The sequence below is a fragment of the Lissotriton helveticus genome, chromosome 5_1 (assembly GCF_964261635.1).
Source record: "Lissotriton helveticus chromosome 5_1, aLisHel1.1, whole genome shotgun sequence".
NCBI lineage: Eukaryota > Metazoa > Chordata > Amphibia > Caudata > Salamandridae > Lissotriton > Lissotriton helveticus.
Window position 1 is genome coordinate 45,420,688 of NC_136065.1, and position 243,793 is coordinate 45,664,480.

The following is a 243,793-nucleotide window of genomic DNA, read 5'->3' on the forward strand; positions in this document are numbered from 1 at the left end:
TGGGCAGCACAGTGGGTGAGCGAGGCAGCGCAGATTACCTGAGTCTGATGCGCAGTGCTGGGGTCGTCTTAAGAGCCCCTTTCTAGCAGTTTCCCCATGCAGCATCTGGGTGTGTCTAATTACGAGCCTTCGTGTTCCATTAGTCGACACTGAAAAAGGACTTTTCAATAATAACAAAAACAAATGCGTCTCACTCTCGGCGGGTGGGGAGTGTGGCTGAGAGCAGGGACACGCAACAATTCCCTTGTGGGAGTGTGCATCATAATTACTAACAGATGGCGATGCACGCTCTCGCAAGGGAATAGCCAAACGTGCACGCTTTGCAATTGAAAGCAATACAAAGCGTGCACGTTTTTTGGCAAAAAAGATGATCGTGTACAAGAGGTCCCCCTCCTATGCAACGCATGCGCGCTGCATAGGCGAGACCTAAAAACACGATATAATACTTAGATGGTATCCAGCATTACTATTGAAGGTTACCTAGAATTTATGTCCCCTGCCTCAAGACAGTGTAAGTACTGTAGGCCGCGCGGCGGACTCTCGATGTATGCCTCTATTAAACTGTCCCAAAGCATCAAACTGTTAAAATTTGATGTAGATTGGGTTGCCGGTATTGATGTTGGAAGTCCAACATCAGATAGCCAGTTACTCCTGCTCAATGTCTATATTTCTCCACATACCTCTGAGAAAAAACTTAAAATGGATCAACTGACTGACATTGTCTGTAATATACTAAGTGACCACTGTAGTATTCCCCGCATAATCTCAGGAGACTTCAATACAAATCTCTATTGTAATTCTCCTAAGGACACTGGGACTGCCTCTCTAGCAGTTCCCCACACCTCGCCTCACAATCCATACCAGCAGGACACAGACCCTCGAAACTCGGTGAATATACAGCCCTCCAGCTTAGCAGAGTGGGGTAGACCGTACTGAACGGGCGCGTTCCTACAGACACCCTCGCTTGGACAACAACTGACAGTCAAACCCATTCATATTTGCACTTCACATTAGGCAAAAGCTAAATACTCCCCCTGTTGAGAGCTACTACATCGCTTCACAAGGGGAGAGTGACCACCGACCCCAAATAATAACTCTCTTGTCCAACATCCCACGCCATCAGGAACTTGCTCAGACGTTCTCAGGTTGCCATACAGAGAACTTAAGGAGAATCAAATGGTTGGTCAGTGCTGCCTTCCGCACTATGGAAAAATGTAGAGCTGTTCTACACGCATTGAGTGATAATGATCTTCCTGTGATTTGCGGCTGGGCAGCCTTGGCAAATCAATTACTCAATTTCCATTTAAGAGTTGCACCTGGCAACACACAACGCAATTTCGCATTTCTCCAGCGAGAAAATAGTTAAAAGCTCAAAGAAATCTGGCCCTTCGCCTGGCTAGGAAAAGCCCAGGAAGCAAAATCCTATTTTTCAACTATAAGCAAGCACAAAAAGCTTTCAAGTCATCCATATACAGTGATAAACAAGCAGTGTCCGACCAGTTCTGGCTGAAACTAGTACACACAAGCAAGAACTCCAATGCAAAGTTATATTGGTCTCTTGTGAACAGGGTTGTACAAGGAGGAAGCGGACATAGTAGCGCAAACATAAGCGCAGAAGAATGGACTCAGTTCTTATCAGCTCATTTTAGCGACCATATAAATAGGGACGACTATTCCAACATCTCTTCAATAGCCGAACCACAACCCATTGAAGCCAAACGCCCAGGCCTATTCGGAACCACCATCTCAGTTAATCATGTCATTGCAGAAATAACAAGTGAGGGACAGGAGAAGTGTGACGACCCAATGATTGAGACTCCAACGGCATTAGAAGCGCTAAAAAACAACATTGCGCGCTCAATTAGGAAAGCTAGGGCAGAAGGACCCCCAGGGCCTAACAGTCTTCCGCAGGCCCTGTTCAAATCGGACGTAGGGTTGTGGTCAGAATATCTGGCCCCGTTGTTTCTCTACTGCAGGCTACATTATACCATCCCGGAGTCCTGGAAAGGCTCTATCATCCATCCAATCTATAAAAGTGGGGAGAGAAACGATCCTAAAAACTATAGAATGATAGCTCTCCTGGACACCAAATCTAAATGTTACACCAACATTTTATTGGAAGAACTCTTGGCCTGGGCAGAAACACCAATGCTTCTCTCTTTCAACCAGACCGGTTTTGTAGCTAACTCCGGAACAACAAGCAATTTACTCACCCTATCTGTCTTAATAGAGAGAGCGGCAGCCAAAGGTAACCAACTCCACTGCTGCTTTGTGGATTTTAAAGCGGCTTTTGGCCAAGTGCCCCGGGGAGGATTATGGCAAAAACTACAGCTCTGGGGCGTACCTTCGGCTCGTTTAAATGCCATAATTCAACTCCACTCAGACACTTGGATCAAAATAAAGTTGTGAGAAGGCTCCCATGTTTCCAAGAAGATCGAGACCAAAAGCTGCATCAAACAAGGCTGCATGTTGGCCCCACTTCTTTTTAATTTGTTCATTTTGGTTTTATCTCCCATACTCGATAGTGTTAACAGCCACCCCCCCCCCAAATAGACAGAAACCACATTAGTAATTTGTTGTAAGCCGATGACCTTGTGTTATTAAGTCACACAAAGGTAGGCCTACAGAGGTTACTCGTTCAGCTGCTCCCCTATACAACAAAAAACTGGCTTGAGCGGAACTTGTCAAAAACAAAAACTATTTCTTTTGGGAAGCAAAAGCGACAGAACAGACGGTGGCTCTTTAATAACAATAAGATCGAATCAATATCCCACCACAAATACTTGGGAATTTATCTTGACAGCAGGGACTCTTTTGTAAAGCAGAAAGAGGCACAGAGGGCCAAAGCTCTGTCACTCGAGGCTGCCTCCGCAAAACGTTCAACAAGACTACTCGTCCCTAGTCTAACCCCAGTGCTAAAGGTGATGAAGGCAAAGATTACCAACTCCTTGTCATATTGGCATGAGATCATGAAGGGCATAATAAGTACTTTATTAAATAAATTAACGATCAAAATCTTCAAACGAGCTTTTCCCCTGCCAAGATCCGCATCACCAGCCCATGTCAGACTAGAATTGGACTTATTGGACTATCACAGTGTCGAGGCAGGTGTGTTCATAAAGCTCTGCAACAAAATGCGTAAAACTCGGAAGGGCTGTCTGGAGGCCAGACTTTGGAACAAAATGTTGACCAGCCAATTTAGTCATAAACATCGGCATCATCTGGACTATTCCCTGCAACTACCCGGTGTCAAAGAATATTGGGGAACAAATACATCCCAGCCGGCACTAAAGGCAGTCATCAAGTCAAGCGTCCGGCTGTGGTCTTTCTACTCCGACAGAGCAACACTGTCCAGAAGGAAACCCGCCTGGGTGGTAATCTCAGATTTTAAACCAGTAGTCGAATCATCTGCACTTTTCTGGAAGCTAAAGTTTATGGCCCTGAGGATGGGAGAACGGCCGTTGCTTTTAAAGACTTTGCACAAATGGCACTGCTCCAATGCTAGTGTCAAATGCAGGGAGTACGGCTATCACTCCGAAGAAATGGAGCATATAGCCTGCACTTGTCCCGCTCTGCTGATCAACAGACGGTCCTCACTGCGGGACGAGTGGAATAAACTCAGAGTTCGTACTGTCGACAAGCCATTATTACTGCCCTAAAGTCAGACAATACGAAGCTGAACATTTGGTTCAATAAATTTGTTGACAGAGTGGCCAAATTGTTGGGAAAAATCAGGGCCGCAAATCTCCCTCAACATGGCTGTGCCGCTATGTCGCCTTAGGCCTTAGGCTTAACCCACGAATTTCTGATTGCCCAGAACAGTCTATTTGATCATTGTTTTTTGCCTAATATTAATTGTTTACTTTTCCTTATATGGCTCTTTGTAGACGTGTGTTTAGCTGTCCTCTAGATTCCCCCCCAAAAAAGCGATGCTTCGAATTATCTGATACCTCAGTCTCTGATAGTCATAGGTAATTATCATTAAGATATTTTAAACCTAGATTGTCTTACTATTAATTTGAATCTTTTTAGGCTCTGTTTTTGTACCTAACCCCCGTATGCCTTTAAAAAAAAAAATATATAAACATATTGTAATGGTTTTAAGTAATCACACAATAAAGTATTATTATTACTATTACAAAAGTTATGATAAATGTCTCCGTACTGTACTTATAAGTGGACAAGGGGAGATTAAAGAGACAGGCCCAGCTCAGCCCTTTTTTCAATTTTTCCACTAAGGGGCTTTAGCAGTGGCAGTGGCATTTAGACTCTTGCTGGCAGAGCCAGGGTCCACAACTAGCCACAGCGCCAGCCTGTGAGGCCTCGGGCAAGAGGTTTGGGGAACAGACAACCGCGCTGGATAAGGTTTATCCCTATCTGAAAAGGCACCATCAGGATTCAAGCAAGCCGGGCCGACGACGCCTGAAATGGCAGAAACCGGTCCCCGGAAGCTTGTTTCCTTCCCAGTATAAGAATTGGCTTGGTAGTTTGGTTTGCCCTGTTCCCATCATGCACTGGGACAGGAACAGACTAATTTGCATATAGCCAAGTTCTGAGCTGGGATGGTGCAGTGAGCTAAAAAACGGTGATGGATCAAGCCCTGATCTTTGGACTGGGTAAGAGTGGTCTGCTTAATTCAGGCACTCTGTTCATCACCACCCCCTTTTCTGAATCATTTTGTCCACCATAAGCGTGGAAGGGTATACTCAGATGTGAGTCCCTTGCTCATTGCACCATCAGGATTCAAGCAAGCCGGGCCGACGACGCCTGAAATGGCAGAAACCGGTCCCCGGAAGCTTGTTTCCTTCCCAGTATAAGAATTGGCTTGGTAGTTTGGTTTGCCCTGTTCCCATCATGCACTGGGACAGGAACAGACTAATTTGCATATAGCCAAGTTCTGAGCTGGGATGGTGCAGTGAGCTAAAAAACGGTGATGGATCAAGCCCTGATCTTTGGACTGGGTAAGAGTGGTCTGCTTAATTCAGGCACTCTGTTCATCACCACCCCCTTTTCTGAATCATTTTGTCCACCATAAGCGTGGAAGGGTATACTCAGATGTGAGTCCCTTGCTCATTGCACCATCAGGATTCTAGCAAGCCGGGCCGACGACGCCTGAATTGGCAGAAACCGGTCCCCGGAAGCTTGTTTCCTTCCCAGTATAAGAATTGGCTTGGTAGTTTGGTTTGCCCTGTTCCCATCATGCACTGGGACAGGAACAGACTAATTTGCATATAGCCAAGTTCTGAGCTGGGATGGTGCAGTGAGCTAAAAAACGGTGATGGAGCAAGCCCTGATCTTTGGACTGGGTAAGAGTGGTCTGCTTAATTCAGGCACTCTGTTCATCACCACCCCCTTTTCTGAATCAGGGTCCACAACTAGCCACAGCGCCAGCCTGTGAGGCCTCGGGCAAGAGGTTTGGGGAACAGACAACCGCGCTGGATAAGGTTTATCCCTATCTGAAAAGGCAGACTGAGCTAAAAACAATTAAATAGAATGCAATCCGAGCCTGTGGCAAAGATTCATTCAAACATTCCATTCACCCCTTGTTTGTATTTCAAATTATTGTGGGGTGCATTATACCATTGCACACCACCACGATGGACATTGTTTTTAAAGCGTGCTTAGTCTTATGTTGTAGTATTAAAGTTTTTGTAAATGCAACTCCTGCACTGCTGTGGGAGAAAGTGAAGCAGTAAATTAATCCATCTTGAGGGCACGATGTGGGCCAAAAAAGAGGGTTTAAATCAGTCTGTGATTTGTTAATAACAGAAGCATTAGTGAATGAATTTAGGTGCTCTGCTTTTAACCAGAGAGAATTTATAGTGGCGGGATCAATTATCAAATTCATAAGGTTGAAGGGCTCTGGGATATCACGAGGAACAAAGAACTCAGCCAAGCTGGGGACTTTAAGTAGCAGAGCTGCGAGGACTCAGAACAGGCAGTCTAGATGAATGAGAGCTTTGCACGACTAGCTTGTGAATTCAGCTTCATTTGGGCATCTACATTTTTGTGGCCCCACTTTTTGATGTATCTTTAAGGGTCCTCCTGAGCTCTAAAGACGAACCCACCCTGCCACCATCGAGACCTAAAATGTAATCTGACACCCGAGCCCTAAAAAGTACCTTAACCCCCTTAGGCCCCAAAAACTACACCAAGGGTCCAGGGCCTGAGAGGCACCTTTGGGGTCAGGAACTTGCTTAAGATGGGTCCAGGGGCTATTGGGGAGTCTGCTATGTCCCTGAGGCTCAGATAAGGAGGCCAGCAGACTAGCTCTTTGAGTTTCAGGTCCAGTTATTCTTCCCCAGGGAAGGGGGGAGCAGGCCACCAGAACCACAGAAGTTCCTCTTGGAGCAGCGGTCCAGCAGAGTGGCAGTCCTTGTAGCAGCACCGTAGTATTTCTTCCTGGCAAGTACCCACACCTCCAGAAGTGTACTGAAGTGGTATTGTGTGAGTTCCTTCTTTTATACACAGTTGTGCCTTGGAAGTGCGGAGAAGCTTCTGGAGGCACACCTTTGAAATGCACAGATGCCCTGCCTTTCCTGCCCTGGCTCCAGACTAACTACAGGAGGTTTGCCCTTTGTGAGGAGGTGGGACACAGCCTATTCAGTGTAATTGAGGTTGACCCTAGCTCCTCCCTCCTATCCTGCCAGTGATAGCCTATCCAGTCACACCGAATATATCATTGTGAGTGACTTTCTAGGAGCGTGCGCTGTTTCTTCTGAGACCTGCTGTAATTACTCAGTAGGCTTGCAGTCATTTTATCTTCTTGCTGCATTTTGACTCCTACATTCTGCATTTCGATTTGTTAAAGACATGCATTTGTCATGCTTTTTACATTGACCCTCCCCGAGAGCAGTGAGTAATTGCAATCTTACTCCTGCAGTCAAGAGGATATGGCATAACGGCAAGATGTATGTATTTTGGTGCTGAGGATCAAGGTTCGAGTTTGGGGACCTAACTTCAGGACTCTTAAATGCCCGTGAATACTGAAAGTCTTAAATTTAGGATTTTTCTCAGTTTAAGAGTAGTAAAGTTAGGACTCCTAACTTTAGGGTACCTAAACTGAGAAAAATCCCAACTTTAAGACTTTTGGAATTCACAGAAGGTATTTAAGAGTCCTAAAGTTAGGACTCCTAACTTCTGTGAATACCGAAATGAGGAAGTGCCTTCTGTGAATACCAAAATGGTAGTACGTTTAGGATTTTGTCTTAAGTCAGTTCTGTGAATCGGCCCCAAAGTTTTAGAATTGATGTTACATCCTGAAATTGTGGTCCATTTTTAAACTTTCTTATGTTTACTAAAAAATAAGGGGCAGATTTACAAGCAACTGACACATCTGTAGAGGTGCGTCAGTGTCCCTGCGACAGCCTGCGATACCCTTGCGCCACCATGGACGTGCCGTATTTATGATACGGTGCGCCATGGCGCAAGGATGCGTCAGAATTTCTGATGCATCTGTTGGCCCATAAGTCATGCATTGCTGGAGTTGTGTCGCAAGCACGACGCAACTCCGGCAATGAACGTTGAGGCCTATACTTATTGTACTGCGTCACTCCTTTTGCCTGCGTCAAGCAGGCTTCAGGAGTGACAAAAAAAGTTCACGTTCACAAAAGTGAAGCAGGGCGGGGCAAAAGTGTGGCAAGGGGCTTGTAAATCTGCCCCTAATTGTTTCTGTGTAATGTAAGAAGTGTTCCTGTATGGCGCTGCAATCTCTTTGCGCTATATACAAATATTATGGTATAACAGCTACAGCTACCAACTTTGGATCTGGGAATAAGGTTAACATTTGGAGTGACACTCATATGGTGTAATTCTGGTGAAATAACTTACAGCCGCGGTGCGTCCATAGGGGCGTAGGGGCGTAGCCCCACTAAGCCTGGACGCACCGCATAGCATACACAAATAAATGAATATTGAATTTAAGTTTGAGCAGCGCTTCAATCCGGGTTGCGACGGGACCCACCCGATTGAATAGGGAGACGAGTCAGTGCGCAGGGGGTGGGGCTGGCTGGTCTGCTGAGTGACAGTCTGCAGAGTGCAGACGTCAGCAGGCCAGCAGCAGTACGGTGTGCGCATATGAAACTTAGGGCTGCACCTAGCCCGAGCATGCGCGCTGGCCAGAGATGCTCGCTGGGAATGAAGGGGGAGGGGTGCTGCTGTAGCCAGGCCCCGTGGTATGGAAGGCACCAGGGCGAGGAGTCAGTGTGCCCCCCTAGCCAATCCTGGCGCTGCATGCAATGCCAGGATTGGCTGGTGGCACACTGGCTCAGGCTCAGCACTGCATGGCCAATCACTGTGTGACTTCATTGTGAAGCCATGTAGTGATTGTCCATTCTGGACGGCGCGCGGGCCGTGACGTTGTCCTGGTGTTGAACTCGCACAGCACTTCTAGAGTGACTCTCCACACGTGCACACAGGCAGCAGCAGAGGGCCCCGGTCACCACACAAGGATACCGCCGGCGCCAAGGGCCTCCGGAGGTGGAGCGTGCTTGTGAGGAGCCTCTCAAGGTAAGCGGACATTAACAGGACCACTGGCACTTGGAAACTATTGATGATTGGTGATAATACTTTGTATCGATATGTGTTTTTTTGCTGCTTGGAAAGCACAGCTGTTGCCGCAGGGACTCAGGAGATCCAGGCCAGAACCACTCTCTGCACCGGCTCCACCCCGAGATAGCCACTGACTAAGGACGAAATCACTGTTGAGCAGTCAGTAAAGTGTTTAGGAAGGGAGGCGCGGAGGATACTACTCACTTTAAAGGTAGGGCAGGGATTGAACTTTAACACCCGCCTGCCTGGCCCGGCCCGATCGTGATAATGTGGTCAGTGGACCGGACTACGGGGTCTGTGGTAGCAGCTACTAAGCCAAAGCAGGCCAGCTCAGGCAGAGTGCAGTGCATACATCGAATGCTGAAGATACTTGGAGCAGGCAGGGCCTTCTTTAAAAATGGAACCCCGGCTGGCGGCGGCCCTATTGTGATATATGAATGAATGCGTATGCGTACCGTGGGCGGCCGTGGCTATAAGATGTACGCACCGCCAGCGGCCGCTACTTGGCCAAGCCAGCCGAGCTGAACCCATGCAGGAATCAGGAGCATGCATCATCATCAAAAACTGTGTGAAATAAATGATGAATTAAATACATGTGTGTGTACCATGGGCCAGGGCAGGGTCAGGAACAGTGTGTCATCGAATGGAGCCGGACTGCCGCACCTACTAACTACCCCGGTGCCCGACACACCACCACTGACTGGGGCTAGGCCGCATGTCGCATGTGACACGGCATAATGATGTCTGACTCAGTACTTACGGTTTGTTACACTCGTCGGGAAAAAAAAAAAAAAAAAAAACCACTTCACAGCTTTTGGATAATCACCAGTACCTCACAACACATGAAAAAACTCCTTGCATTATTCTTGACGCCTCAATGTACTTAATTTAATGTATTGTGCTATATATTGCATTTGTAAGCAACATCACAAAATAAAATGTTGAACAGAGTGTTGAAACTTTTCAAACACTCATCCCAGTCACTTATCTGGGTTTAATCCATTATTCTTTTGCTCGCCACATCACTGCAGTTTGGAACCAGCCATATGCAAATCAGTCTTGACCTTGTTCTCCATGGGAACAGCCCAGTCCGAACTACCAAGTTAGGTCCTTCCTGGTCTGGAAACAAACATCCTGGGACCCTTTCTAAGCACAATATTGAATGTGCTTCAATACTTTTGTGATGTACTTTTAAGGTCTGGCTATCACCATACCTTGTACAATTAACAGGAAAAAGCTTTAAGAAACACAACCGTCATTGAGACTTTGCTGTGTGTGGGTCTCACTCCTGGAATGCAGGGGTGGCTGCAGGTCGATATTGATTTTCCTTGCATTGACTGGAATTGTGACTACATTGTGTCTGTGCCAGAACTAAAAGTCGTGGATACGACAGGCCAGAGCTGAGGCACATTGTCCGTGCCATATGTGGCCCAAGTGAAAGCAGAGACCAGGACTTAGCTGCCTGCCATGGGTGAGTGATTTCCAGCTGTAGAGTGGAATAGGCTGTGTTTAAGGTTCGTGTTGCACTGTGTGAACCGACCCAAGTGCTTGCACCCACTGCGGTAAGTGGGTAGAGGTGTGTGCACTCACTGCTGTTTAATAACACTTCTGTTGCAACCAGATGAGGGCTGGGGTGCTATGGAACAGCTATTTGGACGTAAAGATTTCCATTGGAGGTTGAACATCATAACCCCGAGATGCATCAGTACACCTTCTGTGTCTTCATCTCAGTACTGGAAAGTCAGAGGTGCTCTAAGTTATGGCTGAGGGGCCTTGCAAGGGCTGTTTGCGGGTCCCAGTAGCAGCCTCAGTACTGGAAGAGAATAGGGGGAATGAGATATTGATATAACTGAAATAAAGTGGGGGAAGTCATAAGGTAATGCAGGTCAGGGTTGGGAGCTTTAGCAGAGATGTAAGATCCAGTGAATAAAGGCGTCAGTGCAAGTCACACCCGAGGCGCCTTGGAGAGTTGTGTGTGTGTAGGTACCTATTCTGCAACAGCAAATACTGAATGTCAAGAGTAGGATGTGTTGGTAAAGCAGTGTCTAGGTCTTCATAGGAAGAAATCAAGGAATGCTCTTAGGATGACAAGCATCAAAATTGTTTGGATCCAAGAAATTGAATAATTGGAATATTCAAGTGAAAATGTAAGTGCGTCTGCCAAGTTGTGTGTGGGTCCAAATACATGTATGGGATTTCGGTCAGGGTTAAGGTGCGTTTTCAGTTTTTTTATTCCATGAAGCCATTGAACAGAGCTGGAGCTACACGAGTGTTGACCTATGCTCTGGCACATCAACATGTACCCTACAGTGATTGTGGTGAGAGGAACTCCTTCTCATCACCATACAGTTAGCGTGTGGAGGCTGATGGGGAGATTGGAGGTGAGGGTAAACAGTGCCTGAAGTCCACCCACAAAAATAGGAGGTTGTAGGGTAAACAAGCATAGGTAAACCTATAGAGCTGGATTTAATGGGCTAATGGCGACATGGTACGTGCATTAGGGCATGCCCCAGGAGTGGACAGAGAAGGCAATAGTTGTACAGTAGTCCTTCATGCAGTTTAATGCGAGCTCGTGAGTGGAGGTGGAAGGATTTACCCAAATAGCCTATAGTTTTAGGGTAATAGATTAAACTGTTTCTATTCCAAATTGTTCCGGAAAATATTAAGCTATTGGTTATTACTGCTCCAAAAAGACATCACTGTAAATACTGTAATATTTTCCCCTGGAAAATTCCGGTAGGTTTGAAATATGGGAATGTAACAAAGAGTGCTGACTTCATTGTCCCAGTAATTGCCGGATGCAGTAAACTCTTTACAACTTCCAAGGGCTGAAAAACTTTGGGCCACTCATAAACGGGGCCTAAGTCTTGGATCAAGCTATGTGGGCCAACCCTTGTGCACTAATGACTTCAGGATGGAGGGGTATGTGCTTATGCAGTACTGACTACAGGATGCATGAACCTGTCTTTGTGGAGCACATGCTTCAGGGTGCTTGGGACTGCCTTATTCCGTCATTTGCTTAGTGCACTTTTGTGCATGGCTCCGAACAATTGTGCTCCTTCTCGAATAAGCACAGCGTGTCCTGTCTCTATAAATACTAATAAAACAATGGTATGCAGTTAGATGTACATTTAAAGTAGGTGCGAGGATTTAACTGCGGGGACAAGTCAGTTTTGCTCTTGGGTCCAGAGTATTGTACGCGTTTGTACATTCACAAGGAAACTGTTGTGTAAATCCAGCCAAGCCCTAGAAAGCCCAGAGAGCATTGAAGTGAGATCCAGCAGAGTCACATTCGCTGTAGGATATCTGCAGTCTTTATAGAACGACATTCCTCCTGCTTGTGGAGTTAAATATGAAAGAGACTGATACGGTATTATTTATTTATAGGTTTTTTACCGCGCCTGAATCACTAGCCAGGTAGTCCTTAAGGAAACAGGGCGTTTTAAGAAGTTTTCTAAAACGCAGATAGTCCGGGCACTGTCTCAGGTCGATTGGAAGCTGGTTCCAATAGAACGGAGCGAGGTGGGAGGTATCTTCCTGAAATACCTTTTCTTGCCTATTGCGATGTTATTACTCTCCCACTGGCCACTGGACAGAAAAACCTCTATTTTCAGTTCAGGGTCAGCACACTCCCATTAAAATCATTCACCCACAAAGGACCCCCAACTGAGGGTGTTTTATGTCCTGTGGGCGAAGATGTCCACATAAACAATACCACATATTTTGTTTGCTTGGGATATACTAGCCTTCACCAAAAATGGATCAAACCTCCTTGCAAACTCCTGGGGATGTGAAGTAGTTATAATGCCCTCAGAATCATGAGGACAGATTCCCGCTCAATGTATGCATGTTCTGTAGCCAAGTTCCTGGGTTGCTTGTGGATACAAAGATCGAGGTTACTTACCTCATGGAATTGCTGGATCCACTGCTTGGCCGGACCGAAATATCCACAGAGGCTAAGGCTTTATTTGTACAAAATGCAATTTATGGGGCCTTTTTCATACTCCTTATTGAATTCGCACAATGTCCCCTATATTAAGTTTTGGTTGATGCAGCTCTGTGTTTTCCTTTTATACATTTTAATATTTTTATCTCATGTTCATTATATATTTTACTCTTATTAGGATTTTAATTCATACAATCCTATTAAGTGGCTTCTATTGTTGACATTTTAATGATAACACTCGAACCGTCTAACTGCAAATAGTGTCTGTATGCTGAAAAGCTAGGGCGCTCATACTGTAGGTTCGAATATGTTTTATCAGTTGATGTATTGTTTATCAACTTTAGGAATTTGTTTAACTCAATGCTTTTATGATCTTAATGCCGAAATAAAGCTATTTGGGATGGAGAACAATTAGTACAGATATTTTATTGCTAAATACTGATGTAAATTAATTCAATATACCTATTTTAAATGTAAAAAAAAAAGTTAGAGTATTAATCTTTGAACGGAAAAGTCCCTTGCATGGTGATGGATGCACAACATTGCCCAGAGTGACCCAACTGCAATAATATCTGGATCGCTGGTGCATATTTGTTTATTTACGAGTAAACACGGATCCATGATGGCCATAACATAGGCCTGTCTCGCAGATTGAGGTCTTGTTTGAGCTTTTCATCACCAAGAAGTAAGGCATCAATAATTTAAGATCTAGCCCTGAAGAGACAGCTCATAACTGAAAAACACGGTTGGCTGTAGTGACCTCTAGCAGTTAACAAACATACAGGACTAAGGTAAGAAGAGTGTTGCCAGTTGTTGACTGCTAGTGAGATATGCCAATTCTGCGAGCAAAGGAGGGCCCAGATACTAATTGAAGTACAATACTATTTACCATTCCACAAACTCAAAGAATTGCTTTGCAATAGGCGAATAATATAGGACTGTGGCAGGGGAGTTCACTTTTGTGTGCAGGAGCAGGATTGCAAGATGGTGGCAAGAGCAGAGTGAGTTCAGTTGAGGATGTAGACAATAGCCCCAAATGGGTACTATATCTGAGGGATGAGTTGGGGCATAATGAGGAAGGAACTGCCCAAGTCAGACTTCTGCGTTAATGCCAGGAACATTACTTTAATGGTGGACTGAGACTCAATATTCACCTTATTTCTGGAATACATTTTTGGGGAAATGTGGCCTATGGTAGTTGGGAATGGAAGGACATTGACCAAAAGGTGTGTCAAATTAGTACGTGGATTTTGGTGGCCTTATATGAGCAGAAAGTGTGTTACATGGTTGGTCTATTTCTGGCCATGGACGGACCTCCTATTTTGTGATGAGTCTACCAATATGACCTACGCATCATCATCCATGCTGTGTGCTTGGTCAGGTGGTAGTGGTGGAAGACACAAATCTCTGTGAGATTTTATACAATGCCAAGTTGGCTACTCTTACAGGGTATGTACATAAGATGTTCCTGAGGAAATCTGCTGAGCCTGCCAGGCTCAATATTTAATACTTTTCTAAATATGGATGAAGAAAGATGCACTGTTGCTCTTGAAGTATTGGTTGCTCAGAGCTTGGAATTGTAGTTTAGAGTGTGATGGCGAACTGTATGTTAAATAAAAAAAAGTTATTTATGAATTGAGAGTGCTTGCAAAACCCCATCTAATGGGACAGCTGGGATACCCATGAAATGATATAATACATTCTGGTTTCTTTGCAATATCATCAGGGATTTAAATGGCAGTATTCGGTTACAATAAAGTGCAACTTCAGTTTATTTGCAAGATAATATTAGTAATATCTCACGACTCAAAACAAGATATTGAAACAGAAATTATTTGTATTGTAAATGTAGATTGGCGTATTGAAAAGTCATTTTGGAATCCACTGCGCTCATTGTGTGTATGGGCCAGACTGACCATTGCTCCTGCTTTTAACATTTACTTCAGTTATCTATGGCTTGAACCGACTAGTTAACCTGATAGAAAAGTTGAAAAAAGTCTGGCTGATAGACGACAACCCACCCAATCTTATAAAAAGCAAGCCCTCCAGACTATAAGATCATTTTTTGGAACCATGACACACACAGGATGGCTGTTTTCATGGAAAGAATATGTCAGGATTCACCTTAATCTTCATTGCTGACAGTGAATCTCTTACAGATGACTCTCTTAATCCCCTGTGGTCCTGTCCAGCACCACACACTGTTTTAATTTATGGGCACACTATATGACTCTATTAAGCAACCAGTGGCAGCTACCTATGTTATGCCATCTATTAATGTAATAACTGCACTTTCACAATTGCTTTATTAACCTTCCTGCTTTCTCAAATTTGCTTGAAAATGCATGATTTTCTTCTTTTTTTTCGAAATTTTCTTGGGGGTTGGGGGGTAATCCCCTCAAACCCCCCTTTTGGGTTTCGGGCTAGCTCGCTGCGCTCGCTCGCTACGTGTTGTATGCAAATCACTTTGCGCCCCACCGCTTCCAAATGTCACCCACCGCCCCTGGTAATGGAGGCTAGTGCTTTCACTGTAAGTAGAACTATGACGTCACAACGAAGGGCAATGTGACTTCACACTTTGCCAACTTAAGAAAGGTCATTGTGACATATATACACCGGGGACTCTGGCATCAAAGTAACGAACACTGTCACATCACTGTAATGAGCACTGTTCATCATAGCAGCGCGCACTAGGACATGATAGCAACGTGCTCTGTGAAATCATAACAAGGGGCACTGTGACATCAGAGAGATGGTCATTCTAACATCATAGATAGCCTTAGTTCATCATCACAGGTGCTGTGACCTCAAAGCAACCATCACTGTGATTTCACGGATGGGCCCTTTGACATCACACCAAAGGGACACTGTGATATCACATCAAGAAGAACTGTGTCGGAGCAAAGAATACTATGACATCACATGAGTAGGTGTGACGTCGTCGCATTTGCCATTATGTCCTCGCATCAAAGAGCACTATGACATCACATTAAAAGGCAGCTGAGCTGCGTAACATTACAGCAGCAAACATTGTAACATCACAGAAGGAGTAATACAGCATCACATCATGGGACGCTGAGCCATCGCAGAAGGAGTAATGCAGCATCACATCATCGGACGCTGTGCCATCACAGAAGGAGTAATGCAGCATCACATCATGGGATGCTGTGCCATCGCAGAAGGAGTAATGCAGCATCACATCATGGGACGCTGTGCCATCGCAGAAGGAGTAATGCAGCATCACATCATGGGACGCTGTGCCATCGCAGAAGGAGTAATGCATCATCACATCATTGGACGCTGAGCCATCGCAGAAGGGACATTGCAGCATCACAGCAAAAGGCACTGTGACATCACTGAAAGTGCTGCGTGACATCACAGTACTGAGAACTGTGACGTCCCAGAGAGGGATACTGTGTCATCAAAGGAAGGGGTAACCAAGAAGTATGACATTACAGCAACGGGCACTCTGATATCACATTAAGGGGTACTAAGCCATCAAAGCAACAAGCACTGTGACATCACAGCAAGGGCCACTCATAACCCACAAATGGGCGCTGTCACATAACATCAAGTAGCACTTTCATATCACGATGAGACACAATATGACATCATTACATTGGACACTGTTATCACATGAACGTAGATTGTGATATCATATCAAGGGGCAGCTCAGAAGTGTGCCATCACAGCAACAAGCACTGTGGCATAGGACGACGAACTGGCATGGGTGCAAATTCAGGACTGTGAGTGTAAAAAATCAGGACAAAGAGTCAAAATTCAGGACAAAGATTCAGGACAGGAGGTCAAAATTCAGGACAAAACTTAAGGACAAAAGGTTTGTTTTACAGACACATCAGAGGACAACCACTTAAGTACAAGTCAAAAGAAGCTTATATTAGTTTGAGACGATTGTCCACTTCAAGATTTATTTAGTAAACTCGCAGCTTTGAGCAACCGTGCAGGTCTTTTTGTGGTTTTTCATATGATAATAATCTATTTATATGGTTACTGCACTTGGTTGTCCAGTCTGACTTTTTGTTTACAATTCATGGTCGTGAGCAAGCATGTTTGGTGAGAGGAATGGTCAGGAAGATCTGCTTGGATAGACTTTGTGAGATGTAAAGCGGCACGCATAGGATGCAGCTGATTGGGACCTGCAGTGCTGGACAAGAGTGCAGTCCTCCAAGTGGCCAGCGTTAGGTCAGATCGCTTCAGGTATTTAATGTCTGTTCAGCTGGTGATGAGTGGTATAGGGGCTGGTATAGTGCTGAGTGGTGGATAAGATCCATAGTGTACATGTCTTAGGGTAAGAGCATTAAGCAGGAAAAGGGAGTTATTACCCAGCCTGCATGAGCTATAGTTGGCTGCAGACGGCAGAGTGTTATTGTATTATTGTGGCCCGGAACGGTTAGATAGTTGACATTACTATAAAATCCTCTGGCTAGTGGCTAGCCATGTATCAGCCCTCCTTATTTTACCTGTATATGGAAATAGTATCACTGCTTGGGCTGTTTCATTTCTGTGAGCTTTAAACTCACTTTCTATTTGATGCACTGAAGTGAGCAACAGACTAGAAACTGTATACACTGTTAAGGCATCACTGTAGGGCAGAAGGAGGCCCTGTCCTTCAGACAAAGAACATTTATTTTCTATTGAATGGAAGCAAAATGCCAACATGCAGTTTAATGATACAACTATATAGCGCACAAATACTAATGTGTGGAAATCTGGTTTTGGCAAATATGTATCATTTGACCATCACCAGGTAAAGTGTCTTGATTGTTTTAATCTTATTAAACACTCTGTTTCCAGCACACTTCTGAATTACAAACAAGTGGTCCATTCGTGGTTTCCTAACTGCTGATATGTTTTGAAACATTTGCACAGTTTATGGACAGATATTTAAAAGTTGATGTGTGTCAAACATCTCACAGCCTTTGAAAATCTGAGAAAACATGGTGCATTCTACAACACATTCATCATTCTATATTCAATCGTATTTGCTTCTATAGCATAGTAATGGATGGATTTACTGTGCAGCAGGATACGACAATCTTTGATGGGGCTCTCCAATGACTCCCTCACTATCACCGCCCCCGACAGTACCTCTCATCTCTCCATAGCCCCCCTCTCACATGGATTTCATTTCTTTAATAGCCCTTCTCATACCAGTACAAGATGTCCGAGCACTTTACATCACACACACATACAGAGACAATGAATCAGACGTGTTCAAATCAGTGCATATGAATGAATGAATACGTAGTTAATTAGTCAATTAAAACCATAAACGTTCAAAAACCCTCACCTCACAATGTAAAATATTTACCTAAAGTGGTTAAAAACATTTCACTCATCAGCAGCAAACCATTTCATATCTTAATTAATAGACAATCTGATTATTTGCATCCCTCAGAATCATAATCACAAATCAGAGTGTGCACCAATATGCTCATTTTAGGATGGTTCAGAGATTAAGTAGTCCTCCATACCTGCCTACAATCTAAAAGAATTTATCATTCTTAGAACAACTTTTTCATATCTTACTTAAGGAGCAAGCATATAAAATGCCTATACATACAGGGAGACGCAGTTAAAATGTCAATGTACAAGTTAGATAACAGAGCAGGTTGTCGATTTACAAATAGTGTCAATGTGCAAAATATAATACCATAAAAAACAGCATGCAAATTGGGGGGGGGGGGGCGTGCCAAGCGTGGCTAAGCATAAAGCAAATGTTTATGTGGTTTGACGGGATAAGGACAGGCTATGACATACCTCTAGCAGCCCGTCCCATACATATCAATAGCCCCGCTGAAACAGTTATTCGGTCACTTTACACCACCTCACCACCCCCACCTCCCATAGCCAAACTTAAGCTCCTATTACAGTTTTAAAAATAGTCAGAAATTGCACTAAACTCTTGTTAAGCGTTGTGTTTCGTGGGTCCAATGACCCTGGCATTGCATTCCTACAAGTCCTGACTCCTAGGCCGGTAAACACAGGTCTTAATACGCCTTTTCGCTGGTTTACCAGAACAGGACAGATACATATGACATGTTGTAAAGATCCTGCAGCCTGATGGCATAGGCCGCAGCTCTTGTTCTCGCCTGCCCACCTTTCCTCCATTGTGAAATCTTAAGGCCAGGAATGTCTGTTTTACCTTCCAATGGTAGGATGCTTCCAAAAGTGAAGATTCTCCTGGGGTTGAATAGGATTTCAATACCAGCCGTCCACGGAGGCGCTTTGACAGCTTGTGTTTGTCTGCCATCCAGCTTTGGAGTTTAATCGACTAGTTTACCATTTTCTCTTGAACACTTGTCCAGAAATGTTGGCGTTCAATAGATCTCCCAGTTCTAAGAGCACAATGCTATTCTCCAAATACTTCTTGTAGACTCCGTTCCCCCGTTGGAGATTGATTTCAATCCAAACTTGTTCAGCCAGCGTCTTATCAGCAGCTGCACGCAGTTTGTGGGAAAGCTTTACAAATGCCGCAGGTCTGGCAAGTGACTGTTTTGTGATTGAAAGCTCCAGCCGAACTTGGGCCGGCGAGGCAGATCTGGGCAGCAGAAAGGTGTGTTTGTACAATCTTATCACTAATTTGTCAAGAAGGGTAGTCTCATTGCCTAGTATTATCTCAGATCCATATGCAATAGAAGGTTTTAGTTTAGCCTTAAGTACTGCTCCCAAATTGTGTCCTTAGATGGATCTTGCCAGTGTTGAAAAGGCATAATTACTTGTTTGGGCTTTCCCCATAATTGTCTTTCTTTGAGGAACAAATGTTCCTCTTTCATCTATTTTATCCCTAAATATACATAGGTAGATGTCTCATTTATAATATTGTTGCCGAGGTATCATTCGCAGTTTTTCTTTTTTGTGCGCCGGTTAAAAGTGATCACATTTGTTTTTTTTGCTATTCACTGTCAGGCCATTCTACTCTGCGTAAATGCCAAGACTGTTAAGAAGGCTTTGAAGTCCTGTTTGTGTATTGCTAAGTAGTAATACGTCATCTGCATGAAGAATATTTGACAATTGCTGTCCACCCAGGCTCGGGGCATGCGCTGTCAGCTCATCCAACTCCGTCGAGAGATCTGCAACCAAAAGGGGTGCTAACACACAGCCTCGGTTTAAGCCCATCAATGTTTGAACTTTCTCTGATACATGGGCACCATTTCCAATCTTGATTTTAACCCACGTATCAGAGTATAGTAATCTAATTGCTCGCAGGACGTTAGATGGAATTCCCCATCGATGGAGTTTAACCCATAGACAGCTACGTGGAACACAGTCAAAAGCTGCCTTGAAATCAACAAAGCACATATAAAGCGATCTACCAGTTGCCTTTGCTCTATTCAATATCAGGCCCAACGCCATGATGTTGGTAATAGTACTGTGACCCCTTAAAAAGCAAGTTTGATTTGGTGGAAGTCTTCCGTTTTTATGTGCCCATGATTCCAGATCGTGTAACAGTAGAGTAGAGAAGAATTTAAGGTCAACATCCAAAAGTGCACATAGACGGTAGTTGGTGGGAGAAGATGCTTTTCCACCTTTATAAATGGGATGGATTATTGAGCCCTTTCAGCTTTCGGAGGTAACCTTGTTTGCCAGAATGTTGTTATACAGTGACGACAAAAAGGCTGCCCACCTAGATGAAGAATGCTTAAAACGAGCCTGTGGTAGTCCATTTGGGCCAGGGGCATAATCTGCGCTTGACTTTTTGATAACTTTTTCTACCTTCCCCGGAGTATATAAACAGGGTGCCATGGTATCTTTTTAAGACTGATGTGAGCTCATTATATCCAAGGAACTTTCTTTAAAATGTGATTTTAAATGCTGAACCCACTCAAACTCGCAAATATTTGCAATATTTGCTGGTCCAGTGCCTTTCTCGATATTGTTAATGAGTTTCCAAAATCGTTATGAATCATTTGTTTTTGTAGCTTGCATCAACTGAGCCCATAATGTTTCCTGTTTGGCTTTTTTATATCTCCAGATCTTCCTTTTTAATCAATGTCTCTCATTGCGGAAATGCTTTAATAATTCTGTATCTCCTAAATTGTGGCGCAACTGCCGCTAAAGCTTGCCTACTTTGGTTTTTATTCTTTGAATATGTAGTGGGAATATGTTAGACCTGTGGGTCACTAGTTGGCAATGGTATACACCTTTGACCAAATAGGGACCCTTGTGTCGAAGTCAGGGAAAGGGGATTACACTCCTGGATAACCACTGCTCACCCCCTTGGTAGCTTGGCACAAGCAGACAGGCTTATCTCAGAGGCAGTGTGTTAAGCATTTGTGAACCCATGCAGTAATACAGTGAAAATACTACAGAAGGACACCACATTGGGTTGTATAGAAAGAAGTATTCTTTTTATAGACTTATCACAAGACGTCAAACAACAAAAATCAACAATACTGTAATTGCAAGTAATACTTTACGATGGTAGAACTAATTTAAGAATAGGTAATTCACTTAATCAGTCTTTAGCAACAGATAACCCCAACGGGAGTTATCACGGCGTCGAGGTCAAAGAGTTTCCAAAGTGCGGCTCCTACCGCGAGGTGCGCAGCGTCAGGCCCGGAGTCAAAACCGACCCCAACAAAACAGTACCTTGGAAAGCGAACACAAAGACTGCTCACAGCGTCAGGGAGATGCGTTGTTGTTGGCACGTTGCAGCGTCAGTTCCTTGCTTCGGGGGAGATGATGCATCAGTGTCCTGAATGCTTCGCAGGCAGGGGAGGCGTTGGTTCCTAACCGTAGAGGAAGTGACGTTATGTTGGCACATTCCTGACGATATCACGGTGTCAATGAGTTCTTGGCCACCTTCGTCGAGTATCGGCTCTGCGATTGTTGGACCTGGCCCTTTTGGCAGGTTCACGCCGAAACTTTTTGCTTTTTCCTAGCCTGTTTCTGTGACCTGGCGTTGGTGATTTTAGGCCTCTGTGCACTTTTTCACTGTGGTACAGTGTAAAGTGCGTGAGCTCTCTGTGTATGTGTGGTGAGTGACCTGCCCTCCCATAGGAATGAATGGGGAATATGTATGCTCATGGTAGTTCCTGATGTGTGGGGAGTGCAGGGTCGAGTTTGGTATGTGCGAACTTGTGAGATTGAATGCTGTGCAATGGTATATGCGGCATGATTGTGTCTTGTGTAGAAGTGCCACTTTTAGAAGTTGGCATATTTGTGTAATTTGTGTCTGGCGTGCGATTGGATGAGGCTGGCTGGTGAGCCTGGCTGGTGAGCCTGGCTCTAAGAGTCTGGGAGGGTCTGCCCCGGTGGTGAATGGAGTGTTTAGCATGCTGATGTGAGGGGAGGAGTGAGCCTGGGCCTGCTTGTGGATTGACCGTCTGGTTTGAGGGTCCTGAATGAGGCTGGGTTTTTCCCACACAATGCTGGCTCCACCCCCTGGGGTGCGTCTGATGTCCCTAGCCTGGCCAGTGAAAGGAATTCCCTATAACCAGTTCTAGCTGGTTCTCACACTACCTGCACCCTTTAGAGAAAGAATTTTGGGTATAAAAAAAGGTGCTGTGACACTCTAAAAATGTTCTTGTTTCTGACTTGAATCCTGCCAGGGGCGTGCTGCTGCTTGGGCTCAGGGGAAGGCTTGCCTCCCTGAGCCCTGCCCAGCCCCTGGATACCTGATGGACCCCTGAAGGACTTTTTGCTGGGTACCCTTTGCTCCCCTTTGCTGCTGGACCTTGCTTGTAGCACTGGGGGAGTGCTTTATTCGAGACAGAGACCTTCTTTTGCTTCTCTAGCACCTGGGTGCGCTTTATTTTGGCCCCCAGCGCTTAATAGCACTCTACTCTGCTTCTAGCGCCTGGAAGCGCTTTGGTTGCTGTCTCTAGCGCTGGGGAGCGCTTTATTGCTGTTGGGACCTTGTTGGCCCTCTAGCGCTTGGTAGCGCTTTTATTTCCCGTTTATTTAATGTAATTTACAACGGGAGCCCACCCCGTGCTTTGGCGAAGGAATTGCCGCCGTGGCCTCGACAGCGCGACCAGAGCCAGTGGGCTCGTCAGGAGGGCCACGCTGCCATTGGCTGGCCCCAGGAAGAGTTGCCGCGCAGCCATTGGCTGCCCACCGGAAGAAGAGGTCCGGCCCGCCGCCTGGTTGTGGGCGGGCCGGGAGGACGTGTTTTCCGCTTCCCCTTGCCTGGGGAAAGCCATTGCCTTTGTTGCCGGTCTTCCGTGCCCGGAGGGAGACCGGAGAAGAAGATGGTGGCGGCCGCTGTGGGGCTCCCGTGACCGAGAGGGCGGCCCGAGATAAAAAGGAGCGAGGAAGTAGGAGCCGCGAGAGCCGACCCTGCGCTCCTGCGTGACCAGAGAAGTGCCGCCGTCCGCCTGGCTCCCCGAGTGCCGGGAGAGCCCAGAGAGAGGAGCAGGAGCTCTTGGGCTGAGCCCCGCCGCCCAGGACCGCCACCGGAGGAGCCAAGAAGCAGCCGGTGAGTGCGGGAGGGCTGGGGGCTCAGAGTGACGGTCAGAGCGGCAGGTTACAATGTCGCTCGCAGGCGTCGATGTTGCAATTTCCTTTTGTACCGATTAGAACAGCAAGTTCCAGATGCAGGCAAGCAGAAAGGGTGAAGTCTTTTATCCCTCATATTTCAGACAGGAGGCAAGCTCAAATTCAAGCTCTTAGAGAAATATTCTGCAAGATGATGAAAGTTCCTTAAAAGTTCCTTCTCCTTTCCTTGGCAATGAAGAAACCACTACAGGCCAACCAAACACAGCACGCTGGCGGAGGGGCAGTCCAAACTCCTGCAGCCTCCTTTGGATCTTCGACTTGGCAAAGGTTTTTCTTGTGTTCCCAGAAGTGATCTAAAGTCCTGGGGTCTGGGCCCCAATATTTATACTGCAAAATCTGTTGTCCTCTGAAGGCAGTGTCAAGTCAAAATCAGTTCTGGGTGCACTCTGCCAGTGCACAACTTCTTCATTTGTCAGTGTGGGCCAGGGTCATCAGACGCACCACAGGAGGTGGATCCAGCATTATGTTAGGCAGGCACAGCCCTATTCATGCCCAGGTGCTACTCCTCCCACCACTCCTCAGGTAGATCGGTCTATTCAGCCTAGTGCTGACCCACCCTTTCTCCTGCAGCCTCCCCAGCCCCTGTCACTCAGAAACCAGACATGCAATACACACGCTAGAAGAGGCAGGCTGGATGGTTAGGCAAGAAAATACCTACTTTCAAAAAGTGGTATTTTCAAACACAGAATGTCAAAACCAACTTCATTAAAAGATGTATTTTATCATACTGAGTTCAGGCATACTAACCTCGATTTCTACCTAGTTCCCTGAGTCAGTTAGGATATTAAGATGTTATAATCAAACTGCCTATTCTGGCCTCTTTGGACAGGTACCGTTGCAATAGTGAAAAACAAAATTGTCTGTAATTCACTATCAGGACATGCCACAAACATCAGGGCATGTCCTACCTATTACATACAATGCACCCTAACCCTGGGGGTACCTTGGACCTGCCTTAAGGGTGACTAACATGTACAAAAGGGAAGGTTTAGGGACTGGCAAGTGGGTGCACTTACCAAGTCGACATGGAAGTAATAGACTGCACACATGCTCTGCAATGGCAGGGCTGAGACACACTTTACAAGCTGCTTCTGTGGGTGCCACAATCAGTTCTGCAAGCCCACCAGCAGCATGTGATTTACAGGCCCTGGGCACACATGGTGCACTATACTAGGGTCTGACAAGTAAATCAAATAAGCCAATCACGGAGTCACTAATCCATACATCAATTTAACATAGAGGGCATATGCACTTTAGCACTGATCAGCAGTGGTAAAGTGCCCAGAGTAATAAAACATCCAACAACAGGTCAGAAGAAATATAGGAGGAAGGCAAAAAGTTCAGGGATGACCCTGCAAAAAGGGGCAAGTCCAACACAACCCCCTTCCAGTCAAAATGCAGGGTAGACCAATCACTACCTTGATGGGCTTCCCTGCTGTGGGCGATAGAACATGGACCCATGCCCGCAACAGCAGGGGCATATTCCAGTTCTACGCCAATCTGAACCCATTTGGATCCCTCTGTCCATACTCTCAGGGCCCAATAGCTAACCCGTGGGGAACCCTTCTCCTAATCTGTGGACACCATCGGTGCAGCACCTAACCTTAGCTTGCTCACAGGTGTGTCCCAACCGACAGACAGCAAGCCACGGTGGCCACTGACAGTGGTCAGTGATGAGACCCAGGCCTTATGCCTCTCAGGGCTCTTAAAACTTGGTGGCGTCAGAGAGCGGGGGCAGTAGCCCCAGGTGCTTGGCACCCTTTGTCCACTCTCCCTCCTGTCAGGTATGACATCCTGACACTAACCCACTAGCCCCTGGCCTGTACCCGGCGGCTGGACCGGAGACTGGAGTGGGCTTCCCCATACCAGCTTCTCCTCCTCAGGGCTCGGTATCCTCCTACCTGGAGAATGTCAGGGCACCTGTGGCAGGTGTCCTGCACAATTCGCCCACCAGTTCAGGGGTTCTATCCTGCAAATGGGATCCCAGCCTAGGGTCTGTACCCTTAGACTGGACAGAGGTCAGGGGTGAGGCTGCCCTCTCCCTGTCCCCATTACTGGGGTCCTGCACCTTCCCACGTGTAGCGGAGCCCCCAGAAGACAAACCGGTATGGACACTGATTACAGTTGTCCTTCCCTCCAGGTCAGGCAGCACCTGAACCTGGCTTTCCAACCCAGGGACGAAAATCTGAGGCTGAGCAAATACCTGGTGAACCAGGACTTCCGAGGGAGTACATAGACCCTCCCCGAGGATGAGACATAACTCATGTGTCGTGTGACAGTCTGCCTGGCGCTGATCTCCCGACCCCTGTCCATATGACAGTGCGTGAAGATCCCCAGGACAGAAGTGGTGTCACCATGGTCACTCCTTGGTGACTCATCCCTTCTGGCTGGCCCCTGACCCACTGGTTCTTCCACTGGAGACTCTTTCCCCCTCAATCTGGAATTCTGCACCCTCCACTTAGGAGTGGCACTGCCAGACACTAGAGCTGATGGAGGGCTGACTACAGCCACTCCCAGTTCACCTGACACAGAGAGATCCCCATCAACGGAGGGTCCATCAGGACAGACTAGGCTCCCTACCTGGTGTTCCCGTAAGGGACCATCCAGTACTGGAGACTCAGGTTGGGGCTCGGAATATGACCCAGTCTTACTCCTTCTCCTGTGAGACAGGATGTGAGGCCCTACAACCTCCTCCCTATAAGGGGACCTAGCTGGGCTACTCTGAGCCACTTCCACCACTCTGGGTTGGAAGACACCTGCACCATTCCTCTTAGGGTCACTCCCCCATGCCTCTCCAGACCCTCTGGAATCCACCAAAAGGTCTGCCTCCAATGTGAGCTCCCTGGGGTCAGAGAACTCACACTCCCACAGGTGTTGGCATAGCTCTGGATTTGTAGTAAAGTTTGTGAATCTTACATATTCCTTAATTGCAAATTGCAAATTGTGATTCACAATTAAAGAATACCTCCCCATTCATTCCTATGGGCCTAGAGGCTCATAGGAATGAATAGGAAGACATTCTCAATTTGTGATTCCCAATTATTGAATCGCAAATTTAGAATGCTATTTCAAGTGTGCCAGTGTGCCAAAAGGACGCCCTGCTGCACCCCTGAAATGAGCATGGGTGCTCATGTGGCACACATGCATGCCCTAAGGGCACGTGTGTGCGCCACATGACACTTTGAATAATCCGATCGCAAACGCTAAAAATCTGTGAATTTCAGTGTTTGCGATCACAATTCGCCTTGATACTAAGATGCCTGCTGCAAAGAACATGTCCTTGTGTGTTCAGACGTTTTCAGGCGACAATAAAAATGGAAAGTTGACTTTGACGATTAGTGTTCCTGCTGGAGAGAGATGGGAGTTTTTCATAGTGGCTGTTTCCACTCATGCAAAAGATGAAGATGCCTGTGGCAAAGAACATGTCCTTGTGCATCTGTAGGTTTTTAGGCAACAATAAAAATGTAAAGGTAACTTTGGCGGTTAATGTCCCTGAAGTAGATAGATCGGCGTTTTATCCAGGGGCTGTTTCCACTCAAGCTGAAGTTTCGCAGAGGATTAAGGTGCCTGCTGCAAAGAATATGTCCTTGTGTATTCAGAGGATTTTAGGCAACAATAGAAATGTAAAGGTAACTTTGGCGATTAAAGTTCCTGAGGGAAAGTGATGGAAGTTTTATCTAGTGTCTGTTTCCACTTATGCTGAAGTAGCACAGAGGATTAAGATGCCTGCTGCAAAGAACACGTTGTTGTGTCTTCAGAGGTTTCTAGGCAACATTAAAAATGCAAAGGTAACTTTTGCGATTAACCCCTTCCACGCTCATGACGAGCTGTGCTCGTCATGAGGTAGCCTCCTGCTACGCTGATGACGAGCCCAGCTCGTCATGGAACATGTGTTTTTGCCTTTTCCAGCACACAACGGGAAAATGCATAGCATCGATGCGGTTAAGGTTCCTGCAGGACGGAAATGGAAGATTTATCTAGTGGCTGTTTCCACAGATGCTAAAGGACCACAGATGATTCAGATGCCTACTGAAAAGAACATGTCCTTGGGCATCGAGAGGTTTTCAGGCGACAATAAAAATGTAAAGGTAACCTTGGTAATTAATGTTTCTGCGAGAGACAGATAGGAAGTTTTATCTTGTGCCTGTTTCGACTCGTGTTAAAGTAGCGCAAAGGATGAAAATGCCTGCTGCAAAGAACATGTTCTTGTGTGTCCTGAGATTTTGAGGCAACAATACAAATGTAAAGTTAACTTTGGAAATTAATGTTCCTGCAGGAGACGGATCAGAGTTTTATCCAGTGGTCGTTTCCACTCAAGCTAAAGTTTTGCAAGGATTAAGATGCCTGCTGCAAAGAAACATGCCCTTGTCTGTCCAGAGGTTTTCATGCGACGATTAAAATGTAAAGGTAACCTTTTTTTTTAAACATAGTTTATTAAGATTTTGTGCATGTTTCAAACAGCATGTGATTAGATTGGTGTACAGTCATAATATCGAGTCAATTATTTCGACTGGACAGAATATCGAGTAAAAAATATAGAATGGACATAATATCGACTAGACATAATATAGACAACAAAAATATCGACTAGAGAAAATTAATATCGAATAGAATGGACATAATATCGAATCAAAAATATAGAATGGACATAATATCGACTAGACATAATATAGACAACAAAAATATCGAATTTAAGGTAAGTTAATAATAATTTTTATTTTTTGTGTAATATAAGTCTGTAGCGGGTTGTGGGTTTATAGGGGAATAGGGTGGGAAGTAATTTAATTCTGATTAATTAATTATGTTAATTTATTTATTGATATCTATTTAGAATTAATTGTTAATTAATTATTAATTGGTAATTAATTAAAATATAATTGGTAATTAATTATAATTGATTAATTGATAAATATTTTAATTTTAGTAATTTATTTTCTGTAGCGGGTTGTGGGTTTATAGGGGAATAGGGTGGGAAGTAATTTAATTCTAATTAATTAAATATGTTAATTTATTTATTGATATATATTTAGAATTAATTGTTAATTAATTATTAATTGGTAATTAATTAAAATATAATTGGTAATTAATTATAATTGATTAATTGATAAATATTTTAATTTTAGTAATTTATTTTCTGTAGCGGGTTGTGGGTTTATAGGGGAATAGGGTGGGAAGTAATTTAATTATAATTAATTAAATATGTTAATTTATTTATTGATAATAATTTAGAATTAATTGTTAATTAATTATTAATTGGTAATTAATTAAAATATAATTGGTAATTAATTATAATTGATTAATTGATAAATATTTTAATTATAGTAATTTATTTTCTGTAGCGGGTTGTGGGTTTATAGGGGAATAGGGTGGGAAGTAATTTAATTATAATTAATTAAATATGTTAATTTATTTATTGATAATAATTTAGAATTAATTGTTAATTAATTATTAATTGGTAATTAATTAAAATATAATTGGTAATTAATTATAATTGATTAATTGATAAATATTTTAATTTTAGTAATTTATTTCCTGTAGCGGGTTGTGGGTTTATAGGGGAATAGGGTGGGAAGTAATTTAATTATAATTAATTAAATATGTTAATTTATTTATTGATATTTTTTAAAAATTAATTGTTAATTAATTATTAATTGGTAATTAATTAAAATATAATTGGTAATTAATTATAATTGATTAATTGATAAATATTTTAATTTTAGGGTTCAGGGTCAGTTTTCAGTTTTTGGGTAAAGGGGTATTTTTAGGGTTCAGGGTCAGTTTTCAGTTTTTGGGTAAAGGGGTATTTTTAGGGTTCAGGGTCAGTTTTCAGTTTTTGGGGTAAAGGGGTATTTTTAGGGTTCAGGGTCAGTTTTCAGTTTGTAGGTAAAGGGGTATTTTTAGGGTTCAGGGTCAGTTTTCAGTTTTTGGGTAAAGGGGTATTTTTAGGGTTCAGGGTCAGTTTTCAGTTTTTGGGTAAAGGGGTATTTTTAGGGTTCAGGGTCAGTTTTCAGTTTTTGGGTAAAGGGGTATTTTTAGGGTTCAGGGTCAGTTTTCAGTTTTTGGGGTAAAGGGGTATTTTTAGGGTTCAGGGACAGTTTTCAGTTTTTGGGGTAAAGGGGTATTTTTAGGGTTCAGGGTCAGTTTTCAGTTTTTGGGTAAAGGGGTATTTTTAGGGTTCAGGGTCAGTTTTCAGTTTTTGGGTAAAGGGGTATTTTTAGGGTTCAGGGTCAGTTTTCAGTTTTTGGGGTAAAGGGGTATTTTTAGGGTTCAGGGTCAGTTTTCAGTTTGTAGGTAAAGGGGTATTTTTAGGGTTCAGGGTCAGTTTTCAGTTTTTGGGTAAAGGGGTATTTTTAGGGTTCAGGTATTTTTAGGGTTCAGGGTCAGTTTTCAGTTTTTGGGTAAAGGGGTATTTTTAGGGTTCAGGGTCAGTTTTCAGTTTTTGGGGTAAAGGGGTATTTTTAGGGTTCAGGGTCAGTTTTCAGTTTTTGGGTAAAGGGGTATTTTTAGTGTTCAGGGTCAGTTTTCAGTTTTTGGGGTAAAGGGGTATTTTTAGGGTTCAGGGTCAGTTTTCGGGTAAAGGGGTATTTTTAGGGTTCAGGGTCAGTTTTCAGTTTATGGGTAAAGGGGTATTTTTAGGGTTCAGGGTCAGTTTTGGGTTTTTGGGGTACAGGGGTACTTTGTAAAAATAAAGTAAAATTACATTTAAATTACATTTATTTAATAAAATTAAATTATATTAAATTATATTATAATATTTTTTATTAATTTATATTCAAAAAATTATTATATACTTACCAATACTTATGTTGTAATGGTATGCGTTGTAAAGGTATATGCGTTGTAAAATCTTGCGTTGTAAATGTATGCGTTGTAAAAGTTTTTGCGTTGTAAAAGTTTTGTTGTAATGGTAGGCGTTGTAAAAGTATGTGTTGTAACGTCATACATCCCTGGAGTGGGAATAGTAATTTTAACCTCTACGCTATCCAGCGCTTTCCCTACTGTTGCACCCACTGGAGTGGGAGTAGTAAATTTTACCTCTACGCTATCCAACACTTTTGCTAATGTTGAACTCACTATAGTTGTAACAATACATTTTAAACATTTTCTAAAATGTTATATATGTTTATTTAATAATATGTTTATATATATATATATATATATATATATATATATATATATATATATATATATGTGTGTGTGTAATTTTTGGTGATATAATTTTTTTAATTATATAAATTATTTATTAAAATTACATTTTTTTAATAATTATTTCTAAGTTTATATTAAATATATTTATTACTATATTAGTTTTAACTTAATTTTAAGACATTTAAAAAAATCGATATTTTGACAGTCTATATTTTTGTAAGTCGATATTTTGGAGTCGATATTTTGGTATTTACCTGTTTGAAGATAGGGAGTCGATATTTTGTCAATCGATATTTTTGACTCGATATTTGTGTATCTCGATATTTGTGTCGTCGATATTATGTCAGTGATCCGATTAGATTGTACATTAGACATTTCTATTGTATAACTTTATATCCTGTCAATGAGTTACCTTGAACAGCAGTTTAAGCAAGCATCACAATATTAGAACATCTCACTTGGTATTCTTGCTACATACATATATCTCTATTACACTCATATTGCCACTACATATATATATGACTCTCAACAAATTCTTGTATTACAGCATACAATCCTGTCCCTGTCTTAGTCTAATAAACCAAAGTAACATATAATGTAATCCCCCCCCTCCTCCCCCAGCTCGGCCTCGCTTATATGCCTCTTAAGAGCAGGTGGCACCATTAAATGTCCAGTGCACTGTGAGGTGCAACCTTAGCATAATACTTGTGTTTCAGTATCAACATCCTTCCGCCCTGACTGCACACACTAATTATAGGTATATTTACAATTAAACATTTGTCCTATGTGAATGCATTAATTTCTGTCGTTTTAAACTCCTCCATTAGTACATTCCATTCAAGTGAAATAGGTTTCTTACGTAATCCCCCACGTTCCTCACTTTGTATATCTTTACCTTCAGCTCTCCCCATCTAAGGGCTTTGTTATACCAATCTGAAACCGTTGGCGCTTTCCTCGTTTTCCAGCGCATTGTTATTGTTCTTTTAGCCAGTAACAGCATCAGAGTAGGAAAGCGAGTTGTAGGGCTCCCACTTTTACTTTTAAGACCCACACCTAGCAAGCAGGAGTCTAGTGTATTTATTCGTTTCCCCGGTGCTATTGTAGCTACTATGGTATGTATTGTAGACCAGTAATGCGATATTTTGGGGCAATGCCATATCATGTGGACCATATCAGCATTTGGTTCCTGACCGCGAGGGCATAGATCAGCCACATCCGCAAACATCACACTGAATCTACGGGGGATAAATATGCACGGTGTAGTATCATTAATTGAATACATTTAAAATTCGGGTTACGCAACACCTTTCTACGATATTCCGTAATGGTTGACCATTCCTTGTCTGTGAATACCCTGCCTACATCCGCATTCCATCTTTCCCTAAGAGTCTGTAGTGATGTTGCTGTGTGCGATTTAATCCCACGAACTAACCATTTTGTTAAATGACTCCCTTTCCCCATCAAGTATAGCATGTGCACCAGCTTGTGTGTCGTAGGTGCTTGGCCATCCGGCGCCCAGGTACTACGAATAAATCTCGGTATATGTTCATGTATCAAGAAAAGTATGCTTGGCACTCCCTGTTCTCTCACAAAGGTAGCGCGGTCTGACAGCGTACTGTCTACAAACAGCATTCCTACCGTATTCACCCCTGCTTCCGACCAGACTGAAACTCATTGTTTAGACACTATCTCTAGTGGCAAGGGTATGCCGATCAGTGGTAGGTTTGGAGCATACGGTATTTGTTGTTTAGTATAACGCAGTGCCTTTCTCCAGTATTGCGAAGCCACTTTTAGTAACGGAGGTGTGTTTGGTGGCACCCTTGCATTTGGCAGAAGAAGTGTTTGTAACTTACCCCCATTCCATTCTCCTTGGGACATACCGAGTTTTTGTAAATTCCGGCCCACCAGCCACTAGGCCATCCAGTGTAATTGGCTGGCGTAGCAGTATATTTTAAAGTCCGGCACTCCCATTCCTCCGCTTCTATTGTATAACTGTAGCTTGGATAATCCTATTCTGCGCCTTCTGGTGCCCCAAATTAACTCCACCAGTAAGGTGTCAAGTGTTTTAAATATGTGTGTAGGAATATTATAGGCAGGTTCGTAAAATAATAAAGTAATCTAGGGAGCATCACCATTTTGGTGATTGTTATCCTCCCTGCCTCTGACAAAGGTAAAGATATCCAAAACCTAATTTGTGATCGAAGTGTATTAATCACTCTAGTTATGTTGCCATCTATCATATTTGCCATCTCTCTGTAGACATGTATTCCTAAATATTTAAATGTTGTTTGTGCTGTTTGAAAGTTCCATGGACCAAAATACAGCGAGTCATATAACCTTTGACCCAGAAAGGAATATGCGTAGGATTTGGTATCATTGATAGAGAGCCCAGACAGCAATTGAAACTTCTGAAATATATCCGGGAGAGGCGTGTGGTCTTTGCTAAGGTCCTCGAGATACAATATAATGTCATTGGCGTAAGCCCAAACAATGTGGGTCTCGTTCCCCATACGTGTGCCGTGTTGTGGTGCAAGTAGACGAAGTTTGGCCCATAGAGGTTCTAAGGCCAGGACAAATATTAAAGGAGATAATGGGCAACCTTGCCGCGTACCTCGTGCCACTACATATTGTGGTGATATATAAGGCCCCGTGCGGGCTCGCGCAGTTGGGTTAGTATATAATAAAGCCAACCATTTTATGTATTGCTCAGTAGAGCACGGAACATATAGCCCCAATGCAAAGAGTTGAACGCCTGCTGTAAGTCTAGTGATATACAACCTTGTGTATTCATGTGGGAAGATGCTTTTGTCATTAGTTGGTGGAGTCTACGTATATTTAGGGCTGTACTTCTGCCGGGCACAAATCCACGTTGGTCTGCATGTATTAATTGTGGTATAAATTGTTGTATCCTAGTAGCCAGTAGCTTACTGAGAATCTTGTAGTCTATGTTTAACAGTGATAAAGGTCTGTACCCTGACATGTCTGTGCTATTTCTGCCAGGTTTCAACAGGGAAAACACTAAAGCCTGAAGTGTTGTGCCTGGTAACCTGCCAGTTTCTAACAATGCCTGATATCGTTTTTGAAGGTGCAGGGCTAAAATTGTCATATATGTAACATAAAATTCTATGGGCAGCCCATCCGACCCCGGAGTTTTAGGCCTAGGAAGCGCTTTAATTGCTGCTTTAATTCCCGCTTCCGTAATAGGCTAATCTAGTTCTTCCATATGCCCTGCCAACAATTGCGGAAGCTGGAGGTCCTCAAAGAATGTGTCAAAGTCCCTTTCGGAAAGGAGAGGCGGTGTCGTATAGAGTGTCTCGTAGTATAATTTAAATGCTTCATGAATGCCCAGTTGTGTATTGACAATAACCCCCTCTGAGTTAGTTACCGCTATAATAGGAGACGCCGTCAGTGTGTTGCTGATAATTCTCGCTAGTAACACTCCCGCCCTATCTGCTTCCGCGTGCTGCTTTTGTGTATACAGCTGGTAGTCAATACTCTAAGGTCTTCTAATAATTCAGCATGTTGTATGTGTGCTTCTCGTAATTCCTCCTTACTCGTGTCATTTGTCAATGCCTCCCTTTCCAGAGTACCTAACCTGTTTTCTAGTGCTGTGAGTTTATCTAACAATGCTGAGCACTCCCCTACTCTTGTGCTGATTGCAACTCCCCTAATGACTGTCTTAAAAGCATCCCATTCCATCAGTCTTGTGCTGGCGGTGTTGGCATTTTCTGTAAAATAGTTAGTAATCGCCTTGTTTAGAGTACCTGAATGACAGAATCTTCCAATAACGACGGTTGCAATCTCCATGTAGGTATTGGTGTGGGTATCCGCCCCCACGTGAGAGTACCTTCCAGTGGATTGTGATCTGAAAGGGTCTTCCCGAGGTACATTGTGTCTGTCACATTGGGCATCAGCCTTATAGAGCAAAATATCCTGTCAAGGCGTGTATGTCGGCCCTGGGGGTGGGAGTAGGAGGAGTATTCCCTACTGTCTGGATGCTTCATTCTCCAGGAATCACCAATATTCCATCCCATTGCCCAACTTCTTAGAGCATCCGCCTGTTTACTACTATTAGTACCGTGCAGGGGTGGGTGCGACCTGTCCAAACCGACATCTAACAGCATTAAAGTCCCACGTAAAGATAACGTTGGCAAATAATGTATCTGCGGGAAAGAGATGGGAGTTTTATCCAGTGGCTATTTCCACTCATGTTAAAGTAGCGCAGAGGATTAAGGTGCCTGCTGCAAAGAACATGTCCTTGTGTGTCTGTAAGTTTCTAGGCAACAATAAAAATGTAAAAGAAACTTTGGCGGTTAATGTTCCTGCAGGCGACAGATCAGAGTTTTATCCAGGGGCTGTTTCCACTCAAGCTAAAGTTTTGCAGAGGGTTAAGATACCTGCTGTAAAGAATATTTCCTTGTGCATTGAGAGGTTTTCAGGCGACAATAAAAATGTAAAGGTAACTTTGACGGTTAATGTTCCTGAAGGAGATAGATCGGAGTTTTATCCAATGGCTGTTTCCACTCAAGCTAAAGTTTTGCAGAGGATTAAGATACCTGCTGCAAAGAACATGTCCTTGTGTGTTCCGATGTTTTCAGGTGACAATAAAAATGTAAAGTTAACCTTGGCAAATAATGTGTCTGCTGGAGCGAGATCAGACTTTTATCTAGTGGCTGTTTCCACTCATGCTGAAGTAGCGCAGAGGATTAAGATGTCTGCTGCAAAGAACATGTCCTTGAGTGTTCAGAGTTTTTCAGGCAACAATAAAAATGTAAAGGTAACTTTGTCGGTTAATGTTCCTGAAGGAGATAGATCGGAGTTTTATTCAATGGCTGTTTCCACTCACACTAAAGTTTCGCAGAGTATTCAGATACCTGCTGCAAAGAACATTTGTACAGAGGTTTTCAGGCAACAATAAAAATGTAAAGGTAACTTTGGCGATTAATATTCCTGCTGGAGAAAGATGGGAGTTTTATCTAGTGGCTGTTTCCAGTGATGTTATAGTATTGCAGCGGATTAAGGTGCCTGCTGCACAGAACATGTCCTTGTGCGTCTGTAAGTTTTTAGGCAACAATAAAAATGTAAAGGTAACTTTGGTGGTTAATGTTCCTGCAGGTGATAAAGCAGCGTTTTATCCAGTGGCTGTTTCCACTCGAGCTAAAGTTTCGGAGAGGATTAAGATGACTGCTGCACAGAGCATTTCATTGTGTGTTCAGCGGTTTTCAGGCGACAATAAAAATGTATAGGGAACTTAGGCGATTAATGTAACTGCTGGCGAGAGATGGGAGTTTAATTTAGTGACTGTTTTCAGTGAGGCTAAAGTAGCGCAGAGGATTAAGATACCTGCTGCAAAGAACATGTCCTTGTGTGTCTAAGTTTTTAGGCAACAATACAAATGTAAAGGTAACTTTGGCGGTTAACGTTCCTGTTGGAGAGAGATGGGAGTTTTATCTAGAGCCTGTTTAAACTCATGTTAAAGTAGCGCAGAGGATTAAGGTGCCTGCTGCAAAGAACATGCCCTTGTGTGTTTAGAGGTTTTCAGGTGACAATAAAAATGTAAAGGTAACTTTGACATTTAATGTTTTTTCAGGAAAGAGAAAAAGATTAAGATGCCTGATAGACACCAGGTTTGCAGTACGGAGCACAGCAGCCACACTGCTCTATAACATACCTTAGAAACATTGCCAAAGCCAATAGCTCTGGTTAAAGACTTATAAGGTCCCAAAGGCAGGACCTATTGGCTATGCCAATGCTTGTTTAATTCTGCAGTTTGGTGCATGATTCACTTGGCAAACATTGTGTACCCTTGTTTATAAAATCTACAAGGAAAAGAGATACATAGTTTCAAGTGAGGTTTCTGGTTGTCATGGAAACAGGTAGGAGGGTCATTGTGAGGAAGGTTCTTGGAATGTTGGAGTTTAAACCGTGGATGACAGTTGAGGGGGGAGAGGGGGGTCTCACACCAGCCTCAGCTCCGCTCCTCCCCTGTAGGGGGGTGGGAGGGAAGGATGAAGGGCTGAAGCTCCCTGCAGCTCTCACACCAGCCTCAGCTCCGCTCCGAGGAGCCAGAAGAGCGGGAAGAGCCTCTGTGTGAAGGGGGCCTGCGGGAAGGAGTAGAGAAGCTCCCAGGAGTCAGCATTGTACAGGGACAGCCGCCCCCCCTCGTAGTCCAGATACACCCCCAGCTTCAGGGGCTTCTCACGAGGGGTCAGAGGGGTCTCAGGGGAGGTGTGAGCCTTGTACTGACCCCCCGACCCCTGCACAGCCCAGACTCCCCCCTCAGGTGACCATGGGATCTCTCCGTTCCTGTCCACAGACTCTGCTGCGACCCCCACCTCCCACCCTCCCCCCTCCTGCAGCAGCTGCACCTCCCAGTAATGTCTGCCGGAGGTGAACCCCACGCTCCCCAGCACACAGGGGTCGAGGGTGAATCTCTTGGGGGTGTCCGGCAGGGTCTGCCATGTGCCCGTCCATCTCACTCGTCTCCCCCCCTCAGACAGGAGGAGCTCAGGATGAGCCGTGTCAGGATCCAGAGTCACCATCACTGCAGAGAAGAGATTCACAATTAGAGATTTAATGACACAAAGAAAGGCTGGAATTACTGCTTCTGTTTTACATATGATTAATTTACACCACATCTGGAAGGAGCACGCGGCGCTAGAGACCGCACAGCACTAGACTACGACACATGAGACATGCTACAGCACACTACCACACAAGGCATACTACACTACATCACACTACCACACATGAAGCATGCTACACTACATCACACTACTACACATGAAGCATGCTACACTACCACATGAGGCATACTACACTACATCACACTACCACACATGAAGCATACTACACTACATCACACTACCACACATGAAGCATGCTACACTACATCACACTACCACACATGAAGCATGCTACACCACACTACCACACAAGCCATAATGCACTACATCACACTACCACACATGAAGCATGCTACACCACACTACCACACAAGCCATAATACACTACATCACACTACCACACATGAAGCATGCTACACCACACTACCACACACGAAGCATGCTACACTACACCAACCACACTACTACACATGAAGCCTGCTACACCACACTACCACACAAGCCATAATACACTACATCACACTACCACACATGAAGCATGCTACACCACACTACCACACAAGCCATAATACACTACATCACACTACCACGCATAAAGCATGCTACACTACATCACACTACTACACATTAAGCATGCTACACTACATCACACTACTACACATAAAGCATGCTACACTACATCACACCACTACACATGAAGATTGCTACACTATATCACACTACTACACATGAAGCATGCTACACTATATCACACCACTACACATGAAGCATGCTACACTGCATCACACTACTACACATGAAGCATGCTACACTACATCACACTACTACACATGAAGCATGCTACACTACATCACACCACTACACATGAAGCTTGCTACACTATATCACACCACTACACATGAAGCTTGCTACACTATATCACACCACTACACATGAAGCTTGCTACACTATATCACACCACTACACATGAAGCATGCTACACTACATCACACCACTACACATGAAGCTTGCTACACTATATCACACCACTACACATGAAGCTTGCTACATTATATCACACCACTACACATGAAGCTTGCTACACTATATCACACCACTACACATGAAACATGCTACACTACATCACACCACCACACATGAAGCATGCTACACTGCATCACACTACTACACATGAAGCTTGCTACACTATATCACACCACTACACATGAAGCTTGCTACACTATATCACACCACTACACATGAAGCATGCTACACTACATCACACTACTACACATGAAGCTTGCTACACTATACCACACCACTACACATGAAGCATGCTACACTACATCACACTACTACACATGAATCTTGCTACACTATATCACACCACTACACATGAAGCTTGCTACACTATATCACACCACTACACATGAAGCATGCTACACTACATCACACTACTACACATGAAGCTTGCTACACTATATCACACCACTACACATGAAGCATGCTACACTACATCACACTACTACACATGAAGCATGCTACACTATATCACACTACTACACATGAAGCATGCTACACTGCATCACACTACTACATAGGAAGCATGCTACACTACATCACACTACTACGCATGAAGCATGCTACATCACCCTACCACATGAGGCATACTACACTACACTACCACACATGAAGCATGATACACCACACCACCACACAAGGCATATTACACTACATCAAACTACGACATATGAAGCATGCTACACCACACTACAACACGAGGTATACTACACTACATCACACTACCACACATGAAGCATGCTACACCACACTACCACACAAGGTATACTACACTACATCACACTACCACACATGACGCGTGAGTCTGTGAGAGAGTGTCTGTGAGAGAGTGTCTGCGAGAGAGTCTGTGAGAGTGTCTATGAATGTCTATGAGAGTGTCTATGAGTGTCTATGAGAGTGTCTGTAACAGTGTCTGTGAGTGTCTCTGAGAGTGTCTGTGAGAGAGTGTTTGTGAGAGTCTGTGAGAGAGAGTCTGAGAGTGTGTGAGAGAGTGGATGTGAGAGAGTCTATGAGTCTGTGAGCAAGTGTCTGTGAGAGTCTGTGAGAGAGTGTATGTGAGAGTGTCTGTGAGAGAGTGTCTGTGCGAGTCTTTGAGAGAGTGTCTGTGAGTCTGTGAGTGTCTGTGAGTGTTTCTGTGAGAGAGTGTCTTTGAGAGTCTGTGAGAGAGTGTCTGTGAGAGTCTGTGAGAGTGTCTGTGAGAGTCTGTGACAGAGTGTCTGTGAGAATCTATGAGACTGTCTGTGAGAGACTGTCTGTGAGGGACTGTCTGTGAGAGAGTGTCTGTGAGAGAGTGTCTGTGAGCGAGTGTCTTTGAGAGAGTGTCTGTGAGAGTCAGCGAGAGAGTGTCTGTGAGAGAGTGTCTGAGAGAGTGTCTGAGAGTGTCTGAGAGAGTGTCTGAGAGTGAGTCTGAGAGTGAGTCTGAGAGAGTGTCTATGAGAGTGTCTATGAGAGTGTCTATGAGAGTGTCTGTGAGAGAGTGTCTGTGAGAGAGTGTCTGTGAGAGAGTGTATGTGAGTGTATGCGAGAGTGTCTTTGAGAGAGAGTCTATGAGAGTCTGTGAGAGTGTCTGTGAGAGTCTGTGAGAGAGTGTGAGAGAGTGTCTGTAAGAGTGTCTGTGGGGGAGTGTCTGTGAGAGAGTGTCTTTTAGAGTCTGCAAGAGAGTGTCTGTGAGTGTCTGTGAGAGTGTGTGTGAGAGAGAGCCTGTGAGAGAGAGTATGTGAGAGAGAGTATGTGAGAGAGTGTGAGAGTGGCTATAAGAGAGTGGTTGTGAGAGAGTGTCTGTGAGAGAGTGTGAGTCTGTGAGAGAATGTCTTTGAGAGTTTGTGAGAAAGTGTCTGTGAGAGTCTGTGAGACAATCTGTGAGAGTGTGTCTGTGAGAGAGAGTCTGTGCGAGAGTCTGTGACAGTCTGTGCGAGAGTGTCTGTGAGAGTGTCTGTGAGAGTCTGTGAGTGAGTGTCTGTGAGCGAGTGTCTGTGAGAGAGTGTCTGTGAGGGTGTCTGTGAGAGAGTGTCTGTGAGAGACTGTGAGAGAGTGCCTGTGAGACTGTCTGTGAGAGTCTGTGAGAGAGTGTCTGTGAGAGTCTGTGAGAGCGTCTGTGAGAGAGTGTCTGTGAGAGAGTGTGTGAGAGAGTGTGTGAGAGAGTGTCTTTGAGAGAGTGTCTTTGAGAGAGTGTCTGTGAGAGAGTGTCTGTGAGAGAGTGTCTGTGAGAAAGTGTCTGTGAGAAAGTGTCTGTGAGAAAGTGTCTGTGAGAGTGTCTGTGAGAGAGTCTGAGAGAGAGTCTGTGCGAGAGTCTGAGAGAGAGTCTGAGAGAGAGTCTGAGAGAGAGTCTGAGAGAGAGTCTTTGAGAGTGTGTGTGAGTGTGTCTGTGAGAGAGTGTCTGTGAGTGAGTGTCTGTGAGAAAGTGTCTGTGAGAAAGTGTCTGTGAGAGTGTCTGTGAGAGAGTCTGAGAGAGAGTCTGTGCGAGAGTCTGAGAGAGAGTCTGTGCGAGAGTCTGTGCGAGAGTCTGAGAGAGAGTCTGAGAGAGAGTCTGAGAGAGAGTCTGAGAGAGAGTCTTTGAGAGTGTGTGTGAGTGTGTCTGTGAGAGAGTGTCTGTGAGAAAGTGTCTGTGAGAAAGTGTCTGTGAGAAAGTGTCTGTGAGAGTGTCTGTGAGAGAGTCTGAGAGAGAGTCTGTGCGAGAGTCTGAGAGAGAGTCTGAGAGAGAGTCTGAGAGAGAGTCTGAGAGAGAGTCTTTGAGAGTGTGTGTGAGTGTGTCTGTGAGAGAGTGTCTGTGAGTGAGTGTCTGTGAGAGTGTCTGAGAGAAAGTCTGAGAGAGAGTCTTTGAGAGTGTCTGTGAGAGTGTCTGTGAGAGAGTGTCTGTGAGAGAGTGTGTGAGAGTGTCTGTGAGTGAGTGTCTGTGAGAGAGTGTCTGTGAGTGAGTGTCTGTGAGAGTGTCTGAGAGAGAGTCTGAGAGAGAGTCTTTGAGAGTGTCTGTGAGAGAGTCTGTGAGAGAGTGTCTCACTCGCCGTCTCACAGTAGACTACTGTGAGATGGCGAGTTTAGAGAATTGACTGCTGATACCTAGTTTGCATTTCTTTGCTCTTGTGGTAAAGTCGCCATTGTTGTTGTGAAGGCGGAAAGGTGCCCTTTGATTAATCTGGAAGGGCCCTCTACGATAGAGGAAGTTTCCTGTTATGAATATTAGTGGATCCCTAGCACGTGGAAGAGATCTTGTCCATTTCCTATCCCTTCCATTAATGTGCGTAACCCTGTCCTGAAGGGGCCAATGAAGATAAGGCTGAAACGTGGCCACGTCGACACTCAGTTGGAGGAATCTGAAAAGGTTATACATGTGTTGAATTGCTGTGTGCTACATTAGAGCGAGGCCTATTTAGTAAACAGCCATATAGTGTCGCACTGGTCAGATTTCCTCAGAGTGGCTCTCTTAGAAATTATAGGGGGACACTCGTATGCTTAATTTGTGTAAGGGTTATTGTTATGTGTTATATTGTGTATCAGTTTTTTTGTTTGTATAAATAATTGTATTATGTGTCCTTTTTCTACTGCGGACAGGCGCTCGTGCCTTTATGTATGTAAGATTGAGATACATTTATGATGAACAATGGACATTTTTGAGAGAGTAATTAAATGTACTCGACTCGTTTAAAGTATCCTGTATCATTCCCTTTGATACCAATTTTGTTTGTATAGGAACAAGCACCAGGAGTCACTTCCAATGATAGTCAAAACTAAAGAAAGGCCCTCTCGAGAACAAGAGGGACTTTCTTTTGTTTTGACTATATCTGACCCTGTCCCTTTCGGATATAAGGGCATGTCTCACATTTTTGTGGAGTCACTTCCATGAAGCAGGCACAGGAGCCTGTGATGTCCTTGATTCTTTCAAGAACAGGAGGCTAACAGGAGGCTGGTCAGTTAGACCTCAGAAAAGCTCTGGGACAGTCAGGAGAGAGCAAGCAGGCAGCAGAGAGCACAGCAAGGCAGCAGTTTTCCAGAGCTACAATCCAGCAAACAGTCCTCAGCACAGTAGTCCTCATCTTGTCCAGTAGTTTGAGTTGATGATGATGATGATTAAAGCCTTATATAGCGCAACTTAGCCCGTAGGCGTCAAGGCGCTGATGATGGAAAAGTCTGTGTGGAGGGGAGGAAGCGTGCCGACTAGAAATAGAATTCACTGAAGAGCCAGGTCTTCAGGGCATTTCGGAAAAGGAGATAGGATGATTGAGCCTTGAGCTCCACTGGAAGGGAGTTCCAAATCCTTGGAACGAGGGAGGAGAAGGCCCTCCCTCCCCACCTTGCTTTAGTACTTCTGGGAATGACAAGGAGGTTTTTATTCGCTGAGCGAAGGGCCCTGCCGGGGATGTGACGGGACACCAGAGAACAGATATCTTCTGCCCCAAGTCCATGCAGAGCACGGTGAGTAAGGCACAAGGCCTTAAATTCAATCCTTGCTTGCATGGGGAGCCAGTGCAAATTTTTCCTTCCTGATGGAGAAGCCTGATGACCACCTCGAATTGTCAACAATGAACCTTGCGGCCCTGTTTTGTATAATCTGGAGGCGCTGGACAAGTTGCTTGTTAATTCCAAGATAGAGTACATTACAGTAATGTAATCTTGAGGTTATAAGGGCCACCGTAACCTGTTTACGGGCTTCGATCGGCAGATAGTGAGCGATTTTCTTTAAAATTCGCAAAACCCCACAGCAGGTTGAGGCAGTCCTGCTAACCTGTTTATCAAAGCGAAGCGAAGAGTAAAAAATTACACACAGATTCCGAGCGGACTGAGAAGGCGTGGGGCAAGCACCTAGAGCAGAAGGCCACCAGTCAGCAGACCAGGTCTCCTGCTTGCCTCCAAAAATGAGCACCTCCGTTTTTTCCGTGTTTAGCTTAAGGTAATTTCTCACCATCCAGTTCGCAACTGCTTCCATGCAGGCTCTAAAATTAAGGGCAGTGATGTCAGTGGTTTGCGAAATGGAGACCATGATCTGGGTGTCGTCCGCGTAAGATACGACTTCCAGACCGAAGGATCTGACCAACCTGGCCAAAAGTGTTACAGAAATATTAAAAAGGGGGGGGCAGAAGTTACAACCCAGGGTTCCTTCTGGTGGCGGACTGAAGGGAGCTAAGGATGAGGCTGCACTGCATTTAAGCTATGTTTACTATATGGGGGGGGCAAGAAAGTGTCCCCATCTCGTAGTTTCAGCTACTATATAGAGATGCCATATACATACATATATACATATTAGTAACTGCAGCAATAAAACCAAGCAGTGCTTAGCTTGCTCCTGAATATAGTGGTTTGGTTTTCTAACAATAGTCAGGTGTCTGTGATAATTCCCTCAGAAACAAAGATTTCTGAGTTTGTTTTCTCCTTCATGGGAACATCTTGAATACTGCAGTAATTGTGGATCCTGGAATCAACCTTCTTCACAGTATCAGTATTTCCAAGAACAAAATTACAGCAGTAGAATTTCTTAAGATCCAAGGAGGGAAGCAAGAATCAAATGGGAACCAGGTCAGAAGATCTATCAACTGTGGAGATTTTCAATATTGAATAAAACACTATCGGCCACATGCATCATTGTAGGATTTTGCAATTCCTAAATTGCGAAAATTAAGGAATCGCAATTTAGGAATTGCAAAATCCTATGCATCAAGAAATCCTGAAAGTTTTTAGGATTTCTTAATTTTCGGAAATTGCGATTCCTTAATTGCGAATCGCAATTAAGGAATGGCATTACATTGATTCCTATGGGCCTAGAGGCCCATAGGAATCAATGCCTTTTTGCACTTTTTTATTTTGCGAATCCCATTTTTTTGTATGCATTGCAAGGGTGCAGAGGGGGGTCCAAAGGACCCCCCCCCCTGCACCCCTGAAATGTATTTTAAAGTGCATGTTTCACACACACACATGTCCTAAGGACATGTGTGTCTGTAACATGAAAGTTTAAAAAATGCATTTTTGTGCATTTTCATAACTTTTCGCAAATTACCACGAGGTTCAACCGCGTGGTAATTTGCACCTCCTATTTCAAAATTCGCAATTTTAAAAACAATCATGCATTGCATTTAAGGAATCGCACAAATGCGATTCCTTAAATGCAATCGCATTTTTAGGAAATGCAAAAAATTGCAGGGTCAGAATAATTGTTTCATGCATACCGAAAACTTATTGAGGAAGCGCAAACGACCGAATTTACCGATTCGCACTGTTTGCACTTCCTAAATAGGTTGATGCATGTGGCCGTATATTTCAAAGGCATGCAATCCCAAAACATTTTTAAAACTTCTGGAAAAGTTCAAAGGTAGAGATACAGATCTGAAAATTTGAGAACTAGTGCATATTGTCATTACAAAATAACCTTCTAAGTTATTTTGCTGCAGCTGTTTTGAGTTGAAATGATTAATGTTTTTTCTTTGTCTGTGTGTATAGTTAGATGATTTGCTGTTTTGACATTTATATGCACTTTATAAAGCATATAGCTATAACAAACGATATCATTTTCATAAACTGTATCAAACATGCATAATTAACCCATTTGTATTTACCTTTATAACGCTTCATCTCTGGGCCCTGAAACTTCACATTATCACACCTGAAACAGCACATAAATCAGGTTGATTTTACAGAACAAACACAGTTTACAGAATAACATAAGGAACACCACATACAGCCTGTTATTAGAACTATAATCCTGTAATCCCAGGCTCTCCTGTGGACCAGTGGACAGCACCTGCTACTGATGACATACAACATTCAAAGCTCCAATGACACATGGCAGCCCAGTTACAACCTGCTGAGCAGTGGCTGGGTGAGGATAACTGGTGACAACCCCACTAAAATCACAGAACACACCAGGGCCACGCTGCCTGCAATGATGAAGGGACATAGCCAATAAAGCCTGTCAATTGGAAAAAAGACTATTGGGCAACGCTCGATTCAAACTGGTCCAACTCAGTTATTGCCACATGAACTGCCTAACGCCCCTTACATGGCCCTGTTTAAGGGCACACACAGGGAGTTCTCTACAATGCCCAGTATGAGGGGGCAATGTCCTTCAATACAAACATACTAGTCTGAGTTAGAGGGAAGGCTGCCTCAGCACACTGGACGGCTTACGGCAGATGAAAGAAAAGCAAAGATGAAAAGACAGGTCACTCCACTGGGGAATATACTAGCAGAACTCTATAATGTCTTCAATTGCATGTCTTGTAATTAATCTCTAGATTCCTGCACCTTGGAATCTCTGTGGTCCTGCTTCTTGGAGTCTTTCAAGCCATGCATCTTGGAATCTCTGTGGTCCTGCATCTTGGAATCTCTGTGGTCCTGCATCTTGGAATCTCTGTGGTCCGTCGCCTGGGACTCTCTGGAGCCCTGAACCATTGAATCCTGTGATTTCTGCTCCTTTTGAGTGTCTACGGACATGCACCATGGAGTCTCTGGAGGCCGTCACCTTGTAATATCTCTAATGCTACAATATAGATTCTCTGAAACCCAACTTGAACCAACACGTTCTAACAACATGGAATCTCGGAACACTCCACCTCAGAATCTTTCAGGCTCTTCTACTTCAAATCTTCCCAGTCCTGCGCTTTGGAATATTAGAGGTTCGGGCACCTTTGTATACCTGTAGATGGCCATCTCAAACCTGCGAGGTCCTACACCCGTACCTTGAACTCTCTTAAGTCCTGCACTGGGGGATTTCTGAGGCCATGCATCTTGGAGTCGTGAAGTCCAGCCTGCTCTTTGAAACCCATGAAGTCATGCACTTCAGAGTATCTGACATTCTGCCTCCTCAAACACCTGCATGTCTCCGTATCCCTGCACCTATGAATCTTCACAGCCCTGCACATTGGAAGCTCTGAAGTCCTTTGTCTTTGGAATCTATGAAGGCTCACACTTTGGAATCTCTAAGGCATGGAATAGCTGAGGTCCAGTCCTTTCCGCTTCCTCAGTTCTTTGACTTTTGAATCTCAGAGGGCCTGAGCCTTTGCATCTCTCGAGTTCTGTAACTTAGAATTTCTGGTGTTCTAGAGAACAGAAACTCTGATGTCCTGTATCTTGTAGTCTGTGGTGTCTTGCCTTTTGGAATCTACAGTGCCCTGCACACTAGAATCTCTGGTGCCCCGCCTCTTGGAATCTCTGGTGCCCCGCCTCTTGGAATCTCTGGTGTCCTCCACCCTGGAATCTCTGGTGCCCCGCCTCTTGGAACCTCTGGTGCCCAGCCTCTTGGAATCTCTGGGGTCCCCCACCCTGGAATCTCTGGTGCTCGCCTCTTGGAATCTCTGGGGTCAGCCTCTTGGAATCTCTGGGGTCAGCCTCTTGGAATCCCTGGTGCCCGCCTCTTTGAATCTCTGGTGCCCGCCTCTTGGAATCTCTGGTGCCCTGCCTCTTGGAATCTCTGGGGTCCTCCACCCTGGAATCTCTAGTGCCCTGCCTCTTGGAATCTCTGGGGTCCTGCCTCTTGGAATCTCTGGGGTCCTGCCTCTTGGAATCTCTGGGGTCAGCCTCTTGGAATCTCTGGTGCCCGGCCTCTTGGAATCTCTGGGGTCCTGCCTCTTGGAATCTCTGGTGCCCGGCCTCTTGGAATCTCTGGGGTCCTGCCTCTTGGAATCTCTGGTGCCCGCCTCTTGGAATCTCTGGGGTCCTCCACCCTGGAATCTCTGGTACCCTGACTCTTGGAATCTCTGGTGCCCCGCCTCTTGGAATCTCTGGTGCCCCGCCTCTTGGAATCTCTGGGGTCCTCCACCCTGGAATCTCTGGTATCCTGACTCTTGGAATCTCTGGTGCCCTGCCTCTTGGAATCTCTGGGGTCCTGCCTCTTGGAATCTCTGGGGTCCTGCCTCTTGGAATCTCTGGGGTCAGCCTCTTGGAATCTCTGGTGCCCTGCCTCTTGGAATCTCTGGTGCTCTGCCTCATCTAATCTCTGGTGCCCTGCCTCTTCTAATCTCTGGTGCCCTGCCTCTTGGAATCTCTGGTGCCCTGCCTCTTCTAATCTCTGGTGCCCTGCCTCTTGGAATCTCTGGTGCCCTGCCTCTTCTAATCTCTGGTACCCTGCCTCTTGGAATCTCTGGTGCCCTGCCTCTTCGAATCTCTGGTGCCCTGCCTCTTGGAATCTCTGGTGCCCTGCCTCTTGGAATCTCTGGTGCCCTGCCTCTTGGAATCTCTGGTGCCCTGCCTCTTCTAATCTCTGGTGCCCTGCCTCTTGGAATCTCTGATGCCCTGCCTCTTGGAATCTCTGGTGCCCGCCTCTTGGAATCTCTGGTGCCCTGCCTCTTTAATTCTCTGGTGCCCTGCCTCTTGGAATCTCTGGTGCCTTGCCTCTTGGAATCTCTGCATTTCTCGGTCCTGATTTTCCTGCTGTGTAATGCTGGGTAGGTGACCCCTCTGCTGTGACCCGCAACAGATTTACTATCAAACAATATGCAGATATCCCCTCAAGTATAGAACCACACAAGAGGGAAAATATCTAATTCGCTCCGTCTCTGTATCTCTCTCTAAATCTTACTCTTGATATGGGCCTACATCTACCATTGTCTCGCTTGCTGTGTCTTCCTCACTCTCCTTCTCCTGGGTCAATCTCCTTCTCGTTCTCTGTCACTCTGTCTCCTTCTTTCCTTCTCTTCCTCCCTCTCATCTCTTGCCATGTGTCTTTATCTCTGTCCCTCTCTCACCCTCCCTGTTTCCATTTCCCTTTACTTCTGCCTCCTCCTTCCCATCTCTCTCTTTCTCCCTCACTCTGTATCCACAGTTTCTCCTTCTTCTCTCATTGGCCATATCCTTTAGGTATCCCTCTGCACTTCTCTCACTCTCTCTTTCTATACATGTTTGTTTCTCCCCCACTCTATCCCCTCTCTTATTCTTCCACTATGTTCCCCCTTCCTTTTGTTCTCAATTTCTCTCTTTGTCACTTTATGTCTATTTCTGTCTCACCCCATCCTCGTTTTCTGTATTCCTCTCCATCACGGTCGCTCTGTCCCCTTCTGGCTAAATCCCTCTCTTTCTGTATGTATTCTGGTGCTTCTATGACCCTCTCTCACTCTCCTTCTCATTTGTCTGTCTGTCTCTCTCTTGCTCTTCTTTCGTCATATCAGACTTGTTTATGATGACTTCGGTAGTTCATATTTTGTCACCTTGTTTTTATGAACATTTGACTAGGAATAGACCACCAACCTTAATACTTTATATTTGTTTATTAATCCGAGTAAAGAGAGTTCTCGAATCAATGCCCAGAACAACGTCACTTCCTTTATGTCGTCTGTCGCCATCTTGGATTATTGTGTTAAGTGATCCAGAGGCCGCATCTCCCTTCAGGCTTTGAGGAGATGGCATTGTTAGCGACACACCAGAAGACATCCTTTAGAAGTGCCATGTCTCATTAACCTCTATTAATATTAATTCAGCTAGACTAGTCAATTAACCAGCAGGTAATGTGCTTATGTCATCTCTTTGAAGAGGGTCTGGATACTTATTTATAGGATTGCACAGAGGCGTCTGAAGACACAGCAGGGTGCTGAGGTATGAAGGGAACTCGCTGAGGACTTTGAGAAGCATTTGGTGCCTAGAATGAGGGGTCATTTACCTCGGTAGAGATTTGAGGATTGAAATGAGGCTTCTAAACACCCAAGAGATGTACTGAAGGAAGACCCAGGGGACTTGGAGAAGCATTTGCTTCCTAGAATGAGCCCTTAGTAACCAGGGCAGAGGTTTGAGGATTGAAACAAGACTTCTGGCTAGCGCTAGATAAAACTTCATAATAATAATAATAATAATAACTTCTAGAGACCCAAGAGGATGGACACGAGGAAAGTAACGGAAGACTGGAGAGAGAATAACAGGTCAAGGAGCAGATCTAAGGATTACAATGAGGTTTATGAGAACTGGATGAGATTTCTTCCGATTACAAGGAACCAACTGGACAGTACTTGTCTTTAACCAAATTATAATGATATTTGGAAGCACAAAACAGATGTTTTGGGGATTGTCATCATGATCAGGGAATTCTGACCCAGTTGTTGGAACATCTTGAATTGTGTCAAATAAAAGGACAATCTCAGTCAAGAATGAATTTGAGATTTGCAACCGCAAGAGTAGAAAGAATATTACCATCAAGGCACAGGGTTGTAAAACAAGAACAGCAGCAGGTCACTGGTAGAGCTGGACAACGGGCCTGTGGAGCCCGAGGCACAGACTGGGGATGGAGCTCAGGAGGCACAGCTCAGAGAAGAGGTAGAGCTAGAAACTTTCTGGGGCTATTCAGGCAGAGTCAGCTAGAAACAACTTTCAAAAACAATTTGCTGAGCAGCTTTTGAGTGTTCTGAGGTTCTTGCTTGCTGGACTAGTTTGTGCCTGGCTGTGCTATCATGTGTTTCATTTTTTACTTTGGTTCCTTTGTTTTAGTTTATTTGGCTTTTGTACCTGTTGTTCACATTTTATCTTTTCTATACAGCAAAGGGTTTGATGGTTGTGTCCTTGTCATCCTTGGGCTCATGATCGTCTAACTGTGTGGCTAAGCAACTAAGGCCTAAAAGTGGTTAATTCATACCTTGAAGTGGGAAGGGAGCTGATCTGGAGTTAAACATATGGTCGGGTATGTTTCAAAGTACTCGGTCTGCAGTGTGATTACTTTCCGATCTAGGAGTCTGTGTCCTAACCATTCATCAGAATTCAGTGATTGTAACACTCACCCTCTGAGAAACATTAAGTCACTAACGGATCCCTCCACCCTATCCCCTCTTTAGCCTTTTGAGAATATACTTGGAAGGTAAATGCTACTTACCAGTATGCATCTGTTCTTGGCATGTAGGGCTGCAGAGTCACACACTAGTGCATAGATCGCCATCTGGTGGTGGGCCTGGATTATTACACTTTGTTGTTGTCCTGGAAGAGTCTTTGTATGGTAGATGACTTCCTCTCTGGAGCATAGTGCGCATGGGAATCAACTCCATCTTTAGATTGTTTTTCGCCAATAGGGAAAATGATGTTGTGTGAGAACAGAAAGAGATGTCCATGAATGGTGTATCTAATTAAGATGATACTGGAACAGATAGAGGTAGCCGGGAAGGCGGGTGGGCGTGTGCGACTCTGCAGCCCTACAGGCCAAGAACAGATGCATACTGGTAAGTAGCATTTACCGTTCGAGGCATATGGGCGGCAGATCACACACTAGTGCATTAATTGTATAGCAGTTTCTTCCTTAGCGGCGAGTACCAGTATTTGTTGCAGTGGTTTGGAATAATGTTTAAGTACAGTCCGGCGCACAGCAGCTTGTTTTGATTGCACATCTACACAGTAGTGCTTTGTGAATGTATGCGGTGTAGACCATGTGGCTGCTTTACAGAGATCATCTAAACGAATATTTCCTAAAAATGCCATAGATGCCTTAGTTTACGTGTGGAATGAGCCCTAGGGGGAATGGATAGAATGTGTTTTGCTTTTTGGTAGCAAATTTGTATGCACTTAACAATCCACCTTGCAATCCCAGTTTTTGAGATGGGATTACTTTTATATGGAGGAGAAAAGGACACAAAAAGCTGTTTTGATTTACGAAATCGCTTTGTCCTGTCAATATAGTAGAGGAGAACTCTTTTGACATCTAATGTATGGAGAGCTCTTTCAGCAACTGTTTGAGGTTGGGAGAAGAATACTGGCAACTCAATAGACTGATTGAGATGGAACGGGGAAATGACTTTTGGAAAGAATTTGGGATTTGTCTTTAGAACCACCTTGTTGTGATGGAGTTGCAAGAATGGTTCTTGAATTGTTAATGCCTGGATCTAACTTACTCTTCTGAGTGAAGTAATAGCAATTAAAAAAGCAACTTTCTATGAAAGAAATTGAACCCTTACATAAATGTGAATTACAAACGGAGGACCTAGTGAGAACAATGTTTAGATTCCATACAGGGGAGGGTGTTACCCTGGGAGGAATTATTCTCTTGAGGCCTTCCATGAAGGCTGTGATCGCCAGAACTCTAAATAACGACAGATGCTGTCTGGTCTGAAGGTAAGCTGCTATAGCAGCAAGAAGTAACCTGATTGAGGAATATGCTAAATTGCATCTTTGTAGATGTAGCAAGTAGCATATGATATTTTGTATGGAAACTTCCAGTGGGTTAATGCTATTATTGTTGCAATATAACAAATCTTTTCCACTTGGCTGCATAGCATGCTCTAGTGGTGGGACGTCTAGCTTCTTTGATAACATTCATGCAATCTGGTGGGAGATTGAGATAACCAAACTCTAAGACCTCAGGAGCCAAATCGCTAGGTTGAGCTGCATGGGGTCCGAATGCATGATCTGTCCATGGTTCTGTGTTAGCAGGTGTGGAGAGAGTTTTAGTTTCTGATGTGGTACCACCGAGAGTTCTAGTAGCATGGAGTACCGCGGTTGCCCTGCCCAAGTCGGTGCAATGAGAATCAATGTGAGGGAGTGTTGCTGTCGCTTGCGCACCACTAACAGAATGAGTGGGAGAGGTGGAAAAGCGTACGCAAATCTGTCTGACCAACTCATCCATATTGCATTGCCTTTGGACCGTGGGTGTGGATACCTGGCGGCGAAGCTTGGGCATTTGAGGTTGAGGTGTGTGGTGAACAGATCTATTTCTGACTGCCCTACTGTTGAAAGAAAGGTTGAAGAACTTGCGGATGAAGTTCCCACTTGTGAATCTGTTGTCTCTGACAACTTAACAGATCCACCACCTGATTGTGAACTCCTGGTAGACGTTGTGCTAAAAGGAAGATTTTTTGAGGAATGGCCCACCTCCATATGCTCTGCGCTAACTGGGAGAGCTGTAAGGAGTGTGTCCCTCACTGTTTTTGTATGTAGTACGTGGCTGTCATGTTGTCAGTGCGGACTAAGACAGCCTTGCCTAATAGGTAATGTTGGAAAGATTTTAGAGCTCGAAAAATGGCTAGCAACACCAGATGGTTTATGTGGAGTAGAGTTTGTGTGCTGTGCTAAATGAGCACCCCAGCCGGTGAGGGATGCATCTGTGGTTAGCACCAGCTGTGGGACTGGCTCTATGAACGGCCGTCCAACCACTGCAGAGAGCAATGCGTTCGGCCGTCCACCACCACCAGATCTGTTAATTGGCCTTGAGCTTGGTTCCATTGGCTTGCTAAGCACTCTTGCAGGTTGCGTATTTGGAGTCTTGCGTACGGTACTACGTAGACGCAAGACGCCATCATTCCAATTAGTTGCATAAACACTCGAGTTGGTAGTGAATGTTGAAGTTGGAATTATTTTTTATTAGACCGTGCATACTTTGTATTCTTGCTGGTTTTGGGAATGCAAGTGCTTTGGAGGTATCTATTGTGGCACCCAGATACTGTTGAGACAGGGATGGTTGGAGATGTGACTTTGTCTGGTTTATAGTGAACCCGGGTTTGTGTAACAGGTGAATGGTCTGGTGGGTGTGCTGCACGTACTGGTGATATGACTTGGCTTTTATTAGCCAGTCGTCGAGGTATGGGAAGACATTGATGTTTTCCCTTCTCAAGTGTGCTGCTACTACGGCAAGACACTTTGTGAAAACCCGAGGTGCTGTAGTTACTCTGAAAGGGAGGACCTTGAATTGGTAATTCTGACCATCCAGTACAAACCTCAGGTATTTTCTGTGAGCTTGATGGATGGGAATGTGGAAGTAGGCGTCCTTGAGATCTGGGGTAGCAAGGAAGTCACCCTGTTTTAACAGAGGAAGGACCTGCTCTAATGTCACCATATGAAAGTTTAGGGGCCTGAGGTCTAATATAGGTCTGAGGGAGCCGTCCTTTTTGGGAATAAGGAAATATAGGGAGTAAACTCCTGTGTTATGATGGTGTACTGGAACTGGTTCTATTAAATTTTTGAGCAGTAGAGAGGCCACTTCTTGTTTTAGAAGTGTGAGATGCTCCTGTGACATGAGACGTTGTCTGGGTGGTATTGTTGGAGGAGTAGACGTGAGCTCCAGGCAATAACCTGACTGAACTATTTGTCTCACCCACCTGTCTGTTGTGATGGAATTCCAGACAGATAGGAACTGTTGTAATCTCCCCCTGACAAGAGTGGAATGGTCTGGGGGGAGAGGAGGGAAGTCCCTGTTTGGAAGTGGAGGCAGTACGGGTGTTGTTGCCTCTGCCTCTACCTGTAGTGTTGTTGCCTCTGTATCCCCCTCTGTAATAACCTCTATTGGGTGAGGATTGGGTGGGTGCTTTGTAAGACGAAGAGGCGGTATCCGTTGTGAAATGTTTGGAGGCGCCCCTGTAAGAGGAGCGACGAAAGGACGCTCTGGGAGTCTGAGTTTGTATAGCTCCCATGGACTTTGCAGTGTCAGTATCCTTCTTCATTTTTTCTAATGTAGTATCAACTGTGGGACCAAAGAGATGTTGCTGGTCAAAGGGTTGAATAAGAATACTGGTTTGTACCTCTGGTTTAAAACCAGAAATACGCATCTATGCATGCCTTTGTAATAGTATGCCAGTATTTATTGCTCTTGAGGCTGCATCAGCAGCATCTAAAGCCCAACGGATGGAGGTATTAGTGATTACCTTACCCACTTGTAGTAAGTCAGAAGCCCTGGTCATATATTTTTCTGGTAAAAGCTGCATAAGCGTCTTCTGCTCATCATAGTGAGCCCTATCATACCTTGCCAAAAGAGCTTGAGTGTTGGCAATTCTCCAGACGTTGGCTGCCTGAGATGTCATGCGTTTGCCTGAAGCATCTAAAAGTTTAGACTCTATCAGGGGGGGAGCATCCCCTGATGTCTGTGCATTAGCTCTTTTCCTGGCATTTGAGACCACTAACGAGTCTAATGGCATCTGACCCTTGATATAGGCTGGGTCAGTTAGAGCGGCATTATACTTCTAACCTGGGATTAATTACCCTGGCTCTGTCGGGGTCCTTAAATACCCCAGGTGCATGCTTTACAACCCCTTTTAGCATTGGTAAAATGGTTGTGGTATTATATGATGGTAGTAATGTGTCCATAAGGAAGTCGTCTTCTACTGGATCTGTGTGTAGATCGACCCCATGAAAAGTTGCTGCTCAATGAATGAGTTGTGTGAACCTTATAGTGTCATCTGGTGGAGATGACCTTGAAGGGTATGCGTCATCTTGTGGTAGATCAGGAGCATCTGGTGCATTATGATCTTCCAAAGGATCAAATGATGGCCCAGGAATTTTATCTGGGTCATATATGGGTTGGTCATCTTCTATTCCCCCCTGTGTAGTCATCCTCATCATCATCTGCTGGTGCAGGGCTGTGTGGGATGAATGGAGAGTGTGCAGGAGACATGTCAAATTCTGGTACCTGTGGAAGAGATGAAGGAACCCTGATGGGAGAAGTTTGGGCATGCTTTTTAAGAGGGACTGGAGGTGTGGGGGGAAGGGTCTTGTTTCCTTTTAGCAGGCCCAGTGATAACATATCCAGTCTTTGGATGGATAAGAAGAGTCTTTTGTTTTGGGTCTGGATGGAAAAGCTCTTCTGTAGAAACGTCCTTTTTCGGCACCGGCTTGGTGCCGAGTTGTTTAGAAGGTTTAGCAGTGTCTATTCCAGTCTTTGGAGCAGATTTCCGTTTCGGTTCCGAAGACTTGTGGTCAGAGGCATTCTTCGGCTCCTGTTTTTTGTTCGGATCGGGTGTTTTCGGGTCCGGAGGTATTGATTCTGAACTATGTTTCGGGTCGACTCCTTTAGGTGATGAATTGTGTTTCAGTGCCAAAGTGGGCATGGGTTGGATTGATTTTGGTACCGGAGTTATCTTCGGTTTGATAGTTTTCGGAGCCGAAATAGGCTTAGGTACAGAGGCTTGCTTCGGTGTGAGAGTTAGTCTTTGTTTAAGGACCGTTTGTTTTTCGGGACTGAGAGTCTGGCTCATGTCCGAGCCGCCTACAGGCTTTTTGGTAGTTTCCGTTGCCGGGCCCGAAGGAGGGACGTGGAAAGTTTTCGATCGGTGTGTACCTGGACTCGGAGGTGGAGGTGGAACCAAAGCCTGTCCCCGTATGGGGGTGTGAGCAGGGTCAATGTTTATACGCACAACCTGTTGACCAGCTGGAATGGGATCGTCATCGTCTGCTTGTTCCTCGGCTCCTGAAGCTGAATCCTCTACTTCGGAAGCAACGACGTCTTCCTGCTGTTGATCTTCGGACTCTATATCGATTGGAGTTTTGTCGATGATGAGGTCCGGTGTCGATGAAGAGGATTGCGTCATGACTCTTCGAGCACGACGGTCCCTGATAGATTTGTTGGACCAAAACGAAGCACAGGCCTGGCAATCTCGATTCTCGTGCTCTGCGGACAAGCACAGATTGCACACCTCATGGAGATCAGTGTGGGGAAATTTGTGTCCACACTGAAGGCACTTCCTGAAGGGTGTTCTTTCCATGAGCCGAAGGCCCAATGGCGCAGTTGGGCCCAACGGCCCTGATGATCGCCGGAATCAAAAGGTGCTGGAGTTTGGCGTGAGTATACAGGAAAGCGCAAGCAAAACCGATACCGACGGTAGAAATTAAGTAATGGGTGTCGAAAGAAGATCGGTAACGGGACCGAGCGACAAGCACATCCAAGCCCATGGCGGAAAAAAACATTCTGAAGAAGGAGTCAATGCCCATGCTCACTATGCTCCAGAGGAGGAGTCATCTACCATACAAAGACTCTTCCGGGACAACAACAAAGTGTAATCATCGGGGCCCACCACCAGATGGCGATCTATGCACTAGTGTGTGATCTTCAGCCCATATGCCTCTAACACTGTTTTTCATAAGCCTTTTTTAGCTGTATTTGACGGAAGTTTGGGATTGGCATCGAAGACCCGCTGTGCACCTCCCCTAAACCTGAAAGAAAACTTCAGGGGGCTTTCCAGGAATGCAATGAAGTTTGCTGTGGCTCATGGCACTTTTTCTAGGTCTTGTGGTAGGTTAACAACATTTAAAGAAGTTTTATGAAGACAGTTCATTTGTGAAGGACTAATTCAATTATTTCATCACTCAAACGAGTTTCCAGAGGATGGTAGTGAGTATTCTCAGGACTCGAGGATGTTTTCAGGGGACTCAGCAAAGATTTCTGAGATCTCAATTACGTTTTATGAGGATCTTAATGGTTTGAAAGAACTTGTGGATAAATGATGGATTCCGAGACCAAGGAGAATAGTGGGGTACAGTTTGGACCTTTCAAAGCACTGGACCGTAGGTGGATTTTTAATTTCTTTTACACAATTGCTGTCCTTTGACATATTTCTTTTGCAGGATGGGTTTTTGTGTGAGCTCAGCAGTGACCTTTATGTTATGTTATGTTATAGAAAATGTATAAAGCGCACTATCGCCCCAAGGGGCATCTTTGCACTATACAAAAAGGAGACCAAAGGAGGCTCCAAGCTAATATAAACCTATCCAGGGATCATATTAGAGAAAAGCATAGGGAGTCAAGTGCTGCAAAGAACCAAGATTTCAGCAGTTTCCTAAAGATGGGTTCAGGGTTTGTTTGTCTGAGATAATCAGGAAGAAGATTCCAGGCTTTAGCTCCAAGGACAGTAACCGTTTACCACCTTTGGTTTTACATATGAAAGGGGGCAGAATGAGAAGGTTAGCCAAAGAAGATCTAAGCAGTCGAGACGTGACATATGTAGTAAACCTTGCCGCTAGATAGTTAGGGGCAGATTTTATTTTCGGTCTGACGGTGACAAGCAAAATTTTGAATAGCACTCAGTGTAGTGATTTGAGGGCTGCTGTCGCAGAGGATTGGTGAGGTAAATTCAGCACCAGGCGAGCTGCAGCATGTTGTACCATCTTTAATATTTTTTGCATTGTCCTATTAGTCCCTGCATACAGGGTAGTACAGTAGTCCAATCATGAGGTGATGAAGAGGCAATGGTTACTCATTCCGTACGAGGAAGTAAGTTGATTTTTTTAGAGTTTTAATCAGCTGTAAACAATTCCCAGCTACTACTAGTATTTGTGGATGAAAGGAAAGAAGGGTATGAAAGTTTACTTGTAAATTCTTTACCACCTTCACCGTATCTGGTGGAGGGGGGATATCTTTTGGCCACCAAAGACTGGGGGTGAAATGGTTGGCCTTGCCTAATAACAAGATCTCAGCTTTCTCAGTGTTACATTTAAGATAAGGAACTTGCAGCCAATGGATGACTTATGTGAGACATAGTTGAAATTGCTCTTCTGCGAAGGTAGAATTTTTATCCAGCACTAAGATACACTGAGTATCATCTGCATATTAAGTGGTTTCAATTTTAAAGGATGATATTAATTCAATGAGGCGAGCCATATATTTGTTGAATAAAACCGGGATGAGGGCGGATCCCTGAGGAACGCCAGACTTGAGTGACGTTTCAGTTGACTGGTAATGACCAAGCTTAACCACCTGCCTGTGGTTAGCAATGAAGGACTTTAGCCAAGCCAAGGCTAGATGGGAAATGCCACACATCTTCAAGCGGTGGTCTAGAATATCAAGGGAGATCGAGTCAAATGCAGCTGATAGATCTAATGGGATCATACTGCATTTTTACCCACATCTACGGCAAATATAGGGTCCAGTGCATTCAAGAAGAGCGGATTCGGTGGAATGGTTAGGTCGAAAACCAGACGGGCGAGGGTGCAAAAGGTTGGCCGCTTCTACAAAAGTGGTCAATTGACTCATTTCTCCGTGATCTTATTAAGATAGGGCGACAAAGAGATGGGCCGTAGATTGGAGACAGTAGTACGATATTTTAATTGTTTTTTTTTAAGGGGCTTTACAGCAGCAACCTTTCAATCAGTGGGAACAGCTGCAGTTAACAGGGAAGAATTGATTATTTCATTGATAACCAGGTTGACAACATCAATAATAGTGTGAAGAACTTACAACAGGCAAGCACAGAAAGATGATCCCGACTTCCAGGAAAGAATGGCTTGCCATGACTGTTCTAGGCTAATGGTCTGGAAGGTTTGCAGATTAGAGATGACCTTATAAGATACGGAAGACGTGTCTATGGGAGGAACATATCCCATATAAAATCTGTTTGTAACTTTTGGATTTTTGGTTAAAAAAAGTTAACAATATTGTCAAATAATGTTTGAGAAGTGGGTTATTTTGATTCAACACTTTAGGATGGGTGAATGATTTCATGAGTTTAAAGATACATTTTTTATCTGATTTAGCTGATGTAATTAGATTTGTGTAATACGCTTTTTTTCTCCACTTAAAATTGTTTGTGATAAGCTTACAGAACTGTTTTGAACTGAGCTTAGTCTTCTGAATTGTATCCTTTCTGCCATCTACTCTCATTTGTCTACATTGAAGGTGTAATTCAGTTAGTTTTTGAGTATAGCAGGGGGCTGATACTTTAGTGGTCGATTTCCTTTTCAAAGAATTATGGGGGGTGAATATATTACTAACAGTGATCATCCAATGGTTAAAGCTCTGGTTATCCTGAGAGGTGATGACTGATAAGGTGGGTCTAAGCCCTAATGCACGGTTAACTAGATCTGGATGCTTCAGCATATTGTCCCACTTGCGTAATGTCTTGGGGGAACTGGTAGTAGGTGGCCTTGGGGGATAAACATGGGGCCACGTGATTCTAAACTGAATAAGTGTATGTGCTGACCAAGGCAAAGGAATCGGGGAGTTGACAGTTAATGAACATAGATTGGAGAAAATTCCATCCATCCCCTGTAGCAGTAAAACGTGCTCCTTTCACACTGAGAGGAGGATAATAAATCAGCCTTACCTGCTCAGGGTACTTCTGACATCCTGCAAAACAGAAAAAGAAATACAATGAATGCAGTTTCCACTGAATATATTAACATTTTGTTTTCATTTAGCATTGAAATGTGTTTGGAAATCTAAGCTCCACTGAACTCTTCTATCTCTAGTTTGAAGACTCTGGGAGCTGCCCCCCACATCCTCGTACAAAGTCTGATATTCTGTCGGCACAGGCGGTGACATCCTGAGTGGATATCCCATGACACAGCACAATCTGAAATATTCTGAATGGGGTCACATGACACAACAGAAACTGATATTCTGAGTAATATAAAAAGGATCTCTACCCCGGAAAACCCCAGGAGTTCACTTTTTCACCACTGGTCCATGACCTCTCCTGTGTTGTAAGCCTTCCTAAAGACGTCTCACCCCCTGCAATTGCTGCTAAAATGGAATTAGGAGCTTCAACCTGTAGAGCCTGAATTTTAATATATGGCGAGCTATGCTTGAACAGTGAGGGTAAGGGGCTCTGGGTAGGTTACAGAAGACATGTATAAAGACTATGTGTGCACTATGAGTGTTGCATGTGTGGATTAGGGTGAGCGTGGAACTTGTCTGTTGTGCGATAACCTAAAAGGACAGCATTTTGTATCTGCTGTGTGTCAAGAGTGCCAAACAAGGAGGTAAGTTATGGGTACATTAAAGTCCTTTGAAGCTGACCAGACTCCTCTGAAAGGAAGGAGGGAGACAGGTGCCACTTAAAAGTGCCAGGACAGTCCAGGACCACTTCCCGCTACACTCTTGTCCAGCATGGTTGCTGAGGACAGCGCAGTGATTTGGAAGGCCTCTCCCTCTTTTGTGTCTTTTTCTCAGATTCCATCAAGCCACACTAACCTCTGCTCCCACTTACTGCCACGTTTGAGCAAACAAAACGTTGGCCTGGACCATTCTGGGCAAATAAGGAAAATGCTACTTACCAGTATGCATCTGTTCTTGGCATGTAGAGCTACAGATTACTACACTTTGCATTAGATCACCACCTGGTGTTGGGCTCGGATGATTGCATGTTGTTGCCGTCTTGGAAGAAGTCTTTTGTAGTCATGAGATAGGTGACTCCTCCCTTGGACGAAAGTGCGCATGGGCATCGGCTCCATCCTTAGATTGTTTTTCGCCATGATGGGAAATGATGGAGTTAGTAGAAGTAAAGAAAAGGATGTCCATGAGTGTGCATCCAAGTAAGATAAAACTGGAACAGATCCAGGTCTTGGGGAGGCGGGAGGGCGTGTAGTAATCTGCACTCTACATGCCAAGAACAGATGCATACTGGTAAGTAGCATTTTCTGTTCTAGGCATATGCGCTGCAGATACTACACTTTGCAGTGTCTCACCTAGTGGTGGTCACCTGTACTGTTGCAGTAGTTTGAATGAGAGTTTTAAGGACAGGTTGGCCTACTGCAGCTTGCTGCTTGGCTTGCACATCAACACAGTAGTGTTTAGTGAAGGTGTGTGTTGTAGACCATGTTGCTGCCTTGCATATGTCTTCTAGGGGGATGTTCCCTAAGAAAGCCATAGAAGCTCCTAGTTTGCGTGTGAAGTGTGCTCTAGGAGGAACTGTTAATGTACGTTTTGGTTTTTGATAGCATATTTGCATACATTTTACAATCCACCTTGCAATACCGCCCTTAGAGATAGGGTTGCCTTTATGAGGTGGAGAGAAAGATACAAACAATTGTTTTGTTTTTTGAAAAGATTTAGTCCTATCTCTATAGTAGAGCAGAGCTCTTTTAACATCTAGTGTGTGTAGAGCTCTTTCTGCTACAGAGTCAGGGTTTTGGAAAAACACAGGTAACTCTACAGATTGGTTTAAATGAAAAGGAGTAATGACTTTTGGAAGGAATTTAGGATTAGTTCTTGGAACCACTTTGTTACGATGTAGTTGTAAAAATGGTTCTTGTATTGTGAAAGCTTGTATCTCACTCACTCTTCTACGAGAGATAATAGCAATAAGGAAAGCTGTTTTCCATGTGAGGAATTGCAGTTCACATTTGTGTAAAGGTTCAAAAGGGGGTCCCATGAGTCTTGTAAGAACAACATTTAGGTTCCACACTGGAGAAGGTGGTAACCTGGGGGGAATGATTATTTGTAATCCTTCCACAAATGCTTTAATAGCTGGTACTCTAAAAAAAAGACAGATGTTGTCTGTTTTGTAAATATGCTGCAATTGCTGCAAGGTGCAGGCGTATGGATGAATATGCCAAGTTACATCTTTGTAAATGTAAAAGGTAGCAAATTATATTCTGGATAGAAGCATCCAAGGGATCAATTTGGTTATTGTTGCAATAAATGGCACATCTCTTCCATTTAGCAGCATAACAAGCTCTGGTAATAGGACTCCTGGCCTCCTTAATGATGTTCATACAGTCTGGCGGTAGGGTAAGATAACCAAACTCTAAGACTTCAGGAGCCAGATCGCCAGATTCAGTTGATTTGGGTCTAAATGTCTGATGTCTACATGGTTCTGCGTCAGCATGGATGGTGTCATGCGTAACGTTGGGTGTGGAACTAGAGAGAGTTCTAGCAGTGTGGTGAACCACTGTTGGCGTGCCCAAGTGGGAGCTACCAGGATTAATTAGAGAGACTGTTGTCTGAGCTTGCGTACTACTAATGGTATTAGTGGTAGTGGCAGAAAAGCGTGCGCAAATCTGCCTAACCAGTACATCCATATTGCATTGCCCTTGGACAGCGGGTGTGGAAACCTGGCGGCGAAGTTTGGGCATTTTGCGTTATCGTGTGTGGTGAACAGATCTATGTCTGGATGACCTCACTTGTGGAAAAATGATTGAAGAACTTGCGGATGTAGTTCCCATTCGTGAATCTGTTGTCTTTGCTGACTCAACAGATCTTCTATCTGATGGTGAACTCCTGGAAGGTGCTCTGCTAGCAGATATATATTTTGTGGAATAGCCCATCTCCAAAAGTTCTGGGCAAGCTGGGACACTTGTAGAGAGTGTTTCCCCCCTGTTTTTGTGTATAGTACATGGCTTTCATATTGTCCGTCCGGATTAAGACAGCTTTGTTTTGTACTTGTACTTGAAAGGTTTTGAGTGCTAAAAATATTGCTAGCAGCTCTACATGGTTGATATGGAACAATCTTTGTTGAATGGTCCATTGTCCTTGAGTTGTGTGATGTAGGAGATGGGCTCCCCATCCTGTGCGATGCGTCTGCTGTGAGTACTATTTGTGGAACAGGTTCAAGGAATGGCCGCCTCTTTGTCAAGTTTTTGGTGCTCCACCACTGCAGAGAGCGATGCGTGCAGCTGTCTACCAACACCAGGTCTGTTAGTTGTCTTTGAGCCTGGTTCCACTGTCGTGCTTGACATTCCTGTAGCGGACGCATCTGCAGTCTTGCATATGGTACTATGAAGATGCAAGAAGCCATCATGCCTATTAGTCTTATGAACACTCTGGCTTGCAGAGATTGTTGGTATTGAAAGGCTGTGACTAAGGCTTGAATGCTCTGTATCCTTGCTGGACTGGGATACGCTAGAGCTGTAGACGTGTTTATTGTAGCCCCTAGATACTGATGTATATGGGAGGGTTGCAGGTGTGACTTGGTGTAGTTGATTGTGAACCCTAAGTCGTGCAATGTTTGAATTGTCTCATGTGTGTGTTGAACACACAGATTGAATGACTTGGCTTTTATGAGCCAGTCATCTAGATAAGGGAAGACATGTATTTGTTGTCTCCTGAGATGTGCTGCTGCTACTGGGGGGCGTGGCCTGGAGCCGTCAATGGTGGACGTGTAGTTTGTTAGCTCCGTCCTATGCCCTAGACACGAGCTAATTATCCTGCACTTCCCTGCCTGCAACCCGCCTAATTTCGACACAGGCTGTCTCCGGAGGCTGAATGAGGGAAGCGGTGTAACGCAGCCCTTCTGAGCCGTCTCCGTTGCTGAGCTCCGGCGGTGAGATCTGGTACGGCCTTCAAGCCACAGCGAAGCCCCGTCCTGGAGTGATCGGCCTGGCCGGCCCACCCGCAGCCTCACTCGCGGTCCACTCGGGACCCAGACTCGGATTCCTGCTGCTCTCCCTGCCGACCCCGGAGTGCACTGCGGTGCTCATCTTCGCTGCGGCCCCGCTGCCCTTCCACGCACAGCCACTACTGCACGGACAGGCTGCTTTGCTGGACGGACCCCTCTGGAACTCGGGGGCGCCACCGGACCGTCCTCCCGTCCGCCCACCCAGGGGGTCGGCGGGCCTCCAGCGTCCCACCGCTGCGACGAGGCCGGCGGAGCGAGTGGCGCACTCACCCTACCACTAACACCGTGACCCAGCTGCCTACGTCGCATTGTGCTTGAGGATCGGCCAGGCATCAGGAACAATCAGGCGCCATTTTATCTGCACGTAGGGGCCTGGTGAAGGCCCTTGAACCCTGACGACCCCCATTTGTCTGCCCCAGCGACGTCGGAACGAAGATCGTGAGCGTCCACGTGACGCAAGGTGACACATATTGCGAATCCACGGTCCACAGGTGCCGTGACCTGGGGGGGTGGAGCGCCACGAGCTTGGACCTTGTATTCCGGCGCTGCAGCCCTGACCTTTGCCGCGCCTCCGTAAGGCAAAACAGACGCACTTTCCAGTGGCCTGGACCCCATCGCCTCCTCTCCCACGACACCTCCACGGCGCTGGGGTAGCGCCTACATGCGAGGCCTTCGGCGCTGCGCCGACTCATCCCACGCAGACACCTTGGCAAGATAAGCTACGTCGCCCCCACCAGCCCTGGGCCACGCGCCACGCCTGTCTCTACTTGGTGAGGGGCTGATCCTCGTATATCCTCTGCCGGACTCTTCGTGGATCCGCGGCGACCTGCTGCATCCACTGCAGTGCCACCCTGCTAACGAGGGCTATGGGCAGGAATAGGGGCAAACCCCAGGACCAGGGCGCCCAGACGGACGTGCAGTCCACGGGCTCAGAGGACATCATCCCTCCGACCGGTACAGGGTCGCAAGACGCCAAACTGGATCTGATCTTGAATGAAATACGCGCGACGCGCGAGGCGCTAGAATCGCGCATAGACGGTATGGCGACCGGCCTATCCCTATTAAAGGCCGACCATAACAAGCTGGCAGACCGAGTGGCGGAGCAAAAAATAGCGCTGGACGACCTAATCCCGCAGCAGACGGAACACTCCACGAAATTGGAGAACGTGGAGAAGCAATTAAAGCAGCTATGGGGTAGAGTGGACGATGCAGAAGGACGTGCCCGCCGCAACAACGTCCGCATCCTAGGCATTCCGGAAAGGAGCGAGGGGAGAGACCCCACGCAATTCGTGGAAGATTGGCTGAAGAAACTGGTGGGCCAAAGAGATCTCACCGCCCTCTACAGTGTGGAGAGGGCCCACAGGATGCCGTCGCGGCCCCCACAACCAGGGGCACCCCCTCGCCCCCTGATCGCTCGTCTCCTCCACTTCAGAGACCGCGACACCGTCCTACGAGCGGCCAGAGAGGACGCACCGATACGCTTCGAGGACAGGAACATTTCGATCTACCCCGATTTCACGCCCACGGTTCAACGAGCCAGGTCCGACTTTCTTGGGGTGAAGCGCAAGTTGCGGGACAGACACATGAAATATGCGCTTTTGTTCCCTGCTCGGCTCAAGATCCTGCATAACAACAAGTCGCATTTCTTCGACTCGCCTGAGGAGGCGGCGGAATGGATGGAGGTCACCTTGACACCGCCGGCATCGCAGGACCCGTTCACCGACCACCACAGCGACACCCGAGGGGGCTCGCCAGGGCGGCAGGACGTCGCTCACAGCCCCGGACATCACTCGCCCCACGGCGCATCGGCAACGACGCATCCTTCCGAACGCCGGACAGCAGGGCATCCGTCTTCCTCCCTACATCAACGTCTAACTGAAGAGGCACTGGCCGCCCACGACGCGGGAGCAACCGGAGACAGACTCACCGTCACCACCAACACCCACACTGAGGTGTCTGGCTCAGTCGACAGCTTGCAGCTCTTCCCGAAGATCACGGCCCAGATGGCGGAGGAGTTCTGACCTGCGACGCGATTGATCCTCTCAAGGTGGTAATGTATGACTATCCCCCTCCTTTACACAATGTGGGTTGTAGGTGCAGGGGCCCGTTGCACAATGGGCTGTTGTGCCCACGTAGACAGTTCAGTGCCCATCGACGGAGGCCTACCACCCCCGGTATGCACACGAACTTGACTGAGTTGTGCCCACGTTGGGCACCTTGGTTTGGCCCCTGGGTACGTTGGCTCAGGGACCTTTTTGTTCAGGGAACACTTGGCTGCGAGACACTCTCACCTATTAACATTGCAGGACATATGGGGTCGTCCAGTTGGTTCATATTACAGCACCACACAGGTGGAAATGGGACCTCTTAACACTTACCAATTGTGCACCTGGAACGTGCGTGGCATGGGTTCAGTGCATAAACGGCACAGAATTCTGGCACAACTCAACCGAAGGGGGACTCAGATAGCGTGCTTGCAAGAGACACATTTGAATGCTGCTGAGGCGGTGAAGTTGCGCAAGAAATGGAGAGGACAACTCTTCGCCACCTCATATTCTGCATTCTCGAGGGGGGCGGCGATTTGGTTACGTGGCTCTCTTCCTTTCCAGCTGCTGGAACAACGGGTTGATCATGAGGGTCGATATGTTTTTGTGCGGGGACTGTTGGACGGGGAGGCGGTTGTCATTGGTTGTGTATACTCACCTAACACAAATCAGTCGGACTTCCTGGTTACTGTCAACGGGGTGCTTGCGGACTGGGCTGCTCATAGCTGGATTATCGGGGGTGATTTCAACGCTGTGCTTGATGTCCTGTTAGATAGGTCACACCCTCCCTTGCAGACTACCGAGAGCAGGAAGCAGGCTGATGCGCTTGCGAGTTGGGCTGAGGGTTGGGACATGGCGGATGTGTGGCGCAGCATGCACCCTATAGAAAGGGAATACACCTTCTACTCCCCTCCCCACCAGCTCCACACCAGAATTGATCATGTCTTCTGCTCCCGTCCCCTCACAGCACTGATTGTCCGGGCCCAACACATGGGGAAGACACTCTCAGATCACAACCCCGTGGAAATCACTTGGCAGTGGGGTAGGCGCCTGGCCCCCATCCCAACCTGGCGACTGTCTCCTGACCTCCTAGAGGACTCGGTCTTCCGATCTGCTCTGTCTGACACTATAGACACCTACTTCTCCACGAATGCACGCACGGCCAGCTCAAGGCAGATAGAGTGGGACGCTTTCAAAGTCTGTCTCAGGGGGACTGCTATGACTGTTAAGGTGGGGAGGAAACGGGAGGTGATAGACCAGTTGAGGGAGGTAGAAGACTCACTAGCGTCCCTGGAGAACGAGGCAGCGGGCACCAACGTTCCATTTACACCACTTCAAGAGGCGCATATTAGACACGCGGAACTACTAGAGGAACTGCGGCTAATAGACTATAGGGAGTACACAAACAGACAGCATACGCAGGCCGACCGTGCCGGTACTCTACTAGCACGCCTCCTACGGGACTCCCCGATCAGCCACCCCATCCTGAGAGTTTTGGACCAATATGGCCGCCCGGCTACCACTCAAGTAGGGATTAACACGGCGTTCAAGGATTATTACACCGCGCTATATAGCCCCCCGCAACCCTTATCGGAACCCGCACTTGCGGCCTTCATGGAGGGTCTAACTCTCCCACAACTTACTATCGGCCAGAACAAAGACTTGAAACGTATTATATCTGTGGCAGAAATCAGACAAGCAATCAGGGCCCTTCCAAAGGGTAAAGCCCCTGGTACGGACGGCCTGCCAGCGAAATTCTACGCCACCTATGTTGACCTCCTGGCCCCACGGTTGCACACGGTTTATCTAGAAGCCTTACGCACGTCCTCGCTGCCGCAATCATCCATGCAGGCACTGATCACTTCCCTATTGAAACCGTCCAAGGATGGTCTACACATGGCCGATTACAGACCCCTGTCCCTTCTCAATACTGACTCTAAGATATTGAGCAAGGTGCTAGCGACGAGACTCGTGCGGTACGTGCCTCAACTGGTCCACCCGGATCAATGTGGGTTTGTAACGGGCCGTAATACGGCCATGAACCTTAGGCGCCTGGCCCAACTCATGCTCGGAGACAACTTCGACGCTGATTCCGAAGGATGCATTTCTCTAGACCTGAAACAAGCCTTTGACTCCTTGAGGTGGGACTATATGTTTACCACCCTATTGAGATTCGGGATACCGCCCGAATTCCTAGCATGGGTCAGACTGCTGTACACCATCCCCACGGCCCGGGTGCGCACCTCCAGTCAAATCTCAGGCCCCTTGGCCATAGCCAGGGGCACTAGACAGGGCTGCCCGCTCTCCCCTCTCCTATTCGTCCTTGCCCTCGAACCTTTGCTCTGCAGGCTCAGGTTAATGGCCCCCCGATATGGCATACGACGGCAAGGTGTGGACCATATTGTATCTGCATATGCGGATGATATCATTTTATATCTCCGCGACCTGAGGGGTGACCTGAGCCCGGTTTCCCGGGTTTTCGAGGATTTCAGGGAGATCTCTGGCCTCGCCATCAGCGAATCTAAGTCCTACGGGTTTACATTTGCAGCCGTAGATGGGTCGACCCCTTTACCTTTCTCCCCCCATATGTTCCAGATGGCGGAAACCACGTTCCGATACCTTGGAATACAGATCTATCGAGAGGCGGGCATGATGATAGATGGCAATTTGGGGAAGGCCATTAGATCACTGAAGTCACAGGTTCAATTCTGGCTGACGTTGCCGCTCTCGATACCCGGTAGAGTGGCAGTTTCCAAGATGGTGATGCTCCCCCGTCTTATCTACTACTTCACCAACCTGCCTTTCCAGATCCCGGCGATAACGTTTAAGACCCTTGACTCCCTACTTATCGAGCTTGTGTGGGGAGGCGGCCGCAGACGCATAGGTCTGGCCAAACTGCAACTCCCCTCCAGCTCCGGAGGCATGGGCTTACCGGACTTCAGAGCTTATAATTACGCGTGCCAGCTACAATGGCTAGCCTACTGGGTAGCAGGCCGCAATCTACATGAGATTAATATGTCGGTGGATGACCATGCTAAAGGGAGGGTGCACATCTTGCTCCTACCTGGCTCGGTTCTACCTAGAAACGCTCTGCCCCTTCTTAAGCTGGCGATCACGTATTGGCGGAAGGCGCTGAAATACACGTCCCCCGGGACTCCCTACGCCCCCACGGTCCCTCTACTGGGCATCCCACTAGGCTCGGGCACACTCACGTCGACCCTCCTGGAGCCCTGGCACGATGCAGGTGCAGTACACGTAGGTGACCTGTTTGCAGAAGGCCACCTGTTATCCTTCGAGGACTTCAGAACCACTCAGGGCGTCCCCAACAGCTCCTTCCTCCTGTACGCCGGACTCCGACACTATATCGAACGCACGTGGTCGCCTGACGGACGGGAGCCTATTACGAACCCCCTCGTCTCAATGCTCTACCTCATGGGAACGGGCGGCCACCTGACCAGATGGCTCACAGCTAGCATTAAATCAGGTAGGGCGCCTCCGCTGGCACCACTGCGGGCGAAGTGGGAAATAGACATTGGGAGGCCATTGCGAGACAAGGAATGGGAGCGCATACTTCAATTCCCTAGGAAGGTAGCTAGGAACCCCAAATACAAGTTCATCCAATTGATGGTACTACATAGAGCTTACCTGACTCCACACCGCCTGCATGTGATGTTCCCTGCAGCCAGGAGTAACTGCCCTCGATGCGACGCAGACGACGCGTCGTTGGTACACATGCTATGGCAGTGCCCTAAATTGGGGTATTTCTGGACCACTGTTCATGCCTCGCTTGTGACGACTGGTACCCTCCCCCAACCACCTACGCTGGAGAGTACACTCCTAGGACTGGGACCGCCGACGCGCACCAGAACAGTGACGACGCGCTTCTCGGACCTGGCCCTGTTGCTAGCGAAGCGTGCCATCACGATGAGATGGAAATCGTCTACACCACCTAACCCTGACTTATGGCGGGCAGAAGTAGTGCGCTGGGGTAAGGCAGAGGGCGTGGCATTACAGAGAGAGGAGAGTAGAGGCCTCCGGAAAATCCCGATATCGCTGGAGTGGTTTTATACTTTGGGGGTCTTTGAGGCTGGCACAGACGAAGGGGAAGAAGACACTAGTGATTAACCGCTTAGAATAGTACTACACCATGAGCCACATCCCCACCCATGGGCACTACCCACGGTGCACAACAATGGGGTTCGGGCGCCCCCCGAACCTGCGATTACATTCTCCCACCCTACCTGTGTGTTATATCAGAACATACGCTGCGCGTCAGAACGTTACTGGAGACCCACATGTCAATTTCTCAAAGAAGTACCTGCCCAGAGAGTGAGGGGAGGGATATTGTTGGGGTGGAGGGAGGGTACGGGGTTATACGGGGTTTGTTAGACTCTTCTAGTTTGTCGACAGCATAAAGAAGAAAATCGAATGTACTATGCTCCTATCTATGCTCTGAGCAAACGCATGCATGTGACACCGTGATTAACATTGCGCTTGTATGTATTAAACTGTATGCTGCCACTGCTCTTGAAACTATGCTAATAAACAGATTTGAAAAAAAAAATGTGCTGCTGCTACTGCTAGCACTTTGTGAATACTTTTGGTGCTGTTCTAATTCCGAATGGAAGGACTTTGAACTGATAATGTTGTCCTTCCAGTACAAACCTTAGATACTTCCTGTGAGCAGGATGTATAGGAATGTGAAAGTAGGCGTCCTTTACATCTAGTGTTGTAAGGAAGTGGTCTTAGTGTACCGTCCTTCTTGGGTATTAGAAAATACAGCAAGTAAACCTCTGTTCCTTGGTGTTGTAAAGGAAATATTTCTATTGTGTCCTTTTGAAGAAGTAACAGGACTTCTTGTTTAAGCAGAGTAAGGTGCTCTGCAGACATTGGACGCTGCCAGGATGGTATGTGTGGAGCGGTTGCTGTAAGTTCCAGGCAGTAGCCATACTGGATAATTTGTCTTACCCACTTGTCTGTTGTTTTGGAATTCCAGACAGGTAGGAACTGTGTTAATCTGCCCCCCCACCCCACAGGAGTTGAATGCTGTTGGGGTAGCAGAGGAAAGTCACTGTTTTGTGGTGGAAGAGGTTCAATTATTGCTGTTATCCCGACCTCTTCCTTTGTTGTTGTGTGTTAGATTTGAAGGATTTTGTGTTGTCTGCTCCAGTCTGTTTGGAGCTTCCTCCGTAGAAGGAGCGACAAAAGGAACTTTTAGCTTGTGTGGACTGTAAAGCTGCCATAGATTTGGCAGTGTCTGTATCCTTCTTCATCTTTTCAAGTGCTGTGTCTACCTCTGGTTCAAACAATTAACTTTGATTAAATGGTTGATTTAACCCCTTCACTGCGACGGCTATTCCGCCGCAGTGCTAAGGGGGAGGGCGGCCGAGCGGCGGGCGCATGCTGGTGACGGAACCGCTCCGTCACCAGCGTCGGTTGCGCTGTGCTCATGACGGAGCGGTTCCGTCATGGCCCGCCCGCTCAATAGAACGCTCAGGGCAGGCGCGGAATCCGCACCGCGCAGGCGGGCTGAGCGGGCCGTGATGGAACCGCTCCGTCATCAGCACAGCGCGACCGCGGCTGATGACGGAGTGGCTCCGTCACCAGCAGGGGATGCAGTGTCTGCTACATCAAGTGCACACTTGATTGAGGCATTGGAAATTAGCTTGCCTTCTTGTATAAGGTCGTTTGCCTGCATCTTATATTGGTTAGGTAAATGTCCTAGTAGTTTCTCTAACTGATCATACTGAGCCCTATCATATCTTGAAAGGAGGGCTTGTGTGTTAGCTATACGCCATATGTTGGTAGCTTGCGCAGCTATTCTTTTGCCTGAAGCATCTGTTACCTTAGATTCTTTGTCAGGTGGGGGTGCCTCACCTGACGTTTGTGAATTTGCCCTTTTCCTAGCATTTGATACAACTAGTGAATATAATGCTAGTTGTCCTTTAATGTAGGCTGGTGCAGCGCTATATTTTTTCTCAATTCTAGGGTTTAGGATCCTAGTATGTACAGGGACTTTAAATATCTCCGGAGCATGTTTGATGACCCCTTTAATCATGGGAAGAATTTGAACAGACCTTTGCGATTGATGAAATGTGTCCAACAGAAAATCTTCCTCTGCCTCATCAGAATGCATAGTGACCCCATGGACAATGGCAGCTCTGTTCAGCAGGTGTCCAAAACTAATGCTATCTCCTGGGGGGGAAGGTTTTGATGGGTATGACTGTGGGTAAGGAATATCTGGTACATCCTGTGGGTTTGGGTACTCCCAGTCTGTATCATCCATAGGGTATGGGAAAGGCTCATCTGGGTCTATACCTCTCCCTAAACTATACTCATCATCATTTTGAGGTGAGTGTGAAGACAGAAGAGGAGAATGTGGAGGAGAAATCTGTGGTGAATTGTTAAGAGGAGCAGGGGATGAAGGAGAAGGGAGTATAGGAGAAGAAGGGTGCATAAGAGATGTGGCAGAGTCCTTCTTCTTGGCAAGTACTACTGGTGTGGGTGTTGTATCGGCCTTCCTCTTCTTGTGTGGTATAGTGGATACAGCACCTGTTTTTGGGTCAATGTAGATCTTCTTTTGCAGAGTATCAGGTTAGAAAAGTTCTTCTCCTTGTGGAACCTTTGTCGGTGCCGATTTTTTCGGTTCCGGACGAGGTTGCTGCTTGTCTTTAGCCTTAGGAGGTGTTACAGTGTCCTTTGGCGTTGTTTTCGGCACCGAAGGTGTTGTTTTCGGTGTCATACGTTATTGTACACGGGGTGACCCAATGGTAGTCCAAGGACCTGGGTATCAAGTATTACAGATAACAATGGTCCTAGACATTGATTCTAAATGCGATTTATCAAAATTTCTTCATTACAGTATACTTCTGATAGTTTTCAATTATTACCCATGCGATTCAATCCTGCAATGGAAAATTCTTTGGGAGAGAAAAGGAGAAAACAAATAGCCCAATATAGCACTGTGTCCAAACAAACCACAACAAAAAATTTCAACCAACATTTTTCATTGTGTCTCAACAGAGGAGACTCAACTATTTATTCTCATTAAAAAACTCTTTAGTAGTTCAATATACAATTTATACACAATTCAAAAAGCAAAAGGGGTTGCTGTGAAATAGTGAAAAAGGATAGAGTGAATAGTACGTGATAGTGTGATTAGAAACGACCAAGATGGTCAGAGAAAATGAAGTATTCCTAAGGTTCTAAGGCTAATACGTCCCTAGAGTTGTCAACATAGAGCCTGCCCTGAGGGTTATATTCGCAAAAAATGTTACTCTTTCTTGCTATATCACAATGAGTATCTTGTCCGTATTGTCTATTAAAGGGGGGGGGGAATTGCAGATGCAGACTCAAGAAAGTGGGGGCTGTTGTCGTCGACGTTTCGACCCAAGGAAAACACAAAGGGCAAATGATGTCCTCATACACGGGTCTTCATCAGGACGGGAAGAATGGTGGGGTGAGGGAACTTGGTTGTGGGGGAAGCAACCCCAGCGGTATGGATGGAAACCTATAAAAACAAATTAAATGGGCTAAGTATCTACAATCGACATATTACAGTCGATAAACTTATAATCTCCACAGGCACTCACCCTTATATCGGTGTGCCACGAACAGCAACGTTTCGCTATATAAAGCCGACCCAACGTGCTTTATTTTTAAGTGCTAAAATAGGAAAGAAAACATAGCCATCAGTGCTATGCCGGTCGAGTTGCATGAATGCCACACTCAAAACAAAACGTATAAAAAAAAAACGTATAAAAACCGAGAGTCTCACTCACCCACGTTCTGTGTGGCGGCGGGACACCCTCCGGTTTGGTTTAGCCAAAAGAATCCAAATTGTGCGTCTGTGGAAAGAAGTACACCATCAGTCGGACTCCACATCCACAGACCACCCTTTTTACTTTGCTAATCGTCGGGCAGAAAGTTCTTTCACCTACCTCCACTATCGTATTGCTGTCTCACAACGAGGGGCCCCGTCTACATGCTGACTGCCGAGTCAGATCCCATTTCCGCCATTGAGTATATGACGGCAACGTGTAGGACGTGAAACGACGGCAGCGTGCCTGACGCTACTAGTGATGCCGTAGCCACGGCGGTTGCCTAGTAACCTAAGACGCTCAAGGCGTAGAAAGACTACCACCCGATCGCGGAGTGCCGATTATAGGAAACGAGATCCCGAATGAAACAGTGATATTAAAAGACAGTGTATAATATATTACACAATATGCGCAACACATAATAAAGCATCTATAGACAATTATACAAACAATTATATACATATATCACATCATCCAAAAAATCATTTAGATACAGACATTCTCATTTCAGAGAGATGAATTCAGTCAAGGAAAGGAAAAGACATCATCAATTCAACCATTATAAAGTGTGGCCATCTGTCTGGTTGTTTCCTCATATTCATTTAGGCCCTTGTTTACAGTATCATAGATGTGCATCCATTTACATTCTCGGACACTCAGGGTGTTGGCAAAATTGCCACCCCTCACATTTATGAGTACTTTTTCCAGGACCCACCACCTGAGGCTTTCAGGTGGATGATCAAATCTTGAAAAATGGTCCACCAGGGGTGCTCCCTGCACTTTACAGCGTATCCTACTGACATGCTGTAGGATACAAACTTTTACTTTCTGTATGGTCTGGCCCACATACATAAATCCACACGGATATATAATTGCGTATATGACCCCTACAGAATTACAGTTGGTGTGCTGCCGCATCGTATGTGTATAATTGTTGTACGTACATTGTTTCAGTTCCAGGGTCATAGAGCAGGCTTTGCATGTACCACACTTGTGGTGTCCAAGTACAGGTGGAATATTCCAAAGAGTGGTTTGTGTTTCTTTGGGTTTACTTGGTAACAATGATTGGACTACAAAGTCTCTCACACTTCTCCCTTTTCTAAAAGCATGCATTGGGGGGATCTGGAATTCCTATTTCATCAGCCACAAGATGCCAGTGACCATTAATGACTCTCTTGATGTCACCATTTCTGGTATTAAAAGTGGTGACACATGTCATTCTCTCATTGTTGGTCTTTCCTTTAGGTCTCGGCTCCAGGAGAAAGTCCCTGTGGCAAAACCAAGCCCTTTTTCGTGCCTTTTTTAGAAGTCTACGTGGATAACCCCTATCCACCAGGCGTTCCATTAGTAATGCAGATTCATTGAAAAAGTCAACCTTACAACTACAATTCCGACGTACCCTCAGGAACTGACCGTAGGGTAGGTTGTCCCTAAGGTTCCGCGGATGGTGACTGGAATAGCGAAGCAAAGTATTTCTCTCGCTTGGTTTTCTATATAGAGTGGTATGTAGGTGTCCCCCTTCCTCTATTATACTAATATCCAGGAAGTTAATCTTACTCTCACTGTAATCAAGGGAAAACTTAATATCATCGGATCTGTTGTTAAGCCATTCATGGAAAGCCACGAGATGTGCCTCGCTGCCCTCCCAAATCATTAGAACATCGTCGATATATCGGCGCCATATCCTGATGTTATCATGGTAAGGGTTAGCCTCGTTGAGGACAAACTTATGTTCAAACGAGTCCATAAAGATTATAGCTACATCAGGGGCAAAGCTTGCCCCCATCGCTACCCCCTTAGTTTGCACATAATAGTCCCCATCAAAGTAGAAAAAATTCTTCTTCATAGCAATTTCCAATAGATCTATAATGAAAGATGTTGGAACCTGACATGGTCTAGGTCGTTCCTCCAGTACCCCTCTGATGACTTCTAAGGCAGCTACCTGGGGGATATTTGTATACAGGGAGGTTACGTCCATTGTGACCAAAAGATTTTTAGTGTGGTCAAATGGGTAACCGTCAACCAGTTGTATCGCCTGCATTGTATCTCTCACATAGGCAGCCGTATCCTCTGCAATAGGTTTTATAAATATATCTATGTACTTGCAAAGGGGCTCTAGAGCCGATCCGCACCCTGACACGATCGGTCTCCCGGGAGGGTTGATAAGCCTCTTGTGTACCTTTGGGAGTGTGTAGATAGTTGGTAACCTGGGGTGGGTGTTATTCAAATAGTCATATTCATGTTTGGATATATAGCCTTCATCGAGTGCCTTGTCGGTCACGGACCTGATGTCAGCACATATTTCTTTAGTAGGGTTTGTCTGAAGCTTCCTATAGTTTCCTTCCACCCCTAACTGTGAGACAATCTCAGATTTATAATCATCCCTACTTTGGATGACTATTGCCCCCCCCTTATCTGCTGGTTTTATCACAATTTCGGTGTTAAGTTTAAGGGATTGGAGGGCCTGTCGTTCCTGTCTATTGGTATTGTATTTCGTATAGTTTTTCTCGGATAGCAGTTGGTTGACATCCCTCATCACAACTTGTTCAAATGCCAGAATTTTGTGTGGCATCAGATGAGCAGGTGGTGTGAATGTGGAAGGAGGTCGTAGGCCTGTGTTACTAAATACCGGATTATAAGGTATTTTGTTGAAGTGCTGTTTCAATCTAACCCTACGGAAGAACTGATGTAACTCTGTTTTAAGATTGAATGTATTAGGGAGATTAGTGGGTACAAATGAAAGCCCCTTTTCCAGTATTTTAATTTCTTCGGGCTTTAAGACATAAGTGGATAAATTGATGACAGGGTTGTCTTGCTTTTGCACCTCTTGGGAAGTTACCACCTGTAATGCTGGTGTCGGGTTCTGATGTCCCCATGTGCCTCCGGAGGGAAGTGGACCTGTTTCTTCACTGTTCCGCCCCTGCCCCGATTCCAGTTGGACTGTCCCCGACCCCTGGGTCTCCCCCAGGGGGCGCCCCTGCCCTCCTCTAAAAAAGTGTTGGGAAATTCGGGATATGTTTTACTACTTGTACTCGGTCTCTCTTGTTCGTTCTCCGAGTTGCTAGTGGCAGAGGAGTCTGAGAACGTGAGGCAATAGTCATCCAAAGTAGGGATGATTATAAATCTGAGATTGTCTCACAGTTAGGGATGGAAGGAAACTATAGGAAGCTTCAGACAAACCCTACTAAAGAAATATGTGCTGACATCAGGTCCGTGACCGACAAGGCACTCGATCAAGGCTATATATCCAAACATGAATATGACTATTTGAATAACACCCACCCCAGGTTACCAACTATCTACACACTCCCAAAGGTACACAAGAGGCTTATCAAACCTCCCAGGAGACCGATCGTGTCAGGGTGCGGATCGGCTCTGGAGCCCCTTTGCAAGTACATAGATGTATTTATAAAACCTATTGCAGAGGATACGGCTGCCTATGTGAGAGATACAATGCAGGTGATACAACTGGTTGACGGTTACCCATTTGACCACACTAAAAATATTTTGGTCACAATGGACGTAACCTCCCTGTATACAAATATCCCCCAGGTAGCTGCCTTAGAAGTCATCAGAGGGGTACTGGAGGAACGACCTAGACCATGTCAGGTTCCAACATCTTTCATTATAGATCTATTGGAAATTGCTATGAAGAAGAATTTTTTCTACTTTGATGGGGACTATTATGTGCAAACTAAGGGGGTAGCGATGGGGGCAAGCTTTGCCCCTGATGTAGCTATAATCTTTATGGACTCGTTTGAACATAAGTTTGTCCTCAACGAGGCTAACCCTTACCATGATAACATCAGGATATGGCATCAATATATCGACGATGTTCTAATGATTTGGGAGGGCAGCGAGGCACATCTCGTGGCTTTCCATGAATGGCTTAACAACAGATCTGATGATATTAAGTTTTCCCTTGATTACAGTGAGAGTAAGATTAACTTCCTGGATATTAGTATAATAGAGGAAGGGGGACACCTACATACCACTCTATATAGAAAACCAAGCGAGAGAAATACTTTGCTTCGCTATTCCAGTCACCATCCGCGGAACCTCAGGGACAACCTACCCTACGGTCAGTTCCTGAGGGTACGTCGGAATTGTAGTCGTAAGGTTGACTTTTTCAATGAATCTGCATTACTAATGGAACGCCTAGTGAATAGGGGTTATCCACGTAGACTTCTAAAAAAGGCAGGAAAAAGGGCTTGGTTTTGCCACAGGGACTTTCTCCTGGAGCCGAGACCTAAAGGAAAGACCAACAATGAGAGAATGACATGTGTCACCACTTTTAATACCAGAAGTGGTGACATCAAGAGAGTCATTAATGGTCACTGGCATCTTGTGGCTGATGAAATAGGAATTCCAGATCCCCCAATGCATGCTTTTAGAAAAGGGAGTAGTGTGAGAGACTTTGTAGTCCAATCATTGCTACCAAGTAAACCCAAAGAAACACAAACCACTCTTTGGAATATTCCACCTGTACTTGGACACCACAAGTGTGGTACATGCAAAGCCTGCTCTATGACCCTGGAACTGAAACAATGTACGTACAACAATTATACACATACGATGCGTCAGCACACCAACTGTAATTCTGTAGGGGTCATATACGCAATTATATGTCCGTGTGGATTCATGTATGTGGGCCTGACCGTACAGAAAGTAAAAGTCTGTATCCTACAGCATGTCAGTAGGATACGCTGTAAAGTGCAGGGAGCACCCCTGGTGGACCATTTTCAAGATTTGATCATCCACCTGAAAGCCTCAGGTGGTGGGTCCTGGAAAAAGTACTCATAAATGTGAGGGGTGACAATTTTGCCAACACCCTGAGCGTCCGAGAATGTAAATGGATGCACATCTATGATACTGTAAACAAGGGCCTAAATGAATATGAGGAAACAACCAGACAGATGGCCACACTTTATAATGGTTGAATTGATGATGTCTTTTCCTTTCCTTGACTGAATTCATCTCTCTGAAATGAGAATGTCTGTATCTAAATTATTTTTTGGATGATTTGATATATGTATATAATTGTTTGTATAATTGTCTATAGATGCTTTATTATGTGTTGCGCATATTGTGTAATGTATTATACACTGTCTTTTAATATCACTGTTTCATTCGGGATCTCTTTTCCTATAATCGGCACTCCGCGATCGGGTGGTAGTCTTTCTACGCCTTGAGCGTCTTAGGTTACTAGGCAACCGCCGTGGCTATGGCATCACTAGTAGCGTCAGGCACGCTGCCGTCGTTTCACGTCCTACACGTTGTCGTCATATACTGAATGGCAGAAATGGGATCTGACTCGGCAGTCAGCGTGTAGACGGGGCCCCTCGTTGTGAGACAGCAATACGATAGTGGAGGTAGGTGAAAGAACTTTCTGCCCGACGATTAGCAAAGTAAAAAGGGTGGTCTGTGGATGTGGAGTCCGACTGATGGTGTACTTCTTTCCACAGACGCACAATTTGGATTCTTTTGACTAAACCAAACCGGAGGGTGTCCCGCCGCCACACAGAACGTGGGTGAGTGAGACTCTCGGTTTTTATACGTTTTGTTTTGAGTGTGGCATTCATGCAACTCGACCGGCATAGCACTGATGGCTATGTTTTCTTTCCTATTTTAGCACTTAAAAATAAAGCACGTTGGGTCGGCTTTATATAGCGAAACGTTGCTGTTCGTGGCACACCGATATAAGGGTGAGTGCCTGTGGAGATTATAGGTTTATCGACTGTAATATGTCGATTGTAGATACTTAGCCCATTTCATTTGTTTTTATAGGTGTCCATCCATACCACTGGGGTTGCTTCCCCAACCAAGTTCCCTCCCCCCACCATTCTTCCCGTCCTGATGAAGACCCGTGTATGAGGACATCATTTGCCCTTTGTGTTTTCCTTGGGTCGAAACGTCGACGACAACAGCCCCCACTTTCTTGAGTCTGCATCTGCAATTCCCCCCCCTTTTAAAAGACAATACGGACAAGATACTCATTGTGATATAGCAAGAAAGAGTAACATTTTTTGCGCATATAACCCTCAGGGCAGGCTCTATGTTGACAACTCTAGGGACGTATTAGCCTTAGAACCATACGAATACTTCATTTTCTCTGACCATCTTAGTCTTTTCTAATCACACTATCACGTACTATTCACTCTATCCTTTTTCACTATTTCACAGCAACCCCTTTTGCTTTTTGAATTGTGTATAAATTGTATATTGAACTACTAAAGAGTTTTTTAATGAGAATAAATAGTTGAGTCTCCTCTGTTGAGACACAATGAAAATTTTTTGTTGAAATTTTTTGTTGTGGTTTGTTTGGACACAGTGCTATATTGGGCTATTTGTTTTCTCCTTTTCTCTCCCAAAGAATTTTCCATTGCAGGATTGAATCGCATGGGTAAATAATTGAAAACTATCAGAAGTATACTGTAATGAAGACATTTTGATAAATCGCATTCAGAATCAATGTCTAGGACCATTGTTATCTGTAATACTTGATACCCAGGTCCTTGGACTACCATTGGGTCACCCCGTGTACAATAACGGATTTCTTGAGCAGGGATTCCTGCGAGGGTGTTTTTGTTTTTGTTGTCTCTGTATGTGTTTACGTTAATTGTATTATTTGTGGTATATGTTTGCATAGAAGTTGTATATTGATTTTGTACACCATACAGGATATGTCAGAAAAGGACACATTAGCCTATAGTGAGCAATATATCGATCAACTTCTACAGGCTCAGGGGGGTGGCAGCTTCCTGGGCCGCATTACAACTCCGATTGACCTCACTTTGAACGACAAGGTCAACAGACTTGAGAGACTAGAGAAGAAGTTGATCCGCACTAGGCTACATGGCCATGTGCTTACCCAGTATCTCCAGGTAAATGTAATTCCAATCGGCCTGCAGGTACGCAATGAACCGGCGATTTTTGTAGACAACCCTAAATTTAAAGGCAATTTTAGTTTCATTAGTAATAACTGCTCTAGGCACAGGATGGTGCTTGGGGTCGAGACTGCCTTAGAGGAAGTAGAACGCCTCATGAAAGAAATAGCAGAGCTTAGGAAAGAAATTGTGGATGATAAAGCGTTGAGCAACGCGAGGGAGGCTCTGGAACGTCTGGAGAAAACACTCAGAGATTTTGATACCTTTACTCAGTCTACTAAATTAGACAAATTAGCGAAAGATCTGAAGTTCTATGATAAAAAGGCTGTTTACCCATATTTAGCAGAGGGGTACTATAAGCAGGAGTCCCGGGGCCGTTTCTCCACTAGGGGCCGAGGTGGATATAGAGCGTACACCACGTTCTCAGACTCCTCTGCCACTAGCAACTCGGAGAACGAACAAGAGAGACCGAGTACAAGTAGTAACACATATCCCGAATTTCCCAACACTTTTTTAGAGGAGGATCAATGGGGAGGCTACCAGGGCAGGGGCCGCCCCTGGGGGAGACCCAGGGGTCGGGGACAGTCCAACTGGAATCGGGGCAGGGGCGGAACAGTGAAGAAACAGGTCCACTTCCGTCAGGAGGCACATGGGGACATCAGAACCCGACGCCAGCATTACAGGTGGTAACTTCCCAAGAGGTGCAAAAGCAAGACAACCCTGTCATCAATTTATCCACTTATGTCTTAAAGACCGAAGAAATTAAAATACTGGAAAAGGGGCTTTCATTTGTACCCACTAATCTCCCTAATACATTCAATCTTAAAACAGAGTTACATCAGTTCTTCCGTAAGGTTAGATTGAAACAGCACTTCAACAAAATACCTTATAATCCGGTATTTAGTAACACAGGCCTACGACCTCCTTCCACATTCACACCACCTGCTCATCTGATGCCACACAAAATTCTGGCATTTGAACAAGTTGTGATGAGGGATGTCAACCAACTGCTATCCGAGAAAAACTATACGAAATACAATACCAATGGACAGGAACGACAGGCCCTCCAATCCCTTAAACTTAACACCGAAATTGTGATAAAACCAGCAGATAAGGGGGGGGGCAATAGTCATCCAAAGTAGGGATGATTATAAATCTGAGATTGTCTCACAGTTAGGGGTGGAAGGAAACTATAGGAAGCTTCAGACAAACCCTACTAAAGAAATATGTGCTGACATCAGGTCCGTGACCGACAAGGCACTCGATGACATGAATATGACTATTTGAATAACACCCACCCCAGGTTACCAACTATCTACACACTCCCAAAGGTACACAAGAGGCTTATCAACCCTCCCGGGAGACCGATCGTGTCAGGGTGCGGATCGGCTCTGGAGCCCCTTTGCAAGTACATAGATGTATTTATAAAACCTATTGCAGAGGATACGGCTGCCTATGTGAGAGATACAATGCAGGCGATACAACTGGTTGACGGTTACCCATTTGACCACACTAAAAATATTTTGGTCACAATGGACGTAACCTCCCTGTATACAAATATCCCCCAGGTAGCTGCCTTAGAAGTCATCAGAGGGGTACTGGAGGAACGACCTAGACCATGTCAGGTTCCAACATCTTTCATTATAGATCTATTGGAAATTGCTATGAAGAAGAATTTTTTCTACTTTGATGGGAACTATTATGTGCAAACTAAGGGGGTAGCGATGGGGGCAAGCTTTGCCCCTGATGTAGCTATAATCTTTATGGACTCGTTTGAACATAAGTTTGTCCTCAACGAGGCTAACCCTTACCATGATAACATCAGGATATGGCGTCGATATATCGACGATGTTCTAATGATTTGGGAGGGCAGCGAGGCACATCTCGTGGCTTTCCATGAATGGCTTAACAACAGATCCGATGATATTAAGTTTTCCCTTGATTACAGTGAGAGTAAGATTAACTTCCTGGATATTAGTATAATAGAGGAAGGGGGACACCCACATACCACTCTATATAGAAAACCAAGCAAGAGAAATACTTTGCTTCGCTATTCCAGTCACCATCCGCGGAACCTCAGGGACAACCTACCCTACGGTCAGTTCCTGAGGGTACGTCGGAATTGTAGTCGTAAGGTTGACTTTTTCAATGAATCTGCATTACTAATGGAACGCCTAGTGGATAGGGGTTATCCACGTAGACTTCTAAAAAAGGCACGAAAAAGGGCTTGGTTTTGCCACAGGGACTTTCTCCTGGAGCCGAGACCTAAAGGAAAGACCAACGATGAGAGAATGACATGTGTCACCACTTTTAATACCAGAAGTGGTGACATCAAGAGAGTCATTAATGGTCACTGGCATCTTGTGGCTGATGAAATAGGAATTCCAGATCCCCAATGCATGCTTTTAGAAAAGGGAGAAGTGTGAGAGACTTTGTAGTCCAATCATTGTTACCAAGTAAACCCAAAGAAACACAAACCACTCTTTGGAATATTCCACCTGTACTTGGACACCACAAGTGTGGTACATGCAAAGTCTGCTCTATGACTCTGGAACTGAAACAATGTACGTACAACAATTATACACATACGATGCGGCAGCACACCAACTGTAATTCTGTAGGGGTCATATACGCAATTATATGTCCGTGTGGATTCATGTATGTGGGCCAGACCATACAGAAAGTAAAAGTTCGTATCCTACAGCATGTCAGTAGGATACGCTGTAAAGTGCAGGGAGCACCCCTGGTGGACCATTTTTCAAGATTTGATCATCCACCTGAAAGCCTCAGGTGGTGGGTCCTGGAAAAAGTACTCATAAATGTGAGGGGTGGCAATTTTGCCAACACCCTGAGTGTCCGAGAATGTAAATGGATGCACATCTATGATACTGTAAACAAGGGCCTAAATGAATATGAGGAAACAACCAGACAGATGGCCACACTTTATAATGGTTGAATTGATGATGTCTTTTCCTTTCCCTGACTGAATTCATCTCTCTGAAATGAGAATGTCTGTATCTAAATGATTTTTTGGATGATGTGATATATGTATATAATTGTTTGTATAATTGTCTATAGATGCTTTATTATGTGTTGCGCATATTGTGTAATGTATTATACACTGTCTTTTAATATCACTGTTTCATTCGGGATCTCTTTTCCTATAATCGGCACTCCGCGATCGGGTGGTAGTCTTTCTACGCCTTGAGCGTCTTAGGTTACTAGGCAACCGCAGTGGCTACGGCATCACTAGTAGCGTCAGGCACGCTGCCGTCGTTTCACGTCCTACACGTTGCCGTCATATACTCAATGGCGGAAATGGGATCTGACTCGGCAGTCAGCGTGTAGACGGGGCCCCTCGTTGTGAGACAGCAATACGATAGTGGAGGTAGGTGAAAGAACTTTTTTTTTTTTTTTTTTTTTTTGTGCAAGACCTTTATTAACACAAGTAGTTTACACAGCATGAGCCTACAACCCGGGGGCCGGCTCGCCACGTTTGTATGAACATTGATCAAAGCATAATCGTGTGTAACATAAACATTTCTTCCCTGTGAGGTTGAGCCACCCCATGTGCCTCTCGGCGGCTATCAGCTGACAACAAGACGTGAGTCTTACATTTTCTTCTTTTATAGGTAAGAAAAAACAGAAAACAACATACCCCAACTAAGACCGTACAGTGCTATCCCTTACATGCTAAACTTCAACTGTGACGTTGATTCCAGTTCCCACCCATAGACCGTTGCCACTGGGCTCGACCTCGTGCGCCAAGCATCTCAATTCCTAACTTATTCAAACGAGGTGTACATCCTCCTCATCATCCTGTATTGAGGCGAGGTATGCCTCTAAATAACACCAAATATTCTTTGGCCTGGATTTTGCAGGCAACTGCTCCTCATAAGTTTGTAGTCTGTCACGACAGGTGGACATGTCATGCAACCATATTTTTCTTGTCGGCACCTTCCGACTGTGCCAGCATTGTGCCACCTGACGTTTCGCTAATAATAAGGCTATCGCACAAAACCTGCGTTTTAATGCTCTAAATTGTGGCACTATTCCCAACAAGCAGACCTTGGGCGTGCACTGCACCTCTTCCTCCAGTATGACCGATAATGTGGCAGTGACCTCTACCCAGTACCTCGCTATTTTGGTGCAGTCCCAGGCCAAATGTGTAAACCCCGCTCCCTCCCTGCTGCATCTTTTACACCTGTCCTCTTCTTGTAACCCGAATCTAAGCAGTTTTGTCGGCGTGTAGTACACCTGGTGGAGAAATTTAAAGTGAATAATTCTTAAGTTACCGTTAGGTGTCAACATTTGTGTCAGGGCGCAAGCGCTGGTCCACTCTACATCTGTCAATGGTGTGTCGATGATTGTGTCCCACCGCCCTTTGGCCTTCAGTGCGTGTCCTGCTAATTCCGTTTGTGCAGCTGAGTACAGCCTAGATACTAAGTGGGATAAGTCGTTAGTTGTGATCAATAATTGCAGTGGTGCAAGGCATTCTGGTTCTGATGGAAACAACGGGTAATGTTCCCTCAATGCTCTGGTCAGCCTATAATATGTAAAGCGAAACATGGGGGTTTGGTTCTGTATATAATTCAGTTGGTCCAGGCGTACGAATGTGCCCCCTCGAAATACATCCCCCAGTTTGTCAATTCCAGCCTTACTCAGCAAGTTCATTCCGACTTTCTCCCCTGTAACCGACAGTGCCTGATGATGGTGTAATGGCATGGCCGGCGCGTACAGTGGGGTTTTATGCGCCAGCTGCCCAAGCCTGTGCCACGCTTTGATCGTAGTATCCACCGTGTTTATATCCCTGCCATGTAGTGGGGGACGTGCATGCGAGATTATTGCCGAGAGGGGAACAGGATGTGCATCACTCTCCTCTATAGCCGCATGTGGGATGTATGGGACCGTATGGTACCAGTATGCCGCATATTGCGCCTGTGCGCAGAGATAGTATAGAAGGAAATCGGGCACACTGAAGCCTCCTTGTGCAAATGGGAGTGTCAGAGTCTGCAGGTCAACACGGGCCTGCTTGCCCGCCCATATCAGGGTCCTCACCAGGGAGTTAATGCGACGGAATATTGCTTGTGGCGGCGTGATCGGTATGTTATTAAACAAGTATAACAATTTAGGCAACACGTTCATTTTAACAATTGCTATCCTATCGGCCAGCGATAGTGGCAAATGTATCCAGCGTTGGATGCTGTCCTCCAGCTTTGAGAGTACCACCCCGTAGTTCGCTCGCAGGACCTCCTCTGGGTCTCTGTGATACATGACCCCCAGGTATCTAATCGGGTCTCGTTGCCACTCCAACGGAAAATCCACAGCAAAGGGGGAGGTGGTGTCCGTAAGGGGTATAATAGAGGATTTAGCCCAATTGATCGCTAGCCCCGAGTGTCCGCCAAATCTGATGTATTCCCTTAACAATGGGTTTAGGTGCGTCTCTGGGTCACGAACATAGAGCAACATATCGTCCGCATATAGCGATATGTGTAGCGGTCTGGCTATAAATTGCAAAGCAGATTCTTTGTAGTTCTGACGTATTAGGCAGGCCAGCGGCTCCAGCGCTAGTGCAAACAAGAGAGGCGAGAGCGGACAGCCCTGCCTCGTACCCCGTTCAATTGCAAATTTGTCAGACACATAGCCATTAATTTTAACCCTGGCACACGGTTGTGTATAGAGCAAGGAGACCCAGTTTACAAACCGTTTAGGAAACCCCATTCTGTTCAGGACTGTAAGCATGTAGCGCCATTCAATGGAATCAAACGCTTTTGCGGCGTCGAGCATGACAGCCACCGCTTTAACCGAGGGTTGAAGATAGTGTGAGAGCGCAAACAGGGATCTGGTGTTATGTGTGGTTGATCTGGTTGGCACAAAGCCAGATTGGTCCGGCAGGACTAGACTAGTCATTAGGGGGGACAGTCGCCCCGCTATAAGTTTCGCAAGGATTTTTGAGTCCACATTGATCAGAGATAGTGGTCTGTATGAGTCACACTCCTCCGGATCTTTGGATGGTTTAAGGAGAGCGATGATCATGGCCTCTCGCAGTGTGGGGGGGAGCAACGATTTTTCAAAGGAGGTGCCGTACATGGCCACCAAATGTGGCGCAAGGACGTCCGCATACTGTTTATAAAATTCCGAGGTGTACCCGTCAGGGCCTGGCGCCTTACCATTCGGAAGAGACCCGATCACCTCGGTCACCTCGTCCACCGTGATGGGCCTAGCTAGGTATTCCCTGTGCGCATCCGACAGCCAGCCAATCGCCACATTGTGTAGGTAGTCATACGTTTCTGCCGCAGGAGCTGTGGGTTGTGACTGATAGAGCGACCCAAAGGAGTCGACAAAGCATTTCAATATGTCTGTAGCGTGCGTTTGCAGTATGCCCTCCCTAGTCCTCACTTTAAGTATTGCTGTTGGACCACGGCCTTCACAGATTTTCCGGGCTAGTGCAGCCCCTGGCCTTCCCCCCTCTCCAAAGGATCTAGCTAAGTGTTTGCGATCCCGGTACTTTATTTCGGACTCCAGGAAGTCCGCGTGTTCAGTGTGCACTTCGCGCAACTTAGATAGAAGGGAAACATCCTGAGTTGCCTCATACAACGATTCCAAGTCTCTCATCTGTTGCTCGCAACGGTGAATTTGGCCCCTAATATCCTTCAGTACCCCTATTGTTGTGCTAATACAGACCCCTCTGATCGTGGCTTTAAATGCCTCCCAGAGGAGACACGGGTCGTCAGTAGTCTGTGCATTAATGTCAAAGTAATCCCTAATCGCTTTTTTAATGGTGTCTGCATACACCGTGTCAGTGAGGGCTTGTGAATTGAAGCGCCATTGAAAGGGAGGGGGTGTGTATTGTGGAATTTCTAGTTGTAACAGGACCGGATTATGGTCCGATAGCGTGCGGGGTAGTACCTGCAGGTGACTAACCCATAGTGCCAGGTCCTTAGAGCCTAGCCAGTAATCCAACCTGGACCAGCTGTTATGCGATGCTGTTATGTGCGTGGCCCCGGATGCGTCAGTGTGTTTCAGCCTCCAGAGATCCTCCAGAGCTAGGTCTTTCATCATGTGACTCACCAGTAGGCGTGATTGTTTGTGTTGTTCCTGGGAATTAGATGAGCGGTCCAAGCCGTCTTGTAGGGTCATATTCCAGTCACCCCCGCATAATATGTGTGTACTAGTATGTTGTTGCAAGTGGTCCCAGACTTCCCGAAAGAAGTCCGGAGCGTCAGTGTTCGGGCCATACACATTAAACAACGTTACTCGCTGTCCCCTTAGTGTACCCGATACTAACACAAACCTGCCAGAGGGATCTTGTGTAACGTGGTGAGACTCGAAACCAACCCCCCGCTTAATCAATATGATCACCCCTCTAGAGTAGGAGGAGTATGAGGCCCTGTAGGCCGCCTCCGCCCACCTCGTCCCCAATTGTGCGTGAGTGCATGGCGCTAGGTGTGATTCCTGTAGGAACGCTATGTCTACATTCCACCTCTCCAGGCTAGCAAAAATCTGCCTGATTTTACGAGGTTGTGAGAACCCTCTAATGTTCCAGGTAATAATGTTCAAGCTTCTCCTACCCGTACCTCTAGAACCCATCAATATCGATTAATACGTTACTTGACAGTTTTACCCATTTCAACACTTGAAGGTTTGTTAGCCGATCATTAGCATAAAGCCTAAGCACTACAATGGCAGTCCGTACCCACGGGGGAACAAAAAGGATAGATACCTTGAACTCTGTCGGTCTTTGCATACATTTAAACAACCCCCCACCCCACAACCCACCCACTCCAGCAACCCCAATCTGCCGAAGCCTCACCCCTACAGTGCACCATTCCCCAGAACTATTAACCATAAATACAGTGCCCAGATTAGAACTCTTAGTGGGTTTTACCCTCATGGAGGTCCGCTAGGAGCACAACTCTCCACCCGACAGACGGGTACAGGCGATGCTATAGTAATAGTTTAGTTACGCAGTTTGAGTGATCATTTACCGCCGCTCCCAGCACTCCCCAATAACACACCAACAGCGTCACAACAATATCCCCATGCGAGGGGCAGAACCAGTTGACATCAATTCCAGCATACTGCAGTAATCAGTACAGTTCACATCTCGCCCCGTGTCTTAAATACCCCATATAGTATATGTGCGGTCGGCAATAGTAGCATTTTCTTAGGCGTGCAGAAGTGGGTGCATAGTTACCGGCCTACATTACACAAGGTCCATCAGCCACATGGTCGCCTCACCTTAGTGTGCACGATGAGAAGATACAACAATGGGTACTGAGGGCGGGATCCAGGCCGCCGGCTTTGAGTCAGTAAACTGGTGCCCCGCCAATCCTCCTCCAGCAGTCAGTGCAGTGTGAAGGGGGGCACGGTAAAGTGGGGCAGCCAAAAGCCATAGACAAAATTATTACTATACAGATGAACCGCAGTCCCGGCTGCCCCAACAGTCGACCAATACCCAGTTAGACAGTCAGTACAGCACCATCTCTAGAACACTGCACGCAAGAGTCCGGCGCCATTTTTGTCCCACCAGAGCACATATCAGCGGCCGAGTTATGACACACATAGGTGAACAGCACAATACAACTCACCGCTGGTTGATCTGGAATCTATCCACTGGTGTCAATCCGAGTCTTGATGTTGGTCCTTTTGCAAGTCGTCCCTCATCTCGCGCTGCACCTTTTTTACAAAGTCTTGGGCTGTCTTTGGTGTCGCCAGCACAATCGCTTTCTCCTTCCATACCACCCTGAGTCTTGCTGGATACAACATTGAGTACACAATGTTCAGGTCACGCAGTTTGGCCTTCACGGCGGTGTACTCCTTTCGGGCCTGTTGGACCGCTACCGTGTGGTCTGGATAGAACTCCAAGGAGTTACCTTGATGTTGAATTTTCCCCTTTTCCCTCGCAAGTCGAAGGATCGTGTCTCTGTCACGATAATTGAGGATCCGCGCCACTACTGGCCTCGGTGTGGCACCAGGCGGTGGTCTCGGGGCCAGCGATCTATGTGCCCGCTCCACGATGAAAAGTGGCGAGAAGGCCTCCGCACCAAATAGATCCTTGCACAGATTCTCAATGTAGGTCTCCATCCTCCCTGTGTTGGTAGTCTCCGGCAGGCCTGCGATGCGTACGTTATTGCGCCTCGAGCGCGCTTCCAAATCCTCCTCCTTCGCTTTGATCACCTCCAGGAGACGTTCCATACCTGCGCACTTTGAGGTGGAGGCCCGCGCTTCATCCTCGACCGCGGATATTCTTGTTTCGGCCTCATCTAAACGTTCACCATGCTTCTCCTGTCGAGCGCCATGTTGTCCATTCTGCAAGTCAGATTATCCAGCTTGCCATTTATATCCTGCAAATTGGACTGGATCGCCAACAGAATCTTCTCTATGTTGTTGTTCGGCGCAGGCCCGGCATTATCGCTATCGTCCCCCACATCTCCCGTGTGTTTCGTCGCCTTTTTGTTCTCAAACGATAGTTTCTGCTGTTGCTTTTCTGGCTTTCCCATGTTGGCGGTTGGGGATGTTATCTTCTTGCTTGTGGGCCCAGATGCCCTCGTGACTCTAGCTGCGGTCGCCGTGGTGCACCTCACAGGGTGCACAGCAGTCGCATACGATATTGTTCCACAGATTAGCAAGGGGCCACCCCAGCTAGCCACCCAATTGTGTGGCTATGGGGGAGATCGCCAGCGGTTGTCCCACGTCGCAGCGCGGCGCAATATGGTTAGTTACCGGTCATGCGCTAGTTGAGTCTTCGGGGCAGTCGATTTCAAGCTGGCGCGCCGGTTAACACCCGGACCTCATCACTCCTGTGGTTGCTGGCATGTGCTGTGGGATCCCCCTGACTCCACGCCGACCGGCCCTCACAACATAGCCTGCGCAGTATTCACGCCGATCGCGCCCGTACAGTAGCGCTACAGGCAGCAGAGAGCGCAGTATCCCGCCGGTAAACCAGCCAGGAAGAGGTGGGTTTGTGTCTGCCGGAGAAAAGGCGACAGTCCGTTCTGTCCGGTGCCGGCCGCCGCCATATTGTCAGGCATCGTGTACTGGGACGCAGCAGAAGCACCTTGTCACCCGCTTGGGCAAGGGGCGAGATATCGATACCGGAAGGCTCAGGGAGTAGGTCCTTACCCCTGCGGTGGTATCGCTGGCGTGGGAGGGTGATTATTCGCTGTCGGCTCCATGCTCGTCCGTCGGCTGTCCACCAGTGTCGGCCATCTTGTCAGGCAGCCAAACGCGCCAAAGTTTCACACGGAATGAAAGTTCTTAATGGTCGTTCTTTGGAGCGTGTGCTGTACCGCAATCGGCGCAGCACATCTTCCCCCACCTGCTGATGTGCCTGGAGAGCGGGTAGCGGGAGCGATAACGGCAAACGATCACACAGTGGATGATCGCCCGGCGGAGCTGCAGCTCAGGCAGCCATTCCGCTGTGCGCCCCCTAGCGCCTCCAGGTAGGTGAAAGAACTTTCTGCCCGACGATTAGCAAAGTAAAAAGGGTGGTCTGTGGATGTGGAGTCCGACTGATGGTGTACTTCTTTCCACAGACGCACAATTTGGATTCCTTTGACTAAACCAAACCGGAGGGTGTCCCGCCGCCACACAGAACGTGGGTGAGTGAGACTCTCGGTTTTTATACGTTTTGTTTTGAGTGTGGCATTCATGCAACTCGACCGGCATAGCACTGATGGCTATGTTTTCTTTCCTATTTTAGCACTTAAAAATAAAGCACGTTGGGTCGGCTTTATATAGCGAAACGTTGCTGTTCGTGGCACACCGATATAAGGGTGAGTGCCTGTGGAGATTATAAGTTTATCGACAGTAATATGTCGATTGTAGATACTTAGCCCATTTAATTTGTTTTTATAGGTGTCCATCCATACCGCTGGGGTTGCTTCCCCCACAACCAAGTTCCCTCCCCTCACCATTCTTCCCGTCCTGATGAAGACCCGTGTATGAGGACATCATTTGCCCTTTGTGTTTTCCTTGGGTCGAAACGTCGACGACAACAGACCCCACTTTCTTGAGTCTGCATCTGCAATTCCCCCCCCCCTTTTAAAAGACAATACGGACAAGATACTCATTGTGATATAGCAAGAAAGAGTAACATTTTTTGCGAATATAACCCTCAGGGCAGGCTCTATGTTGACAACTCTAGGGACGTATTAGCCTTAGAACCTTACGAATACTTCATTTTCTCTGACCATCTTGGTCTTTTCTAATCACACTATCACGTACTATTCACTCTATCCTTTTTCACTATTTCACAGCAACCCCTTTTGCTTTTTGAATTGTGTATAAATTGTATATTGAACTACTAAAGAGTTTTTTAATGAGAATAAATAGTTGAGTCTCCTCTGTTGAGACACAAAAAATATTTTTGTTGAAATTTTTTGTTGTGGTTTGTTTGGACACAGTGCTATATTGGGCTATTTGTTTTCTCCTTTTCTCTCTCAAAGAATTTTCCATTGCAGGATTGAATCGCATGGGTAATAATTGAAAACTATCAGAAGTATACTGTAATGAAGAAATTTTGATAAATCGCATTTAGAATCAATGTCTAGGACCATTGTTATCTGTAATACTTGTTTTCGGTGTCATAGGCTGTTTCGAGGGCTTGTGCGCATCTGAATCAGGCCTTGTCGGTTTCGGTACCGAATACGATGGCTTCGGAGTGGAAGCTGGTCTCGTCGGCTTCGAGGCGTCGGATGCTGGCTTCATACCTTTGTCTTTAAAAGTCGACCGTTTCGGAGCCGAGACTTCTTTCGGTTTTGGTGCCGAGGGACCTTGTGGGATCAGCACGTGCGGCTTACTTGGTACGGAACTACCAAAAGGCTTGGGCCAGATGTAGGTAATCTCAATTTACCTATTCTTAAATACAGAATCATACCGATTCGGTATTTAAGAATAGGTAAATGGCATGTAGGTAATTTGTCGTTAAAAATGACCGAATCGGTAAGTTTCGGTAATTAATGGCAATTACTGAATCGGTAAATACCGATTCGGTAAAATGGGGGACACATTCAAGGGTGTCACTTTAACACCCTGTTGCACCCCTGAATCATGCTTGTGTGCAGATGTGGCACACATACATGCCCTAAGGGCATGTATGTCTGCCACATGGCACAGTTGAAAATGCACAGATTTGCATTTTCAAAGGTATTCCTTATTTACCACCAACTTATAGTTGGTGGTAAATAACGAATCCTAAAATGTGAAAGGCACTCACTTGAGTGCTCCCTACATTGCAAATTCGGTAAATTACCAATTCGGTATTTTAAGGAATCAGTAATTTACCGATTCCTTAAAATACCGAATCGGTAAATTACCAAATTTGCAATTTGGCCACCTACATCCCAAATGCCCAATACCGGTTGGTAACGGCCGAAATTCGGTAATTTCGGCCGTTACCGACCGGTATTGGACCACCTACATCTGGCCCTTAATTACTTTCTTCGGAGACAGGCTCGATGGCGGGGCTTTTGAAGTGGTTTTTCGGTCGCGACTGGGTCCCTGAGGCGGAGTGTTGACCTTTGCCTTCAATCTGGGTGCTGTGTGTGGTGCAGGGGCAGTAGTACTCACGTGCTGACCCGATGGTATGGAGTCATCTGAGTCGTCTGCCTCTGATACGATTTGGAGATCATCGGAATCTTCTTCGAGAACGAACGGAACCTCCTCGTCGAATTTATCCACCGGTTCCGGAGCTGATCTCTGCATGACGTGTCGACGGTCCCTCCGATCTCGGATGGTTTTCTTGGATCGAAAGGACACACAGGCTGTACAGCTGGATTTGTCGTGTTCTGGCGATTAGCACAGGTTGCAGACCTCGTGGTTGTCACTGCGTGGAAACTTTGCTCCACACACGGGGCATTTTTTGAATGGCCTCTTTTCCATGAGGTGTAGGCCTCACGGCGTGGATAGGCTCAACGGCCCGCGTCGACGACCGGAGTCGAGCTGATGGAGTCGAGCTCATGGAGTCGGAACGATGTTAGTCGATATCGAAGGTAGTTAGGTAAAGTTTTAATACGTTTTTGCGCTTCGAAGTACTTGAAAAGTAGATTTCGAACCGGAGCGGAAAAAGTTCGTCCGAACCCAGTGGCGGAAAAAAACAATCTAAGGAAGGAGCCGATGCCCATGCGCACTATCATCCAAGGGAAGAGTCACCTATCTCGTGACTACAAAAGACTTCTTCCAAGACGACAACAACATGCAATCATCCGAGCCCAACACCAGGTGGCGATCTAATGCAAAGTGTAGTATCTGCAGCTCATATGCCTTGAACACACATTATCAGGACCTGCCTGAAACCAGCTCCTGGGATGGACATCTGGAGTTTGCATCTATGTATATTGGTTGGAAACCCAGATCAGTGCCAGGATTCTCTCTGACCATTGTCAGGATCATAAAGAAATGCAGGTGCGAAATATTGTAGCTTCAGAGCCAGGACGCCTGATTGCTGACTTCCTAGGTAGGAGCCCTACAAAGTGAGCTGTATACTGCCTAGAGAAAGCAGGACATAGGGGGTTAGTAGACAGCATTCCAACAGAAACCTGCTTCGTGAGGTCATCCATTAGCAGAACTGTCTGGTGACTAAGTAGCTTTGCAAGGCACTTGGGGCCTAACCCAGGTGTAGCTGCTGAATCTATCTTGAGGGTAGAGTCTGATTCACTATTCAGACTGGTATGAAAGGTGTGCCCTGCATGAGGAGGTTCGAGCAGATGGGGTACGAGAGGAGTGCCCTGCATGAGCAGGTACAGGCAGATGGGGTAAGAGAGGAATGCTCTGCAAGTGGAGGTACAGCAGATGGGGTACGAAAAGAGTGCCCTGCATGAGAAGGTACAAACAGGGAGGTACACTAGAAAAGCCCCCTGCAGGAGGATGTATAAGCAGAAGGGTAACTTAAGGGTGCCCTGAAGGAGGAGGTACGTGCAGGTAGGGGTATGAGAAGTGCCTTGCAGGAAGACTGTCTAGGAAAGGAGATTGCAGCTATCCGGTAAGAACGAAGAGCTATGGCCACCTCTAAGGCAGGGGCTTCTCTGTGCAGCTGCGTGCTCCAAACCACATTAAAATGGGTGCAGACTTTTGGAGGCTCTGATTGAGTGTCTTGCTAATTTCCTGTCAGAGACCACAGCACCTGCACCAGTCACCCAGGGCAGGACCAGACGTATGCTCGAAACCTGGCCATGTAAGGGAGAAGTTCCCTCGCATGTGTATCCCAGAAAGGAAAAGGCAGATGCCCAGGAGGAGCAGGCACCTGTTTAAAGACCATCTTTGTGGGTCTAACGTTTGTTAAGGCTCAGATGGAAGGTGCCCATGTGTGGCGGGTCAAACAGGGTTTCTACTAGGAAACAGTGTAAACAAAGAGAGAGTTACTCAGGGAACATGACTCACATAAGGCCTCTTGCATCTGGTTACAGCTGTGTTGCTTCATGAGATGATGGAACAGGAATATCCTCAGTGTATGGAGTATGGTCATGTTCCCTTGTCTTGGGGATCCGGATGTATGTGAAACTGATATCTTGACAGTTTGTGTGGCCCTGTAACACACTAATATAGCGTGTGCACAAACGCCTCGGCCTTACCATGGGAATGTGGGGTTATTTATAGGAAGAGGTGAGGGCACCGTTCCGAGATTTGTGAACCCTTAGGCTTCAAAAGAAGTGTTTCTATGTCTGAGTAGAGTACAGCACAGACAGAAAGAGGAAAATGCCTCAGGTGATTGTTTTTGTGCAGGAAGGTAGGTACCCCTTCCTAAACAATAACAATCCTGCTTATAATGCAGACACCCATCTGCATCCGTCCATGCCCAACCATCACAAGCATCCCTGCTTCCCTTACATCAGAACTGAGGTACCCACAGGAATCGCTTACTCGTCTGCAGTCTTACATAAAATTGTCAATTTGCACAGAACCTATGCTCCTTTAGACACCTCTTGCAACGGGCCTTTCCCAACCCAATTAGAAGGCCCCATAGCCTGTCTACACTAGATTTCACTGTCTTCACAAGGGTTTAAAAGACCCGAGCAAGTCATCACGCCAGGTTAACAACAATAAACATAAGGCAGTAGACACCCCGTAGACTCAAATAGAACCCCCCCTCCCCCCCACCCCCGCCTGTTGACTCCTTATCCTCCAAGTGCACTGACAGCCTCCTTCTCAATGTCAGGACCAAAGCATGCGGTCGATCTCTAGGACTTGCCTTCCTCAATGTCATCCATAATGTTACATATGCCCCTTAGTTTCCTTTGCATGGAGCCATTTCTCAGGAAGCTTCTCGGCTGTGAACTAATCATCCTATTTGAACAGAGCATCAAAGGGACAGTGTAAGCCCATCATAAGTGGGGTTGCACCTCTATTCCTATCCTAAGCCATATCTGGTTACAGTTCATGGTGTCCAGAAAATTCAGTTATAAATCAAAGTTACTTCCTGCCAGGCAGCAATTTGCAGACATTCATGTAGTGCACTGAGCGTTAGAAATTGGGTCTCTAGTTGACCGAGGTTTGAGCCCTAACCAAGCAGGGACCAGAATCCTAGTCAGGGTAAGTCAGACACAAACCATGAATTATCCGGTCTGGTAGATTGGCACTGAGCTGGCAGGCCTAGCTTAGGAGGAAAAGGGTAAAGTGTTTGTGCAACAGAACACAAAGTAACACAATGAAAGCACCACTAAACGAATCCACACCAGGTTAGAACAATAGATATTGTTTTTTATAAATAAAACAATACCAAAACAACACAATTTCAATAGGTAGATGTCGAGTTATGAATGTTTAAAGACTAAAAGTGTCCGTAGTGCTTAGAAGCAATAAGCACCAATGGGAGTCTTCTGGTCACACTGGACCTGGGAAAAGTGAAGAATTCAGGCCGACCACAATGGCGCGCGGGCTGGAACAAGAGCCATGGAGGCCCAGTGAACACACTACCTTGATGCGTTGATTCCCTTTATGCAGTGGTGATGATGCTGTGGTTCTGACGACGATATGTTGAGCGGTAGGTATTGGTTCCATAGACGATGCCCTAGGATTCTCCTCTCAGTCAATGTAATGTGCTCCCACTGCAACGCCAGCGATGCGACAGTTCTGTGAAGCAATGTGCCTATTCTGCTCCTTCAATAGGGTTAATGTGCCAGTTCTGCTACAGTCAGACTGGAGATGCAGTGAGCACAGGTGCAAGCACCTGGGCCCACTGCCAATGGACCAGGCACAGACGCAGGAGTAGAAACATTGATATCCCTGAGTCTCAAGCAACAGGAGGCAAGCCAACTAGCCCTTGGAGATATTTCTGGGTTCAAGGCGGAGCCCAGCTCTCCCTCAGCAGGGTCAGAGAGCAGCAGGCAGAAGGGCAGCACAGCAGAAAAGCAGTTCTTCCAGAGCAGCAGTCCGGCAGAATGACAGACCTTTTAGCAGCACCGCAGTTCTTCTGACAGGGGTTCTTTACAGGTCTAGAAGAGCCTGATTTAGTGTGGTCAGAGAACCAGTACTTATGCCCAGTTGTGCCTTTAACCCCTTCGGTGCTTATGACGAGCTCAGCTCTTCATGGCATATACCTCTCAGGTGCTCATGACGAGCTGAGCTCGTCATGACCACACCCGTTTTTATTATGGCCCAGCACAGGAGAGGACTATCATCAGCAGCGATGGTGTTTAAGTGGGGGTGACTTCAAAGACAGGACACTACCCATTCAGGTGTACGAGTCAGCTCCTCCCTCACAACCTGCCCAGGCTGAGCCATCAGAATGCAGATGACACACCTAACCTTCCAGTGTTTGTGACTGTCCAGAGGGAATGTACAAAGCCAAGCTGTCACCCACCCAAGGCGTGTATTTGAGACAGACTGTGGGCACACAGAGCTTCAAGAGCTTCAAGTGGGATTTCTAAAATAGTAATGTCAGCTTTACCAGTGAACAGGATGTATTATTACCATACCAAATATATACAAAATGACACATTTCAACTTAATTCAACTTAAAAGTGTAATAAAGAATTCCCAATGTTAACCTATGAGAGGAGTAGGCCTCACAGTCATGAGGTGTTTTTCTCTACTAGGACATGCAAAACTCAAAAGTAAATGCCCTACCATTTACGTACACAACACCCTGCCCTATGGGCCACCTAGGACCTACCTTAGGGTGAAGTTTGTGCAATCAAAGGGGAGTCTAAGGCTTGGCAAAGTGTTTTAAATGCCAAGTAAACTGCAAACACAGGCTCTGCAGTGGCAGGCCTGAGACATTTTTAAAGGGCTACTTATGTGGGAAGCACAATCTGTGCTGCAGCCCCACCAGTAGTATGTAATTTAAAGGCCCGGGACACAGGTAGTGCACTGTACTAGGGACCTACAGGAAAATTAAATATCTTAATTGTGGATATACCAAATGTAACCAGGTTTAGGGGACAAGTACATGAACTTTAGCACTGGTCAGCAGAGTCCTAAGGCCAACAAAAAGAATCATCAAAAAGAGACGGCAAGCAGGCAAAACGGCCGGGGGAAGGCCACCCTAAGGCTTTCAGATCTAAAACTCTAATATAACTGAGGGTCACCCATAATAAAATACTGTCACTGTTCTTCAAACTAAGGTCATTCATAGGCTACAGGATCTTCCTGTATCATTAATGTTGTGGGCCCACATTGTACAAACTGCATCTTTATTCAAATGTATGCAACTTTGGTTTTCATGCAGCAATCTCTACCTTAATCTGGTGCCACAAAGCCCCGATGATCTTATCATTGCCTATTCTACTCCCCGGGACCAAATAACTCAACTGGACTAGACACTTTGGACAATGGATGACCGCAGCGCAGTTATATGATGTCTGGCGGATGGGTTACCCGGTGGAGATGGAATACTCGTATTATGTTATTGGTAGAAAGGGTGTGCAGTTCCTCAAGGTAAGAAACGTGAGGTAGATTAGCGTTCCAGGGAGAGGAATGTGCTCCAATAGGAGCACAAGCCCTCACACACCTGGATGTGTATTATTCTTCATCATTGGGCTAGCTCCTCGTCAGGCCGGAGCTACAATGCCCGACGGGCACCCACTAGGGGGCTTTTTGCCAGAGGTCTATTTCTCAGCCATCTGATGAAGTGGGGATATGTGGGCTCGAGTGCTGTTTGTAGAGTCACTGTTGCATGACTGATTAGTATTACACAAATTGAATTCAGTTGGGATGTAGTGTAGGTTTGTTCCTTAGGTCCTGAAGAATGGCCACATATTCACTTACGACATTTACCAGGCGAGAAACATGTTGACCGTGTTTTAGATCAATTTATTCACCATGCTAACTAGGACCATTATATCCTTAATTACCGCTGCACTTTTAATTAGGTGAGTGAGCTCAATTGTTAAATAGTCTGACCCTGAGCATCAGCATCCCTATTTTAACCAACTCCTTATTACCACTCTACAATCAACCATCCGGGTGTGTGAGGGCCCGTGATCCTACTGGAGCACAATCCTCTCCCTGGAACTATAATCTTTCTTAAGATTATTGTTACACGGAGCTTGTGTGCTGGACCTGAATAGCTCCTGCTTCCCCGTTTTGTAGAATTCTCTTAACATGCTCTGTGGCACCAGTTACATACCAGATTGGTCTACATTCTCTGTAATGAAGTGTTCTGGCCGAGGATGCTCAATTCTGAGTACTTGGGCCGGACCTCATCAGATCATGGCCCCCTCAAGGTTACCCTCTGATGGAGGGGGGGGGGAGAGTTAGGGCACTGATACCAACGCAGTGACTGCGGACAGAGGACCTGCTTGACAATGTCTACAGAGGCACCATTCGCACACACTGGCTTCTTGAGGAGGACAAAGGATCCGTTGGGTCTAAAGGAATAGAATGGGATGCAATGAAGGTGGTCATGCGGGGACATTGTATTGAGACCTCTTGAGAGGCGAGGCACTCCTTCCTCCGCAGAGGGTTCGTGTTGAATGCTCACCGGCGGGAGATGATAACAGTGGTTGAGGCACGGATGCCTCTGACTGAGCTTCATGGTCAGTATAGCGAAGAGGTATGCCATCTAAATAATATCAATTATAAGGCCTCTCTGGCTCGCATAATGCAGACGGTAACAAGCTGGAGCATATTCTAGGATTCCTGCTGCGATCGGCAGTCCCTAGAACTCTTATGGGGCAAATTCATACTCCTGCTGGCAACGCAGTGAACACACTTGCGGACACAAATGGGCTCTCTCAGACCGCATTCTGGACTATATTCGTGGGGTTACTCTCCCACGCTTGATGCCTCTGCAGTTCCAAGAGTTGAAAAACCTCTACAAATAGAGGAGAAACAGGTGGCGATATGTCATATGGCCCGTAACAAGGTTCTGGGAATGGACGGGTTTCCTGTGGAATACCATGCTACATTCAGAGCAACTCTTGCCCCCATGTTACCTGCAGTTTACCAGGAGGCACATCAACGGGGAATTCTGCGTGATTCCTTACAAAAGGGCCATCATAGTATTGTTGCCCACGCTTGGCAGGGATCCCTTGGAGGAGGACCCTTATCGCCCATTGTCAATGCGTAACATTGATTATAAAAGTTAAAGCAAGGTGCTTGCCATTCAGTTGCTTACACTGCTTCAGTCACTGGTCTATCCTGACCATGTGGGTTTATCTCCCAAAGAACAAACTACTGTAACACAAGTCGGCTGTGTCACATTATGGGAAAGGTGGAGGGAAGCGCGGGACTTCCAAAGGTGGTCTCCTTGGATTTTGAGAATGCATTCGAAACTTACGGGTGTTGTATATGCTGTTGGTGTTGTAGGTCCTGGGGATGGGACCTGAGTTCATCGGTTGGGTCCGATTGCTCTACATGATTGCTCTACATGCCGCTAGCCAGAGAGAGAACCGGACACCAGATATTGCGTCAGTTTGAGAACAGCAAAGGCACCCACCAGAGCTGCTCCCTATTGTTGGAATGGGTGAAAACGATGTCAATGAATACCATGATATATGCCGGCCCAACAACGGCAATACCAATAAATGCAATATCAGTGTATGCCATAACTTGTGATGGCATGATCATGCCAATACCCATCAATTCAATATCAATATATGTCATAACCTGTACCCGCACAATAGCACCAACACCGGCAATGATGATATCAATGTATGTAAGAATCCATGCACAAATGAGGATACCTTTGACAGTAAGAACAATGTCATTGTACGTTACGACCAAAGCTAACATAACTGTGTCAACACCAGTAAGAACAATGTCAATGTATGCTATGACAACTGTATGCACAATGTTAAGGATGTCAATAAAAATTATACCAGTGACTGCCATTTTATTTCCAGGAGTTGTAATGAACTCAGCTCATTTATCTCGGATTCACCCAAGGTGACCTCCCCAACAACCCTGAGTCAGTGATAAGTGGTAAGACAACTCCTACGAACCACCCCTGTGCCTATCGAATATCAGGTCACATGTGGGGTCTCGCTTAACTTAAAGACATATGTGCACAAAGAGAAAACCCCAATCGATCCCACAGATAGAGGGCTGCACCACAAACAGGTCTGAGGAAATTGGCCCCAATAAAACACGTTTGGCCAAAGGTTTGTGCTCTTCAAAATGACCACAAAGTTAGATACTAAATGTAGAAAACCAATCAGGACACAACATACACACCACAGGTAGTGATCACACGCTCCTCGTGCTGGACATCGGGACACATACACACTGGACCACACTAGCTCTCTAAAAGTGGTATCTCTTTAGATATTTCAGCAGCCACTGTTGGAGGGAGGTGTGGGGGCACTTGACATCAAGGTATAATTTGTGGCCGCACTGATAGAGAGGCCCGTGCATTAACTGATAGGTGACATATTAGAGAAGAGCAGAGCAATTCAGGAGGAGCTGGGTGATGTTGGAGTGTTGTACTGGCTAGTGACACCTGGGGGCTTGTCCAGGAAACTGGGCAGAGTGGGGCGTGTTGCTATACTCTGCTGGTATTGGTATATCCAGCCTGACACAGGCAGATGCCTTAAGCCCTGCAGTTACTGCTGTGAAGCGCTCCAGGGATGAGAGTCCTGCTGGTAGTGCATGACTCAACACCGTGGCAAGAAGTGGGAGTGTCCCACAGAGGTGACTAATATAACGAAGGCACTGGGGGCTGATCTCTTTCTCGTTATAATGCACTTATTTTGTAAGTCGGGAACACCTGGGCAGTGGAACAAGAGGAACCACCATCAAACTATAAGATACAGTGTATCCTAACACATGGATTGGGCAGAAGGGCAGTCAGGATGCTCTACACATCTCTGCAGGCTGCTGATGCTGACCATGCAGTACACAGTAAGCCCCGATGGGAGGAGTGTTTTGGGGGCATTGACAGTTAAACAGTGGGGGATGGCAGTGGAACACATGAAGAGCGTTTTTATGTAATGCCCTCCTGAAGTTTACGCAGTTTAATTACTTACATCAAACCTACTTTACACTGCAACGACTCCACAAGATGTTCCCAGGGGTGGCCCGCTGTGCCCACGCTCTGGACCTCAGAAGCGACTTTACACATGGTGTGGGATTTTCCGACACTAGCACAGGTATTGGTGCAGGGGGAAACATCCTTTACAACGCGGATTTTAATCCGCAAGGCTTTAACAACGCGTCCATTACAACGCAAGTTGTAACCACGACTTGCGCTGGAGGGCACTAGAGGATTAAGAATAGTATATTTACTATTCCAACACCTTCCCTAGTGTCCACGGGGACTGGTGTTAGAATAGTAAATTATACTATTCTCAATCCGCGCCCCCAACGCAAGTCGTGGTAACGACTTGCGTTGTAAGGGACGCGTTGTTAAAGCACGCGTTGTGACGGTACGCGTCGTACCATCACACATCCTGGTGCAGGTGATGGAACATATTTTGGCAGTAACTGATGTGCACTTATCTCCCGATCCTCTGCCGTGCTCGCAAGAGTTTTCAAAATGGACGAAACGAGTGGTACATAAATGGTCTGTAGCTGAGGCTGACACCATGTCTTATGATCTGCAGCTCCGAGGGGGTGGTGGTGCTGCCAGGCTCTGGGATACTTAAGTGTTTAAACTACTTGATAAATTAGACACCGCTGCGTAATGGTTGGTTTTGTGTGATGGCTCGGCGTCGATGCTGACCTTGACTGAGAACTTTGTTGTGGGACCTAAGAACCAGGTCTGTCTCCATGCCCCCTGTTTGGTGTTTTCTTGGGCCGGCTGTTCTGCGTGCACTGCGCTTCCCATCCCCCCTCACACAGATGCTCCTGCGATACACCCTGGGCCTCATTTATGAAGCCCTTGCACATTTGGAATGTCACTTTTTGTGACATTCCGTGGCGCAGAAGCCTGCTCCATACTTACTAGGCAGCACTAAGCCATGGATGAAACACACCAAACACTAAATGAAACTGGTGGACTGGGCCACTGCTCTATTTAAGTGTCTGATTGCAATGTTCTGGAAGGCAGCGCAGCCTCCCTCAGTGGAAAGTTGCCTCCGAGTGGCACATAAATGGGCAGTAGCGGAGGCTGATGGCATGTCTCTTGACCTGCAGCTCCAACGGGGATGGTGGACCTGCAAGGCTCTGGGATACTTAAGTGCTTAAACTCCTTGACAAATAAGACACACCTGCATAATGGTTGGTTTTGTGAGATGGCTCTGCGTCGATGCTGGCCTCGACTCTGCACTTCGTTGGGGGACCTAGGAGACCTGGTCTGTCTCCACGCCCCATTGGGTGCTTTCTAGGGTCGGATGTTCTGTGTGCACTGCGCTTCGCATCCTCCCTCGCACAGATGCTCCTGTGATACACCCTTTTCTTACAGTGATCATGTTATTGTTCTTCTGTTCCTGCCCTCAAGGACCTAATCTGTTTTTGGCAGTTTTTGTTATTATAATCATAATTTTCTATTTTTGGCATCACCCTGATGGAGCGTTAACGACTTTGTTAAATCCATTTGCTATATTGTTTGAACAACACGTTTCCATGTACACTAATTCCACTTCTATATTGCTCGCTGATATATCGAATACTACTGTTTCCAGTGTGAACTCAAATGCTGATATATTTATTGATATATATGATCTGCTGTTTGTGATATAACAAAATGGCAATAAATAAAAACATAAAAAATCATTACCTTTTCAAAATGCTTAATTAAATAGCTCACTTTTCACCCTAACATGAGGTTCGTGCAAATAAAAATATGTAGTGTCCTTCAATAGGAAAAAAGTAAGCGCTGTAGAACAGAAAGAAGTGTGTTCACTCTTCTGAGAAACTTTGTTTCTTTCAAATTCCCACAGATTTTGCTTCTCACTATGTTGCACATTTTTATTCAGCTTTTTTTACATTTTGCTCCTCTGTCTCCATATGTTAATTACTGTCACTGGGATTGGTTGGTGTGCTGTGTCGCCCATAATAGAAAAAATGCATTAATATAAAACAACTCATCTTCATATTGAGATGGATTATTGACATGTATATATGCATGTATGACATGTACATCTAAGTTGCGAGTGGAACCTGCTTTTGTTGGAGGTCTGCCAGCGGAATCGGTGGTTGCAATGTCCACCTAAAATGGCGGTGACCTGCCCCTGGTTATGGGGATCCTGGCGAACACAGATGCTAGGAACGGATCATTGTATGCATCCTGCTCCGCCCACTGACCGTATCACACCGCAGGCTGTCCTCCCTCGCATGCCGATCATCTTACTCCATGCTCAGCAGAGGGTGCCCGATCCGGTATTTGTATCGCACAGGGTGAATGACGGCCATTATGGGATGCCGCGCTTGCCGTATTCATGTCCAGGTCTGATGGGGCTTGTCCGATGCCGCTATCCCTCCTCGGTTATTGCCATGTGCCGCTTTCCTTCCTGGCTGCGGGGATGATCGCACACACTGTCCTGTCTTCACTTTGCCACGATACCGGAATCTACTGCTAGTGAGAGTAGCTGGAGGGCTGATCGTGTTTCTCGCCCTGCTACTTTCCATAGTGTGATCCGTCACTCTGCATCGGTCCTGTTATGGATCTCTCCCAGGGTTGTCTGCTCTCCCGGCTGTCTCCTACGGAGGTGAGATCTTGATTATTGGGGTGCTTTCTAAAAGTCCCCTGAATTAAGCACAAGAGATTGATGCCTGACTTTAAAATGGCGCCGGCTTGTGACTCATTTCCATTAGTAGTAAACATGGAAACAAGTCTAGACTCAATTATCAAGCTTCTTGGATTTAACACTGTGCCTGCTCATGACCTCAACTCATCTGTACATGGTCTTTCATTACTATTCTAGACAATGAAACAGATTTAAGTATCTATACTACGTCTTGGATATATTAAAGGCACTTTTTAAAAAAAAATTATTAAATCTCTATTCACTGGACTTCATATCTAATCTTTGGAATTGATTGCTGAAGGATTGAAAGAGAAGGAAAGAGAAAATAAAGTGGAAGAGAGGATAAGAAGGGAAAGGAAGAAGGAAAGAAAGGAAGAGATAAGAGGGGGAAGGGAAAAGAAGAAAGAAAAAATAGAAAAAGGAAAAGGGGAAAAGGAAAGGAAAAGGAGGAAATAAAAAGGGAAAAAAAGAAGAAAAAAAATGCCCTTAGACTTGGAACCCGCAGGCCACAATGCCTACAAAATTCTTTACCCAGCTAAACTCACAAAAAATGCATCGAAGAAATTCAAACACCGGCTTATGATAACAAATATGGAGACTCTCGTCTTAGATACCTACTTCTGCTCTAACAAGGGCATTATTGCTAATGACCTTATCTTCCACACTAATAAACGTGCCAAATGGAGAACTACCTTCCACGCTATGCTACATATCTCCTCAATGAAGAAATCTCCGTATGCCATCAAACTGATGGTTACTGCCTCAGACATTTACCCTTTAAATGCCACCATTACTATTTACAATAATGGCAATATCCTAATACAATCCTCTGACGCGAATCTAGATATCTTTGATAGGCTCTTCCCCACTCGCAAGAAAGCAGTAAACAATAGGGATAACACACTTTCTACATCCTTGCATCGCCTGGACTTAGATGTCTCCTTATCGCCCCCCTTCCAGCATACCTTATCAGACCCTCCCAACCTGACCAATGCCACCCCTATCTTGACGCCTATCCCGCCAGACTCCACTATTGTATTTATACATGGGTCTCCTGACTCTTGCGTGCTAGGTTTGCCTTCAGCCCCTACCATCAGTGCGACTGAAACCACCAGTAATCACTGCCAACTAGTCCAGCCGGCTGATACCACTCTTGGTTTCCTCAATACTGAAGATACAAGCTTAAGCCTCGCTACTGATCACATCCTGACTAATACTCCAAAGTTATCCTGGCCCTCCTCGTTGGATAACACCATACTGGAGATCCCCAACTCCCTCCCACCTCCTTCACACATTGGGGACCATCTAGACTCCACGCACATTCCATCCGCTGTGGTGCTTGAGGGTATTCTTTCAACCACTACACTTATCTAGCATATACAATCCCACATATTGGATTTCCCAGACTCCACTCTCCCACTACCTGTCACATTATGTGAGGGAACCCCTACAATGGCTACATTCAATCCGCCCATCAATTCGCAGAATTCATTGACCCCTCCACATCCCCAAGGGGGAGACCCTGACGGGCTGCCTAGCGACATTTTCACTCCCACATTGGATATGCATAATGACACTACGAGTAGTTCGCCTCACCAAACAGTCCATACACCAACTCCCATTACATACTCTCCCATCTCTGTCCTGATTGATCAAATCAATGAGTTAGCCACAGGCCTATCTCATCTTAAGGACGATATTCTTAATATTTCAACCATCACAAAAGATCTTCTCATCTTACATAGAGCCACCAATGACACAGTGAATCTTATCAATCTCCAAATGAGAAACTTCTGCCCTACGGATGCCCCCATTGACAATATTACTCAGCACAACCCAAACTATGTCCAACCTAGTAGCCTCATACCCACAGTCACACTCCCTATAACCACCACTCCAGGCAGCTTATCTTCCCTCTCGGGGACAAAGAGTTCATGCAATGAGCTCTCAGAAAGTGACATTGATGATCTTCTTACATCCTATGCCTTGGACTCTTTTAATAGCAAGTCCCACTGCAACGTCATTCAAACCATTGTAACCAACCCTCTCAGAGAACCTACACCCAAAAATAACCTCACTAATATCAATTTAGAACAGATTTCCTCAATCCCCTTGATTAACAAGCTGAAGTGTGGGCTTTTAAACTGTAGATCTGCCAGCAAACATGCTACTGATATCTTCAATCTCATATCAAATGAAGATTTAGACATTATGGTCCTCACAGAAACTTGGCTAAACAGCTCCTCATCTCCCATCCTCGATTTACTGGTTCCTCCCTCACATGATCTAATCCGATTTGATAGGATCGAGAAACTTGGTGGAGGTGTAGCCTGCATTTATCGTAACTCACTATCAGTAAAACAAGCGGATTCCATTGAGCGATCCTCGTGTGACTACCTATGCATTAGTATCTCAGATACTAAGCGTGTCACTAGTAAGTTACACATTTGTTACCACCCCCCAGGTGACAATTTGACTTGTATAGATGAGATTATGGAGATTATGGCATCCAATCCCAAATCTCTAATTCCTCATATCTACCTAGGGGATTTCAACCTCCACTGGAGCAATGCAAATGATCAGATTGTTTGCTGCTTCAAAGAATTTTTGGTTGAACAGGAGTTATTCCAATTCTGTGACAGTCCAAAACATAACAAGGGTGAGACATTGGACCTCATCACTGCAAAATCAAACTTCATCCTACTGGAATCCATCACCTCTTGTGACTGGTCTGATGATTATTCCATCCTCTTCTCCATCAATATCGAAGCTATTCAAAAAAGGAGTCAACCCCCCAAATAAAGGCAATTGAAACGGAATCTACAAAACATCAATCACATCTCCTTGGTAAACCAATGCAACTCCGCTTTGACCCTCATGACTGATATAACTGATCTACATGACCTTACAACCTTCTACAATGACACGATGCTCGAAACTCTGGACTCCATAGCGCCGTTACAGGAAAAAAATGTCTCCTCTAAGATTTCCAAGCCCTGGTTCAATGAAGATCTGAACTTGGATCGTAGACAGCTAAGAGCCATTGAACGTCTTTGGAAATCGGCTCCTAACACTAACAACCTGGAGCTCCTTAGAAGGTTGCGGAATTCTTACAGTAGAAAGATTCTTAAGGCAAAAGCAGACTTTTTCCGAACTCAGCTGAACCAAGCTAGCAACCGTCCAAAAAAACTCTTTGAAATCGTCAAGCAACAATCATGCAATACAACTAACCATAGTGAGCTAAATGATCTGGCCACGCCTACTTGTGACGTGCTTGCCAATTTCTTTCATGAAAAGACTAGGGCTATTGAGCTAGACGTCCAATCAAAGTTGGCCCCCTCTCAACCCATGGCACAAGATCCCAAAATGGGCGCTTTATTTGAAGCTCATTTTAATAACCCAAGGGAAGTCACAAAAAATAATGCCTCCTGGCACACCTTCTCTCCAATTTCTCAACAATCTATCGACAACACTCTCCAAGCAATCAACCCCTCCAATCATTTCTCGGACCCCTTGCCTCCTGCCCTGTTCAAGATCTTAAAAACTTCTATACTACCTTTATGGTCAAAAATTGTAAACGCCTCCCTGAGTCAAGGTGTCATCCCGGACTGTCTTAAAATAGGTCAGGTCACTCCTATATTAAAGAAAGCTGACGCCTCCCCATCTGATCCTAACAACTACCGTCCTATAACCAACATCCCCACCTTGGCTAAATTTTTGGAGATATGTGTTCAAATTCAATTATGCAATCACATTGAGAACTTCAACCTCTTAGATTGTCACCAATCTAAATTCCGAAGAGGGCACAGCACAGAATCCGCACTCACTCACATTCTGGATGATATACTAACTATGCTTGACCGTAACGAATCATGCCTTTTGATTCTTCATGACCTGTCCTCCGCCTTCGATACGGTCAAACACGACAACCTCTTGTCTCTACTGAAAAGAAGGATGGGCCTCTCAGGCACTGTGCTACAATGGTTCTCTTCCTTCCTGAACAATAGATCCCAAATATTCAAGATTAAAAACTCACTCTCGCAACCTTCCATGGTCACTCTTGGTGTGCCTCAGGGATCGTCCCTCTCACCCATTCTTTTCAATCTCCTAATGGAGCCTCTGGCAAATGCATTGAAATCAGCAAACATTCTATATCACCTGTACGCGGATGACACCCAGCTATACCTGAAAATCACCTCACCTGATGACATCATTGCTCTTAACACTACGCTTATGAACACGCAAAGCTGGCTCACTAACAACCACCTGATGCTGAACACCAAAAAAACTGAATTCATTCTCATCTCACCTCCAAATCACGCTCCTAAGATAGACCTCTGGCTAAAACATCTAACCTCCTTTGACTGTGTCCCCCTCATCATAGACTCAGCAAAATCCCTAGGTGTCTACATTGACAAACATTTGAATATGCAGTCGCACATTTCTATTGCCACCAAGGGAGCTAATCACAAGATGAGTATATTAAGGAAACTCAAACACTTCCTCCCTCAGGCTGATCTAAAAATTGCAGTACAAGCTCTAGTCCTACCAAGACTAGATTACGGAAGCTCCACCCTCGCTGGTCTCCCTAAATACAGACTTGCTCCGCTGAGAGCAGCCCTGAATGCTGCGGCTAGACTGGTTTCAGGAACTAAAAGAAACAGCCACATTTCACCAACATTGAAAGCACTGGATTGGTTGCCTTATGAGGCAAGAATACACCTTAAAGTGGCTTGCATGACGCATAAAGCAATTCACAACAGTACACCTAGTTATCTGGCGCTAAAGTTGGAAAAATCTGGAGGCTGTAGACAATTACGAAGCGCGAGCACTTTCCTTCTGAAACCCCAATCCTTCCGGAAGAAGAGAACAGGCTGTAGAGCTTTCTCAGGGATTGCACCAAAGATTTGGAACTCTCTACCACCACTTGTGCGTGGAATCACCTCCTTCATTATTTTCAGAAAGGAAGTAAAAAGACTACTAATGATCAAATTCATGTCCTAAGTTTAAGTTTAAATACAGGATGTATTTGAGTTTAAGATTTTCATCACAACCCTTGTTGCCTTATATCTGCATGCAGCTCAATACTAGCTGGATGTTGATATGCTTGATCATCCATGTGTGTGTTTGTGTGTATGTACATGTGTATACATATATTTATGTATATACATGTATGCATGTGTCTATTCTGGTCCTCTAGGTTTGCTATGTATTCCTTTTTTTTCTTTCCCTGATCTCTATTTCTTTACAAACTGGGACATTTGTTTTTGTTGACTGTAGTCTACTTCATCCTTTAATATTCTTCTACTGTAAAGCGCTCTGATACCCTCGTGGGTCACGTTCGCGCTATATAAAACTCTATAAATAAATAAATATGTGACGGTAAGAACTGTTTGTATATGTGTTGCACTTGGCCCTTTTTGCGGGGTCATCACTAAACTTTTTTCTCCTAGCATTTTCTCTGACATGGTGTTGGTGGTTTTAGGCCTCCGGGCACTTTAGCACTGCTGTCCTGTGTAAAGTGCGTGCACTTTCTGTGTTACATTTGTTAAGATTGGTCTACACCTGCTTGGCATATGTAACTTACCTGTCAGTCCCTTGTTCAAGTGATATCTCATATACCCAGAGCTGGTAAATTAAATGCTACTGGTGTGCTTGCAGCGCTGATTGCGCCATCCACCAAAGTAGCCTTGTAAACCTATCTAAGGTCTCTGCCATTGCAGGGCCTGTGTGCGCAGTGTCACTGCCGCTGTGGCGTGGCACCTACAGTGTGTGCCATGTCTGTGACACCCCTTTTCCTGCATATCAGCCACCCCAAAGGTAGGCCCTAACTAGCCCTATGGGCGGGGTGCATTGTAGGTAAAATATAGGACATGCACTTTAAGTGTGTGACATGTCCTGGTAGTGACAGACAGCCATTTTGGTTTCTCACTACTGTGGGGCTGCCCTCCCATAGGGATGCATTGGGGATTCCCTGTTAAGTGTTTCAGTGGTAATTCCAGATATTAGAGGAGCAGCATGGTCAGGTTTAGTATATTTGGAATTGTAATAATAAATGCTGCGTAATGGTGTGCACAGATTTATTATGACTATTTTAGAAATGCCACTTTCAGAAGTTGGCATTTCTGTGTGCTATGTGTCTAGGTGCCTGACGTGAATTGCATGTCTGGTTTTTGACTGACAGGGGCTGGGAGGTGTGTGTGGCTCCAGGAGGGGCAGGGTGAGTCAGCAGTAGGCTGAATGGGACATCTGCATTGGGAGTAGTTGGAGGAGTAATCCCCTGACCATGAATAGGTCTGTGCCTAGCCTGTACAATGCTGGCTCCGCCCCAGTGATGTGTCTGATTACTGAGCCCCCACCTGACAAAGGGAAAGAGGAGCCTGGTAAACAAAGTGCTCCAATTCCCCCTGAACCAGTTTTTGCTGGTTCCCCCAAACCCTGCATTGCAGACAAAGTAGAGAGGTAGTGTAAGTATAGGGGTTGTGACCCCATGATTGGGTGCTTGTGCTTGTTCCTGAACCTGCTGGGGCGTGTTGCTGCTGGGGACCAGGAGGAACCGCCATGAGGGCCCACCCAGCTCTCATGCCGAATTATCTTTATTTACGGCGGGTGCCCACCCCACATTGATGAGTTTATATTCGCCTCGCGGGTGCCCAGTCTGCATTGAGGAGTTTATATTTGCCTCGCAGGTGCCCACCCCGCTTATTTACTTTGCGGGTGCCCACCCCGCATATGGAAATCTCCAGGGGGCCGCCATGATTGAGCGTGGCAAACCGGAAGCCAGGCAGGCTGCCTGGCGGTGGGCAGAGCCTGCCGCATGCCACAGGAAGTGAGCAGGGCTCCCGTGAGCTAAGGGAAGCCCCGCGTATGCGGCAGAGGATCCCCGGTGCCTGTCCCCAGTCCGGGGAGGCCGGAGAAGATCCAAGTGTGGGACCAGAGAGTCAGGAGAGAGAGTCCCAGAGGAGAGGGGGCTCTCCTGAGCATGCCGCCCGAGACGAGAGGAGCCCAGAGAGTTCCGGTGAGTGGGGGCTCCATGTGTACATTGTTGGTGCCTGAGCGGTCCCGCCATTGTGGGGCGCTCCAATGCTGGGGGCAATTTTGTTTAGTAAGAGTCCCCGAGGGCTCCGGTGAGATGGTGCCGATCGAGGCACATGGTCGGGGCTTTTTGGCCACAGTTGTCCGCTTGACAGTGGGAAGCTGCAACGATTGGGCAGCTCTAAGACTTCAGGAGCCAGATTGCCAGATTCAGTTGACTTGGATCTGGATGTCTGATGTTTCCATGGTTCTGTGTTAGCATGGATGGTGTCAGACACAGTCTTTGGTGGGGAAATAGAGAGAGTTCTAACAGTGTTGTGAACCACGGTTGGCGTGCCAAAGTGGGAGCTACCAGGATCATTTTGAGAGACTGTTGTCTTAGCTTGCGAACTACTAATGGTATCAGTGGGAGTGGCGGAAAAGCGTACGCAAATCTGCCTGACCAGTTCATCCATATCGCATTGCCCTTGGACAACGGGTGTGGAAACCTGGCGGCGAAGGTTGGGCATTTTGTGTTTTCGTGTGTGGCGAACAGATCTATGTCTGGATGACCCCACTTCTGAAAAGATGGTGTGAGAACTTGCAGATGTAGTTCCCATTCGTGAATCTCTTGTGTCTGTCGACTTAACAGATCTGCTATCTGATTGTGAACTCCTGGAAGGTGTTCCGCCAATAGATATATTTTTTGTGGAATGGTCCATCTTCAAATGTTCTGTGCAAGCTGGGACAGTTGTAGAGAGTGTGTCCCCCCCCCCGTTTTTGTATATAGTACATGGCTGTCATGTTGTCTGTCCGGATCAAGACAGCTCTGTTTTGTACATGTACTTGGAAGGACTTGAGCGCTAAAAATATCGCTAGCAGCTCTAGGTGACTGATGTGGAGCTCTTTTTGTTCAGTGGTCCATCTTCCTTGAGTTGTATGGTGTAGGAGGTGGGCTCCCCATCCTGTCAGGGATGCGTCTGCTGTCAGTATTATTTGTGGAACAGGCTCGAGGAGCTGCCGCCCTCTGGACAAGTTTTTGGTGTTCCACCACTGCAGAGAGCGATGTGTGCGGCTGTCCACCAACACCAGGTCTGTAAGTTGTCCTAGAGCCTGGTTCCACTGACGTGCTAGACATTCTTGCAATGGGTGCATTTTCAATCTTGCATATGGTACAATAAAATGCATATTGCCATCATGCCTATTAATTGCATGAACACTCTGGCTGGGAGAGAGTGTTGGTTAAGAAACTTTGTGACTAACGCCTGAATGCTGTGTATCCTGGCTGGACTGGGATATGCTAGAGCTGTAGACGTGTTTATTGTAGCCCCTAGGTATTGATGTACATGAGAGGGCTGGAGATACAACTTGGTGTAGTTTACTGTGAACCCTAAGTCGTGTAATGTCTAAATTGTTTGGGATGTGTGTTGGACACACTGATTTAATGATTTGGCAATTATGAGCCAATCGTCTAGGTATGGGAAGACATGGATGTGTTGCCTCCTGAGATGTGCTGCTACTACTGCTAGGTACTTTGTAAACACTCTTGGTGCGGTTGTGACCCCGAATGGAAGGACTTTGAACTGATAGTGTTGTCCTTGTAGCACAAACCTTGGATACTTCCTGTGAGAAGGATGTATGGGAATGTGGAAGTAGGCGTCCTGTAGATCTAGTGTAGTCAGGAAGTCGCCTTGTTGCAACAGTGGGAGCACTTGTTGTAATGTGATCATATGAAAATGATCTGAGTGTATATACAGATTGAGGGGCCGGAAGTCGAGAATCGGTCTTAGTGTCCCGTCCTTCTTGGGTATTAGGAAATACAGCGAGTGAACCCCTGTTCCCTCTTGTTGTAACGGAACTATTTCTATTGCGTCCTTTTGAAGCAATGATAGAACTTCTTGCTCGAGCAGCGTAGGACGTTCTGTAGACATTGTACGCTGTTTGGGTGGTATATGTTGAGGGGTAGCTGTAAGTTCTAGGCAGTAGCCATACTGGATAATCTGTCTTACCCACTTATCTGTTGTGATGGAATTCCAGACAGGTAGGAACTGTGTTAGTCTTCTCCCTACAGGAGTGGAATGATGTTGGGGAAGTTGAAGAAAGTCACTGTTTTGTGGTGGGAGAGGTTTGACTATTGTTATTTCCTCGACCTTATTGTTGTTGCCTCTATAGCCTCCTCTAAAATATCCTCTATCGGAAGATGTTTGTGTACTATTTTTAAAGGAAACTGAATTGTCTGCTCCAGCTTGTTTGGAGCCTCCTCTATAAAAGGAGCGGCGAAAGGAGCCTCTAGCAGGGGTGGATTGCAGAGCTCCAATAGACTTGGCTGTATCAGTGTCCTTTTTCATTTTTTCAAGTGCTGTGTCTACCTCTTGTCCAAACAATTGTTGTTGGTTGAATGGCTGATTTAAGATAGTGGTTTGCACCTCTTGCTTAAATCCTGAAATGCCTAGCCAAGCATGACGTCTAAGGAGGACACTAGTGTTTATTGCCCTAGATGCAGTGTCTGCTACATCAAGTGCACATTTTATTAAGGCATTTGAGATTAGTTTACCTTCTTGTATAAGTCATCTGCCTGTGCTTTATATTGGTCAGGTAGATGTTGTAAAAGCTTCTCTAACTGATCACAGTGAGCTCTGTCGTATCTTGCGAGGAGGGCTTGTGTGTTAGCTATGCACTATGTATTGCTAGCTTGGGCAGCTATTTGTTTGCCTGAAGCGTCTATTATTTTTGATTCCTTATCAGGGGTGGTGCTTCCCTGATGTTTGGGAGTTTGCCCTTTCCCTAGCATTTGAAACGACAAGGGAATCTAAGGGTAGTTGTCCCTTAATGTAGGCAGGATCTGCCGGGGCTGGTCTTTACTTTTTCTCTATTCTTGGGTTTATGATCCTAGCTCGCACAGGATCTTTAACACCATCTCTGCTTGGGATCTCCTTCTGCTGTGCTGGACTATAATAGAAATGGGTGTGGTCATGACGAGCTCAGCTCGTCATGAGCACACGAGCACCGTGCCTCATGACAAGCTGAGCTCGTCATGAGCACGGAAGGGGTTAAACACTTCTGGGCATGTTTATTGACCCCTTCAATCATAGGCAGTATTTGAACAGATGTTTGTGAGTGTTCACAAGTGTCTAATAAGAAATCTTCTTCTGCCTCATCTGAGTGCATTGTGACATTATGATAGATGGCAGCTCTATTAAGTAAGTATCCAAAACCAAGTCTTCTGGAGGGCAAGGTTTGGATGGATATGTATGTGGGTCAGGAATATCTGGTACATCCTGTGGGATTTAGAACTCCGAGTCTGGTGTATAGGAAAAAGGCTCATCTGAGTCTCCCCCTCCCCCTATGCTATACTCATCATCATTCTGAGGAGATGTATATGGTTTAGAATGAGGAGGAGAATTTTGAGGTGAAATGTCTGAAGGAGAATGAGGTGGAGGAGAAGGTACAGGAGAAGAAGGATGCATAGGAGATGTGGCAGAGTCCTTCTTCTTGACAGGCACTTTAGGTGTAGGTGCTGAATCTGCGTTTCTCTTTCTTTGTGGTGTAGTGGAAACATGTCCTGTTTTAGGGTCAATCTAGATCCTTTTTTGCAAAGGATCAGGTTGAAAAAGATCCTCTTCTTGAGGAACTCCTTTCAGCGCCGATTTTTTCAGTTCCAGACATGGTTGGTGCTTGTCTTTAGCCTTAGAAGCTGTTGTAGGGTCCTTTGGCGTAGATTTCGGCACCGAAGATATTGTCTTTGGAGTTGAAGCCTGTTTCGTGGGCTTTTGGGCATCAGACGCAGGCCTTGCTGGTTTTGGCACGAAGATATAGGCTTTGGAGTCGAAGCTGTTTTCGTCGGCTTCGAAGCGTCGGAAGTAGTCTTCATTGTTTTCGGAGCCGTCTTATCTTTAGGAGCCGATGGTTTTGTATTGTCTTTCGGAACCGGGGCTTCCTTCGGTTTCGGTGCCGAGGGAGCTGGTAGTATCGGCACGTGCGGTTTGCTCATTACGGAGCTACCGGAAGGCTTGAGCATTTTCTTCGGAGCCGGGCTTGATGGCGGGGCTTTCGAAGTATTTTTTCGGTCGTAAAAGGCGGAGGCGGAGTGTTGGCCTTTGCCTTCGATTTATGTGTTGGGTCTGTGTAAGGGGCAGTAGTACTCACGCGCTGACCCGAAGGTATGGAATCGTCTGCCTCGAATACGATTTGGAGATCGCCTGAATCTTCCTCTGGGACACATGCTTCTTCGTCGAAGATATCCACTGGTTCCGGAGCCGATCTCTGCATATCGTATCGACGGGCCCTCCGATCCTGAATGGTCTTTTTAGAACGAAAGGATGCGCAGGCTGTACAGCTGGACTCGTCGTGATCTGGCAATAGGAACAGGTTACAGACCTCTTGATGGTCACTGTGTGGAAACTTTGCTCCACACTCGGGGCATCTTTTGAATGGCGTCCTTTCCATGAGTTGTAGGCCTGACGGCGTGGATAGGCCCAACAGGCGGCGGGGACGACCGTAATCGAACTGGTGAAGTCGAATCGATGCCTTTTGATATCGAAAGTTGCTTGGCAAAGTTTGTAATTGTTTACGCGCCGAAAAACTACTATTAAGTAGATTTCGAATTGGAGCGGAAAAGTTACATCCGAACCCAGTGGCGGAAAAAAACAATCTAAAGATGGAGTCGATGCCCATGCGCACTATAGTCCAAGGGAGGAGTCTCCTATCTCGACAGCAACATGCAATCATCCGAGCCCAACACCAGGTGGCGATCTAATGTTCAGTGTGAGATCTGCAGCTCATATGCCTCGAACATATGGTTAATGGACCCTGATTCATGCCTTTAATGTGGTTTATGTATGAGGTTATTTGCATAATGTGGTTTATGCTTGTGAGGTTATGCTCTACTGTGATTTATGCCCCTAATTTGATTCATGATTAGGAGGTTATGGTCCAATATGTTTAGGCTTATGAGGTTGGCGCATAATTATTTTACGCCTGATGTGATATGGTGCATAGTATGGTTTGTATTTCAGGATATAATGCTGAGTACAGTGTTTGCCAGTAATTACTGGTTGTGTTCTATGTTTATTATTGGTTCTACAATTACTATTTTCACGTTGTGATGGTTCTGACAGTGGCCCAATTGGCCCTGTCATGTGTATATAATCCCCTGTAAATATTGCCTAGTGCCAGTTGGCACAGTGTATATTGTGTGATTACTATTCTAATGTGTTTATGACAATACAAAGGCTATTTTTATATATAACCTTGTGTGGAGTTCCTTTGCGGTGTGCCTAGTATGTTGCTGCTGTGTGTGTGTTGCACAAATGCTTTACACATTGCAGCAAAGCTCGGGCCATGCAACCAAGGGGGTGAGCAGGGGTTATCTTTAGCGTGTAACTCCCTTGCCCTGACTAGAGAGGTGGTTTCTGCCTGGCTTAGACGCAAACCCGCGCCAACCAGAATCCCATTTCTAACATTATTGTATTGAGCTCTCAGCATAAAAGGCGACAGTATAAAAATGTCTGTCTGTATGTTGTGTGCCTGTCGGAGAGCATGGCGTCACTGTGCATTGACCCTGGCAGGAGATCATGTGTGTTCTGTCAACACATGTAACACTGTATACAAAATATGTCTAATTCACTTCCTTCTTTTGTTGTATTTACCAAACAGTATCTCACCTTCAGGAGTTCCCACGCCGGTGCCTCACACTTCTTTTCTATCTCCATTATCAGGGCATTGAGAGAAGTGATTTGATTGGAAAGTTTGGTGATATTTGCATTTTCTACCATGGTGATTTTCTTCTCCATCTCTTCTAGTTTTGCATGCAGTGCTTGCTTATTTTCTTTCAGGAGCTGCTGCAGTTCTTCAAACTCAGATTCAATTTTCTGCTTCTCAGTTCTTAACTTGTCCTGTCAGGCGCAAAGAAAAGATGGTTAGATATTAAAAAGCTTTCTACTGAAGGTGCAGCTACAGGAACGGGTACGCACAGCACGTCCACCAACTCCACGAGAGCCACAACCCCACTGAGAAGGTAAATGAGGCCTAACTTACAATAAACTGAAAGAGCAAAGGTTTCGGAGAAATCTGCAGTGTGAGCACTATAGTTTCTGCCCCTGTGAACTCTTTGAGACATAAGTCATTGAACTGATCTACGCAGAAGCCAGTAAGGAGATTGATGTTAAAGGGAAGCTGTGCATGAATAATGCCTTGGTCCATATTGCATACTGGGGTCTATAAACATTAGACCTCCTAGGGAGGGAAGAAGGCACCAGAGGGGGTGCTGGAACTTTCTTGGGACTGTACATAGCATTCCTGTATTTATAAATTTACTGAACTATTGTTCAGTAAATTTGTAACTAGAAATAAGCACTGGGCTAGACATAACATTACTGTGTTGGTTGATTGACTGGTGAGTCCTGAGTGCTTGCCCCACCCGGTTACCTCCCTAAGAAGGCTTTGACTGCTCAACCTCGCTACCCTGAGAGTCAAGTTCAGAAAGGGATGTCCTTGGCCCAGCTTGCCGGGGCATAGTCGCAACCCTGAGGCTGGTGAGCAGAGCTATGATCCGATGACCAGAGTTTAGCAGCAATGAAAGGTTCACTCAGCTGTCAATACTATTGGGCGTATAACGCCAAGTAAAATAACAACCACTACAGAATGAAGGGTGTACACCAGGAAAACACTTCCCAAAAACTCTGAGAGGGACTATTAGATACCACCAAAATATTTATATTGAAACTCTCTTTAACTTGACCGCTGTAGTCCCCATGATGAACACTTAAATGTCACGACCAAGATAAGGCCTAATTGTTAGAAGGGGCGATCCCAGGGGGGCACAGAAGATGTCTTCCGACCACCCCGTGACCCACCTCTCGTAGGAATGCTGCCGAGCACTGGAGGGAGACCCTTCAGGAGAAGAGTCTAGTATCTAGGATCGTACGAGCTGAGATCTCACCACTCGACAAGGGACACCACACTGTAGGTTACTGGAGAACAGGTTCTTTATCCAACAGAAGTATTTGGATCTTTATGATCAATACGTGGTAAAATATTTACATTCGGATCAATAGTTCACAAAGTCTCGGTTGCAAGGGTGTGGGTAGCGGGACAGTCTTGTTACTTAGGGTCAATGCGCAGCACATCCGGCGCACGGCTCTCAATCCTCGAGTCGGGAGATACAGTAAAGTCAAGGCTCCAGCCGGACCAGAATACTCTCCGAGCCGAGACCAAGTCAGCAGGGCTCGAGCAGGAATGAACGGAGGGTCCTTCGGTCTTTGGGGAGCCGCGATCCAATCAGCAGGGCTCCAGCCGAGTTGTTCAGGTGTTTCTTTAGGGTTCAAGGGAGCCGCGACCACGTCAGCAGGGCTCAGACGGTTACAGGCAGATGTTAGTCTCTGCCAAGCTTGAGCCGCGACCAAGTCAGCAGGGCTCGCCGAGATTCCAAAGCCCGGGTAGCGTTCTTCTTCGATGATCGTCGAGCCGCAACCAGGTCAGCAGGGCTCTCTTCGTCCAGGATTCAACAACCGATAGTTCCAGAGCACCCCTTGTTATAGTCCTGTTTCCCTTTGAAGTCCGGAGCCCTCGCAGGCAGGGGTCTGGAGCCTGGGGGCTGCTTGTCGGGGTTTCCTGCCACACGGCCCTATTATCCTTTGAAGTTGGGTCCGGGGGATTCCAGACACCCAGCAGGGTGTGGGGCCAGCCCTCAGGGAGGCCGGAGGGGGTGATCGAAACCAGTCTTCCGAGGGGAGGCCAGAGGTGTGATCGAAACTGCTCCTCCCTATCTTGCTCACGGGACGTCCTCTACCCCCCAGCCGGGCATGGCGCGTCTAGGGCCTAGGTTTCGCTGGGGCCGGGGTCAGCCATTTTAGGGACGAGGGAATGGTGACAGGAGGCCTTCGGGTGAGATGGGGTGTGGGGGCGTCCTTTCTGTGGGGTCATGGGGGGAGTGGATCGGACAGGGATTGTTACGACCAGGGGTTTGGGCGGTGCACGGGTCATTGTCGGGGCGATATAGGTCAGGGAGGGCCACGCCACGAGGACAGGTCTAACACACGTCCCCCCCAGCTGAAAGTCAGGGAGAACTACCCATCCCCTTGGGGGTTCTCTTCGCTGAGGCTGAACAACCTGGATAGGTCGTCAGCGTTGGCGTGGTCAGTACCGGGGCGGTGTTCTACGTTGAAGTCCATCTCCTGGAGGGAAATTGACCACCGCAGCAGTTTGGGGTTCTCTCCTCTCATCTGCATCAGCCATCGTAAGGGTCAATGATCGGTTTGGACCCGGAAGTGAGTTCCGAACAGGTATGGCCGCAGCTTCTTCAGGGCCTAAACCACTGCGAATGCTTCCCGCTCAATGGTGCTCCACCGTTGTTCTCTGGGCAGTAACCTCCGGCTAATGAAGGCTACGGGCTGATCTAGGCCTTTCTCATTGAGCTGAGATAGGACTGCTCCAATGCCATGCTCGGAAGCGTCGGTTTGGACCACAAATTCTCGAGAGTAGTCGGGGGCTTGAAGCACGGGGGCGGTGCACATAGCGGTCTTTAAGGCTTCAAACGCCTCTTGGCAGGAGGGGGTCCAATGCACTTTCTTTGGCTGTTTTTTAGAGATCAGCCCTGTGAGGGGACCTACTAAGCTGCCATACCTTTGATGAATCTCCGGTAGTAACCGGTGAGCCCTAGGAAGGCCCTGACTTCGGTCTGAGTCGTGGGGGGTTCCCAGACCAGAATGGCATCGATCTTGGGCTGGAGGGGGGCTACCTGTCTGCTCCCGACCTGGTACCCCAGGTAGACCACTGAGCCTTGTCCAATTTGGCACTTGCTGGCTTTGACGGTCAGGCCCGCCAGGCGCAGGGCCATCAATACCTTCCGGAGGTGCCGGAGGTGTTCGGTCCAGTGAGAGCTGAACACCGCAATATCGTCCAGGTACGCGGCGCTGAATTCTTCCAGCCCGGCCAGGACCCGGTTAACCAGTCTCTGGAAGGATTGCCGGGGCATTTTTCATCAAAGGGCATCACCCGGAAGCGATAGTGTCCATCCGGGGTGGAAAAGGCGGACCGCTCCTTGGCTCCTTCTTTGAGCGCAATTTGCCAGTATCCGCAGGTCAGGTCGAAGGTGCTGAGGTAGTGAGCAGACCTGAGGCAGTCAATGAGCTCATCTGCGCAGGGAATAGGGTGAGCATAGCTCGAGTGACTGCATTGAGCCCCCGGTAGTCTACAGAGAACCTCAGTTCGGGGGCAGTACCGGGGGCGGCTGCCTTGGGAACCAGTACCACAGGCTTGCCCCAAGGGCTGTCAGAAGGCTCGACTACCCCCAGGGCTAGCATCTAAGAGACCTCGGCCTGGATGCAGATCCGGACTCTGTGAGGGACGCGATAGGCTCTGTGCCGTACCGGCGGGCTGTCCCCCGTGTCCACATCGTGGACGCACCAGTCGGTGACCCTGGGGACAAGGGAGAAGAGGTCTGAGAATTGCCCAATAGCTGGCGGCAGTCCTCGCGTTGCTGTGGAGTGAGGGAGGAGGAGAGGCTCACTCCCTCTACGGAGCCATCTTTCTCCTTAGCACACAGGAGGTCAAGGAGAGGCTCCGTGTCCTCTTCCGTCCCATCGTCGGTGGCTAGGAGCAAACTCAACTCCGTCCGCACAAAGTGAGGCTTGAGGCGGTTCACGTGGAGAACCCGGTGGGGGTTCCGGGGGGACTGTACATCAACTAAATAGGTGACTTGGCTCTTCCGCTCCACTACTTTGAAGGGCCCGGTCCATTTGTCTTGGAGGGCGCAAGGTTTCACCGGGGCCATCACTCATACCTGCTGGCCTGGTTGAAACTCGACCAGAGTGGCATTCTGGTCATACCAGCGTTTCATTTCCTCCTGACTCGCCTCTAGGTTGGCCTCTGCGAGCTCTCTGAACTTCTGAGTCTGGTTCCGGAGGGCCAGGATGTATCGAAACACATCTGGGGGCGGGTCTCGGGGCGCTGCCTCCCAGCCCTCCTTGACCAGGCTGAGGGGTCCCCGGACGGGGTGTCCGTAGAGCAGTTCGAAAGGGCTGAACCCCAAGGACTTCTGGGGGACTTCCCTGTAGGCGAACAGGAGGCAGGGTAGGAGGATGTCCCACTTGCGCCGTAGGGGCTCCTCGAGGCCCATGATCATTCCCTTGAGAGTCCGGTTAAACCGCTCAACCAGGCCATTCCCTTGGGGGTGGTACGGGGTGGTGAATTTGTACGTCACTCCACATTGTTGCCACAAAGACATCATGTACTTCGAAATGAAGTTGGTTCCACGGTTGCTCACGACCTCTCGGGGAAAACGCACTCGGGAGAATATCCCCATCAAGGCCCGCCTCACCACGGGGGCCATCACCGTTCGGAGGGGAATGGCCTTGGGGTACATGGTGGCATGGTCCACCAGGACTAGGATGAATCGGTGACCCTAGGTGGTCCTGGGATCCAGAGGTCCCACAATGTCGATCCCCACTCGCTCAAAGGGGATACAGACGACGGGGAAGGGTTGGAGGGGGGCCTTGAGCTTCCGTCCGCTCTTCCCGCTGGTATGGCACGTTGGGCAAGACTTACAGTGGGCCTCCATGTTGGCTCGCGTTTTTGGCCAATAGAAATGGGTGACCAATCGGTGATAGGTTACCCATTTCCATTTCTATGACCCAAGTGCCCTGCCTAGGGTACGTCATGGGCCAGGCCCAGGAGGAAGTCTCGGAATCGTAGGGGTACCACCAGCACCCGGGCTGACCCTAGTTCGGCAGACTTATGCTCACTGTACAGGAGGTCGTTCTCCCAGTAGACCCAATGGGTTCCGGACTGGTCGCCCGCAGCTTGGGCGGCGGCCTGTTGCCGGGGTCCGATGAGGGAAGGGCAGGTAGCTTGTTCCTGGCAGAACTCCTCCCGGGAGGGGCCCCCCTCGTGGCGCCACTGAGCCAACTCGGGCAGGTCGCCTAACTCGGCGACAGGTTCGAGGTCGGGGTTTAGGGGGCCGTCGTCTGTGACGGGCTCTCCTCCCGTGGGGAGATCACGGGGCTCGGGTAGCCCGCCCCTGTCCCCATCGATTGGGGTCTGGCCTAGGATTTCTGGCTCGACTCCCCCGAGGGGGGGCAGTCGGGCAGTCATGGACCGAGTGGTGGCGCACACCCATTTGGGTAGGCCCAGCATTCCTAGGTGGGCCTTCCTCTCTACCTGCGCCCACAGGGAGCTCTCCAGATTGTTGCCCAGTAAACAGTCCACGGGCATGGAGGGTCGGATGGCCACTCGCAACGTCCCGGCAACTCCCCCCCATTCGAAAGGAATTTGGGCCAGTTTGTAGAGGCTCTCCGAATTGTCGGAGGAAATAACTGGGCAAAAGATGTGGGGTAAGATCTGTTCCTCGGTGACCAGGTGACAGCGGACAGCTGTGACACTTGCCCCGGTGTCGCGAAGGGCCCCTACTCTGTGTCCATTGACCGTCACCCACTGCCGTTTTTTTTGGTGATGGCTGGCAGGTGGGCTCCAGGGGTCATTTCTCGGTCTCCTAGGGGGACCAGGGACATGGCTGCAGGCTCCCACTCTTCCGTATCCTCAACCTACTCTCCTAGGACCACGGTGGCCATCTGTCGGGCTGGGGGCCCGCAGTCACTGACCTTTGGTACATGCGACACTGGGGGTCACTGGCATAGTGGCCTGGCTGCTGGCATTTGTAACATGTTATGTTGACTCGGGCCCTTGCTTACCTGGGGGGCCTGTGCTGGACGGAGGAGGAGATGGAAAGTTCTGGGGTTGGTTTCTTGGGGGGCTACGCTGGGGACCTGACTGGAATTCCCGCTGTCTCCCTTGGCCTCCCCCCCTCTCTGGCGGAGAGGTCCTTGACTGATCCGGGCATAGTCTCCCATGGGGGCCCGGGGGACCTGGTTGTTCACCCAACGATCTGCTTCGCCGGCTAGTTTTCAAGGGTCTGTTAGTTTGCTGTCTAGGAGATGCTGGCGTAATTCTACAAAACAATTTGTGGACAGGTGTTCCCAAGCTATTAAGTCGAACAATTCTTCGAATGTGGTGACCTTGCTGCCCTTGATCCATCCTTGGAAGGCCCTGCTGTAAAAGTTCACGTACTCTACCTACGTGGTGCCGGGAATTTTTTTGCAGTCTCGGAATCGTTGCCTGTACATCTCGGGGGTGACCCCATACCTGGCTAATAGGGCCTCTTTCATGTGGCTGTAGGAGTTCAGTACTGTGGATGGCAGGTCTAGCAGGGTGTCTCTCCCCTCGCTCAGGAACTGACCCCACAACCCGGCCCCCCAATCCTTCTGTGGGACTAGGTGGGAGGTCATAGCTACTTCATAGGCTTTAAACCATTGCTGGATGTCATCGTTTTTGTAGTACTCTTTCACCACATCCTTGGGGATGTGTACTTTAGTTTCTACCGGGGGAGGGGTCTCGTTCCCCAGGGGCCTGGTTTCCTCACTCCTCACCTTGAGTTCGATCTCTATTAGGCTGCGTTCATGCTCCAGTTGAAGTTTCTTTGCTTCGTGTTCTCGTTGAAGCTTCTTCTCCTCCAACTCTCCTTGCAAGCGTAATTGTTCCACGGCCAACTTCTTTTCAGCTAATTTGAGTTCTCCTTCCATTTTGAGCTTAGCTAGCTCTAGCTCGTGGCTTCGGTTTCTTTCTCGGTCCGTCAGTTCTTCTGGGGACAGGCCCCCCTCTGACGCGTTACTTCGTACTGGGGTGCCGCTGCTCTCCCCCTGGAAGATTCTTGGTTCGTTTTGCTGCTCCTCCTCTCTGCCATTTCCTTCTGTTTGGAGGAGGGGGCTCCGGACTCCACCCAGGCCTTCAAGGCTTTTTGGAAATCTTCTTTGGTGCTCAACCCAGTGGTAACGATTTTAAAATCTTTACAGAACTGTTTTAGGTCTCTGTAAGTGTATTCCTCCAACCGGTCCGCTCGGAACGTAGGACTTGCATTGGTTCCAGTGGGACTCATGGTGGTTCTTTCTTCCGTCTTTTTCGGTCTTTGTTAGGTAGTGTCAGCCACTCACTGTACGATCTCTAGATGTCGGCTCGGATCCCGTCGCTTGCCACCAATGTTAGAAGGGGCGATCCCAGGGGGGCACAGAAGACGTCTTCTGACCACCCCGTGACCCACCTCTCCTAGGAACGCTGCCGAGCACTGGCGGGAGACCCTTCAGGAGAAGAGTCTAGTATCTAGGATCATACGCGCTGAGATCTCACCACTCGACAAAGGGACACCACACGGTAGTTTACTGGAGAACAGGTTCTTTATCCAACAGAAGTATGTGGATCTTTATGATCAACACGTGGTCAAATATTTACATTTGGATCAAGAGTTCACAAAGTTTTAGTTGCAAGGGTGTGGGTAGCGGGACAGTCTTGTTACTTAGGGCCAATGCGCAGCACATCCGGCGCACGGCTCTCCATCCTCGAGCCGGGAGATACGGTAAAGTCAAGGGTCCAGCCGGACCAGAATACTCTCCGAGCCGCGACCAAGTCAGCAGGGCTCGAGCAGGAATGAACAGAGGGTCCTTCGGTCTTCAGGGAGCCGAGTTGTTCAGGTGTTTCTTTAGGGTTCAAGGGAGCCGCGACCACGTCAGCAGGGCTCAGACGGTTACAGGCAGATGTTCGTCTCTGCCAAGCTTGAGCTGCGACCAAGTCAGCAGGGCTCTCCAAGATTCCAAAGTTTGGGTAGCGTTCTTCTTCGATGATCGTCGAGCCGCGACCAGGTCAGCAGGGCTCTCTTCATCCAGGATTCAACAACCGATAATTCCAGAGCACCCATTGTTATATTCCTGTTTCCCTTTGAAGTCCGGAGCCCTCGCAGGCAGGGGTCTGGAGCCTGGGGGCTGCTTGTCGGGGTTTCCTGCCACCCGGCCCTGTTATCCTTTGAAGTTGGGTCTGGGGGATTCCAGACACCCAGCAGGGCGTGGGGCCAGCCCTCAGGGAGGCCGGAGGGGCGATCGAAACCAGTCTTCCGAGGGGAGGCCAGAGGTGTGATCGAAACTGCTCCTCCCTATCTTGCTCAGCTAATGTCTGAAGTCAGCAGCTTAAAGAGTACTGTGCCCATGTCATTTTGAGGATTAGAAATGCATTGGTCCTGAAGAAGGGTATGCACATGTCCCGAAACGTGTCCAGATTATAGGGTATTTGGTTTCTAATACCTTAACTATTCATGGATTTAAAATCACAATAAATATTTGTTTTCTTTAATCAGAAGATAATACCCTGGAGAGTGAGTAATTTATGAGTGGGAAAACTATCAAGATGTCAGTTTCTCTTTGTAAACAGGTTTGTCAGATGTCATGGGGCTGCACATACCATCTAGATGGCTAGGTCATAGGTAACCATGTCCACACCTAAGCAAGAAATTCAACAAAATGACAGAATCAGTCAGATGGATGAATAAATAACTCAAGATCCATGCTGTTGGGATGGAAGAGTCCTCTGTGTGGTGAGAGACATACATCCCGCCCTCAGTGCCCAAATGTTGTCTGGATCCCCAAGGCTGATTTTTTGTCACAGGCAAAAACTATCATACGTTTGCAGCATGGCACAGGCATGTCTCATGGAGTGTGGTCTTGTTGGACTGGGGAGAGTGGCGAAAGTGCTGCCCTCATAGTGGTGGAAGGCTACCGCACTTCACCAGGAGTTTAGTCGCACAAGCGCGGTGGTGACACCATACCATGTAGTGATCAGTAGTAGTGAACAGTTACTTTTTACCCTATGTCACTGCAGTGTGGCCTAGAGGCTCACTCACTGTTGTAAAAGTTCTGCTGTTGTGTGCTTAACTCACCCCTGGCCTACACCAGGTAGATGTGGAAGTGCATGCGTGATGGAAACATGAGCCGAGTGCGTGTGTGCTCACAAGGAATAAATTACACAAAGGGTGAAGTGTGGTGCAGTGCACGAATGGCAAATGTGTGTGCTGGCAGTGTGTGTTTTTAAAGTAACACACTCTGATACAGCACAGAGACACTGCCGTACTGAACAGTGTGCGCCGGCTCAGTGAGTGTGCTACATATGGGTATGCTGTCGGTAGCATAATACATGAAGATAACAGTACTGAGCAATGTGTGTGCTGTAGATGTACACCGAGTGCAGAAAAGTCTGCACTGGTGCATTACCTGGAGGACCTTGGGGTCCATTTTGGGGAGCCCAAGCAGCCTGTTGCAAACACGAGGAGTAGAGGAATCCCCCCAGACAGAGTTGTGTATTGCTGTATTCCCATAAGCCGGGTAGGACATGAACTGGAGGGCTCTTTAATTCAGTGACAGCTCACAAGGGAGGAGCCTAAACACCTCATAGGAAGTGAGAGGTGAGGCTGACAAGGAAATCATAAAGAGTGGGGCTGAGGGCTCCAGATTAACCCTTTGATGCACATAACACTGAGGTTGACATCCAGGTGTAAACTCTGTCACTTCTCCGAATCTTGTTGTGGGTCAATCAGCTTTGAACTCCTGCCTGCTGGGACAGGCTCCTTCAGGAGGAAGAAGAAAGGGGAGAGATGTCCATTTCGAAGAAGCAGAACACCAACATAAATCTTCACAGACCCAGACACTAAATTACAATTTATATCTGGAAAAGGACTATAAGTAGGGGGGTCTGAGACATATGTGCTGCGTGAGCAGGGGTAGCACTGCAAGACTTTGGGGGCCCAATACTGCTAGTCTCTCTGCTGGGTAAGGGATATCCCCCAGGGAAAAGATAACCTGCCCTGGAGCCTGGAGCAGCACTCCCTGCCTGCTCGTCAAGACCGGTCTGCCCGCTCCCTGCTCCGATCGAGCCATAGCCAGTGTGCTGGACTGAGTAGGTGAACGCAAATGCCAGGAGGGGCCGCCGTAGAGTCAAATAAGGAGTGCAGCGTGAGAAACCCACTCCCGCACCAATCGAGCCATCGCCCATGGGGCAGATTGCCTTGGCGGCCCGTATGCTGGAAAGGGCTGCAGTGGACGGCAACATCAGGTCAGCGTGACCGGACATGCAAGTACCGGGGATATACCAGGAGGGGCCCCTAGAGACGTGGAAGGCCAGGGGCTGGACTGAGACACTGCATTGACTAAGGTGGGACCAAACCGCATTCTGTGGACTGCATTGATGGAGGACCGAAGAGAACCAGGAAACAACTGGAACCTCTTTGGAAGCAGGAGATCACGCCTGTAAGAAGGGGCGATCTCAGAGGGTCAGGTTGTGCTCACCCGACCACATCAGGACCCACCTCTCCCACAGAACTTGCCGAGTCTTGATTGTGAGGTCCTCACCGGGGAGGACTTCGGGTCTAGGATCGTACACACTGAGCTCACACCACACTACGAACAGACACCACACCGGTGGGTTTTAGTAACAGGATCTTTATATAAGCAAATAACGAAGGAAGCACTCTTATATACACAGGGGTCAAGGGACCACAAAGTCTTGGGGGATTCGGGAAGGGGGAAGCGGGACAGTCTTTTAGTCTCTGGATCAGTACGAGCCGTACCCTACGCACGCATGTTTCCTCTAGCGCGGTGGTCCTTCATTAGAGAAGCTCCCCTGGCCCTTGGGTCCCACGTAGGCCCTTGGACAGCACTATCTGTGCCGCCTGAGGCCCTGATGAGAATCTCCGCTGAATTAAAGGAGATTCGAAACGCGTAGGCCTAATATCTCCGTGGTCTGCCTCCCAGTATAGGAGTTGATTTGTTAACCCCTTACAATTTTCTAGTACATTAACCATGTGTTTCAAGCTAAAATTAATGTTTTGAAAACGTAAATCTATAGGTTTTGTACTTCCTTTCAAAATTTGCTTTTCACTTGTTATCTAATTTCAGCAGACCGCTTTCTCTTGTTCCTTTACTTAGAGTGCTAGAGCCACGTTTGAATGTGTGGTGAATGTGACATGATTGGATGTTTGAATGTGTGATTTTTTCACTTGAATGTAATATATTGTGTCCGTCCATTTTGGATTTCTTTCCTTTTTTCTTCTCTGATGTATAGGAAAATTTGCATTAAAATTGGTGATTTTTTGTATAAAATAAAATTGCAACTAAAACAGCAATACCCTCTCTGGAATTAATCTTCTGTTTGTGGTTGACTAATATTTGCATAGAATAAATGTTTTCAGCACTGGCATTTTCTTTTGTTGCTTAGGACCCTACGCACAGCTCTCAATCCTCGAGCCGGGGGATAGGGGCTGATGGTCGTACTGGCTGCCTCACCTCCGTCGAGTCGGCTCGGTTGTGATGGTGGTCTCGATGGTCCAGCCGGACCAGAGTACTCCTCGAGCCGCGACGAGGTCAGCAGGGCTCGGATGGTCTTAGAAGTCGAGCCGCGACAGCGTCAGCAGGGCTCCGATGGTTCCGTTCAGCTTGAGCCGCGACAGCGTCAGCAGGGCTCGGATGGTCTTTGAGGTCGAGCCGCGACAGCGTCAGCAGGGCTCCGATGGTGCAAGTTCAGCTTGAGCCGCGACAGCGTCAGCAGGGCTCCGATGGTTGCAGGTTCCGCTTGAGCCGCGACAGCGTCAGCAGGGCTCAGAGGTTCAGGATGAGTCTTCTTAGGGTCAGCCGCGATCAGATCAGCAGGGCTTCAGGTCCAAGATACAACTGCCCGCTAGTTGTCGGGCGGGCCCAGTTATAGTCCTTCTGCTCTTTGATCTCCGGACCCTCGCAGGCGGAGGTCTCAGGCCCTGGGGGCTGGTCGTTGGCGAGGTCCGGCGGTCGGCTCTTTGATCCCTTTGAAAGATGGGTCCGGGAATTCCCAGACGCCCAGCGGGTCTGGAGCCAGCCCTCGGGGAGGCCAGAGGGGTGATCGAAACTGGGCCACAGGGGAGGCCCAAAGGTGTGACAGATACCAGTCTCTCAGGGGAGGCCGGAGGTGCCATCGAAACTCCCTGGCTTATCTCACTCGGGGAGCCCTTTACCCCCCGGCTGGGACTGGCGCGCCTTTGGAGTCTGGGTTTCGCTGGGGCCGGGGTCACGCTAGGCCCAGGGAGACAGGGATGTCGGGGAGGGAAGATGGCGACCGGGCCTTGTGGGGCACGCCAGGTCTAGGCGCTCGGAGCCGGGAGCGGGACGGGGACATGCGGCCTGGTTGTGGGTTTACGGGGGTTCCGGCTCATCGGGGTTGAGACGACCAGGCTGCTTTGTGCAGGCTCTTCTTACGGGGACGCTGCGCAGGGGCTCAGGGTGCCGGCCTACGCTCGCAGGGTTCTGAGGGACAGAGACAGGCCACGCTACGAGGCCGGATCCAACACGCGTCCCCCCCAGCTGATGGCGGGGAGAACTACCCATCCTATTGGGGGTTCTCTTCGCTGAGGCGGAAGAATCGGGACAGGCCGTCTGCGTTGGCGTGGTCAACACCGGGCCGGTGCTCAACAGTGAAGTCCATCCCCCGGAGGGAGATGGACCAGCGCAGCAATTTGGGATTCTCCCCTCTCATCTGCATTAGCCACCGGAGGGGTCGGTGGTCGGTCTGGACCCGGAAGTGAGTACCGAACAGGTAGGGCCTCTGCTTCTTCAGGGCCCAAACCACAGCGAAGGCCTCCCGCTCGATGGTGCTCCACCTTTGTTCGCGAGGGAGTAGCCTCCGGCTAATGAATGCCACTGGTTGGTCTAGGCCGTTCTCGTTCACCTGGGACAGGACCGCTCCGATGCCATGCTCGGACGCGTCCGTCTGGACTACAAACTCTCGTGAGTAGTCGGGGGCCTGTAGGATGGGGGCGGTGCACATGGCGTCTTTCAGCGTTTCAAACGCCTCTTGGCAGGCGGAGGTCCAGCTGACTTTCTTCGGCTGGTTTTTGGAGGTTAGCTCCGTGAGGGGGGCTACGATGCTGCCGTAACTCTTGATGAACCGGCGGTAGTACCCCGTGAGCCCTAGAAATGCCCGCACTTCTGTCTGGGTCGTGGGGGCCTCCCAGGCCACGATGGCATCGATCTTGGGCTGGAGGGGGGCTATGAGGCCGCTGCTGACCTGATGCCCGAGGTAGATTACGGACCCTTGTCCGATCTGGCACTTGCTTGCCTTAATGGTGAGACCAGCCCTTCTCAGGGCGGTCAGCACCGCCCAGAGGTGCTGGAGGTGCTCGGGCCAGTGGGAACTGTACACTGCGATATCGTCCAGATACGCAGCGCTGAACTCTTCCAACCCAGCCAGTACCTGGTTAGCCAGCCTCTGGAAGGTGGCGGGGGCGTTCTTCATCCCGAAGGGCATCACCCGGAAATGGTAGTGACCATCCGGATCTTTCCTTAGCTCCCTCGGTGAGGGCGATCTGCCAGTATCCACTGGTCAGGTCGAACGTGCTTAGGAAGCGAGCAGCCCCGAGGCGATCGATAAGCTCGTCGGCTCGGGGATGGGGTGAGCATCGGTTCTGGTGACTGCGTTGAGCCCGCGGTAGTCAACGCAGAACCTCAGCTCGGGGACAGCACCAGGGGCGGCTGCCTTCGGAACCAGGACCACGGGGCTAGCCCATGGGCTGTCAGAGGCTTCGACCACCCCGAGAGCCAACATCTTCGATACCTCGGCCTTGATACAGGCCCGGACTCGGTCAGGGACGCGGTAGGCTCTGTGCCGTACCGGAGGGCTGTCCCCGGTGTCCACGTCGTGGACGCACCAGCTGGTGACGCCGGGGGTGAGGGAGAAGAGGTCCGAGAACTGTCCCAACAACTGGCGACAGTCCTCGCGCTGCTCTGGAGAGAGGGAGGAGGAGAGACTCACTCCCTCTACGGAGCCATCTTTTTCTTTCGTGGACAGGAGATCGGGGAGAGGCTCCGTTTCTTCTTCTTCCCCATCGTCCGTGGCGAGGAGCAAACTCAACTCGGACCGGGCGAAGTGGGGCTTGAGGCGGTTCACGTGAAGGACCCGCAAGGGGTTCCAGGGGGACTCTACGTCGATGAGGTAGGTCACCTGACTTTTGCGTACGACCACCTTGAAGGGCCCTGTCCACTTGTCTTGCAGGGCACAGGGCTCTACGGGGGCCATCACCCAGACCCGCTGTCCGGGCTGGAACTCGACCAGAGTGGCATTTTGGTCATACCACTGTTTCATTTCTTCTTGACTGACTTCGAGGTTGGCCTCGGCCAGCTCTCGGAACTTCCTCGTCTGGTTCCGGAGGGCCAAAATGTATCGAAACACATCGGGAGGGGGCTCTGGGGCCGCCGTCTCCCACCCTTCCTTGACCAGGGTGAGGGGTCCCCGGACGGGGTGCCCATAGAGCAGCTCGAAGGGGCTGAACCCCAGGGACTTCTGGGGGACTTCGCGGTACGCGAAGAGGAGACAGGGAAGGAGGACGTCCCACTTACGCCTCAGGGGCTCTTCGAGACCCATGATCATCCCTTTGAGGGTCCGGTTGAAACGTTCCACCAGACCGTTCCCCTGGGGGTGATATGGGGTGGTGAACTTGTAGGTCACCCCACATTGCTGCCAGAGGGACTTCATGTATTTCGAGATGAAGTTGGTCCCTCGGTCGCTGACGAACTCTCGGGGGAATCCCACCCGGGAGAAGATGGCCATGAGGGCCCGCCCCACTACAGGGGCGGTCACCGTCCGGAGGGGAATGGCTTCGGGGTAGCGGGTGGCATGGCCCACCAGCACTAGGATAAAGCGGTGCCCCAAGGAGGTCTGGGGGTCGAGGGGGCCCACGATGTCGATTCCCACCCTCTCAAAGGGGGTACTGACCACGGGGAAGGGCTGGAGGGGGGCCTTGCGCCTTCCGCCGCTCTTCCCGCTGGACTGACACGTGGGGCAGGACTTACAGTGAGCCTCCACATCGGAGCGCATGCCCGGCCAGTAGAAGTGGGTGACCAGGCGCTGGTACGTTTTGTCTTGTCCCAAGTGTCCCGCCAGGGGCACGTCATGGGCCAGGTTCAGGAGGAAGCCGCGGAAGCGTAGGGGGACCACCAGCACTCGGCCGGACCCTAGCTCGGCGGACTTTTGCTCGCTGTATAAGAGGCCGTTTTCCCAATATACCAAGTGGGAGCCAGACTGGTCACCGGCGGCCTGGGCGGTGGCCTGCTGCCGCGGCCCCACCAAGGATGGACAGGATGTCTGCTCTAGGCAGAATTCTTCACGGGACGGTCCCCCTTCCTGGCGCCACTGGGCCAGCTCAGGAAGGTCGTCCAGGCTCGGGGTCGAATCTACGCTAGGGCCGAGGGGACCTGCGTCGGGGGGGAAGCTCTCCCCGGGGAACAGTTCAGGGGCTTCGGAGGGTTCAGGGACCTCGGGGTCCTCAGGGGTCATTGGTGCCGCCTCTAAGGTCGCCCCTGCGGGTGTGACCCTTCGGGCGGTCATCGACCGGGTACTCACACAGGCCCATTCGGGCAGGCCCACCATCTCCAGGTGGGTTCTTTTCTCAACCCGCTGCCATGGGGAGCTCTCTAGATCCTTGCCGAGCAGGCAGTCCACGGGCATGTCGGAGCGGACTGCCACTCGTAACTCCCCAGAGACGCCCCCCCACTCGAACGGGACTTGAGCTATCCGGCAGGTGCGGACGGAGTTATCGGCTGCGATCACCCTGCAGGAGATGTGGAGAACAATCTGGGCTTCGGTTACTAGATGCCGTTTGACGGCGGTGATACTGGCCCCCGTGTCTCGGAGCGCCCCTATGTGATGGCCATTGACAGTCACCTGCTGTCGGTACTTCTCGGTATTGTCGGGTAGGGGGGCTCCTGGGACCATCTCTCTATCACCCAGGGATACTAACATCATGGCTGGAGAAGTGTGGCTCAATGGTTAGAGCGGCAGACCCTGATGCAGAGGTCTGGCCCGGGACCAGGGTTCGATTCCCGCCTCGGCGGGTCTTGGGCTCAATTTCCCCGGACCTGATAATTCTCGCCTCGGTGCCTAGTCTAATCATGGGTCCCACTCTGTGACTCTGGGCAATAGCTTGCTTAATCTCCACAACGGCCCCAGCAGCGCTGTGGATGCCTGGCTTCACCTTGGGGGTGCCCAGGAGTGGACATTTCACAGGAAAGCCAGGATGGGTTCCGCAGCGGTATGAATACAGCGCTACGAGGCCTCCGGGTAGAAGTGCGCTATATAAAATACAAACATTTACATTTACATTTACATTTACATTTATGGCTGCGGGGTCAGCTCCCTCGAACTCCTCTTCTCCCTCCTCTTCTTCTAGGGCTACTGAGGTGATGTGGCACGCTGGGGGCCCTGCAGCGGCAGGCTTCTTGAACAAAGGGCAGCGGGGGTCATTGGCATAGTGCCCTGGTTGCTGGCAATGGTAGCAGGCTTGGCTGACTCGGGCCCTGGCTTAGCTGGGGGAAACCCTGCGCGCGCTGTGGGAGGCGAGGTGCCGGGCTGGTTTCTGGGGGGACTACGTGGGGACCCTACCTGGGAACCCCTCTGTCTATTCTGATTCCCCCTCCCCTCTGGCGGGACGACCCCTGTTCATTTCGGCCAGAATCTCCCCCGGTCCCCCGGGGGACTCTGGTGCTCACCCAGCGATCGGCCTCGACGGCCAGTTTCCGGGGGTCAGCCAACTTGCTGTCCAGGAGGTGCTGTCGGAGTTCCACAAAGCAATTCAGGGACAAATGTTCATAGGCAATGAGGTCGATGAGCCCCTCGAAGGTGGATACTTTGCTGCCCTTGATCCACCCTTCCAGGGCCCGGCTGTAGAAGTTGACATATGTTGACACCGGTGGGGCTCATCCCCTTCCGCCTGGGACGACTCTTGGTGGCCAACGACCCTAGGAAAAGCCCCCATACCGACGGACCACGCACGGAACCTGGGCATCATCCTGGACTCCTCACTCTCGATGACCAGACAAGTCAACGCCGTCTCGTCTTCATGCTTCAACATCCTACGCATGCTCAAAAAAACATTTCACTGGATCCCCACCGAAACAAGAAAAACGGTCACCCACGCACTGGTTACAAGCCGTCTGGACTACGGAAACACCCTTTACGTCGGCTCCACCGCGAAACTACAGAAAAAACTCCAACGCATCCAAAATGCTTCAGCCAGACTCATACTAGACATCCCCCGCACAGAACACATCTCCGCTCACCTGAAAGACCTTCACTGGCTCCCCGTCAACAAGAGAATAACATTCCGTCTCCTCACCCACGCACACAAAGCCCTATACAAACTTGGACCTGATTGGCTCAACACGCGCCTTTCCTTTTACACCCCCACCCGCCAGCTGCGTTCGTCCAACCTAGCCCTCGCCGCTGTTCCGCGCATCCACAAAGCCACCATGGGAGGAAGATCCTTCTCCTACTTAGCGGCCAAGACCTGGAATTCCCTTCCCATCCACCTCCGCCTTACTCAAAACCACCTAGCCTTCAGAAAACAACTTAAAACATGGATTTTCGATAAGTAAACCTCCCCCCCCTGCTCAAGCGCCTTGAGACCCTATGGGTATGTAGTGCGCTATATTCTGACTTGACTTGACTTGACTTGACATATTCGACCCAGGTGGTGCCGGGGATCTTCTTGCAGTCCTGGAAGCGTTGGCGGTACATTTCTGGAGTGAGCCCGTACCTTGTGAGGAGGGCTTCTTTCATGTGGCTGTAGGAGGTCTGTTCGACAGACGGTAGGTCGAGTAGGGTGTCTCTCCCCTCACTCAGGAATCGACCCCACAGCCCGGCTCCCCAATCTTTCTGCGGAACTCGGTGGGAGATCATAGCTACCTCGTAGGCCTTGAACCATTGCTGGATGTCATCGTTTTTATAATATTCTTTGACCACGTCCTTGGGGATGTGGACCTTTGGTTCCACCGGGGGGATGGCCTCTCGGGCCGCCGCTGTTTTGTTGCCTTCGTTCCGGGCCTTTAGTTCTATCTCCAATATGCTGCGCTCGTGCTCCAGCTGGAGCCTCTTCCCTTCGTGTTCTCTCTGGAGTTTCTTCTCCTCCAGTTCTCCTTGCAGCCGCAGCTGCTCGATAGTTAGCTTCTTCTCGGCCAGCTTGAGTTCTACCTCCATCTTCAAACGGGCTAGTTCTAGCTCGTGGCTTCGGTTGCGTTCTCGGTCGGTCATCTCTTCTCGAGATAGACCTCTCTCCGTGCTGGGAGTCCGCGTCGGGGACTCTGTCCTTTCTTGCTCTGTGGCGTGGGTTTCGATCAGAGGGGCTCCCCCTCCATTGGCTTCTGTCGGTGCTGGAGGTTGTGCTCCGGCCTCCACCCAGGCTGTTAGAGCTTGTTGGAAGTCCTCTTTGGTGTTTAATCCCGTTGACGGGATACGGAGATCTTTGCAGAATTGCTTGAGCTCACGGTGCGAATAGTCTCCCAGAAGCTCCATCTGGAATGTGGTTTTGTCGGTTGTGACGCTCATGGCTGCTTCTTCGTTCGGGTAGTGTGTCAGTACTGTACGATCCCTAGACGTAGGTTCTTATCGCGACACTGCCACCAATGTAAGAAGGGGCGATCTCAGAGGGTCAGGTTGTGCTCACCCGACCACACCAGGACCCACCTCTCCCACAGAACTTGCCGAGTCTTGATTGTGAGGTCCTCACCGGGGAGGACTTCGGGTCTAGGATCGTACACACTGAGCTCACACCACACTACGAACAGACACCACACCGGTGGGTTTTAGTAACAGGATCTTTATATAAGCAAATAACGAAGGAAGCACTCTTATATACACAGGGGTCAAGGGACCACAAAGTCTTGGGGGATTCGGGAAGGGGGAAGCGGGACAGTCTTTTAGTCTCGGGATCAGTACGAGCCGTACCCTACGCACAGCTCTCAATCCTCGAGCCGGGGGATACGGGCTGATGGTCGTACTGGCTGCCTCACCTCCGTCGAGTCGGCTCGGTCGTGATGGTGGTCTCGATGGTCCAGCCGGACCAGAGTACTCCTCGAGCCGCGACGAGGTCAGCAGGGCTCGGATGGTCTTAGAAGTCGAGCCGCGACAGCGTCAGCAGGGCTCCGATGGTTCCGTTCAGCTTGAGCCGTGACAGCATCAGCAGGGCTCGGATGGTCTTTGAGGTCGAGCACGACAGCGTCAGCAGGGCTCCGATGGTGCAAGTTCAGCTTGAGCCGCGACAGCGTCAGCAGGGCTCCGATGGTTGCAGGTTCCGCTTGAGCCGCGACAGCGTCAGCAGGGCTCAGAGGTTCAGGATGAGTCTTCTTAGGGTCAGCCGCGATCAGATCAGCAGGGCTTCAGGTCCAAGATACAACTGCCCGCTAGTTGTCGGGCGGGCCCAGTTATAGTCCTTCTGCTCTTTGATCTCCGGACCCTCGCAGGCGGAGGTCTCAGGCCCTGGGGGCTGGTCGTTGGCGAGGTCCGGCGGTTGGTTCTTTGATCCCTTTGAAAGATGGGTCCGGGAATTCCCAGACGCCCAGCGGGTCTGGAGCCAGCCCTCGGGGAGGCCAGAGGGGTGATCGAAACTGGGCCACAGGGGAGGCCCAAAGGTGTGACAGATACCAGTCTCTCAGGGGAGGCCGGAGGTGCCATCGAAACTCCCTGGCTTATCTCACTCGGGGAGCCCTTTACCCCCCGGCTGGGACTGGCGCGCCTTTGGAGTCTGGGTTTCGCTGGGGCCGGGGTCACGCTAGGCCCAGGGAGACAGGGATGTCGGGGAGGGAAGATGGCGTCCGGGCCTTGTGGGGCACGCCAGGTCTAGGCGCTCGGAGCCGGGAGCGGGACGGGGACATGCGGCCTGGTCGTGGGTTTACGGGGGTTCGGGCTCATCGGGGGTGAGACGACCAGGCTGCTGGGTGCAGGCTCTTCTTACGGGGACGCTGCGCAGGGGCTCAGGGTGCCGGCCTACGCTCGCAGGGTTCTGAGGGACAGATACGGGCCACGCCACGAGGCCGGGTCCAACAACGCCCATCCCTGTCGAGAAAGAAGTGACTTAGTGCATGACTGCTGGAGCAGGAGAAACCCTCACCGTCTAAATCCGCAAGCAACATGGCTCGAGAGAGAGCTGTGTCCTGCCAGGTGCTGCCACGTGTGATTGTTCGCAGCCCGACGTAGCTGCTCCAGACGAGGACCACGCTGCATCGCCAATGGGTTCCCTGATGCCAAAATGGTTAAGCAAAGAACTGGGCCCTTTGAACCCCAGGGGACATACCGCTATTGGTGCTGCAAACCCTTAGGCTCTAGTGAGTGAACTTATTAACAGAGGCCTAGGTAAGAACTCTTGAGTACGGCTTACTAGTTTACATCCCCTGGATGCAGCCATCAGTGAATGGGGAATAACACTGAACCCATTGCACTACAAGAAGGAGGACAGAGAGTTGCTTGACAACTACCAGAGCCCCGACCTCAAGGGGTCTGTGATATTGCTTTTGAACAATGTTTACCTTTGTTTGGGTAGAGTTAGAATTGAAATACTTCTTTTGATATAAAAACAAGTATTTGACTGGACATCGACTTATTGTTGCACAGCTCGCACGTTGAGCTATAGGTAGTGTTCACTGATCTGTATATGAGCTTCCCTCAAAGGAGCCTTGCCTGCTTGAGCTACACTACCCACATGAGAGTCAGGTGCAGAAGGAGGGGCTTGACCCAGTTGAACAGCATCCATAAAAGGGCGGGCCCTGGGATATCAGGAGTAAAAGGCCTCAGACACCTCGGATGGGCCCAGTAGCTCCTGCATCCCCCATGGCCCTCTGAACGGTGTTCTGACACATGCGCACACAAACCTACCGAGGCACACACTCATATATATGCACAAGTGCATGATCACACTTGCACACAGATGCATAGATGCATGTACATACTCACAGATATCTCCGCTCCATGCATACATAACCTCACAGTGGCACACATTCACACAGATGCAAACATTAATGTATGCACTCACAGATACATAGATGCATGCACATACTCACAGATGGATATCTCTGCTCCATGCATACATAACCTCACAGTGGCACACATTCACACAGATGCACACATTAATGTATGCACTCACAGATACATAGATGCATGCACATTCTCACAGATGGACATCTCCGGTCCATGCATACATAAGACCTTGCAATATGCAAACCTATCGACAGGCATTCACATATGCAAGTACAAACTCACAGAAAATAAATCCAGATCAAAGCATACACAACCCCCAAACCCACACACACACAAATGTGCACATGAATTTGCATGGCTCAACATCCATAAATGCACATACACACACACACAAAACTTACCTATGTCCACAAAAACAGAGAGGCACAGACAAGAATGCACTCCCAAAGATAACTCCAGAGCCATCCATATATGAACACATACTAAGACACGCACACATAAGCTTGAACACGCTCACTCAAACTAGTACATACTCACAGCCAGATAATGCCACAATTGTCCATACACACACTAATGCTCACCATGTAAGTAATACCTTAAGGTCAGCAGAGTAATTAGGGGCAGATTTACAAGCCCTTGCGCTACATTTGCGTCACTCTTAACATGGGAAAAGTGACGCAAAAGTGACGCAAAAGTGGCGCAAGGGGCTTGTAACTCTGCCCCTTAGTGTTTTTGTTTATTTTAGAAATTATAAGGTACGAGGTGGCTAGGTTCAATTTAAGCACTCACCTACTATTATCTTGAAACTTAATACATATACATTTTTGTCTGAACTTCAGTTGGCCAACAAATAGCCTTTAGGAATGGAGAAAAGTTAAATTGCAAAAAGGTCTTCGAGGACACTACACTTTGTTTATTTTAGGACAAACCCTTGGCAAATTTGAGCCCCAATATCCATGGCAGTGACTCCGGTCAGTGAATTTACCTGGTGGGGATGATAACCCATTCTTTTGGGCGACTCATCGGTTTTAACAGGTCCATGCATAGACAAGGGCTCAGACATGAACAGACACAGGATTCACTGTTGGCACTCACCCTCAGGGTTTTATATTCTTTCTCTTCCTTGACTTTAGACTCCAGAAAATATTCCTTCTTGCTCTTCAGAGGACGCAGCCACTCCTGAAGTTTTACCTGCGGAGATGAGAGTGCAAGAAATATGTAAAGATGGATAGGATGTGGTCTCACTTACAGAAAGGAATCACTAAAAGGACAAGCCCTGGGCCCGATTCACGAAGGTAAACTTCGACCAAAACCTGAAGTCTAAGTTTAGACCTCAATTCTAACTTTACTACCTGTAAAGTTAGACTTTAGGTCTGAACTTGAACTTTTGGTCTACGTTTACCTTTGTGAATCAGGCCCCCAGACTTTAAGTACCACTCAAGCCTCGCCCGCCACTTGCCTGTGGACTCCAGTTCCAACTTGTTCCAGCCTGATCCAGTTAACGACTTTTGACCAAGTGGCACCGCCATTGCCCAGGTGTTCACGCCTGTTTCTTCTGGACTGGGCCTTCTCACCCGGGTTTTTCACACTCACTGTTCTTCCCACTGGCAGAAGTTCCGCCTACTCGAAGCCAGACTTAATGCAGGCTGCAGACGATCACATAGTGGATATGCACAGCCGGCACGGCAAAGGCAAGCCCGTCTGCACCCATCTGAGCCTGGACCGCTCCCAGAGCTAGAAACCCTGACCCCACGAGCCTCAAGGCTCGTCGCTCAGCCCAACACTCTACAACATCCACTTGACACCCCTCGGGGACAGCACAGAGCTCATGGCATCAACCTAGTATCCTACGCTGATGACATGATGCTCATTCTCTCCCATACCGACTCTACCAGTATCGCCAAAGCAAAATTTGCAAACTGCAGACGCAACATTGCTGCTTGGATGAAAAACAACTACCTCCAGCTCAACTCAGACAAAACATTGGTCCTTATCATCGGGAACAACCACTTCCCCTGGGATTCCTCTTGGTGGCCTTTGGAACTTGGCCCCCACCCACCCTTATGAACCATGGCAAGACCTCTGGGTCATACTGGACACCAACCTCTCCATGACCATACAGCTCGATGCCACTGCCTCATCATATTACTTCATTCTGTGAATGGTAAGCAAGATTTTCAAGTGGATACCACTTAACAACCGACGAACAGTCACCAAGCTACTTATTACAAGCAGACTTGACTACGGAAACACACTCTACTTCGGAATCCCAGCCCATGTACTATGCCAAACTCCAAATCACCCAGAAATCATCCGCCAGACTCATTCTGATCATCTCTCTGCACCTGAAAAACCTCCACTGGCTCCCAGTCCAGGAAAGATGTAAGTTCAAGCTACTCACCCAAGCAAATAAAGCGCACAACAGCATCAGTCAAGCATAACTCAACCACCGTCTCAACTTCTACCAACCCGCCAGACACCTTCAATCTGCGTCCCTGGCAAGAGCACATCTCCCTCTCAACAAGAAGGCCAGAAGCGGAGGACGCTCCTTCTCGTACCTCGTAGCCAAGACATGGAACAGCCTCCTGCAACACCTCAGAACCTCCCTCTCCCTCATTTATTTATTTTTTATTTAAGAGGTTTTATATAGCGCTAGCCAGACCCGAAGGTATCGGAGCGCTTTACAGTATATAGGGGAGAAAAAACACATAAAAGAGGCAAAAGAAAGCATAAGTGTTCGAGAGTTTCAGTGTGCTGTGGGTCCGAGGAGGACATTGAGGTAGAATGGTTCCGAGGTAGTCTTGATGCGTGGATAAAGTCCTGAGCTCAGTCTTCCTCCGGGAGTAGAGGAGAGTAGGGGGTTAGGCGGCAGGGATGAGGTGGGGATTGTTGGAGCAATTGCCTGGTGGCAAGAGGGTGCCGGCTTGTGCATTTCGGAATTCAGTTTGGGAAGGCACGGTTGAGGTATACGTTTTTTAAGAGTCTTTCAAATTCTAGGAAGGAGGGAGTAGTCCTGATATAAACCGGGATGGAGTTCCAGATTTTGGGTGAGATTCCTGTGAATGAACGGGCCGCAGTTTTTTGCTTGCGTGTTTTCAGAGGGATTAGTAAGAGGGTGTTGGGACTTCTAAGGTTTCTTGACTAGCCGGCTTTATTGAGCTTGGAGGCCAGGTATTCCGGTTTCCCTGTTTGCAAGGCTTTGTGAGTGAGGCAGGCAGTTCTAAAGGTGGCATGCATTTCCACTGGGAGCCATTTTAGTTCTCTGAGTGCGGGAGATAGGTGGTCGTATTTTTTTACTCCAGTGACCATTCTGGCAGCAGCATTGAGAGTTGTTTTGAGTGGGGCTAAGGGGAGAGAGCTGTACCGGGGAGTTAGTGAATTAGTGTGGCTCACTGGTTAGAGGCGGCAGACCCGAGAGCAGAGGACGGCCCGGGACCAGGGTTCGATTCCCGGCGCGGCAGGTTTCTGGACCAGGGTCAGCGGACTCGATAATTCTCTCGCCTCGGTGCCCACTCTGATCAGCGATCACACTCGGCAACTCTGGGCATTAGCTTGCCTCATCTTCACTAACGGCCCCACCAGACCGCCGGGGATGCCTGGTCTCACCCTGGAGATACCCATTAAGGGACCATCTCGCAGGGAAGCCAGGAAGGGTTTCGCAGCGGTCGAAGCGCCTTGGGACCCTACGGGTAAGTAGTGCGCTATATAAATGCCTATACACATACATACATACACATAGAACTGCGTTCCCATAGTCCAGTCTAGATAACACCAGTGACTGGGTGGCTTCTTTGAGGTCCATGGGCGGGATGAAAGGTTTACTTTTGTTGAGGAGCTTCAGATTAAGGAAGGCACTCTTGCCGGAGGTCTTAATGTGGTTGGTCATGGTTAGTTTCTGGTCAAGGGTGATTCCTAGTGATTTTATTGAGTTAGCCAGGGTGAGATTGCAGTTGAGGGGATCGATAGCTTTCAGCCACTCTACGATTTGCGGGTTTTCATCTTTGTTGGAGATGAGGAGGATTTCGTTTTTTCTTGATTGAGTTTAAGGTGATTTGTTGCCAGCCATTGTTCAACCTCTTTGATAGTGTTGTTGAGTCTTAGAATTTCGTTAATGGAGGAGGTTTCCAGGTAGATCTGAGTGTCGTCTGCATATAGGTGGAAGCGTATGTTGGCTTTTTTTAGAATGGTTGTGAGGGGTTCCATGTTTATGTTCAACAGCTGAGGGGAGAGTACTGAACCTTGGGGGGCACCTCTGTTGACGGGGAGTGGGTCGGACGTAAAGGATTTGATTTTCATCCTTTGGGAGCAACAGTGAAAGAAGGAGGAGAACCGTTGAAGGACCACCTCGTCTGCAACTACCCGGTCTTTGAGAGCCTTGATGAGAAGATTGTGATCCACCATGTTAAAGACTGCCGAGAGGTCTAGGAGAATGAGGTGGCAACATTGGTCAGTGTCAAGGGATTTGAGGATGTCATCGACGATGTTAAGGATCGCAGTTTAAGTGCTACAGCATTTTCTGAAGCCTGATTGGTGTTGGTCTAGCATGTTGATATTGTCCATGTGCTGATTCAGTTGACGGAGAACGCAGTTGACTCATTGACTTCAGAAGGAACCTCACGACATGGAACAACCTCCTGCAACACCTCAGAACCTCCCCCTCACTCATGGACTTCAGAAGGAACCTCAAGACGTGGAACAACCTCCTGCAACACCTCAGAACCTCCCCCTCACTCATGGACTTCAGAAGGAACCTCAAGACAAGGAACGACCCCCTGCAACACCTCAGAACCTCCCTGTTAGAAGGGGCGATCTCAGGGGGCCAGGTTATGCTCACCCGGTCACCCCAAGGCCCACCTCTTCCACAGAACTTGCCGAGTCTTGACCGGGGAGGACTTCGAGTCTAGGATCGTACACACTGAGCTCACACCACACTATGAACAGACACCACATCGTTGGATTCTTGTCACAGGTTCTTTATATAGCAATAAATGAAGAAAGCACTCTTATGTACACAGTGATCGAGGGACCACAAAGTCTTTGAGGATTCGGGAAGGGGGAAGCGGGACAGTCTTTTAGTCTCTAGGTCAGTACGCGGCGTACCCTACGCACAGCTCTCAATCCTCGAGCCGGGGGGTACGGGATGATGGTCGTACTGGCTGCCTCACCTCTGTCGAGTCGGCTCGGTCGTGATGTTGATCTCGATGGTCCAGCCGGACCAGAGTACTCCTCGAGCCGCGACAGCGTCAGCAGGGCTCGGTCTGGCAAAGTCGTAAGGAGCCGCGACAGCGTCAGCAGGGCTCGGATGGTCGTAGAGGTCGAGCCGCGACAGGGTCAGCAGGGCTCCGATGGATACAAGTCAGCTTGAGCCGCGACAGCGTCAGCAGGGCTCCGAGGGTCTTAGAGGTCGAGCCGCGACAGAGTCAGCAGGGCTCCGGTGGTCTAGAGAGGACGAGCTGCGACAGCGTCAGCAGGGCTCCGATGGTTACAAGTCAGCTTGAGCCGCGACAGCGTCAGCAGGGCTCTGGTGGTTCAGTTCCTTAGGGCGAAGGATAAGCCGCGACAGCGTCAGCAGGGCTCAGGAATTCGGGATGAGTCTTCTTAGGGTCAGCCGCGATCAGATCAGCAGGCTTCAGGTCCAAGATACAACTGCCCGCTAGTTGTCGGGCGGGCCCAGTTATAGTCCTTCTGCTCTTTGATCTCCGGACGCTCGCAGGCAGAGGTGGGGGTTGGTCGTTGGCGAGGTCCGGCGGTTGGCTCTTTGATCCCTTTGAAAGATGGGTCCGGGAATTCCCAGACGCCCAGTGGGTCTGGAGCCAGCACTCGGGGAGGCCAGAGGTGCGATCGAAACTGGCCCACAGGGGAGGGCCAAAGGTGTGACAGAAACCAGCCCCTCGGGGGAGGCCGGAGGTGCCATCGAAACTCCCTGGCTTATCTCACTCTGGAGCCCTTTACCCCCCATCGGGGACTGGCGCGTCTTTGGAGTCTGGGTTTCGCTGGGGCCGGGGTCACGCTAGGCCCAGGGAGACAGGGATGCCGGGAAGGGAAGATGGCGTCCGGGCCTTGTGGGGCATGCAAGGTTAGGCGCTCGGAGCCGGGAGTGGAGCGGGGAAAGCAGGCCTGGTCGAGGTTCTAGGGGGATCTAGGCTTAACTGGGGTAGGACGACCAGGCTCGGGGTGCAGGCTACACTAACGGGGAGGCTGCGCAGGGGACTCGGGGTACAGGCCTACACTCACAGGGTGTGGAGGGACAGAGGTGAACCACGCCACGAGGCCGGGTCCAACACTCCCCCTTACTCATGGACTTCAGAAGTAACCTCAAGACGTGGAACGACCTCCTGCAACACCTCAGAACCTCCCCCTTACTCATGGACTTCAGAAGGAACCTCAAGACGTGGAACGACCTCCTGCAACACCTCAGAACCTCCCCCTCACTCATGGACTTCAGAAGGAACCTCAAGACGTGGAACGACCTCCTGCAACACCTCAGAACCTCCCCCTCCCTCATGGACTTCAGAAGGAACCTCAAGACGTGGAACGACCTCCTGCAACACCTCAGAACCTACCCCTTACTCATGGACTTCAGAAGGAACCTCAAGACGTGGAACGACCTCCTGCAACACCTCAGAACCTCCCCCTCACTCATGGACTTCAGAAGGAACCTCAAGACGTGGAACGACCTCCTGCAACACCTCAGAACCTCCCCCTCACTCATGGACTTCAGAAGGAACCTCAAGACGTGTAACGACCTCCTGCAACACCTCAGAATGTCCCCCTCACTCATGGACTTCAGAAGGAACCTCAAGACGTGGAACGACCTCCTGCAACACCTCAGAACCTCCCCCTCACTCATGGACTTCAGAAGGAACCTCAAGATGTGGAACGACCTACTGCAACACCTCAGAACCTCCCCCTCCCTCATGGACTTCAGAAGGAACCTCAAGACGTGGAACGACCTCCTGCAACACCTCAGAACCTCCCCCTTACTCATGGACTTCAGAAGGAACCTCAAAACGTGGAACGACCTCCTGAAACACCTCAGAACCTCCCCCTTACTCATGGACTTCAGAAGGAACCTCAAGACGTGGAACGACCTCCTGCAACACCTCAGAACCTCCCTCTCACTCATGGACTTCAGAAGGAACCTCAAGACGTGGAACGACCTCCTGCAACACCTCAGAACCTCCCCCTCACTCATGGACTTCAGAAGGAACCTCAAGACGTGGAACGACCTCCTGCAACACCTCAGAACCTCCCCCTCACTCATGGACTTCAGAAGGAACCTCAAGACGTGGAACAACCTCCTGCAACACCTCAAAACCTCCCTCAATCAAAGTCTTCAGAAGGAACCTCAAGACGTGGAACGACCTCCTGCAACACTTCAGAACCTCCCCTTCACTCATGGACTTCAGATGGAACCTCAAGACGTGGAACGACCTCCTGCAACACCTCAGAACCTCCCCCTCACTCATGGACTTCAGAAGGAACCTCAAGACATGGAACGACTTCCTGCAACAGCCCCAGAACCTCCCTCACTCATGGGCTTCAGAAGGAACCTCAAGGCGTGGCTCTTCCAGACGATACTGGCATGATCTCCTCCTCCACCCTAAAGTCTGTCCTACTCAGTGCCTGGATTCCCTCACGGGTGATGAGCAGTGCTCTACAAATCCACATAACAAAACGATATTGTATGTATAGGCACATATTATACAGATTGTAAGTACCAGTCATACATATCAGGAATGTAAGTACCGGCCACACATATCCAGATTGTAGGTACCAGTCCCAAGTATCATAGACAAGGAGACAGACACTGGTGTCACTTCTTTAGGCCTGTTTGGTCCTAGGGCCAGAATCCCTGGTAAATTAGCTTAATCATTGGCACTTATTGCTAACTGATAAAGACATTGTTCAGCACTTTACGCCAAAATCGCTTAGCAACATTTATACATGGAACCACTTTAAACAGGTCAACTAGACAATAGAGAGGCCTCACAAAACAAGGGGACAGAGCACCGTATTAACAGAAAAATCAATTATCCCCTTGAAGAAGGAAATAGAAAAAACCCCTATTGATCTTCAGACTCTCATTTCACAGTCGTCGCTTTTACTACAAAGATCTACTGCCATAAATCCATACCAAGTCAATGTCAAGTTTGCACCAGAGTTTTAATTTTGCAGACATTTCTACACCGAAGTTCACAAAATACTCCTATACATCATTATGCAGTAAAAAATCCACATTTCATCATAGTGTTCTAACAAGAATGAAATTACAAATAGGAAGGGTCCCAGAGCATTGAGTTCTCACTATGCAACTCTTGACCCCTTCACCACGAGGCTCAACAATTTAATAACAATTAAAAATCAACAAAATCACATAATCTATTAAGAAAAAGATGCTAGAGAGACAACAGAAGACACTACACATGAAGTTCTTCTAGTGGTGCTGGTCCGCTCCTATTCAAGGGATACACAGAATTTGGTATTTTCACAAAGGTATTTATCTACCATATCAAAATGTCAAGTAGATTGTGCATTAAAAAATTGTACGTCGACGCGTTCTGGTAGATTTTCTTGATATTCTTCAGCACAAAACATAAAATGCAATCTCCAACACAAAATCAAAAAAAACAATAATAAAAAAAATCCTGTGTAGAGAAATAATCAAATAACAATGAATCCACTGTTATTTCCCAAACATGACATCTCAGTGCAAAGGACATAGACATGATACTTTACATGATACTTTACATCACACTCATAAATAATTTCTTCTTTAATATCCATTCTTAAAGGGGCATTCCTACTGTTTGAGTACCACCATATACAATTGTCCTGCACCCCTTTGTACACATTATGCCGTGGATGTATAACCTTCAACACCCATGTGCATTCGTACAGCACCCCGTTCTACTTTGTTCGCACAGTGAAGTTAATTCTCCCTAACACCCATTCTCATTAGGATACCGGGGGTTCCAAGTTATCATTTTGGTTCCCCGGTTTTCAGTTTCATACAATTATAAGGATCAGTTATTTCTCAGTCAAATTTTTGTCAAAACAACCAGTGGTTCCAAACCCACACATATCTTAAAATCATACTGCAAACCCTTTACACTCACCAGTTAATAGAGTAAACTTCCTCTGCCCGGCCTTCTCTTTCTAGTCCAGATGCCAAGAGCTGTTTTCTTTCCCTGGTTTCCCCTGCTTATTATTTGTTGGAACCCTTGACTGTTTTGTTAACCCTTTGATTTCTTGAGGGCCTTTTTATTCATATACATGCCTCCCTCGCATGTTTATGTACTAGACTATTCTAGTTTTCTTACCTGTTAGATATCTTAAGACACTTGTCTTTATTTAGAAAGCTGGGGCTGTACTGTGCACTCTGTAGGTGGCATTTATAACCATGTCCCAATTCTTACGTTAGGGGTTCTTGCTCCTCGTCGATGTCTTATGGATCTTAAGCTCCCCAAAACTAAAATCTGATTATGAAAATTCAAAAGTTCATGTTAAAGTTTTATTACCGGTAGACAGTACTGCTCTAGAAAGCTTCTTAACTTGAAATGGTGCCCGATACATTTTTCGTGGGTCACCCAAGTCGCTGTATTTTGGTGGGGGCTATCATCTATAAATTAAAGAATTAACATAGTTCCAGTCTGTACCTTTAATATAGATGCATAGCTGGAGAACCGTATGGTCTTCTGGCGTTAGTAGGCGCTTGACGAATATGCAAACGGCCCAAAACTATATTGACCCAATAACTCATGCGCTCATGCGGTCTGATACCCTGGGTGTATTTGTTACTTAAGAGAGGAAGCGGGTGCCACACTGTTAGATTAAATTCCAGCGATCCCATGTACTCTTTACGAGAGATCATTGGAGAATGTTATAGCACTTCAGCATGATCCAAGAATTCACCAAACCCCCCAGCGTGGCCACAGACATCACCCCTTCCTGGGACCTCTGCAACAAGCTCAGCTACCACATCCAACTGAAAATCAAGTCTCTGGACAACAACTTCAGCGAACGAACTCCGGACTCCAAAATCTACCCCCCCCTCCAACAACGCCAGCCAATCCACCATCTCCGCCGACCCCACTCAGCACTGAATCGGCCATGAAAGGCATCCACTCAGGAGCACCCACAGACCCCTGCCCTCAGCACATCTTCCATAGAGCCTCCGCCACCATCGCACCAGAACTACTGGAAATGCACCCAAAATTTGGAACTCCATCTCAGTACATATCAGGACTAACCCCTCCTTTCCAAAATTCAAAAGCTAGCTCAAAGAGCTTTTCCTCAACGATCTCTTCCGAATAGATAGCTGAGGTTCTACAGCTAATTCTGCACACGATAGTATACAAAGACTCTGAAGAGGACTGAAACCTCTTTTTAACTCTTGTTTTTCTCCGGTGCTCCCCTTCACCTTTCTGGATTTGTCACGAACCATGGAGTCTATCGGCGACTTGGTTTGTTTCAGCTGTACTCGCCACGTATATTTACGTTCTCTCTGCTATTCTTTGTGTCCGATCTTTACTCGTTACGAATCACTATGCTCTACTATGGTCACTTCTTATGTTTGTTTGCACCTTTGATACATGTTGTAAAGCGCTCTGATACCCTCGGGTCTGGCCAGCGCTATAAATAACTCCTAAATAAAATAAATAAATAAAATAAAATTACGAGGCACCATTAACACCATCTATGAAACCTGCATCTTCCTCTATGACTGGAAACACACAGAAGTCAAGCCCCTGCTTCAGAAGCCCTTGGCAGACCTTCAGACCTCAAGAACTACCGACCCATCTCCCTACTTCCCTTCCCGACCAAAGTCACAGAGAAGACCGTCAACGCCCAACTACCATCCTTGACCCCTCCCAATCCCTACTTTGCACCAATTGTCTAAAAAAAAATCCCTTGGGAATGACACATTCTCTCTGCGTGCTGGAGCTCTGCGTGCCTTTGAATCATGAAGTGTACGACCCATCGAACACGATGGATGCACGCTATACACATGACAAGGTAATAGGCACAAGTCATAATACCTTTTATTTTTCACTGCTGCTGTGAAGAGGATTAGTGGTGGCACCCTCCGAGAAGTGACAATTTCTCCAACTTTCAGTTTTTTCGCTTGTTCTAGCCCCAATTAAATATAATTATTCCTTGTATAGTGTCTGCTATAATACCCCAAAGCATTCTCTCTTTCTTCCTTATTTTCTTTGATTTTCTGCAGCAATGGTGCTGCTCGGAGCGAGCTTTCGTCTCTTGATCTACAGATTAGTGCTTTGTTCTGCGCCGTTCCTTCGGAGCGCTGCCGCTGTTTCTGAGGACACCTTGAATACCAATGTGGCAAAATGAGGCCGGCTTAGATCGAACTCACATACTGGATCCGTGACAGGCCAGACTACTCATGGACTGGACACTGGCTTCATGAATCCATTTCTAGTGATGTTTGTCGGCATTCATTCCAATACCATTAACAACTCTGATGAACTCTTCTGCTGGTGCAGTGCAGGGTGTTTTCAGGAAAGAAGCTGACAACAACAAAGCAGACGTGAGCACAGAGTGGCCTGCGAAAACAAGCATTGAAAATGCAATAGGTCTCGCCTTTCATTAAGTTAAAGCTATTTGCTTTGCCATACAATACCATTAGCAAAGCAAATGGCTTTAACTTAATCAAAGGCGAGACCTATTGCATATTCAATGCTTGTTTTTTCTATTTCTACTTTATTATACCCCTGAGGGTTCCACAAGATAGGAGTGAGGGCTCCCCGGCCTGTACCAGGGGCGATTCAGCTACTAGATCCAAGGAACACGTGATTTATAGCTGCCAACAAATAATGTTTTGGCAAAAATAATGTTTTAGCAAAGATAATGTTTTAGCATTACTTTAGAACCAGACAATATAGAGGGGCTGTTCGTGGAGACAATGTGGGGTCCCAGGGAACTCTTTGGAACTACACTGCTTTATTTTCAAAGGGGCCCTACTATGCATCTCTATGATTGGACAGCTGTGGGGAGTCCAAGTAGATCCCCACTGATGCTCGAAATTGAGACACATTATGCAGAGGGAGAAATGGTTTTATAAGCAGGTTGGTTTCATTGAGACATTCCAGAAGAAAGAGCGCTTCTATCGAAAGATCGGTGCTGATTAAAAAAGAAATTGATTCACTGCTTTTAGATTTGTGATGCATTTTCAGAACTGTTCTTGAAAGATAGGTGTTTCTTTTGGGGGGTGGGGCGGAGGTATAGGGCTGCCTACCACAAACGATTTTTTTTGCCTCCAAAAATAATTTATAATTGTAATTGTGAGTTTTTAACTGCAGCTTATAAGTAGAGCATATTTGGGGTTTGGGGGTGTTCTTGCTGAAATGGAGGATAGTCATTCACTGATTATGAGTTCCTGCCCAATGTGTTTTTAGGTCTCGGCCTGATCCAGCGCATGCGTTGGTCTGGCTGAGACATCCAGTAGGTGCTCTGGGAAATGCTCCTTTGCCGGCGATCAGTGTACTATCACGCGCACAAGCGCGATCACTTTCATTGCCGTGCCGTGCATTGTGTGCCTTTCACGGCCGCGCGTCCAATGCTTGTTTTCCTACCCATCAGCCACAATGCATTCTGCTGCGCAACGCGGTTTGATGGGAATTACATTCAAACTAAGATAATGCACCACAAAGTCACAGCTCAGCAGGAGGAATGTAAACGCGCGTTTATTTTTCCTGAATGCAACGCAGCTCAGTAATTGCTAGGTTGAGCTTTAACATTATTTAACAATCTTTAACTAGTTTCCTTGCTTGTAGGGCCATTAGCTTTCTCTTCAAAGAACCTCTCCATGCGCGCTGTGTACTGCGCGTAGAACAGTAGGACCGACATTGTGCGCAGCGTAAGAACACCCGCCCAGCCACTTTAAAGGAGGCGCACAGCTGAGAGGCTCCGGGGGTGCTGAGCGCGGCCCTCACTGCTGCCAGCCAGGCACATTCTCGTCCTTTCTGCGGGCGGTCACCAGGCTCGCCGTGGTACAGAACAGTAGCCGTCGCTTGTTTAATGCCTATTTCTATGTACAGTTTGTTAGAGACCATTTGTTTGTACTAGCTATGTGGTCACATACAAAGGTAATGCTTATCTCAACCAGACCTAATAAAACCAATCCAGGAACAATTTAGTGCTGTAGTAATATTTCGCAGTACTTTTAAATATAACATCGTTCCCCATATGCTATACTGTGACTCTTGGTTCGCTACAGATGGAAGACACAGAAGAGGGAAAAGCAGGTATGGGGTGTGTGTGTGGTTCACTTGGCAGAATCTCCACATTCGTTGCCCGGCATATATAACAGAACTGGTGCACAGCGGATCGATTCAATGTGACGCCCGGTATTAGCCTGCTCCATTTGGTGGTAAACACATCTCCACATCAGACCCATTTCACGCCTTACAGATCCGAAATGCAAAACACCACTATCTGCAAGTCCATTCTATTTTATAATTTTCTCAACATTATGTTAACATAATTCTTGCAATGTATACAAGAAAAATTTCAGTTTTTTTTCATGAACTATTTACTTGTATATTTCCAGTACAGACAGCCTACCAGGGACCTCAGTATTCAGGATAATATACTACTTTTCAAAGGTCTGGAAATCAAGATTCACGTTTTCAGAAGGTATGTATTAAAATGTAAAGTAAGACCATAATTAATTATTCTCCACCACTCTGAACTACCTTTGTTATGTGACCCGACCAACTAAATCAATGCTGTAATTGTCTCATGTGGTAACTACTGCACGCATCTTCTGATGTAAGTGTTTGAGTTTAATTACTATAATGGAACTCGCTGTAATCTATGTATCCTGCTACTGTTGTAAAACGCTCTGATGCTTCCGGTCATGTCCGTGCTATTTAAAATGGCAAACATAAAAAATAAGACAATACATATATTTGTGCTACGTTACATCTTTCTGAATAAAACATTGTATTCTCGCTATTTGCAGTCTAAAAGAGTACTTATATTGTGAAAAGGTAACCTTTATTGGCAGACGCTTGTCAACTGTTCACACATGATTGGGGGGCAGGGGGACGGGGGTGTTTTAGTTGAGGGTGGAGGGGGCTTGGAGAATAGGAGTTGATGACACTGGTTTGCTTCTTAAGTTAATTTTGGGACATCGACCACATTGGAAACCCTTAGGATTAAATTCTGACAAGGTAGCATGCATATTATTGGGACCATGCTCTTAATGGCTGTGAGAAAGTGCCATCTTTCTTGCATTGGTATGCCCCCACTTTTTTCTGAACTGCTGATGTGCTTTGACTGAGTGTGCCCTGGGTTCCTGCCAACCAGGTACCCAAGGCCTGTGTTCCTTCCCTAAAACTGTGTTGAAACTAAAACCCAATTGGCATCTCTGGCCACCTGTCAGTCCCAAGTAAATGGTACCCTAGGTACCCAGGGCATGGTGACCAGAGAAGACCCCTGAGGGCTGCAGCACCTATTGTGCCACCCTCGGGGCCCTGTACCCTGGCACCCACACACTGCCCTTGCAGACTGAGTGTCTAAGTACAAAACAAAGAGTCGACATGGCATACATCCCTCTGTCGACACGCGTTACTTGCTCCCAAGTACCACAATCACATCGCACACATCAAATCTCTTCATAACTTGTGAAATAATGTCTTCTTCACATACCGTTTTGAGTGACTAGCTACTTTTGTCATTGGTTACAGTTACGAAGTCATATTAATGAAAAACGGCGAGTGAAGTTTACATACATACATGTAAGTACAGCTATATTAGCACAGCATGAAGGACATTGGGAAGTAGCCCGGATATAAAGTTAACAACAGAAAGGGTTATAAGGTGTATTATTTAGACAGCACGTAATGGAAATGTTCGGAAGTGAATTTAAATTATTTTGGTGAATTATTTTGTGAATACAAGCCTGTAGATATACATGAATGTACCGACATATTGTTATACCTTTACAGAACGAAGTCCCCTGAGGAAGGGCATTTTTTTGCTTGAAATGCATTGGGCAGATTGAAAAGTTTTGAAATCAACATAAAAAACTGAAATGTTAATGATGAAACAATTAACATAATAACGAAAATTAAAAAGACGTAAACATGAACAATATGTGAAGAAGACATTATTTCACAAGTTATGAAGAGATTTGATGTGTGCGATGTGATTGTGGTACTTGGGAGCAAGTAACGCGTGTCGACATTCATTGTACCTCCCATGCTCAGTGGGAGCATCACATGAGCACCAACTACACTGTGCAAAATGTAAGAAAATATAAGAGTATTGATCAAACCGAGTGCGGAGCCATACCCATTGTGGTGGTTATATCTATTATTACTGAGCCAGTGGTCTCCACGCACCGCAAACATGCAATTTGAGGACATAGCACAAACCACTGAACAACGCGCAGAAACGTTAGCTTTTGATAGGGCTGACATTGACAGAATATATGCTTTGATTGAGGACTCTGAGGAAATATGTCAAGGTACAGGTTCAAAAGAAGCAAACATAAAACAATTACTCTATATGTCAAAAAAGATCATCAACCAAAAACTACATGCCAGCACGCTTATTAAATATCACAAATCGCAACGGATCCCGCGTGGTCTTAGGATATCATTGAAATCAACATTGTGTAAGAACAACGCCAGATTTACCGAAAGATGGTTTGCAATCTTGAACAAATGTTCGTTAGATTTAATTTTACTAATAGTGGAAGAATTGGCCAAACTGTTAGATGAGTTAACGAAAGAAATAAATGTGTTAAAAGACGAATTGTCTAAAATGACAACCAAGGAGGAATGGGATCAAATTCGCACTGACATTAACATAAAAATAGAGGAATACACCAAAGAAATCAATGATCGTAAGCTCAGGAAATTTAAAAGGGACACAACAGACTATCGTTTAGGAGAAGTGTACACGTGGGCTGACATTTACGCAAGAAGGAGACAACAAAAACCCAATAACGATAGGTCTTCGGATGAGACATCATCAGATGATGCACAACAAAGAAATACACAACAAAGAAGGGTACCATTCGAAAATAGGAGACAACGTACGGTCCCACAAAGTAAACAAACAAATACATTAGACACATCCCAACCAACCACATCAAATATAGAAGGTGGATCATCAACAATTACACCATCTCCTTTTTTAGAGGTGGCTACTGGACCCCAAATAGAACCAGGAGGGGGAAAAAAACAAACATCAACAGAAGGGGTAGCCAAAAATACAAGGAGTCAGAAACTTTAGTCATTAACATATCTAAACACACCATGACCACCGACGAGATACAAGTGTTACAAAAAGGGTCATCATACGTACCAACATATCATTCAAACCTATTGGAGACAAAAGTATGCTTGTACAAGTTTTTAAGATCATTAAGATTGCGCCATTTCTTCACTAACATCATTGAGAAAACTAAATCTACAGAACCAAAAGAGGACATCATGTTGGGTTTGAGACCTAAGAGCAAATTCATGGCTCCAGTGAGCCACAAGGTTTTAGACGCATTCGAAAAGGTTGTGATGAAAGAGATAGAAGAAACGTTCAAAAAACCTAAATCAAAACAAACAAATCTCACTGGGAAAGAAAGACAAATCTTACAAAAATTAGCAGACAATCAGGAAATAACAATCAGACAAGCGGATAAAGGGGGTGCCCTCATCATTATGGATACAGAATACTATGAAAATCAAGTGGAAATTCATGTCAATGATCAGGACACATACATGACAATGGACACGGATCCTACCAAAGAATTCCTCAACATTTTGACAAAAGTTATAGATAACGCTTTTGTACAGGGAATAATCAATCAAAAAGACAAAGAGTACCTATTGAATACCAACCCTGCAATACCATACATCTATATGACACCCAAAATTCACAAAGATGCCAAAAAACCACCACTACGGCCAATTGTCTCTACCATAGGTTCCATACATGAACCAATAGGAAGGTTCATAGATAAACATCTACAGAACATTGTCCAGAAGTCGTCAACATATATAAAAGACACGACCCATTTTCTAAATATATTGGAAGAAGAAAAAACAAAATTCACAAAGGAGAGGATAATGACAACAGTGGATGTAAAATCTCTTTATACATCCATTCCACATGACATGGGATTGACAGCTGTGGAAAGTTTTTTAGTACATGAGGAAAAGAGTGAACATCTCAAAATATTTATCATGGAACTTCTCCACTTCACGTTATTTCACAGTTATTTTACGTGGAAAGACAAATATTATGTGCAATGTTCTGGTACAAGTATGGGAAATTGTGCAGCGCCGACGTATGCAAATACATTCATGCATCGATTTGAATTGGATAACATACTGAATCAACAGACATGGCAAAACAATCTAATCTTGTACAAACGTTATATAGATGACATTTTCATCTTATGGAAAGGTACCATGGAAAGTTTGGAAAGAGCGTTACTAAGTCTGAATGAAATCAATGAAAGAATTCAATTTACATTCACCATAAACAAAAAGAGCATCACATTTCTGGATGTAGCAATAACCAATGAGGAAGGGCAGTTAACAACAAGCGTGTTTACAAAAAGTACGGACAGAAATAATCTGTTACATTACAGAAGTTTCCACCAACCACCCCTGAAAAAACACCTTCCGTTTTCGCAACTGGTCAGAGTAAAGAGAATAGCTTCAACAGAAGAGTTATACAACAAACATAAAGCAGAAACATTGAATAAATTCAAAAACAGAGGATATCCCGAACCCATTCTGGAAGCCGCTGCGGAAAGAGCGGATAAATTGCAGAGAAAACATTTGTTAGCAGCCAGAACTAAGCAAGAGGAACAAAGATCTGTATTTGTATCAAAATTTTCTACACGCAGTTACAGTATCAAAAAAACAATAATCAAACATTGGCCATTGCTGGCGTTGGAGGAAGACTTTAAAGGCATCTTCTCAAATTCACCGATTTTTGCATATGAAAGAACAAAAAATATCAAAGAAATTATCAAGAATCCAAAGAAGATCAACACGGATAATTACAAAGGTACACTGCCATGCCACAATTGCGGTAACTGTTCTGCAATCATCAAAGGGAACGTGATTAATCACCCCACTAAAGGTACACCAGTTAAGCTTAAAGTATCGGGAACGTGTGACAGCAGCAACCTTATATATATGCTAAGATGCCCGTGTGGATTGTCCTATGTGGGCAAAACCCAAAGAAAAATAAAAACTAGACTAACGGAACATAAGAGTAACATAAGATTGAAGAATACCAAATCTACTGTGGCAGTTCACTTCAATGAAGCGAAACACAATCCGGCACAATTAAAATTTTGTATACTAGAACTGGTGTCAACTCGACCTGGTACAGACAATAACACTGAACTCTTAAAAAGAGAAACATTTTGGATGAATTTTCTTTGCACGCTGCACCCGAAAGGGTTAAATGAGAGGATGGAACTCAGTTGCTTCATTTAAACTCATAAGTGTCTAACATTTTGATATATTTTGATGAGATTGGATGACATGTAGATGTTTGTTTTAATGAACATGGTAAATTTGGAGTAGTTGACAGTCACGTTTAAATATGGATATTTAATATGTTCCTGTTAAATTTACCTATGTATTTATTGGTTTGTTTACAATGTAGCTTCAAAATGAGGGAGTTTACCCACATTCAATTACGGAGGCACCCCTCCCTACTCACTCATGTCTAATACACTATGGCTGACACACTATCACTTTTAGTGAAGTCCGTTTTTTAGTTTAGTTATCCACACATAGATCACGTGCTCGGACGAGCGGTGATAGAGTAGAAGTAGGCTAGAGCGACGCACGCTGAACATCGCACTAAAACGGAGGAAAGGAGAAACCGCCATGGGCGTCCGTTTACAAGCTACCCGGTAAGAGGAGTTATGGGCAGAGATCTAAATGGCTCTAACTACTGTTATGAGACCGTTTTGAGTGACTAGGTACTTTTGTCATTGGTTACAGTTACGAAGTCATATTAATGAAAAACGGCGAGTGAAGTTTACATACATACATGTAAGTACAGCTATATTAGCACAGCATGAAGGACATTGGGAAGTAGCCCGGATATAAAGTTAACAACAGAAAGGGTTATAAGGTGTATTATTTAGACAGCACGTAATGGAAATGTTCGGAAGTGAATTTAAATTATTTTGGTGAATTATTTTGTGAATACAAGCCTGTAGATATACATGAATGTACCGACATATTGTTATACCTTTACAGAACGAAGTCCCCTGAGGAAGGGCATTTTTTTGCTTGAAATGCATTGGGCAGATTGAAAAGTTTTGAAATCAACATAAAAAACTGAAATGTTAATGATGAAACAATTAACATAATAACGAAAATTAAAAAGACGTAAACATGAACAATATGTGAAGAAGACATTATTTCACAAGTTATGAAGAGATTTGATGTGTGCGATGTGATTGTGGTACTTGGGAGCAAGTAACGCGTGTCGACATTCATTGTACCTCCCATGCTCAGTGGGAGCATCACATGAGCACCAACTACACTGTGCAAAATTTAAGAAAATATAAGAGTATTGATCAAACCGAGTGCGGAGCCATACCCATTGTGGTGGTTATACATCCCTCTGTGCCATGCCCACAGAACCCACTGCCCTGGCATACTTCAGTCACCCCTCTAGCTGGGTGCCTTATGCCAGAGGTGTGGGCACAGGTGCATGAGCCCTGTGCCCATACTGTACCCAGGGCCATTCCTGGGCACTATAAGTGCAGTGATGCCATTAAGAGTATATGATGCTGGGAGGTTGTCATTACGAACTCCACAGCACCATAATGGCTACACTGAAGACTGACAAGTTTGGTACCAAACTTCTCAGCGCATTAAACCCGCACTGATGCCAGTGTGGGATTTAATGTAAAATTCACCCGAGGGCATCTTAGAGATGCCCCCTGAAACCCTATCCTAAAATCCATGTCTAGGCTGAGTGGCTGCAGAGGCTGCCACACAGCAGACATGTTGGTGGACCCCTGGGTGGAGAGGTCCCCGCTATCCTGGGCCTGCAACAATGCACATCCTGGGCGAGGTGCTAGGTCTCCACCCCCAGGATGGGCAGGGGAAGCTTCAAAGGCATGCCGCCTCTGTGAGCTTCTCCAGGCCATTTGCTGTACCCATCAACTGGCCCCCACCAGTCCTGACCCCCACTCTGGCGGGAAGACTGGCGGGAAAAACTATGTCAGGAAGGGGGTGTGCCAGCCTGTGCCAACCCAATCCCTCAGGTGGGGGGGAACGAGGCAAAGCACGACCCCGGGATCCGGCCATCTTGTAGATGAGGAGCCCTGCCCAATCACAGCTAGGCTCCTGCCCCCTCCCACAGGAGAGTAGCAGGCTAGGGGGTGTACCCACTCCAGGACAGGGACCTATTGGTCCCTGTCCTTGCCTACCTGTAACACCCCTAAATTCAGTATTTAGGTGCTCCCTGAACCTTCCTTCCTCCGATCCCGGAAGAAGAAAGAAGATCAAGAGGAAGTAGATCCGCCGTGCAGCTGCTAACAACAGGACGACAACAACTGACTTGGCCCCAGCCCTACCGGCATGTTGACCCTGGAACCTTCTGCTGCCTAAATCCTGACGACTCCTGTGGACAGTAACCTTGGGACACCCAGAGGACCTGCCTGCCTTGACCCTCTTAAAGATTGGGACTCCAATCAGCAGAGGCTCTGCTGCAACAACCCCCCTGGCACTAGCCAGGAAGCTCCGGACCAGCCCGCTCTGCACCCGCCGAGCCCAGGCCGGGCCGTGCCCAAGTGAACCAGGACCACGAGGACGTCCCCCCAGCGACTGGGACCCAGAGTCCAGTGCCCAAAGACCCTCCTCGACGAACCAGACGCCGCCTGCAGACTCAGAACCAGGGGCCACCCCAACCGCGACTAGCTAAGGGTAAGTTTTTCCGACACCCCTGCACCCGGCGCCCTACAGCCCCATGTGCCTCCTTTGGGGTACCTACCTGTGCTCCAAGATCCCAACTTACCTCTCGTAGTGCTCATCGCCCCTGGAGAGTCTTCGTCCCCGAGCCTGCAGCCTTTGTTCCTTTTTGACTTGTCCCATTGGATAACATTGAGCGCCCGACGGCTCAAAGCACCCTGCACCCAGTCACCCGCGGGCCGCTGGCTATGCCACCTTTGTCCTATCCTACTTCCCCCTTTGCCCTGAACAAGTGACCAGGAGCCCAGCTCCCACAGCTGCGTGGCCTGCTAGCCAGCAGCCACCAACCTGAGGCCCCCTGTCCCTGATTGGATAACATTGGGCCTAAATACCTCTGCACCCGGCTGCCCCTGTGCCGCTGAGGGTGAACCAACTGTACTTACCTGACCCCGGGGGACCCCTGAGTCTATGCCCAGAACCTTAACTTCACCAGCCAAGTACTCACCTGGAAACCGGTAACTCACTTACCTGCCATTTGATAACATTGACTGGATTTTGACTTGAACATTTTCTGTGTGAAGTTTTGGAAACTGAAAATATTCATATAAAATCAACCGAATTCCGAAGTACTCACCTGTGATCAGGGGATAAACCAGTACTGTATCTTGCAACCCAGTACTGAACCGCAAAAGTAATCCTTTCTGGGTTTACTAGTAATCTGTATTTTCTGCATAGGAATCCATTGTCTGCTTTTCTATGAAATTTCTTCTAATTGTCTACTTTTGAAAACTTAAAATATTCTTTTAAAATCCTACGAAATACTGAAACGCAATTACCTACCTGTTTTAAGTTGAGACCCTAGTGCTGGCCCTAGGAGCCCAGTAATGGATTACAAAAGTAACGAGATCGTACTTTGCCTGCAACCTGAATTTTCTCCCATTGAATAACATTGCCAGATTTACATTGAAATGTTTTTAAGTGTGAACTTTTAAAACAGCTTTATATTCATGAAAATTCACTACAGTAACTAAAACGTTTTTGCAATCTGGTTTCATCTTAGACCCCAGGACTGAATCTAGGATCTAGTCCTGCAACTACTAAAGTAATCTATATAGTAACCAACTGTACTTATATGTTGGAAACCCATTGAGCTCAATGGTATAGTGTGTTTTATAATTGGGTTGCCTACTGCAACTCCTGTATCTACTGTGTTCACAAACTTTATGTGCTCTTTGCAAAGTAGTTACATGAGAGTACTCATATTGAGAAAAGTATAATTTGATACCTGTTGGTTCTAAAAATGAAACAACTATATCTGTGGATATAAAAACAATTGGCCTGGAGTTCAGTCCTTGAGTGTGTGAAACCTTTTGCTGACTGAGTGTGTATAACAATGCTTTACACTGTCCTCTGGTACTGCCTTACTGCTCAACCAAGCTACCACTTTGGAGAGTAAGGTCAGTCCTGACTTTAACCTCTGTTACTGCAAAAACCACAGTTGATGGACAGAATGTAGAACAATGTCTTACATTCACCCCAGTACAAAGATCTGGGCCTAAATCCATTGTTTTTTTGCACTCAACACCACTCTAGGTCAGACAATGGCTATATGCAAATCAGCCTTGACCCTGTGCCTCATGGGAACAGTCCAGCCCGAACTACCAAGCCATGTCTTTCCTAGACCGGAATCAAGCATCCAAGGACCAGTTTCTGGCTATCAGCCTTCTTCAGCCTGGATAGCTTGACTCCAGTGATGTGGAGAGCCTGGGACTCACGTCTGAGCATACCCAGCCCACTCAGGGTGAAAATTGCAAAAACCACAGTTGATGGACAGAATGTAGAACAATGTCTTACATTCACCCCAGTACAAAGATCTGGGCTTAAATCCATCGTTTTTTTGCACTCCACACCACTCTAGGTCAGCCAATGGCTATATGCAAATCAGCCTTGACCCTGTGCCTCATGGGAACAGTCCAGCCCGAACTACCAAGCCATGTCTTTCCTAGACCGGAATCAAGCATCCAAGGACCAGTTTCTGGCTATCAGCCTTCTTCAGCCTGGATAGCTTGACTCCAGTGATGTGGAGAGCCTGGGACTCACGTCTGAGCATACCCAGCCCACTCGGGGTGAAAATTGCAAAAACAACAGTTGATGGACAGAATGTAGAACAATGTCTTAGCCATGTCTGAACTGGGGAGGCAGAGTGAGCTAAAGAACGGTGATGGATTAAACCCAGATCTTTTGACTGGGTGTGAGTGTTTGATTGATTCAGATGCTCCGTCCATCACCACCACCTTTTGTAATAGCCATGTCTGAACTGGGGTGGCAGAGTGGGCTAAAGAACGGTGATGGATTAAACCCAGATCTTTTGAGTGCGTGTGAGTGTTTGATTGATTCAGATGCTCCGTCCATCACCACCCCCTTTTGTAATGATTTGCATATAGCCATGTCTGAACTGGGGTGGCAGAGTGGGTTAAAGAACGGTGATGGATTAAACCCAGATCTTTTGACTGGGTGTGAGTGTTTGATTGATTCAGATGCTCCGTCCATCACCACCCCCTTTTGTACCGCTTTTGGCCGCCATAAGTGTGGCAGGGTATGCTCAGACGTGAGTCCCTTGCTCACTTTGCCACTGGATTCAAGCAAGCCGGGCTCAAGACGGCTGGAATGCCAGAAACCGGTCCTCGGAAGCTTGTTTCCGGTCCAGGGAAGACATGGCTTGGCAGTTCGGGCTGGACTGTTCCCATGAGGAACAGGGTCAGACTGATTTGCATATAGCCATGTCTGAACTGGGGTGGCAGTGTGGGCTAAAGAACGGTGATGGATTAAACCCAGATCTTTTGACTGGGTGTGAGTGTTTGATTGATTCAGATGCTCCGTCTATCACCACCCCCTTTTGTACCGCTTTTGGCCGCCATAAGTGTGGCAGGGTATGCACAGATGTGAGTCCCTTGCTCACTTTGCCACTGGATTCAAGCAAGCCGGGCTGAAGACGGCTGGAATACCAGAAACCGGTCCTCGGAAGCTTGTTTCCGGTCCAGGGAAGACATTGCTTGGCAGTTCGGGCTGGACTGTTCCCATGAGGCACAGGGTCAGACTGATTTGCATATAGCCATGTCTGAACTGGGGTGGCAGACTGGGCTAAAGAACGGTGATGGTTTAAACCCAGATCTTTTGACTGGGTGTGAGTGTTTAATTGATTCAGATGCTCCGTCCATCACCACCCCCTTTTGTACCGCTTTTGGCCGCCATAAGTGTGGCAGGGTATGCTCAGACGTGAGTCCCTTGCTCACTTTGCCACTGGATTCAAGCAAGCCGGGCTTAAGACAGCTGGAATGCCAGAAACCGGTCCTCGGAAGCTTGTTTCCGGTCCAGGGAAGACATGGCTTGGCAGTTCGGGATGGACTGTTCCCATGAGGCACAGGGTCAGACTGATTTGCATATAGCCATGTCTGAACTGGGGTGGCAGAGTGGGCTAAAGAACGGTGATGGATTAAACCCAGATCTTTTGACTGGGTGTGAGTGTTTGATTGATTCAGATGCTCTGTCCATCACCACCCCCTTTTGTACCTCTTTTGGCCGCCATAAGTGTGGCAGGGTATGCTCAGACGTGAGTCCCTTGCTCACTTTGCCACTGTAAGTAAGTAAATAGTTTATTGTGATGATTATTTAAAATCTTACAATATTACACATCTCAGTCAAAGACTAAAAAAACTACTTTCTACATTAAAACACTTAAAATGTCATTGCATCGAAATTATAGATGATTAAATATTTAAAATAGGTATGAGGTCTAATTTCCTTTTGACTATCATTAAAAACTTTACAAAGATAGCATTTAGAATAATGTCATTGGAGTTCATACAATTAATTAAGGCCTGCCTACGTGTCCTTATGACTCGTACTTTAAAGGGAAGTTTTAGTAGAGATTTTCTCTCCTGTAGAAGCGTTGGGCAGGTGCAGAGAAGGTGAAGCATATCCTCCTCACCATTATTGCACAGTCTGCATTTCATTTGGGATTCCGGTCTTTCCCATGGGGGAAGGTGGCACAGGCCTGGCATAGTTCCAAATCTGGCTTTAAGGAGGGCCTGTTTGTTTTTTTCTGTCCATGGTGTTACCAAGTATTGTTGGATTTCCTTCTTTGTGTATCCGTCCATGCGTGTTTTCTTTTGGTGAGGATTGCTTTATCGTTTAAAATGGATAAATGATTTACAGTTTTATTGATTATTTTCTTGAAGGAAGACTTGATTATATTGGTTTCCCATATTGACTTGATCGCAAAATCCTTTATTGCTTCCCTAAGGTAGGTCCCCGCAGTAGAGTTTGTGTCCTTATTTATTTCTCTCCATAATAGTTGGGATATTTCGTTTTGGTGGTCATTTTTTATTTGATTCCAAACTTTAATAAAGTGGCCTTGCCTTGCATATCGCTGATTGGTCAGTCCAAACTCCAACCTTACTTGGGCTGGGGATGCGTTTACCGGTAGACGGAATATAGCTCGATAGACTCTTGTTATGCTCTTGTTCAGAGTCTCACTATCCTTGCCCATTACCACTTCACTACCATACGTAATAGTCGGTAGGAGTTTTGCACCGATTACATTCAGAAGTGGACCATAAGTTAGGCTAGGAAGTGACTTTTGCACAATTCTGAATGCTGCAGTTAATGAGTTTGCTTTTCTTTGTATCTCACTTTTTTGGAGTTGATAGCTTCCATTCGCATCAAAAAGAACACCCAAGTATTTGTATACTTCTACTTGCTCCAACTCGTTAGCATCCATAAACCATTTACTTTTATATTTTCTCTTGTTTTTTTTGGTCACTACCATAATCTTAGTTTTAGACTCATTTATGACCATTGCATTCTCCTTCGAGTATATGTGTGTCCGCCTAATAAGACGCCGTAATCCCACTTTGGTATGGCTCAGTAGTATGACATCATCCGCATACATCAGATTTGTGAGGCGTTTATCAGCTAGTTTTGGGGGGTGCGCATTCTCTTCGTCCAGTATTTCCGTTAGGTCTGCGAGAAACAAATTAAAAAGTAGAGGGGCGAGAACACAGCCATGTTTCAGGCCAGCCTTTGCTGGAATCTCCTTTGATAGCGTTTGACCGTCCCCCATCCTCACACTTACCCATGTCTCTGTATATAGAAGGCGAATCAATTTTAGGAGGGGGAGTGGAATATTCATTTTTTCAAGTTTATTCCAAAGAAGATTTCTTTTAACACAGTCAAATGCTGATTTAAAATCTATGAAGCATAGGTACAGGGGTTGTTTAAGTCTAATTGATTTATCCATTAATAGTGCAAGAACCATTATGTTTGTTGTTGTTCCTAGGCCTTTGCCACTGGATTCAAGCAAGCCGGGCTGAAGACGGCTGGAATGCCAGAAACCGGTCCTCGGAAGCTTGTTTCCGGTCCAGGGAAGACATGGCTTGGCAGTTCGGGCTGGACTGTTTCCATGAGGCACAGGGACAGACTGATTTGCATATAGCCATGTCTGAACTGGGGTGGCAGAGTGGGCTAAAGAACGGTGATGGATTAAACCCAGATCTTTTGACTGGGTGTGAGTGTTTGATTGATTCAGATGCTCCGTCCATCACCACCCCCTTTTGTACCGCTTTTGGCCGCCATAAGTGTGGCAGGGTATGCTCAGACGTGAGTCCCTTGCTCACTTTGCCACTGGATTCAAGCAAGCCGGGCTGAAGACAGCTGGAATGCCAGAAACCGGTCCTCGGAAGCTTGTTTCCGGTCCAGGGAAGACATGGCTTGGCAGTTCGGGCTGGACTGTTCCCATGAGGCACAGGGTCAGACTGATTTGCATTTAGCCATGTCTGAACTGGGGTGGCAGAGTGGGCTAAAGAACGGTGATGGATTAAACCCAGATCTTTTGACTGGGTGTGAGTGTTTGATTGATTCAGATGCTCCTTCCATCACCACCCCCTTTTGTACCGCTTTTGGCCGCCATAAGTGTGGCAGGGTATGCTCAGACGTGAGTCCCTTGCTCACTTTGCCACTGGATTCAAGCAAGCCGCGCTTAAGACAGCTGGAATGCCAGAAACCGGTCCTCGGAAGCTTGTTTCCGGTCCAGGGAAGACATGGCTTGGCAGTTCGGGCTGGACTGTTCCCATGAGGCACAGGGTCAGACTGATTTGCATATAGCCATGTCTGAACTGGGGTGGCAGAGTGGGCTAAAGAACGGTGATGGATTAAACCCAGATCTTTTGACTGGGTGTGAGTGTTTGATTGATTCAGATGCTCCGTCCATCACCACCCCATTTTGTACCACTTTTGGCCGCCATAAGTGTGGCAGGGTATGCTCAGACGTGAGTCCCTTGCTCACTTTGCCACTGGATTCAAGCAAGCCGGGCTGAAGACGGCTGGAATGCCAGAAACCGGTCCTCGGAAGCTTGTTTCCGGGCCAGGGAAGACATGGCTTGGCAGTTCCGGCTGGACTGTTCCCATGAGGCACAGGGTCAGACTGATTTGCATATAGCCATGTCTGAACTGGGGTGGCAGAGTGGGCTAAAGAACGGTGATGGATTAAACCCAGATCTTTTGACTGGGTGTGAGTGTTTGATTGATTCAAATGCTTCGTCCATCACCACCCCCTTTTGTACCGCTTTTGGCCGCCATAAGTGTGGCAGGGTATGCTCAGACGTGAGTCCCTTGCTCACTTTGCCACTGGATTCAAGCAAGCCGGGCTGAAGACGGCTGGAATGCCAGAAACCGGTCCTCGGAAGCTTGTTTCCGGGCCAGGGAAGACATGGCTTGGCAGTTCCGGCTGGACTGTTCCCATGAGGCACAGGGTCAGACTGATTTGCATATAGCCATGTCTGAACTGGGGTGGCAGAGTGGGCTAAAGAACGGTGATGGATTAAACCCAGATCTTTTGACTGGGTGTGAGTGTTTGATTGATTCAGATGCTCCGTCCATCACCACCCCCTTTTGTTCCGCTTTTGGCCGCCATAAGTGTGGCAGGGTATGCTCAGACGTGAGTCCCTTGCTCACTTTGCCACTGGATTCAAGGAAGCCGGGCTGAATACGGCTGGAATGCCTGAAACCGGTCCTCGGAAGCTTGTTTCCAGTCCAGGGAAGACATGGCTTGGCAGTTCGGGCTGGACTGTTCCCGTGAGGCACAGGGTCAGACTGATTTGCATATAGCCATGTCTGAACTGGGGTGGCAGAGTGGGCTAAAGAACGGTGCTGGATTAAACCCAGATCTTTTGACTGGGTGTGAGTGTTTGATTGATTTAGATGCTCCGCCCATCACCACCCCCTTTTGTACCGCTTTTGACCGCCATAAGTGTGGCAGGGTATGCTCAGACGTGAGTCCCTTGCTCACTTTGCCACTGGATTCAAGCAAGCCGGGCTGAAGATGGCTGGAATACCAGAAACCGGTCCTCGGAAGCTTGTTTCTGGTCCAGGGAAGACATGGCTTGGCAGTTCGGGCTGGACTGTTCCCATGAGGCACAGGGTCAGACTGATTTGCATATAGCCATGTCTGAACTGGGGTGGCAGAGTGGGCTAAAGAACGGGGATGGATTAAACCCAGATCTTTTGACTGGGTGTAAGTGTTTGATTGATTCAGATGCTCCGTCCATCACCACCCCCTTTTTTAACCTCTGTTATACCTCTGGGGTTGGTGGACTCTATACACACTGTAATACATTCTAGTCCAGTATATATAGAGCCACTTTCTCACATTGGTGGATCAGCGGTGGGATACGAACTTGCATTTGTTGGACTACTTGGTTACCATCTGATCACAAGACAGAACTCATAAATTGCCTTTAGAATTCCGAAATTGGTCTTTCCAAAATACTAAAAGTCTGGTAGGGCCTTGCTTAAGTCCCATTAGAATTTCTGAAACATAAAAGTCACTATAGTTAGGGTAGAGGGTTAGAACTATCAGGTTAGAATGTCTCAACCAATCCCAGCTATTAATGAAGATAACATAAACCTGGTGGAATAACTTGACCTCACACCTTACTTGCACTTGGACTTCAAGGAATTGAGGTCCCTATGCAAAGTTAAAAAAATAGTCATGGGCCGGCATTCAACCAAACAAGGGTTTCAGGAGCTCGTGGCTGAGTATGCAAAAGGCCACCCCTCTGAACAGGGTGACACCTATCCAGAGGAACAAGGAGTGGAAGAGGAGGATGAGGATCCTTAGGGAAGGAAGGGTCCCTGTACCCGTAACTCCAAGAGTCAGCCTCTGGGAGCCTGAGAACCACACAGGTGGACTGGGCCCCAGAGAACACCTTGGGGAGAGCCCCAATGAAGAGGAAAACTTCTTAGCAAAGTTGGCCAAGAGGTTAGACCTAGAGACCAGACTCCTGGCTCTGGAAAAAGAAAGGAAAGAGATGGGCTTAGCCCCCATCTCTGGTGGCAGCAATACCAATAACAAGGATAAAGAGCAATCTTATGATCTAAAATCCCCAAAGGGATTGTCCCTAAATTTGAGGAAAGTGATGACATCACCAAGTGGTTCACAGCCTTTGAGAGGGCAAGTGATATCAGAAGACTAAAGAAACCTCTCTGGGGGGAACTCCTATGCGAACTGTTCTCTGGTAACTGCAGAGACAGGCTTCTGACCCTTTCTGGGCCAGATGCAGGGTCTTATGAACTCATGAAGAAAACTCTGATTATGGGATTTATACCTCTGGGGTTGGTGGACTCTATACACACTTTACTACATTCTAGTCCAGTATATATAGAGCCACTTTCTAACAATGGCTTATTTTCCGCTCCTCTTCCTCGCTCCTCTACGCATTTTTTTGGGCTGTCAGGTGTGGTGGATACATGTGGTAAGCTGTCTGTAAGGCATTGTTTAAGGACTGGAGTTTGTTTTGGGTTTGGGCAGCTAGTTAAACTATAAACTATTTGTTCTCCGCAACTAGTTACTTTTATACATTAGGTTGATTTTTGGATAGGGTGGACAATCTCCTTCTGAGGGTGGACAATCTGGCTTGGTCAGCCCGTGGTAGAAAAGCACAGGATGGGATAAACATTGGCAAAGCCAATAGGCCTGGCGTTGGCCACCAGCCTTTTGTTTTATCATGGTTTTTGCTAAGCTTTATTATTTGGGAACCTGTTGGGACTAAATGCAAAATGTTTTATTTTTTTGTCTCAGCTCAAATTACCATAATACTGTCTGGCACTGAATGAACAAATGAAAGAACACCAGCATAACTGTGTTATACACATGATTTTAGTAAACCAGAAGGTCTTGGCTGACACAGATTTAAAAAAAGCCTATCGATCTGGCACTACTAGTTTCTTGTCTTTGTGAAAGAAGGTATTAAAGACAAAAGGCAAGAAAGAACAAGCATTGGCATAGCCAATAGGTCCCACCTTTGGGGCCTTATAAGTGTTTAGCCATGCAACAATTGATGTTGTTGCACCAAGGATATTGTGCAGGATAACTAAACACTTATAAGGTCTCAAAGGCGAGACCTATTGGCTATGCCAATGCTTGTTGGGGTTGTGGTAGTAAGTGCCCCACCGAGCAACCTACTGTTCGTTGAGGTTATTTTTTTAATTAAGTTAATTGTGTCCCACTTTAAATCAGACTGACTTTCGTACTATGTATGGCAATGCTGGAATCACTAGCAGTTTACGTTGAAAGAGTGCGATTGGTGCAATGACTTCATTTTCCGACTTCCTGTGGGCTTGCACACCGACCATATCACCATGGGTAATCTAAGTGCACAATTGTGCATAGGCAGAAAAACGCAGAACGAGTTGTGTGTAGGCCACAGAAAGGCGTATTTAAGGAACGCTATACAATATTAGTTATATTACCTGCTTTTAGTTGAACCAATCACGTTTCTTTTGCGTCAGATGGCGGTGACAACTCACTTGGATTCGGTAATCCAACCCTGGCTGTCCCAAAGGATGCCAGGAGTCCATTGATTTACAGCTTCAACAAACTGTTTGAACTTTTGCTGGGGAAAAAAACTAGGAAAAGATAAATTACCACTGCGCTTCAAGATGGTGGAAAAAGAGGGATTGCGTGAATGTGCTAGAGATATTGATTTCCTGCAAAAGCGCTGCTGACGTACAGTGCACTGCACACCTCACCTTGCTCGGTATTGATTGCTCCTTGTTGCAGCAGAAACATTTCATGCGATGACTTTATTTACATCAGTAGAGCCGCTGGTTTAACGTGGTAGCATTAAAAGATCAAAAATGCTGTGCATTCTTTTGTAGTTCTGCTGCAATTACATTATTCACAACAGAGACAAGGGGACCCTACTCACTTAGGAACCAGGGTATATACTATATATCGGAAACAATGGTTCCAGTGGCACATCAGTTGTATAAATAATAATCAATACAACAATCGGTAATCAATAACACATAGAAAGGGTTTTTAGGAGGATGTCCAAAAGGGAAGAAGACTCTACACAGCAAGATATTCAATCATCATTTATATTTCATTTTTTTCATAATAAAATGTCAAACCATCATTTGTGTTTCTTTTTTCAATCAAGAATACATTTATATACATGTAGTGTTTCAAACACAAAGGTTCAGAAGTGACGCAAAGTGTAATAAAAGAACCAAAAAACAGTAAGTTATACACAATTACAAAGTGAAATATATAAGGTTTCTGAAGGGAATATTATACAGGGAAATAGGAAAACGACCATTAATTAAATAATAATGACAAGAATATATGTCACAGTGACTATCAAGATTCCTAGCCACTGTTTGTAAAGTTTGTTTTCTGGGGGCGTCGAGGGCGTTTCGACCCAAATAGTATAGTGGGTCTCGTCAGGACTGGAAAGTGTGGGACTTCTGTGAAATAGGAAGGTGAAAAATATATATAAGAAAACTACTATTAACCGTATAAATTGATATAGTTAATTTAAGGGGAGGCTAACGGACGAGTTACCTGATTGTGTCTACGCACGTGGGCAAACTGATATTGGAGTAGGAAACCATCATGCGTGATGAAAAAGATAAATACACTTACAGTTGACCCAGCCTATATTGGTCAGACTCAACAGCCAATTAAAGCCAGAATAAGCCAACATCGCAGTCGTATTAGACGATCTGTTGTTACTGCTCCATTGGTACAACATTTCATAGACCAAAAACACACGGCAAACGATAATAAATGGCAGGTGATTGATGTTGCTAAATAACCAAGTCAAGTCAAGTCAAGTCAAAAATTTGTATAGCGCACTACTCACCCAGAGGGTCTCAAGGCGCATGAGGGGGGGGGTGTTCGTTACTAATCAAATAGCCAAGTTTTCAGTTGTTTTCTGAAGGAGAGGTGGTTCTGTGTAAGGCGGAGGTGGGTGGGGAGAGAGTTCCAGGTTTTGGCCGCTAAGTAGGAGAAGGATCTTCCTCCCATGGTGGCTCTTCGGATGCGTGGAATCGTGGCGAGGGCTTGATTGGATGATCGTAGTTGGCGGGTGGGGGTGTAAAAGGTCAGGCGCGTGTTGAGGTATTTGGGTCCCAGGTCGTTGAGGGCTTTGTGTGCGTGGGTGAGGAGACGGAACGTTATTCTCTTGTTGACTGGGAGCCAGTGAAGGTCTCTCAGGTGACCGTATATGTGATTGTGGCGGGGTATGTCTAGGATGAGTCGGACGGAGGCGTTCTGAATGCGTTGGAGTTTATTCTGTAATTTGGCTGTGGTTCCGGCGTAGAGGGTGCTTCCGTAGTCCAGTCGGCTTGTGACAAGTGCTAGGGTGACCGTCTTTCTTGTTTCGGTGGGGATCCAGCAGAAGATCTTTCTGAGCATACGTAAGGTGTTAAAGCATGATGATGAGACGGCGTTGACTTGTCTGGTCATCGAGAGGGAGGAGTCTAGAATGAATCCCAGGTTGCGAGCATGGTCCGTTGGTTTGGGTGCGCTGCCCAGGGTCGGTGGCCACCATGAGTCGTCCCTTGCGGAGGGGGATGATCCTAGGATGAGGACTTCCGTCTTGTCAGAATTCAGTTTTAAGCGGCTGTTCTTCATCCACTCGGCAACGTCTTTCATCCCTTCGTGTAGGTTCGTTTTAGCGGTGTTTGGGTCTTTGGTGAGGGAGAGGATCAGCTGGGTGACGTCGGCGTAGGAGATGATGTTGAGGTTGTGCTGGCGTGCGATGGATGCGAGGGGGCTCATGTAGACGTTGAAGAGGGTGGGGCTGAGCGATGATCCTTGTGGTACGCCGCAGATGACTTCGGTGGCCTCTGACCTGAAAGGGGGGAGGCGGACTCTCTGGGTTCTTCCAGCGGGAAGGTGTCGTTGGAGTTGGTCGTGATGCGGATGGTGTTCTTGTGGACGATGGCGATGCCTCCTCCTGTTCGGTTGATGCGGTCCTTTCGGATGATCTTGTAACTGTCCGGGATGGCTATGGCGATGTCGGGCGCTGATGCGGTATTCATCCAGGTTTCTGTAAGAAAGGCGACGTCCGGCGTTGTGGTGTCCAGTAGGTTCCATAGTTCAATGGCGTGTCTGTGGACCGAGCGGGTGTTGAGCAGGATGCATTTCAGGTGGTTATTGTCGGAGCTCTGTTTGGCGTTGGTGGGCGTAGTGTAGGTCTTGATGCAGCAGAACTTGCAGGATTGACAGGTGAAGGGACCATGGGTGCGTCCTGGGGCGGCTTGGTGGCAGTTGGGGAGTCGGCCGGTGTTGAGTGCAGAGAGGGTTGCGGCGTCATAAGTTAGGCGGGTGGAGTTGGATTGGCGGGGGCCAGGGGGTCTGGCGCTGGGCGCGGTCCAGGCACGGACGGGCGTAGACGGGCTTACCTTTGGCGTGCCTTCGGTGCGCATATGGCGCGTCCACTGCGCGTGAACGTGTCGTGTATTTCTATAGGTTCTGAATCAGTCCCCCTATTCCTGACCCTATTCTGGTTAAACTAACTATCAAGTTAACTAACAGTCAGCCCATGAGGCATGAAAACCCCCATGATGCAGATACCGTTATCTGACGCAGTCACACTACGGCACAGGAACGTGTTATCTGATTAGGTCATAACGCTTGAGATCTAATTAGACAAGCGACATTCCTCCAGCCCCTGATAAGGCATACGACGTTCTCATAACAAATCAAACCTATGACAACCTGGATAATCCGTGCGGCCATTGTTTTGATTTCACAGAGAACTTTTGCAAAAGAATGTGCTAACGAGCAAGTCGTATGACATCTTTATTGACGTACCTATGTCCATCCTTACGTCAATCTCGGCACCTTTAAGGTATAAATATTGCCGACCTTGCCCTATGCAAACACACGCGTGGTGACAAGACGGAGCAGCCATACTTGCCGAAGCCGAGAACAGAAGCAGACCCCGCTGGCAGCAGCCCCGCCTTCCTGACGCGCTGAGAGACGCGCTGCTATCTCAAGCCGAGAGACCCAGCACCGGCGCTTCTGGGCAGCCCTCGCAGGCAGCCTGGAATATCGAGAGCAGAGAAAGAGATACCATTCCTCATTCATCCTAACTTCCAGGTACAGAACTGAATAACCCCTCACAGAGAATTCTTTAGTTATTCACTTGGCAAAAACAAACTTAACTTAAACTGTAACTTTCTATTCCCGCCCACGCATTAGACTTAGGTCAGGTACACTGGGTAGGCGTATTTAGAAACACCAGTTGAGTACGTTTAGTCAAATGTATATGTGTATGTAAATATATTTTAATCATTTTAAACATCATATGGCTCAGAAACCATATCAATGTTTTTACAGTATTATTTTATACTATTGCTTTTAATGTATGCACTTTACTTAACTATAAGGATTGCAATAATATCGATCCATTTCTCTTGTACGAGAAAAGAGACTGATCAATAAATAACATCTTTTATTGAACACGCCCGTCTCTTCCTTTTCTCTACATTCTGATGAGACTAAGAATGCACGTACTGACTGAGTAAAATAATTGCCTTGTGCTCACACGACTCTCGAGATTGACTCTTGATTAGGGGAGAGCAAAGTTGTCATGTTCTATGGTTGTCAGAAACTAAATCCCTTCTTGTCTAATCAGGGGAGTTAATTCCTTCCTTGAACATTCGAGAAAGTTTCTAGCGAACTCTGAGCTTAGCTGGCAAACCCAAAAATTAAGTCTAGTATCAATAGTAGTAGACCTAGTTAACGTCTGGCCTAGGCCTTTACTGCTGTAGGTACTATTCCAATGCGCAGAGCCTATTGGGAAAATAGGAGCTACACTACATGGTGCCCAACGCGTTTGGAAAGGGCGATAAAACTAACGTAAGACATTTAGAGTAACTCAGTCGTGCTTTCTCACTCAGACCCCTTTTCCCGAATACTCCAAAGACGTCTGGAGTGGGTGAAAGGTTATATCCTCCAAAACCTCGCAGGAGGGAACTCCTATGTATGGTTCTTGGTCAAGTCAACGTTGAAGGATAAACAGTTCCAAAATATTGTGCATCTAATCTTTGTTCCATAAGAAACCTGATCTGCAAATAAACATAATACCATCCTGTCTGTAAAATGGGAGACAGTGATGGAGAAAGAGAAGCAGTTAGATTAGCGGCTGAAATAGCAGCAGCTGATAATGCTGCACTAGATGCGGACGGGGATATAATACTCATCCCGGTCGCCAAAAGAAGATCTATAACTCTAAAACTTATAGAAAATGGACTGACACCTAGAGGTGGAACAGTCATATTCGTAATTGAGGCACACGAATATCGGCAGACAGAGGTATACTATACATGGATACATTTTCCAGCAGCAAATGCTGTAACAAAGTACTTCCACTATTACAAAATAGAGGTTCCACCAGAAACATACACTCCTTTCGAGGAGGTGGAAGTACCACTCAAATTCCAAGAGCATTTGCTCTTATTTGATGGCGCCCTAATACATAATAATCACATTACAAGGCTCGGTCCTTTAGGAAGACCAGGAGCAACGTGGCCGGTCCTAGCCGGATACACACCACATCCAGACATCGAAAGAATGCCTGCAACAGAGCTGTTAATACAGCTAAAACAACTACTAAAAATTCATAGACAATTAGTTCAGTATGTAATGCGGACTTCAACAATTCAGCCAGCGATTAAACTTCCACAGCTGACCCCTCACCAGGGGAACACAAATAAAATTACACCACAGAACATCCAATCCTGCCTAGGTAAAGTTCCAGCTAAACGGGAACAGATACCATTCTGGTTGGCACAGAAAATCACCCAAATAGAGGCGGTGTTTCCTGACACCACCCCGCTGGAAAAACACAGGATTCTGACTATATGTCTCCCAATGGGAATCGCACCACACATTGAGGACTGTGACACTTGGGGTACAGTCTTTGCTTCCATCTACACAAAAACGCACGGTGTTCCATCCATTTCGGTAATACCAGATGTGCTAAAACAAATTCAAGATGAATACGGTCCAGAACCTGCTTTAACTCTTGGTATGAAATTACTGAAAGACTTCAAGCAGGTCTCGGCTATATTATTAGCCAACATAAAAGGTGAAGCAGCAAACGTGGCGATCCGCCAGAGGTTAAAAGAGACAGATATAGCAGACCAACCAGCTGAAATTGCCAGAATCATAGAAAAATCCTATGAAGAACTAGGCAGAGATAGTCTAGGTGGAATACCAGTAAAACCGCAACTGACTACAAGTCCAGAAAAAATATTTTTTAATAATAATAATTCACCAAAAAAGAACTGGGATGGAAACAAACAATCCAATCCTAAAGAAAAGAAATTCCAGTCCAGAGGAAGGTCTCCGAGGTGAAGAGAGAAATCTCCAAACCTAAGACAGAGGTCACCGCAGAGTGACCCCTCTGGGAATAGATATAACCTTAGAAATAGGGATAATATTAAAAAACCTGATAGATATCAAGACATTGATACACGTCCCTCTCAATCTTTTCAGAATTCCTCGCAGAAATCGGAAAGAAGAGGACGATCAGAAGAGCACGCCAAATCCAAAGACAAGGAACCTGCTCAACTGAAAAAGAAATTACAATTTCCAAAAAAGAAGGTAGCCAGTATCGAGGTAGTTAACAATGCCGAGAATACTGAGGACACAACTGAAAAACGGAGAGTGGGCTCAGACAATGCTAGACAGCGCAGCAGAGGTGAGCATAGCTCGCAAAGTCCTTATGAATCATCTGGAGACAGTGGACACGAATGAATACCTTCAAGTGGAAACTGCAGATACCAGAGTTAGCAAGCCCCACAAGATATACGAGATAACATTACGTATAGAGGGAGATAAGACTAGGAAAATAAGGGGACTATTTTGGGATAACCTCTCCAAAGGCTATGACATCCTTCTAGATGGAAAAGACTGGCCACCAGAGTTTGTCAGGGAGTGCCCTCATGGCGAAGAAGTAATTATGCCTGCCTTCTCGAATCAAATCCCGATTCATAAAAAATATACACTTGCTAGAAAGTGGGCAGTGGCCTTAGCACCTGCTTTACATAAAAATCATGTAGGATGGGATGAGGATTCTCCTCCTCACAAAATCCAGTTAAAATCACAACCTACTGCACAAAGGCAGTACCCAATTAAGCAAGAAGCTAAAAAACAAGTAAATGAAATACTAGATCAGCTAGAATACCAGGGGGTGATTGAAACTTGCACCTCACAAATGAACAACCCTTTGTTTCCGGTCTCCAAACCAGACAATTCATACCGTCTAGTTTTGGATTACCGACACCTAAACACATGTTGCAAAACTTTTGCAGTGCAAAACTCACACAGTGCTGCACTAATGAATAACATAGTGCGCAAAAAATACAAAACAACCTTGGACATCTCCAATGGATTCTTTTGTCAAAATATAGCACCAGAGAGCAGATATTTAACTGCATTCTCAGTAAATGGCACTCAAAAACAATTCTGTCGGTTAGCCCAGGGGTACAAGAACAGCCCGAGGGTATTCTCAGCGAGAGTAACAGAATTACTACAACTATATGATGATGAAGCATTATCTTATGTTGATGACATTTACCTAACAGATGATGACTTGGAGACTCACTTGAAAAGGGCGAACACCATAATACTTGGGTTCGCTGCAGAGGGTTACAAATTCAACTTCAAAAAATCCAGAATTGCCCATCTGACAGTCCTATTCTTAGGATATGAGTTATCAAGTGAAGGCAAAAGCCTGGCAGACAATTTCCTAGAGAAATGTGCCGTTATCCAAGCTCCTAAAACACTAAAAAACCTACAGTCAATTCTAGGCTTCCTAAATTTCGGAAGAACATACATTGCAAATTACGCAGAAAGGGTCAAACCCCTTTATGATCTAATTAAACCAGACTTTAAAAGATCCAGTTGGACTCAAACACACACAGAAATTTTGAGATCCTTACAAACAGACATGCTAATTAAAACAAAATTAGAAACACGTGATAACACACGCAACCTTGTGATCCGAGTCATCCCAGGGAGATGCGGATTCACATACCTAACCTCTAATGAGGGAGATAAGGTACCAATTGCATTTAAATCACACATGTACACAGAAGCTGAACAGAAATTCAGTAATACAGAAAAAATCATTCGTGCAGTTCAAACCGCAATAGCTAGAGAAAAAGACATAGCTGACGGTAGACATATCGCAGTCAGAACAGCAGAATCAGCCTTTGAGGCACTAACAACACCGTGTAATTTACCAACAACAACATTGAATCCGGAATGGATACAATGGGTGAATTCAATCACAACGGACAAAGTATACTACTACTTTGATCCAGAACTAGAAGAATTAAAAAATCTAAAATATGAAAAGACGTATCCTCTGCCAATCGACATTCTGCCTCTACGACATTACGCCTGTGTAATCTATACAGACGGACATGCTCAACCCTCCGTTTGGGGAGAACATGCATACAATCCCACATGTGAGATTACAAAAGAAGTGTGGCGCGGAGGTAAACTAAGACCTCTATTAACAAAATCACACTCAGTAGAAACTAATTCAGAACTACAAACTGAAATAATAGCATTAAAAATGGCGCTAGATAATGCGGATCGCGAATTCCCGACACTTATAGTGTCAGATTCATATTACTGCGTCAAATCATATAACAGCGATTTGCAGACATGGATTCAGAACGGTTACAAAGATGACACAGATGCACCAATAAAGCAGAGACTGCTCTGGGAACAAATAGCTCTTTTACAAAAAGAACTACCAAAGACTCACGTGACTCACTCACTGAGTCATCAACGTGATGGCGTTCACGTTGTAGGGAATTCATTGGCTGAAACAGCCGCAGCGGCAGCCACTAAATCGGCTCCCGTAGATCGAAAAAAGCGTACATTAAAATACATTGACGGTGAAACATGGCTGGCGGTGAAAACGTCATCAAAAGGCGACTGCTCAGCGTTACCGATCAACTATCCACTCCATTACACATACATAATCGATGCAAACTCCGTCCCTTTTGCTCGAATCCCTGGAGTGGGGGATAGAGTGATCCCAAACATGGACAGGAGACACTTGTTAGTCGCAGACGCACATATGGGTGAGGGTCTTGGACACCTCAAACTAAAAGATTCTCTGGAAGATTTACAATCACGGTACTGGTGGCCAGGCATGAGCCTACATCATACCATGTTTGTAAAAAACTGCCCAAACTGCAACAGAAATCGCAGTGGGGAGAGAAAAAATAAAATACGGTGGAATCTGACTGCAGATAACATCACCAGTAAAAAGAATGGCTTGCGATTAACATATACAGGCTAGTTTCCACTTATAATGTAGATCCACAGCACTCGGCTGACGTCCGGACTATTATACAAGATTTGCGAGTCTAAATGGCATATACGCTAAGAGCATGCTACGTTCGACCATTGTTTTCACTCAGGCAATCCAGCCTGGGGGGGAAACATGGCCAAATGAGCACAGCCCAGCGGGAATCTTCTCACTTCCTTCCTGAGGGTATGGGATGGTGTAAAGAAAAAACCAAGGCAGAAAGCAATCTATAATAGAAAGGATATTAGGTTCGGGAGCTGGGTGGGTCAAACATCTAATAAGTGTCCAACGTAGTCTAAATAACTTGCCAAGAAATTCTCTGAAGGGATTCAGTCCGTACGAATTATTATTCGGAACTAGGATGTTGATCTCTGACCTTGATAGTCAGACTTCAGTGGTAATAGAAAAAACCTTTGATGTCAAAGACCGTTTGGCTATTTTGCAGGACTTAAACAAAACAAGAAAAGACCTGAGCAACATACAGTTGAAACAACAGCCAACAACCACTGAAGAATCACCACCTGTCCCAGCAAGACCTGTCTGGATTCCAAAAGTCGGGGATCTAGTCAGGGAGAAGATCGCGGTAAAGAAGGAATTTGGGCCTTCTTACAGAAAAACAGTTCCTGTCTTGTCTGTCAACGGGACAAGATCAGTTGTACTACCGCCACTTGCTGGAAAAAAGGAGAACCGAGTTGTATCCATCGACCTGGTAAAACCACAACATGTGGCCGATAACAAACAGTAGGCCAAGTGGACTCCCAATAAGTAGCAGAACACCAAGGTTTGCTACCAGTACAGAGGTCCTATCAAAGAGGCTCATCACATTCGAAACGCCTACAGAAGAACAACAAGGACTATGCAACAATGCAATAGAACTCAGACCTCTGAAAACCCAAATAAAGACATTTAGCAGAGACACACCAATCTATACTGAAGTACCAAGTGACAATGCAAAAAACAAAAATCCTGAACCAATTGGAACAATTGACAGAACTGCATCTGGTTACTTCATCAACTTCGATGATTCCTCTGAAGGCTTCAGTGAACCAAAGACACAGCCATCATCAAAATCCTTTAAAGACAAAGCTAAGGAACTTTTGAAACAACTGAAAGAAACATATCTGGTTTCTCCATGGATTGAATTTTGGGTGGTTTTTGGTGCATTTATCCTCATACTTTGGCTCATCATGGTATTTACTTTGGGACGCTTCATTGAGGGAAAATATGCTAAAATGGACACAGCAAGTCAGAACATCAACTTGGTCCTCAAACCACACACATCTTCGCACGTCGAGAAAAGAGAACTTTCTTCAGAACTTTCTTCAGCCAACTTCACAGCAATTCCAATACCTGGTGGGGTAGCCTGGGACAACACTGACTATGAAATTTATGGTCCGGTCGAGATCCTGAAATATCCACACCAAATCAAGATCTCCTTGAGTGACTTTGCAAAACCAAACTCATTTGCTGATGATTGGGACTTTGAAAGTATTAACAATATGATGTCTGACTTAGTAATGTCTGCTAAATTTACAAAACATGATTATTTGCAAGGTTCTACAAATTATGATAGTATGTATTGCTATAACCATTATGGTAACCATTTCTTGCATAAATCTGCACAACCTAGAAATGTTTTAAATTATAATCAATGGGAACATTGTGCAACACCTCCAAAAGGGAGTTCAAGAACCGTTTATGACAAATATTCATACTTTCAAGGTTTTAACACAAGTAATGCTGAAACATTTTATTACAAATTGTCAAACAAGACAGGGATGAAAACCATGATAACCAACACAAAATTGATATATTCAGATTCATTCTTTGAAAAAATGAATACTTTTGGATTTGATCATTGGGACAAAAATGTTGATTTGAAAAGTGTTTGGGGTACAAAAGAATGGCAAGTACAGGGTTTAGAAGCTTTGTTTAGAGCCTGCATGATCCCAGAACAAATGATATTTTTAAATGACACTGTTCAACAAACCACCTGTCTTGGCTTAGCCAAAATCAAAGATTTAAATAACCTGTCTATTCCAAAGCCAACAATGTTTAGCAATAACTCTGATACAGATGAAGAAATAGACATAAACCATATACTTAACCAAAACAGAACACATCCTGATTGGAAACAATGGTTGATCTGGCCCACAGATACAAATAACTGTCAAGATAGATTCCTGAATAAAACACAGGGTTTCAAAATGACCAGGCCAGACCCTAGATATCCTCAAAGACATCACCCAGGGATAATAACAACCTACAGTGTGGGCAAATTATGCCTTCAATGGCTACAAACTTCCACACTGCCTGAAATTAAGCAACACCTAACTTTACTTACTGATGGTGCTGACTTGCGTGATTTCATAATGGGACCACGCAAACAGCGTCAAAAGCGTTTCATAGCAGCCTCTGTATATGCAGCATACAATGAGGCCTGGAAGGTTACTCAAATTGAAACAGCAGAGAGAATACGTGAAATTGATCGTATTAATTTGGAAAAATCACTTTCTGTAGTGGACAATGGGTTAATGACTCTGTCCTCCAGAATATTTTCATTGGACAGCATTGTGTCTTCAGCAATCGATATATTATCGCAAGACTTACTGTTATTACAACATGGTCAGTCACAATTGCGTTCTATTGTACAGCTTGGCTGGACGTTACAAAATCTGCGTTCAGGCTATGTGCCTTGGCGTTTAATCAACACAACGTCACTATTCCAAATCTTTAACCTTACTGATAGACAAATCGGTATGGCGCAAAAGGGTGCTGATTATACAATCTTGAGCATTGAAAAACTAGAAAGATTACCATTGACAATGTCAGAACGACCTGTCAGTGAATGGATAATACACGGAATCATAAATATTCCAATCTCAACCTTCAGGTTTCAATACTGCCAAAAATATATACAGGCTGGCATGTACGAGAAATTGGGAAAGGGGTACCTTAAAACAACTTGGAACCTGCCCTATTCACATGCATGTGTCAGTAATAAAGGACAGAAAGTGTTTCTTAGTGGCAACAATTGTGCTATGTCACTAAGCGGCACGCTTCTGTGTAACGGTATTAGTTTGCATGGAGCCTGTGAAGGGAATTCATACAACCTTTCATGTCACCAGCAAGGCGCACCTGCAACTGAAATAGAACCATTCTTTCAAAGACTCTATAATGGGAGTTACATTCTTATTGTAGACCGCAGATGTTGTAGTCTCATGCCCGGGACTCCTTATCTAGTAACTACAACGGCGAAGGTCAAGTGCTGTGGACGTTCTTTGTTCCCCAGCTCCTTTCCAGACAGGGAGGCAAGGGCATGGCCCAGTTTGAAAATTACTTCTATTCGAATAGACACTTTAAGCAGAATGAAAACAGTGTTTCTTCAGACGCCTACAAGGCTCACGTCATCAAAAGAAACGTATGATCTACAAGTCGCAAGGACGACTGCAGAGATACATACATTATTATCAACTAATTCCCCCGTACATTTCGCGGAAATCCTAAGCAAAATCTTAAATATTTCTGATACCACTGGGGTCTCAAAGGTATTTAAGACAGTATTTTCGATGGCATTAACACCATTCAAAGCCATACTGGGTATTTTTCCAGATTTCGTCCATTCGATTTTTGGCGGACTTCCCCTGATCCTGGGACTAATTGCAGGAATCCTATTCCTAGTCCTTATTTTTCGTTATGGCAACCCATGTCACAGATCAAACTCTCGCGACAATGGAAGATACGATCCTAGCCATTGGATACCGGGACCGGATATCAAAAATCCTGGGACTCTCCCGGCTTAGAGACCTGAACATGACTTGGTTTCTATCATTTCGACCAATGTGGCAAAGGTGTGTTTTACCTGTACTAAGGTGTCTGCTATGCGGAGAAGAATGCGTGTTAGACACCTGTCTGACGCTACAATCGGATGCGCCGGTGGATGCAGATACACTGTTGGTTCCTACCAAGGTTCACGCTTTGTGCTGCCCTCAAAGGCTGCCAATCCTGATGACGGCATTCCTGGAATCTTCACCACTACGATTGAAGGGTAGTGAAGTTCAAGATGAAAGCAGCATCGAACAGGTACGACCTTCTGTCAGTGATGCAAATCAGAATGTCAATGGAGACAATCATGCACACGAATGCATGGTTACCCCTATTTCCGACTTAGTGGAACTTTCCCATGAAGCTGTTGACAGTTTTTTCGAAAGCCTGAATGATATGATGTTCTCTCCGGAACAGAAATAGAGACTTTTGAGTAAACTCGCACACGGCATTCCCTGAATTCGGCCTTCAACTTTAAAAATAAAGTCACATGAACAATTTCACTCCAGTTCACGGACAGCAATTTTTTTCAGCAAGCCCCTTAAAATATTTTTCTACATATTTTTTCCCGGGACACTGATCTTCTGCTTAAAGTAAGAAACTATTCCTAGAGAACTAAAATTTCTATTTTTAGATACTTTATAGACTTTAGCTGCCCGCTGGGATGTTCACAAATATTTTATTATGTGATGAAATGGTCTCGAACTTCCTTTCTGTATAGCCATATTAAGAGCCATTTCATGTGTATTTCTCATATACCAATAAGCAATAATGCATAAAAATGCGTGTTTACTTTTGCATTTAATTCATAGCTTAAGTACATACAATATATATGACTGCAATTTTTCAGTATATTTGAAAATTTCGAAATGCATTTATGTATTTTGGGGTGGTAAGGTATACACTATACTCTATAGTATGTTGTACTATGTTATACTATGCATAGATTAGTAGATATGACCATAGTTAGCGTGGAGTGGGTGTCGTGTATTTCTATAGGTTCTGAATCAGTCCCCCTATTCCTGACCCTATTCTGGTTAAACTAACTATCAAGTTAACTAACAGTCAGCCCATGAGGCATGAAAACCCCCATGATGCAGATACCGTTATCTGACGCAGTCACACTACGGCACAGGAACGTGTTATCTGATTAGGTCATAACGCTTGAGATCTAATTAGACAAGCGACATTCCTCCAGCCCCTGATAAGGCATACGACGTTCTCATAACAAATCAAACCTATGACAACCTGGATAATCCGTGCGGCCATTGTTTTGATTTCACAGAGAACTTTTGCAAAAGAATGTGCTAACGAGCAAGTCGTATGACATCTTTATTGACGTACCTATGTCCATCCTTACGTCAATCTCGGCACCTTTAAGGTATAAATATTGCCGACCTTGCCCTATGCAAACACACGCGTGGTGACAAGACGGAGCAGCCATACTTGCCGAAGCCGAGAGCAGAAGCAGACCCCGCTGGCAGCAGCCCCGCCTTCCTGACGCGCTGAGAGACGCGCTGCTATCTCAAGCCGAGAGACCCAGCACCGGCGCTTCTGGGCAGCCCTCGCAGGCAGCCTGGAATATCGAGAGCAGAGAAAGAGATACCATTCCTCATTCATCCTAACTTCCAGGTACAGAACTGAATAACCCCTCACAGAGAATTCTTTAGTTATTCACTTGGCAAAAACAAACTTAACTTAAACTGTAACTTTCTATTCCCGCCCACGCATTAGACTTAGGTCAGGTACACGGGGTAGGCGTATTTAGAAACACCAGTTGAGTACGTTTAGTCAAATGTATATGTGTATGTAAATATATTTTAATCATTTTAAACATCATATGGCTCAGAAACCATATCAATGTTTTTACAGTATTATTTTATACTATTGCTTTTAATGTATGCACTTTACTTAACTATAAGTATTGCAATAATATCGATCCATTTCTCTTGTACGAGAAAAGAGACTGATCAATAAATAACATCTTTTATTGAACACGCCCGTCTCTTCCTTTTCTCTACATTCTGATGAGACTAAGAATGCACGTACTGACTGAGTAAAATAATTGCCTTGTGCTCACACGACTCTCGAGATTGACTCTTGATTAGGGGAGAGCAAAGTTGTCATGTTCTATGGTTGTCAGAAACTAAATCCCTTCTTGTCTAATCAGGGGAGTTAATTCCTTCCTTGAACATTCGAGAAAGTTTCTAGCGAACTCTGAGCTTAGCTGGCAAACCCAAAAATTAAGTCTAGTATCGATAGTAGTAGACCTAGTTAACGTCTGGCCTAGGCCTTTACTGCTGTAGGTACTATTCCAATGCGCAGAGCCTATTGGGAAAATAGGAGCTACACTACAAACGCTGCACGTAAGTGCATCTGTCATAAGTGGAAAGTGGGGGGAGGCGGAGCGAGGGAGGAGCAGCTGGGAGGCGGGAGCGGGGTGGCGAGTGGGGAGGGGATTGGTCTTGGGATGCTGTAGGGAACGGGGGTGGGGCCGCGGGGGAGCAGCGGCAGGGAGCGGGGAGCGGGGTGGAGGGACGGGCTAGGGGGCACAACAAATGGCACCAAAAGCGAAACTAACCAGTGCAGGACTAGATCGGCGGCACAATGTTCTGCAAGTACAAATACACAATGGTACACAATGCAGGCAATATCGGGATCACAATCTTCAGCAGAAACACAATGGCAAACAATGCAGGCAGGTCGGGGGTACAATCCGGTACAGACGACGATCGTAAACAAAGGCGCAGGATGCAGGCAATATCGGGAGCACAATCTTCAGCAGAAATACAATGGCAAACAATGCAGGCAGATCGGGGGTACAATCTGGCACAGGAAATGATTATGAGTAAAGCCACAGAATGTAGGCGAGATCGAGAGCAAAAAGCAAGGTCGATACAATACCAGGTGGGCGAGGAGCGGGTGGAGCGGCCGGTTCTGACCAGGTCAGAGAGGTGACAATATTGCTCAAATATTGCAAAGACGGTAGTGCCATTGGATTGATAAAGTCAACTCTATCAATCATGGGCTGAACTCAGCGGAGGAATGGCGAGGCTATGTGGCTTCCCTCCCGTAATAAAATGTAAAATCAATTGCACATTAAAGATACACTGTATGGTTCCACCCGTCCGCGATAAATTGTGTTTTGCCATTGTAGGGACATTGCATGTTCTTAATTTATAATTGAGGTCATTTAATTTACATCTAAAAATAATTGACCATTTGCATATACTGGGTGTTAATGACTATACACATTGCTATTCTAATTAATGCAAATCATGTCGATATGGATAAAAGGATTGTACAGTAGTGTTCATACATAGGATCATGGGACCTGTTTTAGATGTACCAGTGACTGTCTTTAAATGTACCTAACAGATTGGATATATGTCTTTTGATAATAATTGCCACTAGAATTCGGCGCTTGAAATGGAGAAATATTTTTATAATGACTTATTTTTGTTAACATTTCATTCATCTTTGTGATTATAATGATTAGGCATAGCTACTACGCCTTTATGTAAATACGATGTATCAGAAGTTGCGACGTCATCTATAACTCTAGGATCACTAAACAGTCTTGATAGTCCCCTCAGGCGAGAAGATCGAGCATTCTGCTCTCTCTACGCCCTTACGCACGTTTAGATAAACACACGTAACGGCGCGCTGTCTGTCATCGATTCCCTATCCAGGAAGAACGAACAAGCGACTGTGCTTTAGGCTGTAGGGTAAGACGCTGTTCTGAATAATAGTATATTGGCCATATGATATCGCTATATGAATTCTGAATTCTCATTGCCACATATATTTTTTTAAAGGTATCGTCCCGCTCTGGTGTGGCCATTGTGCAACAACGAGGCGTTTTACTGCTAAACTCGGCAGTTAACAGTGACACGTAAACACGGAATAAGTATAGACAGGAGCAGACCTGTATTGTCGGGTAAGAAGAACTCTCCCCAATATTGGCAAAGCGACATATTAAAACGCCTATGTTAGAACTTTAAGGTTTTTTTACCCTCAATTACTTTTTCAAAGGTACCTCCCTGACTGCCCTTGTGAATTATCCAGCCTTCACTCGACTTAAAATATTACTTAGAGCTTTCGCGACTGCGCAACTACACCACTACAGTGGTAAGTTATTGTAGGAATCATGAATAAAATGGACTAGGCGCTAAGAAAGAACAAACTAATTTGTTCTATTTCTTTTCTTGGAACATCACGCAACAGTACCCGGTTGGGTCAACTGTAAGTGTATTTATCTTTTCCATCACGCATGGTGGTTTCTTACTCCAATATCAGTTTGCCCACGTGCGTAGACACAATCAGGTAACTCGTCTGTTAGCCTCCCCTTAAATTAACTATATCAATTTATATGGTTAATAGTAATGTTCAAGTCCCACACTTTCCAGTCCTGACGAGACCCACTATACTAATTGGGTCGAAACGCCGTTGACGCCCCCAGAAAATGAACCTTACAAACAGTGGCTAGGACTCTTGATAGTCACTGTGACATATATTCTTGTCATTATTATTTAATTAATGGTCGTTTTCCTATTTCCCTGTATAATATTCCCTTCAGAAACCTTATATATTTCACTTTGTAATTGTGTATAACTTACTGTTTTTTGGTTCTTTTATTACACTTTGGGTCACTTCTGCACCTTTGTGTTTGAAACACTACATGTATATAAATGTATTCTTGATTGAAAAAAGAAACACAAATGATGGTTTGACATTTTATTATGAAAAAAATGAAATATAAATGATGATTGAATATCTTACTGTGTAGAGTCTTCTTCCCTTTTGGACATCCTCCTAAAAACCCTTTCTATGTGTTACTGATTAACGATTGTTGTATTGATTATTATTTATACAACTGATGGGCCAATGGAGCAATTACATTATTGAAACAATACAAGACCAGTCATTATAGTTGCTTCTGATTTCTCTCTTCAGGCAGGAACTTCTAGAATCTGTCGTACCTTCTGCTTAAAGCAAATGTATATAACAACTTTATACCAGCTTGTGGCAACGTTAATAAAAGTGGTACTTGTGGGATTTCATATTATGTTTGAGACTTGGGATTTTTGCTTTGGCATGAAAGTATATAGTTCCAGTGTCACCACCACAACTTATGAGGTGCATTTACAAGAGCAGAAAAAAATTATGCAGTGCTTAATACCGCTATGTGGGGAGTTGAAGTGCCTACCCACACGGTTAGCAAGTGTGTGGTCGGAAGAGTGTTTTGTTTAAGCCTATGTGGGAAGTATTTTCTAGTTGTGCTTGAGGGCCACCAAGGGGTGGTTTTCAGGTTATGGGATACTGTGTCTGGCGGTGTGATGAGTAAGGGTATGTGAGTGATAAACACACAAATTGTAATTGTAGTAAGAGCTAAACGATAAAGGCAGCTTCACAGCGCTAGCCCACCGATATGTACAGTGGGATGCTGTATGAGTGTAGACGGAAAGAGGGGACTAATCAGAGGAGCTTAGTTATCCATATTGCAATCTGCGCTGGGCAGAAATACTGCAGAAAGAGTAAAAGGCATACATGCCAACAAACCCAATTCAGGTGCGAGACGACTGATTTTAAAGGCAAACAAGCATTGGCCGCGGGCGCCTCGCGCTCTGTAGTGGGGGGTTCCTTAAGAGAGGCGCGCGCGCTTGGCCGATCGAGAGAAACGCCATATGGCGCCTATACTCGTGCCTGTGTGCGTAACCGCACACTGTATGCCACACAAAACTGTGGTCTGACTTTTAAAACTCCACTCCTAAATGTCTTGCAGAGCAACGCATGCGCTGCTTTAGTGAGACCTAAAAACTTAAATGACTTCCGGTTCTAATGTAAGAAGCTGTAAATAACCCTCTGCCATGTGTGTGTGTTTGTATGTAGGAATAACTATACATATATTGTTAGAAAGGCGGTCCCGGGGGAGGCAGAAGATGTCTGACTGACCACCCCTGGGTCCACCCCTCCGTCGAGAAGTAGCCGAGCGTTAGCGAGAGGCCTCCTGGGTGAGGGTCCCCTCCTAGGTTCGTACAGCAGAGTAATCACACCACTACAAATGGACACCACACAGGAGGATAAGTTCTTTAGGCTTTTATCAAGAATAAAAGGTTGTTTGTCTTCAGCGATAGGTACAGGCAGATCGAGGGATCTGAAAAGTCTCGTAAATAGGGGACAGGTTAGCGGGATAGTCTTTGTCCTGAGGGCGGAAGGGATACCCTGCGCACAGCTCTCAATCCTCGAGCCGGGTGGTTCCGAGAGGATGGGCCGCGGCAGCGCCAGCAGGCCCCAAAGATGGTTCAGCAAATCTGGGCTGCTTGCAGCGCCAGCAGGCTCCGAAGAAGGTTCAGCTAAGATGGACCGCAGCAGCGCCAGCAGGCTCCAAAGATGGTTCAGCTAAGATGGACCGCGGCAGCGCCAGCAGGCTCCAAAGATGGTTCAGCTAAGATGGACCGCGGCAGCACCAGCAGGCTCCAAAGATGGTTCAGCTAAGATGGACCGCGGCAGCGCCAGCAGGCTCCAAGGATGGTTGTAGGTTTCAAGGAAAAGGAGTTCGTCTCGGGGTCAGCCGTGACAGCGTCAGCAGGGCTCTCGACTCCAGGATACAACTCCCGTCCTACTCCGGGGCTGGCCCAGATATAGGACTGGAGTCCTTTGATGTCCGGACCCTCTCGCCTGGGGGTCAGAGGGGTCGGGATGATGGTGTCTAGACACCCAGCAGGGGGGTGGAGCCAGCGCCCCAGGGAGGCCGGAGGGCGATCGATACCAGGCGTCCGGGGACGACTGGAGGGCCATCGAAACTTCCCGCCTCTAGGATCTGTTGAGTGGCCACTCGACCACCTGGGGAGATCTTGGTGCCTCGATGTCGGGGCTTCGCTGGGGCCTTGGCCGGGGCCGAGGCCACGTGCTCGGGACGTGGTGGTCCAAGATGGAGTCAGACGAGGCCTCGTGCTCGTAACGTGATGGGCCCAGGATGGAGTCGGGCCGGTAGGGTTGGGGATGTGCTGGGTCTCCCATGTTCCAGGGGAGGAGAGCGATGGTGTGTCAGGGGGGTTGCTCCCGTTGGTAGTTCGTGTAAGGTCGGGCCAAGGGGCGCCCGGGGTCTGATGGGGAGCCGTTGTCATCCTGGGCCTGCCATACGGGGAGGGTTAGGACCACGCCGTGGGGCCGGGTCCAACACGCGTTCCCTTCAGCTGAAGGCAGGGGAGAGTCACCCATCTTCTTGGGGTGTCTCCTCGCCGAGGCGGAAAAGCTGGGACAGGCCATCAGCATTGGCGTGGTCGTTGCCAGGGCGATGCTCCACAGTGAAGTCCATCCCTTGGGGGGAGATGGACCATCGCAGTAGCTTCGAGTTCTCGCCCCGCATCTGCATCTGCCACCGCAGAGGCCGGTGGTCGGTCTGCACCCGGAAGTGGGTGCCGAAGAGGTAGGGCCTGAGTTTCTTTAAGGCCCACACGACGGCGAAGGCTTCCCTCTCAATGGTGCTCCATCGTTGTTCCCTAGCCAGCAGGCGCCGACTGATGAAGGCCACAGGAAGGTCGATTCCGTCAGGGTTCACTTGTGAGAGGACCGCCCCAATGCCGTGCTCGGAGGCGTCTGTTTGGACCACAAACTCTCGGCTGTAGTCGGGGGCCTGGAGCACAGGGGCGGTGCACATGGCAGTCTTTAGGGTTTCGAAGGCTGTTTGGCACTCTGGGGTCAGTGTACCTTTTGGGGTAGTCTCTTGGAGGTTAGTTCTGTGAGGGGCCCCACAATGCTCCCATAGTTTTTTATGAAATGCAGATAATATCCTGTGAGCCCCAGGAAGGCTCGGACTGCGGTCTGGGTGACCGGGGGCTCCCAGGCCCGGATGGCTTCAATCTTTGGCTGGAGGGGAGCCACCTGGCCGCTCCCTACTTGGTGCCCTAGATAGGTCACGGACCCTTGGCCTATCTGGCACTTGCTGGCTTTTATTGTCAGTCCGGCCAGTCGGAGGGCCGTCAGGACCTCCCAGAGGTGTGTGAGGTGCTCGTCCCAGTGGAGGCTGTATACTGCAATATCGTCCAGATACGCGGCACTGAACTCTTCTAGCCCCGCCAGCACTCTGTTCACGAGCCTCTGGAAGGTGGCCGGGGCGTTTTTCATGCCAAAGGGCATCACGGTGAAATGGTAGTGGCCATCAGGGGTCGAGAAAGCAGATCGCTCTTGGGCACCAGGAGTGAGGCCGATCTGCCTATACCCGGCCGTGAGGTGGAAGGTGCTGAGATACCTGGCGGCCCCCAGGCGATCGATCAGTTCATCCGCCCCGGGGATGGGATGGGCGTCGGTCCTGGTGACGGCATTCAGCCCCCGGTAGTCGACACAGAACCTGAGCTCCGGTGGTGCGCCGGGGGCGGCGGCCTTAGGGACCAGGACAATGGGACTGGCCCAGGGACTCTTTGAGGGTTCGACTACCCCCAGAGCCAGCATCTTGGCAACTTCGGACTGAATGCAGGCCCGTACTCGGTCGGGAACTCGAAAAGCCCGGTGTCGTACAGGCGGGCTGTCCCCAGTGTCTACATCGTGGACACACCACCGGGTGACTCCGGGAGTGAGGGAGAATAGGTCTGTAAATTGCCCCAGCAGCTTCCGGCAGTCTTGGTGCTGCTCTGGGGTCAGGGCAGAGGAGAGTGTGACCCCTTCGACGGAGCCGTCCTTCTCGGTGATGCTCAGGAGATCCGGCAGAGGCTCGGAGTCGTCTTCAGCTCCGTCATCGGTAGCTAGCAGCAGGCTCAGTTCGGTGCGGGCAAAGTGAGGCTTGAGCCTGTTGGCGTGCAGAACCCGAAGGGGGTTCCGGGGGGACTCCATGTCCACCAAGTAAGTGACGGGGCTCTTGCGCTCCACCACTTTGAAGGGCCCCGTCCATTTGTCCTGGAGGGCACAAGGTTCGACCGGGGACATGACCCAGACCTGCTGGCCCAGCTCGAACTCGATGGACGAGGCGTTCTGGTCATACCAGCGTTTCATTTCCTTCTGACTGGACTCAAGGTTGGCCTCGGCAAGTTCCCGGAACTTCCGAGTCTGGTTGCGGAGGGTCAGGAGGTACCGGTAGACGTCCGGGGGTGCATCTTGGGCAGCCGTTTCCCAGCCTTCTTTGACCAAGCTGAGGGGGCCTCGGACAGGATGCCCATACAACAGTTCGAAAGGGCTGAACCCCAGGGACTTCTGGGGCACCTCTCGATAGGCGAACAGGAGGCAGGGCAGTACGACATCCCATTTGCGTCGTAGCGGCTCTTCTAGGCCCTTGATCATCCCCTTCAAGGTTCGGTTAAACCGCTCTACAAGTCCATTTCCTTTGGGGTGATACGGGGTGGTGACCTTATATGTGACCCCGCACTGTTGCCACAGGGACCGCATATATTTAGATATAAAGTTTGTGCCCCGATCACTCACGACCTCTCGGGGGAAGCCGACTCCGGAGAAAATCCCCATTAGCGCTCGACCCACCACGGGAGCCGTGATGGTGCGGAGGGGGATGGCTTCCGGATAGCGGGTGGCATGGTCCCCCAGGACGAGGATGAAGCGGTGCCCCTGAGAGGTGCGGGGGTCCAGGGGCCCCACGATGTCGATCCCCACTCGCTCGAAGGGGGTAGTGACCACGGGAAAAGGCTGGAGCGGGGCTTTGATTCTCCCCCCGCTCTTCCCGCTGGCTTGACAGGTCGGACATGTTCGGCAGTGGTTATTCACGTCGTTGCGCATTTTCGGCCAGTAAAAATGGGTCACCAGGCGGCTGTAGGTCTTGTCCTGCCCTAGGTGCCCGGCGAGGGGTACGTCATGTGCCAGGTTCAAGAGAAAGTCTCGGAATCGGAGGGCGGACGACCAGCACTCGGCTGGCTCCCAGTTCGTCAATCTTCTGTTTGCTATAGAGGAGGTCGTGGTCCCAATAGACCCAGTGGGACCCCTAGGGGTCTCCGGCGGCTTGAGTGGCGGCTTGTTGACGGATTCCCTCAAGGGAGGGACAGGTTTTCTGTTCCTGTCGGAACTGTTCGCGGGTGGGGCCACCTTCTTGGCGCCATTGAGCTAGTTCTGGAAGGTGCCCGAGCTCGGTGAGGTCTTCAGCGTTGGACCCCTGGGGCCCGTTTTCAGTGTTGGCGTCCTCGGAGATGGCGGGCGGCGGAGGTGCCGGCCACTCCGGTTCTTCAGGCGGGGTGTCTTCGTTCGGGGCGGAGGCCAGGGCGGTCATGGATCGAGTGGTCGCACAGACCCACTCGGGCAGGCCGAGCATCCCCAGATGCTCTCTCCGCTCGACGTGGGCCCAGGGGGAACTTTCCAGGTCGTTCCCGAGGAGGCAGTCCACGGGGGCATCGTCCCGGACAGTCACTTTCAGCATGCCCGACACCCCTCCCCACTCGAAGGGAATGCGTGCCATCTGGCACAAGCTCTCGGAGTTGTCCGCCGACCGTACTGGGCACAGGACGTTGGGCAGGATTTGTTCAGGGGTCACCAAATGGCAGCCGACCGCCGTCACGCTGGCTCCAGTGTCACGGAGGGCTTTGGCCCTGTGTCCATTAATGGTGACCCACTGGCGGTACTTCTGGGTGTTGCCTGGGATCGGGGCTCGGGGGATCATGTCTCTTTCGCCCAGGCACACCAAGGACATAGCTGCGGGCTCCCACTCGGTCTGTTCGGGGACTTCGTCCTCTTCCTCGCCTCCTTCTTCACCCAGGGCGGCGGCCATGATCTGGCGGTTGGGAGGACCGGTGGTGCCGGGTCGCTGGTTCATCGGGCAGAGAGGGTCATTAGCATAGTGACCCAGCCGCTGGCATCTGTGGCAAGTAACGTTTGGACGGGGCCCTGGTCGTGCTGGAGGGGCCCCCCTTCGGCCTAGGGCGGGCGACGTGGAGGTAGGGGACGACCCGTGGGGGCGTCTCGGCCTCTGCTCTGGCCTCCTCCGTCGCCTCGTGGTCGGTGGTTCCCCGGGGATCCCCGGCCGTAGTCTCCCATCGGGCTCTGGGGGACTCGGGTGCTCACCCATCTATCAGCCTCGACAGCAAGTTTACGTGGCTCTGTCAGTTTGCTGTCGAGGAGATGCTGCCGGAGTTCGATGAAGCAGTTGTTGGAAAGATGTTCCCATATAATGAGGTCGGCCAACTGCTGGAAGGTGGTGACCTGACTGCCTTTGATCCACCCCTCGAAGGCTCTGCTAAAAAAGTTCACGTATTCCACCCAGGTGGTACCGGCGATTTTTTTACAGTCTCGGAATCGATGCTGGTACATTTCGGGGGTGAGTCCGTAGCGAGTGAGGAGGGCGGTTTTCATGTGTTCGTACGAGGTCATCTCGGCATCGGGAAGCTCTAGCAGAGCGTCCCTCCCTTCGTTGACGAACTTCCCCCACAGGCCAGCGCCCCAGTCCTTGAGGGGTACTCGATGGGCGGTCATGGCTACTTCATAGGCTTTGAACCACTGTTGGATGTCGTCGTTCTTATAGTACTCTTTGATGACATCCTTGGGTATGTGCACCTTCGTGTCCACCGGAGGGAGCGAGGTCTTGCCCCCGGAGGCGCTGGCCTCATTTGTCTTGGCCTTGATCTCTAGTTCCTTTAAGCCACGCTCATGCTCGTACGTAAGTTTCTTTTCTTCGAGTTCTCTTTGTCTTCCTTTCTCCTCCAGGTCTCCTTCTAGTCGTAGTTGCTCGAGGGCTATTTTTTTCTCGGCCAGCTGTAGTTCTCCGTCTAGCCGGAGTCGTGCTAGTTCTAGTTCGTGCAGCCTGTTCCTCTCTCGTTCTCGGGCGTCTTCGTGGGAGAGGCCTGTATCAAGGTTTGCGGGTCTTTCCCCCGCTGGAGACGCGTTGTTCGGCCCCGGGTTATCTTCATTCTGGGGTGGCGAGTCTCCGGCTTCCACCCATGCTTGCAGGGCCAGTTTAAAGTCTTCCTTGGTGCTTAGGCCAGTGGTAGCGATGCCCAGATCTTTGCAGAATTGTTTCAACTCCTTATGACTGTACTCTTCCATTTTCTCTTTCCAGAATTCTGCAGTCAGTCTTGTTTCTTGAGTAGTCATGCTCGCGGTGTGTTTTTCTCGGTAGCGGTTGACTCACTCCCTGTACGAATTGCGTTGGCTCGGATCGCACCGCCTACCACCAATGTTAGAAAGGCGGTCCCGGGGGAGGCAGAAGATGTCTGACTGACCACCCCTGGGTCCACCCCTCCGTCGAGAAGTAGCCGAGCGTTAGCGAGAGGCCTCCAGGGTGAGGGTCCCCTCCTAGGTTCGTACAGCAGAGTAATCACACCACTACAAATGGACACCACACAAGAGGATAAGTTCTTTAGGCTTTTATCAAGAATAAAAGGTTGTTTGTCTTCAGCGATAGGTACAGGCAGATCAAGGGATCTGAAAAGTCTCGTAAATAGGGGACAGGGTAGCGGTATAGTCTTTTTCCTGAGGGCGGAAGGGATACCCTGCGCACAGCTATCAATCCTCGAGCCGGGGGGTTCCGAGAGGATGGGCCGCGGCAGCGCCAGCAGGCCCCAAAGATGGTTCAGCGAATCTGGGCCACGGCAGCGCCAGCAGGCTCCAAAGATGGTTCAGCTGAGATGGACCGCGGCAGCGCCAGCAGGCTCCAAAGATGGTTCAGCTAAGATGGACCGCGGCAGCGCCAGCAGGCTCCAAGGATGGTTCAGCTAAGATGGACCGCGGCAGCGCCAGCAGGCTCCAAAGATGGTTCAGCTAAGATGGACCGCGGCAGCGCCAGCAGGCTCCAAGGATGGTTGTAGGTTTCAGGGAAAAGGAGTTCGTCTCGGGGTCAGCCGCGACAGCGTCAGCAGGGCTCTCGACTCCAGGATACAACTCCCGTCCTACTCCGGGGCTGGCCCAGATATAGGACTGGAGTCCTTTGATGTCCGGACCCTCTCGCCTGGGGGTCAGAGGGGTCGGGATGATGGTGTCCAGACAGCCAGCAGGGGGGTGGAGCCAGCGCCCCAGGGAGGCCGGAGGGCGATCGATACCAGGCGTCCGGGGACGACTGGAGGGCCATCGAAACTTCCCGCCTCTAGGATCTGTTGAGTGGCCACTCGACCACCCAGGGGAATCTTGGTGCCTCGATGTCGGGGCTTCGCTGGGGCCTTGACCGGGGCCGAGGCCACGTGCTCGGGACGTGGTGGTCCAAGATGGAGTCGGACGAGGCCTCGTGCTCGTAACGTGATGGGCCCAGGATGGAGTCGGGCCGGTAGGGTAGGGGATGTGCTGGGTCCGCCATGTTCCAGGGGAGGAGAGCGATGGTGTGTCAGGGGGGTTGCTCCCGTTGGTAGTTCATGTAAGGTCGGGCCAAGGGGCGCCCGGGGTCTGATGGGGGGCCGTTGTCGTCCTGGGCCCGCCATGCGGGGAGGGTTAGGACCACGCCGTGGGGCCGGGTCCAACATATATTTATATGGATAATATAAGAGTGTGTGTGTTTGTTTATATATCCAATGTGCAGAGGCTCTGTCTGCAATATTCGCATTACGAATGAAAGGCTCTTCAGTGCTTCAAAGCCAGACTTCAAATCTAGCGATACTTTTGGACTGTGCTTTTTGGGAGGTTCGGCGTGGGGGGTTGAAGAAAGGGCATCCAGCAGGTTGCAGTTAAGAGCAAATATAAAACAAACCATACATAGAAGTTGATAAGGAGGTGGGCAGTGTGCTGCGTACGTGCATGCGACGTACAGGGGCGAGCACATTCATGGCGTGTGCTATATACGTGAAGGAGTGCGGGTGGTAATAACGTGGCGCTATGCGCGCAGACCATCACCTTCTTGTGGGAGTGAAAGGCCACAGAGGACGCCTGGTTCCAAAATCGCCTCTCAATGCCAGGTTGGAGTTCTAGGGGTTGCACCCTCTCTCTCTCCTCAATACATGCAGTGAAATAGTTAAAACGGTGGGCGAGGTGCCAACCCGAGAGAAGGCGTCAATTCGAGGGGCGGTGGTAAGACAGAGCCAGAGGGTGGAGTATAGAGGCGTCAAGGGTGGAGGTGAAGAGAGAGGGAAAGAAAGGAACACAAGAGAGAAATACATTGAGAGACAAATGCGAGTGTGTGTGTGTGTGTGAAAGAGAACGGTAACCGAGAAAGAAATATTGTGCAATATTCCACCAGTGACGCCAGTGCGCTTAAAGATTGCGCGCCTCCCTTCCTCTCTACACACACATAATGTGATGTTTTTAAAAACGGGCGCAAATATTGCCACCACATGCCCCCATAAAATAGAAAGCATTGAACCTGGAAGGCGCTGTGCCGAGGTGGGTGTGTTTATGTCCATGTGGCGACGTATGCCAGGCTGAAGCGCGTGTGGCACCAGGTGCACTCCACGCTGGGCCTGTGTTCTGCTGGAGGCAGCGCCTGGGCCCCGATGGTGGCAGCACACATGCCCAGGTGCGCAGACTCACACCGGTCTCTGGGCCTCATGCCCCGCCTGCAGCAGAGAGCGAAAGAGAGGAGTAAGAAAAAGGGGTGGGCATGTGGCGAAACAAATAAAGCGAAAGGTTAAATCAGAATTAAAAGAAAAATAGAGCTTGGACGGTAAATCACTTCTAGATGTGCACTGCGTTTGGGATTGCAGACCCTCATAAAACAAGTGACGGCAGAAGGATGTCTAGATAAAAAAAGTCCTCAGTGTGTCATCCCGCCATTGAAGCATCCAGTCCTCGCGTGCACATCTTCTGTCCGTCTGCGTGCACGCTTTGGAATCCGTATTGATTCCAAAAGGCCCTTGAATGGCGAGTGCAGCGCATGCACACTGCTAGCGCCAGGCAAGACCTAAATATGGGCGGAGAGTGGCCAGAGCTTCAAGTCCCTACTAGAATACAGCACGCCTCGCAGAGCAGCGCATGCGCTGCCCAGGCTCGACCTAAAAAGCTAATTAAGTGGCATTATAGGTCACGTTCTATGGCACTACTACTTCTCTATTTTGACATTTTAAAACATACAAACACTGAATGTGCCATGTCTCGGGTCTAGAGATCTTGCACCTACTTAGTTGAACCACTTACGAACTATATATACCAGAATCCTTAGGGGCGATCCGGAGGTGGGGCTAGCGGTGTGCGATCCATTGCGGTTGATTCTACAAATGGGCTCCCATGAGCCTTTAAGCTGACGAGCTTCTGGATGACGCACCTGCGTGCAGGTTAGGCATCGAGGCCTGTGACGGTTACTTGGCGGCCTTCTCTTCCACCCTAACTACGTTCTCTACTGACGAGGGAAGATATCCCGAAACCCGGGCCATGTCTCGGGTCTAGAGATCTTGAGAACAACAAGTACTTACTTGCACCTACTTAGGTGAACCACTTACGAACTATATGTACCAGAATCCTTAGGGGCGATCCGGAGGAGGGGCTAGCGGTGTGCGATCCATTGCGGTTGATTCTAAAAATGGGCTCCCATGAGCCTCTAAGCTGACCAGCTTCTCGATGACGCACCTGCGTGCCGGTTAGGCATCGAGGCCTGTGACGGTTACTTGGCGGCCTTCTCTTCCACCCTAACTACGTTCTCTACTGACGAGGGAAGATATCCCGAAACCCGGGCCGTGTCTCGGGTCTAGAGATCTTGAGAACAAAAAGTACTTACTTGCACCTACTTAGGTGAACCACTTACGAACTATATGTACCAGAATCCTTAGGGGCGATCCGGAGGAGGGGCTAGCGGTGTGCGATCCATTGCGGTTGATAAAACACTGAATGTGCAAAGGTTCCACCTCAGAAGTACCTTTCACCACACAATACTGTGATCAGCAACTCAAATATGACCTTCTGCAATGTGCTATTTTAGCTACAAATTTCGAAACATTTTGTCATGCTTGCGTGAAAATTGTGTTGGCTGAGATATAGGTTCCTTCTAGACAACCCCCACCCCCAAACCTTTATAAGACTTATCTGTGGTAGAGGTGGGTGAGCTACTGAAAGCTCGAGCCAGGCGTGAGCCTGAAGTCTGGCTCAGCTCGAGGCCCTGCTGGGACCTCGAGCCCATAACGAGCCGAGCTTTAATGTGGCTTCTGCCTCCCTAGTCCCTATCCCCAAGACCTGGTGTTAAGGTCAGACTGGTTGACTGTGGAACTTTGCACCACTATCTTTTCCGACCTTACCACCTTTGCACTACACATAGCTTTTTCACTTAAATACGTGCTGACGTCTACGTAGGTCGTAGCACGCCCGGCCTCGTAGATGGACGGGAAGACCCCTGTGATGAACACTGAATTAATTTTCAGTGTGTGAGGGGTATTTTAAAAACACAGTGTGTTCCCCCCTTTTTGAATAACTGCAGGGGTCTAAAACACTTTTTCTATACCATCATTACAATTACAATTACAGTGTTGAAAGTAGTTTCTCTTATGGGGTTGCAGCTATGCCGACGAGGGGCAACTACCAGGTAAATATTTCACACGTGATGCCTTGATTCCCCACAGATATCATACATCTTTTTTACTTGATGCATTGGCTGGTATATGTGTTGATGAAATGTGGTATGCTGTCTTTTGCAGGTACAATAAACGGAGAAAAGAGGTGTAGAGAGGACACTGACCCTAACCCTGATGAAATTGCCGCAAATTCTGTGAGGCAATGAAACATGTTGGTTTTAATTGAGCAGACACACAGCAATGAATAAAATAGTATAGCCAGTGGGTCTAGCTCGTTTTTATTTTTAACCGTATGCGTGGGGCGGCGATTTTCGCGCTGTGCGGCTTTTTTTAAAAAGCCGCGTTACATGACGAACTGAGCTCGTCATGAGCATGCGAGCAGCGCAACTCATGACGAGCTCAGCTCGTCATGATCACGGAAGGGGTTAAAACTAAGTTGCGCCGGGTTTTCGATGCTAGATCCTGGTACTCCTTGTAGAGTCACACGTATCACATAGAACACAATTTTGGTTTTCTTTTTCTCCTCACTATGTAGTTGTTTTTCAAGTTGGCAGGTGCTAATAATGAGAACCTGAGTATACAGGCGAGTACCAGTCTGTAAACTCCCATGGTGTTACTCCCGTGAGGCGCTGCCAACTTTTTCTCACCTTTTTTCCCCTCTAAGTCCCCCTCACACTTGTGAGAGGGTCAGATCAAGCAGATACAGCACCACATATCAGAGTTTATATTGGTGATTTAGGTCACTGTCTGGCAGATGTGAGATATTGTTTCACTGCTGTGTCACATAAAATTGTGTGATTAAAAGAGAAATGGTGGACGTTCGTAGTCGTCGATACGATTAGATAGAACAGGTCCTTTTTTGTGGTGTGTGAAATGCATGCCTACTGTGGACGAGGGAGAGAAGGCTCAGTGCATTATCGTTGTATACCATTCCATGCAGCAACTCAAACTAGCTTCACACTTGAAGCTCCTTTTAAATTTGGAGCAAGAATCTTGCCCTTGAGAAGACACTTTGCGACGCCTTTTTAAATGTACATGCCCAACCACTGTCCGATTTCCAGGCAATTCCTACCACCCACGTCGACCATATTGACTTGGTCTATATACCCTCTGATCCCCTAAATTTGCACCGGCAACCATTCCTCTGCTCCATCCAACCACTGTTCCCCCGATAACTGCTAAACAACTAACCGTACCATCAAGCTCAATGATTGACTTTATTCTCTTTAAAACAATTTTTATTTCTCTCTGTAGCTTACTCAGCAGTGCTTAAAATATGTCCAGAATATAGACCTGAACAGCTAATGTTTAATCTATTCACTTAATAACTCTCATCACCGCACAAAACCCACCAATCTGGCATTGCAAGCTCCACTCCACAGAAAGGTGTGAGTTCTCCACATGACAACCCACACACAGCTCGGTCCTTTCTGCAGCTCAAAGAATACACCGCCTCATCCTGTGGTGCGAGGCTTAGCTACTCCTACACATACCCACCTCACACTGCCCCCCTCCTGCGGTGCGAGGCCCAGCTACTCCTACACATACCCACCTCACACTGCCACCCACTCCTGCGGTGCGAGGCCTAGCTACTCCTACACATACCCTCCTCACACTGCCCACCTCCTGCGGTGCGAGGCTAAGCTACTCCTACACATACCCACCTCACACTGCCCACCTCCTGCGGTGCAAGGCCTAGCTACTCCTACACATACCCACCACACACTGCCCCCCTCCTGCGGTGCGAGGCCTAGCTACTCCTACACATACCCACCTCACACTGTCTCCCCTCCTGCGGTGCGAGGCCTAGCTACTCCTACACATACCCACCTCACACTGCCCCTCCCTCCTGCGGTGTGAGGCCTAGATACTACTACACATACCCACCTCACACTGCCAACCTCCTGCGGTGCAAGGCCTAGCTACTCCTACACATACCCACCACACACTGCCCCCTCCTGCGGTGCGAGGCCTAGCTACTCCAACACATACTCACCTCACACTGTCCCCCCCTCCTGCGGTGCGAGGCCTAGCTACTCCTACACATACCCATCTCACACTGTCCCCCTTCCTGTGGTGTGAGTCCTAGCTACTCCTACACATACCCACCTCACACTGTCTCCCCTCCTGCGGTGCGAGACCTAGCTACTCCTACACATACCCACCTCACACTGCCCCTCCCTCCTGCGGTGTGAGGCCTAGATACTACTACACATACCCACCTCACACTGTCACCCCTCCTGCAGTGCGAGGCCTAGCTACTCCTACACATACTCACCTCACACTGCCAACCTCCTGCGGTGCAAGGCCTAGCTACTCCTACACATACCTACCACACACTGCCCCCCTCCTGCGGTGCGAGGCCTAGCTACTCCAACACATACTCACTTCACACTGTCCCCCCCTCCTGCGGTGCGAGGCCTAGCTACTCCTACACATACCCATCTCACACTGTCCCCCTTCCTGTGGTGCGAGTCCTAGCTACTCCTATACATACCCACCTCACACTGCCCCTCCCTCCTGCGGTGCGAGGCCTAGCTACTCCTACACATACCCATCTCACACTGTCCCCCTTCCTGTGGTGCGAGTCCTAGCTACTCCTATACATACCCACCTCACACTGCCCCTCCCTCCTGCGGTGCGAGGCCTAGCTACTCCTACACATACCCACCTCACACTGCCCCCCCCTCCTGCGGTGCAAAGCCTTGCTACTCCTACACATACCCACCTCACACTGTCACCCCCTCCTGCGGTTTGAGGCCTAGCTACTCCTACACATACCCACCTCACACTGCCCCCCCCTCCTGCGGTGCGAGGCATAGCTACTCCTACACATACCCACCTCAACTGCCCCTTCCACCTGAGGTGCGAGGCCTAGGTACTACTACACATACCCACCTCACACTGCCCCCCTCCTGCGGTGCGAGGCCTAGCTACTCCTACACATACCCACCTCACACTGCCCCTCCCTCCTGCGGTGCGAGGCCTAGCTACTCCTACACATACCCATCTCACACTGTCCCCCTTCCTGTGGTGCGAGTCCTAGCTACTCCTATACATACCCACCTCACACTGCCCCTCCCTCCTGCGGTGCGAGGCCTAGCTACTCCTACACATACCCACCTCACACTGCCCCTCCCTCCTGCGGTGCGAGGCCTAGCTACTCCTATACATACCCACCTCACACTGCCCCTCCCTCCTGCGGTGCGAGGCCTAGCTACTCCTACACATACCCACCTCACACTGCCCCTCCCTCCTGCTGTGCGAGGCCTAGCTACTCCTACACATACCCACCTCACACTGTCACCCCTCCTGCAGTGCGAGGCCTAGCTACTCCTACACACACTCAGCACACACTGTCCCCCCTCCTGCAGTGCGAGACCTAGCTACTCCTACACATACCCACCTCACACTGTCCCCCCTCCTGCGGTGCGAGGCCTAGCTACTCCTACACATACCCACCTCACACTGTCACCCCTCCTGCAGTGCGAGGCCCAGCTACTCCCAACATACCCACCTCACACTGTCACCCCTCCTGCAGTGCGAGGCCTAGCTACTCATACACATACCCACCTCACACTGTCCCCCCTCCTGCGGTGCGAGGCCTAGCTACTCCTACACATACCCACCTCACACTGTCACCCCTCTTGCAGTGCAAGGCCTAGCTACTCCTACACATACCCACCTCACACTGTCCCCCCTCCTGCGGTGCGAGGCCTAGCTACTCCTACACATACCCACCTCACACTGTCCCCCCTCCTGCGGTGCGAGGCCTAGCTACTCCTACACATACCCACCTCACACTGTCACCCCTCCTGCAGTGCGAGGCCTAGCTACTCGTACACATACCCACCTCACACTGTCCCCCCTCCTGCGGTTCGAGGCCTAGCTACTCCTACCCATACCCACCTCACACTGTCACCCCTCCTGCAGTGCGAGGCCTAGCTACTCCTACACATACCCACCTGACACTGTCCCCCCTCCTGCGGTGCGAGGCCTAGCTACTCCCACACATACCCACCTCACACTGTCACCCCTCTTGCAGTGCGAGGCCTAGCTACTCCTACACATACCCACCTCACACTGTCACCATTCCTGCAGTGCAAGGCCTAGCTACTCGTACACATACCCACATCACACTGCTACCCCCTCCTGCGGTGCGATGCCTAGCTACTCCTACACATACCCACCTCACACTGTCACCCCTCCTGCAGTGCGAGGCATTGCTACTCCTACACATACCCACCTCACACTGTCCCCCCTCCTGCGGTGCGAGGCCTAGCTACTCCTACACATACCCTCCTCACACTGCCCACCTCCTGCGGTGCACGGCCTAGCTACTCCTACACATACCCTCCTCACACTGCCCACCTCCTGCGATGCGAGGCCTAGCTACTCCTATACATACCCACCTCACACTGCCACCCCCTCCTGCGGTGCGAGGCCTAGCTACTCCTACACATACCCACCTCACACTGTCCCCCCTCCTGCGGTGCGAGGCCTAGCTACTCCTACACATACCCTCCTCACACTGCCCACCTCCTGCGGTGCGAGGCCTAGCTACTCCTACACATACACACCTCACACTTTCCCCCCTCCTGCAGTGCGAGGCCTAGCTACTCCTACACATACCCTCCTCACACTGCCCACCTCCTGCGGTGCAAGGCCTAGCTACTCCCACACATACCCACCTCACACTGCCACCCCCTCCTGCGGTGAGAGGCCTAGCTACTCCTACACATACCCAACTCACACTGCCCCTTCCTCCTGCGGTGCGAGGCCTAGCTACTCCTACACATACCCACCTCACACTGTCACCCCCTCCTGCGGTTTGAGGCCTAGTTACTCCTACACGTACCCACCTCACACTGCCCCCTCTTGCGGTGCGAGGCCTAGCTACTCCTACTCATACCCACCTCACACTGCCCCTCCCTCCTGCGGTGCGAGGCTAGCTACTCCTACACATACCCACCTCACACTGCCCCTCCCTCCTGCGGTGCGAGGCCTAGCTACTCCTACAAATACCCACCTCACACTGTCCCCCCTCCTGCAGTGCGAGGCCTAGCAACTCCTACACATACCCACCTCACACTGTCACCCCTCCTGCAGTGCGAGGCCTAGCTACTCCTACACATACCCACCTCACACTGTCACCCCTCCTGCAATGTGAGGCCTAGCTACTCGTACACGTAGCCACCTCACACTGTCCCCCCTCCTGCGGTGCGAGGCCTAGCTACTCCTACACATACCCACCTCACACTGTCACCCCTCCTGCAGTGCGAGGCCTAGCTACTCCTACACATACCCACCTCACAGTGTCCCCCCTCCTGCGGTGTGAGGCCTAGCTACTCCTACACATACCCTGCTCACACTGCCCACCTCCTGTGGTGCGAGGCCTAGCTACTCCTACACATACCCACCTCACACTGTCACGCCTCCTGCAGTGCGAGGCCTAGCTACTCGTGCACATACCCACCTCACACTGCCACCCCCTCCTGCGGTGCAAGACCTAGCTACTCCTACACATACCCACCTCACACTGTCACCCCTCCTGCAGTGCGAGGCCTAGCTACTCCTACACATACCCACCTCACACTGTACCCCTCCTGCGGTGCGAGGCCTAGCTACTCCTACACATACCCTCCTCACACTGCCCCCCTCCTGCGGTGCGAGGCCTAGCTACTCCTACCCATACCCACCTTACACTGCCCACCTCCTGCGGTGCAAGGCCTAGCTACTCCTACACATACCCACCTCACACTGCCCACCTCCTGCGGTGCGAGGCCTAGCTACTCCTACACATAACCTCCTCACACTGCCCACCTCCTGCGGTGCGAGGCCTAGCTACTCCTACACATACCCACCTCACACTGTCCCCCCTCCTGCAGTGCGAGGCCTAGCTACTCCTACACATACCCTCCTCACACTGCCCACCTCCTGCGGTGCGAGGCCTAGCTACTCCTACACATACCCACCTCACACTGCCACCCCCTCCTGCAATGTGAGGCCTAGCTACTCCTACACATACCCACCTCCCACTGCCCCTCCCTCCTGTGATACGAGGCCTAGCTACTCCTACACATACCCACCTCACACTGTCACCCCCTCCTACGGTTTTAGGCCTAGCTACTCCTACACATACCCATCTCACACTGCCCCCCCTCCTGCGGTGCGAGGCCTAGCTACTCCTACACATACCCACCTCACACTGTCACCCCCTCCCGCGGTTTGAGGCCTAGCTACTCCTACACATACCCACCTCACACTGCCCCCCTCCTGCGGTGCGAGGCCCAGCTACTCCTACACATACCCATCTCACTGTCACCCCCTCCCGCGGTGCGAGGCCTAGCTACTCCTACACATACCCACCTCACACTGTCACCCCTCCTGCAGTGCGAGGCCTAGCTACTCCTACACATACCCACCTCACACTGTCACCCCCTCCCGCGGTGCGAGGCCTAGCTACTCCTTCACATACCCACCTCACACTGTCACCCCTTCTGCAGTGCGAGGCCTAGCTACTCCTACACATACCCTCCTCACACTGCCCACCTCCTGCGGTGCGAGGCCTAGCTACTCCTACACATACCCTCCTCACACTGCCCACCTCCTGCGGTGCGAGGCCTAGCTACTCCTACACATACCCACCTCACACTGCCACCCCCTCCTGCGGTGCGAGGCCTAGCTACTCCTACACATACCCACCTCACACTGCCTACCTCCTGCAGTGCGAGGTCTAGCTACTCCTACACATACCCTCCTCACACTGCCCACCTCCTGCGGTGCGAGGCCTAGCTACTCCTACACATACCCACCACACACTGTCCCCCCTCCTGCAGTGCGAGGCCTAGTTACTCCTACACATACCCTCCACACACTGCCCACCTCCTGTGGTGCGAGGCCTAGCTACTCCTACACATACCCACCTCACACTGCCACCCCCTCCTGCAGTGCGAGGCCTAGCTACTCCTACACATACCCACCTCACACTGCCCCTCCCTCCTGCGGTACGAGACCTAGCTACTCCTACACATACCCACCTCACACTGTCACCCCCTCCTGCGGTTTGAGGCCTAGCTACTCCTACACATACCCATCTCACACTGCCTCCCTCCTGCGGTGCGAGGTCTAGCTACTCCTACACATACCCACCTCACACTGCCCCTCCCTCCTGCGGTGCGAGGCCTAGCTACTCCTACACATACCCACCTCACACTGCTACCCCCTCCTGCGGTGCGAGGCCTAGCTACTCCTACACATACCCACCTCACACTGCCCACCTCCTGCGGTGCGAGGCCTAGGTACTCCTACACATACCCTCCTCACACTGCCCACCTCCTGCGGTGCGAGGCCTAGCTACTCCTACACATACCCACCACACACTGTCCCTCCCTCCCGCGGTTTGAGGCCTAGCTACTCCTACACATACCCACCTCACACTGTCACCCCCTCCTGCGGTTTTAGGCCCAGCTACTCCTACACATACCCACCTCACACTGCCACCCCCTCCTGCGGTGCGAGGCCTAGCTACTCCTACACATACCCACCTCACACTGCCCCCCCTCCTGCGGTGCGAGGCTAGCTACTCCTACACATACCCACCTCACACTGCCCCCCCTCCTGCGGTGCGAGGCCTAGCTACTCCTACACATACCCACCTCACACTGCCCCTCACTCCTGCGGTTTAAGGACTAGCTACTCCTACCCATACCCACCTTACACTGCCCACCTCCTGCGGTGCGAGGCCTAGCTACTCCTACACATACCCACCTCACACTGCCACCCCCTCCTGCGGTGCGAGGCCTAGCTACTCCTACACATACCCACCTCACACTGCCCACCTCCTGCGGTGCGAGGCCTAGCTACTCCTACACATACCCTCCTCACACTGCCCACCTCCTGCGGTGCGAGGCCTAGCTACTCCTACACATACCCACCTCACACTGTCCCCCCTCCTGCAGTGCGAGGCCTAGCTACTCCTACACATACCCTCCTCACACTGCCCACCTCCTGCAGTGCGAGGCCTAGCTACTCCTACACATACCCACATCACACTGTCACCCCCTCCTGCAGTGCAAGGCCTAGCTACTCCTACACATACCCACCTAACACTACCCCTCCCTTCTGTGGTACGAGGCCTAGCTACTCCTACACATACCCACCTCACACTGTCACCCCCTCCTGCGGTTTGAGGCCTAGCTACTTCTACACATACCCATCTCACACTGCCCCCCCTCCTGCGCTGCGAGGCCTAGCTACTCCTACACATACCCACCTCACACTGTCACCCCTCCTGCCGTACGAGGCCTAGCTACTCCTACACATAGCCACCTCACACTGCCCCTCCCTCCTGCGGTACGAGGCCTAGCTACTCCTACACATACCCACCTCACACTGTCACCCCCTCCTGCGGTTTGAGGCCTAGCTACTCCTACACATACCCACCTCACACTGCCCCCCTCCTGCGGTGCGAGGCCTAGCTACTCCTACACATACCCACCTCACACTGCCCCTCCCTCCTGCGGTGCGAGGCCTAGCTACTCCTACACATACCCAACTCACACTGCCCCCCCCTCCTGCGGTGCGAGTCCTAGCTACTCCTACACATACCCACCTCACACTGCCCCCCTCCTGGGGTGCGAGGACGAGCTACTCCTACACATACCCACCTCACACTGCCCCTCCCTCCCGCGGTTTGAGGCCCAGCTACTCCTACACATACCCACCTCACACTGCCACCCCCTCCTGCGTTGCGAGGCCTAGCTACTCCTACACATACCCACCTCACACTGCCCACCTCCTGCGGTGCGAGGCCTAGCTACTCCTACACATACCCTCCTCACACTGCCCACCTCCTGCGGTGCGAGGCCTAGCTACTCCTACACATACCCACCACACACTGCCCCTCCCTCCCGCGGTTTGAGGCCTAGCTACTCCTACACATACCCACCTCACACTGTCACCCCCTCCTGCGGTTTTAGGCCCAGCTACTCCTACACATACCCACCTCACACTGCCACCCCCTCCTGCGGTGCGAGGCCTAGCTACTCCTACAGATACCCACCTCACACTGCCCCCCCTCCTGCGGTGCGAGGCCTAGCTACTCCTACACATACCCACCTCACACTGCCTCCCCTCCTGCGGTGCGAGGCCTAGCTACTCCTACACATACCCACCTCACACTGCCCCTCACTCCTGCGGTTTAAGGACTAGCTACTCCTACCCATACCCACCTTACACTGCCCACCTCCTGCGGTGCGAGGCCTAGCTACTCCTACACATACCCACCTCACACTGCCACCCCCTCCTGCGGTGCGAGGCCTAGCTACTCCTACACATACCCACCTCACACTGCCCACCTCCTGCGGTGCGAGGCCTAGCTACTCCTACACATACCCTCCTCACACTGCCCACCTCCTGCGGTGCGAGGCCTAGCTACTCCTACACATACCCACCTCACACTGTCCCCCCTCCTGCAGTGCGAGGCCTAGCTACTCCTACACATACCCTCCTCACACTGCCCCTCCCTTCTGTGGTACGAGGCCTAGCTACTCCTACACATACCCACCTCACACTGTCACCCCCTCCTGCGGTTTGAGGCCTAGCTACTCCTACACATACCCACCTCACACTGTCACCCCTCCTGCAGTACGAGGCCTAGCTACTCCTACACATAGCCACCTCACACTGCCCCTCCCTCCTGCGGTACGAGGCCTAGCTACTCCTACACATACCCACCTCACACTGTCACCCCCTCCTGCGGTTTGAGGCCTAGCTACTCCTACACATACCCACCTCACTCTGCCCCCCTCCTGCGGTGCGAGGCCTAGCTACTCCTACACATACCCACCTCACACTGCCCCTCCCCCCTGCGGTGCGAGGCCTAGCTACTCCTACACATACCCAACTCACACTGCCCCCCCCTCCTGCGGTGCGAGTCCTAGCTACTCCTACACATACCCACCTCACACTGCCCCCCCTCCTGGGGTGCGAGGACGAGCTACTCCTACACATACCCACCTCACACTGTCCCCCCTCCTGCGGTGCGAGGCCTAGCTACTCCTACACATACCCTCCTCACACTGCCCACCTCCTGCGGTGCACGGCCTAGCTACTCCTACACATACCCTCCTCACACTGCCCACCTCCTGCGATGCGAGGCCTAGCTACTCCTACACATACCCACCTCACACTGCCACCCCCTCCTGCGGTGCGAGGCCTAGCTACTCCTACACATACCCACCTCACACTGTCCCCCCTCCTGCGGTGCGAGGCCTAGCTACTCCTACACATACCCTCCTCACACTGCCCACCTCCTGCGGTGCGAGGCCTAGCTACTCCTACACATACCCACCTCACACTTTCCCCCCTCCTGCAGTGCGAGGCCTAGCTACTCCTACACATACCCTCCTCACACTACCCACCTCCTGCGGTGCAAGGCCTAGCTACTCCCACACATACCCACCTCACACTGCCACCCCCTCCTGCGGTGAGAGGCCTAGCTACTCCTACACATACCCAACTCACACTGCCCCTTCCTCCTGCGGTGCGAGGCCTAGCTACTCCTACACATACCCACCTCACACTGTCACCCCCTCCTGCGGTTTGAGGCCTAGTTACTCCTACACGTACCCACCTCACACTGCCCCCTCTTGCGGTGCGAGGCCTAGCTACTCCTACTCATACCCACCTCACACTGCCCCTCCCTCCTGCGGTGCGAGGCTAGCTACTCCTACACATACCCACCTCACACTGCCCCTCCCTCCTGCGGTGCGAGGCCTAGCTACTCCTACAAATACCCACCTCACACTGTCCCCCCTCCTGCAGTGCGAGGCCTAGCAACTCCTACACATACCCACCTCACACTGTCACCCCTCCTGCAGTGCGAGGCCTAGCTACTCCTACACATACCCACCTCACACTGTCACCCCTCCTGCAGTGTGAGGCCTAGCTACTCGTACACGTACCCACCTCACACTGTCCCCCCTCCTGCGGTGCGAGGCCTAGCTACTCCTACACATACCCACCTCACACTGTCACCCCTCCTGCAGTGCGAGGCCTAGCTACTCCTACACATACCCACCTCACAGTGTCCCCCCTCCTGCGGTGCGAGGCCTAGCTACTCCTACACATACCCTGCTCACACTGCCCACCTCCTGTGGTGCGAGGCCTAGCTACTCCTACACATACCCACCTCACACTGTCACGCCTCCTGCAGTGTGAGGCCTAGCTACTCGTGCACATACCCACCTCACACTGCCACCCCCTCCTGCGGTGCAAGACCTAGCTACTCCTACACATACCCACCTCACACTGTAACCCCTCCTGCAGCACGAGGCCTAGCTACTCCTACACATACCCACCTCACACTGTACCCCTCCTGCGGTGCGAGGCCTAGCTACTCCTACACATACCCTCCTCACACTGCCCCCTCCTGCGGTGCGAGGCCTAGCTACTCCTACCCATACCCACCTTACACTGCCCACCTCCTGCGGTGCAAGGCCTAGCTACTCCTACACATACCCACCTCACACTGCCCACCTCCTGCGGTGCGAGGCCTAGCTAATCCTACACATACCCTCCTCACACTGCCCACCTCCTGTGGTGTGAGTCCTAGCTACTCCTACACATACCCACCTCACACTGTCTCCCCTCCTGCGGTGCGAGACCTAGCTACTCCTACACATACCCACCTCACACTGCCCCTCCCTCCTGCGGTGTGAGGCCTAGATACTACTACACATACCCACCTCACACTGTCACCCCTCCTGCAGTGCGAGGCCTAGCTACTCCTACACATACTCACCTCACACTGCCAACCTCCTGCGGTGCAAGGCCTAGCTACTCCTACACATACCTACCACACACTGCCCCCCTCCTGCGGTGCGAGGCCTAGCTACTCCAACACATACTCACTTCACACTGTCCCCCCCTCCTGCGGTGCGAGGCCTAGCTACTCCTACACATACCCATCTCACACTGTCCCCCTTCCTGTGGTGCGAGTCCTAGCTACTCCTATACATACCCACCTCACACTGCCCCTCCCTCCTGCGGTGCGAGGCCTAGCTACTCCTACACATACCCATCTCACACTGTCCCCCTTCCTGTGGTGCGAGTCCTAGCTACTCCTATACATACCCACCTCACACTGCCCCTCCCTCCTGCGGTGCGAGGCCTAGCTACTCCTACACATACCCACCTCACACTGCCCCCCCCTCCTGCGGTGCAAAGCCTTGCTACTCCTACACATACCCACCTCACACTGTCACCCCCTCCTGCGGTTTGAGGCCTAGCTACTCCTACACATACCCACCTCACACTGCCCCCCCCTCCTGCGGTGCGAGGCATAGCTACTCCTACACATACCCACCTCAACTGCCCCTTCCACCTGAGGTGCGAGGCCTAGGTACTACTACACATACCCACCTCACACTGCCCCCCTCCTGCGGTGCGAGGCCTAGCTACTCCTACACATACCCACCTCACACTGCCCCTCCCTCCTGCGGTGCGAGGCCTAGCTACTCCTACACATACCCATCTCACACTGTCCCCCTTCCTGTGGTGCGAGTCCTAGCTACTCCTATACATACCCACCTCACACTGCCCCTCCCTCCTGCGGTGCGAGGCCTAGCTACTCCTACACATACCCACCTCACACTGCCCCTCCCTCCTGCGGTGCGAGGCCTAGCTACTCCTATACATACCCACCTCACACTGCCCCTCCCTCCTGCGGTGCGAGGCCTAGCTACTCCTACACATACCCACCTCACACTGCCCCTCCCTCCTGCTGTGCGAGGCCTAGCTACTCCTACACATACCCACCTCACACTGTCACCCCTCCTGCAGTGCGAGGCCTAGCTACTCCTACACACACTCAGCACACACTGTCCCCCCTCCTGCAGTGCGAGACCTAGCTACTCCTACACATACCCACCTCACACTGTCCCCCCTCCTGCGGTGCGAGGCCTAGCTACTCCTACACATACCCACCTCACACTGTCACCCCTCCTGCAGTGCGAGGCCCAGCTACTCCCAACATACCCACCTCACACTGTCACCCCTCCTGCAGTGCGAGGCCTAGCTACTCATACACATACCCACCTCACACTGTCCCCCCTCCTGCGGTGCGAGGCCTAGCTACTCCTACACATACCCACCTCACACTGTCACCCCTCTTGCAGTGCAAGGCCTAGCTACTCCTACACATACCCACCTCACACTGTCCCCCCTCCTGCGGTGCGAGGCCTAGCTACTCCTACACATACCCACCTCACACTGTCCCCCCTCCTGCGGTGCGAGGCCTAGCTACTCCTACACATACCCACCTCACACTGTCACCCCTCCTGCAGTGCGAGGCCTAGCTACTCGTACACATACCCACCTCACACTGTCCCCCCTCCTGCGGTTCGAGGCCTAGCTACTCCTACCCATACCCACCTCACACTGTCACCCCTCCTGCAGTGCGAGGCCTAGCTACTCCTACACATACCCACCTGACACTGTCCCCCCTCCTGCGGTGCGAGGCCTAGCTACTCCCACACATACCCACCTCACACTGTCACCCCTCTTGCAGTGCGAGGCCTAGCTACTCCTACACATACCCACCTCACACTGTCACCATTCCTGCAGTGCAAGGCCTAGCTACTCGTACACATACCCACATCACACTGCTACCCCCTCCTGCGGTGCGATGCCTAGCTACTCCTACACATACCCACCTCACACTGTCACCCCTCCTGCAGTGCGAGGCATTGCTACTCCTACACATACCCACCTCACACTGTCCCCCCTCCTGCGGTGCGAGGCCTAGCTACTCCTACACATACCCTCCTCACACTGCCCACCTCCTGCGGTGCACGGCCTAGCTACTCCTACACATACCCTCCTCACACTGCCCACCTCCTGCGATGCGAGGCCTAGCTACTCCTATACATACCCACCTCACACTGCCACCCCCTCCTGCGGTGCGAGGCCTAGCTACTCCTACACATACCCACCTCACACTGTCCCCCCTCCTGCGGTGCGAGGCCTAGCTACTCCTACACATACCCTCCTCACACTGCCCACCTCCTGCGGTGCGAGGCCTAGCTACTCCTACACATACACACCTCACACTTTCCCCCCTCCTGCAGTGCGAGGCCTAGCTACTCCTACACATACCCTCCTCACACTGCCCACCTCCTGCGGTGCAAGGCCTAGCTACTCCCACACATACCCACCTCACACTGCCACCCCCTCCTGCGGTGAGAGGCCTAGCTACTCCTACACATACCCAACTCACACTGCCCCTTCCTCCTGCGGTGCGAGGCCTAGCTACTCCTACACATACCCACCTCACACTGTCACCCCCTCCTGCGGTTTGAGGCCTAGTTACTCCTACACGTACCCACCTCACACTGCCCCCTCTTGCGGTGCGAGGCCTAGCTACTCCTACTCATACCCACCTCACACTGCCCCTCCCTCCTGCGGTGCGAGGCTAGCTACTCCTACACATACCCACCTCACACTGCCCCTCCCTCCTGCGGTGCGAGGCCTAGCTACTCCTACAAATACCCACCTCACACTGTCCCCCCTCCTGCAGTGCGAGGCCTAGCAACTCCTACACATACCCACCTCACACTGTCACCCCTCCTGCAGTGCGAGGCCTAGCTACTCCTACACATACCCACCTCACACTGTCACCCCTCCTGCAATGTGAGGCCTAGCTACTCGTACACGTAGCCACCTCACACTGTCCCCCCTCCTGCGGTGCGAGGCCTAGCTACTCCTACACATACCCACCTCACACTGTCACCCCTCCTGCAGTGCGAGGCCTAGCTACTCCTACACATACCCACCTCACAGTGTCCCCCCTCCTGCGGTGTGAGGCCTAGCTACTCCTACACATACCCTGCTCACACTGCCCACCTCCTGTGGTGCGAGGCCTAGCTACTCCTACACATACCCACCTCACACTGTCACGCCTCCTGCAGTGCGAGGCCTAGCTACTCGTGCACATACCCACCTCACACTGCCACCCCCTCCTGCGGTGCAAGACCTAGCTACTCCTACACATACCCACCTCACACTGTCACCCCTCCTGCAGTGCGAGGCCTAGCTACTCCTACACATACCCACCTCACACTGTACCCCTCCTGCGGTGCGAGGCCTAGCTACTCCTACACATACCCTCCTCACACTGCCCCCCTCCTGCGGTGCGAGGCCTAGCTACTCCTACCCATACCCACCTTACACTGCCCACCTCCTGCGGTGCAAGGCCTAGCTACTCCTACACATACCCACCTCACACTGCCCACCTCCTGCGGTGCGAGGCCTAGCTACTCCTACACATAACCTCCTCACACTGCCCACCTCCTGCGGTGCGAGGCCTAGCTACTCCTACACATACCCACCTCACACTGTCCCCCCTCCTGCAGTGCGAGGCCTAGCTACTCCTACACATACCCTCCTCACACTGCCCACCTCCTGCGGTGCGAGGCCTAGCTACTCCTACACATACCCACCTCACACTGCCACCCCCTCCTGCAATGTGAGGCCTAGCTACTCCTACACATACCCACCTCCCACTGCCCCTCCCTCCTGTGATACGAGGCCTAGCTACTCCTACACATACCCACCTCACACTGTCACCCCCTCCTACGGTTTTAGGCCTAGCTACTCCTACACATACCCATCTCACACTGCCCCCCCTCCTGCGGTGCGAGGCCTAGCTACTCCTACACATACCCACCTCACACTGTCACCCCCTCCCGCGGTTTGAGGCCTAGCTACTCCTACACATACCCACCTCACACTGCCCCCCTCCTGCGGTGCGAGGCCCAGCTACTCCTACACATACCCATCTCACTGTCACCCCCTCCCGCGGTGCGAGGCCTAGCTACTCCTACACATACCCACCTCACACTGTCACCCCTCCTGCAGTGCGAGGCCTAGCTACTCCTACACATACCCACCTCACACTGTCACCCCCTCCCGCGGTGCGAGGCCTAGCTACTCCTTCACATACCCACCTCACACTGTCACCCCTTCTGCAGTGCGAGGCCTAGCTACTCCTACACATACCCTCCTCACACTGCCCACCTCCTGCGGTGCGAGGCCTAGCTACTCCTACACATACCCTCCTCACACTGCCCACCTCCTGCGGTGCGAGGCCTAGCTACTCCTACACATACCCACCTCACACTGCCACCCCCTCCTGCGGTGCGAGGCCTAGCTACTCCTACACATACCCACCTCACACTGCCTACCTCCTGCAGTGCGAGGTCTAGCTACTCCTACACATACCCTCCTCACACTGCCCACCTCCTGCGGTGCGAGGCCTAGCTACTCCTACACATACCCACCACACACTGTCCCCCCTCCTGCAGTGCGAGGCCTAGTTACTCCTACACATACCCTCCACACACTGCCCACCTCCTGTGGTGCGAGGCCTAGCTACTCCTACACATACCCACCTCACACTGCCACCCCCTCCTGCAGTGCGAGGCCTAGCTACTCCTACACATACCCACCTCACACTGCCCCTCCCTCCTGCGGTACGAGACCTAGCTACTCCTACACATACCCACCTCACACTGTCACCCCCTCCTGCGGTTTGAGGCCTAGCTACTCCTACACATACCCATCTCACACTGCCTCCCTCCTGCGGTGCGAGGTCTAGCTACTCCTACACATACCCACCTCACACTGCCCCTCCCTCCTGCGGTGCGAGGCCTAGCTACTCCTACACATACCCACCTCACACTGCTACCCCCTCCTGCGGTGCGAGGCCTAGCTACTCCTACACATACCCACCTCACACTGCCCACCTCCTGCGGTGCGAGGCCTAGGTACTCCTACACATACCCTCCTCACACTGCCCACCTCCTGCGGTGCGAGGCCTAGCTACTCCTACACATACCCACCACACACTGTCCCTCCCTCCCGCGGTTTGAGGCCTAGCTACTCCTACACATACCCACCTCACACTGTCACCCCCTCCTGCGGTTTTAGGCCCAGCTACTCCTACACATACCCACCTCACACTGCCACCCCCTCCTGCGGTGCGAGGCCTAGCTACTCCTACACATACCCACCTCACACTGCCCCCCCTCCTGCGGTGCGAGGCTAGCTACTCCTACACATACCCACCTCACACTGCCCCCCCTCCTGCGGTGCGAGGCCTAGCTACTCCTACACATACCCACCTCACACTGCCCCTCACTCCTGCGGTTTAAGGACTAGCTACTCCTACCCATACCCACCTTACACTGCCCACCTCCTGCGGTGCGAGGCCTAGCTACTCCTACACATACCCACCTCACACTGCCACCCCCTCCTGCGGTGCGAGGCCTAGCTACTCCTACACATACCCACCTCACACTGCCCACCTCCTGCGGTGCGAGGCCTAGCTACTCCTACACATACCCTCCTCACACTGCCCACCTCCTGCGGTGCGAGGCCTAGCTACTCCTACACATACCCACCTCACACTGTCCCCCCTCCTGCAGTGCGAGGCCTAGCTACTCCTACACATACCCTCCTCACACTGCCCACCTCCTGCAGTGCGAGGCCTAGCTACTCCTACACATACCCACATCACACTGTCACCCCCTCCTGCAGTGCAAGGCCTAGCTACTCCTACACATACCCACCTAACACTACCCCTCCCTTCTGTGGTACGAGGCCTAGCTACTCCTACACATACCCACCTCACACTGTCACCCCCTCCTGCGGTTTGAGGCCTAGCTACTTCTACACATACCCATCTCACACTGCCCCCCCTCCTGCGCTGCGAGGCCTAGCTACTCCTACACATACCCACCTCACACTGTCACCCCTCCTGCCGTACGAGGCCTAGCTACTCCTACACATAGCCACCTCACACTGCCCCTCCCTCCTGCGGTACGAGGCCTAGCTACTCCTACACATACCCACCTCACACTGTCACCCCCTCCTGCGGTTTGAGGCCTAGCTACTCCTACACATACCCACCTCACACTGCCCCCCTCCTGCGGTGCGAGGCCTAGCTACTCCTACACATACCCACCTCACACTGCCCCTCCCTCCTGCGGTGCGAGGCCTAGCTACTCCTACACATACCCAACTCACACTGCCCCCCCCTCCTGCGGTGCGAGTCCTAGCTACTCCTACACATACCCACCTCACACTGCCCCCCTCCTGGGGTGCGAGGACGAGCTACTCCTACACATACCCACCTCACACTGCCCCTCCCTCCCGCGGTTTGAGGCCCAGCTACTCCTACACATACCCACCTCACACTGCCACCCCCTCCTGCGTTGCGAGGCCTAGCTACTCCTACACATACCCACCTCACACTGCCCACCTCCTGCGGTGCGAGGCCTAGCTACTCCTACACATACCCTCCTCACACTGCCCACCTCCTGCGGTGCGAGGCCTAGCTACTCCTACACATACCCACCACACACTGCCCCTCCCTCCCGCGGTTTGAGGCCTAGCTACTCCTACACATACCCACCTCACACTGTCACCCCCTCCTGCGGTTTTAGGCCCAGCTACTCCTACACATACCCACCTCACACTGCCACCCCCTCCTGCGGTGCGAGGCCTAGCTACTCCTACAGATACCCACCTCACACTGCCCCCCCTCCTGCGGTGCGAGGCCTAGCTACTCCTACACATACCCACCTCACACTGCCTCCCCTCCTGCGGTGCGAGGCCTAGCTACTCCTACACATACCCACCTCACACTGCCCCTCACTCCTGCGGTTTAAGGACTAGCTACTCCTACCCATACCCACCTTACACTGCCCACCTCCTGCGGTGCGAGGCCTAGCTACTCCTACACATACCCACCTCACACTGCCACCCCCTCCTGCGGTGCGAGGCCTAGCTACTCCTACACATACCCACCTCACACTGCCCACCTCCTGCGGTGCGAGGCCTAGCTACTCCTACACATACCCTCCTCACACTGCCCACCTCCTGCGGTGCGAGGCCTAGCTACTCCTACACATACCCACCTCACACTGTCCCCCCTCCTGCAGTGCGAGGCCTAGCTACTCCTACACATACCCTCCTCACACTGCCCCTCCCTTCTGTGGTACGAGGCCTAGCTACTCCTACACATACCCACCTCACACTGTCACCCCCTCCTGCGGTTTGAGGCCTAGCTACTCCTACACATACCCACCTCACACTGTCACCCCTCCTGCAGTACGAGGCCTAGCTACTCCTACACATAGCCACCTCACACTGCCCCTCCCTCCTGCGGTACGAGGCCTAGCTACTCCTACACATACCCACCTCACACTGTCACCCCCTCCTGCGGTTTGAGGCCTAGCTACTCCTACACATACCCACCTCACTCTGCCCCCCTCCTGCGGTGCGAGGCCTAGCTACTCCTACACATACCCACCTCACACTGCCCCTCCCCCCTGCGGTGCGAGGCCTAGCTACTCCTACACATACCCAACTCACACTGCCCCCCCCTCCTGCGGTGCGAGTCCTAGCTACTCCTACACATACCCACCTCACACTGCCCCCCCTCCTGGGGTGCGAGGACGAGCTACTCCTACACATACCCACCTCACACTGTCCCCCCTCCTGCGGTGCGAGGCCTAGCTACTCCTACACATACCCTCCTCACACTGCCCACCTCCTGCGGTGCACGGCCTAGCTACTCCTACACATACCCTCCTCACACTGCCCACCTCCTGCGATGCGAGGCCTAGCTACTCCTACACATACCCACCTCACACTGCCACCCCCTCCTGCGGTGCGAGGCCTAGCTACTCCTACACATACCCACCTCACACTGTCCCCCCTCCTGCGGTGCGAGGCCTAGCTACTCCTACACATACCCTCCTCACACTGCCCACCTCCTGCGGTGCGAGGCCTAGCTACTCCTACACATACCCACCTCACACTTTCCCCCCTCCTGCAGTGCGAGGCCTAGCTACTCCTACACATACCCTCCTCACACTACCCACCTCCTGCGGTGCAAGGCCTAGCTACTCCCACACATACCCACCTCACACTGCCACCCCCTCCTGCGGTGAGAGGCCTAGCTACTCCTACACATACCCAACTCACACTGCCCCTTCCTCCTGCGGTGCGAGGCCTAGCTACTCCTACACATACCCACCTCACACTGTCACCCCCTCCTGCGGTTTGAGGCCTAGTTACTCCTACACGTACCCACCTCACACTGCCCCCTCTTGCGGTGCGAGGCCTAGCTACTCCTACTCATACCCACCTCACACTGCCCCTCCCTCCTGCGGTGCGAGGCTAGCTACTCCTACACATACCCACCTCACACTGCCCCTCCCTCCTGCGGTGCGAGGCCTAGCTACTCCTACAAATACCCACCTCACACTGTCCCCCCTCCTGCAGTGCGAGGCCTAGCAACTCCTACACATACCCACCTCACACTGTCACCCCTCCTGCAGTGCGAGGCCTAGCTACTCCTACACATACCCACCTCACACTGTCACCCCTCCTGCAGTGTGAGGCCTAGCTACTCGTACACGTACCCACCTCACACTGTCCCCCCTCCTGCGGTGCGAGGCCTAGCTACTCCTACACATACCCACCTCACACTGTCACCCCTCCTGCAGTGCGAGGCCTAGCTACTCCTACACATACCCACCTCACAGTGTCCCCCCTCCTGCGGTGCGAGGCCTAGCTACTCCTACACATACCCTGCTCACACTGCCCACCTCCTGTGGTGCGAGGCCTAGCTACTCCTACACATACCCACCTCACACTGTCACGCCTCCTGCAGTGTGAGGCCTAGCTACTCGTGCACATACCCACCTCACACTGCCACCCCCTCCTGCGGTGCAAGACCTAGCTACTCCTACACATACCCACCTCACACTGTAACCCCTCCTGCAGCACGAGGCCTAGCTACTCCTACACATACCCACCTCACACTGTACCCCTCCTGCGGTGCGAGGCCTAGCTACTCCTACACATACCCTCCTCACACTGCCCCCTCCTGCGGTGCGAGGCCTAGCTACTCCTACCCATACCCACCTTACACTGCCCACCTCCTGCGGTGCAAGGCCTAGCTACTCCTACACATACCCACCTCACACTGCCCACCTCCTGCGGTGCGAGGCCTAGCTAATCCTACACATACCCTCCTCACACTGCCCACCTCCTGCGGTGCGAGGCCTAGCTACTCCTACACATACCCACCTCACACTGTCCCCCCTCCTGCAGTGCGAGGCCTAGCTACTCCTACACATACCCTCCTCTCACTGCCCACCTCCTGCGGTGCGAGGCCTAGCTACTCCTACACATACCCACCTCACACTGCCACCCCCTCCTGCAGTGTGAGGCCTAGCTACTCCTACACATACCCACCTCACACTGCCCCTCCCTCCTGTGATACGAGGCCTAGCTACTCCTACACATACCCACCTCACACTGTCACCCCCTCCTGCGGTTTTAGGCCTAGCTACTCCTACACATACCCATCTCACACTGCCCCCCCTCCTGCGGTGCGAGGCCTAGCTAATCCTACACATACCCACCTCACACTGTCACCCCCTCCCGCGGTTTGAGGCCTAGCTACTCCTACACATACCCACCTCACACTGCCCCCCTCCTGCGGTGCGAGGCCCAGCTACTCCTACACATACCCATCTCACTGTCACCCCCTCCCGCGGTGCGAGGCCTAGCTACTCCTACACATACCCACCTCACACTGTCACCCCTCCTGCAGTGCGAGGCCTAGCTACTCCTACACATACCCACATCACACTGTCACCCCCTCCCGCGGTGCGAGGCCTAGCTACTCCTTCACATACCCACCTCACACTGTCACCCCTTCTGCAGTGCGAGGCCTAGCTACTCCTACACATACCCTCCTCACACTGCCCACCTCCTGCGGTGCGAGGCCTAGCTACTCCTACACATACCCTCCTCACACTGCCCACCTCCTGCCGTGCGAGGCCTAGCTACTCCTACACATACCCACCTCACACTGCCACCCCCTCCTGCGGTGCGATGCCTAGCTACTCCTACACATACCCACCTCACACTGCCTACCTCCTGCAGTGCGAGGTCTACCTACTCCTACACATACCCTCCTCACACTGCCCACCTCCTGCAGTGCGAGGCCTAGTTACTCCTACACATAAACTCCACACACTGCCCACCTCCTGTGGTGCGAGGCCTAGCTACTCCTACACATACCCACCTCACACTGCCACCCCTTCCTGCAGTGCGAGGCCTAGCTACTCCTACACATACCCACCTCACACTGCCCCTCCCTCCTGCGGTACGAGACCTAGCTACTCCTACACATACCCACCTCACACTGTCACCCCCTCCTGCGGTTTGAGGCCTAGCTACTCCTACACATACCCACCTCACACTGCCCCCCTCCTGCGGTGCGAGGTCTAGCTACTCCTACACATACCCACCTCACACTGCCCCTCCCTCCTGCGGTGCGAGGCCTAGCTACTCCTACACATACCCACCTCACACTGCTACCCCCTCCTGCGGTGCGAGGCCTAGCTACTCCTACACATACCCACCTCACACTGCCCACCTCCTGCGGTGCGAGGCCTAGCTACTCCTACACATACCCTCCTCACACTGCCCACCTCCTGCGGTGCGAGGCCTAGCTACTCCTACACATACCCACCACACACTGCCCCTCCCTCCCGCGGTTTGAGGCCTAGCTACTCCTACACATACCCATCTCACACTGTCACCCCCTCCTGCGGTTTTAGGCCCAGCTACTCCTACACATACCCACCTCACACTGCCACCCCCTCCTGCGGTGCGAGGCCTAGCTACTCCTACACATACCCACCTCACACTGCCCCCCTCCTGCGGTGCGAGGCCTAGCTACTCCTACACATACCCCCTTCACACTGCCACCCCCTCCTGCAGTGCGAGGCCTAGATACTCCTACACATACCCACCTCACACTGTCCCTCCCTCCTGCGGTACGAGGCCTAGCTACTCCTACACATACCCACCTCACAATGTCACCCCCTCCTGCGGTTTAAGGCCTAGCTACTCCTACACATACCCACCTCACACTGCCCCCCTCCTGCGGTACGAGGCCTAGCTACTCCTACACATACCCACCTCACACTGCCCCTCCCTCCTGCGGTGCGAGGCCTAGCTACTCCTACACATACCCACCTCACACTGCCCCCCCTCCTGCGGTGCGAGGCCTAGCTACTCCTACACATACCCACCTCACACTGCCCCCCCTCCTGCGGTGCGAGGCCTAGCTACTCCTACACATACCCACCTCACACTGCCCCTCCCTCCCGCGGTTTGAGGCCTAGCTACTCCTACACATACCCACCTCACACTGTCACCCCCTCCTGCGGTTTGAGGCCCAGCTACTCCTACACATACCCACCTCACACTGCCACCCCCTCCTGCGGTGCGAGGCCTAGTTACTTCTATACATGCCCACCTCACACTGCCCCCCCTCCTGCGGTGCGAGGCCTAGCTACTCCTACACATACCCACCTCACACTGCCCCTCCCTCCTGCGGTGCGAGGCCTAGCTACTCCTACACATACCCACCTCACACTGCCCCCCCTCCTGCGGTGCGAGGCCTAGCTACTCCTACACATACCCACCTCACACTGCCCCCCTCCTGCGGTGCGAGGCCTAGCTACTCCTACACATACCCACCTCACACTGGCCCTCCCTCCCGTGGTTTAAGGCCTAGCTACTTCTACACATACCCACCTCACACTGCCCCCCTCCTGCGGTGCGAGACCCAGCTACTCCTACACATACCCACCTCACACTGCCCCCCCTCCTGCGGTGCGAGGCCAAGCTACTCCTACACATACCCACCTCACACTGCCACCCCCTCCTGCGGTGCGATGCCTAGCTACTCCTACACATACCCACCTCACACTGCCCCCATCCTGCGGTGCGAGGCCTAGCTACTCCTACACATACCCACCTCACACTGCCCACCCTCTTGCAGTGCGAGGCCCAGCTACTCCTACACATACCCACCTCACACTGCCACCCCCTCCTGCGGAGCGAGGCCTAGCTACTCCTACACATACCCACCTCACACTGCACCCCTCCTGCGGTGCGAGGCCTAGCTACTCCTACACATACCCACCTCACACTGCCCCCCTCCTGCGTTGCGAGGCCCAGCTACTCCTACACATACCCACCTCACACTGCCCACCTCCTGCGGTGCGAGGCCTAGCTACTCGTACACATACCCACCTCACACTGTCCCCCCTCCTGCGGTGCGAGGCCTAGCTACTCCTACACATACCCACCTCACACTGCCCCTCCCTCCTGCGGTGCGAGGCCTAGCTACTCCTACACATACCCACCTCACACTGCCCCCCCTCCTGCGGTGCGAGGCCTAGCTACTCCTACACATACCCACCTCACACTGCCCCCATCCTGCGGTGCGAGGCCTAGCTACTCCTACACATACCCACCTCACACTGCCCCCCTCCTGCGGTGCGAGGCCCAGCTACTCCTACACATACCCACCTCACACTGCCACCCCCTCCTGCAGAGCGAGGCCTAGCTACTCCTACGCATACCCACCTCACACTGCACCCCTCCTGCGGTGCGAGGCCTAGCTACTCCTACACATACCCACCTCACACTGCCCCCTCCTGCGGTGCGAGGCCCAGCTACTCCTACACATACCCACCTCACACTGCCCCCCTCCTGCGGTGCGAGGCCCAGCTACTCCTACACATACCCACCTCACACTGCCCACCTCCTGCGATGCGAGGCCTAGCTACTCGTACACATACCCACCTCACACTGTCCCCCCTCCTGCGGTGTGAGGCCTAGCTACTCCTACACATACCCACCTCACACTGTCACCCCTCCTGCAGTGCGAGGCCTAGCTACTCCCACACATACCCACCTCACACTGTCACCCCTCCTGCAGTGCGAGGCCTAGCTACTCCTACACATACCCTCCTCACACTGCCCACCTCCTGCAGTGCGAGGCCTAGCTACTCCTACACATACCCACCTCACACTGTCACCCCTCCTGCAGTGCGAGGCCTAGCTACTCGTACACATACCCACCTCACACTGCCACCCCCTCCTGCAGTGCAAGGCCTAGCTACTCCAACACATACCCACCTCACACTGTCACCCCTCCTGCAGTGCGAGGCCTAGCTACTCCTACACATACCCACCTCACACTGTCCCCCCTCCTGCGGTGTGAGGCCTAGCTACTCCTACACATACCCTCCTCACACTGCCCACCTCCTGCGGTGCGAGGCCTAGCTACTCCTACACATACCCTCCTCACACTGCCCACCTCCTGCGGTGCGAGGCCTAGCTACTCCTACACATACCCACCTCACACTGCCACCCCCTCCTGCGGTGGGAGGCCTAGCTACTCCTACACATACCCACCTCACACTGCCCACCTCCTGCGGTGCGAGGCCTAGCTACTCCTACACATACCCACCTCACACTGTCCCCCCTCCTGCGGTGCGAGGCCTAGCTACTCCTACACATACCCAGCTCACACTGCCCCCTCCTGCGGTGTGAGGCCTAGCTACTCCTACACATACCCACCTCACACTGCCGCCCTCCTGCTGTGCGAGGCCTAGCTACTCCTACACATACCCTCCTCACACTGCCAACCTCCTGCTGTGCGAGGCCTAGCTACACCTACACAAACCCACCTCACACTGTCCCCCCCTCCTGCGGTGCGAGTCCTAGCTACTCCTACACATACCCACCTCACACTGTCCCCCCCTCCTGCGGTGCGAGGCCTAGCTACTCCTACACATACCCTCCTCACACTGCCAACCTCCTGCGGTGCGAGGCCTAGCTACTCCTACACATACCCACCTCACACTGCCCCTCCCTCCTGCGGTACGAGGCCTAGCTACTCCTACACATACCCACCTCACACTATCACCCCCTCCTAGCTACTCCTACACATACCCACCACACACTGCCCCCCCCTTCCTGCTGTGCGAGGCCTCAACAGGGCGTTATAGCGCCGACTGTCACGCAGTTATGCGAGGCCTGCCAGCACAACCAACACGCAGCTCGGCCCTTCCTGTCTGGGCCTCCTCCGGCGGTGCGGGCCCCGCTCTTCGTGCCCACCCCCTCACACTAGCAGTAGTCTCCTGCAGGGCTGGGCCTAGCTCCTCCTTCACATGTTCACGTCACAATAGGCACCTGCTCCAGCGCTGCGTGGCCTCGCTCATCCTTCACATACTCAGGTATGTTTGGGGTGTTAATTGATCAAAATTCACCCTAACAGTCCCAAAGAGAAGGGAGCCCAAGACAACATAGTAAGTGTACAACCTGGGATCCTTGAAAGCTGACATATATTGATTCCTTGTATTTCTCATTTGGACTCACAGTGTGTCTTCACTTGTGAATCCTGGCTACCCACATACACACTGTGTGCTCTTAGGCAGCCTTCTCTATGGGATCCCTAGTGTGAGTTTTGATCCCTTAAAACCCTAAAGGAAACGTTGTATCCTCTTTTAAGACTTAACGAAGGAATCCACTTGTATAACCTGAACACCCACAGACATACCTTGTGCTCCTCTGCAACTTCTTCCTGTGTGGAACCTGCAATGTCTTTACTTGGGACCCTGAACCTCCACACACAGACCTTGTCGAGCCTTCTCTTTGGGGTCCATGGAGTGCAATATGATGCGTAAACAGCGTCACATACATAATGCTCTTCAGCCGCCTCCTATATAGATGTGATCCTCGAAATCCACAAACCTCCCTTGTTTTCTGCAGCCTCCTCCGTGGGACACACAGGGTGACTTGTGACCCCTGAACATTTGTACACACAGGGTCTGTGCTCAGGCCCCCCCTAGATGTGAAGCCCCGAGTGACTTTCTTTCCACAGACACACCTTGTGCTCTTCTGTTGTCCTTCCAGAGCACAAACACAAACACACGCACGCACGCACCATGCACACCTTTGCAGACTCCTCAGCAGGGTTAATATTGTGAGTTTCTGGTCCCTGAACGCCCACAGACGTACCTTGTGCTCTTCGGCAGCCTCCTCTATTGGACTTGCTGAGTGAGTTTTATGCTCCTTGGACTCCCGGCAGACCCAGCATATCATCCTCTGATCCTCTGCACAAAACAGCCCCTGTTTCTCTTGATGTTTCTCACACAGATTCTCCCCTTGGGGCTTCACCGGGGGCAGATGAAACTGTTTTAACATTTCCACCATGTTCTTCAGTTGTCTGTTTGGTCGCAGGTTTTTCCCAGAAGATATTTCCCTGCACTGTGGACAGTGGGAGTTTCCATCTCTCCCCTCCCAGCTCTGGGTGATGCAAGAGGCAGAAGTTGTGTCCACAATCAATAATCATCACCGGATCAGTAAAATAATCCAAACAGATGGAACAAGTGGCCCCTTCCTGGAGGTTCCCGAGCTGAGCTGCCGCCGCCATGATGCAGAAATGCTGGAAGTAAAGTTAGGTTTCAGTTTCTCTCTTTATGAAGTGGGTGTGTCTGTCTGTCCTTCTCTGTGTGGGCTGGGACTTCTGGATCATCTTACAGGCACAGAACAGGCCTGACTCCTCTGTTCCTGTCTCCTGTGCTTTACCTGTGAGTTTTTCACCCTTCTCAGCTCAACATATGAGTAATGTGTTATGTTGTAAGATTCTGTGCACAGCTGCCCATTCGCTGCCAAGGTTTCAGATTGCTGTGGGTGACATTGTTGGACCCGGCCTCGTGACGTGGTTCGCCTCTGTCCCTCCACACCCTGTGAGCATAGGCCTGTACCCCGAGTCCCCTGCGCAGCCTCCCCGTTAGTGTAGCCTGCACCCCGAGCCTGGTCGCCCTACCCCAGCGAAGCCTAGATCCTCCTGGAATCTCGACCAGGCCTGCCTTCCCCGCGCCACTCCCGGCTCCGAGCGCCTAACCTTGCATGCCCCACAAGGCCCGGACGCCATCTTCCCTTCCCGACATCCCTGTCTCCCTGGGCCTAGCGTGATCCCGGCTCCAGTGAAACCCAGACTCCAAAGGCGCGCTAGTCCCGGATGGGGGGTAAAGCGCTCCCCGAGTGTGATAAGCCAGGCAGTTTCAATGGCACCTCCGGCCTCCCCTGAGAGACTGGTGTCTGTCACACCTTCGGCCCTCCCCTGTGGGCCATTTTCGATCGCACCTTTGGCCTCCCTGAGTGCTGGCTCCAGACCTGCTGGGCGTCTGGGAATTCCCGGACCCATTTATCAAAGGATCAAAGAGCCGACCGCCGGACCTCGCCAACGACCAGCCCCCAGGGCCTGAGACCTCCGCCTGCGAGGGTCCGGAGATCAAAGAGCAGAAGGACTATAACTGGCCCCGCCCGACAACTAGCGGGCAGTTGTATCTTGGACCCGAAGCCTGCTGATCGGATCGCGGCTAACCCTAAGAAGACTCATCCTGAACCTCTGAGCCCTGCTGACGCTGTCGCGGCTCAAGCTGAACTTGTAACCATCGGAGCCCTGCTGACGCTGTCGCGGCTCGACCTCTAAGACCATCGGAGCCCTGCTGACGCTGTCGCGGCTCGAGCTGAACCTGCACCATCGGATCCCTGCTGACGCTGTCGCGGCTCAAGCTGAACTGAACCATCGGAGCCCTGCTGACGCTGTCGCGGCTCGAGCTGAACTTGTAACCCTCGGAGCCCTGCTGATGCTGTCGCGGCTCGACCTCTAGGACCATCGGAGCCCTGCTGACGCTGTCGCGGCTCGAGCTGAACCTGCACCATCGGAGCCCTGCTGACGCTGTCGCGGCTCGACCTCTAAGGCCATCCGAGCCCAGCTGACCCCGTCGCGGCTCGAGGAGTACTCTGGTCCAGCTGGACCATCGAGACCACCATCACGACCGAGCCAACTCGACGGAGGTGAGGCAGTCAGAACGACCATCATCCCGTGCCCCCCGGCTCGAGGATTGAGAGCTGTGCGTAGGGTATGCCTCGTACTGACCCAGAGACTAAAAGACTGTCCCGCTTCCCCCTTCCGAATCCTCTAAGACTTTGTGGTCCCTTGACCACTGTGTATATAAGAGTGCTTCCTTCGTTATTTGCTTATATAAAGATATTGTTACTAAAACCCAGCGGTGTGGTGTCTGTTCGTAGTGTGGTGTGAGCTCAGTGTGTACGATCCTAGACCCGAAGTCCTCCCCGGTGAGGACCTCACAATCAAGACTCGGCAAGTTCTGTGGGAGAGGTGGGTCTTGGGGTGTCCGGGTGAGCACAACCTGGCCCTCTGAGATTGCCCCTTCTAACATTGGTGGCAGCGTCGCGATAAGAACCTACGTCTAGGGATCGTACAGTATTGACACACTACCCGAACGAAGAAGCAGCCATGAGCGTCACGACCGACAAGACCACCTTCCAGATGGAGCTTCTGGGAGACTATTCGCACCGAAAGCTCAAGCAATTCTGCAAAGATCTCCGTATCCCGTCAACGGGATTAAACACCAAAGAGGACTTCCAACAAGCTCTAACAGCCTGGGTGGAGGCCGGAGCACAACCTCCAGCACCGACAGAAGCCGATGGAGGGGGAGCCCCCCTGATCGAAACCCACGCCCCCGAGCGAGAAAGAACAGAGTCCCCGACGCGGACTCCCAGCACGGAGAGAGGTCTGTCTCGAGAAGAAATGACCGACCGAGAACGCAACCGAAACCACGAACTAGAACTAGCCCGTCTGAAAATGGAAGGAGAACTCAAGCTGGCCGAGAAAAAGCTAGCCATCGAGCAGCTGCGGTTGCAAGGAGAACTGGAGGAGAAGAAGCTCCAACGAGAACACGACGGAAAGAAGCTCCAGCTGGAGCACGAGCGCAGCATATTGGAAATAGAACTAAAGGCCCGGAACGAAGGCAACAAAACAGCAGCGACCCGAGAGGCCGTCCCCCCGGTGGAACCAAAGGTCCGCATCCCCAAGGACGTGGTCAAGGAATATTATAAAAACGATGACATCCAGCAATGGTTCAAGGCCTACGAGGTCGCCATGACCTCCCACCGAGTTCCGCAGAAAGATTGGGGAGCCGGGCTGTGGGGTCGATTCCTGAGTGAGGGGAGAGACACCCTACTCGACCTACCATCTGCCGAACAGACCTCCAACAGCCACATGAAAGAGGCCCTCCTCACAAGGTACGGGCTCACCCCAGAAATGTACCGCCAACGCTTCAGAGACTGTAAGAAGATCCCTGGCACCACCTGGGTGGAATATGTTAATTTCTACAGCCGGGCCCTGGAAGGGTGGATCAAGGGCAGCAAAGTATCCACCTTCGAGGGGCTCATCGACCTCATTGCATATGAACATTTGTCCCTGAATTGCTTTGTGGAACTCCGACAGCACCTCCTGGACAGCAAGTTGGCTGACCCCCGGAAACTGGCCGTCGAGGCCGATCGCTGGGTGAGCACCAGAGTCCCCCGGGGGCCCGGGGGAGATTCTGGCCGAAATGAACAGGGGTCGTCCCGCCAGAGGGGAGGGGGGAATCAGAACAGACAGAGGGGTTCCCAGGTAGGGTCCCCGCATAGTCCCCCCAGAAACCAGCCCGGCACCTCGCCTCCCACAGCACGCGCAGGGTTTCCCCCAGCTAAGCCAGGGCCCCGAGTCAGCCAAGCCTGCTACCATTGCCAGCAACCCGGGCACTATGACAATGACCCCCGCTGCCCTTTGTTCAAGAAACCTGCCGCTGCAGGCCCCCCAGCGCGCCACATCACCTCAGTAGCCCTAGAAGAAGAGGAGGGAGAAGAGGAGTTTGAGGGCGCAGACCCCGCGGCTATGATGTTAGTCTCCCTGGGGGATAGGGAAATGGTCCCCGGAGCTCCCCTACCCGACAATACAGAGAAGTACCGACAGCAGGTGACTGTCAATGGCCATCACATAGGGGCGCTCCGAGACACTGGGGCCAGCATCACCGCCGTCAAACGGCACCTCGTCACCGAGGCCCAGATTGTTCCCCACGTCTCCTGCAGGGTGATCGCAGCTGATAACTCCGTCCGCACCTGCCGGATAGCTCAAGTCCCGTTCGAATGGGGGGGCGTCTCTGGGGAGTTACGAGTGGCAGTCCGCTCAGACATGCCTGTGGACTGCCTGCTCGGCAACGATCTCGAGAGCTCCCCATGGCAGCGGGTTGAGAAAAGGACCCATCTGGAGATGGTGGGCCTGCCCGAGTGGGCCTGTGTGAGCACCCGGTCGATGACCGCCCGAAGGGCCACCCCGGAAGGGGCGACCTTAGAGGCAGCACCGGCGACCCCTGAGGACCCCGAGGTCCCTGAACCCTCCGAGACCCTGAGCGGTTCCCCGGAGAGAGCTTCCCCCCCGACGCAGGCCCCCTCAGCCCTGGCGTCGAACCAACCCCGAGCCTGGACGACCTTCCTGAGCTGGCCCAATGGTGCCAGGAAGGGGGACCGTCCCGAGAAGAATTCTGCCTAGAGCAGACCTCCTGTCCCTCCTTGGTTGGGCCGCGGCAGCAGGCCGCCGCCCAGGCCGCCGGTGACCAGTCCGGCTCCCACTTGGTATATTGGGAAAACGGCCTCTTATACAGCGAGCAAAAATCCGCCGAACTAGGGTCCGGCCGAGTGCTGGTGGTCCCCCTACGCTTCCGCGGCTTCCTCCTGAACCAGGCCCATGATGTGCCCCTGGCGGGACACTTGGGCCAAGACAAAACGTACCATCGCCTGGTCACCCACTTCTACTGGCCGGGCATGCGCTCCGATGTGGAAGCCCACTGTAAGTCCTGCCCCACATGTCAGTCCAGCGGAAAGAGCGGAGGAAAGCGCAAGGCTCCTCTCCAACCCTTCCCCGTGGTCAGTACCCCCTTTGAGAGGGTGGGAATCGACATCGTGGGCCCTCTCGACCCCCAGACCTCCTTGGGTCACCGCTTTATCCTGGTACTGGTGGACCATGCCACCCGATACCCCGAAGCCATTCCCCTCCGAACGGTGACCGCCCCCGTAGTGGGACGGGCCCTCATGGCCATCTTCTCCCGGGTGGGATTCCCCCGAGAAGTCGTCAGCGACCGAGGGACAAACTTCATCTCAAAATACATGAAGTCCCTGTGGCAACAATGTGGGGTGACGTACAAATTCACCACCCCATATCACCCCCAGGGTAACGGTCTGGTGGAGCGATTCAACCGGACCCTCAAGGTAATGATCATGGGTCTCGAAGAGCCCCTGAGGCGTAAGTGGGACGTCCTCCTTCCCTGTCTCCTCTTCGCATACCGCGAAGTCCCCCAGAAGGCCCTGGGGTTCAGCTCCTTCGAGCTGCTCTACGGCACCCCGTCCGGGGACCCCTCACCCTGGTCAAGGAAGGGTGGGAGACGGCGGCCCCAGTGCCCCCTCCCGATGTGTTTCGATACATTCTGGCCCTCCAGAACCAGATGAGGAAGTTCCGAGAACTGGCCGAGGTCAACCTCGAGGCCAGCCAGGAAGAGATGAAACGGTGGTATGACCAGAATGCCACTCTGGTCGAGTTTCAGCCCGGACAGCGGGTCTGGGTGATGGCCCCCGTAGAGCCCTGTGCCCTGCAAGACAAGTGGACAGGGCCCTTCAAGGTGGTTGAACGCAAGAGTCAGGTGACCTATCTCATCGATGTTGAGTCCCCCCGGAACCCCTTTCGGGTCCTTCACGTAAACCGCCTCAAGCCCCACTTCGCCCGGTCCGAGTTGAGTTTACTCCTCGCCACGGACGATGGGGAAGAAGAAGAAACGGAGCCTCTCCCCGATCTCCTGTCCACAAAAGAAAAAGATGGCTCCATAGAGGGGGTGAGTCTCTCCTCCTCCCTCTCTCCCGAGCAGCGCGAGGACTGTCGCCAGTATTTGGGACAGTTCTCGGACCTCTTCTCCCTCACCCCGGCGTCACCAACTGGTGCGTCCACGACGTGGACACCGGGGATAGTCCACCAGTACGGCACAGAGCCTACCGCGTCCCTGACCGAGTCCGGGCCTGCATCAAGGCCGAGGTATCAAAGATGCTAGCTATCGGGGTGGTCGAAGCCTCTGACAGCCCATGGGCTAGCCCCGTGGTCCTGGTTCCGAAGGCAGCCGCCCCCGGTGCTGTTCCCGAGCTGAGGTTCTGCGTCGACTACCGCGGGCTCAACGCAGTCACCAGAACCGATGCGCACCCCATCCCCCGAGCCGACGAGCTTATCGATCGCCTCGGGGCTGCTCGCTTCCTTAGCACATTCGACCTGACCAGTGGATACTGGCAGATCGCCCTCACCGAGGGAGCTAAGGAAAGGTCCGCTTTTTCCACCCCGGATGGTCCCTACCATTTCCGGGTGATGCCCTTCGGGATGAAGAATGCCCCCGCCACCTTCCAGAGGCTGGTGAACCAGGTCCTGGCGGGGTTGGAGGAGTTCAGCGCTGCATATCTGGACGATATCGCAGTATACAGTTTCCACTGGTCTGAGCACCTCCAGCACCTCTGGGAGGTGCTGACCGCCCTGAGAAAGGCTGGTCTCACCATTAAGGCAAGCAAGTGCCAGATCGGACAAGGGTCCGTAATCTACCTCGGGCACCAGGTCGGAAGCGGCCTCGTAGCCCCCCTCCAGCCCAAGATCGATGCCATCGTGGCCTGGGAGGCCCCCACGACCCAGACGGAAGTGCGGGCGTTCCTAGGGCTCACGGGGTACTACCGCCGGTTCATTAAGAGTTACGGCAGCATCGTAGCCCCCCTCACGGAGTTAACCTCCAAAAACCAGCCGAAGAACGTCAGCTGGACCCCCGCCTGCCAAGAGGCGTTCGAAACGTTGAAAGACGCCATGTGCACCACCCCCATCCTACAGGCCCCCGACTACTCCCGAGATTTTGTCGTCCAGACGGACGCGTCCGAGCATGGCATCGGAGCGGTCCTGTCCCAGGTGAACGAGAACGGCCTAGACCAACCAGTGGCATTCATTAGCAGAAGGCTACTCCCGCGCGAACAAAGGTGGAGCACCATCGAGCGGGAGGCCTTCGCGGTGGTTTGGGCCCTGAAGAAGCTGAGGCCCTACCTGTTCGGTACTCACTTCCGGGTCCAGACCGACCACCGACCCCTCCGGTGGCTAATGCAGATGAGAGGGGAGAATCCCAAATTGCTGCGCTGGTCCATCTCCCTCCAGGGGATGGACTTCACTGTTGAGCACCGGCCTGGCTCTGACCACGCCAACGCAGACGGCCTGTCCCGATTCTTCCGCCTCAGCGAAGAGAACCCCCAAGAGGATGGGTAGTTCTCCCCGCCTTCAGCTGGGGGGGACGCGTGTTGGACCCGGCCTCGTGACGTAGTTCGCCTCTGTCCCTCCACACCCTGTGAGCATAGGCCTGTACCCTGAGTCCCCTGCGCAGCCTCCCCGTTAGTGTAGCCTGCACCCCGAGCCTGGTCGCCCTACCCCAGCGACGCCTAGATCCCCCTGGAATCTCGACCAGGCCTGCCTTCCTCGCGCCACTCCCGGCTCCGAGCGCCTAACCTTGCATGCCCCACAAGGCCCGGACGCCATCTTCCCTTCCCGACATCCCTGTCTCCCTGGGCCTAGCGTGACCCCGGCCCCAGTGAAACCCAGACTCCAAAGGCGCGCCAGTCCCGGATGGGGGGTAAAGCGCTCCCCGAGTGTGATAAGCCAGGCAGTTTCAATGGCACCTCCGGCCTCCCCTGAGAGACTGGTGTCTGTCACACCTTCGGCCCTCCCCTGTGGGCCATTTTCGATCGCACCTTTGGCCTCCCCGAGGGCGGGCTCCAGACCTGCTGGGCGTCTGGGAATTCCCGGACCCATTTATCAAAGGATCAAAGAGCCGACCGCCGGACCTCGCCAACGACCAGCCCCCAGGGCCTGAGACCTCCGCCTGCGAGGGTCCAGAGGTCAAAGAGCAGAAGGACTATAACTGGCCCTGCCCGACAACTAGCGGGCAGTTGTATCTTGGACCCGAAGCCTGCTGATCGGATCGCGGCTAACCCTAAGAAGACTCATCCTGAACCTCTGAGCCCTGCTGACGCTGTCGCGGCTCAAGCTGAACTTGTAACCATCGGAGCCCTGCTGACGCTGTCGCGGCTCGACCTCTAAGACCATCGGAGCCCTGCTGACGCTGTCGCGGCTCGAGCTGAACCTGCACCATCGTAGCCCTGCTGACGCTGTCGCGGCTCAAGCTGAACTGAACCATCGGAGCCCTGCTGACGCTGTCGCGGCTCGAGCTGAACTTGTAACCCTCGGAGCCCTGCTGACGCTGTCGCGGCTCGACCTCTAAGACCATCGGAGCCCTGCTAACGCTGTCGCGGCTCGAGCTGAACCTGCACCATCGGAGCCCTGCTGACGCTGTCGCGGCTCGACCTCTAAGGCCATCCGAGCCCAGCTGACCCCGTTGCGGCTCGAGGAGTACTCTGGTCCAGCTGGACCATCGAGACCACCATCACGACCGAGCCAACTCGACGGAGGTGAGGCAGTCAGAACGACCATCATCCCGTGCCCCCCGGCTCGAGGATTGAGAGCTGTGCGTAGGGTACGCCTCGTACTGACCCAGAGACTAAAAGACTGTCCCGGCTTCCCCCTTCCCGAATCCTCTAAGACTTTGTGGTCCCTTGACCACTGTGTATATAAGAGTGCTTCCTTTGTTATTTGCTTATATAAAGATCTTGTTACTAAAACCCACCGGTGTGGTGCCTGTTCGTAGTGTGGTGTGAGCTCAGTGTGTACGATCCTAGACCCGAAGTCCTCCCCGGTGAGGACCTCACAATCAAGACTCGGCAAGTTCTGTGGGAGAGGTGGGTCTTGGGGTGTCCGGGTGAGCACAACCTGGCCCTCTGAGATTGCCCCTTCTAACAGACATTTTTTAAATTTCAGTGAAATTATGAGTGACATTCCAACGACTCTGAGTGACACTTTCTCGCGAGCAAAAATCATGCAATGAAGACTGTATGTGATGATCAGACTGTGGTGTGATGATCAGACTGTGCGTGATGATCAGACTGTGCGTGATGGTCAGACTGTGCATGATGATCAGACTGTACGTGATGATCAGACTGTGCGTGATGATCAGACTGTGCGTGATGATCAAGACTGTGCGTGATGATCAAGACTGTGCGTGATGATCATACTGTGCGTGATGATCAGACTGTGCATGATGATCAGACTGTACGTGATGATCAGACTGTATGTGATGATCAGACTGGTGTGATGATCAGACTGTGCGTGATGATCATACTGTGCGTGATGGTCAGACTGTGCATGATGATCAGACTGTGCGTGATGATCAGACTGTATGTGATGATCAGACTGTGGTGTGATGATCAGACTGTGCGTGATGATCAGATTGTGCGTGATGGTCAGACTGTGCATGATGATCAAGACTGTGCATGATGATCAGACTGTGCGTGATGATCAGACTGTATGTGATGATCAGACTGTGGTGTGATGATCAGACTGTGCGTGATGGTCAGACTGTGCGTGATGATCAGACTGTGCGTGATGATCAGACTGTATGTGATGATCAGACTGTGGTGTGATGATCAGACTGTGCGTGATGATCAGACTGTGGGTGATGGTCAGACTGTGCATGATGATCAGACTGTACGTGATGATCAGACTGTGCGTGATGATCAGACTGTGCGTGATGATCAAGCCTGTGCGTGATGATCAAGACTGTGCGTGATGATCAGACTGTGCATGATGATCAGACTGTACGTGATGATCAGACTGTATGTGATGATCAGACTGTGGTGTGATGATCAGACTGTGCGTGATGATCAGACTGTGCGTGATGGTCAGACTGTGCGTGATGATCAGACTGTACGTGATGATCAGACTGTATGTGATGATCAGACTGTGGTGTGATGATCAGACTGTGCGTGATGATCAGACTGTGCGTGATGATCAGACTGTGCGCGATGGTCAGACTGTGCGTGATGATCAGATTGTGCGTGATGGTCAGACTGTGCATGATGATCAGACTGTGCATGATGATCAGACTGTACGTGATGATCAGACTGTATGTGATGATCAGACTGTGGTGTGATGATCAGACTGTGCGTGATGATCAGACTGTGCGTGATGGTCAGACTGTGCGTGATGATCAGACTGTGCGTAAAGATCAGACTGTATGTGATGATCAGACTGTGGTGTGATGATCAGACTGTGCGTGATGATCAGACTGTATGTGATGATCAGACTATGGTGTGATGATCAGACTGTGCGTGATGATCAGATTGTGCGTGATGGTCAGACTGTGCATGATGATCAAGACTGTGCATGATGATCAGACTGTGCGTGATGGTCAGACTGTGCATGATGATCAAGACTGTGCGTGATGGTCAGACTGTGCATGATGATCAAGACTGTGCATGATGATCAGACTGTGCGTGATGATCAGACTGTATGTGATGATCAGACTGTGGTGTGATGATCAGACTGTGCGTGATGATCAGACTGTGTGTGATGATCAAGACTGTACGTGATGATCAGATTGTGCGTGATGATCATACTGTGCGTGATGATCAGACTGTGCGTGATGATCAAGACTGTGCGTGATGATCAAGACTGTGCCTGATGATCAGACTGTACGTGATGATCAGACTGTGCGTTATGATCAAGACTGTGCGTGATGATCAAGACTGTGCGTGATGATCAGACTGTACGTGATGATCAGACTGTGCGTGATGATCAGACTGTGCGTGATGGTCAGACTGTGCGTGATGATCAGATTGTGCGTGATGGTCAGACTGTGCATGATGATCAGACTGTGCATGATGATCAGACTGTACGTGATGATCAGACTGTATGTGATGATCAGACTGTGGTGTGATGATCAGACTGTGCGTGATGATCAGACTGTGCGTGATGGTCAGACTGTGCGTGATAATCAGACTGTGCGTAAAGATCAGACTGTATGTGATGATCAGACTGTGGTGTGATGATCAGACTGTGCGTGATGATCAGACTGTATGTGATGATCAGACTATGATGTGATGATCAGACTGTGCGTGATGATCAGATTGTGCGTGATGGTCAGACTGTGCATGATGATCAAGACTGTGCATGATGATCAGACTGTGCGTGATGGTCAGACTGTGCATGATGATCAAGACTGTGCGTGATGGTCAGACTGTGCATGATGATCAAGACTGTGCATGATGATCAGACTGTGCGTGATGATCAGACTGTATGTGATGATCAGACTGTGGTGTGATGATCAGACTGTGCGTGATGATCAGACTGTGTGTGATGATCAAGACTGTACGTGATGATCAGACTGTGCGTGATGATCATACTGTGCGTGATGATCAGACTGTGCGTGATGATCATACTGTGCGTGATGATCAGACTGTGCGTGATGATCAAGACTGTGCGTGATGATCAAGACTGTGCCTGATGATCAGACTGTACGTGATGATCAGACTGTGCGTTATGATCAAGACTGTGCGTGATGATCAAGACTGTGCGTGGTGATCAGACTGTACGTCAGTGTAATTATGACGGCATACAGTGACTATGAGGGACACTTTCTTGTGTGCAAAATCAAGCAATGAAGATGAGGGAAACGTAAATATCAGAAATGACACCAATTTGCGGAACAAAACACTCTAAGGATATCTTAAAAGTTCTGCGCAGCACCAGAAATGGAAGGGCACAAACTTCACACGAGGGCCGTAGTGATAAAAGAATGCACAATTACCCGTCAGATTTGACCTGTAACTGTGCCCCCCTCCCTGCGGGAGCCCCCGCTTTACAAGAAACGAAAGTGAAAGTACCAGAGACAGCTGCAGCCGCCCTGGAGAAGTGACCTCAAATCCCCTCGGTTACAGCATTTCTGGGAAATCAGTTCCTGAATAGTTTCACTTGCTAAGTGAGCCGCAGGGCTTACATTTTCCACCGGACTCCAGGCCGTGTTTACCTCTCTGCTTGGCACTCGCGTAGCTTAGGGGGGTGCCGGGGGGAGGGGGGTGGGGGGGGGGCTGTCCGCCCCAGGCGGTCAGTAAGGCGTCCCGACAAAGTGGATATGCTGCAATGGAATCAGCAGGCTGAATTGTTCCTTGTTGTCAAGCTTTTGCCACAAGAGTGACAGTACTCTAAAGGCTGTGCTGCAATTGTCGTGGAGAGGGTCCATTTTCAAAAGCCAGTAGTTTAAGTATGGGTGCAGGGGCACAGCTTTCATGTGCCTTTATCTTCATAAACACCCTCGGGGCAGAAGGTTGTCTGACTGACAGCACTGCCAATTAGAAATGGAGACCTGTCACCGGCAAATTCAGAGAAAGAGCCAATCTGTGAAGTCAAGTGCGGAAAAAATATGTTGGAACGGAAGGCCACCAGGTTCAACTTCTCGTTTTTCCATAACTTGTTCAAGAACCTGAGGTTGAAACCCCCCCCCTTCTTCAAGACTACGATATGCTGAACCATGGCCCTTCTGCTGGGAGAGCACACATTCCATCGCTTGCTGGCTAAAAAGGATGAGTTCTTTGTAATCACTGAGCGCCTCATTGATGAGGTTTTGCCGCAGAGAGCGCCGCGGGTCTTCCCGCTGCGCTTTTCTACAGCAAAGGAAAAGGGCAGGACTGCGCCGTAGCTATGAGATACGGCGCATTCCTGTCCTTTTCCCCTGCGCACAATGGGCTGCAGTGCGCCAACGCAGGCACCTTTGCACAATGGCGTAAGGGGCCTGCGCTGCAGGGATGATTCTTTTTGTACAGGAAGGGAAACCTTTGTGTACAAAAGTAATCACATGAGGCTTTTCCTCTTTCTACGTGTGCGTAGAATGCCGCACACATAGAAAAAGGAAAAACAAGGAGAAATAAAGATATTTCTCCCCATTGCGCCTCCCTTGCGCCTCCCCTGGGGAGGCATACGCTTTTGGCACTGCCTCAGATTTACGATTTCTCGTAAATCTGCGGCAGTGTCAAAAGGCCATGGATGTGGCTGGGAACGCCCCCAGCAACACCCATTGCACGCCCCTTTAACGCAGAACACTGCATTAAAGGGACTGATATTTATCAGGCAGCATTGAGCCCAGAAAAGTGGCTTAGTGCTGCCTGATAAATATCACGCAGGCCTCTGCGCCACGGAACGTCACAAAAAGTGACGTTCCGATGGCGCTGTGGTAAATAAATAAATAATACCCTATTTTTGACTAGACTTATAGCATAACAGATAGCTCAATAAATAAGAGTCAAGATTCGAGGTAGTAGGAGTTTCTGCAGGTTTATTACAGCATAAGGACAGGATCAGGACAACCTGCATGGGAATAGGACAATAAGGCCCGGCAGCTGCCGGGGCTGGGTCTGGGATGAGCGCGCTAACATTTAATAACAAAACATTGACTTATATACATAGCGCAAACACATAGCATTACATTGCAGTAGGCGTAACAGTAGGTGGAGTAGAAGGCGTGACGCGTAGCAGTCGCGAGAGATAACAGTAAAAAGAGGTGTAACTGGGAGTTTACTTAGACATGTGATGAAAAACGTAACAGAATATGTCATGAATGGGCGGAAACATTGGAGGGGGCTACCTAAGGAGCCGGGACCTCTAACCTAATGGTGCGCGAAAACTGACAATGACGTATTACTAGGAGAAGCTGGGGGCTACGAACTCTGTGCTAGGAGCAGAGACTAGAGTCTGGAGGGTCGGAGCGACATGTACCTAAACCCTATCTGGTATCTAATGTTTAGGGAACATGTTGATATAAACTAGAAGTCATGAGGGGAGAGGCTAACCTGATTCTAAGACTGGACCATGCATTATTCTATGTGTAGTGCGTGAAGAATATTAAATGACCATTAAATACAGTATTTCTCTAACGTGGAGACGAGGAAGCTAGACAATGACGGAAACTATTGATGCAGTTCAGTAGCTTAGGAATGCAGAGGAGGAGGACTGAACTGATAGCAGGAACTATAACATACCTTTGGCAGACTCAGAGGCAGAGCCGGGGTGCACCGGGCACTGCAAGGCAGGAAGTGAGTGAAGGGTCGAGGATACAGGTGGGGGCTGTATCGCTCCTTAGCGAGGCTTTCAGGAGACAGGAGCTGAATCTGTGGTCCGGGCCCTTTTGAGGCCTGGAAACGGAGACTTTATAATTGAATAACGTGCACACTGAGAAACGTGGCAACATTACTTACATAGGCCTGATATTCGTAGTATTCACGAGGACTGGAAACTAACATACTAGAGGTGGACACAACTGTAATTGCGTCTTTAATCAGAAATGGGGAATAACATATGCATATTGATCATGCACACATAACATATGATGGATGAGGCGTAGGGACACAGAACATGGCAAAATTTACTTTTCCACATTCCCTCCTTGTCACTACGTTTCCATCAGGAAACATCAATATTCATGATACCGTCTATCATTTCATACAGTACCATTTGCTCGTCTCGAATTGTCTTGGAACGGGATTTAGAACAGGGCTTGGGACTGGGAATACAAGAGGTAGCACACATGCTGCAAATCGCAGGGCCACATTGTATACAGAGGCAGCAGCTAAATATGATCGCTACTGCAATACCTAAAAAGGACAGGACTTTCCAACCCCATGCGGAAATTATATTCCAGAACCAACCGGACCATGTCCAGGTGCCTGGATCTTGGTGTAACAGATGGGCAATTTTATGGAGTCTGGTTATAGCTGAATAAACAGACGGCGCGTTATTTGGAATGAAAATACAACAACTGGATCCGAGAACTCTACAGGCCCCGCCCCTATCGGCCAGTATGACGTCAAGGACGAGACGATTCTGTAAAACGACAATTCTCATAAAGGATTGCTCTTCAGTTAAGTTACCTAGAGCGGAGGCAGTCTCATCTACTACTGCTTCAAGGGTTCTTGTTAACCTACGAATGAGCTTACTATTTACAACTGTACCTAAATAAGGGAAAACACCTTTATCTATATCAATGAATTGCTCTGCGGCGGTTTCAGTATAATCGACAATCGGGAGATTTCTCTTGTGTCTAGTGTGTACTAAGAAAGAATTCCTATGATAGTCAGGTGGGGCTAGAAAAACAGGTGGCAGTAGGAAGGCAATGTAACAGGTTCCCTCCCAATCGAGGGGCAGACGGACATATGCAGTTTGACCACAAATAAAATAAGAATGACGTGAAGCTTTGAAAATAGATTTCCTACCGTCACTATACTGGATAACAGTAGTACATTCACTATGACCTATATGTACAGAACCATAACTACGGACACATAATTCGCCTTTGACTGGTAGTACTGAAATAGCGGGTGAGTCTGGAGTAGTATCAGACTGAACATTCAGAACCATGAAATTCGACGAATAATTTCCTAAATTATATACTTCATTTTCTAAATCTAAACCTGTTCTGTGGGGGAGACCTTGCTTGTCTGGGAAACATGTACTGTTAAGAAAAGACATATCTGTTGAGGATGACGTTAACGTGGACCATGCTCCACACGAACCATTGTGTGAGAATGGATAAGGAAAGAGTGGCAGAACTCCCTTCGGTGTCTGGAAAGGGGGGAGTCGACCACACACCCAACAATTAGTGGCATTGCTGGTCTGGTGTGAATAATGTAACATACGGATAAATGTGTTATTACGCATAGCGAGGCGGTATGAATATTCGTGAGGAGGCAGATCACTAAACGTGTGCTCTACTGTAGCATGAGCAGACATATTTACATGAGGAACTGGAAAACACAGATAGAAAGCATAGCTGGTGCAGGAAGCCATTATGCTGATGAATAATACGAAACTCAGAAAAACGATACATTTGATTGAGCTTTGACTGACTCTCTCACTATGGGGGTCTATTTTATACATGTCAGAAACAGTCTAACCGTTTCACCTAGGGGAGGACTTATACAATCAAACTGGCTGACTTATTAGACCTGAGCTTTAACTTATACTCCTGTTGCAGAGTTTTCTCTAACAAGGGAGGGGTTGTAATAATGTCTTGTGCGGGACAGTCCTTTAAAACAATGTTCTGGCAATCCTTCGAATCCTGGGAAATGTTCTTGGAAATGTTTTTGAAGACTGGTTTCGATCCTTTGAAAAGTTTTACATGAGAAAGGTGGACCCACCCCTTCCTGCCTTCCAACTTGACGGCAGTTCGGGTGGTCAAGAGGACCTGACGTGGCTCCTTCCAACGTGGTTCCAGCGGACTTGATCTGTCGAAATTTCTGATCATCACAAGGGAGCCTGGAACGATCTCGTGCGGTGCCACCTCGGTATTGTCTGGAAATGCGGCGGCAACCTGTGAACGACATGAGTTGAGGGCAGACATCAAGGAAGCTAGGTAATCTGTCAGCATATTACATGAAACATCGGTAATACTTCGGGGTCTAGGAGTACCCCACATATTAGGGGGGCGGCCGAAAACGACCTCATACGGGGACAGACCTGATCTGGAATGTGCAACCATACGCATGTAAAACAGAGCGACTGGCAAAGCTACTAACCAGTCCACACCCTTGTCTTTACAGACTTTTGCAATGCGGATTTTCAGAGTCTGATTATGCCTTTCGACTAGTCCAGCTGCTTCTGGATGGCGTACACAATGGAACTTCCACTGGTACCCTAACAAAAGGGAAACATGTTTCATGAGTTCAGATGAGAATGGCTGGCCGTTATCAGAATATACGACTCTAGGGAGTCCATATCTAGGGAAGAATTCACGAACCAACTGCTTGGCAGTGGTCGCGGCTGTGTAATCTGGGACTGGATATGCTTCTGTCCATCTGGACAAGGCGCATACAACTACAAGGACATACTTGAAACCTCGACATCGCTCCATTTGAATATAATCCATCTGGAGGACCTCAAAAGGGTGGTCAGGGGGCTGGAAACCACCTTGTTCCACCGGGACACTTTTACCTGGATTAAACTGACAACATATCATACAGGTACGGACTTTCTGCTTGGCTGCAGCTCGTAAATGCTTGTTGAACCAAATGTTCTGGATACTGTCTAACATAGCTTTTTCTCCTAAATGTGCTGGACTATGTGCGGTATTGATAATGACTTGAACCATAGAATCGGGGAGAAACCATGTGGCTCTACCCTTCGTTAACCATCCTTGATCTGTCTGGACCCCTCCTTGTACAGACCATTTCTTGATTTCATCGGGAGTAGCATGTGACTGGATATCTATGACATCTTGAGTAGGGTCCTTAACTGTCATGCATGTAGTCAGATCTGGAATATGTGTCTGATTAACTGGAATGTCTGGAGTCTGTGCTGTAAGCTTGGCTGTGCGGTCTGCTAAATCATTACCTTGGGAAATAATGTCAGTGACTTTCGTATGTGCCTTGCACTTCATGATAGCAATAGATGTCGGTAAATGTATGGCATCTAACAGGGCTTGAATAAGGAGACCATGCTGAATCTTGGTTCCATGAGAAGTCATAAAACCTCTCTCCTGCCAGAGCACTCCGAAGTCGTGTACAACTCCGAATGCGTAACGTGAATCTGTGTAAACATTAACCTTCAGGTTCTTGGCATGTATACAGGCTTGTGTCAGAGCGACTAGCTCTGCTGCTTGAGCGGACAGAGTATCAATACGGTGTGTTTCAATAACTTCAGTGTCAGTAGTCACTGCATACGCGGCGACTAGTTCTCCTGTACTAGTTCTCATACATGAACCATCCACATAAAGTGTCAGGTCAGGATCTGGTAACGGAATATCTGTCAGGTCTTGTCTTGGCTTTGTCGTAATGTTAACTACTTCCACACAATCATGTGTGTCTGGATTTGAACTAACTGATGGTAACAGTGTAGCAGGATTCAGGACGTTGCAGCGTCTAATTTCTATGTGTGGCTGGAACAGTGTCAATTCATAACCTGTTAAACGTGCAATTGTCAAGTGCTGAGTTTGTGTTCGGTTTAAAAGAACTTCTACTGAATGTGGGACCTGTACTGTCAGGGAATGTCCTAAAACTATGGAATCACTTTGTCTGATAGCTAGTGCTGTGGCTGCAACTGACTTGAGGCACGCAGGCAACGCCTGGGCGACTGGATCTAATGTGCTCGAAAAATAAGCACAGGGCTTGTATTGACCTGCTTGATCTTGTGTGAGAACAGATAATGCTGTACCTTTGCGTTCTGTAACGAAAAGTGTAAAAGGCTTACTGTAGTTCGGTGTAGCTAGAACTGGAGCTTGACATAGGGCTTTCTTTAACTCGTTGAAACTAAGTGTATGGTCAGATGTCCAAGGGAGGACAGTCGATACGGCTGCCTCCTGTGTCGTTAACTGTATCAGTGGCTTGGCTAGGAATGCATACTGGGGAATCCATTGTCTACAATAAGAAGTAAGGCCGATAAAGGCACGTACCTCCTTCTGGGTTCTGGGCTGGGGAAGACTCGCTATTAACTGGATACGGTCGGGTGTCAACTGCCTACCCCTCTTGGACAGCAAGTGTCCTAAGTATACCACTTGCTGGACACAGAATTGAAGCTTCGAAGGTGACACCTTGTGTCCCATCTCGGCTAGAAAATACAGAACTGTAAGTGATGCACGCTCGCAGTCACGTTCAGAACGGGCTGTGATCAGTAGATCATCGACATACTGGAGCAGGGCAGTGTCAGTTGGCATGTGAATGTTGTCTAGTTGTCTCTTGAGTGCTTGACTGTAAATACTAGGGCTTTCTGTGAAACCTTGAGGAGCGCGTGTAAACATATAGCTCCTTCCATTTAAACAAAATCCGAAAAGAAACTGGCTGTCTGGATGAATTGGAACACTAAAAAATGCATTCTTGAGGTCAATAACAGTGAAAAACATGGCTTCGGAATCAATGGCTGTTAACAGGGAAGAAATGTCTGGGACAACTGGGTACTGAGGAATAATACATTTATTAAGCTCTCGTAAATCAATCACTAATCGATATACTGGGGGTGCATTTGGATCAGTACGTTTCATGACTGGAATGATCGGAGAATTACACACATTGGAGTCAGTTTCTACAACTACTCCTTGAGCCATGAGCTCGTCAATAATTTTGGATAAGGCTGCTACAGCCTCAGGTGGCAATCTGTACTGCCTGATTCGTGGTAACACTACACCTGGTTTGAGAGTCACACGATAGGGTGTGATTTGCATGTAACCTACATCAGTTGGACCTTGCGCCCATAAATGCTGCGGAACATTAGACAATCTTGAATCAAAATCTCGTAATACATAGTGACCCTTAAAGTCACGTAGGAACAGACGTATTCCCTCTGGGGAACAGCAAATAACTGCACCTAATTCTTTCAATGTCTTAATGCCTAATAGATTTTCTGGACATGACTTAGTAAGTAACAGATCAGTAGTACGGGACAATGGACCTACTTCTAGAGTAACTGGCTTTGATATCTCATTAACTATGGGTTTTCCTGAAAAACCAAGGGAAACATTTCTTGAGCCTGAGAGCGGAGCCCCTGGAACTTCGGCGTGACTAATTGTGGTCCTACTTGCCCCTGTATCGATCAAAAACTTTCTGTCTTTCCCTAATACCTGACTATGAACATAGGGACCTTCTTGGTCTACAGGTATCTCGATGAGAGGCAAGCCTACCTCCCTCTCTAGGCTGTTTCATGAATATGACTGGTACTCTGGATACTCGGACTGTGCATACTGGTACATCTGTGATGTAACGTGCTGTGTTGCAGCAATAGGCTGCGGTACTGTAACTGTCTGTGGTGCATTCTGTGACTGAGGAGTCTGTGAAACTTGTTCTTGTCTTGGCGGACGTGGTCTTTCTTTAGTCTTACCAGTAGCTATGTTGTGTTTCAGAACTGCACACTCGTTTATAAAATGACCTGGCTGTTTACAATAATTGCAGTTCCCTTTAACGGGAGCCGCAGGATGACTGGCTTGATTCGGACCCCTCTTCTGACTGTCTTGAGGAATAGATTGTGCAACTAGCACTTTCATTTTCGTGTCTTTCATACGTTTTCTTTCGTATTCTTGCTCTTCTCTGATTCTATTCTGGTGATACTGGAGCATCTGGAGCATCTGGGACGGAGTATTTGCTTGCCAGGTGCTTTCGACTTTCAAAACTCGGTTTTTAATTTGTGGACTTGAATTCTCGACTAATTTGGTAACGAAAAGATGAGGGTATGACTCACTACTTGTC

At 48.9% G+C, this 243,793-nt stretch overlaps 1 pseudogene; it reads right to left on the reverse strand.

Annotated features, from left to right (window-relative positions):
* Positions 1-36,130: 36,130 nt before the first annotated feature.
* On the reverse strand, positions 36,131-224,201 carry LOC144752937 (E3 ubiquitin-protein ligase TRIM39-like; annotated as a pseudogene).
* Positions 224,202-243,793: the final 19,592 nt, after the last annotated feature.